Source organism: Marmota monax, unplaced genomic scaffold (assembly GCF_021218885.2).
Source record: "Marmota monax isolate L192 unplaced genomic scaffold, Marmota_monax_Labrador192_F-V1.1 WCK01_AAM20220418_F8-fsc00071, whole genome shotgun sequence".
NCBI classification, from domain to species: domain Eukaryota; kingdom Metazoa; phylum Chordata; class Mammalia; order Rodentia; family Sciuridae; genus Marmota; species Marmota monax.
Window position 1 is genome coordinate 5,963,334 of NW_026695217.1, and position 288,358 is coordinate 6,251,691.

Consider the following 288,358-nt stretch of genomic DNA (forward strand, 5'->3'; position numbering starts at 1 on the left):
ATTTCATGTGCATGGCCATTTGGGCAATGGAATTTGTTTACATGATTCAGGAAAGAATAGAACTTGCAGAACCCCATAATGTGTTGTGGAGGTTTGTCTTCTCATGAAATGCCCATCCTGCTATTCATTAGGTTTGTGAGAAATTTCTCCCCTGTCTCAACCCTGATTTCACTTCTGTAGTCCTTCATTTCTCTGCAATTGCTCTCATTTACCTACACAGTGATATTTAAGAGCTACTACATCTATGGGAATCCAGAAGATTCTGGATGATAATATGCTGATTTTACATAAAACACTGTCTTAAGCCCTTAGCAGGCTTTGCCTCATTTAACCCCCCCAAAAGCCTATAAAGTAAGTGCAGTTGTCACTCTCAGTCTTGGTTTGTTTTTTGTTGCTATAACAGAATACCTGAGAGTGGGTAACTTATAAAGAGCACAGGTTAATTTGACTCATGGTTCTGAAGACTATGAAGTCCAAGATGGAGTGGCTGCTTCTGGTGAATGCCATGTGCTGCTTCAGTGAATGATGGGAAGCAAAGGACATGCTGGCTTATCAGGAGGAGAGAATAATGCTCTCTAGATAACTAACCCAGTCCCAGGAGAGCACAGCTCAAGCAGCCAGGGCTCTATTCATGAGGCTCTGACCCTAGAACCTAAGGCCTTGAGGCCCCTCTGCAGTGCTGTGCCAGCAATCAGGTCTCAGCATGCATTTCAGAGGGAAAACCCAAGTTCAAACTGTGGCAGCCTTGCTCACTGAAACTGAGGGAGGCGGCCGAGGCTACCAGCTTGCCCAAGTTCATGCGGCCAGTTTTGTGATGAGTGAAGGTGGGCCCAGGCATGGCTCCTGCATCTGGTGTTGGTGCCCATGCTGCAGTGAAGAGGGGCTCCAGGAGACAGCCTTCCTGGGTGGAATCCATCCTGCGCCTCCCTGCAGTGAGATCGCGGTGAGAGCACCAGGGTTTCCACATCTGTAAAATGGGCGCCCGTGGTCAAGTGGCAATGACCTAACCTCACAGAACATTTGCAAGAGTAATTCTATAATTCACGAATGGTTGGTATCTCCACATTTGCTTTATCTCTATTTTTTTCCTTTCTGACAATCTATAAATACCATCATTATTGTTATCTTTGCTAAAGCATTTGAGCATTAAGTTGCAGATGTTTTGGGATACAGTGCTGCAGTTTCTGCCAGCCGTGCAAGCACCGTACTCAGGGCTGAATTCTGGGTTCGAGACGGGGGAAGGAAGCGGTCCATCTCGGTTCTCCACACTGGTCAGACCACAGAGGAGGCCAGCAGCCACCATGTTGGAAAGCTGACATCACCATCCCTGTTTTCGACTGACCGCAGCTCATTCAGCCATAGAACAGGTAATTTCAGGCTGCAATTCGCCTGCGGCTTGCAGACAGATTGCTAGGGTTCAGTGCCTGGGTGCTTCTTAGAACCTGATCTTATCGGAGCGAACACCGAGCTCGGGGCGGCCAAGTTCTGGCTCCTGGAACCGTCCCGGAACTGCCCTGGCCCAGGGCTGCGGAGCCTGCGGAGGCTGCTTCTTGGACCCTGCTCCTATCAGAGCATACACCAAGCACTAAGCGGCCAAATTCCGGCTCCCGGAACTGAGCCCGCGGGGACTGCTTTTTGGAGCCTACACTTATAGGAGCTTACACCGAGCACGGAGCGGCCGAGTTCCGGCTCCCGGAACTTCCCTGGCCCGGGGCTAGGAGCCCGCGGAAACTGCTTCTCGGTCCGGGTCCTGCTGAGGGCCGGTCAGGACTCACCCATTGCTTGGGTTGCCCGGCAAGGGGAACGAAATGCTGCCATTCGCATAGGATACCAACATGGCAGAGATCTGATGTCATCAGAAAGCTGCGGAGGAGAGAACTTCATCAATACCAGCGGCAACATAAACAGTTGGTCTCCTGGTAGGGGGGGTGAGGCACAGACACCCGAGTCTCCTCAATTTGTCCTCGAGCCAGAGGGGAGGAGACGGGCCGCTGCCAGCGCCCGGAGCAGGCCCAGCGGCTCGCCAGCGTGGTGACCGCGTGACCCCAATTGGAGAGGGGGCGGAGCGGAGCCGCCACCCGCACCCGCAAGGTGGGCAGACCCGTGACCCAGTGGTACTTGGGCGTGGTAGGAGGGGCAGGGCAGAGCCGCCGTTCGCGCTTGCAAGGTAAACAGACCTGTGACAGCCTGGCGGGTCAGGCCCAGTGGCCTGCCAGTGTGGTACACACGTCACCCCAACTGGAGTAGGGGCAGAGCAGATCCTTCTCCCACGCCCGGATCAGGCCCTGCCGGTGTGGTGGTCACGTGACCCCAATTGGAGTGGGGGCGGAGCGGAACCGCCACGCGTGCCCGCAGGGTGAGCAGACCTGTGACCAACCTGCAGATCAGGCCCAGGGGTCCGCAGGCGTGGTAGGAGGGGCAGGGCAGATCCGCCGCCCGCGCCTCCAAGGTAGGCAGACCTGCAACAGACCGGCGGATCAGGCCCAGGAGCCTGCCGGCGTGGTACACACACCACCCTAATTGGAGTAGGGGCAGAGCAGAGTCGCCGCCCGTGCCAGGAACAGGCCCAGCGTCCTGCAGGCGGGGTAGTCACGACACCCCAATTGGAGTAGGGGCAGAGCAGAGCCTCCACCTGTGCCCGAAAGGTGGGCAGATCTGCGACTGACCAGTGGGACAGGCCCAGTGGCCTGCCGGTACGACAGACACGTCACCCCATTTGGAGTAGGGGCAGAGTAGAGCCGCCGCCAGCGCCTGCAGGGTAGGCAAACCTGCAACCGACCGGTGGATCAGGCCCGGTGGCCTGCCGGCGTGGTACACTTGTCACCCCAATTGGAGTAGCGGCAGAACAGAGCCGCCGCCAGCGCCCAGAACAGGCCCAGTGACCTGCCGGCGTGGTAGCCACGACACCCCAATTGGAATAAGGAGAGAGCAGAGCCGCCGCCCGCACCTGCAGGAAAGATACGCAAGCAGTATGAAAAGACAAGGAAAGAAAGGACCACAAGCAATGCAGGTCAACGCAACTTTAGAAGAGGTAACAGCTGCAGCAGATGGAATGTCAGATAAAGAATTCAGGATATACATGCTTCAGATGATCTGGAGTATCAAGGAAGACATTAAACAGCAAAATCAGACAATGAAAGATCACTTCGACAATGAATTACGCAAACAAATCCAGGAAGCAAAGGATCAACTATACAGGGAGATAGAGGTTATAAAAAACAAACAAACAGAAATCCTAGAAATGCAGGAAGCAATAAACCAACTTAAAAACTCAATGGAGAATACTACCAGCAGAGTAGAACACTTAGAAGATAGAACATCAGACAATGAAGACAAAGTATTTCAACTGGAAAAGAACATAGACAGCTCAGCAAGACTGTTAAGAAACCATGAGCAGAACATCCAAGAAATATGGGATAACATTAAGAGACCAAACTTAAGAGTCATTGGGATACAGGAAGGTACAGAGCTCCAAACCAAAGGAATGAGCAGTCTATTCAATGAAATAATACGAGAAAACTTCCCAGACTTGAAGAATGAGACAGAATCCCAAATCCTAGAAGCCTACAGGACGCCAAATGTGCAAAATCATAAGAGATCCACACCTAGACACATTATAATGAAGATGCCCAACATACAGAATAAGGAGAGAATTTTAAAAGCTACAAGAGAAAGGAAGCAGATTACATTTAGGGGTAAGCCAATCAGGATAACAGCTGATCTTTCAACACAGACTCTGAAAGCTAGAAGATCCTGGAATAACATATTTCAAACACTGAAAGAAAATGGGTTCCAACCAAGAACTGTGTATCCAGCGAAATTAAGCTTCAGGATGGAAGATGAAATTAAAACCTTCCACGATAAACAAAAGTTTAAAGAATTCGCAGCTAGAAAACCATCTCTTCAAAACATCCTCGCCAAAGCATTACAGGAAGAGGAAATGGAAAATAACAATGAAAACCAACAGTGGGAGGTAGGACAGTAAAGGGGGGGAAAATAATCAAAGAGGAAAACAAACCATGTTTAGTAACAGAAATAAACAAATATGGCTGGAAGAACAACCCATATCTCAATAATAACCCTAAATGTTAATGGCTTAAACTCACCAATTAAGAGACACAGGCTAGTAGAATGGATCACAAAACAAGACCCAACAATATGCTGCCTACAGGAGACGCATTTGATAGGAAAAGATATACATAGGCTGAAGGTGAAAGGTTGGGAAAAATCGTATCACTCATATGGTCTTCGGAAACAAGCAGGAGTGTCCATACTCATATCAAATAAAATAGATTTCAAGCCAAAGTTAATCAAAAGGGATAAAGAGGGACACTACATACTGCTTAAGGGAACCATACACCAACAAGACATAACAATCATAAATATTTATGCCCCAAACAATGGTGCAGCTATGTTCGTCAAACAAACTCTTCTCAAGTTCAAGAGTCTAATAGACCACCATACCATTATCATGGGAGACTTCAACACACCTCTCTCGCCACTGGACAGATCTTCCAAACAAAAGTTGAATAAGGAAACTATAGAACTCAATAACACTATTAATAACCTAGACCTAATTGACATATATAGAGTATACCACCCAACATCAAGCAGTTACACTTTTTTCTCAGCAGCACATGGATCCTTCTCAAAAATAGATCATATATTATGTCACAGGGCAACTCTTAGACAATATAAAGGAGTAGAGATAATACCATGCATCTTATCTGATCATAATGGAATGAAACTGAAAATCAACGATAAAAGAAGGAAGGAAAAAGCATACATCACTTGGAGAATGAACAATAGGTTACTGAATGATCAACGGGTTATAGAAGACATCAAGGAGGAAATTTAAAAATTCTTAGAGATAAATGAAAACACAGACACAACATATCGAAATCTATGGGACACATTGAAAGCAGTTCTAAGAGGAAAATTCATTGCTTGGAGTTCATTCCTTAAAAAAATAAAAAACCAACAAATAAATGATCTCATACTTCATCTCAAAATCCTTGAAAAAGAAGAGCAAAACAACAGCAAAAGAAGTAGAAGGCAAGAAATAATTAAAATCAGAGCTGAAATTAATGAAATCGAAACAAAAGAAACAATTGAAAAAATTGACAAAACTAAAAGTTGGTTCTTTGAAAAAATAAACAAAATCGACAGACCCTTAGCGATGCTAGCGAAGAGAAGAAGAGAGAGAACTCAAATTACTAGCATACGGGATGAAAAAGGCAATATCACAACAGACACTTCAGAAATACAGAAGATAATCAAAAACTATTTTGAATCCTTATACTCCAATAAATTAGAAGATAGTGAAGGCATAGATAAATTTCTTAAGTCATATGATCTGCCCAGATTGAGTCAGGAGGATATAGAAAACGTAAACAGACCAATATCAATTGAGGAAATAGAAGAAACCATCAAAAGACTACCAACTAAGAAAAGCCCAGGACCGGATGGGTATACAGCAGAGTTTTACAAAACTTTTAAAGAGGAACTAATACCAATACTTTTCAAGCTACTTCAGGAAATAGAAAAAGAGGGAGAACTTCCAAATTCATTCTACGAGGCCAACATCACCCTGATACCTAAACCAGACAAAGACACTTCAAAGAAAGAAAACTACAGACCAATATCTCTAATGAACCTAGATGCAAAAATCCTCAATAAAATTCTGGCGAATCGGATACAAAAACATATCAAAAAAATTGTACACCATGATCAAGTAGGATTCATCCCTGGGATGCAAGGCTGGTTCAATATACGGAAATCAATAAATGTTATTCACCACATCAATAGACTTAAAAATAAGAACCATATGATCATCTCGATAGATGCGGAAAAAGCATTCGACAAAGTACAGCATCCCTTTATGTTCAAAACTCTAGAAAAACTAGGGATAACAGGAACATACCTCAATATTGTAAAAGCAATCTATGCTAAGCCTCAGGCTAGCATCATTCTGAATGGAGAAAAACTGAAGGCATTCCCTCTAAAATCTGGAACAAGACAGGGATGCCCTCTCTCTCCACTTCTGTTCAACATAGTTCTTGAAACACTGGCCAGAGCAATTAGACAGACGAAAGAAATTAAAGGCATAAAAATAGGAAAAGAAGAACTTAAATTATCACTATTTGCAGATGATATGATTCTATACCTAGCAGACCCAAAAGGCTCTACAAAGAAACTATTAGAGCTAATAAATGAATTCAGCAAAGTGGCAGGATATAAAATCAACACACATAAATCAAAAGCATTCCTGTATATCAGCGACAAATCCTCTGAAATGGAAGTGAGGACAACCACTCCATTCAAAATATCTTCAAAAAAAATAAAATACTTGGGAATCAACCTAACAAAAGAGGTGAAAGACTTATACAATGAAAACTACAGAACCCTAAAGAGAGAAATAGAAGAAGATCTTAGAAGATGGAAAAATATACCCTGTTCATGGATAGGCAGAACTAACATCATCAAAATGGCGATATTACCAAAAGTTCTCTATAGGTTTAATGCAATGCCAATCAAAATCCCAACGGCATTTCTTGTAGAAACAGAGAAAGCAATCATGAAATTCATATGGAAAAATAAAAGACCCAGAATAGCAAAAACAATGCTAAGCAGGAAGTGTGAATCAGGTGGTATAGCGATACCAGACTTCAAACTATACTACAGAGCAATAGTAACAAAAACAGCATGGTACTGGTACCAAAACAGGCGGGTGGACCAATGGTACAGAATAGAGGACACAGAAACCAATCCACAAAACTACAACTATCTTATATTTGATAAAGGGGCTAAAAGCATGCAATGGAGGAAGGATAGCATCTTCAACAAATGGTGCTGGGAAAACTGGAAATCCATATGCAACAAAATGAAACTGAATCCCTTTCTCTCGCCATGCACAAAAGTGAATTCAAAATGGATCAAGGAGCTTGATATCAAATCAGAGACACGCCGTCTGATAGAAGAAAAAGTTGGCTACGATCTACATACTGTGGGGTCAGGCTCCAAATTCCTCAATAGGACACCCATAGCACAAAAGTTAATAACTAGAATCAACAAATGGGACTTACTCAAACTAAAAAGTTTTTTCTCAGCAAAAGATACAATAAGAGAGGTAAATAGGGAGCCTACATCCTGGGAACAAATCTTTACTCCTCACACTTCAGATAGAGCCCTAATATCCAGAGTATACAAAGAACTCAAAAAATTAGACAATAAGAGAACAAACAACCCAATCAACAAATGGGCCAAGGACCTGAACAGACACTTCTCAGAGGAGGACATACAGTCAATCAACAAGTACATGAAAAAATGCTCACCATCTCTAGCAGTCAGAGAAATGCAAATCAAAACCACCCTAAGATACCATCTCACTCCAGTAAGATTGGCAGCCATTATGAAGTCAAACAACAACAAGTGCTGGCGAGGATGTGGGGAAAAGGGTACACTTGTTCATTGCTGGTGGGACTGCAAATTGGTGCAGCCAATTTGGAAAGCAGTATGGAGATTTCTTGGAAAGCTGGGAATGGAGCCACCATTTGACCCAGCTATTCCCCTTCTTGGTCTATTCCCTAAAGACCTAAAAAGAGCATGCTACAGGGACACTGCTACATTGATGTTCATAGCAGCACAGTTCACAATAGCAAGACTGTGGAACCAACCTAGATGCCCTTCAATAGACGAATGGATAAAAAAAATGTGGCATTTATACACAATGGAGTATTACTCTGCATTAAAAAATGACAAAATCATAGAATTTACAGGGAAATGGATGGCATTAGAGCAGATTATGCTAAGTGAAGCTAGCCAATCCCTAAAAAGCAAATGCCAAATGTATTCTTTGATATAAGGAGAGTAACTAAGATCAGATTAGGGACGAAGAGCAGGAGAAGAAGATTAACATTTAACAGGGATGAGAGGTGGGAGGGAAAGGGAGAGAGAAGGGAAATTGCATGGTAATGGAAGGAGACCCTCAGGGTTATACCGTGGAGGGGGTAGAGAGAGAGGAGGGGAGGGGAGGGGAGAGGTGGGGAGGGGGGAGGGTGGAGGATGGGAAAGGCAGCGGAGCACAACAGACACTAGTATGGCAATATGTAAATCAATGGATGTGTAACTGATGTGATTCTGCAATCTGTGTATGGGGTGAAGGTGGGAGTTCATAACCCACTTGAATCAAAGTGTGGAATATGATATGTCAAGAAATTTGTAATGTTTTGAACAACCCACAATAAAAAATTAAAAATATAAAACAAACAAACAAAAAAAAAAGTTGCAGATGTTTTGATCCTTGACCTCTAACAAAGACATCTTCTACTGTAACCACAGTGTAAATCTATTCAGAAAATTCAACATGAATACAATACTGTCATCTAACACACCATCCACACCCAGGTCTCAACTAGCGATCCAACAGTCCCACTATAAAGAAATTGCTTTCTCCTGCTCCTGGATCCAATCCAGAAACACATCGCTCTCAGTTGCCGGCTCACGCGAGTCTCCTTTAACCTGGGATGGCTCCTGGGTCTGCTGTATCTCACGTGGTGTTGCTTCTGAAGATGCCGATTGTAGGATGCCCCTCCCACAGGCCTGATTTGTCCCTCGTGATTAGGTTCAGATTAGGCGCCTTGGGCACCGATGCCATGGAACTGCCGTCCTCTCAGTGATCACACTAAGAGGCACATGACACGTGTTCTAATCTCTGGGAGAGGCTTTGAGACTATAAATATCCATTCCTCTCAGACTCACACCCAGGGGATTCTAGAACAGAGTGGAAGGCCCCAGGCATGTGCACAGGTGCCCGCCTGCACCTGGAGGCTCCTCGCCCACCTCCTGTCCTTCCCCCTGCTACCATGTCCTTCCCCTGCCGTCAGGACCCTGTGCTTCTCATGCCCCCCACCTGCCTGCCCAGCACAGAGGTTTGCAGAGCAGGATTCCACAAGTGCTTGTCAGACCAAAATAAATGAAAAGCCCAGATCTGAGGTCTTGTCCCCGGGTTGAGGGCAGCAACAGTGGTGCCTTTCACAAAGGCCTCCTCTACAGACCCCGAGCACAAAGGGGCCTTTCATCTGCCTGAGGGGGCTGAGGCTGACGGAGCCCTGAGTGGACGTGTATGTTAAAAGGAAGGAAGGAAAGGAGGGAAGACAGACCACGAGGGGGGTGGAGAGCCGTGGGGTCGTGGGGTCTGTGGGGGGGTGGGCAGGAGGAGGAGCACACCTCCCAAGCTAGCCACTCTCCTCCTCCTTGGGACACTATGGTTTGAACAAGCCCTCAAAGCCTCTGTGTTAGGAGCTGTCCCCAGTACAACAGTACTGAGAGGTGGGACCTTCCAGGGGAATCAGGTCAGCAGCTCGGCCTTCCAGAGTGGCTTGGAGTCAGTTTCTGGGAGGATGAATGGTCCCCCTTCCATACTCCCTGTCTATGTGTGGTCTGACCCTTCTGCCCTCCTGCCTCTGCCCAGCAGGAAGGCCCTTGCCAGGTGTGGTCCTTCCAACTTGGACTCCCAGCCTCCAGCACTGTGAGAAATTAGCCTCTGTTCTTTATAGCTCACGAGGTCTCAGGTCTCCTGTTACAGCAGCCTCCAGGGGACTAAGACGTGGTACCAAGGAGTAAAGGCCACCGAGGTTCCTCGTCAGAGGTGTGAGCAATGCCAAGCCTTCATTCATTCAGGACTGACAGGGGCCTACTGCAGGCTGGCGCGGTGGGAGAGCTGGGGTGGGAGCCATGAGCAGAAGAGCCGCTGTCACGGAGCATGTGTTAGTGATGGGAAGACAATGGGCACATGTGGCCTACTTCCGTGCTCGTGTGCACATATGGGGAGTGACAAGGGTCTGCTGTAGGGGAGGGCCAGGATGGGAACACTTTGCACAGTCAGAAACAATAAACTAGATTTACAAACAGGCTGGGAATGGATCTTAAAAACATTGTCAGCTGTAAGAAAGGCTGGATGTCATCTGTGGGACAAGCACATACAATCAAGCCCTAGGTGCACACATGTGAGCACATGTGTGTGCATGTATGTCTCAGGGCATGTGCAGACTTGGCAGGAGGGAGGTGAGGAGACAGGCTGGAAAGGGATTAAGGGGCACCACAAGTAAGAGGCGCTCTGTTTGGAGGGACAGCACGGGGCTAGGAGCTGCGCTCTGTGGTTGGCCCAGGGTGGCTGCTGGGGTCCTCAGGTACAGGTGCTTGTGATTCTTCCAGAAAGAGTTTGAGCGAAACTGAGCAGTGGGCCAAAGTTCAGAGGAGGGGGTGAGAAGTGGGGGTTCTCACAGCACAGCAATGCACGGGACCGCTGGGAGGACGGCTTGGAGGTTGCTCTCGGAGGACAGTGCGTACTTGCAGAGCTGAGCTTTTAAAGAAATGGAGCCCCTGTTCTTGCCTCCATTTACCTTTCCCCGGAGCCAGTTTATTACCCTTTAGATAGCCCTCGGCAAGCTTCATATGTGGGGCCTTGATGTCCTGGTTGCCAGGGTGACAGGGCGGTTGTGACACAGTGATAAGAGAGGGTCCTAGTGGCCAGGTTATGAGACAGAATGACAACATGCTCTGGAAAGATGGGTTTTAATTAATTATTGCTGCGGGAGGTTTTGACATACCAGACCCCAATTTGTTGAAGCTTGTCTGCTTCGATTGGGCCCCCCAGGACTTTAATAGTTGCCTCAAGGGATTCTAATTCTCTACAGCTTGGGGAAGGTGGGACGGACCGATTCTTGTTCCCAGATGCTTGCCTCTTTCAGTAAGTTTTCCTGTGGTCTCCGTTTTGACTTCTGGAGCTTCCCCCTCCAGCCCACAGCTGATGGCACAGTCTGGTTCACATTCCAGCTCCATCACCTGCAGATCACTTGTGGGCGGGCTGCAGTATGGCTCTAACGTTCAGGTTTTCCATCTGTGAAATGGGAATAGTTACAGGATGTCACAGAGTGGTCATGAGAAATCTGTGAGCCAGTGCCTGCTGAGCCTTGTCATGGGGCCAGGACCACAGTGCACTCCTGGAAATTCTTAGGTATTAACATCCTTCTCCTTTGCTGCCTAAGAGGATTGGCAAGCTAGTGGAGTCCCTGAATGTCTCCCTGTGTGCTCAGGACACTGAAGTCCAGCTACTGGCACCTGTGGCTTTCACTTTCTAAACACAGCAAGCTGGCCATCCACAGCCAGCTCCAGGATTGGCTGGCACAGGCCGGCTCAGACTCCAGCTGGGCCTCTTCTTATTCAAGAACAGGAGGAAACTGGACTCTGCTGATCTCTCCTCTGGGAAGCTCTTCCATTGCCTATGTTTACTCTGCAGGGCACCTAAGTTCAGGACAGCTTCCTTTTTCTAGAAATTTGACATATAATCTCATAAGTGATTGGGTCAAAGCAGGAGGAAGAGCGTGTGAGTTCACCTGAGCACATGTGTGTGGACATGTCTGTGTGTGTGTGTTCATGTTCTAGGTGGCCGCTGAGTCCACCTCCAGCTTTCGTCTTGTGTGCCCTTTATTCAACCCTCAGCCCAGACACGATTTGTGCCTCTGATGTTGGCGGACCACCCTGGCAGGAATTACGAGCACAGTATTGAAACCTCTACTTTATCAGATGGCACCAGGTTTCAGTGTGACAATAATGACAGGACAAGCCAGAGTTTCTCTGGGACAAAGGGTGGAGCAGCTTTCTGTGGCTGAGCTTACAGAGCCACCAGAACTGCTCCACCCTGCGTGGTGGGAATGAGGGGAGAAGGGCCCTGGGAGGAGCAGGCACACAGCTGTGAGCACCAGCCAGCCGAAGTTCTACCCTCAAAAGCACCAGAGACAAGGGTGACACTTGGGCTGCCCATGCAGGATGCCACATTGCAAGCCCCTTGCACTCGGTGACTGGCAGATTCCTCTTGTCCTCCCAGCAGCTGTCCCAGGGCCTGCCCAAAGAAGATGTTCAGTAAGTATTTATAAAACAGAATCAAGGACGGAGACAATAATTTAGGATAAAAAGTCCTCCCTGGATGTCACCACAGGAGCACTCTTGCTGGCTCTGCACTGTTCCTGCTCCCAGCAGGGCACCTGCAAAGATGCCCATGATTTGCTCTCTGCTCACTCTTCAGAGAAGCAACCCCGGACGGCTTCGGTCTGCCCAGCAGGCTCTGGGGGCGGAAGCGTGATCTGCCCAAGAGTAGAGTCCATCTCTCTCTTGCCACCTGGGGGGCCAGTCTCTCCTCAACCCCCCAACACTTAGAGAAACAAGAAACACAGGTTCCTTCCTGTGCTTGCTTCAGCCTTTGCGTCTGGTATCCGAATCGCAGCTGTGATGAGCAGTGAAGTTCTCAGGCAGACGCTGGTCGTGTGAACCCAGACTGCTGAGCCTCATGTCCCTGGTGAACGCGTTAAACTGCACCTGAGGCTGACTCCTGTTTTCAGAATGTGTGTGTCTTTATTGTGAAGGAGAAGGCAAACTGTCAGTCCCTCTACTCACATTCACACATGCAACTCCTACGACAAGACCTGTGGGATTTCTCCTGACACTGAGCTGTTTGCCAGTGGACCCCAGCAGGAGTCTTCGAGTTCCATTTGATCCCGACACCATCCATCTGGAGATGGCGTCTGATCCCACGGGTTGAGGGCTTAGTCTCTGGGAACCTCAGCCACGGTGAGGTGCCAATCACAAGCCAATCACAAGCAGTAGGCTGGCATCTGTACTTCTGACCAGCGGGCTATACATGGGTTCCCAGGACCTCTCTCCTCACCTTATTAATTTGCTAGGGCAGCTCACAGAACTCAGGGAAACACTGGTGCTCACCAGTGCTATGGTGTGGATAGAAATGCCCTTAGAGGCTTGTGTGTTGAAGGCTTGGCCCCTAGCCTCTAGTGCTAGTGGGAGGTGGGGCCCCTTTAAGAGGTGGGGCCTAATGGGAGGAAGTAGGTCACTGGGGGTATGCCCTTGTGGGGGGGATATTGGGACCTGAGCCCCTTCCTCAGTCTCTTTGCTTCCTGGCTGCCATGACATGTGCAGCTCTCTCTGTTACACATTCCTGCCATGATGTGCTGCCTTACCCCAGGCCCAAAGGCTCAGAGCCAAGCAACCATGGGCCAAACCCTCTGAAACCATGAGCTGAAACAAACCTTCTGTCTTTTTAAAGTGGCTTATCTCAGATATTTGTTGCTGTAATAGAAAGCTGACTGACACAACTGGCTTATTATAAAAGATAGGACAGGGGCTGGGGCTGGGGCTCGGGCTCAGCGGTAGAGTGCTTGCCCAGCATGTTGAGGCACTGGGTTCGATCCTCAGCATCACGTAAAAATAAATAAAATAAAGGTATTGTGTCCAACTACTATATATATAAAATTTTAAAAAAATAACAGATGGGACAAAGGTTACAGATGAACAGCCAGATAGAAGAGAATTGAGGGACCTGTAGGGGGCCGTGCGGAGCTTCACGCCTTCTATGGATGCCACCTTCCCAGCACATGCACATGTTCAACAGCATGGAAGTCCACCAAGTATTATTGCTCCAGAGCTTTTATAGAAGTACAACCTTCAGTGCCCTGTCCTTCCGAGAGGCCAGTCAGTGGACTAAAATTTCCCATTTCCCAATTGCTTGGTCTTTCTGGTAACAAGTCTCACCCTAAGGCTATCGAGGGTCACCAACCTGGGTTATCTCAACAGCAAGAGCTCAGTGTGATCCACAGAAGAGGGAGCTTTTTTGAAACATGGCCTATTTCTAAGTCCATGTTCTTTCCACTGCTCCTTGACTGATTATCCTTTAACGCTCTGGATCCAGCACACAGAGACCCAATCAATTTCAATTTCACCTTCTGATACCCAGCAAGGAGGACAGCAGTCTTTGCTCTTCTCTAAGTGAAGAAGAGCCTTCTCTAGGCTCACTGAGCATAGCAAAAGGCACCACTACCACTCAGGGAGTTCCTGGGGTGACAGTAATCACAATGCCTTTACCTGCATCACCTATCATCACCAGTATGTTGTCACACCTGGGTCATTTCTCAGAGCTTCCCCAACTTTCTTATCTAGGTTAGAACCAGAGAAGTCCCCTTTGTCTAAATGAACATGTCAACTTATCCTCTTAGATACAGACTTGCATTCAGTGGTAGCTGTGCTAGTATTCCTTCTTTTTCTCCTTCAGCAAACCCATGTCAGTTCCTCTCATTCTGTATTCCAGCTCAGATCTGGAAGCACAGCCTCACCATGCAGGTGCACACACGTGTACACACACACATGCATAGCAGATCTCAGGGCTTGCTGGGAAGAATTTCTCTGGTGTCAATCAAAGAAGCCCGAAGGTCTCATTTTATTAGCAGTCAAGGTCGCTTAGAGAAGAGCAAAGACTGCTGTCCTCCTTGCTAGGATTCAGAAGGTGAAATTGAAATTGATTGGGTTTCTGTGTGCTGGATCCAGAGCCTTGAAGGATCATCAGTCAAGGAGCAGTGGAAAGAACATGGACTTAGAAATAGGCCATGTTTCAAAAAAGCTCCCTCTGCTGTATAGCTATGTGTCACAGAATAGCATTTGGGTCAATGGCAGACCACGTCTACTCTGGGGGGTCCCACAAGATTATAAAGGAGCTGAAAATTTACTACTGCCTAATGGTTCGTAGTCATCCTAGAAGTCTGCACAATGTGTGTCGATGCTGGTATGAACTGACCTACTATGTGGCAGTTGTGTAAAAGTGCAGCACAGTTATGTAATTGATGATGTATTGATTTATGTGTTTATCATTCTTTCCTTCTTGTGGTAATTTTAGAGGTAATATTTTCTTGTACTTATAAAAAGCAAAACATGTGCCAGGTCACTCTGGCAGTAGACTCCTGCATCCTGTGTTTCCTGTGGCTCTTGATTGACTGAGGCCATGTTAGAGAGTGACCTCCAATAGCTGGGTTTGCGGGTGTGACCTCTGTAAGGTTCGCACAATGAAACCACTTAAGCGTGTTTCTCACAGTGTATCCCTTCAACAAGTGATGCGTGGCTGTATTTCTTAGCAAAATCCCGGGCTCTTTGTACTTTAGTGGGAGGGAGTCTAGCTGAAATCTTAAAACTCTTGTTCCAGACCAAAGCACCTGAGTTTGAAGCCTGGCCCTGAGTTTTCTTTTGAGCGGCGACAGATGACCCCTGAGTGACCAGGTGTGGGTGTGTTCCGTGAAAGCTCTCGTGGGAGCGCCGAAATTTCTCTTAATACACCTTGGCCTCGATTACTTTGCTTACAAAATGAGACTAGTAATTGTACCTACCTATAGAATTGTAAGGGTCAAATGACCCAGAGGCAGGGCTTCCACCCTCCTCTTCTAAAGCTGGCATACCTGGGACATTCACTTATCATGAGCAGCAATAGAAGCTTTGAAAGGGGAAAAGGCAGGAAGCAGATGGTGTGGGCAAAGGGACCTTAGAGCAGGGGAAGTGGTGCTGCCGGCAGCAGCTGTGGCCCAGGAGGTCTCTGTCCTTGTCCTCTCTGCCTTCCCCAGTGGCCCGCCTCTTGGACTCATAGCTCAGAGAGTCAGGTGCCTCTGGTGGCTGGAGCAGATTCGCTGGGCTCTGTAGAGTGGCTCTATCAAGAACCTGGCCCTGGCTTGGATCCCACTGCTCTGGGCCACACCACCTTCCCCTGGAAGTGAGCAGAGCTCAGCAAAGTCCTTCTTAGAGTCCCCCGGTGGATACTGGTGGCTTTGCAGGCTACGTCTGGGTGTGTGTGGGGGGGGGTACTGAGCGCTGGAGCAGTGACAGATAACCCCTGAGTGTCCAGGTGTGGGTGTGTCCCGTGAAAGCTCAGGTGGGAGCGCTGAAATTTCAGGAAGCAGCATTTTTCTCTTGATTTTTTTCAACCAGTTGAGAGTGTGAGAATGATCCTTGGCTCACAGGCCATGTGGAAACAGCATGGGGCTTGGTTTGGCCCATAGTCTTCCCATCCCTCGCAGACTCAGGCCCCAGGATCAACTCTGGAATGAGTAAATGTGTTTTTCTCATTATTTCTCTACATGCAGAGACAACTTTCACATATTGTTAAAGTAAAATACGTATGATCCTAAGTATTCCTAATACTATGTTTATATAAATCATTATCAGCACTGTATGTGAAGTACCCCTTTATTTAATACAAGGCAAAGACCTAGCTGACCTCTCTTTGTCCGTTTGTCCCAATGCCTAATTTACCTCTCCCAGGCAGCATCCGACTCATGTCGAAAATGAACTTTAAAGACACTCTTATCCTTATTTCACAGTCAAAATCCAACAGGATTATGTATGTAACTGGATTGTAGCTCTGTTGATGCAGGGCTTCAAGACAGTGTGGCCTTGGAAATCCTAGGTGGCTTCACACAGTGGAGGCTTTCAGCTGCTGATTTGAACTTGACAGGGACAAGGACTAGAAGGTACTAGTGACCCAGATGGCAGGCTTCTTCCTTACCTTCCAGCTCCTCTACACGTTTGCATGAAGGGGACATGAGGCAAATGTAGGGGAAGGAGTGAGCTTGAGGCAGGCGCACCGGTGGCTTAGATCTGGGTCCCAAGGGCAGCCAGCAGATCATCTCTCCCGACATAGGTCACAACTTTCTCAGAAGTGGATTTGCAGCTTGCCTTTAATACATTATCTCCCCCGCCAAGTATTTACTAACTGAGGTTGTGCTCTTAGACATGGCAACTCTGATCAGTGTCCCTTGGTAACCATGGGGGACTGTGGTTCTAGGACCCTTGCAGGTACCCAAATCTGCAGATGCTCAAATCCCTTATAGATAACCTGTATACTCCTCCCTCACCTTCAATCATCTCTAGATTGCTTATAGTACCTAATAAAATGTGCATGCTGTATAAATCGTTGTTATACTGCATTGTTTATGGAATAATGACAGGAAAGCATTTATAGATGCAATTTTTTTCTGAATGTTTTCAATCCCTGGTTGGTTGAACAAGTGGATGCAGAAATCACAGTTGTGGAAGGCTGACTATTAACTGATATACACGCACACATGGTTATATATATATATATATATATGTAAAACACGTAAACATGCACTCAAAAAAAATACACATAACTTAAAGATTGATGTGCAGCTCCCTAACCTGTACTTATGGGCTGCTAACTTCAACATTTCAAATAATCTTATTTTTTTTCTCCGGAAGGAAAAAGAAGAGCAAACTTTTTGCTTAGATTCTTGGGTGTGATTGAAGATCATATTTCCCACCTGTCACCTATTTTCAGGCAGAAGTGTCACCCCATCAAGCATGAATCCATTTCCAAAGCTGTCACTCTTCTTGTTCTCACCTGTTGGCATCACTGTATGTGACAGAAATGAAATAGACTCCTGCAGACAGATGAGAGATTTGTGATTTCTGGCACCAAGAATGTACTGGAAACTAGAAAAGCCATCCCAGATGGCTCCTCCTGCTCAGAGAACCACGTCCCCTGCACCTGTCCTGGGCTATTTGTGAAATTTGTTGACACTGTACTTGCTCCCCTGTTTAAATTACAGAAGAGAGTCCCTGGGGTGGCTATGGAATTTGATATGGGAGACAGGGGAGGTAGGCACATCTCCATGATCTGGCTGTTGTTTGACATGAGCCTTGGGGACCTCTGCTCTGGCTCTTTTGGCCTGCTTTGTCTGGATCATGTTATACCATCTACAAAATCTTGGGATGTTTTTAGCTGCTAAAATTAAAGAACCTTAGCATCACATGGCTTCAGTAGCCTCTGCTCCATTTTCCTTCTCCTGAGCCTTCTTCTAGTGGGTGAACTACACAGGACACACGCTCAGAAGAACTCACGCTTGGCTTACTGTTCTGTTGTTGCTTCTTGAAATTCTAAATAATTCTTGAGCAAGGGAACCCACATTTTTATTTTGTACTGTGCCCCACTAATTATGCAGCCAGTCCTGCCAGAACGTGTAAGCTCCTTGCCACACAGAGAACATTTGTACAAATGTCTGACAATTATCTATGCCTCAGATCCTGCCCTTGCCCCTGCTGCCTGCTCTGTTTCAGGCACTAACTGGCTTCCAACCCTGGGCTTTCCCACCTGGTTCCAGCCTGACTTGGCCTGCCTTGCCCCTGAGGGTCTGGAGTCTAACTGACTCTCCTAGGTTCCCTTTCACACAGGACTACTCATGGCTCTTTATCAGACCCTCTTCTCTGTGCCCACAATGCTTCCGTGTGGCCAGCAGCCTGGGCTATCATTTCACAGCCACAAAAGTCTTCCTACACATCTGTCTCTGGCTTCTGCTTTCATGCTCCTCCCACTGCCAGCCTCCCAGTGCCCAGGGCCCCAGTTCTGTGGGCTTCTGCACGTGGATGTTTATTTTTAATCACGCTCTGGCTGCAACCAGCAGGTACTGGCCCACCAGACAGAACTGTGGCCCCCTCCAGCAATGCCCCAGGCTCCTGGATCCTCTTTCCTGGCTTTTGTCTATGCTAATTTCCAGACTCCTTGGTAGTATGACTTTTTGGTTTTGTTAGTAATGTGCATGTGTGTTTGTGTTATGGGCACATGTGTACGTGAGACAAAAAAAAAAAAAAGACAGGCACAATGCTCGCCAAGTGGTCCTTCTCATTCTTCCATCTTCGACATCTGTGGCTGCCCCACTATGCCTCCCAGTTGGCAATGACTATATTGGATGCCCCAGGCAGAGTCAGCTTTAGTGGTGGGTCCATCCTAGATGGCTCCTCCTGCAGCCTCTCTAGATGACCTGCCTCTTTGCTGCTCTTCCACAGTGCTGACTGGGGTCAAGTCTGCAAGGGTCCCTCCTCCTCGTGACTAGGCAGAAAGTCTGTTAGCCTAAGGACACCACGCATGCATGAGCCCACCTTTTTGTCCATACAAGCAGCCACTTTCCCTTATATGGACAGTGTGCAGGCTGTTTCTCCTGTGCTGCAGCAGAGCTGCTCTCAGGTGGCTGTTATTTTACCTACTGGTGACATCTATCTTGGGTAGAGCAGGCCAAGTACGTTGAACTGAGAGCTGATGATACTCAAGGATGTTGGCACTTGCAGTGGCACAGTCAACAGCCAGGGGTGGTGATGCTGAGGGCAACTAGCAGCCACAGTGGTGGGAAGCCATGAAGAGCTACCAGGACCTGCTGGCTTTAGCTTCGAGAGAGTTTTGCCATGCTGAGAGCTGCCAGCCACTAAAGCTCAGAGCTGCTAATGTGCAGGGAGCTGCACTTGCCTATTCATGGTTTCTATCCAGATCCAGCAAAAGGACCCTTCACTGGACCCCAGTCCAGTGATGGTACATGCCTGTGATCACAGCAACTTGGAAGGCTGAGGCAGGAGGATCACAAGTTCAAGGCCAACCTGGGCAACTTAGTGAGACTCTGACTCAAAATTTGAAAAATAAAATAAAAAGGGCTGGGGATGTAGCTCAGTGATAGAGTAACTTCAATGTCTGAAAGGACATGCAAAAAACAAAACAAAGAAACATTTATCAATGCCTCAGATCCTGCCCTTGCACATGTAAGTGTGTGCCTATGTGTGTACACATATATCTACACAAGGGTCATTTTGCTCATACAAGAGTATTAGTTGTGAGGAGTGAGCCTCTGCATGGCCACATGCCTAACACCTGCCTCTGATGTCGACTCTAGCTCGGTACCTTACAAGTTAAGTAACAGCACCTCCAGATTTCTTTGGGCTGGTTTTGAACACAAGCAGTCAGCTATCCAACCTGGCAGCCCTTCAGAATCTTGGAGAGCATTTTTTCCCAGTCTATTTCCTGTGCCAGCACACAGACCTACTGAAGCAATCTCTGAGAGAGGGACCCTGAAATCTGCACAAGTCAAAAGCTTCCTGCACTGAAACTGGTTTGGAAACCACTGCCTTAACATCAAGCCACCCCACCCCGGGGATATATAAACCTGATAAGTGTACCTTGCCACATCGGGTGCACGGCCCTGCATGGAGGTAAGAAGGTACTATGTCTTAATTAAAAGATGAAGTAATTGAGGCCCTGGGAGACTGCATGGCCTGTCAAAAGGAGAGAAAAGGTGGCCAGGACTGTGCAGTACCCAGGAGGGACAGCTCTTCCATGCACATGGTATGGTGAGATCCAGGAGCCCTCCTCGAGGTGGGCTCGACTGGGGCACATGAGGCACACCCTTGGGCCCATCACACTCCCTCCTCTGGGCACTCCTGCTCTTTGTGCAGAACCGTCATGGACCTGTGGGGTGGTCATTTGCTTATGTGCTCACTACCCCCTACACCTGAGTTTACTGTGATGATTGTGACACAGAATATGCCCTGAACTCAGACATGGATGTGTTGCTTTTGACTCTCATGTTGGGCAATATTTTGGTTCACCAGGGTGTTTTAATTTATAGAAACTTCCTCATAGTCTGGAGGCTGGAACCAGAGTGTTGGCAGGGTGACTCTTTCTGAGCAGAGAATGGGGGACAATCTGTCCCAGGCCTATCCCCTTGGTCTGGTGGCTCTCTCCCCATCTTGGGCATTGCTTGGCTATAAATGCATCCTGCCCCACCCCACCCCAACCCTGTCTCTGCCTTCACCTTCCTGTGCTCTTCTTCCTGAGTGCACGTCTGTGCTCAAACTTCCCCTTTAAATAAGGACACTGGTCATATTGATTAGGAGCCACTCGATGACTGAATTTTAACTAGATTACCTCTGTAAAGACCTTTTCCCTAAATAAGATCATGTTCTGAGCTCCTGGAGGTTAGGAGACCAATATATCTTTTTGGGAACACAATTAAAACCATGGCAGCAAGTACTGGTTCTATGACCTTGAGCAAGTAAGTGAAGCTTGCAGAATCTCAATTTCGTCAACCATGAAATAGAGATTAAAAAAATACCTACTGGGGCTGGGGTTGTGGCTCAGCAGTAGAGCACTCACCAAGTACATGGGAGGCACTGGGTTCAATCCTTAGCATCACATAAAAATAAATAAATAAAATGAAAGTATTGTGTCCATCTACAACTAAAAAAAAAAAAACTAAAATAAAAAATACCTCCTGTGCAAGTTTTTCTCTTAGTGATTATTATCAGATTAGATAAATCACGCAACAACAACGAGATTAGTTGCTAAAACTAGATTAAAAGAGGTGGAGCACTCTCCACCCCGTGTGTGGGGGAGTTGTGCGTAGTGTGTATGTGTGTGCACCATAAATTGTGACTGTCCAAATCATCAGTGTCAGAGCCTAAGGCAGACTGTTAACAGCAACCGTGACTGGATGCATATGATTCTGCTTGAATGCTGCCTTCAAGTTGCCATAAAATCCAGAACTGGCTGCTTTGGCTAGTGGTCAAGCTCATGACCTGTTTCCCCAGCTTGCCTGCTGAGAGAGTCCAAAGTACAGATTCTCACCACAGAGATCCAGGTTTGCTGGATCCAGGTGGGGCTGAGGGTCTGCAGGTCATAAGCCCCTCAGGTGTTACTGGTTGAGTCTGGAAGAGCACGGTTCTGGTGGCAGAGGGATTGATTTCTCACCTTGGCCTCCCCTGCAGCTGACCAGCTGCTGTAAACCACTGAAAGGGGATGGGGAGGCTGTTTTCCCAGCTTAGCCCTTTGTGCTTGACTTTGAGTCTTGAGATCTCCAAGTCTTTTGCAGCCCTCAAGGGCCACCTCTTGTTTGTGAGCTCAGAATAGTCTGCATTGTAATCAGCTCTTCAACTACCTTGACATCTTTTTCTGCATCTTCCCACCAGCTGGAGAGCTAGGGCCTCTGCACTTAGTGAATGTCCAGCTGTGAGGACCTGCTGAGCAGCCAGAATAAGACATGCAGGAGACTGCTGTCCAGGAATTGAGTGGGGACCAGCGCACCTTTCACCCTTCTGATAAGGAGAGTCACAAGACATGGTCCCAGCCTTGTCAGACTGACTGGGTGAACGCCTCTAGCATGCTCTGCTGAGTTTGGGCCTCACAAGCTTCTTTCAGTTGTGGGGTCTGGCCAACCACCTTGGGGCATGTGGGATACCCAGGGGGAGAATATGACTCTTCTGAGCTGCAGATTCACTAGCCCATGTGGATGGACTTCCTTTTATAAGCTCTTAAGTATGCAAATTGAGTTTTTCTTAGAGCTTAGCAGGAAACACACACACACACACACACCATGGATGGAGATTAGAGTCAGAAGCAGAAAAGACATGGTTGGCCACCCACTCTGGAGAATACATTTGGAAGGGTTTCTGGAAAGTCCTTTGCTGATGGGTCCCTTCTGGACAAGTCTAGACAAAGAGCTCAGGTAGAGCTGACCACTTAACAGGACGAGGTCATAATGAGAACGGGGCTCTGCAGGGAACGTCTGAGGTCAGACCCACCCAGGCCGGGCTCTCTGTAGGACTGCTCTTGGCCTCTTGCCCAGACCTTCACCTCTGGGACCACCTGCTTGTGGTTTGATGTCTATTTTTAGCTCCCGCCAGCAGCCACATCCTCACTCTTCCGCTCTACAGATCTCTGGTTAAATCTGTGTCCTGCTCATGAGCATGCGGCAATAACGCTGACTGTTCCTAGACACGGAGTCCAGATGGCCAGTCACCGAAGAGTCTCAGAGGAGGACTATTGGAACAAAGGCAGAGGGAACCCCAACAGAAGCTTGCCGTGGTCAAAGTGAGGGCCTTATGGTCACCTGTGTGCCCCATCTGACAGTTGAAATTAAATGAATCTTTTAACTTTCACTAAAAAATTTAAATATTATTTAAAATTAAGTAAAACCCCAAATAGTATTTATTTATTTATTGCATATTTATGTGCAGCTGGACCCACTCCCTGGCCTGCCGGGAATGGCCATTCTGGTAGAATCCTGCCTGCCATCCAGAGAAATCTGTGCCTGAGATGGCTGCTAAGCTGGAGCTGCCAGTCCCATCACATGGCCTCCAGCTCATGACTCTTCATCAGAGCATCAAGTGACTTGGTCACCGTGGCTATGATGTTATTTGCAGAGCTTTGCCCCCAGGAGGCCAGCTCTGAGCTTGGGCCTTTCCTTGGCTCCTTTCCAAAAATGTGACTGATTTCCTGTGCTGAGAGTCAAGACTGCTGATCCTAAGAGCCACTAGGAGAGTCCTGAACCTGTTCTCAGTACATGACGGGTGCTCCGCGGGAAGGGCCAACCCACAGGTGGCTCAAGTGCTGTGAGGAAAGGGCTGCGAGATAGGAGCCCAAAGTCCCCACTGGAATTCTGGCTTTGATATCTGAGTAGCTGTGTGACTATACAAGTTAGTTAATGTCTCTGGGCTTCTGTCGGTAAAACAAGATTCACAAAGAGGATGCCAATAGAGGAATGAGCTCAGTCAAGCCTCAAAGTTAGACAGAGTTGCATTCAGGTCCTAGCTCTGCCACCTACTGCCTTTGGCCATTGCCACCCTTCCAGAGCCTCTGTGGCTGGGAGAGATGGTATCTGCCTTCTGCCGTTCCAGTGGAAATTAAGAGATGATTTATGCACTGTGCCTGGCCCATGGTTAGGCACGGAAGAAGTGTTTTTGCTGACAATAAAATAAAAATAAAACATAGTTTCTTTCTACTCCCATAGATTTTTGAAAGGATCAAATTAATATATGTGAAAATATATATGGTAAACTATAAAGTAATATAGAATATCTTTTTCATTATTGGAATCTGATTCTTTTTCCTCTCTAACAAATTTACTTTGTTTTCCTCCCCCAAGATTTGTTTTAACAATTTTTTGTAGTTGTAAATGGAAAGCATGCCTTTATTTTATTTGTTTATTTTTTATGTGGTGCTAAGGATGGAATCCAGAGGCTCACACATGCTAGGCAAGCGCTATGCCACTGATCCAGAGCACCAGCCGTATCCTCCCCCAAGTTTTTATTTAAAAATTTTCCACTTTGGAAAAAATAGGAAACATTATTCTATTATGTAAACACATCTGAACATGCTTTCCCGAGATGCAGCAATTATTAACACTGGCTTCGTGAGCTCCATCTCTCTGTATCTCTGTTTCTCTTTTCTACCTCTCATCTCCTTCCCTGTAATGTGCCGAGCCATTGGAAAGTCAGACGTCACGACCATCCCTCTAAGTGCTTTCATGAGTGGAGGATGGCCCAAGAGTCCTGGCAACACTCTTGCTGGTAAGATCTGCTCTGTCATTCTCTGTCAGCCTGTGCGGGATGCCACGTGGGATAGCTGTGAACTGGTGGCCTTATAGATCTGGAAGCCCAACATCCAGGTGTTAGGTGATGGGTTCCTGACGAGGCCTCTTCCTGGTGTGCAGGTGACCCGTCCTGCTGTGTCCTCACATGGTGGGGAGAGAGCCAGTGGGAGAGGCTCCCATGTCTCTTCCTCTTGTAAGAATGCAATCAGGGCCACCCTCGTGACCTCCTCTGGACCTCCCATAGGCTTCGTCTCCAAATGCCATCACCCGGGGAGGCAGGATTTGAATATGTGGCTTACAAGCCTTTGATTCCTGTCATCAAGGACCCTAACACTGATGCTACAATCTCTAAAGGACCTCTGAATTCAGAACCACCCCCATTCACCCCCAAAGCCTTGCTTACAGGTACTGTTTCCAAAACGGGATCCTACATTTTGTTTGGTCATCAAGTCTCTATAGTCCTATTTAATCTGGAACTGTGTGGCCTGACTCCATCCATCTTTGGCTACTGAGCCCTTGGAATGTGACCAGTTCAAACTGATTGCATTAAAGACTGAGGGGGAAAAAAATGAAAAAGAATGTAAGTGATCTTATTTATATGAATTCTTTATATTGGTTTCACAATATAAAGATAATATGTTGGAAGTATTGGGCTAAAATGCATTATTAAAATTAATTTCACCTGTCTCACAGCTTTGTGATTTTATTTCTTACATTATATTTCTACTAGACAGCACTGTTCTAGAATATTCTGTCCCGCCTTCGTGTATGTGTATATGTGTCTTTTGTAATACAGACATTTTTTAAAAGTCCAAGCCAATTATCTTATGGAGTGCCCCACAATCTGAATTTGTTTCTTTGTTACTGTATTCTGGTGAAATCTCTGACAATAATACAATCTACGTGATTGTTATGGTCGGAATGTGAAGTGTCCCCCAAAAGCTCACATGTGAGACAATGCAAGAAGGTTCAGAGGAGAAGTGATTGGGTTGTGAGAGCCTCAACCCAATCAGTGAATCAATCACCTGATAGGATTAACTGGTGGTGACGAAAGCAGGTGGGGTATGGCAGCAGAAGGTGGGCATTGGGGGCCTGGCATTGGGGTGCATGTTTGTATCTGGTGAGTGGAGTTGCTCTTTCTGCTTCCTGATCATCACGTGAGGCACTTCCTCCTGCCACCTTCTTCTGATGTTCTGCCTCATCTGGACACTGGAGGAATAAAGCCAGCTGTCAGTGGACTGAGAACTCTGAAACCGTGAACCCTCAAATAAACTTCTCCTCCTCTAAAGTTGTTCCAGTTTGGTCTTTTAGTCACAGCAGTGAAAAAGCTGACTAAAACAGTGATGTTGGCCTTTTGCATGAGGAAGCTCATTGTGTGTTCATCCCACTGTTGGGGAGGCGAAGCATGATCTCTGTGAAAGTGGCATCTGTTGGATTCCTCCTGAAGGCCCCTCCCCACCCTCGGGAATCCTGAGACCATGTGAATGAACATCCTGTGCCTACAGCCTTTCACCACATGGTCTTCTCATCTAGGGACAATCGTGCTTCTCTCAATTATAAGTTAGTGGTTACAAAAATCACAGGCACCTTAGTCTTTCATTTTAACTCAGCTGCATGACTCATTTCCTATATGAGTCTTTTGTGCTAAAACATGGTGAACAATTCGCCACTGCCTAGGTCTCATTATTTTACTGGTTGTGTAGCATTCCATTATATACAATTTAAAACCATACGTGGTTTACTTAATCCTTATTGCTAGCTATTTAGGTTGATTCTAAATTTTTGCTATTAAAGTATTGATTCCATGAATGCCTGTGTACACTGTCCACCCCGTCATCTCTTGCTGAGATACATGCCTAGAAGTGACATTTCATTTCCAAGTACGTTTGGTTCAATTTGTGATACATGCACTCAGATTGCTCTCCAGAAATATCACCCAGTTCACACTCCTCGTGAGTCAGCCAGGACGCTTTCAGCTGCAAAGGAACAAAAATCCCAGCACAGCTGAGCTTGAATAATGAAGACATTCTCTCACACAAAAATCAGAACTCCAAGTGAAAGTTCAAATACTCTGTCTTCTCTTAGATTTTTATTTTACTTTTTTTAGCAAAACACCAACAGAGACCTACTAAGTAGACTTCCTGACTTGCTAGTGGATCATGACAGCAGTTTGAACAGCACATGTTTGAAATATTCAAATTCCTCTCTGGATCTGGGACAGGTGAACCAATGACATCCAGAAGAATGGATGTCATCATCATACTTCTGCGGAGTGGCAGGGTACTTTCCCCAGCCCTCCTCATTCTGGACGTCACTGGGCTTTCCAGTGTTTGCCAATCTAATAAGTCAGTAGGCCATCTCCCTCTCTAAAGTTCCCTCTGTATCCCGGTGAGATTACACAGGACAGCAGTGTGATCCAGCACAGAAGGCCCACCTGCATTCCTAATCTGGAGCCTCTACTTAGCAGCTGAATGACTTAGGTCAAGCTCCTGCACCTCTCTGAGCCTCTGGCTCCTCCTCTCTGGAATGAGCATAATATCTGTTGCACAGATTTGTTGTGAAAATTAAAAGAGATCAGGTCATGGGGCACATTGTGCACAGAGCCCTGGGGCTCTAAGAGATCAGGAGAGAGGCTGATGTGTATGTGAGAGAAGCTTCCAGAAGCTTGATTAAAGAAAAGGAGGCGAATGAACTTTAAAACAGGAAATGCACCCAGCAGACACATGTTTACACCTGGTACCAGCGGGGAACACACACATACCCTTTCTCTGGGCTTGCACTGCTGGTGGGGTCTCCTTTGATGGGGACAGGCAGACAGAAGTGGTGGGAAAATATGAGGTTAAGGGAATAATTCTAAAAACTGGGCCCACTGTGCTGACCTTCACATGCTTTTTCTTTTAAAAAGCAACTTACCTGTGGCCCTGTCTGGTTTAAGCAAACTACCTGTTATCTACCAGAGAAATGCAGGTCTGAAATGATCCTGAAAAGAGGAACCCAAGTTACCCTGAAGGCAGACTTTTGTGCTCCTTACATGGATCACATCCCAGAATTCAGGGAGATAAGAATAACTTCCCCATCATGAAAACTATAAGAAGAGGTTCCAATTAGAACCAATCAGCATGAGCCAAAGTGACCTAGAGTTGCCATGGCAGTGGGGACTTGAAAGTCTGATGTCAGCCTACTGTCAGTTAAAAGCCAAGAGATGAACCTGGGCAGGACTCTCTGGAAACTTCCCTGGAACCCCCAATAAAACATGTTCACCATGTTTTAGCACAAAAGACTCAAATAGGAAATGAGTCATGCAGAGAGGCACATAGTCCTCTCCTGAGAGGACCCACTCTCTCCCTTCAGAGTGTCCCCTTGTCCCCTTTCCTATTCCTGACATGTCTGAAATCTTTCTGACTTGATTGCAAGAATCAGAGTTGAAGGGGGGGGGGGGTCTTTGTGCTGCCGCAGTTTCCTGGAAGGTCCATCCCTGGAACACCTTAGGTCCTCAAGAGGAGGTCCCTGTCTCCCACCTCTGGGAGCAGCCGGCATCTTGCCTGCTACCTTTCCCATGCTGCCTGCACAGGGAATGCCTGACTGGCTCACGGAAGCTGAAGCCATCCTGGGAGGTGCTGGAGGCACTCAGTGTAGGTTCCTGGGACCATCAGTTTCCCTCCGCACCCTGTGGTTTGTGTATGAATCTCACGGCCAATGTCTCCTGGAGTGGAGGAGGGAAGCCTAAGTATTTACGGCAAATAGAAAGTGGTTCAAGAATGAAGAGGAAGAAAAAGAAGTGTTCCGTCTTTTTACAAAAGAACAGACTCCGTGGAGAGAAAGTCTGCAGATTGTGATGGGCAAACTGCAAAGAGGCCCCAGAGTCTGAGTGTTCACAGCCAGCACCAGGCTGCCAGGGTTGGCTGAGCTCTAAACGTGGTCTTGCTGTCCTGTGAATGTGGACAGAGTGATTTCAGTTGAAGGTAGCTAGCCCCTAATTAAAGAGGACACATAGCAAGAGCAGGTCAGTCGAAGAGGCACAAATGTCCCCAGAAGAGGTAAAAATTAGGTGACGTCAGAACCAACACTGTCTGTTTTTCGACAAATGAGGAGACTGTTTGAAATTGTGGGTGGACTTGCTTCAACATTGTAACAACAATGCTAACATTTATAGTGTCACTGTTCCCGTTGACTTCTTTTCCCTGACTTTATCCCAATAGAGCAACAGAAATCTATAAAAACAGTCTCCTGAAATGTATTTACTGTGTTGAGCACCTTACATGAAGTATTTCTTATAGTCCTCATATTAAGTCTATAAGATGGTTATAACCATCCTCACTTTAGAAACATGGAGCCAGATGCACAGAGAGGGTAAGTAACTTGCTCAAAAGCCCACAGCTAAGTAGTGGTTGCGGAATATGAATTCACGAGAGATACCTCTGTACAATATTGCTAGCCCATGAAATCTCACTATTATACAAATGAAATAAAAAAAATAGTTGATTTCTGAAATGCAGATGCACTCTATGGTGTTAACTCAAAGCCTGAAAATATCCCTGGGATTGGTACGTTGTAAGATAGTGGTGGTGCTAAAACTTCCAGGGAACTTGGAAAGACACAAGGATTGAGGGAAGGGTCACTTCAGCCTCATCGTGGGGAATAATCAAGTCCATATGGACTCCAGTCCATGGCTGAGGCCCACTTCCAGGACTGGCTCATTAGACCACAGCAGTCAGTGTAATGACCCAGCCATCAGGACGGGTTTCTCCCTAAGGATACACACTGCTAGGACTGAATTCTATTAAGCCAGCCTGGACCTGGAGGGAGACTGTATTTCTGTCTTTCAAAACTGGACTAAAAGGGGCAGCAGCTGTAATATGGAGGCCTGCATTTCCCTCCTGCTGGGTGCTTGTGCCTCTAGCCCCTGTCCTGTCTCCTCAGGGAGCCCACTACAGTCCAGTTGAGCTCTCTAGACCTGCTCCCTGCCCCAGTGAGGCGCTGGGCGGAGCGAGCCCAGCTCCCCGCTCCAGGCACCAAGCCTTACCACGATTATTACAGTCTTGCCAGCTCTCAGTTTAACCAGCTCAGCCCTGGGTCCTTGGCTTCATTTGAGACACAAATCACAGAGAGGCAAGCCAGCAGTACTTGAACCAGGCTTTGTTGGGTTTATGCTCAAGCACACAGGTAGGGCCCCTCAGCTGCTCCCTCTGGACTTGAGGAGTAAAGCTTCTGTGGATGAAAACGATGGGTGTACCCTACCCCAGGATTTCTGCACACATAATTATCAGTTTTGGTTTTTTTTCCCCTCTGGGCACTGGGATTTGTACTTGTCCTGGAGATCTGCTGATGTTAGATTCCTGCCACTGGGCTCAAATGATGGCAGAGGTGACCCTGCCCCACCCCAGGAGGTCACCTGCTGGTCAAGTCCAGGGTGGCAGGAAAGCTTAGGGGAGGACAAGCAGTCCCCCGGGTCTGTCCTTGGGGAAGCACACTTTGAAATCAGCTTGTGTTAAGCGGGGGCCTTGGTGGGGGAAACCAGGGCCCTCACTGCTCTGTTTCCGTTATTTCTCAGTTACTCAGAGGCCACAGAGGCGGAGAGTGCCAAATTAAGACAGCAAACAGAAAAAGGCAAGGACCCACCCATCAGCACACCAGCACTTTAAAAGAAAGCAGACGTGGAGGTCATTTCCGACTCTGGCATCCTGTGTCATGATCATAAGAAACGTTTATTCAGATACAGCACACAAATTAGTTGATGACTTCCCTTGTTGCTATAAACTGTCAGGGCCAGAGACAGAGAGCCAAGAACAATGAAGTATCTTGCCACTAAATGAAACTGCTCCTGGTTCTAGTCATTGGTGCAGGGAGCCTCTTCACAACCCAAGTCCTGACCTATTTCTCAGCTTCTGAAAAGAAAGAAAATCTGATGAGCTCAATCCATGCCTAAAACTCAAGGGGGCTTCTCCCCGACCCTGAGCTAAACTCCAGCTCTTCCCTCCTGGTAAAGACAGTCTTCACAATCTGTCCCCTGCCTGCCTCTTGGGTCTCAGCTTTTATTATGATGATTATTATTTTAAATTGGCAGATAGGATTGTACACACAGCCCTCCACAGCAGGATGTCCCGCAGAGCGCTGTAGCTGTCAGCACCTGGGCTCCCAGGCCCCGTCTCAGCCAACAGCACCAACAGGCCAAGCCTGTGTCTGGTGGCCCTGCAACCCTCCCCTTGCCTCTCCACCCTGGTCTTCACGCTTCCTCTCAGCTAAGACGTCACTTCCTGCTTTTCCCCAGGCACATCATGGCCCCTGCAGTTACCCTCCTCCCCCAGCTGCCAACCCTCAAGAGCAAGCAAGCTCCACTGTCACTGCTCTAGTCTCAGAGCCCTGCCTGCCACGTTGTCTGGCACATCACAGACACTTGACAAATATTTATGGTTGAATGTTCTTCATGCTCATATGATTTTTGATGTTTTTTTGCTGTTTAGAATATAGTTAACTGTTTTCTTTTAATACTCTCTACTGTGTACTGAAAATAACCAAGTGACTCATAGCTTCTCCGGCTCTAAGCTGACGCCTACTGATGCCATGCCTAGGGCAGGACCTCCCCACCTCCACCCACAGCACTCGCCTCAATCACACGGTGTAGGACCTGGATGCTGCATTGAGAAACTGGCTTCTACCCAACACCAGGGAGGGTCAGTGGACATTTGCTTAGGACCAGGGAGTGTGCAATTATAGCTCTGTCCCAAAATGGATGTTTCTGGGAGGTGGAGGATGAATTGGCGGAAAGAAAGCCTTGAGCTTGAGCTTAAGGGAAACTGGCTGGAGACCATGGCACTAATCAATGGACCAGGCTGCGGGGGTCTGTGCAGAGGAGGGCCAGAGTCCAACTGAGAGGCAGGACTTGGCAATCGAGCAGATGTCGGGGCAAAAGGAAGAGGATCAAGTAGATTTCAAACTCCTGGGTCTGGAAAACCGGAAGGCCAGTGAAGCCACCAGCAGAAATAGGGGTCATTAGAGGGATCACGGAAGTATCTCACTTTGTTTGGGGAGGAGGAGTGTGTGTTGGATGTGCTTGCAGAGAATGGAGTTCTAAAGCTTAATTAGTCAAATAAAATTAGAGATAAATTTATTGAGTAATTACTCCATAGTAATCGATCACTTTACAAAATTTACTTCTTGAATGCTGATGACACCGATTCCACTATTCTCTCCTTTAGATGAGGGAACACAACAGAGTCACTTTTTTGGGTTCACCCAGCTGCTCCGAATGGCAGAGACAGAATTCCACCCACACTGTGGGACTTGGCGCCCTCAGTGTGTGGGAAAGAGGGGTCAGAGAGAGGGTTCAGAGCTCTCTGCAGACGTCAGAGGGGTCCACCCAGGATGTTTTTGGCAGCTCTGAGCTCAGACAAGGTTGTCCAGGGAGATGACATGCAGAGGCAGGAGCTGGCCACCAAGTACAGAAATGGAAGGCTGAGAGTGGGGAAGAAAAGGCCGAGGTAGAGAGGAAGCAGGGGTGGCCAGAGGGCAGGAGGTGGAGGAAAGGATTCTAGAAGGCAGAAATGCCCCTGAAGAGAGGTGAGGTCATGTGCTGTGTAGAGGTCAAGAGGAAGTCATTTAAGGCCATGTAATTGCCTATTATTTATTCTTCTTTGATGGTTGGGCTGATAATCAGTGTTCTTCTGAGTGCATGTGGGCATTTACGGTGCAGAAGGAAAGGCCCAGGAAGCAAGCTGCGCAACAACAGCAGCATCTGTAGAATGACACCAAGGACCAGCAGAGAGGGCTGGAGGGAGATTGGTGCTGCAGTCTCCTTGCCACAAAGAGGCAAAGTGACCAGCCAAGTATGATCCTGAGGCTGCTCAAATCCCACAGGGCACCATCAGCATAACGAGAGCCTCAGTGGGGTTCCATGTGGACACATGATCTGCGACAGCCTTAGCTCTGGCAACCTGAGACCCCTGGATCACTTGATCTGACATCAAGCTCTCTTTTCAGCTTCAGCACCAGATGGCAGGGAGGTGGCCATTCCCAGAACAAGTTAGAACTCTTTTTCATCCAACACCATTCAGATAAGACCTGGCTGCAAGGACGGAATTTAGAGGCAGATGGTTCTCTCTAGCTTGGTCAGCGATGAGGTGATCTTTTGGTTTGAGGCACAGAGGTTCTAAGCCCTGGGGAATTTGACTGGCCCCTTCAGAAGAGGAGAGATTCCTTTCCTTTTCCTTGGTTCAATAATTGATGAACTGGCATCCAAACGGCTTTGACTGAGTTCCTGTTGGAGGCTTAAATGGCCTCAAAGAGTCTGTGCTGGAGGAGGGGCAGGGCTCCCTGGCCATCAGCAGGGACCTGATAAGGGTTTGACTAAAAGGACAGGCCCTCCATCAGGGCATGCGACAGAGAGGTTGGAGGGGCAGAGCTCCAGCCCTTATTGTGCTTGTTGGCATGTAGGTTTTCTCAGACCTCGGATCTGGAAGGGACAGTACTGAGTCCTAGGAGCCGGGCCCAGGTGTCTCGACTTACAGTCCAGATCTCTTTCCACTCGAGCATTCAGAAAGCAATCGATCCCTCTGTCCTTGGATGTTTGTCCTATATCAGCATTCCAGCATCTAATGCTACTTACCATCCCCCAAAGCATATCTTTGTGCCTCAGGCAACACGGAAGTGAGAGGGATAGACAAGCTTTTATAAAGCCCTGAGCAGATGCCCAAGGAGTCTCTTCAGAGGGAATGTGAGCTTTGGGGAAAGGCCGCTCAGGCTTCGGGCCAGTTCACTCCTGGTTCTAACCCAGGCTCGATCACTGTGGCGTTGGGCAAGTCATTGTTTGAACTCTGTTAGCTTCCCATTGCCAACCTCGCAGCTCACCACCAGACTCACTCTCACCGTTCTGGAAGAAGTCCACGGCTTGTCACCTGGGACGAGCCTCGTGAGGGGCTCTCCAGCAGAATTTTCCTTCCTTTCCAGTTTTTAGAGGCCACCCACACTACTTGGCTGATGCCCCTCCTCTCATCTCCCCAGCCTAGGGCTTTTGCCATCTCCTCTCCCACACTGACCCTGACCTTCCCGATCCCCTTACACAATAGATGACATTAGTCCCTCCCAGACAACACAGAAAATCTCCTGTCTCAAGATTTTTAACTTAATCACATTGGCAAAGTCCCTTGGGCCATTATTCTGTCTTTCATGAGCTCCAGGAGGTTCACAGATAATTCTTAAAACAATAATTTCCATGTAACTGTGCTTAGATATCATTTCTCATAAGACTTCTTTGAAACCCCAAAACTAACTTAGAGCTTCCTCCTATGTGCTCTAGTAGCCTTCTGGGCTCCCCCCTATGTGAACCCTTCTGCCCACATTATAGTTATGAGAAACTGATGTGACTCCATTTTTGAGAAACCAGCCTCTACCTCAGAGCAAAGCCTGTCCAAGGAAGGGGGTGTGACACTTGTCCTTGGAAAAACCCACAGAGCACTCCTAAACACATGCCCACCCTGCTGAGTTGTTTGTCTACAAATAACAAGAGAGATCTGCGGAGCCAGGTGTCCCTGACTCAAGTCAGTCTAGGTGAGGACCCATAGCAACCCCCTAGCAACTACCAATCAGCATGAGACAGGGAAAATACCTGGGATGCCAGATGACCCCCCAGTAGTTATGGTGGTTGATAACATGTTGGGAAACCATGTAGTTCAGCACATACACCTCTCATGGTTTAAACCAATCATTTTTAAGTGCGTCAACCCCTTGAACGAACCAATAATCCTTTCCAGATTCTTTCCTGCCACATGATATGCTAATCATGTTTTAGAGTTGTTTTATGATTTTCCCGAGGTGTGTGATGATTTGCTAAGAGATGCTATGATGTATGTGAAGTCCCTGTCTTCCCCAAAGAGTGTATAAAGAGGTGCAAACCTGGGCTTAGGGCCTCTCAGCCTCACCAGTTGCTGTGTGTGCAGAGGACCGAGCTAGCTCGCAATAAACGCCTCTTTGCTGCTTACATGGATCTTGTTCTCTGGCGGTCTTTTGGGGGTCCAGAACTCGAGCTTATCAGTTACTTGATCACAACTTTATCCTGAAGATTAGACTGTAAAACTCTGTGGAGGGGCTGGGGTTGTGGCAGCAGTAGAGCGCTTGACTAGCACGAGCGAGTCCCTGGGTTCGATCCACAGCACCACATAAAAAAATAAAATAAAGATATTGTGTCTATCTACAACTAAAATATAAAATATTAAAAAAAAAACCTCTGGGGAGCAGAGACTGTGTCCTGTTTATTTTTGTATCTCTTGACCCCCAACACAGAATCTGGTGCTTATAGTTGCTTAATTAATATCTGCTGTTATGAAGATCAAATGAGATCGTATAAAATACTCAGTGGTACCTGACTCAAATAGGTATTCAAGAGATGGTAGAGGGCTGGGGATACAACTCTATCGGTAGAGTGCTTGCCTCATATGCACAAAGCTCTGGGTTCAATCCTCAGCACCACAAAGAGAGAGGGGGGTGGAGAGAGAAGATCCTGTTGCTAACACCCATTATGTCCAAAAAAGGGGGAGATATCTGTGAAGGTAAATGTCTTCATCCCTTCATGGGAAACTATGAGACTGCACATCTTCTAACTTAGAAGCAAAAATCCTGTCGGCAGTCTAAGCTAATGCTGTGGTTCAACTTTTCTATTTTTATGGTAACACAGTTTTGCCCAGAACCCACTACATATTTGCTGAAGAAAAGTTGCTGTAGGCCTTTTGGAAGCAAGAGGGACAGGAGAAAGTGCAAAGAAAAAAAAATCAATTACCTGTATTTCTCTTTCCCACCTGGACAGAATAGAGATGCAGCCCACGTCTGCCTTACCTTTAGAGGTAAGATCCAGCTTTTGGCTTCAATCACATTTCCTCTCAAGGGGTCATCACTGCTCTCTGCTACTAATGTTTATACCTGGTACAGTGAAGGAGGAGAGAAAGGCAGCAGGCCAGGAGGTTCTGGCAGCCTCCAGGTGCTGGATTCGTGGTATTTCTGAGCTTGCTATCTGGCCTCATGCAACTCAACCATCTTGTAATTTCTATAAAATGCATGACTCATCTCAGAGATGCCAAGAAATTCAAAGACTCTGTGTTCCTGTCATTAAAGGAGAAGAGTTAAATACAAAAAAGCTGCTGCAGACATACCTATGAAACTATTACTAGATCAAAGCCAAGGCCTGAGCAAGCTTTGATTTCATTTCAAAGCCAGAAGCAGGGGACCTACTGTCACCCTGCCATTTGGATTGAGATTCAAACCCCTCCATGGTGGGGACTCTGATTCTGCTGTAGGTTCACACAGTAGGACTTGCACTAGTAACCTTGCCTTTCTTGCCAAGTAGCAGCATGGACTGACTGCATGCACAGCCAGAGCCTGATTGCTGTATGTCTTGGGCCATTTTCTGTTGCTAATAACAAAACCCCACAGACTGGGTAAATTAAAAAGAAACAAGATTTATTTGGGATCCTAGTGCTGGTCCAATGTTGAGAGCTGACTCTGTTGATGACCTTTTTGCTTGCAGAGTCCCATGGTGGCACAGGGCATCAGCTGGTCTGAGACAAAGTGTGTGTGTGTGTGTCTGTGTGTGTGTGTGTGTTTATGTGCAGCCTGGTATCTCCCCACCCTGCCTCTGAACAACATAGTTGGATTGTTTCTACCCTCTTAGGACCTAGTGATGGGGGCTACATCTCAACCTGAATTGCAGAGGGGTCAAACCACATTGGAACCAAAGCTGGAGTGAGGATGTGGTCCCTGCTGGAGGCTAGCTTCAAGCTGATTCCACATGGGCGCCCCACCCCTGCTGCAAGGGCTGAACCTTTACACCTCAGGGCTGGGCTGCTCCTCCGGAGCCACAACCTTGGTGGAAGAGATGAATGCTGGGCTGAACCTTCAGGGTCACTTTGGAGAGGGCACTTCCCAGAATACAAGTGAGCTGCCATCATCTTTATGCACAATCTCCATAAGCCCCACCTTGATATGTGGGGTGACGTCTTCTAAGGTGGGGATGGGGGCAAAGCGTTGTGGATGGTGAGGGCAGGACAGAGAGAAAGCACCTATCAGGTTTCCAGGTGGAGCTGTGAAGATAGAGACTTGGCTTTGTGCTGGGCCCCACAGAGATGCAATGGGGTTGGAGTGGGCCCTGAGAATTTGCATCTTTGACAAGACCCCAGGTGATGCTGATGCTGCTGGTTGGGGACCACATTTTGACATCTGATCTAGATTTCTAGGGGCAGGTTGGGGCCAGATATAGAATTAGGAGACAATGGCATGGCTGTAATTTAGATCTAACATGTCCCACAAAAGCCCACGTGGCAAAGGCTTCCTGCCTAGCTTTGCACAATTAGGAAGTGGTGGAACCTGTACAAGGTGGGACTAGTAGGAGGTCTTCTGGGTCACTATGGCCTGTGCACAGCCACCTGTGTTTGTAAATGAAGTTGTAATTTCTATTTTAAAACAGGATACCTGGCTATACATTCATTTATACAATAATTCTTGAATATTTCATACATCTATTAACACGACAATGAAACATTGGCATTGCCTGAATGCTTTGTAACATGAAATAATTATCTGATTTTGGATATAACTTCAGAAAATGTAACATCACCCAAAATGTACAGAAATGCATAGCCAAGAAAGCAAGTCTTGGATCCATCCCCCAAAGCTACATATGAAGCTATATAGTAAAGTTATACAAAGATATTCTTTTATATGAGGTGTGTTGTAATATACTATTCAAACCCAGAAATCTTGGAGTCAGTGTGGGGAAGGCTCTTGGAGAACTGCTTTGCAGTTTTCTTAGAGCATCTGTGCACATGTCAGAGCCTCCTCGATATTCCCACAATTTGCTCCTCTTCTCACTAGCACCCACATCCTAAAATAAAGTACACTTACAGGCATGATGTGCACAGTGCAGTGATAATACCCTGGCGTCCTCAGCAATATTTATTCAGTTTTGAGCCCTTAAGAGGGAAACCAAAATTAATTCATGATAAAGCTAGAAATCTAGACTTGGTTAAAAAGTTATTTCTCTGTTTAATAATTTGTCAGATCCTAGCAAAGTTAATGAACAGTACTGTGGCTGCCTTTTGATCTTAAGACAAAGATGGGATAGTTTAAGGAGGTGCTTTGCCACTGACTCAGGAAGGAGACGTAGCTGCCCATCCCCCATGGCTCCCTGCACTTGTTTATGGCCTGGGTTAGTTATTCACCTGTGTATCAAGCCACCATCTCAAAGACAGGGAGCACTTCCTCCTGGGGCTCTCGTGAAGATGAAAGGATTCCACACAGGCAAGGAGCTTAGACTATGCTCAGCACACAGTGAGTGCTCCGCAGATGAGAGCCATTGTTGACTATTAGAGATTGGCCACCTGAGCCGAGGGAGGTCTGAAGATATCAGGAATAACACAAACAGGTAACTAGAAGGGTAACTCTCTCTGTCTCTCACCCTATCTAAGGACCCCATCCCTGGCCCAGCTCATTGCAGTCCATATATCCCCTGGGGCAGACTTACTCTCCATGGTTTCCTCTACCACTGCTAGGTCAGTGATCCTGACCTAGAGCTCCCGCCCTGACCTCAAGGCTAGCTTCTTCTGGGCTCCGATAAGCACTGCACATTCAACACACCCCAACCCTAACATCACCCCACTCCCCCAGCCTCACCCAGCCTGCTTGCCAGGAGTCTCCAGGCCATCCTCTCTCTCTTTCCAACCTGCCCCATGCTTACTCAGTAACCGGGTCCTTCCAGTTTTACCTCTCCAAGTGCCTCAACCTGTCTCTCCCCACCCCTCTGCCACCGTGGACCTGGGTCTTCCTGATGTCCAGCACCTCCCTGCTTAAAACTTCCAGTGACCTCTTGCTTCTGCAGCGTCCAAGCTTCTGAGCGTCTCTTCAGTACCCTCCCTGACCAGGCCCAGCCCCTCTCTCTGACTTGTTTTTCTGCACCTTCTGACTTGCACTTTTTCTAGCAACACTGAATTGCTGACTATCCCCTTGTCCACAAAAGGCTGCATTCTAGTTCTGTGTCTGGGCTGACACGGCCCCCTCTGCTTGCAATGCCTTTCTCCCCTTTATCTGGCTAACTCAGATGGAGGACATCGCCTCCAGGAAGTTTTCCCTGATCCTCCTCTCTCTCCAACTAGGTTTCACATCCTTCCCTGGTGGCTGTCTTGTCCTTGATGTGGCAGGCCTTTGCACTTGCTATTCCACATCCTTCCCTGGTGGCTATCTTGTCCTGATGTGGCAGGTCTTTGCACTTACTATATACGCCTCCCTCCCTAGACCATGAATTACTTGCAGTCAGGAAATGCTGCTTCTTGTTCACTTGTGTTTCCTGTGTGACTGATATGGTGCCTGGCATGTCTTGGGCACTTACTAAATGAGTACAGAATGAATAGACAGTGTGTCTCTTGGAGAAACTAGATGATAGAGACTAGCGTGTGTCCCCAAGGTGGGAAAGGACATCCCTGGCAACATGGATTTCACTCCAGGGCTCAGAAGGTGAAACAGCCCACGGGGCTCAGGGATGGGGGAGAGGAGAGAGCAGAAATGGCCTGGGAGAAGCCTAGAGTCAGAGGACAGGTTATAGAGAATCTGTATCCCCTGCACCTCGACACTCTGCCTTGGGTTTTCACATGGCCAAAGCAGAGGGGAAATGAAAAGGCTATTTGCTCACTCAACAAACCCGTGTGAGCATCTACTCAGGAGGCAGGTAGAGCCAGGTGTGGGAGGACACAGCAGTGAACAACAAAGTCCTGTCTCAGCTCTCTTTGGGCTAACCAGCTGGAGGGGAGACGGAAAACATGAGAGCAAGCACGGAAATCTCTCCTGACAAGTGACAGTAAGAACCATGACGCAAGGAGCAGGATGCAGAGAGAGAAAATAGCAGGCGGGAAGGGAAGGTCTCTCCGAGGATGTGGTTTTGAGCTGAAGTTGAGCAGGACAGGAAGGAGAGGGAGGAGGAGCAGCCCAGGACACAGCATGGAGGGACCAGCACTTCCAGAAACTTAGGAGCCCGATTCAGACTCAAAACTGGTACTGGAGGCATCACAAAACCCAATTTCACAGCGTACTACAGAGGCCTAGCAACAAAACCAGCAGGCTGATGGCATCAAAACAGACACACCGACCATGGGATAGAAGACAGAGAAACAAACCCACACAGCTACAGTCATCTGATTCTGAACGAAGTGCTAAAAACACACGTTAGAGAAAAGCAGCCTCTTTTGCAAATGATGCTGGGAAAACTAGGCATCCATATGTAGAAGAAAGAAATGAGATCCCTGTCTCTCACCTGCATAAAACTCAATCCAAAAGGGATCAAAGACCTCAGTATAAGACCCCAAACTTTGAAACCACTAGAAGAAAAACTAGGGGAAACAATTTAAGATACAAGCACAGGCAACTGCTTCCTGAATAGGACCCTATGGCTCAGGAAATAATAGCAAGAATTGATAAATGGGACAGCATCCATTTCTGCACAGCAAAGGAAATAATTAACAGGGTGAAGAGAGAACCTACGGAGTGGAGAAAATCATTGCCTGATCCTCTTCCAACAGAAGATTAAAACCCAGAACATATAAAGAACACACAGGGCTGGGATTGTGGCTCAGTGGTGGAGAGCTGGCCTAGTACATGCAAGGCCCTGAGTTCAACCCTCAGCACCACATATAAACAAATAAATAAAATAAAGGTATTGTGTCCATCTACAACTAAAAAAATAAATATTAAAGAAAGAACACACACAAAACAACCCAAAACCCCAACCCATTCCATAAATGAGCAAATGAAATGAAAAGACAAAGTGGCAAATAATTATATGAAAAAAATGTTCAACAATTTCAGGCATCAGGGAAATATAAATCAAAACAACAGTGGGCTTCTGTCTCATCCTGGTCAGAACAGAGAGCAAGAATACAATTAACAAGCTGGGCATGGTGGCACTCGTCTATAATCCCAATGACTCAAGAGTCTGAGGCAGGAAGATCATAAATTGGAGACCAGCCTCAGCAACTTAGTGAGACCCTTTTCAACTCAGCAAGGCCCTATCTCAAACTAAAATGTAAAAAGGGCCAGGGATGTGGTTCAGTGGTGAAGTGCCCCTAGGTTCAATCCCTGGTATAAATAAATGAATGAATGAATGAATGAATGAATAAATAAATATTGCTGGGGAGAACATAGGCAGGGAAGTGTTGAGAGCCACAGCCGAAGGGGCCCCAGCAAACTTTCAGACTGCCAGGTGATGATTGGCTCACAGCGGCCCCAGCAACTTCTAGCTGATTGGCTCCTCTGCGGTGATGCTCATTGAGCTGTTTCCCCGCCCTTTCAGACTGCCAGCTGATGATTGGCTCACAGCGGCCCCAGCAACATCTAGCTGATTGGCTCCTCTTCGGTGATGCTCATTAGGCTGTTTCCCAGCCCTTTCAGACCACGGAGCTGCTCATTGGGGGACTTTTTTGGCTCTGCCCACGCGACCCAGCCAATTGGCCTCAAGAGCAGGAGGATTGTGAGAGAGAGAGGCTTGTGGGAAGCCGGTGGTGGCAGTTGGGCTCTGAGGGTTTTTCCTGAGGAGCTGTTTTGTTTGGCATGTGTGGTTCTAAAAATAAAGTTCGTTTCTTTTGACAAGTGGCTCCTGAATCGTGCCTAGCCAGACTGCGGCATTTGGTGGCCCATACGGGGAACGAACCCGCGACCTTGGTTTTTGTGTTATATGTTTGAATGTACATATGTCCATATATCATATATGATGAGCACTCATGAAAAAATGGATCCAAATTTTTTTTTCACGTGATTTAAATGGTTTAATTTAAATTGGGTAAACAGCTGTTGAGGATTGTTTTAATATATGAACAAAAAAGGAGGTTAACAGATCTGTTTGTTTACTTTCACCTTTCTTTTTCATTATATTTAATAATTCTGTTGAAGATAAGGTACATTGTTAAGAAAATTGTTTTCTAAAAAAAAAGAAAAGAAAATTGTTTTCTTGCATTGTGAACTCACTTGTATGCATTGTGAACTATCTGTTGGTGCAGCGACTTGTGGTAGTGTTGGGGTATTTATGCTGATGATATCATCGGTGGTACAATTTTTCCAAAAGGAGCCGTCAATTGGCTTGGTGTATCTTCCTCCCTTCTGCTTGTCATGGTCGTTCAGCTAAAATTTGGGGGCGAACAGAGGTGAGGCAAAGAACCTCACCCCCCACTGATACAAAGACCTATCCACAGGTGTGGCTGTATACTGGATCGGTAGTCAGTGACGGGTAAGATCCAATTGCAATGGTACCAACCTAAGGCAGGAGGCTGACGCCTTGAGGTCAGCTCATCCGATAACGGGTAAGGACCATATGTACTATTGGACAACCTAAGGCAGGCACGGTCCCTAAGCCACATGCTTATTGTTTAAACAGAGAGGGGGAGATGTTGAGAGCCACAGCCGAAGGGGCCCCAGCAAACTTTCAGACTGCCAGCTGATGATTGGCTCACAGCGGCCCCAGCAACATCTAGCTGATTGGCTCCTCTTCGGTGATGCTCATTGGGCTGTTTCCCTGCCCTTTCAGACCACGGAGCTGCTCATTGGGGGACTTTTTTGGCTCTGCCCACGCGACCCAGACAATCGGCCTCAAGAGCAGGAGGATTGTGAGAGAGAGAGGCTTGTGGAAAGCTGGTGGTGGCAGTTGGGCTCTGAGGGTTTTTCCTGAGGAGCTGTTTTGTTTGGCATGTGTGGTTCTAAAAATAAAGTTCGTTTCTTTTGACAAGTGGCTCCTGAATCGTGCCCAGCCAGACTGCGGCAGGGAAGGAACTCATACTCTTCACGGGAATGTAAATTAAAACAACTAGTATGGAAATCAATATGGAGGTTCCTCAAAAGACTAGGAATGGAACCACCATATGACTCAGCTGTACCACTCCTCAGTATTTATCCAAAAGAATTCTAGACAGGGTACTTCAGAGGTATCTGCATTCCCACATTTTTCATGGTATGATTCACAATAGCCAAGTTATGGAGTCAGCTTAAGTGCTCATCCATGGATGAATGGATAAAGAAAATGTGTCATTTATACACAGTGGCATTTTATTCCATCCTAAAGATGAAAGAAACTATGTCATTTGCAGGAAAATAGGTAGAACTAGAGATCATCATGTTAAGTGAAATAAGTCAGACTCAGGTATTTCAAGTTTTTTTCTCATATATGGAAGTTAGAGGAAGAAAAAACAGACACCATTAAGATAGATCAAGGGAGAATATAGTGTAGGGGAAGGGGAGAGGGGAGTGGGGAGGTAGGGTGAGGAAAACCAATGGGTTTATATTGTATGTATGTGTGATATGCCTCAAAGAAAGCCCTGATGCTGTGTAATTAGTCTGTACCAATAAAAAATAAATCACATACTTAAAAACAAAACAAAACAAAACAAAAAACAGGCTTAGGTCAGGGACTAGGCTTAGATTCTGCTCCAAGTTCCACATCCAGGAAGAGTTTTATGGAGGGGAATGGAGGGGAGCCATGTGGTGTGGTGCCCATAAGCTGCTGGGGTCAGGGTCAGGACAAGCCTGGGAAGGAGCTGGAGAAGAAAGGGGAACAGCCAGGGTTGTCTGGGGGTAGTGGTAAGCTGTTCAACCTTAGGAAATATTTTCATTTACCCCATTTTACAGCAGAGGAAATGTCATCAGAGCTGGAAGACCCACATCTGCCCCTTTCCTCAGTGGGAACTTAAACCTCTTTTGCTGCTTCCAAAGCTCCTAGGCTCCCATGGCAAAGATTAAAGAGGAAGATAATATCCTTTCATCTTTGGAGGGTGGGAATTCCCACCCTCTGCAAACGGGGAATCTTTCCAAAGGAAAACCCAGTGCCTTAGAGATGCATCTCCTCCCAGAGTCCCTAGTTTTAACTTCAGGAATTGTGAAAAATACATCATCTACCAAGCAAAGATGTTTAACCAAGTCTTGATTATTGGTGTTTGTAAAAGTGAAATAGGGCATTGGTAGAATAGACTTCAGTCCTCTGCAGTTAATACAGTGATGATAATCTGTCCGCATGGAAAGTTTCTGCACTATAATTTCTATAAAGTATTTATCCATATAGAAAAAATTCTAGAAGAATCTCTGCCAAAATATCAAGAGTGGCTACCTATGAAAAATGGCACATCTGGAGCTTTTTGTGGTTGCTTTTTTTTAAAAATCTATAGCATCTAATTTGTTAAATTCAAAATGTGAATTTTTTTAATTGGCGTATAACACAAATATGAAATGGGCACTCACCTGTTCATGACTTGATGAGTGATCACAAATTGAACACACCCAGGAAACTAACAAATGGATCAAGAACCGGGACACTATCAGGCTTCTAAAAGCCTCCTTCATAGAATCATTTAGAACCTACTGTATTTTCTTACTTCCTTCACTAAAGACTATGTTTGCATGATTTTTTTTTAAATGGTTGCATTTAATTGTAGTGAATTGATCAATTGTTCTAAGAATGTTTATACCTTATCTTTTATAAACATGACTCCATGTGGAATCTGTGATGATCATTAGTAATCTGGTCACTTTACAGAGCACTATAATCCAGGACACTTCTCGGAAATTTCAAAAGAAATTAAGCAAGTTGGTAGAGAAAACACACCACCTCAAGTATTTCCTGAAGCCCTCGTACAAGTCTCCTTGTCTTACGGATGAGAGTCAAGAGAGGATGGAGTGTAAGAGCAGTGTCGAGAACTTAGTACCAACTCTCTTTCCCCACACCTGCTTCCCCTCTGGGGAGAGTCCTTTTCTGTTAACTTTAGAAAAAACACACAATGATTCACAAGATGAGACTCCATTCTGGTGGGTCTCAGCAGCCAAGAAGTGCAGGTTTCTTGTCTTGTAAATTTGAAGGACAAAATCCACAGACCAGGACAAAATCCACAGACCAGGCAGACCAAGACATGTGAGCATAATGATAAAATTTATTGAAAAGCAGGAGCATAACTTTTGCAATGCAAGTGAGAATAAGGAAATTTCACCCTCAGAAAATCCTAGTCTAGGGGATGATATAGCACTTGGGTCACTCCCATCGGTTCAAACTTATGCTAGTTAGGGTTTGGAAACGCACTAATACTGTGGATCAACTCTGGAGTCCCGACTTCCACTCAACTCTGCCCGCATCCATTTCCTCAGGGCAGGTCAGAGGGGGAGGGGGAGGGGGAGGTCATGGATGTGGCTGCTGCACTGTGTGGAGCTGGCTTCTACAGCAGGCATGGGTACCAGGCCCAGGCCTGGCTGTGGCAGGGTGAGGTGGGTGCCTTGGCTGGCCTGGGCACTGGCTTGTGATGCCTGCATGGTGGGCTCCACATGGCTGCAGATCATGCCTGCCTCTAGTGCTTTGACCTCCCCAGGTTGCCACTCCACACTCCACTAGTCTGAAGCTGCTTCTCGGCGGGGACCAGTGGGCCCCGGAGCCTTGTCATTCTGACCTGTGAATCTGTCACCACACAGAGGAGGTCAGGGGAGGTCAGGCTCTGCTTTTTCTGATCACCTTTCGGGGTGCCTCAAATGGAGGGTCTATTTTGCCCTTTCGAGAACAGTATTTGCCCATCAAACATCAGCAGACAGGCCTGTTTATTTTCCCAGAGATGTGGGGCAGACACTTCCTGTTCTCACCTGCCCTGCTTACTGGGCCAGCCGCGGGAACAGGTCAGACTTTTGCCCAGGTCCCAGGCCTTCCTTCCCTAATGGGCTTCTAGGCCTCCTCTCTGAGAGCCTCTGTATCTTTATACTCACAGTGACCTTTAAAAGACAACTTGGGGAAAGACAAACCTTTAAATAAATAGGTGAATATGGTCTTAGAGCTGTCACCCTTCTCGTGACCTTTGGGCATTGAGAAATACTTTGGCCTTGGACAGCTCTGGACTGTCCTGTGTCTCAAACTTGGTCCCAGGGGGTGGGGCTGAGATCTGGGAACACAACTTGAGTGCTGAGTAAATATAGAGCTTTCTGGGCTTCCGGTGGGAATTCCAGCACATAGAACATGTCGATTATCCTCCTTACAAAAGCTAGCTGAACCCAGGGACTCCTGCTCTGCCCTAGGCTATGACAGACTAGCCATAGGCAGAGGTCTTCATATGGTCATAGGCTCAAAGAACCTTGAAGCCAGCGGCTCATGGATAGGTGGATGATGCACAATTCATGGAGGGTCCAGTGAAAGGGGCAGTATGGAGGGCTCCAAGCACAGAGCAGAGGACAGGGATGTGCCAGCCAAAATGCAACCAGAAAACTCTGTGTCCAGCTCTGCCTGGGAGCAGGTGCACTACAGGGCTCAACTGCAAGTCCACTACACTTACTGTCTGGAGCACCACTGGGACAGTGGTGGACAGAGGTGGACAGTGGTGGACAGTGGCTGGAGTCTGCTTTCATTCTTGGACATTCAGTACAGATCAGTCACACTCCCCTCCCTGCACACATTCCTTTTGTAAAACTTCGGTATTAAAAGCGTTCACATTGTTGTGAAACTATCACCACTATCTGACTCTGGAGTTTTTCATCTTCCCAAGCAGAAACTCTGCCCCTAGAAGATTACAACTCCTGGTTCCCCATCCTCCACCCCTGGATATGACTGTTCTACTTTCTGTCTCTTGTCTTGACTGCCCTGGGTATCTCCCATAAGTGGGATCATACAGTATTTGGCTTTGTGACTGACTTTGTGTTACTTCACTGGGTCTAAATGTCTTCAAGACGCATCCCTGTTGTAGTGCCTGCCAGAATTTCTTTCCTATTAAAGTTAATATTCCATCGTATGGTTTATCACATTTTGTTTACCTATTCACACATCAATGGACACTTGGATGCCTCCGCCTCTCAACTATTGTGAATAATGCTGGTAGAAATATTAGCATTCAAGAAGCTGTTTGAGACCCTGCTGTCAATTCTCTGGATTCTATAACCAGAAGTGTAATTACTGGCTCGTATGGTAATTTGGTTTCATTTTAAGGGTCCTTCCTTTTGTAGCAAAAAAAGGGTTCTGGGAGGTGAGACTAGGTGGAGAAGAGAGATGGTAAGAATCAAGGGTCCTTAACGCAGGAGAAGCACTTCAAGGACCCGGAACAAGTAGACCAGCTGGTGAAGGTGGACCGAGACAATGCAGATTTGGGCAGACAACTTGAGTAAGCTGAAGAACTTATGTAGCGAGAGAGAGAGAGAGAGAGAGAGAGAGAGAGAGAGAGAGAGAGAGAGAGAGAGAAGACAGCCAGAATGATGACTCTGTTTCAGAGAATATGTTGAATTTTCATGAACTCCCTGAAGACACTTTAGCTAGCCTGAAAGTCTTACAAATCAAAAAAGTCCGACTCCTCATCGACAAAATCATCAGAGAGAATGGGAACCTTGTACACCCCTCTGTGCCCATCAGTAGTGACGAGAATACAGACATCAAAGTAGAGAGGTGTCGGGGTGATTGTGCCATCAGGAAGAAATAACCTCATGTGGACCTGGTGGTGATGGTAGATGGCTTTGAAGGAGGAAAGGGGGCCGTGGTGGCTGGGAGTTGAGCTACTTCCTGAAGGTCCTGGTTTTCCTGGACCAGGCACTCACCTAGTGTGTTCTCCATACGTTGGGAAGTCGGAGCCACACTCCTTTTTACACCCCCCTTTCTGGTGAGGGAGGAAGTCATGCAGGGGGTGGTACAGCTCAGCCAGTTTGACGAAGAACTTCATAAGGCAATGGGAAAGGTACCGAGAAGTCTATGACCGACGACTCCTATGGTGATAAATCCCTGATTACCACCTCAGAGAAGCCCATCGTGCTCTCCACCAGGGTGAGTGACTGGCCTGTCCACCTGCTTTCACCAGGAGGGGCTCCCATGGCTGTGACACCCGCAGGATCTTTTGAGTCCATCACTTTGAGAAGACTGGGCAGTTTGTGTACCTGCCACCCCATCATAACAAGTCATGGAAGATGTTTGAAGAGATGATTGCCATGGCTGAAGAGGTCTACAGTCTCTGGGGGACTCCTTATGTGAATATCGTCTCAGAGTCTTGGAAACAAGCTGCCAGGAAGATGCTTGACCTGGAGCCTGTTTCCAGGCTCCAGAGCCTTCTAAGGGTTAGTCTCTTGTATTAATTAGATCATCAAGCTCACCAGCTCCAAATCAGATACAGGCTGACCAAGAAGATGATGGATAAGGTGAAGTTTGTCCACAGGCTCAACATTATGATGTGCACTACCACCCATACCCTCTGCGCCATCCTGGAGAACCACCAGACAGAGCAGGGCATTGTCATGCCAGAGAAATGGAAGGAGTTCATGCCGCCAGGACTCCTGAGAACTGATCCCTTTGGGAAGCCTGCACCCATTACCAGGAACCTTCAAAGAAGCAGAAGAAGCAACACCAGAAGACAGCAAAAAGAAAATGGCAGCAAGAGATGTCACCCTGGAAAGCTGCTGCAGAACCTGGAAGTCACCGATGCCTGAACACTCCTTCCTCCCAGCTCTCTGGGCTCCATTGCTGTCAGCTGGGACCTCAGAGCTTGTGCAGGAGCGGGGAGGCCAAGCATCCACTCATGGCGCAGTCCCAGCTGGCTGCACAGCTACACGGCAAACTGTCTGCTATATACAGTGCAGGCATCCTGTCACCCTGTCCCCTCGCCTGGGCTCAGGGTCTATCACTGATGACTGGTAAAACTTGCTGCAGAGGGGGAGAAAGGATTCCTTAGACACTCTTTAGAACTTCAAGGTTGGCAGGGCCAAGATGGGAAACCTATTCTTGCACGGCTACCCTCTGGCACCTGCAGCCCCCTCTCTGTGCTGGCACCATGGGCTTTCCTCCCAGGGCTGGAGCACCCCACAGGGAAGTCTCTGGGTGCCGGTGCCATTGCTGTGGTCACACAGAAACCAGACTCCCACTGTCAGGTGGCAGCCCTCTGATCTTACTTGATCACTGCCATCTTTTTATCTTCTGGAGAAAGTTTCATGCTTTTTAAAAGTCTTTCCTCTTGTGGCAGTTTGAAGACTCCTTGTCCTGGGCACTCCTTCCCTGAATGAGAGTATTTCAGTATAGTTCTTGGACTGGGACCCAAGCTGCGTGAAGTGTCCCACGAAGTCCAAGCATCATGGCTGAGAGAGTCCTTCACCTCCTTTATTCCAGACAGTGCTAGCAGCCATTTGGGCCGGGGAGGGGACAGACAGGTATGAGTCAAGTCTCCATGACACAGCTGGACTTGGTAATGCTGGATAAGTGGACAGCAAGCAGCTTAGGAGTTCTCAGGAATAACCACTGTTGGCAGTGGCAGTGGCAGTGGCAGCCCCAAGTAAACCAAGGGTTTGTCCTAAGGTCAGACCAGTCAGCCCAGGTGGCTTTTATTTTTTGACATGCAGCAGAAGGATGGACGAAAAGCCTTCAATCTATGAACTATCCCTTCTTATCAAGCTTGCTTTTGACTGAAACCCTGGATATTTCTTCCCACAGGTGTTGTCTCTATTCTTTACTCAACTATTGATGTTTTGGACTCAGTTGGAAGGCCTGCCATGTTTCTCTACTAAATGTCATGCTTTTAGAACCATCCAAGATTTTTTTAGAGCCAACTATAACAATCAGCTCATCTCAGGCAATAGGTGATAGTCACCCATTTATATAGGCCCCACTATATTTTTTTAATCTTAAATTACCCTATTTTTGGAATCTGGATTCACTTTTATGATACCTTGTATCACAAAAATGATACTATGCATCAGAAGAATGTTTAAATGCTGGCAACCTATAAAAGCATGCAGTCTTTCACATGCATCATTTGCATGGTATTTACAAACAAGGGCCTCTGAGTTCATAATAGGGCCAAGAAATATTTTCCTCCAAAAAGCCTTCAAGAAGAAAATATCAATTCAGTCCATTAGGCTGTGGCAGGTGACCTGACAGCAGGTGAAATTAAGTGAGGCAGGAAGCACCACCCAAGATGCAAATAACGCTTAGAGGTGTGAAGTCACAGGGATTCAAACTGCTTCAGGGCTGTGTGTGTGTGCACATGTGTGTGTGTTATAACCTGAAACAGAGCTAACAAACATCTCAAAGTAAAAATGTTTCTTTTCACTCTCTTTCCTAGAGGCATACATTGACGGATTTTATTACCCACAACAGTCAGCCAGTTTTCATGTTGGAAAGACAAACAGTTCTCTTTCAGTTCCTTCGACTCCTAGCTCTCTGTTGGATGTGTGTCCCTGAGTTAAACTGGAGCTGGTGCAAGGATGATAAATACAGTCAAACCCACATTCGTCTCACTGACAGCACGTGGAGGAATCCACATACCCAGCTCAAATGGCAATAACTATTTATTGAAAATTATCTATTGAGGGCCTAACACCTACATGGCACGCAGTATGCTAGAATACATTTAAAAGTATTATCAAGGAACTAATTAAAAAGACTCTGCCAGATGCTTTAGGGTTGAGCCAGGAGTGGAAATTGAGTACTGTACCTATGTGGTTGTATCTATTATAAGCATCTACTTTAATAGCCCTTGTTCTAGTCTCCAATGTGATGTTATAATGTGAATCTTTTTAGATATAATCTGTATCCATAAAATAAAGTGATTAGTATCAATTTCTAGTGAAGTAGTACCATGGAAGTTCTGAGCAAATACAAATAATACATCATAGTCACTCAACAAATATTTATTGCACATCTATTATGTGGTCTTTATATGCATACATGTTACACACCCCCACAGACATTGGTCGAGTTAGCAGCTAAGAGGATGGACTCAGGAATCAAAGGCCATATGCCACCATTCAAAAGCAGAGCAACATGGGGAAGATCTTGGATTCCTTATTTGTGAAATTTGGAAAAAAAAATCCACCTGGCAGAATTGTTGTGAGGATTAAATGTGAAAATGTTCATAAAGTACTAGCCCAGGATTTGGCATAATTTCTCAATAAAAAGTAGAAATGTATTGTTTTATACATGCATGTATGTATATAAGAATTTGTTAATAAAATACTAATACAGACATTCATACCATGCATGGGATTAAAAAGATGACAGTAATTTATAATTGACATTTTTAAAAGGTGAGGGAAGGGGGGACAGATGTCAGCACAAAGGGAAGGAAAAACAGCAACATTACAGGTTTGTTGAGTTTGTAAGCAGAGGCAAGTGGCCCTGCTGGGACTAGACTCAGGCCTCATTCTGGTGGCAGTTCAGTTCTTCCCCCAAGGACTGCAGAATTCTCAAGCAAGAGTAAGGATGATCCTCTCAGGGACAGACATAGGATAGGACAGCCCCCTCTGCATAAGTCAAGGAGCCATGACTCACAGGAGCCACCACCACGAAATCACTAACTGGAAATCCTTGCTGCAGCCGCACTGCAAAGGAATTGGACTTGATTTGCCAAATTCCCCATGTGATACAAGGTGGCCACCTGCCAATGAGCCAGAGGGAGAGAGGGCCATTTGCCTTCCTGGAAACAGATTTCTGAGCCCCATCACCTCGTGAAAAAGCAGTGTAAGGGTTTAGAGAACGCTGTCCCAGGGACTCTTGGCATCGAGGACAGCAGGTGTCCTGCCAGAGGGTTTGGTGCATTGGGATTTCGCAGCTGGGCCCTCCTGAGGTGGGCATTGTGCTCTTGAGGTTCATGAAGACACTGCCTTCACCACTGTGGCTTCCTCTGGTGACATCAGAGAGCACAGCAGCATTTTATTGTGACAGCTCAGGCTGCCTCCGTTTTCCATGCCCCTGTAATGCCAGGAGAATGATGCTACCCTAAGCCAGCTGAACAGAGGCCAGGATTTAACTGCAAACAAGAGACCCAGCTGGCTACCAGCGTGGAGGACACCAATTCCACTGCGGCTGAGTGGGAGGCTGCTGATGGGCCTCCAGTGGAGATGCCCACGGAGTGACCACCGAAGGCAAGGGTTCTTTGCTCAACTGAAGAACGTAATCACCGTGCAGGTAGGATTGCCTGTTTCTGAGACTTCCTAGTGCCAGCAGAGAGCATGGGCAGCCCAGGTGGCAGGCGAGGTGCTGTCTGAGAGCTTGGGTACCACGGGGAAAGGTGATTACTGATGGATTCCAGGTTGGTGCCCTTGGATGCTGGCTCCTGCAGACTCCTTGTTCGGAGGGGGCGGGCAGCTCTGCAGAGAAACCTGAGGGGAGGGTATCTGAGGAAGGAGAATAAGGGTCCAAGTAGGGTGAGCTGGAGACTTCATTGGAGAGATTTCAGTACCTATTCTTGGGCAAAGAAATTGAGATTTTTTTTTTTTTGTCTGAGGCTTGATGTAGTTATAAGAACTCACTCAATAAAGGGATGCAGATGGGCTCATTGGGATATTAGGACACAAGGCACATCACACTGAGCATATCCAAATGCACTTTATTTCCCACCTTCTAACTCCTCACTGCTAGCCCTCCTGTAATCCTTTGGGCCCCATGGCATTCCTGACCTGAGGACTTCTCCAGACCATCTCTACCCCCTGGGCTGGCACAGATTGGAATGGAGAATTATGAAGGGCTAGTGAAGCCCATGAATGAGATCAGAGGGAGCCAGGACCATGCCCAATTGGGAGGGGTGGAGGATAATCTGGAAGTCAGGAGGTGAGCCATTACAGTAGAAGTGCTGAGGTTCAGGGGTTCTGAGCAATCATTCTGCAAGTGGGGCACCTGGAGACTGGGTCAGCTTAGCTGGTGGAGAGGGGACAGGAGTGAACACAAAGACAACTCCATTTGCTCTGAAGCCAAGCCAGCAGCTGAGGGCTCTCTGCCATTCCATAAGCTTGCTCGCAAGGACTCTTGTGTCCTCTGAACACCCCTCTCCATCCCCACATCCCCTTGGCTTGGGCCCTTGTTATGTCCGTCAGGGCTGGTGCAGGAGTCCCCCTGCCACCGTCTGTGCCTCTAGTCCCTTTCCCTCTGACCCACTCTTCACTCCTCACCAGCATGATCTTTCCAAAATGCAAGCATGGTCATCTCTCCAGTTTCAAGGACTCCAGTGGCTTCTCAGTTCCTACAGAATAAAGCCCAAACTTCTAGCCTCCAAGATCTGCCCCTTGGCCACTACGGGGTCATTTGTGACTTGCCTGCTAGGATCCAGTGCTGGAGTATTGGTGGTTCCCTAACAGGCCCTTGGGGCAGGCTTCTTACTGCCCATGCTCTTCCCTCAGACCGCAATACTCAGTCTTCCCCATCTTCCCCATCTTCCCAAAGCCTCCTCTTCTGTGAAGCCTTCCCAAGTTCCCTCCACAGCAGGGTTCATTGTTCTGCCTCCTAATCTTGTGTGTGTGTTTAAATATGCATAACATAAAGGTTACTCTTTTAACCATGTTTAAGTGTACAACCTAGCAATATTAACTACTTTCACGTGGTTGTGTGACCGTCCCCAACATTCATCTCCAGAACTTTTTATTTTCCTCACTGAAACTATCCCCAGATGCTACCCGCTTACTCCCCTTGTCCCTCAGTCACTAGAATCACCCTGCTACTTTCCATCTCTGTGGCTGTGACTACTCTGAATGAGATTTCATCTACGGGGACTCTTACAGTACTTGTCCCTTTGTGACTGGCTTGTGTCACTCAGCACGGTATCTTCAAGGTTCATCTGTTAATAGCATGTGTCAGGACTTCCTCCCTTCTTAAGGCTGAATAATATCTCATTTATGGATGGGCCCCATCTTTCTTATCCACTCAACCATCAGCAGACACCTGGGTTGCTTCCGTTCCTGGCTGTCGTGAATAGTGCTATTATGAACATGGGGGACAGGTGTCTCTTTGAGAGCCTGCTTTCTTTTCTGTTGGTATGCACCCAGACATGGAGTTGCTGGGCCATGTGGAAATTCTAACTCCTGTTCTCCATCCTCAAAGATAGTCATGTGTGTTGCGTGTACATCCTCATTGTGGTTCTGTAGCCTTGCACGAATTCCCTCCGAGGAATTTTGGATAACTAAAGCACAAAGAATGCTCAGCAGAGAATATTTGATTTTTCTCTGCAGTGAAAGTAGGTTTTCCACAGAAGTCGCAAACTGGTTGAAACCTGACGGTGCAAATAGCACTCGAAATCTAAAATTAGACTCTAAGAAGAAAATCTTGAGAAATACAGTTAGTGAGTTTCATAGTCACTACTTTGTTGTGAGCTGCTTGGGAATTTGGAGACAGGAAACCTCATTTGGGGCCCTGCCCTTACTTACGGTAGGTTTCTTAATTCTCTAGGCTGATTTCATCATCAGTAAAACACGAAATACCCATTTACATTCATGGTAACGAAGGAATCCAAATGAAAGTATTCTGGTAACCTCAAGAAAGGGAATCATCTGAAATGGCGGAAGGACTGGCACCCGTGAGGTGCTTGGGGACACTTTTAGCTGAGCTGCAAGGCAGCAAACTGGACTCAAGGTTTTCTCTTAAAGGAAGCTACTTGGAATTCCTTGGGATGAATTGTAATAACAATACTTGGTCATTACCATAGGGAAAAGAAAAACCCTGAGGAGGAAGCAGAAGTCCAGGGACCCATTAAAGCCATAAAGGAAGGTGCTGTGGAATTGGAAAACAACATCTGAGGGGTCAGTTTTCTAAAAATAAGGCACAGAAAATAAAAAAGTTGTTAGTAAAAATGGATAGCAAGTCCTGCGTGGAGTGTGTGCACCCTGGGCGGGCAGTCTTGGTTAACTTTTAGGATAAGTACTCTAATCTATTTTGCATGGTTCCTTCTGGCTCTGTGTATGCATTAGGTGTGGCAAAGACGTAGTTATAGTCACTATTATGATGTTGGTGACACTTTTACTGAGTAATAAATAAACATGGCTTTCTTGCCTTAAAAGAACTGACCAGTCAACTTATTTTTAGATCTTCCAACCTCCATGTTTGTCTCCCACGTGTTAAGATGCTGTGCTAATTGGGGCTCCACCAGGGAAGGCAGTGGGCAGCAGGCAAGACTACTGATTTTTTGTTTTCTTCACATACGGATAAAGTAATACCAAAGGGTATATATTCTCTCCCCTTCATTCCTCTGTCTTTACTCCCTGAACTGAGAAAGTGGTCAGCAAAAAGAAACATGTTTGGAAACAATTACAGAATTCAGGAGACGTCACCCATTGCTGGGAAATCTGAGACAGGGAAGGCTTATGCTATCCGGGGGTGGTGGTAGTTGAGTCTGAGAAAATCAAGACTGCAGTTTCTTCAGAAAAATTCAGAGCCATTTTCAGGATTGTCAGTTTATGGCTCTGTATTCCTCTGTTCTAGAGAGATCAGAAAGAGAAAAGCAATCAGGATGTAACCAGGGTGGTGTTTCTAACGAGAGGGGGAATGGTGAGTGTGATGGTGTGGAAGGGCTGAGTATGTACTTGGAGGGAAATGCTTTTTCCTTCTTCTTTTTCCCTTCAGACTATGTCTTCCACACTGTGTTCTCAGGCATCTGGTCGGGGAGTCAGTAAACACAGGTGGTGCCTGTGTGCCCCTGGGCTGTGCTGGAGGTGAATGCAGTCTGGCACTCGGCCACTCTTACCATGTATCCTCCTCTCTTTGCAAAACCAGTCCCCAGTGTCTAAGCAATTTGTCTTATTTTGGAGAGCTAGTGTGTGTCGGCCTTGATGTGTTCCTATTTCAGGAAAACCCCTCAGACCTGCAAAGGTCTATGTGTTGACTGTTCCCAGACCACTTCTCAGTATTAAAACACTGTCACAGGTGGATAGGACGCTCACCTAGGTGCTGCCTGCAATTCATGAGGACCTCAGTCCTCTGGACAGCCTGAGTCTGGGTGGTAGATGGCAAGGCCAGGGTTAAAAGCCAGGTTTCCAACAATTAGCAGAAGCACTGCTGCCAACAAGTGCTGCTCTGTATCCCATCAGGAAACAATTGCTCTCCTATTAGAACTAATGACCAGTCACAGCGGAATTGCAGAAATGGAGCTATAGGTTCTGCCGGAAACAAGCCAGGGGAGGTTATCCTGCAGGGTATGAGGTCCTGGGATGGAGCCTTGCAGTGCATTTCCTGGTCATCTATTGCTTTGATTTGGTGGCCTCAGATTCCTGGTTGATGCTTTGAATGTCTGGAGCTCGTGCAGTCTGAGCAGCAGAATGAAAACTACCATGATTTTCATTCCACTTTTGAGCATGTTTTTACCAGGGACAGCAGGTCTGCTGAGTCAATGGCCAGGGAGTGTGGGAGAGCAGAAATCAAATAGAACCCAGGAAAAGCCAGATCAAATAGCAGCTTGCACATGGGCCACAAAATCCAACACCAGAGCCAGAGCTACTCTGTCACAAGCCCCTCCCTCCCTGTCTAGAGAGCTAGTGGAGTCTGCATTCAGCTGGAGGCTGAGGCCACCTGCTCCTGCACCTGCCTCTGGGAATCATTCTTGGAGCTTGCTGCTTGAAACACCCTACCTCACTAACATGTGGGAAATGACATGTAATTGTTTTTAAATATGGATAAAAATCAGAAGCTTATGTTATTAAATAGGCCTACAAATTTTGGAGTGCCTTGCTTATTTAAGGCCTTTTGCAATCTGCAAGCATGATTTAATATATCTAAACAGAATCAACCATTTCCCTCAGTTAGATTGCTAGGATCTAGTGACACCCTGTTCCCTTGTCTTCTCTTGTTAACATTTTGGTGATTGGTTTTCCAACCTAATGTCTGCATTGGTTCCAGAATCACTGTGTATTTCAAACCTCCTTTCTGGGTAGGATCATTGCACTTCCAGAAGGATTATGCAGTTTGTTTTCAATAAGATGATATATTTAATGGTACAAAATCAGAATTTAAATAAAATCTGCCAAAGCATGAGAGGACACATAACCTTAGTTGGCCATGTGACTATAGGTCATAGAGATTCCTTTGGCTATTTGTGTACATCTGTATTGCTATATTCCTCATTTATTTAATTTTTTTTTTATTGAGCAGTTAGTCTCTGGGGCACTTGGGAGCCCAAAAAGTCAAAACATGGAACCTACAACTTAATAAATTCAAAGTGTATTTGAGAAGAGAAACAAATTTTGAAAACACACAATAGTGATGTTGTGGGAAGCTGGGGAGATTGGGAGGACACCATGAGGTTGTCTGCCACAGTTACAGGAGATGTTCTTTCCCTTTTAATTGATAAAGGAGAAAAAGCACATTTTAATTTAAATACTAACTTATAACACTGAAAGGGAAAGACGGTGCCTTTTGAACATTCAGTGTAAGTCTCATGTAGGTATGGGTTGAGATATGAAAGCAGTTGTGTGGAACAAGACTCCTGGCAGTGACAGCACACCCTGACTTAGGGTACCCTTTAATTCTTGAAAATTAAAGCAGACTCTCCATCAGCCCCTCTGGAGAGTGAGTAACACTGGTTATAGTTATGAAATGCCTAATCAGCATCCTACTAGTTGCCCCACAATAGGTCCGAGATCTCTGTCCCTTATCAGTTTGACCTATGCTTTGAGGTTTTTCAATAAGTGATTGACATTTTAAGCAAGATGGAACATAACTTGGTTAGAAATGACCAGGATGACACCCGGGGCAAGGGCAGACAGGGGTCATCTTCACTACCCTCCTGCCAGACTTTGAACATTCTCCACCCTGCCTGGAACCTGGTCTTGACCCTTTCTCCACCACAAAGGGTGCTTCTTGCCAGTCTTTACATGCTGCTCCCTCTCCTAGAAAAGTGCTTCTGGGGAATCTTGAATAACATAAACAACACAAATAACATAGGGATCTTGTTAAAATGCCCAGTCTAACTCAGTGAGTCTGGGGAGTGGCCTGACACTGTTTCTCACAAACTTCCAGGTAATGCTGCCACTGCTGGCCAAGGAGCAGCTGGGCCTGAACACCCTTCCTGCCTGTCCTGGCCAAACTGCCGGTGATTGGTGACTAGTGAATTCTTTTGGTGTTGTTGTTGTTGTTCGAATTAGTTATACATGACAGGAGAATGCATTTTGACACATCCTACATAAATGGAACATAACTTCTCATTCTTCTGATTGTACATGATGACACTCGTTGTGTAGTCACATATGCACATAGGGTAATAATATCCAATTCATTCTTGACACATGGACTTTATACATCTAGGCACATGCACAGACACACACACAGCAATACAGCAACCATATCAACAATACCAACCAAGCAACAAACCTTAGGAGATGTTGACCTGCCCAAAGCCTTCTGAGTCTTTGGTGTCAAGTCTAGAGTCAGCCCTTCAAAGAAGACTTCTCTGACCTGGGATGAACTTGGATGTCCATCCATGGCACTGCAGAGAATCCTAAGCATGTCACTGCCATCCCCTTCTCTCCCATGGTGATTGCTTAAGCAAGTAAGCCTGTGTGGAGTCCCAGCAGACCTGGAATATCTTGCAACTACCTTTGGATCCCAATGCCTTGAATGTTGCAAGTACACAGGAGGTATTCAAATAATTAAAAGAAGGCCTAAAATAATGGATTGATCTTGCAAACTTACTAGTGGATTCTGTGTATTAGGAAAAGTTAGAGACATTTTTAAAATGGTCCCAAAGTGTGTCATACATAAACTGATAGAGAAAATGTAATTGAGCATCTTTTTTGTTGTTGTTGTGTTTGGTACCGGGGATTGAACTCAGGGGCACTCAACCATTGAGCCACACATCCCCAGCCCTATTTTGTATTTTATTTAGTGACAGGGTCTCACTGAATTGCTTAGCACCTCACTTTTGCTGAAGCTGGCTTTGGTGATCCTCCTGCCTCAGCCTCCTGAGAAGCTGGGATTAAAGACATGCGCCACCAGGCTGGGCCATAGTGAGAATCTTTTGTGTAACAGTTTTTGAGTAGGCAAGGGAACACATACATCACCTGTTCCTTACCCTGAACCTCTTAGCCCTGCCTGATTCTTTCCAACTGCCACTTTTTTTTTATTAGTTGTTCAAAACATTACAAAGCTCCTGACATATCATATTTCATACATTAGATTCAAGTGGGTTATGAACTCCCATTTTTACCCTGTATACAGATTGCAGAATCACATCGGTTATACATCCATGTTTTTACATACTGCCATACTAGTGTCTGTTGTATTCTGTTGCCCTTCCTATCCTCTACTATCCTCCTTCTCCTCCTCTCCCCTCCCATCTTCTCTCTCTACCCCATCTACTGTAATTCATTTCTCTCCCTTGTTTTTTTTTCCCTTTCCCCTCACTTCCTCTTATATGTAATTTTGTATAACAATGAGGGTCTCCTTCCATTTCCATGCAATTTCCCTACCAACTGCCACTTTGAACTAGTTAGGAGATATGCTGTTATATAAATCTGTGAAAACTTGGACTGTGTTTTCCTGGTTTCCTTCTGCATGAGCTACATGAGCTTTAGAGAATCCTGATGATCTGTGATCTGCTCTGATCACCTGGGCGTTGGCTTTATAAACAGGACTGGAGAGGAAACCTGCTTTTTTCATGGCAGTGTTTCTTCATTTCTCTTTACTTCTTAGCCTGACTACTGTGTATGACAGACTTCGTTTGCTCTTCCAAAATGAACAGTTCGTGTAGGTTATAACTGCAAGTTAATCAGAAACGTGTTGACCACAGGAATATATCAGGAATTAGGACAGACAAATATTTGCTATTCAAATAAGAAATGCCAAGTAAATACCTAGGCCAAGAATTAAGCTCAACAAAGGACCTACCTCCTTTTTATTCATGACAGTGATGGTGATAGTAATAACGTCAAGAATAACGATTGTGTGTGTGTACTGAAACATCTGTGGGCATGTGTGTAAATTACTAGTGATTCACTTTGGAATGAGATCACAGAACACTTTTTTTTCCACTTTTTTAATTATATATTTTTATTTGTTCTTAATAGAATACTTTTCATCTTCTACATCGTATGTATTTCTAATGTTTAAAATTATCACTATAGCACATATTTCCTATAAGCAGATAAGCAAGTCAGAAATTTAAAAATAAGCAGAAAAACAAGTCAGAAATTTAAAAAGAAAGAAATGCTTTTATGAGAATCTGTGACATGTTGCCCACAGCAGGTCTTTCCTACACGTGAAAAGAGAATACCAAGTCATTTCGCAGAAGTTTCTGCAGCAAAGTAGGAAATTCAGGCTGTTTTTTGACACCTCTAGCTGGTTGAAAAGGTCATCTCATACACTATTTTTTTTTTAATTTACAAATTTTTTAATGCAATGGCATGAGTTTTTGAGTACAGTATAGATGTTTGGGAGGATTTAAAATGCTATTGGTGATTTAGTAATGACGCAAAAGAAGCTTACTAAAATCCAGTTTGATAATGTTTACAAAAAGTTGCTATCAACTAAACGTTGCTATCAACTAAATGAAGACATGAATCATTAATTCACCACTTCAATAAAATTTTGAGGTACCTACTAAAATAGCATATAAAAAGATTTACATACATCCTAATAAAATAAAGCACTCTAAATTTTGGGGGGGCGGGTCCCAAGGATTGAACTCAGGGGCACTTGACCACTGAGCCACATCCCCAGTCTTTTTTTGTATTTTATTTAGAGACACAGTCTGAGTTGCTTAGCACTTTGCTAAGTTGCTGAGGCTGGCTTTGAACTCATGATCCTCCTGCCTTAGCCTTCCAAGCTGCTGGGATTACAGGCATGCACCACTGCTCCCAGCTATCTATAATTTTTTAAATGTAAAAATTTCTTGGTCTTTAGTTAAATGTATGATTTTAGCTATCTGTATAATTTTTTAAAATATTTTTTAGTTGTCAATGGACCTTTATTTATTAATGTGCGGTGCTGAGAATAGAACCCAGTGCCTCACACATGCTAGGCAAGCGCTTTACCACTGAGCCATGACCCTAGGCCCTATCTGTACAATTTTGACCATGTGATTGTTACAGAAATTGCAGTCCTGTATTCTTTCTACCACTACCCAAATCTATTTCCCTTTCAGTACATGGAAGTAGGCATTTAAGCAGCAGAACTTTATCTCAAGATTATGATTAATTTTACTCTTTGAATATTTATTTTAATTGTAAACAAAATTTTCTAAATTAATCAAAGCATTCATCCAAATATTTACTGATTGACTACAAAATCTCAGGCACTGTTCTGGTGCTTGGGGTACACCCTAAATAGAACTAAGATTGCTGCCTTGGGAATTCTACAGTCTAAATGGGGTTGACAATAAAAATAAGCATAATGAATAGGTAAATTATGTAATATGTTATAAACTGGTAGGTGCTATGAGAGAGATGGTGTTTAGAGTTTTAAGCTACAGGACACCAACTCAGTACCAGATCCCAAGTGATAGGTAGCCTATGTTTTTTAATAAACTTATTTTAGGGGAATTTTTCTTCTGAGAGAAATTCAAGTCCCAGGGCAGAGGCCTGTCCTGTCTGTTCAAGGGCAGTCCTGAGTGTGGGCCTCCTTGAGAGAGAAAGTAAGAACACAGATAGCAAGGAGACAAGAGAGCTCTCCCCATGCCATCTGGAGAAAATGCACCTCATATGGAGGGACCAGGCAATGCAGAGGCCTAAAAGTGGGGACCTGTTTGGCATGTTTGTTAATAGCACAAAGCCCAGTGCATCTGCAGTGCCTAGAGAGTAGGAAGTGATGAGGGTGTGGGGGCCAGACACTTTGAGTTCTTGAAGATCATTGTGAGGACTTTGGTTTTTACCTACAGGAAATGGGGAGCAACTGCAGGTTTATGAGCAGAGATGTGACATGATCTGATTTACATATCTGTTCATGGAAAATTTTTAAGAAATTGTAGGGAATAATAAAATGTGAAACTGTGCATATTTACATTAACTGCACATTTTAAGCCTTGATATTACAAGATCATTTTAGAGTCAAATTATAGATAATGTACCTTTTTAAAAATTTTTTCCAGTATGTTATATATATGTAGGCGGACTTCCTTCTATATACTTATGACTTTTTCTTTATTTTCCTTCTTTTGCATATTCTCAATTACGCCTTTTTTTGTGCTCATTTAAAACTTTTAACTAAGGGCATTTCCTTTTTGTCTTCTCCTTCTTGTTGCAGCATGGGGGATTGAACCCAAAATTTGTGCATGCTGGGCAAGTGACCTACCATTGAGCTATATCCTCAGCCCTTTTTACTTTTTGTCTTGCTAAGTTGCCCAGGATGGATTCAAACTTGCAATCCTCCTTCCTTAGCCTCCTAAATTGTTGGGATTACAAACATGTACTAACATGCCCAGCCTAAACTAAGTTTTATCTAATATGTATACTTAATATTCTAAGGTGCTCCTGAACAAAACCAGTACTGTAGTCATTTGGTTAAAATGCTTTATGACTCTGCTATACAGGGGAAAGAATAATCACAAATAATTTTACTTTGTATCTTTTACAAATAAAAACACTTCATGGGGCAAATGTCATTTTCATATAAAAATCTGTCTCACTCTCTTTTGCTTTAATAGAATTGTGATTCCAATCAAGAGAAACAGAAAGTTACTTGACACTTCTGTAACTTCTGTTGATTATTAAAAAGGCGTTTTAAGATTAGCTAATGAAAAGTTGATATATAAATGAGAGTAGATTCAGCCTTGGGTTAAATTGTGAAACAGGTCAAGTTTGGCTTCCTCTTCCTCTTTGAGTTTACAGGCACCAAAATATCTGCAGTGCCTGGTACAGTACCTAGCACACAGTAGGTTCTTTTATATATTTGTTAAATGAGTGCCCATTCCTTGGAGGTGTCCCTTTTATTAAATTGTTAAAGACTTTGTATGTTGTCCATTTTTGGAGTATTTGCACTTTAAAAGACTGCAGGCCGGGAAGTGGGTAACCTCTACCTAAAGATATGAACTGCTAATGGTTAAACATCAGAGTCACAGCGGAGATTTTTTTTTAAAGTGGGGAAATTTCTGGAGAGCCCCTTTAAACCACATCAATGGACAACTATTTACTTTGCTTGTCACTGGGCCAGCTGTGAGCTGAGGAATTCAGAGTTGCCTTTGCTTTGTAGCCTTGATTTATTTCTATTTCCTGATTCCTGTGCAAAAAAAGTTATCAGAATTGTTGATTCTACAGCAATTTCTACCAATTTGTAGACTTTTTGCTTTCATATTGTATTATTCAGTAGAACTTGAAAACTACTGAATGATACAAACTGTATCTTTATAGTTCAAGCTCTTTTTCACCTCTGACATTCTCAAGGCTTGTAAACAGTGGCTGCAAGGTGAGGAGGGGTGTCCCTGAAATGGAGAACTGCCCATAGCAGCAGTCTGTCAAGTTCATGCTGAACCCTGCAGTCAGCAATGCAGCTGAAACATCCTGCATTTAACCTGTGGCTTCCATGCTCTGGAGAGACTCCATTAAGGCATATTCCGCTGATGGTTATCAAAACAAAACATAAGAGCTGGACAAAAATTAAAGTGGTGAAGACAAATGCATTGCAGTAGGGGAAGAGAGACCCCAGTATAGAACTGGGCTCCATTCTGAATACACCAGGAATAAGTGGGAACTTACAGGCAAGGAGCAAGGGGTCCATGGTCAGAAAATTGCTAAGAGGAGAGATCAAGTTGATGAATTCTAGTTGAACCAACCTAACAGGATTCTAGCTGTAGGCAGGCCAGCATGAACAAGGTGGAGATGAATAATTTTAATTAGATATCAATTAGATTCATGCTAAGCTGCCTTGGCAGGGCTATGTGCTACAGTTGGAGTTTACAAGGAAGAGCACACATGGATCAAGGAGAAGGTTCAAAAGCCTGACTAAAGTTTGGGAAGCAAAGAATCCCTGTCACAGGGTGCACATTGGTGCTGGAACACAAGGGCTGAATTGGCAAATACACTTCTGCTCTGAATTAATGCTACTGTGACTTTGCAAGTCTCCCTGCATTTCTTGAACAAAGCCTAAGGTAACCCCACTACACGGTTTTCCCGCCCCAGAAGAGGCTCGAGATCCCTCGTGGGTAACCCTGCCATCTGTCCGGGCCCCTTCCCCTATTCCCTCTAGACCTGCACCCACGAGCCAGGATAGCAGTCCGCTAGACCGAAAAAGTGGACGCTGCGAAGGTGCCCAAAGCTGCCCTAGCCCAGCCGGCTCTCTTGTGTTCTGAAACAGCCGCCACTCAAGTGCGAGGAAGTGCGGCGCGGGCCACTGCCCCGCCCCGTAGCCAAGCAGCTAGCCCAGGAGCCCGGGAGCCCCGACAGCAGGCCACGCCCCGCGCCTCCAAGCCCCGTCCTCTTGGCCCACTCTCCTCCCTCCCATTGGCTCGAAGGTTCAGCGCGTCAGGCTGGCGACCCCGGCGTGCCCTCCCAGCGGGGGCGGGGCTCGGGGAGGGCGAGGCGGGACCGAGCGCGCAGACGCAGACGAGCGGGTCTGGCCCGGGAGGGCGGGGGAGGAAGGGGTGGTGTGCCCGGTTTCCTGGGTTACCTGCGGGGCGGGGGCGGGGAGTTGGCGGCGGCCAGGCGGCGGCGGCAGCGACTGGGGATTCTCCGGGTAAGGGAGCGCGCGCGGCGGCCCCGGAGCAGGTAAAGGCGGCCGCCGGGAGCCGGGCGCCGGCCACGCCGCGGAAGGCTGGGTCGGACCCCAGCTTGGTCTGGAGGGAAGGCGGCGCTCAGCCCAGGCGGGGGTCGCGGACGGGGTGCCGAGGACGCTGGGGACTCTGCCCGCGCGCCGGCCCGGGCTCCTGGGTCCCGGGCTGCTCCTTGCTCGGGCCCCGGGACGTACCCGCAGCCCCGGACACTAACTTTACTTCCCGCAGGCTGGCGGCGGGCCTGCCCCTCGCCGGGCCGCGGCACCCCCGGGCGCGGACGCGCAGTAGTGCCGGGGGCTGACAGCTCCCGCGCGCCGCCCCGCAGCGCCCCGTCCCGCGGCCGGCCCACCTGTCAGTCCCCGAGCTCCTCAGTCCGCGCGTGCCTGACACCCGCTCCAGGCCACAGCCCTGGTCCGGGGCATCACCGGAGCCGTGGCCGAGCGCCGCTTCGCCCTGCCGGGCTGAGCTGTGAGGGAGACGACCCAGGGAGACTCGGTGCCCGAGTGCAGGCCGGCGGGGCAGCGGGGCGGAGGGCAGGAGCCGGAGCTAGGAAAAGCCGCCTCGGCCCCGGTCCTTACCGGGTTAAACAAAACAAAACATCCCCATATGCTCAGCAGACCGTGCACACACCCAATGACAGCGCCTGGTAGTTGATGGGGTTTGTTTTAAGCGGATAGAAAATTTTAAGGTGTTAAATCTTGTGTTGAATATGCTAGTGTTGAATTTGGGCCAGTGTTTCCTTGAAAATCGAATTCAGCTTGCCTTTTCTTTGGGGTTTGTTTAACCGATTGATAGGACAAACTGAATTGAGTTTTTCTTCCTGAATATTATTGGCTTTTCTGCTCTACTACTTTAAACTTCCACACCCAGAAACCTTATGCTAATAAAGATGTTGACTCTGAGCTTTCATTTTATAGATGTAGTTGATTAATATGGGCAGTCTTAAAGAGCTTTGCAAGTAGCTAGCAACTTGCTTTCTGGTAGCTGTTTGCTATCATCCATATCAATACTGCAAAGATGGGAGGATTTGGAGAAAAGAAGGCTTAAGGAAAAATGAGTTATTGTAATTTAATTTGCATTAAATACTTAAATAATATATAATATGTATGTATTTAGTAAATATTATTGAACAGTACAGTGTGCCAGACACTTTTCTAAATGGAGCTTACATTCTAGCCAGGGGACCTCAGATAATAAAGGAAGAGTATTGCTGTCAGTTGGTGTTAGGAACTATAGGGAAAAAGCAAGGAAGAGGAAAGACAGGAAACGGATTGGGTTGCAATTAGAGGTAGCAAGGAAAGGCCTCCTGGAGAAGATGACTTTTGAATTGGAAGAAAGTGAGAGGTAATTCTTGCCTTCTTTGGGGAAATGGTGTGAAAACAGGGAAAGGCACTTGCAAAAGCCCTGAGGCAGGAGTGGATTTGTTTGTGATTAGAGGGAGCAAAACTAGGAGTCTTAGAATAATGCCAGAGAGGTTAGTCTTAGAATAATGCCAGAGAGGGATGGGAGATCACACTGAGTAAAGCCCGGTAGATTTTTTTTTTTTTTTTTTTTTTTTTTGTAAGGAAGGGAGTCATTCCTTGAATAAAAAAGTGTGCAATCATATTTACCCTTAAAAAGGGTCACTCTAGGGCAGGGTTGGGCAGAAGCAGGCTCAGGGATACCAGACCTGGGACTTGCCATAATCCAGGCCAAAGATGCTGGAGCTTGGATCAGAAGAGAATTAGTGGCAATGGGGAGAAGTTGTTAATTTCTGCATAAATTGAGGGTAGAATGTAAAGGACACTAGAATTTTTTCCTTAGAAAGTAGAAAAGTAGGGTAGATACATATTGAGATGAGGGCTACCAGATATGGAGAAAGTGAGTTTGAGGACAATACAATTAGACCCAAGTGGAGATTATTAGTAGTATACTCTAGTGACTTTGTATTACAGGAATTTTAATGTTACCTTGACTATTCTAAGGGCATAATATTTTTCACCCACAAATTGCCAGCTTTTATTTCATGCTCATTTTCTTTTTGGTTCTTTTGAAGCAACCTAGTCATTCTTTCCCTTAGTGTAGTTTTGTTTTTGTTTGCGTAAACTCAGGCCATGTGTTTTTAGTTTTAGTAGTAGAGAAAACCGTATAATCCAGAATTTTAGAGTACCCTTTTAATGTGTTGCTGTATTTAATCTGAACACCTTCATTTGATTAATCTTTTTCTAGATTATCTTAAGATACATAGCTTAGGTTAAAAAAATTAAGCTCTAGAAATGTTATCAAATGTGGCTTCATTTTGCCATTTGTGAAATTAAGTGGAAATTATCTGGATTTAAAAAAATTTTAATGTATTTTTTTTGTTGTAGGTGGACACAGTACCTTTATTTTATTTTTATGTGGTGTTGAGGATTGAACCCTGTGCTTCATGCGTGCCAGGTGAGCTGCACTCTACCACTGAGCCACAGCTCCAGCCCCAATTACCTGGATTTTTAATACTTTACTAATAAATCAATAATATACAGAGATTATCCCAATTCTTTTGTTTCATTAAAGATGTCTATAAATGGGACATTACATGTTAAATGGAGATTTTTTTAACATCAGATTACACAGTATTGGATCAGTAGAACTCAATTTGTAAAACTTAAGTAAAAATGTATAACTCCTGGAATTTAACGTCTGCCCCTTTCATGAAGAAGCAGAAAATAAGCTAATATTTGGATTTTCAACCCAAGTATATCTTGAAAATATATAAAATGTGTCTGATTTAGTAACTAGTTATAAGTTGGTCTTGGAGTCAAGGGGGATACTATGTTCTTTTTGATGTTACTTTCTTTTGCTACTGTTTCTCACCTGTGTTTGCCCTTGTACCTCTTAACTCCCCTGGTCTTGTTTTTAATAATTGAGAGAGGTCTGATAAACTTTGAATGCTTGTCAAGTCTAACTGCTGGGAAAAAATAAAACACAACAAAGAAACCTAATATCATGGAAGAATAAGACTTAAAATAAATAATATTAATTAATCAAGAAAGGAATCAAATAATTTTCTATAATGCTAGTCATTATTTAATTCAAATGTGATTATTTGAAACTAAAACCCAAAATTGATGAGGAAATGAGAGCTTCTAGCTATTTTAAATAAGTGGAAGATACAGATGAACAGTAGAGTTCTATGCATACTTAGAAATGTTTATGAAACTGCCACTAACTTTTAAGAAATACACAGGTGCTCATAAAATGGATTATTACTTGGCAATTAAGGAAGGCTCTACAGATCATAATGCAACATGGATAAATCTTAAAATAATTATATTATATGGATAAAGACAGGCCAAAAAGGAAAGTACTATATACTCTGTGGTTCCGTCTATAAAATGCTAGAAAATTCAAACTGATCTTCAGTGATAGAGAACATATCAATGGTGACTTGGGTATGGGGTGAGGAGATGTGAGGCAGAAGGGAGGGGGACAGTAGTGCTCCAGGAAGCTTAATGGAGTGCTAGATATGCTCACTAACTTGATTATGATGACAGTTTCATGGGTATGCATGTATGTTGAACTTACCAAATGATATACTTTGAATATATTCATTTTGTTCTGTGCCAATGATACCTTAATAAAGTGGTATTTAAAAGTAGCTCAACCATGAAAAGACACAGAGGAATCTTAAATGATACCACTAAGTGAAAGAAGCCAACCTGAAAAGGCAGCATGCTTTATGATTTCAGCTATATGACATTCTGGAAAAGCAAGACTCTGGAGACAGTGTAAGATCATTGGTTGCCAGGGGTTGAGGGGAGGGAAGAATAATGTGCAAAAAGAGTACAGAGGATTTTAGGGGAGTGAAACTGTCCTGTGAGATGTTAGAATAGTGGACATCTGCCACTGAATGCTTGCCAACTCTTGCTGCATATACGCAGGAAAAGTGACACTTAATGTAGACTGTGGACTTGGGATCAGAATGACCTGTCAGTGTAAGCTTATCAATTGTAACAAATCTACTTCTGTAGTGTGGGACTTCCAAATCCAGGGAGACCATGTGCAGGGACAGGTATATGGGAACTCTACTTTCCACTCAGCTGTGGACCTAAAACAGGTCTAAAAAATAGAGAAGATTTTTGTCAGAAAACTGAAGAATGGCAGATTTTACATTTAAAAATTGAGGAAGATGGAGTTGAAACCGAGAAATTATACATTGGAAATCTTGACAGTGACTGATTCCTAGAAAGATAATGGACAAGATTGCCACATGCTTCATAATTACAAAAGAAAACACTGATTTCTAAGACTTGGAATTCTTTTTTTTTTTTGGTACCAAGGGACACTCAACCACTGAGCCACATCCCCAGACCTATTTTGTATTTTATTTAGAGACAGGATCTCACTAAGCTGCTTAGCACCTCAGTTTTGCTGAGGCTGGCTTTGAACTCGCTATCCTCCTGTCTCAGCCTCCCAAGCCGCTGGGATTATAGGCGTGTGCCATCGTGCCCGGTCTGGAATTCATTTTTAAAGAACAAATCATATTAAACTAACCTCAAGCTCAATTTGCCAAAGGTATAATATCTGATTCTTTGATTCTAGACTGGGTGAATAGTGATGCTGATTATTGTTAATTTTAAAATTACAGATGGAAGAGTGGGGTTGAAGATGTGAAGTTCATCAGTTTTCTTCAGTTTGGTGGAATTAACTTTTGTACTTCCTTTGTTGGAACCAATTAGATAGAATTAAAGTGGGTGGGGGGATTCTGAGCCAAATAAAAACATCTTCATTTAATAAGTATATTTTTAAAAATACTTTTGGTAATGGAGGACAATGGATGGAAGCTTGAACAGGGAGATGTGATTGGTGAAAATTTTTTTCCTAAGGATGGATAAGTCAGGGATACTTTCATGGGTTGAGGCAAGAGGATATTGAAGAGGAACAAAGTTGTAGTCAAACGAGAAGGAAAATAATTAACAAAACATAATCCCAAAGGAAATGGGAGGGGTGGGACCCAGGGGAAAGGGTTGCTCTAGAGAACAGTGGTGCCCCTTCCTAGTTAAGAAGGCAAAGGAAGTAGGGAGTGGATGTAGATAGAGTCAAATGTCCAGGATGTGTCTCCTTTCTCTGTGAAACATGATTATCTCCTGAAACTGAGAAGGAAAACATGGGCTGAGGTATACTTCGGGGAAAAGAAAAGTTACTGTTGTGACTGGGAAGGGGACAGGTTTGAAATGACAAATGTACAAAGAGGCTGTTCAGAATGGTCGAGTTATTGCCTCCACCACTTACCTGCAACAGTGTAGAACCTGAACCTGAATGGGAGCGGAGGGGAAGGTGTGAAGGAGAACTTGGGTGGAGGGGCAGTAACAAGGTTGCCAATTGAAGGGCTGAACCTTGGGCATCCTACTTGATTGGGGAAGAAAAAAGCCAAACCAAGCTGGAGCTGATAAATGTGGTGAATAAAGAGGGTAAAGAATCTCAGTGAGTAAGGAACAGGATTGATGGCAGTATTGGAGTACTAGAGATGAAAAACAGATGTGATGTGAAAGTCCTAATAAGATTCTAGACTTGGAGGTGTTTCAGGTGATAAGTGCCAAAGTACAACTTGGTGATGGTGGGTAGCCAAATTAATGGTGCTGATTACAGCAGCTGTGCTGTCATAAAAAGCTGCAATTTATTGGACACTGTGTACTGGTCACTACACTAAATGTTTTTCATATGTTGTCATACTTAGTTTCATGACAATTCTTTAGGACCATATTAGTATCAGTATTTTACATCTGAGGAAACTGGGTCTTGGTGAGATTAAGGAACTTTCTCCAAAGCACACAACAAGGAAGTACCTGAGTCTGTCTAACTCCAACTCTTGTGGCCAGCTAATAAACCATATTGGCCTTCTGCAAAGAAGGGATTATTGAGGAAGAGGAAGGTGAAGCACTTTAAGTCTACTGTGTTGGGATTAATTGTTCTTAAGGATCATGAAACCCCTGGAATATCAGTTCTTGTGGGGAAAGACATGACAAAATTCATAATAAACAGAGATGATTGACTCAAAGGTCAGTAGGTGCCAATTATAAATATAGCTCTACTATAATATTAATGTTGGATCAAATGGAGTACAATGATTTGTGAGTCACCTGGGAGACCAGGAGAATACTAACTTGTCTTCCTGACTTGGGATCTGGGTGGTATAGTGGTTTATTAAGAAGCAGTAAGATGATCTTCCTGTGTGAAGGTAGAGGCTATAGGGAAGCTTCTTAGCAACAGGGTGAGGGTTCTGAGGGGTAGAGAGTAACAAAATTGGAGGCAGGATGACTCACCTAGTTGTACTTGAAAAATCAGAAAGAATGGATGGGTACATAGAGAAATCATGTAATTTATTGGCCAAACAGGTGCTATTTTGTGAATGAAAGAGTGTCACTAATAGTTGCTCTGGGAGAGCAGGTGTAAACCAGGACTGTCCTGGGCAAATAGAAATGTTTGGTTGTAGTAATGGTCAGTATCCAGAGAGAGAGTACATTGGAAAGGGGCTGTAGATGTTGAGAATGAATAATTGAACCTAAGCTAGAAGGGTATGTATTGCAGCATACTAGCTTAAGATGATCTTCTCTACCACCATGATATTGTCCTGAAATGGTCTGGGTACATCTTTATAAATATCTGGGGATTTCAAGAAATTTCTTAGTTTCATCTGGAGTTGAACATTTGGAAGTGCATCTTGAAACAATAGGAGTGGTAGAGATAGCCAATGGAGAACGAAAAGAAAGAGAATATAGGTGAGGGAGAGAATTGGGAGCCCAGTCCAGCCAGGAAGACAGAGGAAGTGGTCCGAGGAAAACCAAGAAAAGCAGATAAATGTGTATGCACATGGGTTTTGTCATCTCACAAGTCAGGAGAGGAGAGAGTTAAGAAATGGATGGTTAATTATCTCATGCTTCATGTTCCTCAGAGAGGTCAAATCAGATAAGTACTGGAACATGTCTATTGGAACGAATTTGGCAATCAAAAGGTTATTGTTGATCTTGGCCTGAGTAGTTTCAGTAGAGTAGTGTGGGCAAAAGCCAGGCCACAGTGCATGGAGGGGTGAGGTGAATTGAGAAGACAGTTCCTTTATGGACTGCTCTTGAGTAATTTTGAAAGAGGAGGTATCAGCAGGATTTTTTTTTTTTTCTTTTAAAAGGTTGATAGTAAAGAAGCCAGTGGAGATGAAGGGTTAAAAACTAGGAAGGAGCTGGGAATAAAACCAGTAATGTCTAGCCAGTAAATCTGTTATTAAAGAATGAAAGATCAAGATACATTTTAAATTAAGTAAGATAGACTATATAATAGCTAAAATTTATCAAAAACTAGAACCAGCAGGCAGTGTTTTGAAGAAACAGATTCCCAATTGGAAGGGAATGTTGGAAAATTTATGTATAGAGTGTGGACCACTTCTAGGGCTCTATTTTTCTGCACTGTTTTTTCATATAGGCTAGTCATAGCCCACCTGCAAGATTATTGTTGCAATAGATTTGTGATTTTCTAGCTAAGTATAATTAAATATTTTGTTATAACATTTGATTTTTTGCTGGATTCAGCATTTAATAATTTCTGTTTATTTGGCATTAGTGAAGTTAAATCTGTATGCTGTGTCAGTATTATGAACTTTTCCCCCCGATGGTACTGAGGATTAAATCCAGACTTTTATTTTGAGACAAGATCTCACTAATTATTGAGGCTGATCTCAAACTTGCAATCAACCTGCCTCAGTCTCTGAAGTAGCTGAGGTCATAGGCATGCTCCACAGTACCTGGCTAAGTATTATAAACTTTTAAAAAGCAATATGGTATACAAATTTTTTTCCGTTCTCCTCTCCTTAAAATTCATCTGGCCAAAATGTAACTTGCCATAATTTTTATTATTTCTGTAGTTCACTTGTCTTTATCCCTTGGACAGAAGAATAACAATTGCAATTTCATAAATATCATTTCGACAGCATAATTATTACACTGAGCTTGGATGAGTGTGAAATTAAAACAGTGATGAGAACGATTTCCTCATTTATCATATGAATGTGGCCTGTTTGAAAGGGCAACATAACATCTATCAGTTCAGAAAATGCATTCATTGTTATTGCTTCTGGTTGTTCATTCATTGAAGTGCAAAATTCAGTGTATTCTGGCCAATGGCAAAAGGAAGTTTTACTGGTGTAACTTGAAGAACAGCTGCTTATCTTCACAGCTCTTATCCTGCTTTTGATATTTACTTGTCTAGACTTTATTAAACTTCACCGCATTTTGACTTAGAGTTTGTTAAAGATTAAAACCCTTTGCCATTTTCTGAATTTGCTCTTAGTGATGTGTCTGAGGACAGTAATGGTGATAATTATTCTTGAAGTATTTTCTTTTTATACTTTTAGAGAATATTTCTAATGTCGTTGGTTCCTCATTACTAAAATATATTTATTTTCCCAATATCTTATTTTAAAAAGTAGACTACCAGTTTTGCAAAACCTAGTTATGTACACCTTAAGGAAATGTTTAAAGTGTGTAATCATGATCTTGAAGAGATCTTCATGCTTACTACAGTTTCTGAATGTTGTACTGTCATGAAAGTTCACAACCCAAAGAGACATTGGAAGATCATCTAGTTTTTGTTTTTTAAAATTATATATAAGAACAATGGAGGGTCAGAAAGGTTAAGCAACTTGTGTGACATCCTAAAGAGTTTGAGGTAAAACAAAACCGGAAAATCTCTTGTTTTTAGTCTGGTACTTTTTCTACTGTACTACTAATTTCTTAATCATTTTAATCATTCTAATAAAGTAATTCTATAGCCAATGATGCCTGTGCACCATAGAACCCCAGATCCAATGTAGGATCCCTTATGATTCTACCTTGTGTTCTTATGTGTGTCTTCATCTAGATCACAGTGTCAGCGACTACTGTGATGATGCTCACTGTGGTGGGGGGAAGACGAGGGTTGGATTTTAAATGGCTTTACTCAGAAAATGTCATTGATGTCCCTGTCTTTTCTCTGCTCTCCAGAGCCTGTGCTCTTATCCCCTGTCTATTGATCTTCCTGGACAATGAGGAGGCAGTGGGTACCACAGCTGGATCTCAGTTTCACCTTGTTCTTGCCTTTCTCCCTATGAAATGTTTTATAACAATAAATACTTTTCCATGATTGACAACATCAGCTACTTTTTTCTTTCTTTAAAAGGAAACTTATGTATTGTTTCTATGTGATCACAGAAGAATGGGAGAAAACTAGAGTTGTCTATCCTTGCAGATTATACTGAAAGTTATGTGTCTGTGTTCGGTATTTCTAAAACCTACTTTGCAGAGTTTTTCACTGTTAGTAAAATATATCTGAAAAATAATTCATCCTTATAGTGTTGCTATATAAATGATTTTGATTGTTTTCATTTCATGTTTAGGATAAGACTCCAAACTGTTCTTTAGAGGGTATGGAAATGTATCATGTCTATAGTAGATTTTAAAGAACTTTAAAACCATATCTATGAATAATAATCTTTAGCATAGTATGAATAAACATCCAAAAATTTATTGTTGAAGGTTTTTTTAATATAAACAATTGTGATAAGGTGTTTAGATGTTTGTGTAGCACTTTACTTCATTAATACCTTCAGTGCTTGCTGTGGAATGCAGAAAGTCTTTTGTGAATGTGCCTATTTATTTCTCAGAGTCTTAGTTGGGGGAAGATTTCCTAAAGATACTTGAACAGTAAAATGTTTCCTAATGAATTTAGTATTAAATAAATTGTTTGTTGAATTCTTACTGTTTGTGGCCCTAATTTTTTTAAAGTAAAATAAGACCTTATTTCCATAGCAAAAGCAACATGATTAAAATAGTGGAATAGTGTAGAGGATACCCTATGGGGAATTGTAGGGTAATGCAGTGTCTTAAGATGTGGTAGAAGATTTGGAGAGACTTGATGGTGGCACATATTGCATACTCTGATTTTAAGGAATTGAGATCTTATTCCCTACAAATTGGAATGTTATTCGTAATCTCCAGAAATCTGAATTACTTTTTTAGCAATTGTAAGATTTGATTAGATGGAAAACAGAACATAGGTAGGGTGACCAATTAGGAAGTTGTTGGTATTGCAAGTGAAAAGAGGAGGCGAGGGCCTAAGAATGCGTAAGCATAGTAGAGGAGAAGGGCTGGTTTCAAGGTAATGCTGATAATATCTAATAATTACTAATTTTTCTCCAGTCTCCCAGGCACTGTTATGCATTCTGCATGAGTTCTCTCATTGAATTTTAACATTTATGACAAATGCAGGTATTCTGGGGAACCCAGTTGTACAAATAAGAAACTGAGGCTTAGAAAGAGGAAGTCAAGTACCCAAGAACATAAAGTAGTTGATGCAGACATGAACCAGCAAGGTGTCAAGAGGGAGAATTGTCTAGGCCCCAGATGAAGTGCTATCCTGGTTTCTCATCTGAGTGGGTAAAGGCTATAAACTGAAATAGAAGTGAGAAAGGAAGAGTCAATATATAGCATACCAAGAGATTGCTCTAGACTGAATCCTGCTCTGAGACTAAGTAACTCAACGACCTTGGGCAATTGCCTAACCTTTCTGTGCTTCAGTTTCTCAAATGTGAAACAAAAAATAATAGCATTTATGAGATTATTAGAGGATTAAACCAACTATGTATATATAGTGCTTTCAGCAGCACCAGGTGTGTATGCAGTCACTGTGGCTGTTAATTAGATCCTCACCATCATTGTCATTCTGTTAAAATCCAAAGGTCTGCCTTGAGGATGGATGAGCTAGTTAGCATGAAACTTCTATATGTTTCTTGCAACTAGGGTGGAAAGCCAGAGGAGGTGTTCTGTGTGGATGGGCCTTCATGATTCCTTTTAGTGAAGACTCACTAAAACTGCAGTATCTCAGAATTTCTGCCCTTTTGTGGTACTCAGGGTCAACACAAGTTTTCTGAGGTATCTATCTGGTTGCCTGCTTTGTTTTAGGGAAAATGAACCACTTGTTGAAGGGCTTCAGTTTGGTAGATGCTGGTGTGTCTTCCTCTGAATTTCTGTTAAAATTCTGTCTTGCTACCCTGTGCCTGGATTTCCTTTATTTCTTGGCCAGCTTTGTCATACAAGGAGCCAGAGTGGCCTCTTCTTTCCAGACTTTCAAGGCAGCTGGACTGGATAGCTGGGCTTGCGGAAAGGGGAATGGGTACAGGTAGTATTGTTTATTGACTCCCTAAAATATGAAAAAAAAAAAATGGTAGGGACTTTTATGAGGGTCACCCTCTCCTGAAATACTTTTAATACATTTAATTTTTAGTGTTCTTTATTTGAACAGTCCACAGTTCTACAGACATTGAAAGTATTTCATTAAACACATTGGAAAAAGGGAAAATATATTCCACTATTTTTGAGAAGCTTACTTAGGTAAGAAATAATTGTTTTGCTTATAATAAACTAATGTCAGCTTAAATAGCTGTCTTTAGAAAGTAATATCTGGAAAAGAGATCACAGCTGAAAGTGTCACTTTTGCCAGCTATTAAGAGGTTGCAGTATTTACTGAGATGATTTCACTTGCTACTGTTGAGCTAAAAGATAAAATTGACTCTCTGCCTTTATGAAAATATCTGATTTTAAATTATTCATGTTCATTTCTTTATTCATGTCACTTGTGACATGGTGTAAATGATGTTACTTCTAATTTTTGTTTTTTGATTGTTAGTGATGTGTTGTAAAGAACATAAGAGATCTTTGGGAAGGTTGCTCCCTAAGTTTATTATCAATATATATTGAACTCCAGAGAGATGAGATTTAGCATATTTAAGTCCATATCAATCTCCTTTATTTTTAAGAAGACTGATTCAATTGTGGCTTATTCTGATTCAACAGAATTTATTGAGCACTTATTATTCTGTACAGTATTTTGTTTAATTCTCCAAATAACCCTGTAATTTGTAACAGTTTCCATCTTTTTGGCATATAGTATTTCTGAAAAATATTATATCCAGTGGTAATTTTTGAATACTATTGCAATTAAGGAACTGGGAAAACATATGATATTATTTTTAAAAGGAAATTTAAAAGAATTTTTGTCATTTGGTGAGATTAAGACTTGAGTCTTTGGGCATTACCTTTTGATGAGGAAAAATTATACTTTCTTGTTCATTATTATAAAATTTTTCTTGTCTTTTTCTTATTTTCTGTGGAAGCCACAAGGCAGGGTAAAGTGGAAAATACAAGTACTCCCTTGCTCTTATTTTCATTACTGCCTTGGAGACTGAATCATAAAGCTGATGACTGAATCATGAATCCACTGTTCTGAGGGAAGGTTGTTGCAGTGACCCTTTCCTTCCTCCAGGCGGCACTCTCACAGCATGTTCAGCTAGCATTAGCTTTAAATAGAACCATGGAATTGGCCAGTCATTTTATTGGTGTTATATAACCTCCTAGGAGCCACACAGGAACCCTGTGGCTAGACAGTTTATGGAAGAGGAAGCCAAACTTCACACAGCTCTGCATAACTGGCTGGGAAGGGCCGGATTCCCATCTGCTGCCTCTGGGTCCTTTACTGCTTGCTGTCCGATGCTGGTTACGTGCATATTTGTTCAGAAGAGAGTCTTAAACTAATGAAGACAGAACGAATAAGCAGATTAATATATATTTGTTGAAATATTTAATAAATAATAAGCATTGATTGAATTAATGAATTTGTGAAAAATGAAGCTGTAAAAGCCCTTTCCCTTGGCACTGGTATTCTTCAGGAGGAAGCTCAGTGACCTAGGGATCACTTCTTGCCTATTGTTTAGCTTGAGGTTTTTATGTTTGATGTTTCAGTGGATAGTAGATTATGGAAATTAATCACAGAACCAGAACAGAGCTAAGACTTCAAAGTCAACTATCCAGATGTCTGGAGGAAGTTTCATTCAAAAGCAAAGACATTGGTGATGATTTTATTGACAATTTCATTTCTAGAAAGTAAAGGAAATGGTCAGCAGACCTGATACTCTGAACCTAACTTTGACCTACAGTGAGGACTTAATCAGACAAGGGAACATAATGGGAATCCTGAAAGGCCATGCCATTCATTCAGTGAGTGAGTTGAATTGCATGCTTTCTGTTTGCCAGGTGCTATTCTAGATGCTGGGGATCTGGTAGTAAACACAACAGACAAAATCCCTGTCATTTTGGAGCTTTCATTTTAAGAGCTTGTGAAGATGTCCAAACACCTAGCCTTGTGGTTACCTACCTTTCATTTCACTGTAGATACCTACCTGCACAGTTCCACTCAGGATGTAATTATCATCTGGAACTGCTTGTATCCAAAACCCCAACACCCTTCATTTGCATGTTGTCTCTCCTTCATCTCACAGAGATCCAGACTTTCTGGATTACCTGTAGTTTCTCCTTGTCTATCAACATTTGCCTGATCTTGTGTTTGACCATGGGGACTGTTCTGACACCCATCCCTTTGTTCCCTTTCATCCTGCTTCTGCTTCCTCCCCTAGTCTGCCACCTTTGTTGGTAGGCCCAGGCTGCTGAATCCTGCTGAATAACTTAAAGTATCTGAGAAAACTGATACCATCAGAAACTCATGGTTTTCAGCCTATGGTGAGCATTCACGCTGTCAGGCAATCATAGAGTCTTTACCAAACAATTAAAAATAATATGTGGAAGAAAGGGAGAAGTCGAATGGCCAGATGAACTGATTTTAAAATAGTACATGCAGACCAAAGAATGAAGGACATGAAACCAAAATATGTTTGTACAAAACATAAGAAAGGAATACAATCCTAGTCAGATAATAAGTTTTGAAAAAAGGCTTACCTTTATGTTTTATATAGAGAGAATGAAAATGACAAATAAATAGTATATTCTTATTAACAAACTGACCCTTTAATCAGATATAGAGCCTGAATGAAACTCTCAGCTTCTGTTTTCTGTCTTTGACACAAGAGAGTGATCCACACCCAGGCTAATAAAGGCAGAAGTAAGAAAAACAGGTTCACATCTTATGGTCACATTCTGAGAAGATTTGCTAATGTCTTTGCTGAACTGGTAATCCTTGAGTCCTGGTGCATGTGAAAACTTTTAGAAGTCTGTGGAGGGATAAAGTCCTCAAATTAAAAGGAATGTAAATTCTGTAGATTCTAGTGTATTGATGATGCCTCCACAAAAGACTCGAGAGAGCATTGAAAAGATTTGCAAGTATATACAGAAGGAAAAGATGAGCAGTACAGGTTATGTGGGTATTAGACAAGGAGTTCACCCAGGTAGTCCTGTTTCTAGTTTTGACTGGAGTGCTACCCGTACAGGCAGGAGTCTGCTGCAACTGTAGTAGGTACAGATTTCCATGGGGTATTTGACAGTCATTCTATCATTCTGTCCTTGGAGACACACAGGAGAATTAGATCATGGTATGGGCACAGTTATTGAACAGTGAAATTCAGTCTTAGCTTGAACTCATTGGCAGTCCAGTGGGAAATCTCTCACGGGCTGCTGTTTTTGACCCTGTTATAACCCATCAGTTTAACACCTCCTCCCCACTTCTCTCTCTCAGCTCGTGACCTTGCTGTTGATTTCACAAAGAAAACTGGAAGTTCCTGCAAAGAACTTCTTGGTCTTCCCACTGTTAAATATACTCTCCTTGCTACATCTGTACCCATGTATGACATCCTTCTTATTCAGTTAGGTGGACTGTCCCTTCACTTAAATATTGGGTTTTCTTAACTTTGCCTTCATTGTCCTACAATTATCTTTCCTTCTAGTTTTTTATATTTCCTTTCTCTGTTGAAACAACAGGCTATAACTCGGCTTATAATCATGCTCTTGAATCAGTTTTTAAGCAAAAATCCCCTGCCCTCTACCCTCCCTCAAGTTGCCACCCATTTCTTTGCATACTTTATGGCACAACTTCCCAAAAGGGTTGTCTTTGTCTTTATTTCCCGCTCCCCAGAAACCATTCTTTGACAAGATTGTCAGGATTTCCGTGTTCCCATCTTCATCTTCCATAGTGTCTCAGCAATATTTTTTATTCTTGCTCACATCTTCCTGTTCCAAACTTTCTTTATCTGGTTTTCTGGAAGACAGCACTCTCCTGGTTTTTTTCCCTGTCTCTCTTGTTACTTCTCTTTCTCCTGTGCTGGATGGTCCTCTTCTCCCTGACTCAGTCTTGCTCAGCCCAGGCAGGACTCAGTTCTAGAACCAACACTCATCTTCAAGGTTCCTACCATTCATTACAGCATCAGTAGCCACAAAATTCTAGCACAAGAATACTGTCTGCCATGTTAGATGTAGAACAGGCCCATCATCTCAGCAAGTTCTCTTGTATTCTTAAGGAGAAGGGTTTCCAGGAGAACACTGCTTTACTCTTTTCGTATCTTCTGTTCCTGAAAAGTAGGACAGAGTGACTTTTCTCACTCTTTCAAGTCCCTTTTGACTTTTCTTTTTAAATCTTGCATTCAATATCCAGTGCATTAAGCATGCATCTCAGCACCTTAAAACACACATTTCTCAAATACTCATAGAACCCATTTTCTTATTCCACTCAAGGTTTTGCTTAAGTTTCTCCTCTTCAGATCTTCTGAAGCAGCATTCCTCCTACCACTCACTCTGTACCTTACTTTGTTTCACCTTTTCCATAGCACTTAGCACTGTCTGACATTACAATATGTGATGGTGGGGGTTTTTTTTCTTCCTATCTCTACCCCACTAGAATCCATGAGGATAGGGTTTTTGTTTTTGTTTTTGTTCTATACCTAGTGCCTGAAATAATACCTGGCATATAGTAGGTAATCACTAAATATTGCTTGAATTAAATGATTTTTTTTATGGTACTGAGTATTGATCCCAGGTCCTTTTCCATGGTAGGCAAGCATGCCACCACTGAGCTGTATCTCCAGCCCTAAATGACACATTGAAGAATTATCTGATGATATACAACTAGAAGTTGTAACTAATACATTAAGTCAGGGTTTTTTTTTTATTGTTTTATCTGTTCGTATTTTACTAATCATAATATGAAAGAAAGCAAAACTTATCATTTTTCTGAGGTCATTTATTTGATTATAGGCATTTGTTACTATGTCCTTCATTTATGGTAAATGTTAAGAATATAACGATTATAGGAATATTGTTGGGGCAAGTTGTATTAGAAGTGGAAAATTATAGTAATAATGTTTAATTTAAAATTTGGCATTATAACTGTAAAAGGCAAAAAGTTATAAAACAGGGTCTTGGCCTTAAGGAGCTTATGACCTAGTAGTCAGAAAGTTGTATAGATAAGTAACTACAGGGTATCTGTGTCGTTTGGAGACAGGCAAATAGATTTAATGTCCTAAGGACAGCTTTAGTCTATTAAAAATATATGCTTCCCAACTTCCTTAGTATAATATCAGGTGATAAAAACAAGAATGCAGTTGTATGTAAGGAGTGATGGCAGAGCCAAGGAGGCCGTTGCCAACTGCTGGCAGTTAGAATTATGGTCTTGGAAAAAATGAGAACTGCATGGATGCCCAGGCTGGGCTTTACAAAACAGAGATAGGTAAGCCAGGCCAGTTTAAGAGCAGTAGCAAAACTCTTCAACGTTGCCTAGAATATGTCTCTCAATAAGAGAGAAAGTCAGTTCTAGATGGCTATCAGCTTTCCTTTCTAATGGCCACACTGAGGTGGAATCGTTTTAGCATTGCAAGATATATGGCTCTACCTTGTAGTAGTCCAGCTGAGAGGGTGTTAGTAGTCAGAGCAATTAAGGGACTACCATTTTTAGACTCATAATTTGATAATTTCCTCCCCCATGATTTTAGAGTTTATTCCTGATTCAATTAGCTCAGGAAGCAGTGGGAGCAGGCATGGGAAGGGTATTGACTCCATTCCAGAGCTGTCCCACCTGGGCAGTGGAGTGAGAGGCCTGTGCTTTGGTGTCTGTGCTGACGTGGGCTGCACCCACTAGGAAAAGGTGTTTTTCCTAATTCACATTAAAGCCCTGTGCATTCTAACATAGCTCTGTTCCATTTCCTGCCTGCTCCCTTCTCATTTGCCTAGAACAGTGTGTGGTACAGGAGCTCAAGACAGTGCTCCAGAGTTGAGCATTTTAAAACAATTTACAATCACTCTTACCAAAAAAAGAAAAAAAAAAACCCTTGTGATTTAAAATAAACCTGCACAACTATAATAAGTAAACGTTTTTCATATTTCTTCCTAGTAAAAATTATAGAGAAGGGGAGAACAGGCAACCAAAAAGAAGCATCTTTTCGCTATTCCAGAAGTAGGAATTTTTCTTTAGTATTCCAAAAGTAGTTTTTTCTGTACTGTACATGACAAATTAATCCATTTAAGGAATTCAAGGATATGAAATTTGGTGGCAATTAATATTTGTTTGGTTTTAGTTTTTGGAGTTCTCTTATGTCCTCAAACACCTTTCACCCTGAGAAAGAATAATACTGTGGCTATCCATAGGAACATTGAGATGAAGGGGCGAAGACATCTTTCTCAGTAGTATGAAGGTGATAGTCCAGTGTCTTCTAGGTTGTGTGTCAAGAAGACGGCGACTCGTCTGATTATCCTTTATAATCAACTTGTGACTTGCCTGGAGGCTGCAAGGAGTTGGAAGAAGAAGAGGTAGTGAGAGCTATGGTTAAGTTCCTAGCACTGTGTTCTAGGACTCTCTCTTTCAAGATTCAGTACTTGAAGTTAGTTAGGCATTTCTCCCCCCCCCCCCACTGGGTGCACTCTTGAAATTATAAAAAATTCATTGACTATTTTAAACAACATACATAAAGAGGAGCCATTGGTTTTTTAATGTGAGAACTTTATTTGTTAAAATTATTTCTAATTTTCTATTGCCAATAATATGTTTGTCCTATTTTTTTCCCCCATAGGTGAAGCTTTATTCTAAGACTATTTCATCTAGTTTGTGAAGTCAAATTACATTGACTCTAAATGTTAACAAAGTGTTAAAAGACTGGTAAGTAATAAAATAAATATTAGCAGTCAGAAAGACTTGATTCAATCTAAATCTTTGAAATTATGTACTTACATGAATATTAATGAAACCCAAAGTAAAAGCAGCTAAACTTGCCCTTCGTGGAAATGGAGGTATAAATTGTAGTTTTCGTACTGTGGCATGTTATAGGTTGGTGTAAAGGAAGAACATAATGTTGAGAGGGAAAGCCAAAGTACAGACACATATAGTACATATAGGACTTTTTGCATACACTTGTTAAATGGTAAAAGCAATACTGAATACTTTCATAACTGTAAACATGTAAGAAATATAAAAACATGCCATGCAGTGATAAACACTAGCTATAGGGAGGTAGAAGTGTGGGCGCACTTTCCCGTACTAGATTTGACTCTTTTACACACACACACATCCACACCCACACCCACACACACACACAAATTGGTGCGTGCACACACATACCTGAATTTGATGTAATGCTTGATAGATGTGGATGTTGCCTATAACTTCATGTACATATTCTTTGTACTTTTATGAGTATTTGAAATATTAGAAAAAGTTCAAAGAAAATGCAGTGTTTAACTTTTCAGTTGGTGTTCAGAATAGCTGACAGGCTTTCAGTTAAATTTAGCATGGCTTTTAGGAAGAAACGAATATTCATGTGCAAAGTAGAAGTGCCCCTGTCCACCTGCCAGTGTTCTGTTAGTGCTAGCTGACATAGTCAGACTCAAGGGAAAGTTTGTAAATACATTGCTTAGAAGAATTCAGAATTTTTGTAATTTGTAGATAATAGGGATTTATTGTGACAGTGTGGTGACTATAGTTAATGATGGTACATAATCTGGAACAATGTAAAGAGGGTGGATATCAGTGTTCTCACAACATGAAGTAGTACATTTGTTAATTAGCTAGTTTTAACCATTTCTTAGTGTGTATATACTTCAAAATATGCTGTATATGCTAAGTATGATTTTATTTGTCATATTAAAAAGTAAAATAATAGAGAAAAGGGTAAAAATGTCTTGTGTAAAGTTTTTCAAAATGTCTAAATAAGAGGGAGAGAGAAGATGGTGGATTAGAGGAAGGACACACTTCTTAGCACCAGACCTTGGGTGTGGAAGGACTGCACGTCAGTGAAGTGGTTACGGAGGGAGCTCACTGGAACTTAATACTGGACAGCCAAAGAAACCAGAGAGACCCAGAAAGTCAGAAACTTCAAACCTAATGGAAAAACTAATACATTAGGGATGTACCAGCTTGGCTGCTGAGGAGCATGGGGAGCACAGGGAGAGAGGGAAGCGCAGCAGAAGAAGTGGACCTGGAGTGGAGTAGAGAGAGGGGCCCATCTTAATGGACCCAGAGTTGGTGGGGGAATCACCTGGCCCACATGCTGATAGTCTGGCAGGAGCCAGGGTGGCTGGCATGGGAACCATTTATAAGCACCGTGCAGTAGTGAGCACAGACAGGAGATCAGGAACTCATAAAAGAAGTTGCCAGCATCCCTAGCAGTTGCCTGTTATGATCCCCGGAGTGTTCCTGAGCCAGACTGACTGAAACAGGTGCAAAGTCATTGTGCCTGGAATATCCAAGCTCCAGATATCAAAGAAAGAGAGTGCTTCCTTTGTTGCTGGTGCCCCATGAGAGCTATTGGGAAGACACCTGTAGTGGCATTCCAGGGAAGATGCATGGTAACTCACATTCATCACAGTGAAGGTGAAACCTGTGGAGGGTTAGTCCCAATGCCCTAAAAGTGTATTTTACTAGAGGGCCTAGTGATCCAGACACCCAGCAGAGCAGGCATCTTCACAGCAATTTAGGGAGCAAATCTCAGATCCCCACCAACAGAGTTCCAAAGTTCAGCCAGGACTAAACCCCAACTATTGGAACTTCCAATTTAAACTCTGTAGCACCCCACTGTAGGAATACAGAGTTCATCAGCACTCCCTAGTCTGTCCCACTCTACACAGGGAGACAGGAAGCTGAGAGATGCTACAACCAGCTTTGCTTCCTAGTCTTTATAGCTGGAAGCTAGGTGAAGAACACAAATACATTGGACTTGCCATCCCCCAGCCTGTGACCCCAGAGTCAGAACCCAAAAATAAATATAAAGAATGGAAATCCATCTCTGCCAATAGTTTTGACCACTTTAATAGAAATAAGCCCTTTATTTATCATTAAGATTTTTCTTCTTTTTTTCTTATCTTTTTACAAATTCCCATTTTTTTACTTTTTAAAAAGTTTTCACTTTAAATTTTTTTTCAAATATCATTTCATTGTATTTTATTATTTTTTAATTTTTTCCATTCTGTGAGATTTTGTGTGTATGTATTTGTATAGGGGGGTAAGTGTGTTCTTACTGCACATAGGTTTGAAAATATATATATGGAATTTTACTTTAATTGCTTTCTTCTGCACCTGTTTATCATTAAACCTTGATTTGACTTAGGTGAGGTATAATTATATGTGGATTTGAGTTGTTTTTATCTTACATTTGCTTATTTGTTTATGACTTGATTTTTTTGTCCCTCTTATTTCCCCTTCGTCTCTTCCCCCACTAATAGCCAAAATTTCCTTTTCCTTTTCCTTTCTATTTTTTATTCATTTAGTTAATAGTTTATTTCTTTTTCTTCATAGCCAACCTCTGCTATCTCCTGCCTCTCCTTTGTTCACTTTTCAAAATATGTCATACTTTCTCTTGCCTTTCTACCATATTTTCACTTAAGAAGCTATAATCCCACTATTAGAATTATATAATTTGTTGTAATTCCTACCCCATTCACATTGTGATGATTAATATAATTGATGATAGTAGACACCTGTTATTTAATGCCTGATCTAGTTCACAATTTTTTTTTTTATTGTTAAATGCAGACCCCACGATTCCTGAATAGGTGACAATTAGTGTTACAGGTGTCAATGTAGACACTGGTATTTATCTTAAAGCTGTATACCTGTTGCTAACATTAGTGCTATTCCGAGTTCTTCATTTTCTCTAGGAGGGGCTGGAAAGTGGGACAGTTAAGTTTACAGAGTAGAAGCCCTACTGCCAAGCAATACTCACAACTCAGACAAGTGACAGCAAGTCTCACCCCACACACAATCTAGCCTCACCTAATCCTCACCAATACTTCAACATGTGGAATTGGGGATACAAAAACCCCAAACCAACAACCAGTCCTCAAAGAGAAATAACCAGAGAGGGACCTGAGGTCCTACTCTTGGACCATCTTCTCATACATCAAAAACAGAGAAATCCCAGAATAAAAAAGATAGCTACACACAAAAGGCCATGCACATAAAAGAGGAAGGGGAATCCATCTCAATTCTGTACAAGTCTAAGACTTCTGAAAACATCAGGAAACAGGCAAACAAATCTCCCCCCAAATTCACAGTTCCCCAACAGAGGATTCCACAGATATGGAAGTGAGTGAAATTCCAGAAAAAAGATTATTAAAAACTGATTATTAAAATGTTTAATTAAAAGAAGATCTAAAGAATGAGTTAATAGAGCAATTACAAAAAAAAGAAAAAAAAAGAGCAAATACATGATATGAAAGACCATTTCAATTAAGAAATAGAGATATTGAAAAGAAACCAATTCCAACTCTTGGAAATGAAAGACACAATAAATTCAATTTTAAATTCACTTGAAAGCATCACCAACCAATTAGATTGTGTCGAAAATAGAACTTCAGGCCTTGAAGACTGGATATATGAATTTGAATAATCAGTATGCAATAAAGGAAATGAAAAGACCATGATCAAAATATGTAAGAAGTCTGAGACAGCATCAAGAGAACAAACCTGAGAGTCATTGTGATCGAAGAGAATGTGGAGATAGAGGCTAAAGTTATTAAGGATGTTTTCAATGATATGGGAACAGAAAACTTTCCTCATATCAAATGAGATAGACATCTGTATATAGGATGCATATAGGACCCCAAATAGACAAGATCAGAACAGAACCTCTCCAAGACATATCATAATCAAAATACCTAAATAGAAAATAAGGAAAAAATACTAGAAGCTACAAGAGGAAAACATCAGGTCACATGTGGAGGCAAGCCAATAAGGCTTACTTCTTACTCTCAACTCAGGTCCAGGAATTAATGTCATGTATATAATAGAGATTATTGCTGCATTTTTGAATAATGACTGATCTTATTTTATACTTTTATTTTTTCTACTGTTCAGTAATATTAAAAATAATAAGCTGGGCACATGCCTATAATTCCAGTTTTTGGGGAGGCTGAGATAGGAGGATCACAAATTTGGGGCTAGCCTCGGCAATTTAGGCCCTGTCTCAAAAATAGGCCCTGGGAATGTAGCTCAATGATAAAGTACCCCTGGTTTCAATCCCTAGTAGAAAATAAAAATTAAAAAATACTCAATTTATACATATATACAAATTTTATTTGTTATTATAATAATACTTAAATTCAGGTGGGAATCCAAGAATTAAACTATCAGGCCTAACACAAGCAGAAATCAAGGTAGTATAGGAATTTCTCCAGCCTCTCCCGTTAGTGTTTATCTGCTTTTCTTTGTATCTTGTTGGTTCATTGTTATCCATTTGGCTTCTTGTGAGCCTCAGCTACCACAGGCTTATCTCTATGTGACCATTCAGCACATCAACTATACTCTTTAATTCAAATTCCTAAAAGAGAACCCAATTTGCCCAATCCCTTTGCAGGCAACACTATACAACTAGGTCTTGGAGCAAACATCTATATTGACTGCTCCCAGTCAGGTGTGCTTCAGTTGGTGAGGGCCCAGGGCTTTGTCCTGCCTTCTGATAGTTGGTATAGTCACACGGCCCACTGCCTTCTCGTCCAGACTGTTAGTCTTAAGCCCCAAACGCCGCATGCATGTCATATCATTTAACATCTCTAGGTTAAACATTTTTAAAGGTTACCAGATGTCTTAAAATTACTTTTAACCTTAATGTAAAACTTTACTTACTTATTTGTTTTTGTTTACTAGGGATTGAACCCAGGAGCACTTTGCTGAGCTACATCCCCAGCCCTTTTTATTTTTTATTTTGAGACAGGATCTCACTAAGTTGCTAAGGTTAGCCTGGAACTTGTAATCCTCCTGCCTTAGCCTCCAAAGTTGCTGGGATTACATGCATGGGCCACGGGTGCCTGGCAAGATAGAACTATCTTGAAACTCTTTAGATATATTGTTGCTTGTGATTTTCCTTTCTGAAAATTTGTACACATTCTCTATATATGTTTTCCCCTTCTTGTATCTATTTTACTTTATTGTTTTCCTTCATCTTAAAATGCCACATTGCTATACATTTGATTTTAATACTTACTAAGAAGTGAATTGGCATAACTTCAGTTACTGGAATTCTTTGACTTTACTCATCTTATGGAATATCTCCCCCATCCCTTCTTCCAGCATTATTAACTGAATTCTAGGGTTTCAGGAGGGTGGGCCAGTGATTGTGGGCTCTATTAATGAAAAAATCAGTTTATATTTTTAACAGGTGTGTCTGTCTGTTTTAAAACATGTAAAGCAAGAAAAATTTTGCATAAGTAATGGTTTTATTTTTATTCTGTTTAAGAGAGAGTCAGAACCCACCTTGACCGCCACTCCTCACTAGTGTCTACTCTCCAGGTGTTGTCACTTAACCCCTTCTTGGCTATGCTCAGGCATTGCAAACCTGGGATTAGTGAAGGAGTACTTGAGATCAGAACCATGCCTGAGAATATTATAGATTAGGACCAATGCCCAGAAATTTTAAGCAAAATTCTGTTAAAAACAACAGAACAGGTCTGGGGTTGTGGCTCAGTGGTAGAGTGCTTGCCTAGCATGTGTGGGGCACTGGGTTTGATTCTCAGCACCACGTAAAACAAATATAATAAAGATATTGTGTCCATCTGCACCTAAATATTTTTTAAAAAACAACAAAACACATAATTTTAAAAGTAAATTTGTAGTCATTTTTCTAACCTTTTTTGTAATGTTTATTTTTTAGCTTGGTCATGAGCACAGACAGTAACTCATTGGCACGTGAATTTCTGACCGATGTCAACCGGCTTTGTAATGCAGTGGTTCAGAGGACAGAGGCCAGGGAGGAAGAGGAGGAAGAGACACACATGGCAACCCTTGGGCAGTACCTTGTCCATGGGCGAGGATTTCTGTTACTTACCAAGCTAAATTCTCTCATTGATCAGGTAACATTTTTCATCAGTATAACACAGTTGATTACAACTTGGTAACTTTTGGGTTACGTAGTTTCTGAGAGTCTCTTTTGAGATAAAATACTCTTATGTCTCTCCAACAGAAAAAAAATGGCCCCAATTATGTACACATTGTTTATTTGGATACTTTTCAAAACATCTGAAATATCTTCAAAGTTTCAAATGGCCTTTCTTCTAATGTGGTTTCATATATATGCTTTTTATCCTAATAGCAGTGAGATTACCATAATTATGGGTAGGCATACAAGATTACAGTTCAGAAACATGAATTCACATTTTCAATAGAGATAAAATATGTTTTTGAAAAGTTAAATATGGATTATACTTTGGGAACTTGCTAATTCGGGAGTGAAATCAGTGAATCCTTTTGTGTTAACCACTAATTACTGAGTCCTATAGTTTATTCCTCTAGTTTTTCATACATTGGTATTTTTGCTTGAAATAGGGCCATATGTTTTTGCTGTTTCTTTATTACAGAATTAACAGAGTTTCAAAGCTAGTTGGGGTTAGAAAGCAGTCTTCATCTAACCTTTTGTAGATGAGAGAACAAATGCAAAGGCACTAAGCAACTCACAGTTAACTGAAGTCAAATATGATGGAAAGAAAACTCTGCAGTATGCTTTCAGGAACCAATTAATATAGTCATATAATATTTCAGTTACCTTGGATTTAAAAGATAATAAGGTTTCTGTAGCATCAATATGACATTTTTAAATACATTGAATGTTACGGACTTTACACATGCACTTAACTATCACTAAAAATTTCTTTGCTCTGAATGCATTTTACTAATAAATATGTTTAAAAATGTCATATGTACCTAAGTTTGTTTTACCATTATCCTGTTGTTTAACCATTTGAGTTGTATGCATTTATGAATTTAGTTGTATGCTATTATGAATACACCTGCTGTGAATATTCTTGTAAAAGTCTTTATGTGGGTATGTTTTCATTTCTCATGGGCAACTATCTAGGCATGCAATTGCTGGGTCAAAGAGTAGGTGTTTGCTTAACTTAAACTGTCAAATTATATTCAGAGTAGTTGGACCATTTTTTATTCTCACGAGCAATATATGAGAATTCAGTTGTTCTAAAGCCTCTCTAATATTTGATATTGCCAGTTTTCTTGGTATTAGCTATTCTTAAATGAATATAAATTAGTAATCTTCTTGTGGTTTTAATTTTCATTTCTCTGACAACTGATGATATTGAACACTTTTTATGTACTTATTGGGCATGTATATATAACGTGTCATCCCTTACCCATGGGTGATACATTATAAGAGCCCCTGTGATACCAGAAATCATGGATAGTACCAAACTTTCTCTACACTCTTTTTTTCCTCTAAGTAAATACTTATGGTAAGGTGTAATTTATAATTATACATAGTAAGATATTAATAGCAATAACAATGAAATAGAGCAGTTGTGACAACATACTATGGTATTAATAATTGGCAAGTTATTTATTTCTGGAATTAAACTGTGGTTGCCTGTGGGTAACCAAAAGTGCAGAACTAAAGTCATGGGAAAGCGCAGACTGTTGTATGTTGTATCTTCTTTTATGAATGTCCAAGCTTTGTGACATTTAAAAATATATATTTATGTTTTAGTTTTAGGTGGACACAATATCTTTATTTTATTTTTATGTGGTGCTGAGGATCAAACTCAGTGCCTCATGCATGCTAGGCGAGCGCTCTACCACTGAGCCACAACCCCAGTCCTGCTTTGTGCCATTTTTAAGGTCTGAATATTTGATTATCATCCAGTCATAGTTCTTTGTGTATTCTGGAGACAAGTCTTTGTTGAGTTCCAAGTATTTTTTGTGGCCTTGTCATTTCTTTTCTTTTTTCTTTTTTTTAAATATTTATTATTATTTTTAGTTGTAGTTGGACACAATACCTTTATTTTTTATTTATTTATTTTTATGTGGTGCTGAGGATTGAACCCAGGGCCTTGCACGTGCTAGGCGAGTGCTCTATCCCTGGGCCACAACCTCAGCCCTGTGACCTTGTCATTTCTTAACAGTGTCTTTGGAAAAGATTATTTTTTCTTTCATACTGATTTTGTTGTGTGTCCTAAGAAATCTTTGTCTTGCAACCCCAAAGTTGCAAGATATTCTTCTAGTTTTCTATTTTTTTTTTTCCTAAAAGCTTTTTGGTTATTACTTTTGCCTTTAGGTTTGTGATACAATTTGAGTTAATATTTGTGTGTAGTGAGAGTTGTGGGGTTGTGGTTCTTTCCTCCTCCTTCCCTCATACAGTTACCCAGTTGTTCCAGCATCGTTTCTTCTTATCGGCCTGCTCTTTCCACAGTGGATAACTTTGGTGCCTTTGTTGAAAACCATTTGACCATATGTGTATGATCTCACCCTGGACTTTCTTTTCTGTCTTACTGGTCTGTCATCTCTTCTTTCCCCAATACCATACTATCTTGATTACTGCAGCTTTTATAAAAGAAGTCTGGAAATTATGTAGCGAAGGTCGCCAGTTTTATTCTTGTTTTTCAACAAGTTTTCTCTTCTGTGTTCTTCAAAATTCCATACAAATTTTAGCCATCTTTTTACTTCTACAAAAATGCACACCCTTATTTCACTTGGGTGTGATGTTGAGTTCATAAATCACTTTGGAAGGAACTGACAAAACATTGTTGTCAGTTTGCCAGTCCTTAAACATGGCATAAATCTCTGTTTAGTTGGGTCTTCAAACTTTTCAGCAATATTTTATGTTTTTTTTAAATGTTTACTTTTTAGTTGTAGTTGGACACAATAGCTTTATTTTATTTATTTATTTTTATGTGGTGTTGAGGATTGAACCCAGGGCCTCAAATGTGCTAGGCAAGTGCTTTCCACTGAGCCACAACCCCAACTATTTTATGGTTTTTTGATGTAGAAATCTTGCACATTTCTTGGTTAAATCTACTCAAAATATTTTATTCTTTTTTGATGCTATCATAAATGACATTTAAACTTTTAATTTTTCTATTGTTTGCTTGTAGAAATACAGCTGCTTTTTGTATATTGACCTTTGCTAAATTCACTTATTAAGTCATGAAAATTTGCTGTAGTTTCCTCAGGGTTTTCTATGTAAACAATCTCATCTGTGATTAATGATAGTTTCACTTCTTTCCCAATTTTATTTTCTTGCCTTTAGTGCTGGCTTATAGAACAAAGGCAGGTGGAAGAGGTGAAAGTGAACATCCTGGCCTTGTGTCTGACTACAGGGAAAGCATGCACTATTTTACCATTGAATGTGATGTGGGTTTTTGGTGTTTCTTAGATACCTTTGATCGGAATGGGGGATCTCTTCCAACATAAAAATTGTTTCCATGTAATATTTGATAATAATGGTTTCTGATTTCTTCTGTACTCTGATTATAAATATATAGCTGCATTCTTACACAGTAGATAGAAAATAACAATGATCTATTGCCAATAGTATTTAAAATTTGGACCAGTATACATAACCATGTGGTATAAATAGTACTGTTGAAAATTTCAGAGTTATATATTTAAACTGTATGAACATTTGATAAAATTGTTGGTTATTTTGCTGAGTAAAGTATGAAGTTTCACTGACAGATGTTATATATTGATGAATAAAATTTAATTTAGACATTTTAATAGGTTTCTTTGATTATCAGCTATATTCTGTGTAAAGTTCTTTAGTCTTATTATATTTTGGAGTATCATCACATTTATCTATAGTACTTCATAATTGGCCTATCTGTAGTAATATGGAAAATACATATGACAGGAAGACACCAGGCTTTGAAGAGCGTGCTGATACAGTGTGCTCACTGGTTCACTCAGCAGACCACTTGGCACCCACTGTGGGCCAGCGGAGATGAAAACATGCAGCGGGCTTTTCCAGGAACACTTAGCTTTTGAAGAGACAGGCAGATGGAGGAGTGTTGACCAAAGGTGGGAAGTACAGAGGAGTCTTCAGCAAGTGCTTCTGAGAAATGGATTCCCAGGAGGGGGCCTGAGGACATCAGGGCTGGAGAAAGAAGAGCACATGCAGTGAACCACAAGGGACTCGGAGCTGACAGCTCAGGCAGGGCTCACCCTGGAGTGGCCCCCTGGGCTCCTGTGAGGTCAGCTGGGCATACTTCTGGATTTTCAGTCAGTCAGCAGATGAAGGAGGGCTGTTGGATGGGGCTCGTGGCCAGGCTGCTGCAGTTCTCATCTCTCAGTGGGCTCAGCTTCTTTACATGTGGCGGGAGCATTCCAAGAGAGTGAGGGGGAAGCTGCAGGAAGCCACATTTTATCACTTTGGTTGCCTTATGTGGGTCAAAGCAAATCATGAGGCCAGCTCTGATTTAAGGGATGCAGAAATAGACTCCATCACTTGACAGGAGGAACTTCAATTAAGCTGGGGCCATGTTTCATATACCATCATCTCCTCTCTGGCCAAAATTAGAAGGTCATATTTCTGTAGGTTGGACAGCCCAGAGATGACGGGGAATGGATCAGTGTATGGCATATGGGGACACTTCCACTTGGCTGGACCCAGAGTATGCCCCATTCTCCTAGATACCATGACTATTATGTATCCATTGGATGTTGAGATATAAAACTAGAGGTGATCTGAAATAGAGGACTGCAAGTTCTAGTTTTCTAGGGTGCCCACAAATAATAGAAAAAGATTTGATAACTTCCAAAAGGACAGAATTAAATATGATTTTTTTTGGAACCAGAAAGGATAAATAAACCTGGGAATATATCATATCTAAAAAAGTAATAGGTCCAGTGGATTAGGGAGCACTGCTCTAATGATGAATAGGGTTAAAAATGATGGCAATTGAGTGTGAAACGAGAGTTGTTTCCTTGCTATTGTACCAGGCTGCCTGATGGTCTAGGGGTCCTCCTCAGGGGTGTAATTCCAGCAGAGGGCACAAAAACCAAAAATCTGCTCTTGCTGCAATATCATCCCTTTGAAAGGCTCGTGGTTTCTGAAAACTACTCCACTTGGTGAAGTGAGGCCAACAGGCATGCAGTTCTGAGGAGAGGAGCGGTCGTCTTGGGATGCTGGGGAAGGTGAAGCTTCACAGAGTAGATGCTGCCAAGGCTGGACCTCAAAGGTGGCCTGAGTACCCGAGCCGTGGGAAGGAGCCAGGGTGCTCGAACCTCGTGTAGTGCAGAGGTGAGCAGGCAGAAGTGTCTGCTCACACAGTAGTGGTGAGGTGCCAGCTTGCTGTTGTGGAGCAGGAGCCGAATTCCACAGAGCTGCTTCACACATCTTTGAGGTTTCTGCAAGTTCCCTTAGAATGCTGTTGGTTCATCTATTGAAGATAAAAAGCAGATGAGGAGGACTCTACAGGAATGGTGGGCTAAACAGGGGTTTACTGCTTCTAAAGTCATTTACATTTCCCCCCTGCCTTTGATTGTGTGATGGGACTTCCCCACTAGTCACTCCATTAAAGCTGCAATTGTTAAGGTCACCAGGGACCCTGCTTTTGCTAAATGCTCTTCAGCCACACAGTTCAAAAATAACAGCTTTTGACCCTGCTAACTCTCCTCTCTTTTCCTGAACTGCTCTCTTCTTTGGTTCCTCAGGCTCCACTTCTCTTTTGCCAGGCTTCTTGTGTGTAGGTTTCTCTCTGGTGCTGACTTTAAAAGCCTCCAGAGCTCAGTCCTCCTCAGGCTCCTCTTGTGTTTCTGCACACTCTTCCTGGGAAGCCTCACTATTGTACCAGGCTGCCCGATGGTCTAGGGGTCCTCCTCAGGGGTGCAATTCCACCCAGGACTCGCGGGTGTTTTTATTCAGATCTTTTCTTAAGTTCTAGGAATACATAGCCTTTGTCTACTGAAATGCATTTGGATATTCCACAGGCATCTCAGACTAAACAAGTTTAAAAAGTGAATCCATCATCTCTACCCCAACCTAATATCCCTCATAAATTTCCTGTTTTGGTGATTCATTATCAGCCATTATGAAGAGTCTTTTTAGATCTTTTATCCTCCCTCCCTTATGCCTCATAGAAAGTCAACTGCAAGTCATTTTAGGCCTACCTTACACTTTCTCAAATATTGTCTCCTTTACCATTTGTGTTGTCAGAATACTTCAGATGGTCATCATCTCTTTCATTAGACATTGTGTCTGTGCCTCTAATATTAACTGCCTCCCCTTACCAAATCCGATTGTATCACCCTGACCCCCTCCCAACAGGTTGGTGTGAGAAATAACTTCTAACTTGATTGGTCATTAAATCTTTGACCACCTGCGGCCCAGGGGGCCCAGGTCTCATAGTTCCAGTCCTACGTCAATATTTCTAATAAAGTGTGCTACTTTTCCTGAATTCCTAAACTGATTACCTGTACCACATCTGGGGACTTACTCATACTACATGACTTCTGTTGTTCTTGTTTGTATGTATTTTATGGACCAAATGAGGGGACCTTCTCCAGGGCTTGGACCATTTACTCCAGAAAGGGTAAGACAGTAAGTCCTGTAGATATAGTGTGCAGTCAATAAATATTTATCAGATTACCTTCACTAATAAATCCTTTTCTCTTTATATATATTATTTATTAATAGCATCATTTTGTTGTTTAAATTTTTTTGAGTTTTACATTTAACTGCATGAAGACTTAAAAATTTCTAGTAACTTCTTATTATTATTTTGCTAATTAATAGGGCTTAATTTTTCATTTTCACCTAACAAATCTGTTTTGTCATAGGTAGGTGAGGAATTCATGCAAGATGCATGGTAGTAATAAGAGCTATTTTTGGAAATAATAGCAAGAATGTGCTAAATACCAGCAAATACTCTCACATTCTTCTGTCATTGGAAAGGATTATAAATGGAAAAGAATCACAGTTTTAATTAGACTTACGATAGGTTAATTTGATTCCTTGCTTCTCAAATACAACTCTTCAATAAAAAGTGGTTTTGAGTTCCTTTTAAGACAGATATTAGGAAGAAAAGTATCTTATGCCCTTAGAACACAAAGGATTCTTTTGTTTCTGACAGGCGTTGACGTGCAGAGAAGAACTCCTGACTCTGCTTCTGTCGCTGCTGCCCCTTGTGTGGAAGATACCTGTTCAGGAGCAGCAGGCAGCAGGTATGGTCCCCTCAGCCTGTCACCGGCATCATCCATAGTCCCCTGGGGAAAAAAATCCCACTGAGAAGCTGCTTCTGCCTGAATGGTTGGTGCAGCTTCAGATTCTGCATATGTTAATTATGATTTATATATACTTAATATGAAAAATCTTTAGCAAGCACATTTTTAATTTTTTCCAGTAATATAAAAACCATGGTGCTTCTTAGGGGATTACTCAGGGTAATGATGATTAGAAAATATATGAAGAAGCAGAGCACTTATCTGAGAGAGTAAACCCAGATATGCCACATCAGAAAAATGGATAGTGGAAAGTGTGAAGAAAGAAATTAAAGTTTCTTTGCTTAAATATTGCTGTTACCAGTTCTCTAGAAATGACTTGTTTGCTTTAGTTTATCTAACGTTGTTTCTAAAGGATAAGTTTGAAATAATATTTTGTTTCAAAAACCATGTAGAATTATTACACTTAAGGCCAAGAGACATTTTTATTTTCTGATTTTGAAAAATAAGTCTGTGTATATATAAAAACATATGTATATATATGTGTATATATAATATATATGAATATATATTTAATATATATGTATATATGTAAAGTTTATATATATTTATATATTCATGTAAATACATGAAACTTTAAATATTTCACTGGAAGGATTAGCAATATTCCCCCTTGACCATTTCTAGGAAATATGAATTGTGAAATGCTTGAGAATCAGGTTAAAAGAAAAAAATTCTCCTGTACTATATTTTAATGCCTTGTGTTTTTAGGAAATTTCTCATATGGGTCTCTTTTATGAGGTTATCTAAGGTCTTGTAATATTGTTGATTTATTCTATGCTCTTATTTTCTTCTGAATTTTTAGAATTCGAAAATTCTTAGTCACATAAGAAATCTGATTGGTGTCTTTTTAGGGAGATTTTCTTCATTGCCTATATTTTTTGCTTCAATGGAATTGGTCAGACTGCTTTTAATTTTTCCTCCCATTTGTTTGTTTCCCTCTACTAAGTAAAGCATAGTTCTTTAATTTACAATTTTTATTCACTCTAAATTGCAACTGTATTTTTCATGTAGATTTTGATACATATTGCAAAGGGAAAGATCAATTTAATCATCTTTTTAGTAAGGAAGATTCATTCATTTCTCCAAGAAATAGCCATTGAGTGCTGACCACAGGGCAAGCCCTAGGCTAGTAGGGACTGAGGATCAAACACTGATATCCATACCTTGTGCTTAGTTCAGTTCATGAGGCCCTTGAGAAATATTTTTAATTCAGAACTCTTAACTTCAGTCTTGGTGAACATTTGGTATATACTATATGATTTTGAATTAATTTTGGAAAAATTTAAAGTTCTTAAAGGCTGTAAACTACTGCTTTTGTGAGAACATAATATATCCCTGTGTCTTCATTGTGACATTACTGGAGGAAGTTTGTAAAGTGGTTGAACAGCAGCACTAACTACGTTGCAGTTAAAATGAAATATATGATTTTAAATACTAATTCTATTCTCCTTTATTGGTTTCCAAATCAGTCGGTATCCTTTGAACTAATGCCACCTCGTATTTAGAATGAGAAGGATAAATATAGGAAGAAGTAACTCAGAGAGAGCGTAACTGAGAGAAACAGCCTGTAGCAAAATCATGTGAGGCTGGACTCTTACAGTGGGTGGTGGTAAATGAGAGTGTCACTGCCTGAACAAATTGAGTGTAACAACATGCTGAGGTGTTCTAAATCTTCTTTCTTCATTTCATTAGATTTTAATTTGCCATTGTCATCAGATATAATCCTGACCAAAGAAAAGAACTCAAGTTCACATAGATCTACTCAGGAAAAATTATGTTTAGAAGGAAGTGCCCCATCTGGTCAGGTTTCTACAAAAGTAAATGCTTTTCGAAAAAGCAGACGACAGCGTAAAAGTACCCATCGCTATTCTATAAGAGATGCTCGAAAAACACAGCTCTCCACCTCTGACTCAGAGGGCAACTCAGATGAGAAAAGCACGGCAGTGAGTAAGCACAGAAGGCTCCATGCACTGCATCGTTTCGTAACCCAGTCTCCTGAAGACCACCTCTCACCTAGACTAAGCTCCTTTGTAACCAAAGAGCAGGTGTCTCCTGATACCATGGCTTTGAGAAACTCCACAGAGACTACTCCGAGGCAGGAGTCAAGCAATGACATTTTAAGTGAACCAGCTGCCTTGTCTATTCTCAGTAACATGAATAATTCTCCATTTGACTTATGTCATGTTCTGTTGTCCTTATTGGAAAAAGTTTGTAAATTTGACATTACTTTGAATCATAATTCTGCCCTTGCAGCCAGTGTAGTGCCGACACTGACTGAATTCCTAGCAGGCTTTGGGGACTGCTGTAATCTAAGTGACAAGCTGGAGAATGAAGTGGTTTCTGTAAGTTGGACCGAAGAACCCGTGGCTTTAGTTCAGAGGATGCTCTTTCGAACAGTGTTGCATCTCATGTCAGTAGATATTAGTGCTGCAGAGGTCATGCCGGAAAGTCTTAGAAAAAATTTAACTGAATTGCTTAGGGCAGCTTTAAAAATTAGAACTTGCTTAGAAAAGCAGCCTGATCCTTTTGCACCAAGACAAAAGAAAACACTGCAGGAGGTCCAGGAGGGCTTTATGTTTTCCCAGTTTCGTCATAGAGCCCTTCTTTTACCTGAGCTTCTGGAAGGAGTTCTACAGATCCTGATCTGTTGTCTTCAAAGTTCAGCTTCAAATCCCTTCTACTTCAGTCAAGCCATGGATCTGGTTCAAGAATTCATTCAGCACCAAGGATTTAATCTTTTTGAAACAGCAGTTCTTCAAATGGAATGGCTAGTTTCAAGAGATGGAGTTCCTCCAGAGGCCTCACAACATCTGACAGCCCTAATAAATAGTGTGATGAAAATCATGAGCACTGTGAAAAAAGTAAAATCAGAGCAACTTCATCACTCAATGTGTACGAGAAAAAGGCACAGACGCTGTGAGTATTCTCACTTTATGCATCACCACCGAGATCTCTCCGGACTTCTGGTTTCAGCTTTTAAAAACCAGCTTTCCAGAAACCCCTTTGAAGAGACTGCAGATGGAGATGTTCATTATCCCGAGCGGTGCTGCTGTATTGCAGTGTGTGCTCATCAGTGCTTGCGCTTGCTGCAGCAGGCTTCTTTGGGCAGCACCTGTGTCCAGATTCTATCAGGCATTCATAGTGTTGGAATATGCTGCTGTATGGATCCCAAATCTGTAATCATCCCTTTGCTGCATGCTTTTAAATTGCCAGCACTGAAAAATTTTCAGCAGCATATATTGAATATCCTTAACAAACTTATTTTGGATCAGTTGGGAGGTGCAGAGATACCACAGAAAATTAAAAAAGCAGCGTGCAACATTTGTACTGTGGACTCTGACCAGCTGGCTAAGTTAGAAGAGACACTGCAGGGCAGCTTGTATGCTGCCGAACCTGCCTCGGGTGCACCCAGTCCTTCCTACAGATTTCAGGGGATCCTGCCCAGCAGTGGATCTGAAGACTTGCTGTGGAAGTGGGATGCATTAGAGGCTTATCAGAAATTTGTTTTTGAAGATGACGGATTACATAGTATACAGATTGCAAATCACATTTGTAACTTAATCCAGAAAGGCAATGTAGTTATTCAATGGAAGTTGTACAATTACCTGTTTAATCCTGTGCTGCAAAGAGGAGTTGAACTAGCACATCACTGTCAACATCTCAACATTACTTCTGCTCGAACTCATATGTGCAGCCACCTGAAACGGTGTCTGCCGCAGGAAGTGCTTCAGGTTTATTTAAAAACTCTGCCTATCCTGCTTAAATCCAGGTTTGTGTATGTATATATATATGCTGCTATTTTTTCTTATGGATGCTTTTGAATGTGTGATAAAGCATATGCATTGGCACTTCTAATTCTCATATCTCCAGAGCCTTATCAGCAGCCTAAACCATATTTACTGTTGTCTGAGTTTATTAACGAAAAAACTTTAGTCTAATTTTAGTTTTTAACAAAAAAAACTCCCACCTCTTGCCATAGTTTAAACTGTTTATTTATTTATTTTGACTGGGAATAGTGATAAAGAAGAGGATAGTCATTGAATTTAAGGTCTCAATGGAAAAAAGGTAAAGTTTTAGATATATTTCTGAGGAAGAAAAACAGATGCAACATAAATATCTAAGAGCAAGGGCCAAGTTTAATTGTATTTATAGATGGAATATTATTAGCCATTAAAAATGCTTCTATAAGGGGCACATGTGTGAGGCACTGGGTTCCATCCCCAGTTCCACATAAAAATAAATAAAATAAAGGTATTGTGAGCTGGGCACAGTGTGCATGCCTGTAAACCCAGCGGCTCTGAGGCTGAGGCAGGAAGATCACGAGTTCAAAGCCAGCCTCAGCAAAAGCGAGGAGCTAAGCAACTCAGTGAGATCCTGTCTCTAAATAAAATACAAAAATAGCACTGGGGATGTGGCTTAGTGGTGGATTGCCCCTGAGTTCGATCCATGGTACCCCCCACCCCCGCAAAAATGAAAGTATTGTATCCATCTACACCAAAAAATATGTTTTTAAAATGCTTACAAAGATTATGCTGGGACAAGAGAAAATGCTTATAATATGCAAAATTTCAGGGGTTGGGGTTGTAGCTCAGCAGTAGAGCGCTCGCCTAGCATGTGCGAGGCGCTGGGATCCATCCTCAGCACCACATAAAAATAAATAAAATAAAGGCATTTTGTCCAACTACAATTAAAAAAATTTTTTTTAAATATACAAAATTTCAAACAATATTCACTTATTTACAACTGTATAAAATATGTACATATATGAGATGATAATTGTATATTGAAGAAGTGGCATTAGAGGATTATTATTTTTAAATATCATATTTGGATTTATGACCTAAGCAATGAATATAGAAAAAAATAAGAAAAATACAGAAAAACAAATGAAGGAAATTACAATTACTTGTAAACCCACCAGTGATTTTCCAGATTTTGTGATTGCCAAGTCTAGTACATTTAAAAATAATTTTATAAATAAAGCTTGCTTCTGGTAGGTATATTAATTAGCCTTTCAAGTTAATACTTATAGCATTCTTAAAAACTTGTAGTAAAATAAATATAACCTATCATTACTGTTTTCACATGTGGCATTTTGGGGTTCATCTTAACTACTTTAATACTGATATTAAATCATTTCCCTACAATTATTTTAAAAATTTTTGACCTTTTTTACTTTGTTTAAATACAACTGACTTCGATTGAAAATTTTGCAACTCTTTTGTGGGCAACCTGGATCTTTGTAAAATAAGGTCTGAGAGTCACTGAACTGATTTACATTACATATTACTAGAATGATTCCAGTGACCTAGACACAGATCTCACTTGGGAAAGAGATAAATCTCCCCTCCCTCCATACTTTGTAAATTTTTTTGCTGTGCTGGAGATGGAACCCTGGTCCTTGCATATTGGTAGGCAAGTCCTCTAGGGCTGAGCTGCATCCTAGCCCCCTGAAAACCTTCTGTAGTATTCAGTATTTGTCTGTTCTGATCAACTGGCCAAATTAGAGACAACTGCAGAGAAACTCATGTGAATCTTCATCTGAGAGAAAAGCCTTCTGAAGAAAATTTCAGCTCTGTGTTTTGATTCTTTACCTTTTTGAATTAAAGATGTAAGACAAATGAAAAGTCCTCAATGAACCCTTAGGCAGAGGAACAAATGAACAAACTCCAGATGCTTGTCTGCTCTTAGGGCATCTGTGTCTGGATGATGGTGATTGGAGAGAATTTATATAGATTTTTGCCATTTGGAGAAAAATATTCTTCCCTGATTTGCTTCATTTAATTTGGGTTGTACATAATCCTTTTTCAATACTTTCAGAGCCATACATGCAGTATTTAAAGAAGGATTTGAGAGTAATTCTAAAGTAGCTTGAGGTTCTGGCCACTATCTAACTAAGAACTTTATGAGATAATTAATAAATCAAGTTAGGTAGTATTAAGTATATAATGCGCAGCAATGCGATATTTAAGCAGCTTATGTACCTATTTATAAATAATGTTCATATATATATTTTTCCCCCATTTCTCTCACAGGGTAATAAGAGATTTGTTTTTAAGATGTAATGGAATAAATCAAATAATTGAATTAAATTACTTAGATGGTATTCGAAGTCATTCCCTAAGAGCATTTGAAACTCTGATAATCAGCCTAGGGGAACAACAGAAAGATGTTTCAACCCCAGGTATCGATGGATCACACACTGAAGAGAAGGAGCCCTCGTCCTCAAATACAGGGGCCCCTTTTCATGACCATCAGGCTTATTCAGATTCTCCTCAAAGCCTCAGCAAATTCTATGCTGGTCTCAAAGAAGCTTATCCAAAGAAATGGAATACTGTTCACCAAGATGTTCATATCAACACCATAAACCTCTTCCTCTGTGAGGCATTTTTATGTGTAAGTAAAGAAGCAGAGTTGGATAGGGAGTCGGCCAATGAGTCAGAAGATACTTCTGGCTATGACAGTACAGCCAGTGAGCCTTTAAGTCATGCGCTGCCATGTTTGTCTCTTGAGAGGCTCGTCTTGCCTTCTCCTGAGCATATGCACCAAGCAGCAGACGTGTGGTCCATGTGTCGTTGGATTTACATGTTGAGCTCAGTCTTCCAGAAACAGTTTCATAGGCTTGGTGGTTTCCGAGTGTGCCATAAGTTAATATTTATGATAATACAGAAAATATTCAGAAATCATGAAGACAAGCAAGGGGAAAGGCAGGGAAATATAAATGTAATTGAAAACCAAGACTTGGTCAGAACTTCTCAACAGGAGAAAGCAAGGAAGGAAGATTTGTCATCTCTGACTACAACAAAGGACCACACACCACCTGATCGGGGTAGTCTGAAAAACAATGCTGACAGTGTAGGTGAATTAGAATCACAGTGTATTTCTTCCATAAACATGGAGCCTATTTCATCTACTGAAGCTACTCCTGAGGAGGCAAAGGTGTTTAGGAGGCGAGAAAGTGAGACCGCACTTCAGAGCATACGACTTTTGGAAGCCATTCTGGCCATTTGTCTTCATAGTGCTAGAACCAGTCAACAAAAGATAGAATTGGAGTTACCTAATCAGGTAATACTTTGCTTTTAGTCTAGCCATGTGTGTGTGTGTGTGTGTGTGTGTGTGTGTGTGTGTAAAAGTTCTGACTTAATACTATTATCATTTTATTTTTACAAAGCTTTTACATTTTGAGAAATTCCTGTGTGTCTACCACAGTTCAGTTCCAGGTATCATGGAAGGCACAAAGAACCATGTGCCCTAGCCTTTGCCCTAAAGAGCCTTATAGTTTAGTTTGTAATGCAAAACCCCATGTGAAGCAGCTCACATATTTAGCTTCACATGAGTAATTATGCATATTGTGTTTCGGAATTCACAATCTTGGTGTGACTCCGTTGGGTTCCCTGCCTAGATCCCCTCTCCTTGGTTTATGCTCTTTTGTCGTCCTCATCATGTCTGTCATTACTCATGTTTCTTGTGTTGGACTGAGAATGTTGAGGCACCCATGTGATGTGGGCTGCTTCCTTCCTCTGAAGATCATCTTGGCTGATAGAGTGCTGTGCCCAGGCAAAGGGTGCTTACTGCCAGTGGCTGACGGATGTGGCTCTGGGGGTGAGGACAATCTCTGTGGTACACTTGAGGCTTCAGAGCTTTCTATGGAATGAGCGAGATTTTTCCTGAAACCACATTCTTTGTCTGCATTCTTCTGACCTCTTCTGCATCTGTCACATCCTGACAGATATCTCCGAGAGCACCCCTCACCAAAAAGAAATTCATGATCTCAGGCCCTGCTACTAAGGAACTTGGGAATGTGGAAGATCTGATTTCCTTACTAACTGGTCCCTTCTTGTTATTTCAGCCAATGAGTCCCCTTACTCTAGTTTCAGCCTCTGTGTAGCCTCCTGTCTAAAACATCTTAATGCTTCTATATTGTTCTCAGTTAAAAGCCCACTCCTAGCATAGCCTGCAAAACCCTCCACAGTCTGCTCTACTTCTTTGTGTAGCCTCACATTCTGCTGCTCCTCACGGTGCTGCAGTCAGCCATACCAAGCTGATCTTTGCCATTGCTTCTGGGGTTGTGTGCATGTTCTTGTGCTTGGCATAATCTTTCTTCTTCTGTTCCAGTGCCTGCTGTTTCCTGCTTGTTCTCTGACCCTCCCATACAATTCCTCTGGGGTACTTGGTCACTCAGGCACCTTCTCAGTTTTCTGTTCTGAGAGCATTTTGTTCATAGTTCTGGTAGAGTTATCGTCATACTCCTATGTACCTGTTTCTCGTGGTGGATGGTAATTCCTTAAACAAGTTGGTTTCTTTTCCATCTTCATGGTCTCATCACCTATTTTAGAGATACAAGCAAGCACCAAGAGCTTCCTTCATGAGCAGAAGGAAAGGACTGAGAGAAGAGAATTAGAACTTCTTAGAATCTTAAGGAATCTCTGAGAATAAGTGATAAGTGTTTTAGACAGCTTTTTTTTGCTGCTTTGACCAAAATACCTGACAAGAACAATTAGAGGAGGAAGAGTTTATTTGGGGACTCAGGGTTTCAGAGGTCTTAGTCCATAGATGGTTAACTCCATTCCTTGAGGCTCAAGGTGAGACAGAAAATCATGGTGGAACAGTGTGGGAGTGGAAAACAGCTGGGAACCTGGCAGCAGGAAGCAGAGAGAGCAAAAGAGAGAGAGCTCTACTCAACAAGGTCAAAATATACACCCCAAAGGCACACCCCAGGGATTCACCTCTCCAGCCACACCCTACCTTCCCTCAGTTACCACCCAGTTAATCCCTACTGAGGATTAATGCAATAATTAGGCTAAGGCTGTCCTAACCCATCTTCTCACTCTGAACTTTCTTATATTGTCTCACATATGAGCTTTTAGGGGACACCTCATATCTAAACCACAACAATAGAAAATTTGTAAACTCCAAAGATGGTTAATTGAAACTATGAAGTTTCAGGAAATAATCTTTGTGATGCAATTCATTTATGGTAATTGAAGCTTAAAAACAAGTAATATATTTAATAAATAAAAATGTTATTAACTTTCCCATAGAATGTTGGGATAAGAGGTCAAAATTTATATAGTCAATTTATTTCATATCAACTGTAAATAAATGGGATTTCTGTTTGTTAAGAAATTATTTATTTTGTCACTGTTTGTTAAAAACATGTTATTGATATTCCTGGTCTCTCTTATTTTACCTTAGAACTTGTCTGTGGAAAATATATTGTTTGAAATGAGGGATCATCTTTCCCAGTCAAAAGTGACTGAGACAGAATTGGCAAAGCCTTTGTTTGATGCCCTGCTTAGAGTTGCCCTGGGGAATCATTTAGCAGATTTTGAACATCCTGATGCTGTGACAGAGAAGGTATGAACCTATATGGTTGTGTTATTGGGTATGACTAGCAGAGGCAGGCGTATGAGATGGGACTAGGAGGTTAGTGAATGTGGTTCTTAGAACATAGGGACCCAGATTTAGTCAGGTGAGTTCCATGGGGGTAGTGTTTCATCAGTACCTTACCTCAAAACACAGAAGAGCAATAGGACATGCTTTTCTTTAATCTAATCTGGAAATTTACTTAGAATTACTCCAAGTAAGACAAATATATGATTTGATTTGATAAGTCTTACATATAACTGAGTTTATTAAGTGGTAATTTAGGAATGGTGAGATTCAGCTATCTAATCTGGTCCTATATTGATGCAGTTAATATTTCCAGAACTCTACTCATTTTAATTTTAAATCATTCAATATGAAAATGACTAGTACTTTCATAGAAAATAGCAATCATAGTATTTTAGTGGTTGGTGTTAACATTTTTTTTTCTAAAGTAACTTTTAATTTTTTCCCTTTAACTTTTTGGTATACAGTTGACTCATTTCTTCTTTCATGTTTCTTTTATGTTTGTTTCATTATCACTAACCTTTATATAACTTCTCTTTGGCCTGCTGCTAGTCAATAGATAGATGTGATGTTTAATAATCTTTTACTGAAATATATTACTGCTTTCCGTAACTCTATATCTATATATCTATATCTTTATTTTTATTTGTTTAATTTTATTGAGCCTAGGGCCTCACGCATGCAAGGCAAGCATTCTACCACTGAGCTACAACCCCAGCCCATGCCTGCTATAACTCTAAAATGTCAACATACTTTGTGCTACTTTTTATTATTGTTGCAATAAAATACTCTGAACTTTTTAAAGTGAACATGTTTCTTAAGTGAAGATATTGATAGCATTTTCATAAGAAAATGTCTTATCACAGATGTTACAACAGGAAATTAATACTGGGACTCTTGATTTTTGAGATGCTTATATGTAGACATTTGCATTCAGAAATCTTCTTCACTCCCTTTGAAAAATTGTCATATCTTCTATGGTTAACTAATTTATGAAGTATTATTTGTAAAAATTCTTTGAAAAAATTTCCAATAGCAAATAAGTAATATATAAACATTAAATAGTGCAAAGTATAATTCCACCTCCTAATGATCTTTAGTCATTCTTTATTGTATAACTAGAATGAAATTTCCAAGTAGGTTTATTTTTCAGGGAAATCAAGATGACCCATCTGTTAGAAACCACTTTAAATGAAGTGTTAACTTGTCTGAAAGGTACTAGAAAGTTTGGCTTAGTGAATTTCATAATTCATAATGGTTACTAGTTAGTAAGATTTTTTTTCTCAAAAAGTAATAAATATCCTGTTGCTAGAAATGAGGGAATATTACAACTGTTGCCTTTGAATTATACTGATCTTCTAGAGTCATCAGTCTGAGGAAGAGTTGTCTTCCCAACCTGGAGATTTTTCAGAAGAAGCTGAAGGTCCTCAGTGTTGTAGTTTTAAACTTCTGGTTGAAGAAGAAGGTTATGAGGCGGATAGTGAAAGCAATCCTGAGGATGGCGAAACCCGGGATGACGGTACAAATGTTGTGGATGTGCTTGTGATTGGATCTGCAAAGTGGTTCAGAGTGATGCTTACTTTAGAACTCTGTATTGCCTTACAATTTAAAATGTATCACGTTAAGATTTATTTGATCTTCACAACAAATCTGGCATTCATATATGCAATTTAAAACATGAAATGGATCTTGTTATCGCAAACATTGACTGAGAGCCTAAGAACATATGTGTATTTTCCCGGTTTCATATTCATTCCACTGGGAAATATAGACAATAATTATCAGAAATAAACAACATAAGCAGTATAAAACCAGGTGATGTGATAGTGGTTGAGTGATTAGGGACACCCTTTCTGAAGAGGTGATATTTACAATTGAGTTCTAAATAAAGAAAACCAGCCAAATACTGGCAGTTTATTATAAAGAATAAATAACAAAAGGAATGCAGACATCATTCTGTGACATCCAAGAATTCAGTATAGATTTCTTCTTAGTTTTCTGCAGTCCACTTTTGCCCTTGGGATGGAACTACATTGCATATGATCCTTTGTCTCTGGGCTTAAAACTTGAGTGGAATGGGAAAGATGGGTTGATTTGAGCCAAAAGATTTCTAGGAAAGCTCTGTCTTTTCCTATACTGGCCTTATGAATGTCTCAGTACTGTTAGTCTTCACTAAATTTAAAGTTGTTTATCTTCCTCAGAGTTAATTTTCTTTTTCACAGAAAATGAATGGGAATAATCATTAATATTTTGGTTAAAGGATATAAGGAACCCATGGTTGGTGCTTTTTGAAAAGATATCAATTTAATGATGGTTTTATCATAATATAGGTATGATTTTGTAATAGTATAGTGATGATTTTGTAATAGTAGATGTCTTCCCTTTTGTGTTTGCTAACTAGATCTCAACTTCAAGAATTCTGGTCCAGGTAGAAATTTATAAATTTCTTCATTATATGAACATTTTTTGAAGATCACAGCAGTCTCTTTTTAAGATCTGTCTCCCAAAATGTCATATTCAGTAAGACAGACTCTTTTTCACACATATGGAGAAGACAAAGTTTAAAATTCATCCACCCACACCAGGCACAGTGCATACCTGTAATTCTAGCTAGTTGGGAGGCTGAGGCAGAAGAATTGCAAGTTTGAGCCTAGAAATCAAGAGCCGAATCTACTATTTTCGTAGTAATATGGGCAAGTGAATTAAACTACCCTGTGATCTAGGTATTTTGGGGGCAAAAAGTTTGGAATAGTAATTTTTCTCCAGTTGTGTTGGAGGAGTATATTTAATCTTTATCACATATGTATAAAAATTGCTGTTGGTAATATTTGTAGTTTTATTGGATATCAAAATTACTTTTAAGATTACTCATTAAACTTCAAACTATCCACAAGACTTGATTCAATACTTGAATCAAAAGTAATATTAGAGGAAAAGATTTTATGAGCATCTTCTTATAAATAGCACTTTTGCCACTAGGTCTTCTAAATGGAAATAAGGTTTAAAGTATTTATTCAGTGTTTTAGAGTATAAACATAGTCTTTCCTGTTTCCCTTTGCAGGGGTAGATTTAAAACCTGAAGCAGAAGGTTTCAGTGCATCAGTCAGTCCAAATGACTTGATTGAAAAGCTCACTAAAGGGGAAATAATATATCCTGAGATTTGCATGCTGGAATTAAATTTGCTTTCTGCTAGCAAAGCTAAACTTGATGTGCTTGCTCATGTATTTGAGAGTTTTTTGAAAATTATCCAGCAGAAAGAAAAGAACATTTTTCTACTCATGCAACAGGTAAATATGTTTTAAGTTTGATCGCTATCTATCACTGATATCCCAATCCCCCATATCTTTACTTATAACCCAACTCATCTGAAAATTAGTTGAGATGATCACTTATCTTTTATAATACCTGTGGTTTTTAAAATTTTTTTGTAGTTGTAGATTGACAGCATGCCTTTATTTTGTTTGTTTGTTTTTATGTGGTGCTAAGGATGGAACCCAGTGCCTCACATGTGCTAGGCAAGCGTTCTACCGCTGAGCTACAGCCCCAACCCCTAATACTTGTGTTTTGACCTTGAATGTCTTGTCTAACATTCTAAAATCTTCTGATTCTATATTTCTCTAAAGTAGCATACAAAGTTAATATTGTCATTGGCTGACCAGTAATGAATCCCTTTTATCTTTCTGAAAATTGATAACTTTTTTTAAAATTGCATTTAATTGTAAAGTATGTTCATTGCTTTAAAATATTTTTAAAAATCAAGATAGTATGGAAAATAAATGCATAATTAATCCTACCTAGAGCATTTTTCCAGTCATTTAAATGCGTGCACATGCCCACACACACACTCACAAGATTCCTATTAAATAATTTATTACTTTGTTGAAGTTTTTCTGTTTCCATTTGGTAAAACATTTAATTTCTTATGTTTCATTTTATAATCTTCAGGGAACTGTGAAAAATCTTTTAGGAGGATTCTTGAGTATTTTAACACAAGCTGATTCTGATTTTCAAGGTGAGTTAAAACTGTTTTTAAAAAATAGCTTTGAAATTGTTTTGTTCTTGTGTGAAGAGTTGATCATCACAGCATCCATTGGCATTATGCCCTGATTTCAAAAGTACCTTTATATACATCATCCCATTTGTCCCTCTGTCTTCCTCAATTAAATAGACATACTTAATGTATAGGGATGAAAATCTAGATTTGGAAGGATTAAGTAAATTGTTGGGTAGTGTTGCGGGGATGGTAATCTGGCACAAATGTTCTGCTACTCCCTTATCTCATATTGTCTATTCTCTAATTAGTGCTATCTCAGACATTTGAAAAACTAATAATGATATATAATATGATGCTTAGCCACAATAAACCTAAATTTTAGTTGGAGTATAAAAGCTAATATAAAACAATAATTTGGGTTTGCACAATGTTTCCTTCTGACTAAATTCAGATTATACAGTTTTGGCAGAAATACTTGGCAGTAATGTTGAGTCCTTCTGAGGGCATTATATCAAGGGGTTCATGGTGTCTATAGCTTATTACTAGTGACATTAACTTTAATCACTGTAGATGCTGTCTGCCAGGTTTCTCCATTGTATAGTTACTATTTTTCCCTTACAATTAATAAATATCTTTTGGGGTTGTAGCTTAAAATATGTAAATATCCTATTTTTCCTCATACCTTAACCCACAAATTTTAGCATCTATTGATAATCATTCATAGAAACAGCTAAGACTGGGTGTTGGCCAAATAGTGATTTTCTATTCCTGTCATTCTTTCGACATTTATTAGTTGGGATTATACTGTAAAGAAGAGCTTTATTTTTCTCCTCCATTTACTTATGTCGTGTATGGGTGTATTATTATACTCTGTATTGCACTCCTCTCTGTCAGAGTCCCCTGCTACCATCTAACATTAGTATGGTGTCTGTTACAATTAATGAAGCTATGTTGATATGTTATTAACTATGTTAGTTTATTCAGATTTCCTAAGTTTTTGCCTAATATCGTTTTCCTGTTCAGAGATCTTACCCAGGATATGCCATATTACAATTAATTCTCAAATCTCCTTGCTTTGTTGTTTTGGTGTCAAATCTAGGAAGATCCAATCCGAGGTCATAAAGATTTAATACTTATTAAAATAATTTTCTTCTTTCTGTATTCTCTGCTTTTTGTTTTCTTGCATTCTAATTGTAATCTTGAGTCTTTTGGATGTACCCTGCATGTGTCTTGTCTTTTCTCTCATAGTATCCACTTCTCTCTTTTTTTGCTATATTTTGGAAGATATTTTTCAATTCTGTTTCAATCTTTTATTCAGTTTTTAATTTGGGCAACTATCTATTTTATATTTTTAATTTTTTTTTTAGTTGTAGATGGACAGGATACCTTTATTTATTTATCTTTATGTGGTACTGAGAATCAAACTTAGGGCCTCAAACATGCTAGGCAGCGCTGTTATCACTGAGCCACAACACCAGTCCTCTATTTAATATTTAAGCGCTCTTTTTGTTTGATCATTTTCTGGCTATTTCTTTTTCATATGAGGATAGAATATATATATATATATATATATATATATATATATATATATATATATATATATATATCTGGATATTAACATTTTAAGATGATTTCTTAAAACCCCTAAATTACTATTTTTCCTTCTAGAATCAGTTTATTGATTATTCACTTTTTACATCTTGGGATTATTCTTTTAGATTTCTGATTCCGAAATATTTTGTGAACCTGTTTTGCCTATTTATATTTAAAAAATTGTTGGGGATTTCCTCTAGTGTTGTAAAATTATTTGTCTTCCTTTTTGGCCTCTTCTCTGCATGGATGTCTGTTGAAGAGTTCTGGGTGGATGTCCTAAGGAGGAGATGCCCTAAGGAGGAGAGCTTTACTTTGGGGAGCCATTAGGGCCACAGTTACCCCACGGGGCACTTTGCGTACATCATGAAAATGGGTCCACTGCACACAGAGCTTGGCCTGTGAGGAGCATCTTTCTTCATCCAGGCAGGACAGCTTCACCAGAGTGCACAGCCTGGTGAGCTGGTTAGGCAATTTGACCAGTATGCTCAGTAGCCATGATGTTGACATTCCACTGCACTTCTGAGCTTTCACTTGGTAATCCATTTCATTTCTTTAGAAAAGAATCCTTAGGTTTTTAGCCTAAAACTGAGAACTGAGCTATCTGCTCTCTGTAATCAGAAATAGGAAGAAAGGTGAAGGTCACCAAGAGACATTTCATTCATTTCTGTGTTTCAGCAGCATTCTCTCTTTTTTTTTTAATAATTTTTATTGTTGGTTGTTCAAAACATTACATAGTTCTTGATATATCATATTTCACATTTTGATTCAAGTGGGTTATGAAATCCCATTTTTACCCCGTATACAGATTGCAGAATCACATCGGTTACACATCCACTGATTTACATATTGCCATACTAGTGTCTGTTGTGTTCTGCTGCCTTTCCTATCCTCTACTATCCCCCCTCTCCTCCCCTCCCCTCCCCTCTTCTCTGTCTACCCCATCTACTGTAATTCATTTCTCCCCCCCCCTTTTTTCCCCTTTCCCCTCACTTCCTCTTGTATGTAATTTTGTATAACCCTGAGGGTCTCCTTCCATTTCCATGCAATTTCCCTTCTCTCTCCCTTTCCCTCCCACCTCTCATCCCTGTTTTATGTTAATCTTCTTCTCATGCTCTTCGACCCTACTCTGTTCTTAGTTACTCTCCTTATATCAAAGAAGACATTTGGCATTTGTTTTTTAGGGATTGGCTAGCTTCACTTAGCATAATCTTCTCTAATGCCATCCATTTCCCTGCAAATTCTATGATTTTGTCATTTTTTAATGCAGAGTAATACTCCATTGTGTATAAATGCCACATTTTTTTAATCCATTCGTCTATTGAAGGGCATCTAGGTTGGTTCCACAGTCTTGCTATTGTGAATTGTGCTGCTATGAACATCGATGTAGCAGTGTCCCTGTAGCATGCTCTTTTTAGGTCTTTAGGGAATAGACCAAGAAGGGCAATAGCTGGGTCAAATGGTGGTTCCATTCCCAGCTTTCCAAGAAATCTCCATACTGCTTTCCAAATTGGCTGCACCAATTTGCAGTCCCACCAGCAATGTACAAGAGTACCCTTTTCCCCACATCCTTGCCAGCACTTGTTGTTTGACTTCATAATGGCTGCCAATCTTACTGGAGTGAGATGGTATCTTAGGGTGGTTTTGATTTGCATTTCTCTGACTGCTAGAGATGGTGAGCATTTTTTCATGTACTTGTTGATTGATTGTATGTCCTCCTCTGAGAAGTGTCTGTTCAGGTCCTTGGCCCATTTGTTGATTGGGTTATTTGTTTTCTTATTGTTTAATTTTTTGAGTTCTTTGTATACTCTGGATATTAGGGCTCTATCTGAAGTGTGAGGAGTAAAGATTTGTTCCCAGGATTTAGGCTCCCTATTTACCTCTCTTATTGTTTCTTTTGCTGAGAAAAAACTTTTTAGTTTGAGTAAGTCCCATTTGTTGATTCTAGTTATTAACTCTTGTGTTATGGGTGTCCTATTAAGGAATTTGGAGCCCGACCCCACAGTATGTAGATCGTAGCCAACTTTTTCTTCTATCAGACGCCATGTCTCTGATTTGATATCAAGCTCCTTGATCCATTTTGAATTCACTTTTGTGCATGGCGAGAGAAAGGGATTCAGTTTCATTTTGTTGCATATGGATTTCCAATTTTCCCAGCACCATTTGTTGAAGATGCTATCCTTCCTCCATTGCACGCTTTTAGCCCCTTTATCAAATATAAGATAGTTGTAATATTGTGGATTGGTTTCTGTGTCCTCTATTCTGTACCATTGGTCCACCCGCCTGTTTTGGTACCAGTACCATGCTGTTTTTGTTACTATTGCTCTGTAGTATAGTTTGAAGTCTGGTATCACTATACCACCTGATTCACACTTCCTGCTTAGAGTTGTTTTTGCTATTCTGGGTCTTTTATTTTTCCATATGAATTTCATGATTGCTTTATCTATTTCTACAAGAAATGCCGTTGGGATTTTGATTGGCATTGCATTAAACCTATAGAGAACTTTTGGTAATATCGCCATTTTGATGATGTTCTGCCTATCCATGAACAGGGTATATTTTTCCATCTTCTAAGATCTTCTTCTATTTCTCTCTTTAGGGTTCTGTAGTTTTCATTGTATAAGTCTTTCACCTCTTTTGTGAGGTTGATTCCCAAGTATTTTATTTTTTTTGAGGATATTGTGAATGGAGTGGTTGTCCTCATTTCCATTTCAGAGGATTTGTCTCTGATATACAGGAATGCCTTTGATTTATGCGTGTTGATTTTATATCCTGCCACTTTGCTGAATTCATTTATTAGCTCTAATAGTTTCTTTGTAGAGCCTTTTGGGTCTGCTAGGTATAGAATCATGTCACCTGCAAATAGTGATAATTTAAGTTCTTCTTTTCCTATTTTTATGCCTTTAATTTCTTTCGTCTGTCTAATTGCTCTGGCCAGTGTTTCGAGAACTATGTTGAACAGAAGTGGTGAGAGAGGGCATCCCTGTCTTGTTCCAGATTTTAGAGGGAATGCCTTCAATTTTTCTCCATTCAGAATGATGCTAGCCTGAGGCTTAGCATAGATAGCTTTTACAATATTGAAGTATGTTCCTGTTATCCCTAGTTTTTCTAGAGTTTTGAACATAAAGGGATGCTGTACTTTGTCGAATGCTTTTTCTGCATCTATCAAGATGATCATATGGTTAAAAATCCTCAATAAAATTCTGGCGAATCGGATACAAAAACATATCAAAAAAATTGTGCACCATGATCAAGTAGGATTCATCCCTGGAATGCAAAGCTGGTTCAATATACGGAAATCAATAAATGTTATTCACCACATCAATAGACTTAAAGATAAGAACCATATGATCATTTCAGCAGCATTCTCATTCCCTCTCCTGACTTTAGACCAACAGATGAACCCTGCGCTGCTCTAAGTCCCTTTGTAATTCAAAAGAAGTTGGATACAGCTTTCTCTTTTATCCCTTTACTTCTTCTGGGCATGGTGGTGCAAGTTTGTAATCCCAGTGACTTGAGAGGTAGAGGCCAGGAGGATCACAAATTCAAGGCCAGCCTCAGCAATGTAGTGAGGCCCTAAGCAACTTAGTGAGACCCTGTCTCAAAATAAAAAATAAAAAGGGCTGGTGATGTGGCTCAGTGGTTAAGCACCCCTGGGTTCAATACCAAGTACCAAAAAAAAAAAAAAAAAAAAAGTTTTTGGCTTTTTTTCACCTGACATGTCCCCAATGCACACAACCATCCTCGCTGCTTTTAGTTTTCTTTTTGTTGTTATAGATTTCTTCCTTTTGGTAACTTTATACTTTAGTGCTTTGAGTTTTCAGTGGTTTTACAGAAGTAATCCTCATTTGAAATGGAAAAAAAAAATCTAACATTTTATTCTGCTCATAATTACTTTCCTACTCTAAAATCCTTATAGGGTTCATGTTACTTGGAGCGTAAAGTCCACTCTAATTTGTGGTGTCATTGCAAATTGTCTTCCCAGGTGTGCCCTCTGTGACACTGTTGCATCAGCTCACTGCCTTTGTAGACTGGGTGGCTTAAACCTAGCTTCAGTTCTCTGATCTTCAGGTCTTTCAAAACTACCATTCTTTTAAGATACACCTCAGGTTTTATATCAGTCTTATTTTTGTCATTTCTGAGGTGGTAATAATAATTGATTCATATGTTTTTGGTTTTGGTAAGGATCAGCTGAGATAATGCATGTAAAAATAACCATTGAACACTAAAATGTGCTCTATAAAGACTAAGAAGATATTTTACTCTAAAGAATTCTATGAATTTAGTGCCACTGTTTGTATTTTATGCTAAACTCCTTAGTAAAATAAACTATTTAAACTAGTTTGTGATATTTAAGTATTTGTATAATTTTTACTATTTTTACTTAATTCTGTCATTTAATTTTCCATGTAAGTAATATACTATAATATTAATTATAGTAATAGCTATAACTTAAAAATTTCAAAATGAGAAGGTAACAGACCATTTTATGGTAAGGGGAATGTCAACATATCTAACAGATACTCTATTGATTTAAAGAATGCCTTCAGTTTACTTATAGCTAGCCAATCTTTTAAGAAAAGTGTTTTGTTGGTTGAGTTGCATTTAGTTACCTTGCTATTTGTTCAGCAAATTTTGTGATTACTAAATTGTTCATAATCCATGCAAGATGCTTATTTGTTTTCTTTAATTAAATGTGTACTGGCTGTTTTATGTTTAGCATGCCAGAGAGTACTGGTGGATCTCCTGGTGTCTTTGATGAGCACAAGAACATGTTCAGAAGAACTAACCCTTCTTTTGAGGATATTTCTGGAGAAATCTCCTTGTACAGTAAATATGCTATGATTTTTACATTTTTCACTAATATTAATAGAATGTATTTAGTTGGAAATCACTAAGCTCTTTCTTTTGATGTGGCAATTGTTATATAGTCAATTTCATGGTGTCATGTATGAAGTACCCAATTATTTTATTGTTTGCATATATTTTAACCAAGTCAATATTCACTTTGATTTTGACTAACCAAATTATAGTCCCTTTAACATACTTTGTCCCTAACCTTTGTGCTTGAAAAATGCTAATTTTAATTACTAAAACAATTTAATTGTAATTACAACTATCTTTGAGATCATTCTTTTCTAAAAACAAGATTATCCACTTCTCAGTTATCTTCCTTATTTTCTTTTCCAGTAGGATAGCCCAGTGGCTTTTAGTTGTTGGGAAACCTGTGTGTGTGTGTGTGTGTGGGGGTGGGTGGGTGTGGGTGTGGGTGTGGGTGTGTGATGCTGGGGATGAAACCCAGAGCCTCTCGCATGCTAGGCAAGCACTGTACCACTGACCACATCCTGAGCCAAGGTGAACCCATTTTTATGATGAAATCTCGACTAGAAATGTTTGTAAATAAAACAGAAAACATTGAGGCTGCTTTGTGTAAAGCAAGGTTGGGATCCTATCCCTTGCCAAACTCACCCCCACTTCACCTTCTGCACCAGTCCTGTGGCCTCCAAGGAACTATGGAGAGCTGGCTGTGTATTTATGGAAGGCTTGTAGTACTTGCAAGCTCACTCCCTGATACCAATCAGCATCAGATGTCCTTTTATGTGTGACTTGGGCATGCCACTAGGCCAATCTCGTCTACTTTTTTACCTCTTTCTCTTCTTAATTATTCTTCTTCCCTTTAATTAAGTGTTCATTTCCTCTCTCTTAATATTTCAGATCAACCAAAAAACATGTAATTATGAATCAATCTTAAAACCTTATTTCAGTTTGCCAAACACACATGAAAGAAAATTTATTTGACTAGGAAAAAAGCATATGAAATAAATTAGAAAGTAATTGAGCATTCAGTTTTATGAAGTCAGTCACGTTGTAGTATCATTCAGAAATCTGGAGAATTTTTAAGGTCTTTGATTACATCACTCATTTTAAAGTAATTGAGAAGAACCACAGTGTACAGGAAAATGAATGCTTTTTTTTTTTTTTTTTTTTTTTAGAAATTACTGATATAATCATCATATTTAGCCTATAATGCTTAAAACCAACTCATAAATATTAGGTTGTACCATAAAAATATCTAAATTTAAACTAAATTAACCACAAGAGATTACAACTTTTAAGAATAAAGTATGTTTGATATTTCATTTTAACTGTACAAAAATAAAAATTTTAAAGATATGCTAGATAAGAAGGTATTGAAATAGAAATACTGATGTATGTGGTTTTGTTTATATTTTCACTAATAACCTGAATTTCAAAATAATTATGTACTTGGTTACATGATTATAAAGTTTCATTCGTTTTTTTCTCTAGGAAATTCTTCTTCTGGGTCTTCTGAAAATTGTGGAAAGTGATGTTACTATGAGCCCGTCACAGTATCTGACCTTTCCATTGCTGCATACCCCAAGCTTAAGCAATGGGGTCTCACCACCAAAGTGTCCCGGGATCCTAAACAGCAAGGCCATAGGCTTACTGCGAAGAGCACGAGTTTCACGGTCCAAGAAAGAGGTTGACAGAGGAAATTTCCCCCATCGGCTGCTTTCCTCTTGGCACATAGCCCCAATCCACTTGCCGTTGCTGGGGCAGAACTGCTGGCCACACCTGTCAGAAGGTTTCAGTATCTCATTGTGGTTTAATGTGGAGTGTATCCATGAATCTGAGAGTGCCACAGAGGAAGGAAAGAAGATAAAGAAAAGAAACAAATCCTTGATTGTACAAGACAGCAGTTTTGATGGAGCAGGTATGATGACATGATTATCATTTGTACACCAAGGTTTTTCAGAGGGCAATTTTAGTCAAGAGTTAAGATATACAGTAGTGTTCTAACTTGTTCTTAATGTTCTTCACCTTAGAGGGCCTGATTTACCAAAGTCTGAGTTCCAGATAGCCTTGAAATTTGGTTCCTTCTGTACTTTTTGTCCTGGGGGTAGGGGGACAGGTGGGATGCTGATGGGGTCATCAGCCCCATTCCCTGCCTCTTTTTGGGTCCTGTTTCTGGATAGGGTAGCTCCTGATGTTAGGATAGGAAAAGCTGCAGCCCTAGAGCCACTTTTGTCTGGCATCTGGTTCCAGCCCCTATCAGGCAGCCCTAGTCCACTTTCTTTCCCTTTGTTTCAAGTTTTCTTTCTGGTGTCATGCCTGACCTCAGTGGCCTTCTCTTAGTTCCTGTCACAGGAGTTTACATGAATCATTCATTCCCCAAAGTAAGAATATGATTCATTTCAGCCCTTTCTATAACTGAGGAATTGTTATGGTGCCTTGTAACTGTATCTTCTTTCTCGTATAATCAGGGCAAAAATTGTGGCTCAGCGGCAGAGTGCTTGCCTAGCATGTGTGAGGTTTGATTCTCAGCCTCGTCACCACATATAAATAAACAAAATAAAGGTCCATTGACAACTAAAAAATATTTTTTTAAAAAAAGCAGTGTTTGGTGGAGGGAAATAAAGTAAGTAGGATAATTCTTAAGGCCCATGGAATTAATATAATAATAAATATAATAATTGAATGACACAGAAGTTGAGGATTTTATATGTACATGTATATGTATTTTATATGTATAGACATCACTAACTATTCATCCTAGAAGTCTTACCCACCCCTTGAAGACTCTATTTTAGAACATAAGCCCCCACCCAGTGTCTGGTCTCCACTGATCTGTACATGGAAAGGAAAATTCCTAATGACACAGTCAAGATTGAAGCAGTGGCAAGTACCATCTAATTTCCACCATTGGAATCCACTTTTCATAAATGTTTTCCATGTTACTAACAGCATAGCAGTTGTATGCTTTTCTGGGTTAGCCTTAGAGGCTAAACTTTAAAATAAAAAACTCGTCAAATAATTTGTTTCAGGTAGTTGTAGTATCTTCTGTGGACGAAGTGTGCCTCCTGAGAGTGATAGCACTGAAAGGGTACTGCCTGTCACGGCATTGTTGCTGCTTCCACCACTGCTGCTACTGATGTTTAACATGCCTTGTGCCCTTTTGGTTTGTGTGCCGCTTTGCCCAACTCTCCCTGTGTTCATTTTTAACCCTGACTGCAAGTCAGTAAGGAGAGCGCTCACACTCTCCATACCTGTAGCTGAGGCTAAGCAACATGATCAAGTCACATAGCTGGAAAGTGGTGGAATGGGACCAGGCCCATCTGTGTTTAATTCTCAAACTTAAACATCACTGCTCTGCTGAAAGCAGATTGATTTCTAATGTTGTAGTGGGGCATTCCCAATGTGAGCAAGGTCTTAATAAAATGAATAATTGTACACAACTGAAAAAAGTAAAGATCCAAAAAATTTTTGAGTTTAAATTTAAAAGATATGGGGCTGGGGCTGGGGCTGGGGTTCAGCGGTGGAGCGCTCGCCTCACCCGTGTGAGACCCTGGGTTTGATCCTCAGCAACACATAAAAATAAATAAGTGAAATAAAGGTATTGTGTTCAACTATAACTAAAAAATAAATTTAAAAAAATTTAAAGATGTATTAGGAAACATTTTAGAAAGGTTATTGTGCATAAATACTAAAAAAAATCTAAAAATAGCAGACATATATAAAAATTTTTGAAGAGAAATGAAAAACATATTGCAGTGATATCACCTATTCTGACATTGAACTGTATACATTTGAGGAGGTTATTTAACCTCTCAATTCTGTCACCCCCAATGTAGGGATAATAATATTCATCTCCTAAGATTTTTATGAGCATTAGGTCAAGAAATATTTGCTATATTCCTGCTCCCTAATTCCTAGGTACACACTGGTATTTGTTTTGTTCGTTTATTTGTTCAGGTTCAGATTTTAGATAGAAATGTTTTTTTAAATGTTAAAACAGATATGAGTTCTCTATATCTATCATATTTTGGGCACTGATCCTCAAAATAACTATTGACTAACTCTTCCTCTTTAGGACTGTTGTCACTATGCTCAGAAGAGTATTCTTAAAAATTGGTGGTAATTATACCTGTTGACAATTAATATTTATGCAGTTTAACAATAATTAGTAATGTTCATATTCTGTAGAAGTCTAATAAGCCTTTGGATGTGCATTTTGGTAGATCTTAACGTAGCTTTACATGAAGTCACAGGCATCATAGTAATAAGTAGTTCATCATATATATTCACGTAGTGCAGGGTTCAAGTGGTGAGAGAGAGAAGTTGGAATCAATAACCAGATAGTGCTTAGCTGTAAGCACTTACCTCTTTGACTTAAAGAAACTATAATGTAAAGTTTCAAAATCTCTTAGCAGTTACATTCAAAGATCACTCACCAGGGAATCTAATATTATTTTCAAACAATATAATTTTTTTAAAGGAGTTTTAATATGATCAATTTTTATGACAGTTGTGGAGTGAATTTGGTAGTGTGAGTATGTGACAATGTTGTGTGCTCTCTGGACCAGGGTCAATGTTAAGTGCCCAGTCCAACGATAAAGGCAGCTTGGTAGAGATGGTAGTAAGTCACTGAGGTGGCAGCCCAGCAGTCATGCTCACGACTGCTCTCAGTCATCATAGACTTTAAAACGTAGTAACTTGTAAAGCGCTCGATAACTGTTGGTGTGTATTATGCTCTTTTGGAGTTAATATCTAAACTTTGGAAATATTGTTGTTTGGAACAGGTGAAGTTCCGACATTTCAGGTAAATATTCTGCTACAAATGAACCACCATACATCATATTCTTTACTGACCATTCTAACATGTTTTTCTCATAGAGAGCGAAAAACCAGAAGGTGCAGAGTATACAAATCCTGGTGAAAGACTCATCGAAGAAGGCTGCATCCATTTAATTTCCCTGGGATCCAAAGCGTTGATGATCCAAGTGTGGGCTGATGCGCACAATGGCACTTTTATCTTTCGGTATCGATTATCCTTAACCCCTAATGAATAGATGTGCATTTAAATAATTTAGATATTTAATATGAGAGCCAATAATGTGAAATAAGACCCAAAACCAAACAAACCAATTCGTTACTTCAGAATATGTATTTTATAATGTTAGAAAGGTTTCTAGGTATCTTGTATGCATTAGTTCTTCACTTTTTCAGTCAAGTGAATCTACTCTCAAAGTAGATTAGACCTCCAATATGTTCAGACATTTGGACATTTATTAAAATAAATGTGAACCAAATATTACATTGTCATTTCTAACAAAGACAATGACTATGTACATAGAAATAATATTTGTTTACAAACTGATTTCTGGAAATTATTGCCCTAAATTAACATCAGCCAATGACGCTAACCTATCTTAGCTCACGAATTGAGGTAATAACATAATAAAAAAACTGATATTTTTGGTTGTAAGACAAAGACCTACTGACTTTTCAAGTTATTTTATTTAAAAATATAACTGATTTTTAACCTCACTTAAATATTTAGAATTGTAGTTCTTATGCATGTATTAAATAATAAGGCCAGAATTTTCATGTTTTTCAGCCAATATGTTTTCTTCCCTTTTTTCTGTAGTGTATGCATGGATTCAAATGATGATATGAAAGCTGTTTTACTAGCACAGGTTGAATCACAGGAAAATATTTTCCTCCCAAGCAAATGGCAGCATTTAGTACTCACCTACCTCCAGCAGCCTCAAGGGAAAAAGAATGTACATGGGAAAATCTCCACATGGGTCTCTGGACAGAGGTATGAAGCGTTTTTTAAGAATACATATTAATCTCAGTTATAATTTCAATTAGTCTATTATAACTCTAGAAAGAGTTCCGAAAACTGAAGGTAAAATTTACTATATATTAACATAAAAATTGTATTAGAGTTGTTTTTTTCTACTTATCCCTTTCATACAAAATAAATCTGCCATAGAATTAACTATTAAGGCTTAACACAGTGGGTCTGCTGTATGCATGGGTTCTGCACCTACAGATTCAACCAACCTCAGACTAAAAATATTCAAGAAAAAGTTGTGTTTATAGTGAATATATACAGGGTCTTTTTCTTATTATTCTCTACACAATTCAGTATAACAGTTATTTACAAAGCATCTATGTTGTATTAGCTTTGATAAATAATCTAGAAACGACTTAAAGTATACAGGAGGATATGGGTTATATGCAAATATGCCATTTTGTATGAGAGACTTGAGCATCCTCAGATTTTGATCTGCAGAGGTCCTGGGATGGGGGGCAGCCCCCTATGGATACTGATGGATGATTGTATTTGTGTTTGGGTAGAATGCAGAAAACCTGGACATTTAGATATTTATGTACAATAAATATTAGATCAAAGAATAAACTATAATTTTAATCCTCAAACCCATGTTGTAAAAAAATTCACAAGGAATTATTTAAACAAATTGGCTAATAAAGCTTATACCTAAATTAAATTAGGCTCCTAAAAGAAATTACAATGAATAGAGAAAAATGTAAATGAAATTATAATGACTGTAAGAAAAATGGCTGGAAGAGACTAAATTAAATAATGAAGGGACATGGTAAAGATATTTGAGAGGGTATACTGACTGCCAAGCTGCCAAGTCTGGAGCTGAGCCCACAGACCATTCTACAGTGTGTCCTTTAGCTAGGTGCTTACACGCATCTTCTAATGCCCAGAGCAGGCTAGACCACAGAAACAGCATGCATCTTTAGCACAAATCAACCTGTTCATCCATTCATCACATTTATTGAGCAATTGCTGTGTGCCTGCCATTGCTATAGGAGGCTGCAGGAATTGATTGCTTTTAGCTGTCAGGCTTCAATGATGGAGGAAGGCAGGGAGAAGGGGCTTATGAATGGCTCTGGGGTAGCTGGTCCACAGTGCCTGCCATAGGGAAGAACAGGTTTGGCAGTTAAATTAAGAATTCAGCTTTGTTTTATTAAGTTAAGAAAATAACTAATTAAAGCCTAATGTCCATATTCCAAATAAATGCTGTCTGGAAAGTTCTCAGTCTTCACACCTGCCTAACCCTGAAATGGTAGCTGTAGCAATCAGTAAACTTGTTTGCAGAACATTGAGTCAGATTAGTTGGAGTTGGAGGTGGGGCTGTGAGTGGATGCCTCTTTCCCCTCTTGGACTCTCTTATTTCTGGAACTCCTGACAAGGGCCAGCCATTGTATTAAGCACTTTACATAGAGTGTCATTCTCCCCAAACACTATGAAGTTGGTGTATTTACTCTGTTTTACCTGAGTCAACTGAAACCCAGAACAGGGTAAGGTAGCTGTCCAAAGTCATGGCATAGGCAAGGAGCAGAGCTGAGATTCGAACCCAAGCCCTGACCCTAACTGGAGCCCATGCTTTCAAGCCCTGTATTGTAAAGCTCTGCAGCCATTTTCTGAATCAGGTCACCTGACTGATATGAAAACTAAGTAAAATAGACACATTTAGAGTGAGAGATTAGGTTGTCATCACAGACAGTTCTGAAATTAGTATGATCACTTGATTCACATATCATTTTCTTTGTCCTCCCGTTTATTTCTACATTCCTTTGAAGACATTTTTTGTCATTTGGTACAAGTTAATGACTTAATTAGCAGAGCAGTGAGCATGTGAACAAGGACAAAAATATTCTCATATTCAGTGCTTTTGTCACTTTCTGAGCTATAGATTAAAATTCAGCAAAGTAGCAGGATACAAAGAATAACTTCTTAGTAATAACTTCTTAAAAATGACTTATTAATATTTCATATAAGTTGTGATTTGATGAACAACACATAAATATGGTAGAAATATATGGCATAATAGATAGTTATTGAATTTCTTTTGCATTCATCTTGCAGTAGGTTTTCATTCACCCTTAAAAATTATATTATCATACTGTCACCAGGTGGCAGTAGTGTTTTAGTTACAGTCATTTTTTTGTACCAAGGATTGTCTAGTCTCAGCCTATTAAAATAGTCAATTTTGTTTGTGAAATATGAAACATGAAAACAAAAGGAAAATTTTAAATAAATATACACAAAGTTGAATTTCTTAAAAGGACCTAACCATGTTAGTTTATTCTAAGTCTTCATCTTATTCACAAATTTTATCTAGACTTTGTCTTAATAGTTTACCTTCATTATCTTAACATGAATTTAAGACATGCCTAAAGTAGGGGTAGAGTTTGACACTCATCAATTTCACTAGATGAAGAAGTCCTCCTAGCTTCCCTTCCTGTCTATGAGGAAAGTCTTGCTTTTCCTGTCCTTCATAAGCATCCCTGTAACCTTTATCCGTGGAGAAAAAAGACTAGTCCAAAGTTCTATAATCCTAAGCATTTAAAAAAAAAATGTGGATAGCCTTGGCATTTCAGTGGTGAGACAGAGCAAATTTTGGTGAAGTGACATTCTATTTCTGCTTAGTCTTCGAGTCCTTTTAGAGGATATGAAATTTTAGGAATTGTTTACCAAAATAGTAGTCTTCTTGGTAAAATTAGGAGAGGGATGGTTGGTTTGTTTCTGTAAACCAGGAAGGCACATATGCAGAAGTCCAACAATGACAAAAACTTGGAGTGAATGGCTGGCTGGTCACACTCCCGTGACCTATTGTAGACTCTTCAGTCACCTTTCCTTTGTCTGCCTTTCTGTGGCATGTGGATGGGCAGCACTTCTGACCCAAAGCAGAACCAGCATCCTCTCTTCCCATCACCAACCATGTATACTGAGCCAAGAAGCAGTATTCAAGAATGTCCCATCGAAAGGGGAAAATAATACAAGGGGGAGAAATGAATGACAGTAGAGGGGATAGAGAGAGAAGAGGGGAGGGGAGGGGAGGGGAGGGGGGATAGTAGAGGATAGGAAAGGCAGCAGAACACAACAGACACTAGTATGGCAATATGTAAATCAATGGATGTGTAACTGATGTGATTCTGCAATTTGTATACGGGGTAAAAATGGGAGTTCATAACCCACTTGAATCAAAATGTGAAATATGATATATCAAGAACTATGTAATGTTTTGAACAACCAACAATAAAAAAATTAAAAAAAAAAAGAATGTCCCATCACTAAACAGTCATACTTTAAAATGCTTAGTTCTAGTACTCCCTGAAATCACTGACTTGACTTTGTTTTCAATGCAGGAAGCCTGATGTCACTTTGGACTTTATGCTTCCAAGAAAAACAAGTTTGTCATCAGATAGCAATAAAACATTTTGCATGATTGGCCATGGCTTATCATCTCAAGAAGAGGTTTTGCAGTTGTCTGGAAAATGGGACCTGGGAAATTTGCTCCTCTTCAATGGTATATTTTCCCCTTGGAAGCATTTCCAAAATTTTCTTTCATTTAACAAATGTTAAACTAAGTACATTAACCCAGCTAAAATATAGATCTCTGTTCCTTCACCTGTGTTTAATAAGTAGTGTATTCCCAAGATCCTATGATTTACTTTTGAAGAATTTAAACCTTTTCTAATGTGGATCTATCTTACGACTGAAATACACATTAAGTGCATCTCTCTCTATCCCACTCCAAACATTAAATCAGAATCATTTTACAGTCCTGAAAAATGTAGTATCAGGACTAGTAAATGTAGAATGGTTGTCTCTTTTATTTATAATTTTAGTGTGTCCTGTCAATACTAAATTTTCGGGGAGGGAGGAGATACAATTTAAAAAATATGTCATTAAACCTGGCATATAGTAGTATTCAGATAGTGCTTATTGAAATATGGGAAAGAATAAAGACATCAATTCAAGTTTATTTTAAAATGGAATTTACCAAGATATAGTTTCCATTTATTAAAAACAACAAGCAAAACAAAACCAAAAGCTTGTTTTCTGATTGAAGGAGCATATAGATAGATGTAGTGAATAGTTGATGGAATCTGGCAAAAAGAACTCTGGCCCTCTTGTCCTCCGTGACAGATTCTGCTTCAGTTTCTAAGTAACTGACTGTATTTCTCTGCTACTCAGGAGCGAAGATTGGTTCACAAGAAGCCTTTTATTTATACGCCTGTGGACCCAATTATACATCCATAATGCCGTGTAAATACGGCAAGCCCGTGAATGACTGCTCCAAGTATATTAATAAAGAAATTTTGCGATGTGAACAAATCAGAGAACTTTTTATGAATAAAAAAGATGTGGATGTTGGTCTCCTAATTGTAAGTTTAATTTTAGAAATTTAAACTTTAGAGTAAACTTTATATAGGTATATTTATTGAAATATATACTTCCCATGCATTAGATTTCTAATTTTTCATTTTGTACCTTAATATTTTCTTACAGTATTTCTTACAATATTTTATTTTTTTCCTGAAAAAAATACTCAAAACACTTTGTCACTCTGTCATAATTTCAGGTTTTAAATTTATATCTATTTTTCCTTGGAATTATATTTCTGTAATAATTTTATCAGTTTATACCTAGTAAAAATTCAGGAAAAATGTTTGTGATACAGTGAAAATATAAGCCTTATATACTTTTTATAATATTGCTCATTATATTTCCTTTTCATTCTTAAAAAATAAATACTAATGTTCATTTATAATATTAGTTTTAATTACATGTATCAGGTTTTTGATAACTGATTTTTTAATATTAGTAGAAACTAACAATATTGCCTTCAAAGTATTGCTAATATGATACTCTTGTTTTTTTTTTTGTTTTTTTTTTTACATTATTCTAATGTTTTGTTCTACCAGTATACAGTTTAGGAGCTACTGGTGGGGATTTTGCATTAATAACAACTAGAAAATAGATTTCTTAGTCTTAGAAGAGCTACTAAAAACTGTTACATCTGGCCATGAAACTGTTCCTCCTCTTGTTGTCTTATTGTGTGGGGTTTTGTTTTTTTTTTTTTCTTTTCTTGGAATGGGGGGTTGCTTTTGTTCTTGTGGTGCTAAGAATCAAACCCAGGGTCTTGTGCACTCCAGGCAAGGGCCATGCCACTGAGCTGCCTCCCTGGCCCTTCCTCTTGTTTCTTGTGAGAAGAACAATTGTAGACAGAGAGATTTCTTACTTGACGCAGACTACTGTTTGGGAATGTATTTATTTATTGTTGAGATGTATGTTTCAAATAAAAAAATTATATGTAGCTCAGTGGCAGAGTGCTTGCCTACTATTGGGAGGCCTTGGGTTCATGCCACAGCCCCCTCCTCCACAAATAATTCTATTTTAAAGCTATAACATGTGACTAAAGGGCAAATTATAGTACAGATGTTTTGTAAAACACATATACATCTTAAATGCTGTCAAATATATATCTGTGGCAAAATAGAAACAATGGATAACTATGGAGTGTATCAGAAGTTCTGACATTAGGCATGTAATCTCTTATCTCTAAGGAATACTTTTACATGGTGTGTGCAGAGTGGGCCTGAGTAGGTTTTGGCTGTCAACTATTATCATGTGGGGGCCAGAGATGCTAACCGGTCTAAGTACCAAGGTCCACTCACTGAGAAGACTCACTGAAGTTTATCAGAATACCTGGATAAGAGCTTCTGATGGAGTGTGTCTGTGGTGTGGCCAGGAGCATGCCTTTTTGGTAAACTCCTGGGTGACCCTGCTGTTGCTGCTGGTTGGGGTCATGATTTGAGATCCTCTGCTTTAGGGAAAGTGAGGTATTCACACAAGTATTTGTTCAAGTAATAATTTTATCTCAACCATGTACAACAGACTGTGTAGGTGCTTTAGCTGGTTTACAGATATACTTGTTGGTGTATCTGATGAAATGATACTTAAATTGCCATGAATCATACATGACTAAAGCCCAGGATTCCCTCTGCTTGTATGAGAAGACACCAAGTGTACATGATTTCCCTGGGCCTGGGCTGCGCAGCTGCTGCCACTGAGACTACCTCAAAGTTCATTCTGCATTTAAAACTTACGTTACTTTTTAAAGTAGTTCGAAAAAACTTGGCAGGGAGCTAGAAACTATTCAAAACTACCCTATGCATGGGAGAAATATTGAAAGTTCTACTTAATTTTATTTAGTTGTGCTAATAGACTGGAATTCTATTCTAACACAAAAATGTAGTTTAGAGCTACTTTTAAATTAATTATAGGCCCATGAGCAAATCTAAAGCCAAAATTTCAAATGATTTGACCAGGGTCTCCATATTCCTAAGTGCTTAGGGCAGTGCTTTGTTTATAATATAATGAGTGTGGTCTAAGACTTAGCTGTTGTTAGTAGTGATGGTAAGCTTATTCTAAGCTGACCAAAGCTGGAATCCTTCTCAATCTCAATGTGTTTATATTTTCAGTCACAACTCAGTGACAGTGATTTCCCTTTGGGAAGCACCCTTGCTTCTCATGTTCATCTTTATTCGGTATAGTAGCCATTAAAAAAGCAAAACAAAACAAACAAACAAAAAACCACACACAAAGATAAAGACTACCTGGGTGTCTTTCCACTTTGAAATATTTATTTGCCAGCTGATGACTTAACCTTTTAAACTTTGTTTTGTAATTAAAGGAAAATATTTGTGTTTCAGGAAAGTCTTTCCATTGTTTATACAACTTATTGTCCTGCTCAGTATACCATCTATGAGCCAGTGATCAGACTAAAAGGTCAGGTGAAAACCCAGCTCTCTCAAAGACCCTTCAGTTCAAAAGAAGTCCAGAGCATCTTGCTAGACTCTCCTCAACTAAAAAACCTCAAGCCTACTGAGTGTAAAACGATTCAAGGCATTCTGCACGAGGTTGGCGGAGCTGGTATCTTTGTTTTTCTCTTTGCTAGGGTAAGACTCACTATTTTTGTTTTGTCTAAAAAGAATCTACTTCTTTATTATTAATTAAGAGTTCCTTATGAATTACAAAAAAAAGCTACACCTAACCATACTAAGATAAAAATCTCATATTAAGGATGACATAAAACTTTCTGCAACAGATGGTTAAGGTTTCTTCTAATTTATGAAGATTTTAGAAGTTTTCTGTTATCCACAAATGTAATTAGAACAATCAAATATTAAATTATGAGATTTTAAATTGCCTTTGGAAAAGAATGCATACTACAGTAATGGTGTAAAAAAATTTTTTTGGTACTAGGGATTGAATCCAGGGGCACTTAACCACTGAGCCACATCCCCAACCCTTTTTATATTTTATTTAGAGACAGGGTCTTGATAAGTTGCTGAGGCTGGCTTTGAACTTGCGATCCTGTTGCCTCAGCCTCCCGAACCACTGAGATTACAGGCATGCACCACTGAACCTGGCAAGAAATGTAATTTTAAAAATTAGATTTGTGAAAAGTTATCCCTTAAATCTTCCCAATGCATAGAGAAAAAACTCCAAAGGTCAACAAATAAGTGAAAAAAAATTTTTTTTAGTTTATTTGGGTTGGGAGTTTTTTTTAAAAGAGAAGAAATACAAAAAAATTGATATGAAAGAATGTAGGTAATCACATGTGTTAAATTTTTAGTCTCAACAGATTAGGAGAAAAATATATTCATCTCTTGTTTTTAGGTTGTTGAACTTAGTGACTGTGAAGAAACTCAGGCATTGGCACTGCGAGTCCTGCTCTCCTTAGTTAAATTCAACCAACAGAGAGCTCATGAATTAGAAAATTGTAATGGGCTTTCTATGATTCATCAGGTGTTGATCAAACAGAAATGCATTGTTGGCTTTCACATCTTGAAGGTATGACTTCTTAAAGTCAATTCCCATAGTTTCTATGAGTGATTCTTACCCTTCATTAGAGTCTTCCAGTAAGAATCTTGGGTTTCAGTGATTCCCTAAAACAATGAAGGAAACTCATTATTGTATATTTAAGCAAACTTATGTACTCTTTTGGTTCTTTCCATCATTCAAGTAATTACATTTTTCATTTTATAAAGCATTTTAGACAAGTAAGAAAAAACTCAAAGAATTTTAGACTTGGCTGGACTGTAGATGTCTTCAGTCTGGCTCCTCATGCTGTGGACTGATAAAGTGGTCTCCATCCCACAGTTTTGGAAGAGATCACAGTTCATAGGAACCAGAGATGTACGTTTGCATCAGGCAGTGCTGCTGTAATTAGTTTTAAAGTTATAAATGCCTATGTCATTGTATATTTAAGTACCCATCTAGCTAAAAGCTGGATGGTAACATTGTGAAAGTATTTCTCTGTGGGTAATGGTATTAAGGCAGAAGTTGATTTCTATGTCCTTGCTCCCAGCCCCACCTCTTTAAACTGTCAAGATCTATGCATTTCTGACATAAATCCTTACTACTAAGAGCAGATTGTTTCCACTTAAAAAATAAAAATAAGATGTGGATGGTTTTTGTGTTTGAAACTGAGTAATTGCTTACAAACAGTTGGAAGTTCAGGATTTTCTGTTTATTTGAGTTGCAACACAGAACAAAGACACTTTATGAAATGGTGAATTAGTAACTAATATTCCTTTCAATGTTAAGACTGCAGATTGAAAACTTAATGTTTCTGTTGATTGTTTGTCTAACCACTCATTAATGCATCTCGTATTGGTACTGGTTTTCCATAGACCCTTCTTGAAGGTTGCTGTGGGGAAGATATTATCCATATCAATGAGAATGGAGAGTTCAAGTTGGATATAGAGTCTAATGCTATAATCCAAGATGTTAAACTTTTAGAGGAGCTACTGCTTGACTGGAAGATATGGAATAAAGCAGAGGCATGTAAAAATATATACATCTTTTTCATTTTTTATTGTGATTTTATAACATCAAATTTACTTTTTAAACCATCTAAGTGTACAGTTCAGTGGTATCAAGCATATTCACAGAGTTGTGAAGCCATTACCACTGTCTTTCTCCATGATCCTTTCCATCTTGTAAAGCCACAGCTCTGCACCTGTTAAACAATAACCCCCCATTTCCCCTTCCACAGCCCTGCAGCCATCATTGTATTTGCTGCCTCTGTGGACTCAACTACTCCAAACAGCTCATCTAAGTGGAATCATATAGTGTTTGTCTTTTATAATTTGCTCACTTCACTTAGTGCAATGTCCTCATAGGTTCATCCAGATGTCATAGGTTTAAATTTCCTCCTTTTAGGTAGAATAATATTCTATTGTATGTGTCTATCAAATTTCACTTTTCCATTCTCCATCCAGGGATATTTGCCTTGCTTCCAGATCTCAGCTATTATGAATATAGATAGATGTGTATACCCTCTAATATTCACCTAATCATTCTTCTAAACCACAGAATGAATTTACTACTTCAGTGTAATATTCATTGTAAGTGGAAATCTGGGATTATTTCCCATGCTGAGTTTTGAACAGCCATGGTAATACTAAGTTGGAGGGTCAGGATCAGAACTTGGGCTGGCTCAGAATACTACAATCAGGCAGGAGTACATGGTACATTTAGATCCCCTTCGGGACCTACATTTAGCATAAACTCCAAAAGAGGGGATTCTAAGAGTCTGGGGAACCAGGTCCAGGGGACAGAAATGGAGGTCCTTTTGAGCAGAGGAGTCACACTGGCCAGGATGCACGGTCTGGATCATGCCAAGGGCAAGACTTTGTCAGAAGCATGAAATAACGTAGAAAGACAGTAGGTCTAGGTGCAGCATCTCAACACCTGGAGTGCATGGGCTGGTTTTCACAGGACTCATCCAGGGAATGGGTATAGGGCTGTTTCCTTTCTGCCTTGGCTTTCAGCAGTTGTGGTGGTATAGGGTCAGACAGGCTGCTCACTTCTAATATGAACTGTGCATATAGAGTGTGGCAGGGTTCTAGAAGTTACTGGTGATTTTATCTATCTATCTATTTATTTATTTATTTTTGTAGTTGTATATGGAAAGCATACCTTTATTTTATTTGTTTATTTTTATGCAGTGCTAAGGATCAAACCCAGTGCCTCCCACATGCTAGGCAAGTGCTCTGCCGTTGAACTATGGCCTCAACCCTACTGGTGATTTTTAAAAAACAATAGATTGTCTGTGATTAGTTGAAATATAACAATATTATCAGCAAATGTAATTATTTGAAGAGCTATTCTAAGTATATACCTTTAGAATTTTAAAAAATTTGATTATTCCCACTGGATATGGTTGTACATGCCTGTAGTCCCAGTTACTTGGGATTGCAGGTTCAAGGCTAGACTCCACAACTTAGCAAGACTCTGTCAAAATAAAAAATAAAAAGGCCTCTGAGTGTACCTCAGTGATAGAGCACCCCGAGTTCAGTTTCCAGTACTAGAGAGAGAGAGAGAGAGAGAGAGAAAGAGAGATTATTCCCAAATTTGACTACAGTCTTCACAACAGTAATGAGTTATGAAGCCAAAAAAAAAAATCTTTTCTAATCTATCATTAATAAAAATGAATTAGCTCAAATTTCTAGAAAAGAATTATTTTTCTACTCATCCTATAGAAAATTTTTATAAAATCGTTGTTATATGAAGAGGAAGTCAGCCACAAACTTAAAAGTATTAAAAAGTAGTGCCAAGCAACTAACTCAACTACTGCTGTTTTTCTGTATGTTGTGATACTGATGATATTTGTCAGTTTTTGTTCACTTTGTAATTTGTCATGATTTCTCATTCTGAATAAAGATTTATTTTAAGATCTGAAAAATAGAAGATATATATGTTTCATGTTGCAGAGAAGGTAAACACATAAAGGGATAGCATAAAAATTAGTAAAAAAAAATTAGATGAAAGTCTGTATAAGTATATAATAAAGAATATGCTCAACTGGAGATTGGAATATCTATCCTAACTAAATTTAGACAGTTTATGTAGTATTTCAGAAGACCATGAAAATATGGGGTTGTTTGATTTTAAATTTTTTTATCACATTCAAAAGTGATAAAATATACATACACTTTGATGGATTTGAAATAAGGATTTCCTTCCTAAGTAGTTGTTTTTTAACAAAATCTGGTTTTCATGTTGGCCGTTTAGTAGCAGGGGCACTGTTTCATTTTGGTACTCTTTGTCAGACCCAAGTCAAGTTTTCATACGGGAGCTGCCTTTCTTCTAGGTGTCTGTGTTTGGATCTCGGTTCCGTTTTCTGAAGAGAGCGGCCTTGCTTAGAGTAGTAGAGTTAAGTCTGTCAGTTCCTTGGCTTTTCTGTTGTTCATCACTGTCAGATAATGACAGGAGAAATAATAAGACCTGCGACCCAGGCCAGTTATTGTTACCTTTTGTTGATAGCATTATTGAAAGAACAATTAGAGGAATAAGATGAGGTAAAGATAATCTTTCAATTATTATCAGTGAGATCCTTTTTTCATGCTATTCTGGATAATTTTATTGATTCAATGCAGGAGGAACATTTTAAGGCACCTTCAAAGGATACAAACTACTCTTTGAAGATGCACAATTTTTTAATAGCTCAGAGAATTCTATTATGTGGACTTAACGTGAGTTAATCCCAAAATATACATATTTCACATTTTCCAAGATGCAAATTACTGTTGTATTTTCTGTTTTAAATAACACCACTTTTTGAACAAGTTATTTGGAAACAACTTTCCATCTTGTAAAGCCATATTGGTAATGTTTGTTTCTTTAATCGGAATAAATAATTCAAGATAATTTACCTTTTGAAAATATTAAAGCCATGAAAAGGGTAATGTACTAAAGCACTTAATACAATATTGTGTTCATCATAGGAATTTAGAAATGACCTGTTGACTACAAAGAAAAATAGTAGGGAAATAAATTTTTAAGATTAACTTTTTTCAGGCGAATTTAATTTTGGGCATTAAATGTATGCACAGTGTTAGTTTGTTATTTTGGTAGTTTTCTCAAAAGCCTGTGGCAGTTTCTGAACATCTGTGTGCTAACTGTGTGTGTTTGCTCCCTCAGCCTGGCGTGTGGGAGACTCTGCTCGCAGCTCTGGAAGCCCTCATCCGCGTAGAGCACCAGCAGCAGTGGTTTAACACGCAGCAGTTGCTGAAAGCCCGGGCGGTGCACCACTTCCTGCTAATGTGTCAGGTTCTGCAGGTACCCTCCTCTGCCTTGGCTCAGTGGCTCTCTGCCCTTGTTTCTCTCTAATAACTCAACTCTGAGCATCAAATCTTTGTGGGATTTTTTTTTCTCTTTTCTTTTTATTTATCTCTAGGTTCTTCTTTCAACTTTTGCCTCTTGATCTCACATTGTCATCTTTCCTAACTCAAATGACAAAAGAACAGCAACTACTAAGCTTCTGAGGGTTTTCTTTTTGTATTGGAATAGAATGGTAACTTTACAGTCTCTCAAACTGTAGAAATAGCTGATGAATCTTATTCTAGTATTCCTTAAATAGCAACTTATAACTATGTATTGTTTTAATAAGCATTGTTTGTTGAAGACCTGCTTTATATACTAGAATTAGCCTTGTGTCTAATAATGCAGAGAAAGTAAACTAATAACAGAGATAGCTTATGTAAAAAAAATAGGTCAAAGGCTGTATAAATATGCAATAAAGAATATGCTCCATGGAGACTGGAAGATCTATATTAACTAAATATTGGACATATATATTGAACTAACATTTAATGGACTAAATATTGAAAATATATCCACTGTGTTAAAAAGTCATACTAACTTCCTGAGTTACATTGTAGTGTCCGTGCTATGGCCTGGTTTCCAGTCAAATTCCTTTCTTTGCTTTTACAGATGACCTTTTACCTGATTAGTTGGTATATTGGGCTATTTTCCAATTTTTTTACTGTCTGAGGCCTCTGTTATAAGTTAGACAAATGCAGATGTTCATGGGATTAGTGATTTTTCACGTTGGTAATGCCTGTGCTTCAGTGGCTCTGGGGCTTCTTGTTGTGGATAAGTGACATTCACCCTCTGTGACATCCTTACAAAGCTCTTGCCATCTGATGGCCACATACCTCCTCTTATGCCACTGAACCCGGATTTCATTCCCTTTACACAAGAGAGGCTTCTCCCCATTTGAGGCACATGATATTCCCATTGCCGCAGAGGTATTGATTCCATTCTTGTCATCTGGCCAACTCCTGCTTATTCTTCATGCTTCAACTTAAACCTTGCTTCCCGAGAGAAACCTGTCCTGCTCTTTCCATCTTTCCATTGTGTATACCAATGTGTAAGTTTACGCTGTTTATAAGATTATAGTTTATTTCCCTCTGCAGCCCTCGTGACGGCAGGGATATGTTTTTTGTTGATCACTCCATAAGCCTAATACCTGGCACACAAAGTACCTAATAACTCTTTGTTAAATGGACAAATTCTGAAAAAGAGGCAAGAGCCCTTCTATGGGGGGCCATATTGAGTGACCACACCTTCCCATCCTGATGTACCAGGGGATCTGAAAGATCACTGTAGTCTGGTGTGGTAGTGCCATGACTCGTGACTCTGTCTTTTCCCCACTCGGATAGCAAGGCCAGTCTTCTGAGTGGGCATACCCCTGGGGTTGAGCTACACTCACCTGTTCCTTTGTAATCCTACCCCTTTGCCCTGTTTGGGATATAATGTTCCATGGAAATGCCCTATGTGTATCCCCTTCTCTTGCTCTGCCTTTGGGTGTGGGCTTCCTAGATGTCAGTCAGCCTGCTGACAGCAGACATCACAAAGCTAGACTCAGTCCCTGAAACCTGACTCCTTGCCTCATTTGAATGGCTTCTCCTCAGTAAGAGGGTTTAGCACGCGCCCTCTCTCTCTCTCTTTCCTTGAACCCCTAAAGTCCAGAGGAGCCGCCACAAGACCCAAAGAAAAAGGTATCTCTGCCTCTGTGTGGTTATTTCGTGCAGTCTAGTTCCCCTGGAGTGATCCTAAGTGTGTTAGTTGTGGAATGCGACACCCTTCAATGCCTTTCTTGGCCCCCGTGGAAATTAGATTATTGTCTTCAGAAATACAAGACAGTGGAATGGGGGTGTGTCTCAGTGATAGTGCATTTGCCTACACCCTAGGCTCTGGGTTGTTTCCCCAACACTAAACATAAAACCAAAAACAATACAGTACAGTGATCTCTCAGGACCCTTGCTTACTGAATGTTTTATGCATCCTTTATATATAAATTTTCTTCTAAATCTATTTCTGTTTATATCCATTTTGAAATTATTAGCCAATTTGCAATGAATTTAAATGAAAATTTGAGATTCTTATTCATATTTTAACTTAGAGGCTTCAATCTATATATTTTTATTTCCATATTATTTATAAAAATGATAGAAAAATCAAGGAACCAATTCCTTTTCCTGAGAAGTATATATTTCTTTACCCCCTTCATTCAAAGAACCTGTTTATCAAATTAATAGCTGTTTATGAAGCATAGCTTTACATTGGGTATTATGGAAAGTATTTAAAGAAATGAAGTTAGTCTTTGTCTTTAAGGAGTCTGAACCCCTGTGGTGTTTCAGGAAGATTAGCAAATCGGTAGAGCATTGGATATGAGGTAGTTTGATCAGTTTGAGAACAGTGTGGAGAGCCTGATCTAAGGCACTAAGGGTGGGAGTGTAAAAGTAGGGAGCAAATATGAAAGAGGTTAATGAATACGACTTGCTTCTGATAAAATGGGAGCTTCAGGAGTCACACGTGACATAAAATTTCAACCTGGGATAATAAAAGACATTATAAAAAAAAAATGGTGGTGACTGCGAAGCAGTGTGAATAGATGGGGGGCACCATGGAATGGATGGCTGAGGTGAGAGATAGTAGGATGCTGAGGTGATGGGCACCTTGGGATGGATGGCTGAGGTGAGAGATCATAGGAGGCTTAGATGGATGCTTCTTCGGAAGCATCCATCCTCAGGATGTGAAACCAGAAAAATCAGCTGTAGGAAGAGGTGTAGAAAGGGTAGCTGAAGAGGAAGAGAAGAATCAGGAAACTCAGAAAAGCAAAAGCCATGGGCAAGAGGAGGGAAGAACATACACATAAGGTGGAGCCCAGTGATGGAGAAAGTTCAGAGAAATGTTGGCCGAAATGGGCTATGACCTTGAACATTCTTAATGCCTTGTAAGATATCAGTACTGTGGAAAAGACAAGAATCAGATTTCAGGGACTTCAGACAGTATGTGAGGTGGATCATGGGAGCAGTAAGAGCAAGCTATTATTTAAGTCTAGCAGCAAGAGCAAAGAGAAAAACAGAATTACAAAAGATTGGTTTAAGGGATTTAAAAAAAATGAAATAGAATACCAGACTATATTTGAGTAAGTGGAGCAAGCAAGTTTGAAGAAACATGTGCTGGAATGGCTTAGGAAAGAACAGCTGATAATGCAACCAGGAGAGTTGGGGAGGTTCAAGAGGTGCTATTGAGAAGAAAGGCAGATGGTGTGGCAGAAATAGCTTTGAACTGGAAGTCAAGAGATGTATGTTCCTTAGTCTGGCCACTCTACAGTTGGGAGATACTGACACAGGAGTTTTGTGTTTGTTTTTGGAGACTCAGTGTTCTCTCACATCTGTAGTAGTCAGACTAAATTAAAATTAAAATCTGCCTTTTAAATACTCTGATTCAGTAGTGCTTAAGAGTCGAAGAGGAATAGATGTAGAGACATGTATTTGGACATAGGGAGAAGGAAGATGAAGAAGTTTACCTCCCAAACTCTTGACCCATAAGCCTATTGCTACCCATTGGGAAAGTGGAATTGGCGGACATAAACAAGTTGTATCAGTCTCTACTTTAGTAATTACTTGACATTCTATCAAGTCTCATTATTCCAAGCAGTAGATGATGCCGTAAGGGGTCAGAAGCCTGAGTTTAAGTTATAGTTGCACTATTTGTATATTTTCTGTAGCACTTAAGCTAGTCACGTAACTTCTTTTTTAGCCTCTCATTCTAGAAATAAGCCATTTTAGAGCCATTGTGAGAAAGAGCTGTGTAAATCAATGTACGATATACAGTGTAACTGGCTTTATGTACACGTTTTCCCTATGGATTTCATAGAAGCAGTATAATAGAAGAGGAAGTCATAGTCATAGTCAGAGCAATAGTCACAGTAATGATGGTAGTACTAATATAGTTCTGTGCACACAAAAATTTCATATTTTAGAGCATTTTGGATTTTCAGATTATGGATGTTCAACTGTAAAGCGTGTGCAAGTTTACAACAACAACACAAAAACCTCTAAGATGTGAAGCATGTCTGACCTCACTTGGATGTGTGAGTTTACTATGTGCAAGGCATTGTTCTAAGAGTCCGTGTGTTTGTTCCTTTTAAGAACTCTGTGAAGTAGCATTAGCGTTCTTCCCATATTATCGACAGAGAAGTGGAAGCGTGCAGGTGTTGAAAAGCACACCTGAGATAACGCTGCCAGGGAATGAAGGAGCCGGAATGTAAGCCTAGGTGTTGAGCTATGGAGTCCATGCCCACAAGCACAGTGATGTGACTTTCCTCAGTCTATTAAGATACGTGGGATAAATTGCTATCGGCTTTAATGAGCTTTTAATAACAAGATTACTGGACTTGAAAAATAGCAACTCAACATAATGGTAAATAAGGTCTGATTAGAGTAGTAAACCAGCCGAATTCTAGCTTAAAAAAGAATATCATATTTAAATGAAAAATGTTTTTTAACTGTTCTCTTTAAATCTAAAGAGAGTTTGATTTTTATTTTTTTCAGGAACACAAAGAGGGGCACCTTACATCCATGCCCCGAGAGGTTTGTAGATCATTTGTGAAAATTATTGCAGAAGTCCTTGGATCTCCTCCAGATTTGGAATTATTGACAATTATCTTCAATTTCCTTTTAGCAGTTCACCCTCCTACTAATACTTACGTTTGTCACAACCCCACAAACTTCTACTTCTCTTTGCATATAGGTAGGTATGACATTTTTGTTCGATCTTCTGTCCCACTGGCCCACTTGATCCACATTTGTTTGATATTTGTTGAATGGCCTGTCTGAGCTAGACTTACTGGGATAGAAACAGGACACGGGGTTCTGGAATGAACCAGACATGGTCTGTGCCTTCAGGGAGCCTGAGTACCTAGGAGAAAGGAAACACACACTTAGATGACAGTGTATATTAGAAACAAAAGTAAAGCTAATGAGACTTCAAAAGAGAAAGAGTTTAATTAGACCATTATATACAGAGAGTATTTAACAGATTACACAATTATCTATTGTGGGCATTGAAGAATTTAGGTAGAATTTGATAGGTAGATTGGAGAATTAGCACTTCAAGCAAAGAGAATAACTTGAAGAGAGGAAAATAGAGAAAATAGAGAGTAATAAATTTTTCCTAAGTATGTATATAGGATCTATAAAGGATAAATGAGAAATAATACCATATTAAGGCATTTATGTATTTATTTTCCCTAAGGTCATGTTAAATGAGTCCTTTAATGAAAGGCTAGAGATTTTGAACTTGTATTCTAGTTAGAGATCATTGAAAAAGTTTTGTTTTTTTTTTTAATTTTGCTTTGCTCATTTACTTGTTTGTTTTTGAACACAGATGTGATGTAAGCAAATTATTGTAGGATTCAGGAGTAGGAAACTAGGAACAGTAAGTCCAATTAAGTAATCTGTAGGTATATGAAATAACAGAATGTAGGCATAGTAGCAGTAGAACTGGAAAAGAGGGATAAAAGGAGAACTGAGAAGGTTAGGATGGGATGAATGGGGTGCTAGGGTAGAAGATAATGGCTTTGGTTTTGTAAAGCATGTTGCATTTGAGGTGCTCTGTAAGAATCGTGTAGCAGGCAACTAGAAAGGAGGGTTATAGCATGGGGGAGGTTACAATGAGCTCCCTGTGCCAAAGTGAGTTTCAATTTAGAATAGATGAGATCACTGTAGAGCAATGTAGAAAGAGAAGGAAAGAGGGAGCCAAGGATAAGACACTGGAAATATCACTATTTAGAGGTTACAACAGGAAAGAGGAATCAGTATAAGAGAAGATGGAATAATAAGTTTTTAAAGAACTAGGGCAGAGCAGTGCTGTAAGAAAGCAAGCAGAAGTGAACCTATGAAAAACCTAGGTGGTAGTTTAGAATGAAAAACCAGCTATACAACAGCCTTTTAAAGAAGTCTAATAAATGAATAAATGAGCAACACTAAAAGACCAAATGAAATTAGGTAGCATGACTTTGTATTAAGTTCAGCATATTAGAGGGTAAGTACTGTGCAGAATCCTGGGAGCAGGATAATTGCAAAGTCAAGTAAAATATGTTTCCTTCCCCTCCAAGACCTGAGGCCTAGTAGAGGGGAGAGAGGTGGGCGAGAGGTGGAAGCAGGTAATTGTACCATACCATGTGGAAAGCACAGTGATGTGGAAGTCAGCGTTTTGGTTTTCTGATAGCAGAGAGCCTGTTGAGGGCTGAGGGGACAGAGGTTTCCTGGAGGAGGTGATACCTGCTCTGAGTCTTAAAGGTAGGTAGGAGTCCAAGGGAAGGTCCGTTAGGCAGAGGAAATGGCTTGGGCAGGAGCTGTGAGAAGTTGGTCCAGCTGAAATGGAAGAAGCCAGCCTGGTAAGAGGCCTGGGGACAGATCATGGAGGTGCTTGTGGACAATAAGCTTGGAAAGGAGGCAACAGAAAGCCAGCGGGAGGTTTTAAGCAGAAATTGACATTTTGGATAGAAAATTCTGATGGCCGTGAAGATTTGAAAATGACAAGATGTCATCAGGATGCGATTTAGAAATCCGTGACAGCAATCCAGATAAGAGATGATGCAGCACTCTGGTAGGGAGGGAACAAGTTGAGGGAACCAGAAATAACGTCAGAATCGCCTGGTGACTGACTTGGCACAGAGGAAGCAAAACTAGTGGCCCAAGTGGCTTCAGGCTCCCCATGGGGAATGAACTGGTGCTGTTGTCAAACTAACCAGAGCACAGAACTGCAAGGGTGGCTTTAGGCAGAAAGATGGTCCAGTTCAGACTTGTTGCATTTGTGGTGCACTGAAGAAATCAAGCACTTGAATTTAAAGTATGAAGCTCAGAAGACAGATTGAGCCTGAAGGAAAAAAGCAAAGTGAATGTGGCCAGCAACAATAATAACAAAATTTGTAATGATAAGTCACACAGTGTAAGTCCTCACAGGTCAGGTATACACTAGGATAAAGTATACCACATTTTTCTCTTTGAACATCTATTTGAAATTTGGATTTAATTATTTGATTTTAAGGTTATGTTCTTATTTACCCCTTTTTAATATTTTGCTATCTCAATTTTATTTTTTAATCGTAGATGGTAAGATCTTTCAGGAGAAAATGCAGTCAATCATGTACCTGAGGCATTCTAACAGTGGAGGGAGATCCCTTGCTAGCCCTGGATTTGTGGTAATAAGCCCATCTGGTTTTACTGCTTCACCACCTGAAGGTAAAAATAGCAATAATGAAAGTATACCCCTACATATTGTAGTTCTAGACTAAAATAAATGGAATATTAAACTTAAGCATGATGTATTTAAAGAACCCATTTTTACTACTTTCTGGTATCTATAATTCACAATATAATAAGAGCTATCTAACACAAGTTCCCTAGAGAACAGATTGAGTGGCTGAGGCTCATACTTTCTGACATTATCTGTCCTCTGTTATCACAGTCATTTATCTTTCATTAAACCATTGATTTATTTTCCTATTTTCTTCAAAACCCTGGTTTCTTTGTTTTACTCTCTCCTTCCTACCTGAGCATGTCTTTCTAGACAGCTTCATTGGTAGATGGATGGCCATCCAGTACTCCAGCCTCACACTCTTGTCCCGTCCGTCATGGATGTGATCATCAACAAGGCCTCCAAGCACACCTCAGACAGGGTTCCACTGTTTATTCTACATTTATGATCAATTTCTCAATCATGTGCATCACTCTGCAACATTTTCAAATGCAATCACGTCTCCATCTTTCCAGGTCTTTTGAGCAGACTCTTCGGCAGCTTTAGCCCCTAGCCAATAGAGAAACAGAATCCTCTGGGGATTCACAGGAAAATGACAGAGAGGATGCACCCAACCTTTCTAATCCACTCTCTGATCATAACATCCTGTCTTTCTAATTTTCTTAGGGTTAATTTTTCAGATTTTGAGATGAGGTCTCACTACACTGCCTGTAATAATGTTGAACTTAGAATCCTCCTGCTTCAGCCTCTCAAATAGCTGAATCACCATGCCCAGCTTTTCTGGTTTCTTTACCACACTCCCAAGGTTTTTTTGCCTCTGCTTTCCCTATCCAGCCAAGATCCCATTAGCCTATAACTTCGGCAGTTTTCTTGACATCATCTTCAGTTTCCTTGTCCCTTGGCCTGCTGGTTTTCTTTTTAAAAAACATTTATTTATTTTTTTAGTTATAGTTGGACACAATATCTTTAATTATTTATTTATTTTTATATGGTGCTGAGGATTGAACCCAGGGCCTCGCACGTGCTAGGCGTGCACTGTACCACTGAGCCACAGCTCCAGCCCTGTTGGTTTTCCTAACCTGAAAATCCCTAACCTGGCCTCAGTCTGACTAACCTCACACTGCTGAAGACTGTACCAGGGCTTTTAATGTTTCCCTATCATTTTTCTGTTTGTTCAGAATCACTTCCTTCTTGTATTTATATAGTAAGTGTATTCAAGTCTTTATGTCAACAGTACTTTTCAGTCTTCCAAATTACTCTTTTTTTAAAAAACATTAGTTGCAGATGGACATGATACCTTTATTTATTTATTTATTTTTATGGCTGTTTAATAACAATAAAATTGCCATTTATTGAGCACTTATTATATGCCAGGCACTATGCTATAGGTCTTTCTTAATCCTGAAAGCAACCTGCAAAGTAGATATTCTGAACTCTCGTTTTGTGTTTGCAAAAACACTGCTCATATGGTACAATTGAGTGATCTAACTGAGGCCACTGAACTAACAGAACTGACATTTTAATCTGGTTATCTCTAGTTGCAAAGCATCGGGTCTTTTCACCATATCCATGTGTCTGCTGGCCTGAATAAATTGTTTCACTTCATTCATTTAATTTCAGCAGAACCACTAATCCTAATGACTTTAAATCATGTGGTCAATATTGCATTTTGTTAAAGAAACAGGAAAAGGCATATGTTCTTGAAAGATTTTAATAAAATGTGGTTAAAAGAAAAATAGTTCTGGCGCTTAAGCATTTTAAGCAGTTGCTGGGAAATTAACCTAAATAGATTCTTTAACAATAGGTAGGTGGGCCTTCACCATGACTGAGACTTATAGTGCACAGAGAAGTGGTCCCTCTTAGCAGCTTTTTAAGTAGTATTTTTCTGTTGCTCTTCCTAGGAGATAGTTCCTCCACTGTTATTCCACAGCCGATGGCTGCCCACTTGCTGCGTTCCAGAAGCCTGCCATCATTTCCTACCTGTCCACAAGTGCAGCCACTAAAACTGACTGGAAGTTTGGGCTGTAGTATTGACAAGTTACGAAACATTGTAGATATGTATGTTGCTGCCCAGCCAGAGACACAGAACGCTTTAGGGGAGTTCAATGTGCTGAAAACAGGCAAAGAGGATGCACTCATCAGTAGCTGTGAGTCTGCCAAAACTGTCTGTGAAGTGGATGCTGCTTTCACAGCCCACAACTTTGCCAGTGTTGTCCCAAAAGGAACACTGGGATCTCCTGTGGTCAGAGTAGATCACAAAGACCTAGGAGCAGAACCCCGGTCAGATGATGAAAGCCCTGGGGATGAGTCCTGCCCACGCCGACCAGACAACCTGAAGGGACTGGCCTCATTCCAGCAAAGCCACAGCACCATTGCAAGTCTTGGGCTAGCTTTTCCTTCACAGAATGGATCTGCAGCTGTGGGCCGGTGGCCAAGTCTTGTTGACAGGAACACCGAGGACTGGGAAAACTTTGCCTTTTCTCTTGGTTACGAGCCAAACTATAACTGTGCTGCAAGTGCTCACAGGTACTCACATAGTTTTTGTGCATCCCTCCCTCTTTAAATATTCTTTGAAGAATCTCTACACTTCTAGAAATGTCTTCGTTACACCACTTCTGATATTACATTATGTTGATACCAAACGGAAAGTGCCTTTCTCCTCTTTTTAATATTAGGTAGTATTGAGTTCCACATTCAACCAAAGGCTTAAATAGCTCTCAAAGAAAAATATCTCTTGTGGCTTATTTTATTTCTTGGAATTATTAGAGAAAGACCCCTTAGTTCATGGAAACAATCAGATTGATTCTTATTCCTATTGGCATCTCAAGTAGTACTGCCCAGTGGGATCTTCTGTGATGATGTAAATGTCTTCTCTGCGGTGGAGAGTACCACAGATGCCACTTGAAACATGCCTGTTGAAACGTGGCCAATGCCACTGAGAACTGAATTTTAAATTGAATTTAAAATAAATAGCAAAAATGGCAATCACTCCAGTACTAAGCATCATAAACACAGAATAGAATAGTGTTTAGTGTACTATATTCCTAAAAATGCCAGTGATAAAAAGTGATGGCAAGTGTGTTAATCACAGTTAAATTTGGAAACATTTCCTAATCCTTATGAGATTTGTTTTACATTTTAAAATTACCACTCAGCATAGTTCTTAGGGTAATCATCATGTGGTGTTACCCTTACCCTGAGTTAGTGAGACTTTTTGGTCTCTGTTTTAGTGTAACTGAAGACTGTTTAGAACCTGTCTGCTGTGGACTGTATGAACTCTTAAGTGGCGTTCTTCTCATCCTGCCTGATGTGATGCTTGAGGATGTGATGGACAAGATCATTCAAGCAGATACACTTTTAGTCCTCGTTAACCACCCTTCACCAGCTATACAACAAGGAGTTATTAAAGTAAGCGCAAACACTACATGAATGCTGTTTTAATTCAGAAACTAAACATATGTATAATTTAAAAACTTGAATATTTATGTAAAATAGACTTGAAGATTTATTTTATATTTAGGAATAATGAACTAAATATGGTTTTTTATTATTTATATTTTGTGTGTATTATCCAGTTTTAAGTTATCCATATATTTATTTATTCCAATGTTTTTTAAATCTACCAATAAATTCATATATCTAAACATTTAGTAAATCTGTCACAAAAATTCACAAGGTAAGTTTGGTTCACTGAGATCTCGCCTGCACAGACAGAGCATCAGAGTTTAGATTTGAGGTGTCAGCTCAGATGTCATCTTCTCAAAAGAACTTCCCTGATCACCTTATCAAAATTACTTCCTTCTAGCACTACTCTTTATTTTTTCCATCAAAGCATCCTGTTTATGTCTTATAATTATCTTTCACTTATTCTGTGGACTTATGTTTTAATCTCTCACATGAAAATAAACTCTGTTCATATCTCATGTCTGGTATATAAGAGTTGTCCAAAATAGATTGTCAAATGAATAAATGTTTGATATGAATGGCTTTGAGTAGAAAGCAACCAAGCGCTGGAATGGTCTTTTAAAGATCCTCATTCTCTTTAGTTTGTTTGGATGTAAAGATTGTATAACCACTTGCAGTTCCACCTAGTATTCATTGTGCTTCCATTTCACACGCAGAGCACTGAGCTGGTTGCTCTGTGGGGTACAGAGGGGAGTAACATGAGCCCCTGCATTCAAGGAATTTGTGGTCCTGTGAAGAAGAGGGTCACATACCCAACCACGTAAAAGGCAAGGGACCGTGATGCGTGCTGCCGTGGCGGCACTGATAAAGAAGAATTCGAGCAGAGGGGGAGCAGATAATTCTGATGGAGACACAGGGAAAGATTCGTGGGGGGAAACAACTGGATAGTATGCTGTCAACTAAGGAAACTTTTAAAATAAGGCAATAAAAATAGATGTTTGTGGAATGGTAGTCTGTCACCACTGTGAGGGAGGGACTGAAAAATAGGGAGAGGTGGACATGCTCCCTTCACAGGCTAGCGTAGTAATCAGGGGAGAGACCACCAGTCCCACAGGCTCACCTGGAAGTCCAGGGGAATTCAGGAGTTTCCAGCCTGGAGTAATGAAGTCAAAGGACCAACAGATTTGAGAGACTTGCTAGGGTGGAAGAGAGAAAGGTGCCTTCATAATTTCAGGTGGGGAGAAAAGCCCAAAGTGAGTTCACCTTGAAATCTATGGAATGGAGCTAAGATCCATCTAAGTTCAGAACCATGAGAGGAGTCGTTCTGGAAAGTAATTAAGTTGTATACACGTTGTCTTTAAAACAGGAAGGGTGGAAAATCAGGCCTGTGTTCAGGATAAATAACCTGTCAAGTAGTCTAGAAATAGAGCTCTAAGCAAATAGATATAGATTTACAGGGAGAGCCTTGTGCACTGATTTTATTTCCTTCAGAATTAAGCACATGTATTCATTCCACTTAAACTCCACCAAGGCTGCCAGTCTGCTAGGTGTCCCTGCTCTGCTGAAAAGGCTGGTTTTCCATCATAGCAGTGTTAAAAAGTCTCTTGAGAGGGAGACACCCCTAGCGTTCCACAGTCAGAGACAAAGTTCCTCTTACTATAGAGGGGGTCTTTCATTGAGCTTTCTGTGTTCTATATTTCTGAATAACTTAGACAATAACTTATAAATACAAGTATGATTGTATTTATACTGACTTGTATGTATTATATCACATTTAACATATGATCTAAATTGTCATGAATTTTTTCTTTAGCTCTTACATGCATATTTTAATAGAGCATCTAAGGAACAAAAAGATAAATTTCTGAAGAATCGTGGCTTTTCCTTGTTAGCCAACCAGTTATATCTGCATCGAGGGACTCAGGAATTGTTAGAATGCTTCATTGAAATGTTCTTTGGTCGACATATTGGCCTTGATGAAGAGTAAGTGGGTTCTTCCACCGTAATTGTTTCTTTTTTTAATCTTAACTGTCAAATTTAGTAAGTACACTCTTAAAATCATTTGTCACCTTTAGAAAAAAATCTAGTCATTTTCCAGGTAAATCAATTTATTATTTGCATATGATATCCTTTCCAATATTACTTCTTCCTTTGTATTTTATTCACTAGCTAAAAATTAGAAACAAAGAAGTGCTGTATCAAATGAAAGAAAGTGATAAAGTAAGACTTGGCTTGTAGTACTAACATGAGAAAGTTACCTGAAAAGAGAGTTTGCTCACATGTTCTCAACCACGGGTTATAGGAGTCAGAGCAGGACCTCCTCCCCCCCCCCCCTCAGAGCCTCAGGTCTTCTGGAAGAAGAGAGAGACCCTCACTTGAAATCCCTGCATGTCCTGATTCCTGAGATTTGGCCCTGGAGTAGTGCTGAAGGATTAGCAAATAAGTACAAAGTAAAAGAATATTTTTCACCCAAAATTTTCACAGAAAAATTATTTTTTGTTATTTCTGTTTATGATAAAGAGAAATGTTTGTCTCCTTATTGCAGTAGACAGATTCAGATCCTGAGGAATTTACTTATTTATTGAGATTTCAATAGCACTTTTCATTTGCATATAGCTTTTAGTTTTTTCAAAGCAATTCTGCATTATCTCCTCTGATTCTTGAAAAGAAAGTAGGGCAGATATCATCACACATATTTGACAGGTGAGGTGCTTAAATAATTTTGCTACATCACAAAGTAAAATAGTTTTGGGACAAGAACTTAAGATTCATTCATTCCTTTGTGCTGAACCTCTTCTTACTAGCTCACTGTCTTTCAAATACTATGTAAAATAACAATAATAATCCTGTATGCTTGTTATGTAGCAGGAATGCCTTGGACATAAGTGGCACATGAATGGATTAAAGTCAGTTACAGATATAAAATGGTATACATATTTTTTTTAATGCTTACATATTCATCTTGGGATGAACTTCTGGCAACAGCTTTTATCTTATTATTGAAGAGGGTCTATAATCTTTAAAAAGGTTAAGGATCCTTATTTCCCAAATTTATTTTCTTATAGCTTCAAATTGGGTTAACAAAATGACTCAAATTTATAGTATCAAATCAGGCTAACATAATGGCCCATTTTTTTCTTATTTTGTGACTATTGCTTCTAACATGTTCTTAATTTTATTTTTTATAATAGATTTGACCTGGAAGACGTAAAGAACATGGGACTTTTTCAGAAGTGGTCTGTCATTCCTATTCTGGGACTAATAGAGACCTCTCTGTATGACAACATACTCTTGCATAATGGTCTTGTACTTCTTCTCCAAATTTTAAATTCTTGTTCTAAGGTAGCAGACATGTTGTTGGATAATGGTCTGCTCTATGTGTTATGTAACACAGTAGCAGCTTTGAATGGATTAGAAAAAAGGTAAGTTTTAAATTGTTACTCAAATTTACACCTGATAAGTCCTTTAGAAAAAGAAACTTTAGGGCTGGGGATGTGGCTCAAGCGGTAGTGTGCTCGCCTGGCATGCGTGCGGCCCGGGTTCGATCCTCAGCACCACATACAAACAGAGATGTTGTGCCCGCCGAAAACTAAAAAATAAATATTAAAAAAATTCTCTCTCTCTCTCTCTGTCTCTCATTCTCTCTTTAAAAAAAAATTAAAAAGAAAAAGAAACTTTAGTAAGAGCTAACTTTAAAGTGTAACTTTTCATAATGCTTTCAAAGTTCTTTGCTACAAAAATTTTGAAATTAAATTAGCTTGGAGAGGGCATAATTTCCAGCAAAGTTTAGTTATGAAGAGGGTATTTGCCCCCAAATAGATTTGCTAAGCTTCCATCATAGGATTATAAAAATTGTTATCCTCATCAGGAATAGGAAATTGAGGATAAGAGAGATACAGTAGCTCATTGAATATCACACAGCCAGTAAACAAGAGAGAACTTGAGGACTGAATCTGTCTCACTTCAAAAGTCTGTTTTGAACTCACCATGCTATCTTACTATTAGCATACTCTATCACTGTCCCTGAATAAATTAATTCATAATAGTCATATTCTATCACTATTATCATAAATTAATTTCTAGTAGTCAAAAGTACATTGACAAAAGGCTTCCACCAATTGATTAACAGCTTTAAAAATATGTTGAGATTAGATTTTTATTCAGATTTTATATTTTTGATGTCTCCATTTATGATGCACAGCATACCATTTTTACTAGCATAATGATAAGATACAAATCTTTAGAAGCACCATCTTATTGCATATTAAAGCATTAAATGTTATCTGTATTCTTTCAGAGAAAAGATAGTATATCTTTAGTGATTCTCTAGGCCAGAGACGACTTCTACTCTACTCAGTTCAACTTTCATTGGACACTTACTATATTTAGGCTCTATATACTTGGCATATGAGAAATAAAAAGAAATACCAAGTATTATTTCCTCAAAATGCTTAGTCTTACTTTCAGTACAATTTGTGAAATTGATAAATTGGGAAGGGTACCTGCAGCTTGTTCTAAAAGTAGTTTTTGCTTCTATTCTGTAAAAAGATGAATTGTGCTTGTTGATAGTCCCCATGTGCTGCTCTATATGCAGTTACCATGTCTAACCCTTGCTTGATTTAGAAAAAAAAATGAATGGAGGGAAGTATAGAGGTCTAACAACATACACCAAAGTAGGTTATCAAGGCTGAAATTGAGGGACAGAAGTAACTGATTCATATTTAGTGTATATTTAGAAGTGAATAATACACATTCAAACCTATTATCTCTTTTGATCCTTAAAATAACTATAGTTTACACAAGTAAGGTTCAGAAGGCTAATTGATCTTCTCAGGCTCACCTTCTTTGGGGAGCCTTTCTTTGTGGTTTTGCTCATACCCTCATACCCTTCCCCCTCAGTGCGGACTAGGAACTTGCTTCTGCATTCCCACGGTATCTTGTGTTAACCTCTGTTGTTGCATTTACCACCATTTACTGTTGATAATGATCTCTTTACCTGTCTGGTAAAGATTATAGTTTTGACAGAAGTCAAAGTGTATCTTCTCATTTTTGTTCCTAGTATACAATGTGCTGCCTGCCATAGAATGAATATGAATAAATATTGAATAAATGCATGCTGGTAGAATGGGAATTGAAACCAGTTCTCGTGGTCTTAAATTATTGGTTCTTACAATGTCCTGCATTGTGTTTTGGTCATCTTCAGCCTTCCTGTGAATGAATACAGATTGCTTGCCTGTGACATACAGCAACTTTTCATAGCAGTGACGATTCACGCATGCAGTTCCTCGGGCTCACAGTATTTTAGAGTTATTGAAGACCTTATTGTACTCCTTGGATATCTTCAAAATAGCAAAAACAAGAGGACACAAAGTAAGATTTATGGATTTTTATGGATCTGAGAGGAAGCCAAACAATTTTTGGGCCTAATTTCTTTTCTCTTGGTAACTCTTTTTTTCTAAAGGCTTAACCGTAACTTTGTGATGATATTGATTGGCTTTAAAAGGCAGCATTTTGGAGTGGTAAAGATAGTGATGCCTTGACTAGTAGCTGGCAGCACATCATAGGAAACTGCCAGCAGCTACTGGTTTTTCTTGCCAAGTAGAATTGAAATTCTATGTGGAATAGTCATGCCCTATAGTTTTCTTTTTTTTTTTTTTTAAAGATAGAGAGATAGAATTTTAATATTTATTTTTTTAGTTTTCGGCGTACACAACATCTTTGTTTATATGTGGCGCTGAGGATCGAACCTGGGCCGCACACATGCCAGGCGAGCGCGCTACCGCTTGAGCCACATCCCCAGCCCCCCTATAGTTTTCTTTAATGGCAAATATTGAAGTGAAGGTATAACTTGGAAATGTGAGAATTGTGGGTTGAACATTTGCTGTAGGTACCAAAAAAAAAAAAGTGTTCTTTGAAACAATTATGTAAAATGATATAAATTCATGTATTACTTTTTTCCTTTAAAATTTCATAGAGTCCATTTGGATATTTGCTTTAAAATTGCTTTTAAACATAGTTTTAAAATGCTGAATTTGAGAACCCACATTGAGAGAAATGAAAAGTTGTGCTGCAGTTGTGTACAATGAATCAAAATGCATTTTGCTGTCATATATTCCTAATTAAAATTAAAAAGAACAAACTGTACTGCTTTATTGAAATGAGACCTTAATGCTATGAAATTAACAATGTTTATCACTCTAAATATGAATTATTATCTTTTCAGAATTTTTTTTGCAAAATAATTGTGTAAAAACAATAGTACTGATATTTTAAAAGAGGAATATTCACTTGTAAATGTTACTGTTTTTTTATGTAAAATCTATAATTACCTTTCTCAGTATATTTTCTTAATGAATGAATAGTAAAATTAAATTTGCAAATCATATGGTATTGTAAAGAATATTAGAAGTGTTTGAAAATAAGCTTGACAGTGGCATAAATACTGCACTGTCAAACTGAAATCTTCCTAATACAACTGTAGTTTAAGAAACCTCTTCGTAGCCGACTCCTGTCTATAATTGCATGTGCTCAAGAAAATCCTTTAGTACAATAAAATATCACTGTCACAAATTTAAAAAAAAATTAAATTAAAAACATTTTAGTTTAAAAAAATTTAATTAATATCTAATAAAATGTTGTTTAGATATGGATATTATGTATTATTTGGGATATTATTATTCAGATGGTAGATAACTAAACAATATTGGATATATGAAATATGTAAAAATTTAAAAAGTCAACTCTTAGCTAGATAACATTCTAGTCTCTTCTGTTTTTAGATATGGCTATTGCTCTGCAGCTTAGAGTCCTCCAGGCGGCCATGGAGTTCATAAGGAGCACTGCGAATCATGACTCTGAAAGCCTTCCTGATTCAGTCCACTTACCTTCTGCCCCCCATCATGTTGTGTTTCAGAAGCGGAGGAGCATTGCTGGTGAGTATTAAAGTAACATTTTAATAATTATAAATTGAAAGTAGATTGATTTTCCTATATTTTCGTATCTTAAATATTTCTCAGGTTAAAAAGTTGAACTATAAAATTTGAGAAAATTTTCCTCCCAAAGGAAACTATTCCACTACTTTATTTTCAGTTCTTGATCAGTTATTTCTTAAGCCATCTACCATGTCAAGCACTAGGTTAAATTTTGGAGTTACAATAATTAGAAAACATATTCTGCCCCTGAAGAGATTATCAAACAACATGGAAGTGCAGAGGACTGTAATAGAGCATAGTAGGGCGACTGGATTTACTTCAGGTCTCTGTGGAAGTGAAATTTCAGTATATTCATAAAGGATAAGAAAGGAGTTAGCAGGTAGAGTCAAGGAAAAGTGTTATAAGTAGAATGAGAGGCATAGGCAACAGGTCCAAGGTTGGGGAAGAGCTCAACTTGTTCAGAAAACTGAAAGAAAGCCCTCTAGCTGGAATGTGCCCCTGGAGGAGAGTGTTGCCAGATGAGGCTGTCCAGGATGGTGTGGGCCAATTCATGGATAACCATATGGATTGTTTCAGAGAGTTGGGAATTTTTTCCTAATGGGAAGTTGTCAAGGTTTTAAGTCAGTGGGCATGATCTAATCAGACGTTCATTTTGTAAGTGTGACTCTGAGCCTAGCATGGTGGCACACACCTGTAATCTCTACTGCTTGGGAGGCTGAGGCAGGAGGATTTCGAGTTCCAAGGCAGCCTGGGACACTTAGTGACTCTCAAAATAAAAAATGAAAAGGGGTGGGGGTGTAGCTCAGTGGTATAGCACTCTGGATTCAATTTCTAGTACTGTAGGAGGGAAAAAAAATGTCTCCAGCTTCTATAGAATGTGAATTAAAGGAGAGCAAAAGAGGTAGTGGAGAGTCAAGGAGGGGTTGGTGCAGTAATCAGGCAGGCGATGGCCTCTGGCATGTACTCAGTTAGAATGCACATGGCATCAGAACCAGCTGTAAATTAGCACATGTTATCCAATAATCCATATTGATGTTAAAAGACCTCCTTAGGTTTTCCACAAAGTCTGCTATTCCCTTTATACAAACATAATCCGGAAAGATAACTAAAACCACAAACAGGATACGAGCACATACATGTATGTGTACATCATTTGTTTACACAAACACTTAAGTATCTCCAAACAGAGCACTATTGTTTTTCTTAAAGTTAATTACCTTTACAGACTTAATGACTTTTAATACCAAATCTTTCTTCTATTCACACTAATTCACTTATTTGTGTTTAATGCTATGCAGAATTTTAAAGTCCTAAAAACCTCACCCATATAGAAAAATTTGTAAACATATGTCTTACAGTAATTTAACTTTTTCTAAATAAAACTTCCATAGATGAAACTTCTGAAACATTCATGTAACTAAACTCTCTGCCCTTATTATTTATTACCTGAGCTGGCCGACCTTTGTACCTCTTTTTTGTCCCAGGTAGATTGTTTCCTGTCCCAGGTCTAGTAGTACACTGCACAGGTTCCTACATGCCAGTAGATGCCTTGCAAACACCTCCCTTTGCAGGACCCCATCCTGCAAACAGCACTGAGTTCCCTTCTCTTCAGGGAACAGAGTCCCAATTCCTTGGCCTCTGTGTCTCTTCTTGGCATGGATATATATATGGGAGAGAGATGTAATTTTGCCTAAATGGCATCATGCTGTGTGCCTACTATTTACAAACTGATTTCTATTTTAATTAATATATTATAGACATCTTTCCATATCAATAAATATTTTAATGAGTTCATGATAATCTCTTGAATTGATGTATCATGATATTCTTCCTTTTTATCAGTAAACAAAGTTTTGTAACTTGTTTGTTTTTGCCATTATAAACAGGACAGTAAAGTACATTCTTTTAAAAGTGTCCTCTCTGCTTCCTTGCATATCAATATCAAAAAACTTTACATGTCATCTGAATGCATGAAGTTAGTCAGCATTGGGAAATTATTTATATATTAATTATATACATTATATATATGTATCTAAATTGTCATTCATACAGACAGTAGATATTTTTGTATTATTAATATAATTCACATACAAATGAATTTCCTTTTTGTTTTTAGCCAATAAAAGTACCAGCCATTAACAATTTTTTATTCTTTATAAAGAATGAGGCAGGTATTGTGTTTCACATCCATTATTTAATTTAATCCAGCAAATAACACTCTTTTTTTTTTTTTTTCCAAATAACACTCTTGATCCATTCATTCAATCATCAAATAATTACTGAGTACCAACCATGTACCAGCTACTATTTTACCTGTCCTCTTGGAACTTGAATAAGCAATAAGCATATAAATAAATACATTGAATATACTGTGAGATAATGATAAATATCTATCTGTGAGGTAAATTCTATTATCTTTCTAATCCACATCTTACATATGAGGAAATTGAGGCTTAGAAAGAAATTTACTTAAGGCCACACCAACTCCATGTGGCTCGATGCAGGAGTGCTGACATGCTTCCCACTTTCCCAGAATGCAGTGCTGGACAGGACAGCATTCCTTCTTTCTGTTCCCTGCCCTCCCTCTGGATGGCAACTGTCAATCACCAGTGGGAAAGTGGTCAGAGACATAGACATCAGGGAAGAATCTGCCTGAACTGAGGACTCTGCCTGACAGTGTTATCATTGAATGCAACCAGCATACAACCAGGATACTTATTCTTTTTGTTTGTTTCTTGTTGTTTCTTTTTGTTTTGTTTGCCCCAAAGGTGACTCTACCCACCAAAATGTGCAATGTAAAATAACTATAAAATTTTTAAATGTCTCGCAGGATAAGTCATCAAAATCTATTATAGTTTACTCATACATAAGTCATTTTTATAGAAGTTATTTATGGAAATTGACATATTTTCATGATTAAAACAAAGGTTCAATTCCAATGAAGGGTTCCATTATTCCTCACCTGCCAAGACGTCATTTTGGTTCCTATGGTCAACTTCCGATGCCCTTCTCCTTCAGCCCATTAAATCAAGACTCCTCCCCCATGTTTTCTCCTGGATGCACTACAGGTGTGGTACCTTCCAGAGCAGGTGCAGTAATGGTGCAAGCGCACCACTCCAGTCTGTCCAATCTGACAAAGAATTTCTCAGGAAATATTCATGTAGCACTGAATTCCAAATGATGCATCTGCCCCAAATCATTCTAATAGCAAATCACTGGGCTTACATTCACCCTTCTGATCTCTTCACTTTTATTGGCTAATTTCTACTTTGTCATCATATATAATTTTCAAAACTACTTTTTAAAATCCAACAACAGTAATTATCCAGAAATAGTAACATTCTTACTAAACATGACATACTTTAAAACTCTGTTGATGATTTTGAAACACAGGGAAGTGAAACAGTATTTGAAAATTATTTTACCAAACATTCTGAACCACTTATGCCCATCTAAAACTTTGAATATTTCAGAAGACTCAAACATTCAAAAATGATATTCTTCCTGTTAAACTATATCATGGGCTTTGACCTGATTATTTTGGACTTCAGAACCAGAAGTACTGTTGCACTTCTTGGAAAAGGGGAAAATATCACTTTCTTTTAATTTTTTTCTCTTTCTTTCCTTTGTATAAATTTATTTTATGATAAATAAGTCTGTCTTTTTGTGGTCTAATAACCAAAAAGTTGTAGTAAAAGTAGATTTCTTGATTGTTGTTAACACTGGCTTTGCACATTTTCATTTATATACTTGAAGGTCCTAGAAAATATCCCCTGGCTCAGACAGAATCTCTTCTGACAAAAATGCGCTCAGTGGCCAGCGACGAGCTCCACACCATGATGCAGAGAAGAATGAGCCAGGAGAGCCCTAGCCAGGCCACTGAGGCAGAGCTTGCCCAGAGGCTGCAGAGGCTCACTGTCCTAGCAGTCAACAGGATTATTTACCAAGGTAGGACGGCAGAATTGGCTTGTCCTTCCTCAGACAGCGAATGTAAAGAAAAGTACCTTCAGAGGGCACCCATTAGGTTTCAAATTTTTAAACTGCATTTTTTTTTTCTGGTCTTAACGTCTACATTATTAAAGGAATTTCTTTCCTGGAATGGATAGTCTGGAATAAAAGGATGATTTTTAATATGTTAAATGGAATCCTAGATTGACTGTTGATTTTAGAGTAATTTGGTACTTCTAATATTTTAACTTTTCTTTTAAGGTAATTATAGATTCACATTAAGTTGTTAAGAAATAATAGGGAGATCCTGTGTACCTTTTACTTTGTTTTCCCCCAGTGAATCTTGCAAAACTATAGTACAATGTCACTATCAGGACAGTGACAGGAGTTTGAGACCAGCCTGAGCAACACAGCAAGACCATATCTCAAAAAAAGGAATGTTATATAGATAGAAGTGTGTAGTAGGTAGCAGATTGATTGAGGCATCATTGATAATGTATATGTAAGCCAGTGCATCACATTTACACTTTAAATACCCACCATACACAATGTCTGTTTCTCAATCATGCCCCAATAAAGCTGGGAAAAAAAAATTTAGGTAACCTCAGAAAGGCAGGGAAAAGAAAAGAATGATTGTTAATCACTAGAAAAGCAGAAAACCCAAGGGGGATATTTTGTCTTAACTTTTGTAATTTACATTTGGGGTAACAGTTCCCAGGCTATACTCCAAAACTGAACCAGGATTATCACAGTAATTGGATTGTACATACAGTGAAACAGTTCTGCAGATCTAGCTAATGCAAATTATTATGAGGTCTTTATGTTTGATTTGTACAAGAGTCTTACGGTTCTAATAATTTTGCAGTTTAACTCATCTTTACTAGTAAGTTAAATCTTTTATTTATGATTTCGTGACTTAATGTATTTTTAAATCTGCATTATTTTAGGTGAATTCTTCCTCTACTATACTGTATATACTGTCTTGAATACCCCCCCCCACGTTTATATTGTGATAATTGAATTAGTAATTGCATAAAATATTTTTACAAGCATAATTATCACTTATAATGGAAGTATTGTGATTTGACTAATAATTTTTGTTTTTTTTTAATTCAAAGAGTTTAATTTAGACATTATTGACATTTTAAGAACTCCAGAAAATGCAACTCAAAACAAGACCTCAATTTCCCAGACTGAAATTTCTGAGGAAAATATGCATCATGAACAGCCTTCTGTTTTCAACCCATTTCAAAGAGAGATGTTCACCTACCTGGTTGAGGGATTCAAGGTATCTATTGTAAGTATATCACTTGGGAAATGTTCATTCACACAAAAGGAATAGAGGTTTTATGTTTATGTACTACATTTCCAAAATCTATTTCTTTCTGCTCTTTCAGAGAGTCTTCTGAAACTCCAACAACTTAAAATTTTAATAATCAAATAATATATATTGCTGATTTCCCCATTCCAAAATGACTCACCTCATGCAACCTTGGTTTCTAGATCTGTACCCTGAAAGCCTTTTTCTAATCTTGTAGTCTAGGAAGATCAGTTTCAGAAAAGAGGAACTCTTTGATGATTACTCTGAGATATTAATCAACAGCCTGTTTTGTTTTTTTTTTCCTGTAGATGGGCACAATACCTTTATTTTATTTGTTTATTTTTAATATGGTGCTGAGGATTGAACCCAGTGTCTCACACATGGTAGGCAGGCACTCTGTCACTGAGCCATAGTTTCAGCCCATATCAGCCGGTTTTTAAAGGACTTTACTTACAGCCATACTCTTGAGTTTCTGAATTTTGAAATTTAGATCTTGGAGTAAACACATACAACACCTTAAGAATGATTTAGAGAATACTGGCTGCATCAGGCTCCATTTATTCTTATCACACCTGGGCTTCCATGGTCAGTTCATGCCATAGATAACTAACACTGATCCAGTTCTAGCAGAACTCATAAATCATGATTTTTGACACTCTCTAAATCTAAATTTTATGTTTTAGTGTCCAGCTCTGAACAGCAAAACAAACTGCAGACTCACGTAGAATTAAGTCACTCACACAGGGCTCTTAGGACTTAGAGTAATTGGAAAGTCATTTTCCGAACTCAGAATCAACTCCAATTTTGAACTCAAGGCAAGTGATTTAACCAGAAGTTGGCTAACTTCAGTGGTTGAAACAACTGAGGTAGTCATTTGTTAGGGAAAATTGATGGTCAGCTTATATACTTTCTTAATTTGTGAATGTTATGCTAAATGTTGTGGTACTAATTCTTTATTATGAATCCTTTCCTTTATTGTAAAGTGAAAGTGGGTGTATCTGCCATTGCTCTTTGATAATTTTGTTTTTGGTTTAATTTTTAATTTACAATACTAAGCCCTTGGTAATTGTTTAAATGGCATAAAACTTGAGCTTTTTTATCCATCTTTCTCTTTTTTTTTAATTGATAATATGTGTGTAACATAAAATTTACCATTTTAACCACTTTAAAGAGCACAAACTTGTGGCATTAAGTAATTCATGTTTTTGTGCACCACTATCTCTAGAACTTTTTCATTATCCCAAACTACAACTGTTCCTATTAAACGATAACTCCCATTACCCAGTCCCACCCACCCCCAATAACCACTTTTAGTTTCTAAGAATTTGACTGTTCTAGATGCCTCATATAAGTGAAATCACATGATATCTGTCCATTTGTATGCAGCTTATTTTATTTAGCATACTGTTTTCAGGGTTCACCCATGTTGAAATATGTGTGGGCACTTGACTGCTGTTTAAAATTGGATAATATCCCATTGTATGTATAGACTGCATTTTGTTCATACATGCATCCATTAATGGATATTTGGATTGTTTCCACTTCTTGGCAATTTTGAATAATGCTACTATACATGTCATTGCATCTCCATCTCTCTTAAACTCCCACCTGTATGGGTACAAATATGTCTAACTTTGAATATTGTTTTAATTCTAGAATTTTTTAAAATCTAGAATGAAACGTGCTCTATCATCTTTAGGGCTATATGAAGTTTGTATATTATCACTTAAGAAGTCTGATTCTAATTCATTCCTATTTTGATTTAAGGGTTCAAGTAAAGTCAATGGTTCTAAGCAACAGTGGATTAAAATTCTATCATCTTGTAAGGAAACCTTCCGAATGCAGCTTGGAAGACTACTTGTGCATATTTTATCACCAGCCCACACTGCACAAGAAAGAAAGCAGATATTTGAAATAGTTCATGAACCAAATCATCAGGAAATACTTCGAGACTGTCTCAGCCCATCCCTGCAAGTAAGTATCTCAGCATTTGATAAAAGTAAGCAAGTAAAGTTTTCAAAACAAGAACTGAAATTAAACTGTATTTTTATGATTAATGTCATGAATATAATATTCTTACCAAGCTATTAACCTGAGGTCTTTCGTTAGATTGTTTTATGCGGGTTGATTTGGTTTCTCTGTTTATTTCCCAATCTTTTTTCAGTGCTGAAATTAGGAAGTTCTGAGTCTGAGTTCTTATAAGATCCTTTGTAATTTATTATCATATCTTGGAGTGTTTTTTTAAATAACTGGAAGCCTTTTTAAAAGCATTTTATTATCTATGAAACACCTATACTGAGTATCTCAAGTAAGAGTACATACAGCATATTTCAAAAAATGTCCAGTCAGTTATGATGAAAAAATTTGGAATGATCAAAAGCAGTTAAAAGAACATTTAGAATATAAATAATGTCACCTTAAGAGTTATCAGTGGAGCCAGGCATAGTGGTGCATGCCTGTAATCCCAGTCATTCGGGAAACCAAGGCAGGAGGATCGAAAATTCAAAGCCAACCTCAGCAGTTTACCAAGGCCCTAAGCAACTTAGTGAGACCCTAAATCAAAAAACAAATAAATACAAATGGCTGGGGATGTGACTCAGTGATTAAGTGTTCTGGGGTTCAATTCCTAGTATAAGAAAAAGCAATCAATGGAGAGTTTAAATGGTACATTGAACCTTTTGGAGGTCTGCTAAATAGTTTCTTATAAAATTAAATATATGCATAACTCTTGACCCTGCTATGCAATTTTCAGATATTTACCCAAAAGAAACTAAAATGTATGTCCATAAAAAGACTTATACAAAAATATCCACGTCAGCCTTTTTCATAAAATCCTGGCAATAACCTAAATATGTACAAGAGGTAGATGTATAAGCAATGTGTGGTGTGTTTGTACAGCAGACTGCTGTGCAACAGTAAAGACGAACAGACTACGGATAGCCCTGCCCTCGTGGATGAATCTCAACATAGCTGAGTTGGTGAGGGGACAGCCAAGCACAAGTGACTACACAGTCTGTGGTCATTCATTTCAAGTCCAGGAACAGGAGAAACTAAGTATGGTGATAGGCTTCAGGAAAGCAGTGTCTGTGGAAGTGGTGGTGGGGAAAGGAATTGCCTGGAAGGGGTCATGAGGGAGATTTTGAGGGTGATAAAAGTAAGACTCCAATAGCTTGTTTTAGGCAGTGGTTACATAGAGCAGAGGAGAGGGAATGGGCAGGGGAGGGGGAAAGGAGGAAAAGGTGGGTCGTGAGTTGCAATCAGATTCCACGCATGTGTGAATTTGTCAGGATGAACCCAACTACTATGTATGACTGTAAAACTCTAATTAAAAAAAAAAAAAAACCTCCTAGAAATAAGTATTTAGTATCTATTTGTAGATTTTGTCAATAGTTGTTCCTCAATAAAAAAGTTAATTGATGACATATTTAAAAAGAACAGGCATCCCTTTAATACCTAGAAAACTCAAATACATCATATAGAGTTGAGACTTTCCTGGGATACCCTCAGGCACTCTTTCCAGCTGAGAGTCTCGAGTGCAAGAGGGCGCTGATTATCTTCCTTTTCCTGTTCCCTTCTGTGGAAATTTTGAGGTGGTGTTTTTTTCTTTCCTTTTACTTAGCAATGTTTCTATCCATCAAAAATCAACCCTGGGGGCTGAGGCTGTAGCTCAGTGGCAAAGCGCTTGCCTTGCATATGTGAGGCACTGGGTTTGATCCTCAGCACCACATAAAAATAAAAAAAGATATTGTGTGTGCATCTACAATTAAAAAAATATTTTTTAAAAGATCAACCCTGGTGTTAGCAACCCTCTTTTCCCCATCGGTCGCCTCCTCCTAGTCCATGTGTCAGTGACATTACTGTTGGACTCAGCTTGTTGACTTCCTTCTAAATCCATTTTGTCGCCAGGGCCAGTCACCTACTTGCTGTGTCTCTCAGATGCATCCCTTTCTCTGTGGTCTGCCTTCCCAGTCTAGCTCAGACTTTGCCGATTTCCTTGCTTTCTGTAATAACCTTCTTGCCACCTCCACACCAAATTACTGTACCTGATTTTTAAAAGCGTCTTATGGGAGTTTTCAAACATATCTATAACCTGGGAGAATCAGGAAAGGGTCCCGTAGGACATTACCCAGCTACGATTTTTCTTTGTAATATTTTGAAGCAAATCTCAGATATCTAATCATTTTACCTAGAAATACCTCAATTTGTATCTATAACTGGTAAAGACCTTTTTTACCTGCCACTCTCAGCAATATCAATAGTAATTTATTATTACCACTTAATACCCAATCAGTATTGAAATTTTCCCAATTTTTTCTATTTTTTTAAATAATTAATTTGCTTGATTCTGGATACAAGCAGTGCCCACATATTGCATTTGTTTGGTGTTTTAAATATTTTTAATCTACATCAATTCTCTTCCATCATTGTATTTTTCAGGGTCTCTTATTCTGTAGAGTTTCTCACATTGCAGATTTTACCCAGTGACCATACCCTGTGGCTCTGGATCACAGGCTGGGCTGGATCCCCGTGTTCTTGGGTTGCTCTCATATCAGTGCAGGGGGCACAGATTGCTCTGATTGCTCTGCTTTGCCTGATCCCTCCAGTCTGTAGTGTACCATCCATCTTTAACCTAAATAGCATACCAGTCATGGATGATAATTGCCAAATTCTGCTTCTCCCCTAGGAGTTAGAAAATAGTCATTTCCGTGAGTTTCTCATTCCTTTACTATCTATTTGTTAAAATTTGTCATAGAGAAAAACTTTCCCTTGTCAATTATTTGACTACCTTAAAATATTCAGTGAAGGAAAGGCAGAATAAATGTTTGTTTTTACTTTTTTTTTTTTTTTAATAGTGCTGGGGGTGTAAACCTGGCAAACATTCTACCGTTGAGTTACTCCCCCAGCCTGTGTTTGTTTTCCTATTTATTAAATTTTAAAGTAATGAGTTGATTCCCTTGTACCCTCTAACTTTTATATTGTTTCAATTTGAGTCCTCAAGTAGTTTAAAATAAATTTTATGTGTTTTAATCTATTAAAGTTATTATTATTTGATATTCAAACTAATGCTGCAGAGATTGAAGTTTTTGTGTCCTTTTAACATGGCCTTTTCCACTTTTTACAATTTAATAAGATGGACTTCCCTGATTTCTGGCACAGAAAGATGTCCCAAGTCTCCTGTAGATTTTCTTTCTCACAACCTGAACCACACTCCCCAAGAAATCCCTGTTCTTCTTCTCAAGATCACAGTATTTAGGGACTACAATTCTAGGTACTAAGTGCATTCATTTCCTCTAGGTTTTTATTTCTTCTCAGTCACTTTAGTGGACAAAGCTAGGAAATAGGTATTTTTTTTTTTTTTAGAAAGAAACAGATATCATGAGTTCATCTGATAATTTTTCCTTTTTGTGGATTTTATATTTGTAGTTCTTTTTATTAATGATGACAATCCAGATGACATTAACATAATTACTTGCTTTGTTTTTCTGTATATATAATATTTTCAAAATAAGATCGTCACTAACAGTTATAATTAGTGATGGTAACTAATGTTACCACTAATAACAATCCCACTAGATGTAACCTAAGATTCCTTTGTGGTTCTCTTTGTTCTTAGGTTACTATTAGAAGTATATGTTGAAAATGAAGTATTATAAAATAACTTAAAATAGTTTATTTGGTTAATGCCATCAACTTTAACCAACTAGTTAGGTTCTTTTTATTTTCTATTTTTACAGATTCCATTGGGTTTTTGTTTAATTTTTAAATTTAATTTTTTTTTAATTTGTTTAATTTTCCCAAAGCAGATTGTGAAACAGCATATTCAGAGAGCTTCTGGCTTTTTACCTGTGCCCTCCCCTCCTCCTTCTCCCTGTAGGTAGTGTGTTCATTTATTTTATTTCTGTTAAAGGTATAACCAAGTCTGTCCACAACCGCACACATACCTCTGTCGGTATCACCCCCTCTACTCAGCCTACAGGAAGGTAGTAAGCAGAAAAGCCTCTTCTGCCCTTACTTGCTTTACTTAAGAGTGTGTCCGCAGGTTGTTATGTGGTAGTGTGCAGAGATTTCACCTGCATACAAGATAGCATCCATTTGTAGTCTGCTTGGGTCTTAAAGCCCCATGCTGTTTGTCTGCTACAGCAGATCAGTTTGTAGTCTCCACTCCTTCTAGGTAGTACTGTCACTTCTCTTGTTGCTTCTTCACATCCTGTGCAGCCTACTGCCATGCTGCTTTATGCACAGTGCCCTCTCCTGTGTCCATGAGCCCCTTCCCCTATTCATCCCTAGACCCAGCTCACTCCATAGCACCTTCAAAACCATCCTCCCTTTGTATAGTCCATTTAGAACTCTTCCTTCTGAGAACCTTCATTGAAAATTTTTATTTTATGCCCTTTGGCGTTTTATTATTTTGTAGGGATACATGTTTAATAGAGTCAGTTCCTTTTTGTTTTTGAGCTTAAGTCTTGCTACTGTTGCTTAAGTCTCAAGCTCATAGTTTCAAGACATTCTCCTACCCCAAGCCTCCCAAGAAATCTGTTTTGTGAGGGCTAATTAAAAAAGAAAAATGTTTGCATCTACCCCCAGTAACACCTTTTATAGTCCCAGAAACTATAATCAATGAACCAATTGATCAGAGGATGTTAAAATGAGATATTAGGAACAACTTAGTGTTAAAGAAAATCATATGTTTCTTTGCATATTCAGAATGAATAAAAACATTTCTGATAGTCTTTCAAGATAACTTTAGAATGCCACCAAATACTAAACTGAAATATTTTACAAGTTATATCAGGAATGCTACTTTTAAGACATGTATGAAAATATTCCAGTCATTTACCATTTTTCTTTATTTGCCAACTCTTCAAGCTTTTACTCACACAGCATCTGTTCCTTTTCCTCTTTTGGTCAGGTGACAGCTGTCTTGTGACTAATGCAACTAAATGTTGCATTAAAATGAGTTTGATATTTTCACCATTGCATGTGTTCATCTTAGCTTTGGGGAAATTACGTGATGTGATTCCATGTTAATTTAAATATTACCCAAAATGTAATCATTTCCAGATCCATCTGTTGACATTTAATACTGTTCTCAGTTTAAAATGTCATAAAACCAAATGCAGTGGTATTGGTATCAATGCAAAATTTTAAAGTAAAATGGACATGTTTAAATTGTTCACAAAATTAATATATTGTATACACATTACCATCTGATAACATGGAAGGGTCACTTTATTTTATTTATTTATTTATTTATTTATTTTTGTTGTTGTGTTTTTAAATTTTTTTATTAATATATGACAGTGGAATGCATTACAATCCTTATTACACATATAGAGCACAATTTTTCATTCCTCTGGTTGTATAAAAAGTATATTCATACCAATTCATGTCTTCATACATGTACTTTGAAAAGCACGAGCCCAAGTTGGGTTTCAGTTTGGACTGCAAAGGACAATTGTCTACTTTATGTAATGCTCTAATTCTGGTTGAGGGGCTGCTTGTAGAAGACTGACCCAAACCACTCCCCTGAACATGCATGTGGAACTCGGTGCTCAGATCTTGCTGGTTCCAGAGCTTTCCACCTCTTGCTCTCTCTGAGAGCAGTGAATAGATGAGCCAAGATAGGCTTTGTTTTGGAAATTTCACCAACTTCTCTTCTACTGAGCAAAAATCAAAAGAAAATGAATGGATAAGCATATTTCTTTAACATTTATGGTTTTTAAAAAAAGTTTCCCTTCTTTCTCTGAGAAAAACTAAGAAGTCTTTTTCTGTATCCCCAGCTATATTCCCATATCTTGTATTCCTTTAACAAATCCTCTCCAAAATTCTGTCCCCCAAAGTTAGCTAGCTAGTGTGCTACTTTTTAACCTCTTAAAACGGAAAATGTCAAATATACAGAGATAGACAGAGTAGTATAATGAACACCATGTCACCATCACCTGGATTTAACATTCATTAGTATTTTTATTGTTTTGTAGTCATGTCTTCTTTTTCTAAGTTATTTTAAAGTAAAATATGAAAACCATGGCATTTTCTACATTTTTTGTTTAAAGGCATTTTGTTCTGCAATAATAACATCATTACACCTAAAAAAATGTCATCAAATATCCAGTGCCTAATTAAATTTTTTTCATTTGTCCCTGGAGATGTCTTTTGTACCTGATATATTCAGATCAGATTCAAACAAATCAGTCTAGCAATTTAATTTAATTTACTATTAAATAATTTATTTGGAAGAAATAAAAATTCCTTATTACTAAAAAAAATATTATTTTTTTAAAGCATGGAGCCAAGTTAGTTTTGTATTTGTCAGAGTTGATACATAATCACCAAGACGAGCTGACTGAAGAGGAACTAGACACAGCAGAACTACTGATGAATACTTTAAAATTATGTGGTCACAAGTGCATCCCTCCCAGCGCACCATCAAAACCAGACCTTATTAAAATGATCAAAGAGGTGAGTCAGTGGAACCATGATTGTTCCCATTACGATTGAGTATGATTTTGAAAAATGTTTTAATTGTAGAGTATCACTGATGGTAAACTTTAAGTGATTTTTTTTTAACATATGGTGCTTTTTCACTTTGAGAGAAAAAAAGTTGGTATCTTAAGGAGTTTTTTATTCTCTGTACAGTCATCCTTGTCCATTGTCAGTAGCCTTCAGTGAAGGGAAAATTCTTATGGTGACAAGCAAGTTGATCTATACCTTGAGTTATGGGTTCTTCAGTGAAAAGGCAAAATAGGGGAGCAGGTGGCATTGTTATTCCATCCAGTTTAGAAGTGAACTCTTCTACCCTCACTTCTATAACCCAAATCATACAGTAATAAAGGATAGTGCTAGCATTACTTAGGTGCCTTATATATTTTAAATATTCTGGTCTGAAGATATTTTTTCTTGGGTAACTGATTTTAAAATTAGTTTCTTGGCCTCCATACCATAACATTGGCACATGACAAGAAAGAAATTTTATGTAATATATTATCATACAAATCTTTTAGGAACAAAAGAAATATGAAACTGAAGAAGGCGTGAACAAAGCTTCCTGGCAGAAAACAGTTAATAATAATCAGCAAAGGTAAGATTTTATGTGTTCCCAAGTCATATCCTGTGGCGATTCTTAGGTCTCATGTATACTTTTAGCTTTTCTGATTTGGTTTGGTTTTTGGTTTTCTGAGATTTTGGGAGGTGGGGCAGTGTTTGTGGTGCTGAGATCAAACGCAGGGCAAGGTGCATACCAGGCAAGAACTCTACCACTGAGCTATACTCCCAACCCTCGAGTAATCTTTCAGTTTAAAAGTACTGTGTTTTGATAAATATTTAATATTCCATATTCACTTAACTTATGGACAATCTTATTATTTAGTCTCTTTCAGCGTCTCGATTCAAAATCAAAGGATATATCTAAAATAGCTGCAGATATCACACAGGCAGTGTCTCTTTCCCAGGGAATTGAGAGGAAAAAGGTGATCCAGCACATCCGAGGAATGTACAAAGTTGACCTGAGTGCCAGCAGACATTGGCAGGAGCTCATTCAGCAGCTGACACATGATAGGTGAGCAGGAGAGGTGGCTTAAAGTTGTTTACCTGTGGGTTCTGTAAGTGGGTATTAAACACTGTTTTCACTCAGAAATTCACATTCACAAAATTGTTTCAATAGCTTAAACATTTTTTGTTTAATCACAAGTGTTTTCTTTTTTTATTTTGAAGAATAATCATAAGAGTTTATTTTTTTAATTCTTGGAGAAAAAATGTAAGGGGGGCATTAGCTCTTTCAGACAGTAAAATTTACTTTAATTTTAAAATACGGTCTTTGCAAATGAATAGGAAAATCACTGAAGTAGGATAATTGAAAAAAATGATCTTTGTCTAACTAAGACTTGTTTAATGTGATTTAGAAGATGCATTATGAGTACTGAAAAGAGGGAAATTTAAGTATTATTTTTTAAATTATTTAAGAAAATTGATTTGTATGACTTAGGGTACTAAAATACACTATTACATGCTGAGATAAATTATAGGTAGATGAAAGAATTAAACTCAAAAAGTTTATAATGAGGAAGAAAATAGAGTATCAACTCTGAAGAGTAGGTAACTTTCTACGCTCTAATGCAACAGAAGAAACTGAAAAGAAATTATTGATTTTGAACTTTAATTTCTTTCTAGTGTAGTTAAAGATGAAAAAGCATTGAAGTCTATTTTTAGCAAGTTTGTCAAAGAGTTAATATTTCTATTGTTTGGAAACCTTATGCATATTTAAAAGGAAAATATCATAATCCTTAATTTCAAAAAAAGCAAAAGCACAAACAGCACGTGTACTAAAATTGGAACAATACAGAGAAGGTTGGCATGGCCTCTGCACAGCAGGATGACATGCAGATCTGTGAAGCACTGCATATTTAAAAAAAAAGATATGAACATACTCCTCATGTGAAACAAATAGAGCTAATAAGCAAATAGGAAAGCATTCAGTATTGCTGGAGGCTAGTTTGATTTTTTTAAGCTTTCAGATACCCCATTTTCCTTTTTACATTAAAAATATTTTTTCAGGGGCTAGTATTCACAGCAAGATAGTAACTGAGAATATTAATTATCCTTGGGCAGAGGTCTGGTGGCATTGTACACTGTGACAATTTATGTCAGAACCCCACATTCTTTTTGTTTTGTTTTGTTTTTGTGCTGGGAATTGAACCCAGAGACTCTAAACCACTGAACCTCATCCCCAGTCCTTTTATTTTGTATTTTGAGACAGGGTCTCACTGAGTTGCTTAGGGCTCGATAAGTTGCTGAAGCTGGCTTTGAATTTGCAATCCTTCTGCCTCAACCCCCTGAACCCTTGGGATTATAGGCATGTGCTACCATACCCAGCTTCCCCACAAACATTTCTAACTCTAAAAATGTTTCAGTGATTCTATCATAAGGAAAATATTCAATATACATCAGACAATAAACATAAAGGTTTCCATCTCTGTATCAGTCACACTAGTGAATTGATTGAAAAGAATGTAAATGAAGAGTACTAGAAACTTGGTTAAATACATCATGATGCGTCCACTCAGCGTGATATTCAGCAGACACTTGAAAAGATGATAATGAAGGTTACGCTGTGTTCAGTGAAAGAAGGCAGGACATAGAAATATATGTCATGGTTTTAACTGCAAATTAAAAACATGCATGTTTAAAAATGAAAGAATCTAAAGTTTAGGGTAGTAGGATTAAGAGTGATTTTTTCTCTTATTTATTTATTTTTTTAATATTTATTTTTTAGTTGTAGTTGGACATAACATTTTTTTTTTTTTTAATTTTTTATTGTGGGTTGTTCAAAACATTACAAATTTCTTGACATATCATATTCCACACTTTGATTCTAGTGGGTTATGAACTCCCACCTTCACCCCATACACAGATTGCAGATTCACATCAGTTACACATCCATTGATTTACAAATTGCCATACTAGTGTCTGTTGTGCTCCGCTGCCTTTCCCATCATCCACCCTCCCCCCTCCCCACCTCTCCCCTCCCCTCCCCTCCTCTCTCTCTACCCCCTCCACTGTATAACCCTGAGGGTCTCCTTCCATTACCGTGCAATTTACCTTCTCTCTCCCTTTCCCTCCCACCTCTCATCCCTGTTAAATGTTAATCTTCTTCTCCTGTTCTTCGTCCCTACTCTGTTCTTAGTTACTTTCCTTATATCAAAGAAGACATTTGGCATTTGTTTTTTAGGGATTGGCTAGCTTCACTTAGCATAATCTGCTCTAATGCCATCCATTTCCCTGTAAATTCTATGATTTTGTCATTTTTTAATGCAGAGTAATACTCCATTGTGTATAAATGCCACATTTTTTTTATCCATTCGTCTATTGAAGGGCATCTAGGTTGGTTCCACAGTCTTGCTATTGTGAACTGTGCTGCTATGAACATCGATGTAGCAGTGTCCCTGTAGCATGCTCTTTTTAGGTCTTTAGGGAATAGACCAAGAAGGGGAATAGCTGGGTCAAATGGTGGCTCCATTCCCAGCTTTCCAAGAAATCTCCATACTGCTTTCCAAATTGGCTGCACCAATCTGCAGTCCCACCAGCAATGTACAAGTGTACCCTTTTCCCCACATCCTCGCCAGCACTTGTTGTTGTTTGACTTCCTAATGGCTGCCAATCTTACTGGAGTGAGATGGTATCTTAGGGTGGTTTTGATTTGCATTTCTCTGACAGCTAGAGATGTTGAGCATTTTTTCATGTACTTGTTGATTGACTGTATGTCCTCCTCTGAGAAGTGTCTGTTCAGGTCCTTGGCCCATTTGTTGATTGGGTTGTTTGTTCTCTTATTGTCTAATTTTTTGAGTTCTTTGTACACTCTGGATATTAGGGCTCTATCTGAAGTGTGAGGAGTAAAGATTTGTTCCCAGGATGTAGGCTCCCTATTTACCTCTCTTATTGTTTCTTTTGCTGAGAAAAAACTTCTTAGTTTGAGTAAGTCCCATTTGTTGATTCTAGTTATTAACTTTTGTGCTATGGGTGTCCTATTGAGGAATTTGGAGCCCGACCCCACCGACTGTAGATCGTAGCCAACTTTTTCTTCTATCAGACGGCGCGTCTCTGATTTGATATCAAGTTCCTTGATCCATTTTGAATTCACTTTTGTGCATGGCGAGAGAAAGGGATTCAGTTTCATTTTGTTGCATATGGATTTCCAGTTTTCCCAGCACCATTTGTTGAAGATGCTATCCTTCCTCCATTGCATGCTTTTAGCCCCTTTATCAAATATAAGATAGTTGTAGTTTTGTGGATTGGTTTCTGTGTCCTCTATTCTGTACCATTGGTCCACACGCCTGTTTTGGTACCAGTACCATGCTGTTTTTGTTACTATTGCTCTGTAGTATAGTTTGAAGTCTGGTATCGCTATACCGCCTGATTCACACTTCTTGCTTAGCATTGTTTTTGCTATTCTGGGTCTTTTATTTTTCCATATGAATTTCATGATTGCTTTCTCTATTTCTACAAGAAATGCCTTTGGGATTTTGATTGGCATTGCATTAAACCTATAGAGAACTTTTGGTAATATCGCCATTTTGATGATGTTAGTTCTGCCTATCCATGAACAGGGTATATTTTTCCATCTTCTAAGATCTTCTTCTATTTCTCTCTTTAGGGTTCTGTAGTTTTCATTGTATAAGTCTTTCACCTCTTTTGTTAGGTTGATTCCCAAGTATTTTATTTTTTTTGAAGATATTTTGAATGGAGTGGTTGTCCTCATTTCCATTTCAGAGGATTTGTCGCTGATATACAGGAATGCCTTTGATTTATGCGTGTTGATTTTAAATCCTGCCACTTTGCTGAATTCATTTATTAGCTCTAATAGTTTCTTTGTAGAGCCTTTTGGGTCTGCTAGATATAGAATCATATCATCTGCAAATAGTGATAATTTAAGTTCTTCTTTTCCTATTTTTATGCCTTTAATTTCTTTCGTCTGTCTAATTGCTCTGGCCAGTGTTTCGAGAACTATGTTGAAGAGAAGTGGAGAGAGAGGGCATCCCTGTCTTGTTCCAGATTTTAGAGGGAATGCCTTCAGTTTTTCTCCATTCAGAATAATGCTAGCCTGAGGCTTAGCATAGATTGCTTTTACAATATTGAGGTATGTTCCTGTTATCCCTAGTTTTTCTAGAGTTTTGAACATAAAGGGATGCTGTACTTTGTCAAATGCTTTTTCCGCATCTATCGAGATGATCATATGGTTCTTATTTTTAAGTCTATTGATGTGGTGAATAACATTTATTGATTTCCGTATATTGAACCAGCCTTGCATCCCAGGGATGAATCCTACTTGATCATGGTGTACAATTTTTTTTATATGTTTTTGTATCCGATTCGCCAGAATTTTATTGAGGATTTTTGCATCTAGGTTCATTAGAGATATTGGTCTGTAGTTTTCTTTCTTTGAAGTGTCTTTGTCTGGTTTAGGTATCAGGGTGATGTTGGCCTCATAGAATGAATTTGGAAGTTCTCCCTCCTTTTCTATTTCCTGAAGTAGCTTGAAAAGTATTGGTATTAGTTCTTCTTTAAAGGTTTTGTAAAATTCTGCTGTATACCCATCGGGACCTGGGCTTTTCTTAGTTGGTAGTCTTTTGATGGTTTCTTCTATCTCCTCAATTGATATTGGTCTGTTTAGGTTTTCTATATCCTCCTGACTCAATCTGGGCAGATCATATGACTTAAGAAATTTATCTATACCTTCACTATCTTCTAATTTATTGGAGTATAAGGATTCAAAATAGTTTTTGATTATCTTCTGTATTTCTGAAGTGTCTGTTGTGATATTGCCTTTTTCATCCCGTATGCTAGTAATTTGAGTTCTCTCTCTTCTTCTCTTCACTAGCATCGCTAAGGGTCTGTCGATTTTGTTTATTTTTTCAAAGAACCAACTTTTAGTTTTGTCAATTTTTTCAATTGTTTCTTTTGTTTCGATTTCATTAATTTCAGCTCTGATTTTAATTATTTCTTGCCTTCTACTTCTTTTGCTGTTGTTTTGCTCTTCTTTTTCAAGGATTTTGAGATGAAGTATGAGATCATTTATTTGTTGGTTTTTTCTTTTTTTAAGGAATGAACTCCAAGCAATGAATTTTCCTCTTAGAACTGCTTTCAATGTGTCCCATAGATTCCGATATGTTGTGTCTGTGTTTTCATTTATCTCTAAGAATTTTTTAATTTCCTCCTTGATGTCTTCTATAACCCATTGATCATTCAGTAACCTATTGTTCATTCTCCAATTGATGTATGCTTTTTCCTTCCTTCTTTTATCGTTGATTTTCAGTTTCATTCCATTATGATCAGATAAGATGCATGGTAATATCTCTACTCCTTTATATTGTCTAAGAGTTGCCCTGTGACATAATATATGATCTATTTTTGAGAAGGATCCATGTGCTGCTGAGAAAAAAGTGTAACTGCTTGATGTTGGGTGGTATACTCTATATATGTCAATTAGGTCTAGGTTATTAATAGTGTTATTGAGTTCTATAGTTTCCTTATTCAACTTTTGTTTGGAAGATCTGTCCAGTGGCGAGAGAGGTGTGTTGAAGTCTCCCATGATTATGGTGTGGTGGTCTATTAGACTCTTGAACTTGAGAAGAGTTTGTTTGACGAACATAGCTGCACCATTGTTTGGGGCATAAATATTTATGATTGTTATGTCTTGTTGGTGTATGGTTCCCTTAAGCAGTATGTAGTGTCCCTCTTTATCTCTTTTGATTAACTTTGGCTTGAAATCTATTTTATTTGATATGAGTATGGACACGCCTGCTTGTTTCCGAAGTCCATATGAGTGATATGATTTTTCCCAACCTTTCACCTTCAGCCTATGTATGTCTTTTCCTATCAAATGCGTCTCCTGTAGGCAGCATATTGTTGGGTCTTGTTTTGTGATCCATTCTACTAGCCTGTGTCTCTTAATTGGTGAGTTTAAGCCATTAACATTTAGGGTTATTATTGAGATATGGGTTGTTCTTCCAGCCATATTTGTTTATTTCTGTTACTAAACATTGTTTGTTTTCCTCTTTGATTGTTTCCCCCCCCCCTTTACTGTCCTACCTCCCACTGTTGGTTTTCATTGTTATTTTCCATTTCCTCTTCCTGTAATACTTTGGCTAGGATGTTTTGAAGAGATGGTTTTCTAGCTGCGAATTCTTTAAACTTTTGTTTATCGTGGAAGGTTTTAATTTCATTCTCCATCCTGAAGCTTAATTTCGCTGGATACACAATTCTTGGTTGGAACCCATTATCTTTCAGTGTTTGAAATATGTTATTCCAGGATCTTCTAGCTTTCAGAGTCTGTGTTGAAAGATCAGCTGTTATCCTGATTGGCTTGCCCCTAAATGTAATCTGCTTCCTTTCTCTTGTAGCTTTTAAAATTCTCTCCTTATTCTGTATGTTGGGCATCTTCATTATAATGTGTCTAGGTGTGGATCTCTTATGATTTTGCACATTCGGCGTCCTGTAGGCTTCTAGGATTTGGGATTCTGTCTCATTCTTCAAGTCTGGGAAGTTTTCTTGTATTATTTCATTGAATAGACTGCTCATTCCTTTGGTTTGGAGCTCTGTACCTTCCTGTATCCCAATGACTCTTAAGTTTGGTCTCTTAATGTTATCCCATATTTCTTGGATGTTCTGCTCATGGTTTCTTAACAGTCTTGCTGAGCTGTCTATGTTCTTTTCCAGTTGAAATACTTTGTCTTCATTGTCTGATGTTCTATCTTCTAAGTGTTCTACTCTGTTGGTAGTATTCTCCATTGAGTTTTTAAGTTGGTTTATTGCTTCCTGCATTTCTAGGATTTCTGATTGCTTGTTTTTTATAACCTCTATCTCCCTGTATAGTTGATCCTTTGCTTCCTGGATTTGTTTGCGTAATTCGTTGTCGAAGTGATCTTTCATTGTCTGATTTTGCTGTTTAATGTCTTCCTTGATACTCCAGATCATCTGAAGCATGTATATCCTGAATTCTTTATCTGACATTCCATCTGCTGCAGCTGTTACCTCTTCTAAAGTTGCGTTGACCTGCATTGCTTGTGGTCCTTTCTTTCCTTGTCTTTTCATACTGCTTGCGTATCTTTCCTGCAGGTGCGGGCGGCGGCTCTGCTCTCTCCTTATTCCAATTGGGGTGTCGTGGCTACCACGCCGGCAGGTCACTGGGCCTGTTCTGGGAGCTGGTGGCGGCTCTGTTCTGCCCCTACTCCAATTGGGGTGACGTGTCTGTCGTACCAGCAGGCCACTGGGCCTGTCCTGCTGGTCGGTCGCAGATCTGCCCACCTTTCGGGCACGAGTGGAGGCTCTGCTTTGCCCCTACTCCAATTGGGGTGTCGTGACTACCCCGCCTGCAGGATGCTGGGTCTGTTCCTGGCAAGGGAGGCGACTCTGCTCTGTCACTACTCCAATTAGGGTGGTGTTTGTACCCCGCCGGCAGGCTCCTGGGCCTGATCCGCCGTTCTGTTGTAGGTCTGCCTACCTTGAAGGCGCGGGCGGCGGATCTGCCCTGCCCCTCCTACCACGCCTGCGGACCCCTGGGCCTGATCTGCAGGTTGATCACTGGTCTGCTCACCCTGCGGGCACGGGTGGCGGTTCCGCTCCACCCCCACTCCAATTGGGGTCACGTGACCACCACACCGGCAGGGCCTGATCCGGGCGTGGGATAAGGATCTGCTCTGCCCCTACTCGAGTTGGGGTGACGTGTGTACCACACTGGCAGGCCACTGGGCCTGACCCGCCAGGCTGTCACAGGTCTGTTTACCTTGCAAGCGCGAAGGGCGGCTCTGCCCTGCCCCTCCTACCACGCCCATGTACTACTGGGTCGTGGGTCTGCCCACCTGGCGGGTGTGGGTGGCGGCTCCGCTCCGCCCCCTCTCCAATTGGGGTCACGCGGTCACCACGCTGGCGAGCCGCTGGGCCTGCTCCGGGGGCTGGCGGCGGCCCGGCTCCTTCCCTCTGGCTCGAGGACAAATTGAGGAGACTCGGGTGACTGAGCCTCACCCCCCTTACCAGGAGACCAACTGCTTATGTCACCGCTGGTATTGATGAAGATCTCTCCTCCACCGCTTTCTGCTGACATCAGATCTCTGCCATGTTGGTATCCTATGCGAATGGCAGCATTTCGTTCCCCTTGCCAGGCAACCCAAGCAATGGGTGAGTCCTGACCTGCCCTCAGCAGGACCCGGACCGAGACACAGTTTCCGCGGGCTCCTAGCCCCGGTCCAGGGAAGTTCCGGGAGCCGGAACTCGGCCGCTCCGTGCTCGGTGTAAGCTCCTATAAGTGTAGGCTCCAAGAAGCAGCCCCCGCGGGCTCAGTTCCGGGAGCCGGAATTCGGCCGCTTAGTGTTTGGTGTATGCTCTGATAGTAGCAGGGTCCAAGAAGCAGCCTCCGCGGGCTCCGCAGCCCTGAGCCAGGGCGGTTCCGGGACGGTTCCGGGAGCCGGAACTCGGCAGCTCTGTGCTCGGTGTAAGCTCCTATAAGTGTAAGCTCCAAGAAGCAGTCCCCGCGGGCTCAGTTCCGGGAGCTGGAATTCGGCTTCTTGGTGTTTCGTGTTTGCTCTGATATTAGCAGGGTCCAAGAAGCAGCCTCCGCAGGCTCCGCAGCCCGGAGCCAGGGCGGTTCCGGGACGGTTCCGGGAGCCGGGACTCGGCCGCCCCGCGCTCCGTGTTCACTCCGATAAGATCAGATTTTAAGAAGCCCCCAGGCGCTGAACCCTAGCAATCTGTCTGCAAGCCGCAGGCGAATTGCAGCCTGAAATTACCTGTTCTATGGCTGAATGAGCTGCGGTCAGTCAAAAACAGGTGTGGTGACGTCAGTTTACCAACATGGTGGCTGCTGGCCTCCTCTGTGGTCTGACCGGTGTGGAGAACCGAGATGGACCGCTTCCTTCCCCGTCTCGAACCCAGAATTCAGCCCTGAGTGCGGTGCTTGCGCGTCTGGCAGAAACTGCAGCGCTGTAACCCTGCGTCTCTATCCCAGCGCGCCTTGCAGACTCTAGCCGCGGGGCGATTTGCTGAATAAGCAGTGTTACCCTCCGTGCGACAAACCTCTCGCGTTTGAGTCCCCGTAGCCGATCCTCATGCGATGGAAATCCTTCCTCCAGGTTCCGGCGCACCCCACTATTGCTGGAAATTCCTAACAAGATATCCTTTAGCCGTCCTGACTTGTCATACTCCCACACAGTGAAGCAGCACACGGGGGTAATGCACTCCCCTCGCCGCCATCTTCCCTCCTCTCACCACTATTCTATGGACATAACATTTTTATTTTATTTATTTGTTTGTTTGTTTTTTATATGGTGCTGAGGCTCAAACCCAGGGCCTCACATGTGCTAGGCTCTACCGCTGAGTCACAACCCCAGCCCTCTTATTTATTTCTGAAAATATATTTAATATTTAATATTCTTGTCAGCTAAAATATAAATTTATTTTAAAACATTTTGTAAGTGATACATATCACAAAAAAGCTAATTTTTATATTAGGTAATAGACACAATGGGAAATGTAAAAAGTTAATTTGGAAAAAAGTTTTTTTCATTAGTTAACCATATAAAATCTAATGTATTATATTATGTTGCTAAAGTTTTCATAGTAGGGGTGATATGTCCTTTATAAAAATTGAGTAGACACAAGAAACTAGAAGCAGAGCTTGCTCCAGAAGGGTGCTCAGAAACTGGAACTCAGGAGCAGAAGGATACACATTTTTTATATTATCCTTTTGTTCTATGTATATGCAATCCCTAGCCTGTTTTTTTTTTTTTAATTTAATAGATCCATTGCGATTTTTATTTACTCAATTTCTATCATGATTTTTAAGGCTGTTAGAAATAGACTATGTAAAATAGACTTCAATGACTTTAATTGGGTGGCCAATTAAAATGTTCCTTTTTTTCACTTTCAGAGCTGTCTGGTATGACCCCATCTACTATCCAACCTCATGGCAGTTGGATCCCACAGAAGGGCCAAACCGAGAGAGGAGACGTTTGCAGAGATGTTACTTAACTATTCCAAATAAGTATCTACTGAGAGATAGACAAAAATCAGAAGGTAATAGTGGCTTCTTCCTCAGCACATTAATAAGGCAGATAACTGGTCATTAGATAATATGTATGTCTTCCCCAATAGATGTGGCCAAACCACCACTCTCTTACCTGTTTGAAGACAAAACTCATTCCTCTTTCTCTTCTACTGTCAAAGACAAAGCTGCAAGTGAATCTATAAGGTAAATTTGAATCCACAGACATTCACTTTCTTGTGAATGTATGGTTTTTTGTAGCATTGCTGTAGTATTCATTTTATATAATGCTGTGGTTTTAAGAAAAGTCCTAAACAAGAGAGGCTCAAAACAGGACATGGTTGGATAGCCAAATTCCAAATGGCATTACTGATAGCACAGTCTATTACATCTCAGTTGTCATACTGTGTCTGACCTTTGTTAGCATACTTATATTTTTGTAGTTGACTTTTTTTTATAGCTCTTTATAGAGTAGATAGAGCTGCTGGTGATCTCATCAACAGGCAATATATTGTAGCAATTAAAGATTCAAATTCCAGAACCAATTCTTCCTAGTGATCTGATCTTGGGCAAGTTACTTATTAGCCTTTCTCCCTCAGTTTCCTTACCTATTAAAGAAGGGAAATAATCATACTCAAATTTTCATAGCATTTAGTGTTATGTTTGTCAGTATATATTAACTATTGATAGTATTATCACTACAGTTGCTGGGATTGCTATTATTTTCATGCCCAGTTTATATATAAAAAACTAAGCCTCAAAAAAATAAGTGACTTGACAAAAGAATAGAGAACTTAGTTCTGACTCCATAATCCCCTAGTATACTAGGTTTTCTTTATGTATTGAAGTATCAGTGGTATCAAACAATATCTATTTATTTACTGAAGATCTGAGACATTGAAGTCTATTTTACATAGCCAAACCCTTATATTGTATATACAGGGATTATAAGCATTTCTAAAGGGTTCAGTCTTTTCCTCCTCCACTGGAATGTTAAGAAATGGCATAGTATTGTCCTGTGGGTTTTGACAAGATACCTCATGCTATTGAAACACTAGTTCACTTTGCTGAAATCTTCCACTAGATAAAACTTACACTCTAAAAGTGGTCAAAACATTTAATCACAGTGATTTTAAATATGTTTTGCCAGAGTAAATCGAAGGTGTATCAGCGTTGCACCATCTAGAGAGACAGCTGGTGAATTGTTGTTAGGTAAGTCAATTTTGAAGAATTTTATACACAATTTATCCTTAGATAATTTGAAGTGTTTTGACACATTTACATTATATCAGATAAATTTTCTCTAATACCACATGGCTATGACATTATATAGACAATAGTTTCCCATCATCTGCAGGAGATACATCTTAGACCCTGAGTGTGTGCCTAAAACCATAGAGCATACTAAACCCAGTGTATCCTTTTTTTTTCCCCTATATACTTTTTTTCCCTATACACCTGTGATAAAACTTTGTGAATTAGGCACATTAAAGATTAACAACAGTAACTAATAATAAAATAGAGCAATGATAATAATATTTAATAATAAAAGTTACATGAATAACTCAAAATAACTCAGAATATTTTATTGTACTTTCATTTTTTCACCTGAAAGGAAACACTTGTGGCTTCTCTTTGGCACATCTGAATTTCCAACATCACCATTCTTTTGCTTGGGGGCCACTATGAAGCTGAATAAGTGTTATTTGAATGCACTATAACACCACAAGTGTCGATCTGATAACTGGGATGGCTACTAAGTGACTAATGGACAGGTAGCATATATAGCATGGCTGCACCGGACAGAGGGCAGATTCATGTTTCAGGCAAAATGGAGCAGGACAAGGTTTTATCATGCTGCTCAGAATAACATGTAATTTAAAATTTATGACTTAATGACTTATTTCTGGAATTTTCCACTTAATATTTTTGGACCATGGTTTACTGTGGGTAATGGCAACCATCAAAAGCAAAACCACTGATAAGGAGAGACTACTATAAAGCTTATGACTTATAAATTATAAGAAATTACATCTTGCCCAGGCACAGCAGCACATACACTCAGGATGCTAAGGTAGTAGGTAGGGTCACAAGTATAGGCCAGGCTGGGTAACTTAGTGAGGTCCTGTTTCAAAATAAAAAATCCAAAGGCTGGGGGTGTGCCTCAGTGGTAGAGCACCTCTGGGCTCAACCTCCAGAACTAGAAAGAAAGAAGGAGGGGAGGAAGGGAAGAAGGTAGAGGGAGGGAGATGACATTTGGTTTCTGAAAACACATAATTAAAATTTTAATTTTAATTAATCTGATATCTTTATATGTGCACATTTTTAATCTAATCATTCCTTTTACAATATACCAATTTAGACTTTTAAAATAAAAATATATTGGTATACTTATATTTCTACTATTTTAACAGATACACTTATACATAAGACATATATATTATATACCTTGATATTTTTCATAATTTATATTCTTTCTTGTGCTTCCGAGAGAAAGGCCAAGATTGTTAGCTCATAAATACTTTTATAGTTAAATTTGATGGGGATTTTTTTTCCCTCAAGAAATGAAGAAATAGTTATAAATACTTGGTCTCTATTCCTTTAAAGAGCCCGTATGTATGCTGTCAGCCAGCTGTGCTCAAAGCTGGTCCTAAATCAGCAGCAGCAGGATCATCACATGGGAACTTACTAGAAATGCATTCTTGGTCCCCAGCCCAGAACTCCTGAATCAGAAACTCTGTGGAGGGTGGAGTCTGTGTTTGGATGAGTTCTCTGTGACTCTAATGCACACTCAAATTTGAAAAAGCTGCAACCTCCATGGTCCAAGATGGAGCTCTGAGCTCGATGGGACTGAGCCCCACCATCCCATGGATGGAGATACCATCCTTCTCAGAGCCAGCTATGCCACTGCTGCATGGGCCCCCAGTACTCAAGGGTGACCAGCATGCTGGCAGCAGAGCCCCAGGGAAGTTCCTAACATTTTAAAACATGGTATGTGTTAGCAACAGGCAGCCTAGGAAGCAGAAAAAAGTGGGAGCTATTTTGCTCTATTGAATGTTTCAATCGTTAAAACAACTAAGGATTATTATTAATCCTCTTTTGCTAGAAAATTTGGTTTACCCCTCGACTTCAATTAGTGTGTGACAAAACAAAGCAAATCAATGTGCTTGTAATATAAAAAGTATAATTATAATAATAAATAGCCAATATTTATGTAGTGTTAAGTGCCAGACATTTCTGATAAGCATTTTTATATATTTTAATTTAATTTTCACAATAATTCTATAAATTACAGCCTCCTCCCCAACATACACATCTTTTTGTTAATAGACACATTGAGGTTAAGTAACTTGCCCAAGATCTTATGGATACCATTTAAAAATATTTACTGAGTGCTGGGAACTATGTCTAGATGTAGAGTTCAAAGTCAAGCCCAAGGACTCCAGAAGTACTGCTTTAATCATATCTGATAACAGTGTGTGTACGTTTGTAAACTCTTACTCTGCAGGTAAATGTGGAATGTATTTTGTGGAAGATAATGCTTCTGATACAGTTGAAAGTTCGGTGAGTAGAGGCTTAAGTTTTCACTTACATTAAGCCTAAACAAATTTCAAAAATATATAATCCATTATGAGAGAGCAGGCAGAACTATTACGGCTTATCCATTGTCACTCCGTGTGTAGATTAATCTGAATGACAAACATTTTTAAAAGATAATTTTAAAAAGAAGATTGTGCCATCTCCTCTGTCTCTCAGCAGTTACTATTATGTGTCATATTCTAAAGTGCTCCTCTTACTTCAGCTTATGTCCATTCTGTCTCAGCAGTGTCCTTGGTTAGCCACAAGTAGCTACTCCCCACCACTCCCAATTTACTATGAAGTACCTTTGCCTTCAAAAAGAAAGAAAAATTTTGTGTAATTGAATAACTTAAGTCATCCTGATATTCACGTAGCTTATTCTTCTAGAAATACTGATCTTAATTAGAAAATAAATAAAAGAACTCTTAAGCCAGGCACGGTGGCACATGCTTGTAATCTCAGCAGCTCGGGAGGCCGAGGCAGGAGGATTATGAGTTCAAAGACAGCTCAGTGAAAAGCAAGGAGCTAAGCAGCTCAGTGAGACCCTGCCTCTAAATAAAATACAAAAAAGGGCTGGGGATGTGGCACAGTGCTTAAGTGCCCAGAAGTTCCCAATACCAAAGAAAAAAAAAAGAACTCTTAATTCATATTTTCCTATAGTAAGTCTTTTTAATCCATTTGAATTACTTTGTATACCATTAAAATATTTTTTGAGATTCCTATAATAAGAGAAATAAGAGTTTTTGTTTTAGAAAAATCCTAAAGCCTTGAATTTCTAAGGCTATTAAATAAGATTACATATGGTTTAATGATGACTATATTTTTAATGTAATTAATTCATGAAAACATCAAATTTGATTATAAAACCAATAATGTGAAAAAGTCAAGAAAATATTTAATGTAGTCCCCAAAATTGAGAGGCACTCTTTCCTGATTTATATAGAAATTAACTCAGGGTTTGTCCCAGTTAGTAAAAGTATACTTATTTTTCAAGTTGTATCTTTTTATCAGCCAAATAATTTAATAGTTGATATATGAGATCACATTTTCCTGTGTCCAGAAATGACATTTTCCTTCTTTTAAAGACTTCTAAAAAATGCCTTTGCCTTTTGATAGCTTGAAGGACCTTTCCTTCTTCTGTGCTTTTATAGTATTATTTCATCCTATATGACATTTACTATCTTGCATTTAAGCATTTGTACAGTTTGATTTCACGCAGAGCACTTAACAAGTACCTTGCACAAGAATGTTTAGTTGTGTGTGTTGAATTGAATTGACATTGAAGCTAAACAAAGAGGAATTTTATTTAAATTTGAGAATATTATGCTTTCATTAAATTTTTTTATTTTATTTATAATGTATTGACTCTATTCTAAAAATTATTTGGGACCCAGGGAAAACACAGAATATAGCAATTCAAATTTTAAAAATTTAAACATGCTTTTGAAAATAGAGAACTTGGTGTAAAATATTAATTGCAATTGAATTCTAAATTTCACTCTGAGTTTCCTGTTGGCCAACACAAAAGGAGTAGACAAACATAGTTTTCCAAAAGTGAAAATTAATAGGGGGAAAACTAGGAGGCACTTTATTTGAGGATATAAAGTCTTATACTTTAATTACAAACATTTTTCGTGATTTCTCTATTACAAGCATTGAGTAACAATTCATGTATTCAGTTTTAATTTATAAACTATTATACTCACATTGTTTCAGTTTTTCTTGGTTTTATACTTTGGAAGGAGACAGTAATGGTATGATGTGTAGGACCCATGGCCCCACCTCTAATTCCAGAATGTGGGGGATTGTCTGAGCAGGCTAGGATTAGGGCCTTCCAGGGGTCACTTTTTCAGTCTCCCCCAGGCAAGTGGGAAGGGTCCCTGGCTCTGGTGGGTGTTGATCTTCGAGAGTGCCACACTAGTCACAGCAGTGTTCCTCCAGAGACCCTGGTTTGCCTTTGTAGGATGGCTCTGAGCACGGGAGCTTCGTCTCACAGCTTGGAGGTCTCCAGGCCACTCAGACAGGCTACTTGACTCAGACCCATGTGTGGGCATGGCGTCTGAATTCTCAGAAGCCTCCTTCTGTTCTCCACACAGCTCAGACCAAGGAGGGACACTTCCTGGTATTCTTTATTGACAGGCACACTGGTTTCGTCTGTACTTTTGCTGGGAATGTGTCTGGTCATGGATTTTAGCTTTCTGAAAGAGTCTCTGTTCAACACTCTGATTCCAGAAAACACAGGCCTCATCTTTTGTATGTGATAGATGTTCATTCATTTCATTTCTGGAACCAGGATTTGTGCATACATGTGTATACCTGCAAACACACACGTAACCAGGCAGCCAAAGTGTGACTTCTGCTCTTTTTTCCCCCCCTCTGGGGATTTCACTTGCCTTCTTTTCTTTTAGGCTCAGCTATGCATTTAAAAGATTTGCTTAGCAAAAAAAGTTAACCTGAAAAGACTACATAGTTATGGTTCTAACTATATGACATTCTCCAAAAAGTGAAACAGGGAAGAGCTCAGTGGTAGCCAGTGTTAGGTGGGATGAATAGATCAAGCCAGAAGGGTTTTAGGGCAGTGAAACTGTTCTGAATGTTTCTTTAATGGTGAATTGTTCTCAATATCTCACTTTACATTTGCCAATTACAAGAATGTATACCAAGAATGAAGCCTCATATAAACTGAAGACTTCAGGTAAAAATAAGAATCAATACTAGTTCATTAATTATAATGAGTATTCCACATGCAATGTAAGATATTAATAGCTGAAAAACTGAGTGCAAGCAGCTGTGGTGTTAGGGGAGGGGGCACATGGGAACTCACTTGCTCAGTTTTTTTGTTGTTGTTTTTTTTTTTTAAGTTTAAAACTGACCTAAAAAGAAGTCTTAAATTTTTTTTATTCCTAAGTTTTATCTAGCATTTATAGTGGGAGAGTATTCATCTTATCTTTCATTTTGCCACAAAAGAAGGATTTTTTATTTCATGTTGATATTTTTAAAATTTTTTAATTAAAATTCTGATTTATATTTCATGTAAAGCAAACACTTCTATTTCTTTTGTCTTAGAGCCTGCAGGGAGAGTTGGAACCAGCATCATTTTCCTGGACATATGAGGAAATTAAAGAAGTTCACAAGCGTTGGTGGCAACTGAGAGATAATGCTGTAGAAATCTTTTTAACAAATGGCAGGACACTTCTGCTAGCATTCGATAACACCAAGGTAAATCCAACTTTATAAATAGATTTATACTGTTTAAGTGATCCCAAGACCAATATCTCTATTCATAATGATTATGTGAAAGTTTATTTAACCTTCAGCTCACTGTTCTGAAAGCCCCCTATTTTTTTTTGTCTTATTTCTTAGTCCTAGTTAAAGTAAACCCTTGGTTGTATGAGCATTCTTTTTGACCTCCAAAATTGCATTAAATTTGGATTCCCCAAAATGACTGAAAGAAGTACTTCAGCTTTCTCAGTGCTGCAGTTGTCCCATCTTGGATAAGCCTTCTCTTGACCCACGTCCTTCAGCTACTGTTTCTCTGCTTTCCTTATAGAGAACCCCCTGGGGCACTTGGGGCACCTGTCCTCCAGTCCTCCCTTGCAGAAATGCTGTAGTCGCTTCCTTCTCTCCACTATGGTCAGGGCCACTAGGGCCAACATGCTGCTAAACCCTATGCTTGTTTTTCCTGGTCCTCATCTTACTGGGCTGTCCGCAGTGATTGATGCAGGTAATTGGTCTGTTCTTCTTAATGAAAACCTTCTCTGGGCTTCTGGGCCACCACTTCCTCTTGATTCTTCTTTTCCTTCACCAGCCATTTCTACTCAGTCTTATTTGAAGATCCTTCCTGGAGTGTCTCAGGACTCATTCTTCAGGCCTCTTCTCTTTTCCTCCAATCTATGGCTTTAAAATGCCCTCTGCATCCTGATGATCTACAACTTATTCTCAGTACCTTAGTACCTTACAACTTTATCTTCAACACATAAGTGACACACTCACATGTTAACTCCCAGCTTGGCCTCTCCATATGGAAGTTACTGATTGGCATCTTAAATGAAACATGTAGCAAAATGAACCTCTAAAGTCCCTGCTCCACCACTGCCTCCTAGCTTTCCCCATCTGAATATTTGGCAACCATCTCTGTGACATCCAGGCCAAAATCCTTGAGATTATCCTAGGCTTACAGTTCTTTCATCTCCATGTCTATTCTTAATACATCCAGAATTTTCTTCCTCTGGTACCATCCTGGTCTAAGCCTCTATCTTCTCTGCCTCTTAACTGGTCTCCCCATTTCCATACACACTCCACTCTAGACTGCTCTTGACACAACAGCTGGAGTGTGTTGGGTCATGCTGTTGTTCTGCTCGAAACCCTCCAGTTACTTCCCATGTCACTCAGCCCTTACAGTAGCCTAAAGAAGCCCTGAATAATGTGTACTTTGTTACCTCTCTGACCTCATCTTCCACCATTCTCTCCCTCACCTCTCTGTTCCATCCATGGTGACTTGGCAAGCTTTAGATTTTTTTTATTTGTTTTAGTTGTTGATGGACCTTTATTTTATTCATTTATTTATATGTGGTGCTAAGAATCCAACCCACTGCCTCACACATGTGAGGCAAGTGCTCTGCCACTAGGCCCCAGCCCAGCCCAAGCTTCAGATTTAAGCTACAAGTTTGGGTTATTAAACTCTGGTTCTGCCTGTTCCAAAACTACAGCCACAGCTTCTCATTGTTGTCACTTTCTTTTAGTTCTATCTCTCACTCTCCCGCCTTGTGTCTCTTCTTCCTATGCCTGAGCATTTACCATGAGTATTTTGCATGTTGTCAGCAAAACCTTGGTTTTCTGGGTTTTTTCCTCCCATGCATTACAAACTATCATTTAACTGGTTTAGAAGAATCATAATACTCTTTTACTGTGACAGAACTTTTGTGAATCTCTACAAAAAAGAGTTCATATTTGTTTTCATTCAGTACTGGAAATCCCATTTACCTAAGATATTCCACTTGATTTTTAAGAGAGAAGTATTTTCACTCCACATTACAGATATAACTCAGCACCAAGTCTAAGCAGAATCACAGACTCTAAACTGGCTCAAGAATCCAGTGCAGAGCCTTGCCCTTCCTAATACACCATGTCATGTTTATCCAAAAGGAAAATCTTTTTTCTTATTGACATTTCAGTATCTTTATGTAGGGCACTTTCCTGCACAGGTTTTCCTTAGAAGTTATTAACAGATAATTATTAGGAGATTTTTCTAGCAGCAAAGCATAATGGCTAAGAGCCCTGCCTCTGGAGGAAGACCTACTCTGAATCTCAGTGTTCCACCAGTTCATTTTATTGAAGAAAACTTTTTTTCTTGGAGGACTTGGGATTGGTAGCATGTTTTTAATGTCATGGTTCTTTGTGGGGAAAGGGTGTCAATAGCCTAAACAATATCTGGGTCTTTTTTTTTTAATCCTTCCCTTTTAGGTTCGCGATGATGTGTACCACAGTATACTCACAAATAACCTACCAAACCTTCTGGAATATGGCAACATTACTGCTCTGACAAACCTGTGGTATACTGGACAAATTACCAATTTTGAATATTTGACTCACTTAAACAAACATGCTGGCCGATCCTTCAATGATCTCATGCAGTACCCAGTGTTCCCATTTATACTTGCTGACTATATTAGTGAGACCCTCGACCTCAGTGACCCCTCTATCTATAGGTGAGTAAAAGTATCATCCCCTTTTTATTTCATCCAAACATGGTATTTATGTCACTAAGATTTTTTTTTATTAAAAAAATTCAAACAGGCACAAATATAAAATGGCTATATAATAAAACCCCATATTCTTATCACCCCAATTCAACAATTATGAGTTACAAAATCTTTATAATCTAGGGATGGCAAAATGGTGATTTCCTATTCTCTCATTTCTCATAAATTAGAAGAAAATGTACAAGATAAACCTATGATATTTTGTTGTGCCAGAGAATTAAAAAAACTAATATTGTATTGTCAAAGGGCACAGAAGCAAACTGAAGTGGCTCTCATTATCAAAGATAGGACAGTCTAAGAATCAGAAAGAACGACTGCAAGCAATTAAAATTCATTGAGCAGACACTAGTATGGCAGTATGTATAAACATGGATGTATAACCAATGTGATCCTGCAATATGTACACATGGTAAAAATAAGAATTCATACCCCACTTGAATCAAATGTATGCAATATGGTATGTCAAGATTATTGTAATGTTTTGAGCAACCAATAAAAAAAAATACATTGAAATGAAAACATAGGTTAAGTTTCTAACTACCCAGATTAAGTATCTTTAGCTGAAATGCTAAAGTCTAGAAGTGTTTGACATCTTTAGGATTTGCATAGCCTTTACCAGTTGAGCATCCCTAATCCAAAAATCTGAAATGCTCCAAATCTGATTTTTTAGTATGGTGCTTAAAATGTCTTAAATTTTAGAGCATTTCAGATTCCAGATCTTCGTATTAGGAATATTTAATTTTATTATATCTTTTATATCTTTTAAAAGGAAAACAAGACAAAACAAAATAAACCTCATTGGTCCATTGGTGATTAATAGAGCATCAATTTCTTAGTTTGAAATTTGAAAATTAAAGGACAAGAATTCAGCATTTTTCTGCTTTTCCTAAATGAACTGTATTTTATAGTAACCAAAATAGGCCTAGTTCATGAGAGAATACTTTGTTTATTTAGCTTGAAATTTTTTTCTCTTGTGTAATTTAAGGAAAATTTTATTCCAAATATTTCACTTGGTATATTAACCTATCTTAATTATAACTGCCAGAAAAAAGGGGGAGGGCCTGACTCAGGCAGTTCTCAAGAAATTGGGTTCATTTTAACACAATGTCAATTTTAAAAAGAGCAAATGGCGTTTTTATACACTGCAGTGACATTTAAACATTTTATACATTTCTGGTATGAAGAAATATGCTCTTTCTAAAAGGCAGTTTGACAATATCTATCCAGAGAACTCTTAAAATGTGCATATTCTGTATAGCAATTTAACTTCTAGGAATTTTTTCTTAGAAAATACTGAAGGATAGGGGCTCTACCACAAAGAGTCCCACTAGCCATAGGTTTCATGAACCTAGGAACCACATTTGCCTGGATCATTGCATTTTTTGGCATCTGGTTCTGCTTGCAAAGATTTAGCCACAAGTATAGTCCTCAGATCATTTTTTCAAAGTAGCTAAAATTTAGAAAGAAAACTAAATGCCCAACACTAGGTTTAATTCGATTGTTACATGTTATAGCTATTAAAATAATACCATAGCCAGTCATAATGGCACACACATGTAATCCCAGTGACCCAGGATGCTGAGGCAGGAGGATTGCAAGTTGGAAGCCAGACTTAGCAACTTAGCAAGGCCCTAAGCAACTTACTGAGACTGTGTCTCAAAATTCAGAAGGGCTAGGATGTTAGCTTGGAGTTCCCCAGGGTTCCCCAATACTATATATATATAAAATATTATATTATCAGCATTGAATTTTTTTACTTTAAAAAGCAGTAAATATGTATATAGATCAACAAAAAAAATCTGAGCAAGTATATATGAAAATAATTACCTGTAAGTAGTAGTATTGCAACTGATTTTTAGTTTATTCTGTTTACTCAATGATAATTTCTGATTTGTCAGTCACAACAATTAATATAAATTACATACCAGGATCTTTTTGTTAAAAAACCTTTATTCTATTTATTCATTTGTATGTGATGCTGAGGATCAAACCCAGGCCTCACATGTGCTAGGCAAGCACTCTACTGCTGAGCTATATATAGCCCCAGCCCCACATGCCAGGATCTTAAACAAGATTTTCTCTGATTTTGGGATGTGAAATCATATCTATTCTATAAAACTGTTCTTACTTTTGACCAAGTTTTTTAATAGAAAAGCCTTAACAGAATTAACATTTAATATTTCTAAGTTTCATATCCCTAGGAAATAATAACTTATCCAAAAAAAAAAAATGGCTGTTTCTGTATCTCGTAAGCAGAACTGGTTTGACCTACTGAACTTGAGGTTTGTCTTGCTGCTGACCTCGTTACAGTACCAGATGATGAAACCCCAGTTATCCCATCCCTGTGTCAGACCAGATGGCCCCCAGCCAGAACAGCCTGTCCCTCCTCATCAGAGTTGTTTCTCTGACTGTTTCAAGGGCCACACAGGATGCCACTGGATTCTAAAGCATGGAAAAGTGAGGACATGGTCCTGGCATTCTCTCGCTTCCAAGAATGGCAGCATATGGTATCCAGCCAGGGGGAACACCCACACTGCACAGTCACATGTGTGCACGCATACCCTCACTGTGCTCAGTGCATCCCTCAACTCCTGATTAGATTGCATATTTATTGCAGTACTCATTCCAAATCTCAACTTGGTAATTTTAAGCATGTATCATATATTCAATTTTTACTAACTAGGCTCATAATTACATAGCCTCCCCTCATGATCATAATTTCTGTCCAAACATCCCTTTATTCTGCCTGACTCATGTAGAGTCTGGAAAATGGAACAAGAACTTTCAGGGATTGACAAAACCAGCTGCCATGGGCAGCAACAGTTATGACTTGGGGAGGCTGAGGAAGGAGGGGGAGTAGCTCTTCTTGTTGAGGTTACACATGAGTTAGGAATTCTAAAACATTACAGACTTGATGAAGAATTCTCTTAGTTGTTTAAACAGCCATAGTTTTAAGTGGTGACTGTTGGTTGCAAAGCAACACGTGTAAGCATAAAATAAGGGCCAAGCATTTTGTGGATCCCTTGTTTACTCCCAGAATGAAACACAGCTTAGTCCTGGCAGTATTGAGTTGTTTCAGACTTTTCCCATTATCCTTTTCTTTGTAGAAATCTCTCTAAGCCTATAGCTGTGCAGTACAAAGAAAAAGAAGATCGCTATGTGGACACATACAAGGTAGCTTTAGCTTCTGTTCTTACTATGATAAATGAAAAATGGAGTTTTGTTTATAGACTTGTGATTATCTAATTTTAAATTTATAGTATTGCTTTTTCTTTTCATTTCCTTGTACTTTAATTGACAACTAGAAATCATTATATGAAATTAATTTTCTGAGAACTCAAGAGAATTAAGAAAAAGAATACCTTTATTTTGGCATAAATTGAAAGCTAATAATCCATTGTTATTCAAATACATAATTGTATTTCTTATAAAAATCATAAAGCTTTCCAGGGACCTGTTATTTATATCCCCCAGTGTAATTTACATATCAATATTAAAGTATTGATTGTATATAATAAACCTTATTAGTAATTAAAAAGTATGCATTGGTTTATCAAAACAGAAATTTACCAGATTTTCAATTTTAAAAGTAAAAATGAATTAATTACCTTTTTCTGTGATATTAGTATTATTGGAATTCTGTTGGAAATGCAAAAAGCTCACTTGCCACAATTATGTTCTTCACAACAGTGTCAAGATAAAAGCAGCTAAAACAGTTTTCTCATATTCACGCATTATTTTATATCACAGTTCCCAAAACATTCCTCTAAGAACCTGTGACTGTCACAGTTTGATTTTGCACTTGAAAGTGGGGCTATCTATAGGAGTCTGAAAGGGACTCAAAGATCCAGTACACCTGGCTTTGTGGAGCCAGGCAGAACCGAGGGGAGATGTACACAGTGATGTGAACAGATGTTTGATTGAACTTCCTCCTTCATGATGGGAATACAGGAGTCATAAAAGATCACCATGTTCTTTTCCACCTCTGTGTAACACACTGCAGAGCAGCCATGCAGTATTATAGTAACTATAATAATGGGTGATGTCTGCATTTCTATTGCATTTCCCCTTCTGGAGAAACATTCTCTATGGACAAGGTGAAATGCTATTCAAATGCAGGCCTCTCTAGAGATGGGAGCAGCTCCTGTTCCTTGGGTGCTTGATCCACTTAGATGTTGGGAGCTGGTGTGATGGAGGGAGGATGCAGGGCAGGTGGGTTTTCTGAGTAATTACGAGCACATAGGTACGATGCCGGGTGAGCTCAGGTGGTCAGGCTCACAGGGCTCTGGACAGACTCCTAGACTCTCTAGGCGGTTGAAGTCTCTGGTCAGGAGAGAAGAGCATGAAAGGGGTGGCAGGGAAGGATGAAAGGGGAAGCAGCACTTTCCCAGTATTGCCTGGAGCCCATGATCATTAGTCTTCTGGGGCTTTGTTGCTTTCAGTATCTGGAGGAAGAGTACCGCAAAGGAGCCAGGGACGATGACCCCATGCCCCCGGTGCAGCCCTACCACTACGGCTCCCACTACTCCAACAGTGGCACTGTGCTCCACTTCCTGGTCAGGATGCCGCCTTTCACCAAAATGTTCTTAGCTTATCAAGGTAAGGATGTGTTTTATAACTGCACAGAAAGTCTGTTGGGTCATCAGAACAAATAAATCTTTTGTTTTTTCTGACTTCTTGAGAACTTATTGAGACTAATGACACCACAGGAATTCTATTTATTCCTTCACCAAAATCTTCCTCAAAAGAGCTGTAGTACATGAAATCATCTTGCTATTGTCTCAATTTTTAGTTTCAATTTAAACATGTCTGCTTAAAAACCTGCAGTTCACTTTTTAAAAATTGAGATGTATTTTACAAACCATAAAATGTTCCCTTATTTTATAGTGTATGCAGTTCATTTTTAAAGATTTTTCAATATTATTTTAAATCACCAGCAAATGCCATAATTTCATTCTTCTTTGTAGCTGAATAAAACTCCACTGTGTATGTATACCACATTTTGTTTATCCATTCATCTGTTACTAGGCACCTGAGCTGGGTTTATAGCAGTTACACTGCTATACACATTATTAATATGCCCATATACTATGGTATGCTGATTTCAGCACTTTAGGATAAATACCAAGGAATGGCATAGCTGGATCATATGGTGGTTCATTCCTAGTCTTTTGAGGAAACTCCATACTGCTTTCCAAAGTAGCTGTACTAATTTGCAGTCCCATCAACAATGTATGGGTACCTTCTTTCCCACATTCTTGCCGGCATTTATTATTATTTGTGTTCTTGATGATTGCCATTCTAACTGGAGTGAAATGAAATCTCAATGTAATTTTGATTTTCATTTCTCTAATTTCTAGGAATATTGAACATTTTTTCCATGTATTTGTTGGCCATCCAAAAGCTTTATATTAATTCAGTGTAATTCCCATAAAAATACCAATGACATTCTTCACAGAACTGGAGAAAAAAAAAACCAGTCCTAAAATTAATTTGGTAGAATAAAAGACCCAGAATAGCCAAAGCAATCTTAAGCAACAAAAATGATGCCAGAAGCATCTCAATACCAAATCTCAAATTATTACTTTGGAGCTCTAGTAACAAAAACAGCATGGTATTGGCATCAAAGCAGACAGGAAGACAAAGGGAATAGAATAGAAGACAAGAGACAAATTCACATAGATACAGTCATCTGATAATTGACAAAGGTACCAAAAACATATGTTAGAGGAAAGACAGCCTTTTAAATAAATGGTGCTAGGAAAGCTGGATGTCCATATGTAGAAGAATAGAACTATATCCCTATCTTTCACCCTGCACAAAAGTCAACTCAAAGTGAATCAAAGACCTTAGAATTAGGACAGAAACTCTATAACTGCTAGAAGAAAATATAGGCTCAACACTCCAACATATTAGTGCAGGCATAAAACACAAGAAATGAAACCAAGAATCAGTATTTGAGGTGGCATCAATTTAAAAAGCTTCTGCATAGCAAAGAAACAAGAGCATGAAGAGAGAACCCATAAAATGGAAGATCTTTATCAGCTGTTCCTCCAACAGGGCATTAATATCCAGAATATATAAAGAACTCAAAAGGCTGAACACCAAAAACAAAATAAATAATTTCCCCTGAGGCTGGGGAAATAGCTCAGTTGGTAGAGTGCCTGCCTCTCATGCACTCTACCTGGGTTCAATCCCCTGCATTGCAAAAAGTAAAATAAAAAATAACACAATTAATGAATGAGCAAAAGAACTAAACACTTCTCAAAAGAGAAATATAAATGGACAACAAAAATGTTGAAAAATGTTCAAAATCCCTTGTTTTCCTTCTTTATAATTCATTCACTCAGTAAAGAAATTATTGTGTATCCATTATGTACTAGTGTGAGTGACAGCCAGGCTCCTGCTTTTATGGAACTTTTATTATACTTGGGTAAATGATAGTAATCAATTAAGCAGCAAATGATATAAACTTATTAGTTATGTACATTATGAAAAATAATGGAACTGGTCTCAAATTATATATGGAAATACTTATTTTCAAGGATATAAATTCTCTCTTAAACTATGAACAAACAAAATGAACATTATTTTGATCTTTTTGAAGTAGCAAAAGTTATGACAGGCTTCAAATGAAATTAAGTCTCTGTGTCTCAACTATATTATTTGTATTTCTTTGTAGATCAAAGTTTTGACATTCCAGACAGAACTTTTCATTCTACAAATACAACTTGGCGCCTCTCATCTTTTGAATCCATGACTGATGTGAAGGAGCTTATCCCAGAGTTTTTCTATCTTCCTGAGTTCTTAGTCAACCGTGAAGGTACAGAGGCAAATCATTTCTTTTTTTAAAAAATATTTTAGTTATATACGGACACAATATCTTTATTTTGTTTATTTATCTTCATGTGATGCTGAGGATTAAACCCAGAGCCTCACATGTGTGAGGCAAGCGCTCTGTCACTGAGCCACAGCTCCAGCCCCCAGCAGCAAATCACTCCTAACTTGTACTTCTGAGAGAGTGTGATAATGTTTTCATTCCCCCATAATGAAAATAGCTGTACACTGATCTCCTGGAGCTCTGCAGGTGCCAGGGATAGGACCTCCAAAACTGGCCCTGGGCTGCTCCAAGAATGCCTGGGAGCCCTCAGACAGCCCCCATCTCACTCCATGGTAATTTTAAGCCCTCAGTTTATACCTCACATTGTATCATTTCAAAACACTTTCAAAACTGGTGAAAAAAGATCTTTCTACTGTATTCATCTACAATCAAGAAGTAGACAACACTTCGATTGTATAGGGATCTTACTCAGTTTTCAAAAGGTCCTTTTTAATTTTTGTCTGTTATGTTGTTTAGCTTTTCTGTCCATAAAATGTAGCACAAAAACATTTTTATTCAAAGGTATTTCTTTTAGGACGATTTTTTTTTTAAATAAACACTTCCAAGGATTTTTTGGGGCTAATAGACTGAGACAGACAGAGATGATCTCATTCATGTAACAAAAGGATCTTGGTATTCCACGTGCTGGTATCACTTTGTTGGGACAGCAATGCATTGTAGAAATGAAATCAGAACAGATACCTATGAAATTAATAGGCACTCTCAGTTTATTCTAGGATTGCATGTGCTTTATATTGGTTGGGTTTTTCAAAGTACAGTATACTATTTACTAAATATTCTTAAATAATTATAATTCATTAAATAAATTCATTTAAATGTTAATACAAAAATCCCAAAAATGCTTATTTAAAGCTTTAGTTTGTTTTTAATCAAGTTTACAATTGACCAGATGTTTAAGAACTTATCTCATTTGAAGATTTGATTAATGGGAATTTGGAATTTGTGGGCAGTGGTTTTCTACGTTTTCTTCATCTAATATGTGGGTATAAAGTGGTACATGGATCAAGTTGAAAGATCTTAAATTTAATCCGGACAGCATTTATGCACACAGCCCTCTCCGTAAATCAGAAAGTGAGCGAGTAGTCGTGTTTCTTACTGCAAAGGTCAGAGCTTCTAGCTTGGGAATACTCATCCGCTGAGGCCAAGACTCTTGAGACCTGCTTTGTGCGTTGAGTGAAGCATGCTTTGGGAAGTAAACATTGATATTAATCTTCTCGTTTAGGTTTTGATTTTGGTGTGCGTCAGAATGGTGAACGGGTTAATCACGTCAACCTTCCCCCATGGGCACGTAACGATCCTCGCCTTTTTATCCTCATCCACCGGCAGGCTCTAGAGTCTGACCATGTGTCCCAAAACATCTGTCACTGGATTGACTTGGTGTTCGGGTACAAGCAGAAGGGAAAGGCTTCTGTTCAAGCCATCAATGTTTTCCATCCTGCTGTAAGTGACTCTTACAATAATCTGCGCATATGTAAGAGAGAACCTAAATATTTTAGTTATCTGGTAGGCTGTTTCTTTAAAATACCCAACTTATCAAACATAATTGGCAATTATACTGATTTGTTATTATTTTTACCCAAGATTTCTGAGGTTTTATATTTCAACTTTTAAGAAATATCTTAGGTGCATGTTAAAGGTTCCTCCAAACCACCCCCAGGTTCAGTAATTTACTAGGTGGACTTAAGGACTTATCATGCAAATCAGGCTTGTTATGGGGAAGGGTACAATGCAAAATCAGCAAAGGGAAGAGGAACATGGGGCACAGTCTGGGGGAAGCCAGCACGAACCTCCTCCAGTCTCCTCCTGGCGAAGCACAAGAACACACTTCCTCCAGCAACAGGTTGTGATACACGTGAAGTATTGTCTGCCAGGATGCTTGTCAGAGACTGAGCACCAGAGTCTTTCGGGGCTGGTCACACAGAGGCACCATCTGCTTTGCACATGCTGGAGCTCCAGACTCCCAGAGGACAGCAGGTGTTCAGCATGCACAGCGTTGTGCAGTGTAGGCACGGTGGTGGGAAGGCTCTGACTGCCAGGTTCCCAGACACCAGCCACGGGCCGCCTGGCAAGCACATCTTTCCAAGGAGAGCAGTCAGCTTGCCATGTTAACTCTTTTCTGGCACACTCTCCTACGCACATGCTCTGTTTGAAAACAACATCATTTTTCCTCATTACAGAAACACTGCATGTGCCTTGGTAGGAAAATTACAACATGCAGACTGGCAAAAGGAAGAAATTTATAAATAAGGTTTGATGTCACCATCCCAAGAGAAATATGAAAACCATCTTCCAGACTTTTTTCTGTACATTATTCCAGTAGTATAATAATATGAGTATAGTTGGGTACCCTTTTTCTCTCCTGAACAATCAGTCTTAAATTACTCAGATCACTAGATATCATTTCATGTGATTTTTAATGGCTACTTACTACTCCAAAGTATGACTGTGATTTATTTTACCAGTATGCTGTTGGATATTTAGTTAGAAACTGTTTAATATCCTTGAGGTTATTTCTGTGATTTCCTAGAAGTATAATTGTAATACTTTCACGTGTATTTTTTATGTTGTTGGATAGACTAACCTTTTATTTTGAAACTCTTATCTACTCAAGAAACATTTTTTCTTGCTAGCTTTGGGGTGCAGAGGTATTGAGGGTAGATGAGGTTAGGAGGAGAGGTGGGGTAGATAGGTGTACCCTGCTGTGGAAGAGGGGTTCTTCTGAGGCCTGTTTAAGGAAATGTCTCCAGAAGCAGAATGTTTAAAAAGCAATTGATGATGAGAACAATATTTGCTGATGCTGCCTAGGGGTCACTCAGTACAAGTACAGAGATTAACTGTTAATTCACTGCATGTGATGTTTAACCTCATGACTTCCCTAACTTTAAAATCAGCAGGTTGAAGTTGACTGATCTTGGACTTCCCCTCCAACTGTAATTTTCTCTATAGGTTGTGACAAATTTATAAGTGTTTTATAACAAATGTAGCTAAAATGCACAAACAACTCTATACCTATGCTTATTTATGCCAGAGATTCATTCTAAAAAGTAGTCTAAAAATAAAATTCTCTTTAGTCCCTTTTGCTCTGTAATTATTTGGGGCACTACTAAGGTTATATAAAATGAAATTCCTTAAGAGATTTATTGTCTGGAAAAGAGAGTAAGACAGGTTTATTGACTATTCCAATAGAAGATATATGCTTTGGGAAAGTTTATTTTGAAAAAGGAGATAATAATTTTATACAAAATAGTAGTAGAGGAGGAAAAAGACCTTTTCCTTCTACCCATCACTGACTGAGGCTTCTGGAATAAAAAGGTAACAAGAGAAAGGCATTCAGATTTATCTCATTTGAAGTTTATGTGCCATAAGAATGTTAAGAAAATGAAGACCCCAAAAGTGATTAAACCCGGTGTTTTTATGCTGAGTTTAATGGAAAGGGAAGCATGGTGTAGGATAAGATAAAAGAAGTCTGAGCCTCATGCAAGAATCGAGGGGAAATCGGGAGGCCTACTGGCTCCGTCCTCTCTGTGTGTTCTCTACCCTGACTGTGGAGTTCAGGATGCTCTTCCATTTGGAGAGGGGGGGCACCTCTCACAGGAGGGTCTTCTGACCTGCTTCAAGGCAAGGTCAAAAAACCCTTTCTAGGTTTCATGATCAGCTGCAGGGAAGATCAGAGAGTCCTTTCTCTGGCTTAAAACATTTAGTGTGCCTAGCTGCTGTGTTTTGGAATAACATGTCCTGAATCCCACTGAGTATAAAATGAAGGGTTCAGATATAGTTTTTGAGCTTCATTCATATTTGATCCTAAAATACGACTGACTTTTACAGCAGTTAGGAACTTTTGTACCTTTTCAATTATTCTTAAATAAAATCACATTAAAAGTACCTGGAAAAAACCTATCTGAAGGCTGAAGCTGCAAGGAAGTTTTCACCTGACTAGGAGGTTTTTCACTAATTCATTGGGTCTTCAGTATTTGTAAAAGGATAATGTTTATACTGTTTTTCTAGGGGCTGAATAACATTCAGCTCATGGGGTGATGTAGTGGTTAAGTGCATAGTCTGAATTCAGAATTGAGTTCAGATCCCCACTCTGACTCTACCACTTGTGGGACCACTTAGGCAGATGGCTTAACCTCTCTGTACCTAAATGTGTACTTTTATAAAGTGTGAATCACAATAACAACCTCTTATGGGAGGAATCAAATTCATATTAGGATAATGGCTACCATACAATTAAATACAAATAAATGTTGACTTTTCCAAAAGACATATAGAAACACCTTTTACCTTCCTTAATTCATCATTCATAATTATTCAGGGTTCTCTTAGAAACTTATAGCACCAAATGTAAAGAAGCAGTATTGTAAAATAAATTTGAAAGGAGCTCATCAGATTTTTTGAGTACATACAGTCAGGCAGCCCTGTGAATGGCTCTAGTTCAACAGGCATTTGCAATGACTATTGGTCCCTGATGCTGGGGGTAGAGAGTGAGGGCAGTAAAGATGAAGATTGTTTAACTTGAAGTGTTTTGGCATTTTATTTTGGTGCTTATAGAAATGCTATTACCCAGATATGTAAATTAAAGTCAGCTGTGACTGGCTTAATGCCAAAAGCTAGACTGTCCACGTGGGTATGCACAACATGAGACAGGTCTGTGGCCAGCTGCCAGCTTTGGATGTGAAGGAGTGAATACATAGCACCTCCACCTGACCTCAAAGTGTGGCCACCCAAGAAACACAAAATAGCACCCCTTCCGTCAACAGGCTTGGAGCTTTCATTGCTACTCACCAGGGGCCACTTGCAATTTTCATTGTATTTTAACTTCAGTTATTCCTTTTATTATATATTACTTTGGACAGCAACTTCTTTAGTAGTTTCATATTATACATGAAATCTTGTACGATATTCTCAGGCATTAAATTTAAATTGTTTTATTAACAAACCTAGTTAGCATCAAATAAGATACATTGTTTTTAATTCACTCACTTAGAGACATTGATTATTCCTATTCTGATCTCAGACCATTAATAGGTAGCTAACCTGATTAAATCATTTGCATTTGAAATAGAGAGGAGCAAGCCATTGTCTAAAGAATAAAACCAATGTGGTTTCCCTTTGTCACCAAGCCAAGTCTTGCTCATCGGATGTCTTATGCTCTTTTGCTCTTTCACCCTGCAGACGTATTTTGGAATGGATGTCTCTGCAGTTGAAGATCCAGTTCAGAGACGAGCCCTAGAGACCATGATAAAAACCTATGGGCAGACCCCTCGTCAGCTGTTCCACACAGCCCATGCCAATAGACCTGGAGCCAAACTCAACATTGAAGGAGAACTTCCAGCTGCTGTGGGGCTGTTAGTACAGTTTGCTTTCAGGGAGACCCGGGAGCAGGTCAAAGAAATTACCTGTCCGGTATGTCACTCATATTTTAGTAGAATTCAGCAAAACCTGATGGGACTCCTATGGTTCTATGCCCTCATGTGGGCTCTGGAGGCCCAGAAATGAATAGGCGTGGTCTTGGGTGTGAACAGCCCTGCAAGAAGGCTCAGGCAGCTAAAGCAGTATCCTATGTGTGGTAAATGCTGTGCCACTGAGAGAAAAAGAGTGCCTTCAAGCTCAGAGGGAAAGAATTGGTCATGTCAGACTATGGCCTCCCTTGGGGAAGACAAAGAAGGGTTATTACGAGGGAAACCCTCCCAGGGTGCGACACATAGGAAGAGGAGAGGAGCCCTCAATACTGGCGTACAGTGACACATGAGGATGCCCGTGGAACACACAATCTGGGCCTGGTTGTCATCTTAAGCCATAAGCTTAAGGGCTGGCATGGGGCTCAGTGGTAGAACCCCGCCTAGCACGCCCTCAGTCTTGAGTTCAAGCTTCAGCACCACCACAACAAAAAAGAGCACTGGCCAGAGGTGTGACTGTTTTGGTTTACACTTGCTGGGGAACTTTACAAATTTCTTGGGCCTCCCAAATTGTAATGATAAAAAGTATAGCCTCTGATAATAGGAAGTAGATATAATTTTTCTTTGAAATAGAAAAATCAAGCAAGCCTTAATCTTCAATTAAGTTATTCATATAAAAGCAGTAGAAGAGGTTAGAACGTGAACTGTAGAGTGCTGCAAGAGTTTGCAGGAGGCCAGTGGAAGTAAGACAGTCGGGGAAGGGACCTTAGAGAGGGATTAGCAGTGGCTCTCAGCTACAGGGAGCTGTGCCCGTTTTCAGAGAAAAAGATTTCCACAAACCTTGTTTTGACAGATTTATATAATAATATGGCTCAAATATATCTGCATACTAGAAATAAACTCTTTATGCTCATATATGTCAAATGTGCATGTTAAATGCAAACAAACTCATTAAACTATTAAGATTCAATTATAAATCATTAATATGTTGGGCATTCTTGTTTTGCTAAAACCAAATCACAATGTTGTTTTTCATGTTAAAAAGGCATATTTTTATTTTGTGTTTTTGAAGCTTTACAAATCATTACCATAGTTGCTATTTTTAACAATAATCCATTGCTTTTTCTTGTCAAAATAATTTAACAATAGGTATCTTAAAATTATAAATGCCACCTAATTTACTACTGTACTTATTGTTAATGAGCCATCTTAAGTTGACCTACATATGGAAATTTGGCAGTGTGTCTAATGGCAGTGGGATGTGTTACCAACTTGCCTCGTTGCCACCTCAGGACCTTCATGCTGTCTGTCCTCCCCCCGGAAGGACCAATCCCAGATGGATCCAGGTTGGCCCTCACTGCACTCAGGTCTCTGCCCCAGCATTCCTGTTTTTCCAACCCTAGTATCTAAAACATCAGCTCTGTCATTCTGCCTCCCCTTCTTGTTTTGCTCCATGGCACACACTGTCTGTATCTATTGACTCTCTGTCCCCCACAGCCCTACTTGATGGAAACTCCATGGAAAAGGACTTTGTCTTGCTCATTACAGTATTTTCAGCTCCTAGGATGGTGCCTGACAGACAGTCATTATTTTTCAAAATAATGTCTTCTCAGTTGCAAGTTCTTTAGAGTTTGGCTTGTCCGTACTTCTGGCTGACATGTCATGCATTTAGGCCACTACTTCTCTATATTTGAAGCATTGTGAAAGCTTCCTCAGGGTCTCTCCTTGGCCCTCAGGTGGTGTCTGCATAGAGTTCAGACCTAAGCCACCAGCTCTGAAACCCAGTCCTTGGACTTACGGGGATCAGCCAGATGACCTGTCACTTCTGTGGATTTCAGTTCATTGTGATAGTTAAAAACAACCAGAGCTAGATGAGAAGCATTTCAGTAAAGTGTTCTTCCTTCTTGCTGACTCTGACATAAAGCAGTTGCCATGTATCTTTGCATGTAATTGAAAAACAAAAGTTTAAACTCTGCGATTCACAAGAAAGGATTCTTGAGGCAAGGAGTTATGAGTGATAAAGCATAACTAGAACTTAGCACCACTTTTTCTCAGTTTCAGCATTCATAGGCTAAAGACTTAGAAAAGAGAGCTTAGTTGGTTGCAGTGGCACACACCTGTAATCCCAGTGATTTAGAAGATTGAGACAGGAGGATTGCAAGTTCAAGGCCAACATCAGCAACTTAGCAAGACTCTGTCTCAAAATAAAAAATAAGAAGGACTGGGGATATAGCTTAGTGATAGAGCACTTGCTACTACTATGCATGAGGCCATGGGTTTGGTCCCCAACACCAAAAAAAAAGAAAAAAGAGAGGTTCTCAGAATACCTGATGTTGACCTCCCAGTCCTAGTGTGAGCATTTCTGAAGCTCCTCAGCTTTCCCAGGGATGTTCACTGTTTCCAGACCACTGGATGCCACTTAAAACTATATATTAAGCTGGGCGTGGCAGCCTGTGTCTGTTGTCCCAGTTATTGAGAGGCGGAGAAGGGAAGGAGTTGGAGACCTGCCTAGGCAGCACAGTGAGACCCGATCTCAAAACAAACACTCTGCCCCAGTAATGGCCCAACAGAAGAAGCAGAACTCTGACTGCTGTGCCTTTTTTAAAGAAGAGAGTCTGTAGGTCAGTGATGCCTGATTTTTCATTCATTTGGAAAATAACATAAATAAATTTATTTATTGAAGATATTTATAGGTATTGTGTATGTGTGTGTGTGTGTGTAAATTACTGAAACTTGCTTAGTATGTTATTTCTATTAGATTTACATTTGAAAAGTTGAAAGCAAAACAACTAAACTTGTAAATGTTTAAAAAACCATTGAAAAATAAAAGATTAATAGAGTCTAAAACAATAAAAGAAAAGACCATGGAAAGAGCAGAATTTTTGGGAGAGATACTAAAAGGGCCTGGTTCTTCCCCTTTTTGTTTTTCCTCTCAACTCTGGTTTTCACTAAAAATAGAGGAAGTATTTCAGTCACTATTCACGCGCAGGCACTAGTGTTCCCCCTCAACATCTTCCCTATACCCTTCCTTTCTTTGAGCCCACCTCTTCTGCTCTGGGGTAACTCTGATTCTCTAGAACTTCTTAGCACTTTCTGGAGGACTGGGTGCTCTAGTCCCTTCCATGTGCTGTGCTGATAAGCCCTTCCATTCAGTCACAAGCATCCACTGAGGGACTGATCCCAGGCACATGGAGAAGTCCATGGTGGCCCCTTTCTTCCAGGAGCTCACAGTTGAGTGAGCTTGTCTGTGCCACATGTGGTCTTAATTTGTAGCTTTCATATGTACTTTTGGCTTATCTTCCACATTACAGTCCCCTATAGGCATCCACTTCAGCTTAGGTATTTCAGCTAACCTGAAAGAAATATGCCTTAGTAAACTTTTTTTTCTCCTCTGCTCAAATTTCAAGGGATTTTGAATTTTTAGCCAGAAATTTTCATGCAGGCTGGGCTAGATAAGGAAATAAGGAACGTGTTCAAATAAAGAACGTGTTCTTATATGCTAAACATAGGGAAGTAAAAATATGTAAAATACTTCTTGTCCTCAAAGAACTTATGATCAGATTGTTTTCCTTGTTTAGGATTTAAATTAGAAGTAATTTCTGTATTTACTATATTTAAAAAAAAATCACACTTTTCGTTTTCCTTGGTTGTAGAGCCCTTTGTCATGGATTAAAGGCTTAAAGTGGGGAGAGTATGTGGGCTCCCCCAGCGCTCCTGTGCCTGTGGTCTGCTTTAGCCAGCCCCATGGAGAACGGTTCGGTTCTCTCCAGGCTCTGCCCACCAGAGCAATCTGTGGTTTGTCCCGAAATTTCTGTCTTCTGATGACTTACAGCAAGGAACAAGGTAAAATAAAACAATGAAAATCATTCTGGGGACATCTTTCATTAGAATGTTTCCAGCTCACCTATGCTGCTGTTTTGTGTGACTTCTAAAGTTTTCTCCATCCTTGGTGGAAAACTCTGCTTGTGTATGTAGTTACTTAATGTAACATATGAAAAACATGAAAATTAAATGCAGTCCCATTTAAAATGAAAGGAGGAGTTGGAAAGAGATGAAGATAGATGGTCATGCTCACAGGATGAAAGTGTTACCAATTTGATAGAAATGTTCACTTTGAGCCTCTTAAACCCCCACAGTAGACAGATGTATTTAAAAGACAAATCTCAAACCTCAGAAGATGGAGCCACAAGTTTAAACCACAAGCAAAATAAAACAAAGGAATTAGGAGAGCCATGGAAGTAGGCTTTGAGACATGAATGCATGAAAATCAGGGCTTTTCTGATTCCCCAGTGCCAACTTAGTGACAGTGACACATGAAGAGTGCTGTGTAGCAGGACCCATTTGTGTGTCAAATGTCACCTAGATAAGGAGGAAGTAGGACATTCTCCACTAAGCAGTCCCTCAATCCTTCCATATTGACTGTTTCATTAGATGCAAAAAATATTCCCCACCTATGAGGCCGAGGCGTGAGCTCTGAAATGACTGAGGACAGTGACTCATGACGGGCTGTATACAGACTTACCTGGAAGCCAGCCTGTGACCCAATGCCCTTGGCAGGTAGCACTGTTAGCATTTAACCTTACCTTCCATGCACAGTGCTCCTCGGGGAAGTCCTGCTCGCAACCTTCCCCAGCATCATGTACAAGGGTGCCAGCACCCAGGCCGAACAGGCCACCTGAAGAAGTTACGTGTGCCTAATGGTCCATGGTTCTTTCAGGCTCACTCTTATTCTTTCACAGAATGAAGGATAGTTCTCATAGTTGCTGGGAATAGGGAGCATGCATACCATTTCATCTCAGTTTAGCAAGTTAGGACAAGTTCAGTCTACTTAATTGAAATGCCTGGGATGTCAGTGGTTTATTCTCACTAGTGTATTATAAATAATTATGAGGCAATGTAACTAATCACTGCTAATAAGGTTTAAAATACTAAGATGTGTAAATTATTTACCTTTAAAGAAATTAGAGTGCACCGGGGTTTATCTCTATTAGTATTATCACTTAGCATTATTGGATATAGATGTTTCCCATATAATTCTCAACCTATCTTATTTATGCCACTGTAGTCCCAGGCTCTCAGTGTGTTTCCTCAATAGCTGTGTTCACTCAAATTACACTTGACTTCCCCACACACTATATTTTGGATTTGTTAGCACCTTGATGTGTGCAGAGAAGTGCGTCCAGCTAAGAGCTCTGGAAGCACAGAGCCCAGAGTTTGTGCCCAGCTTTGCTAATTACTCAATATTTTTCACATCCTGGCTTTTAGCCTATAAAATGGGGGAAGTAAAATTTCTTCTGTCCCAGAGTAATTTACTGTGAAGATTCAAAGAAATAATGCACAGGAATGATTAGCACAGGGCATGGCTCATCCTAAGTGTTTAGTAAGTGGCCATCAGACACTGGATACCCTGGGCCAAGGACTCTCAGTGTCATTGCATGAACCTGACACATAACAGTCCACATAGACATTCCAGAGGCCATTTACTGAGAGGGACTGCAGCCTGCAAGTGAAAGTTAGGGGGCCTAATCACAGCTGGACACACTCAGCACTGACATGAAAAAGCTCTGAGATTTTGCTTAGTTATACGTGTAACCAATGGCAGCTAACTGAGATGGTTTTAATGATCTTAAGCCAGTTTCTTGAAAACTGTGCCTCAGAATTGTCTGAAGTGCTTTTTCCACAGCTCTGGCTTGGGTCCCCCTCGGGCACCCTGCATCAGCATTGGAATTTCTGGGTCTAAGCCTACAGGTGCTGAAAAAACAGTTTCCTTGGAAAGTCTTTTTAAGATTCGCTGCTGTGTTAGGTGAAATTTGTTTTCTAAAGAGAGAAAACTTGTCAATGAGAAACTTGGTTACTTGGGCACCTGCCACAGGCTGGGCGTTCTAGTAGATAATGAGAGGACACAAGTCTTAGGATAGGGCGCTCCTTTCTCTAGCAGCTCATATTCAGAGGAGCTGAATATAAGTATATCCCAATTCCTTTGTTGTGAAACTGATGCCTATATTTGGTTACTAAACCTACAAAACAAAAAGAAATCTGTGAATTGTATTTTCAATGTATTGTTGATTCATTCAAGAACTGTTTGTGCTGTCCACATGCTAGGAGTCCTGCGGAAGACTAGAGTGCATGGAGCACTTCTCTCTTCCTGAAATCCCTCAAACTAGTTTTAAAGCACTGTAGGTTTCAAGGACAGTCCCATGTACAGCATTCATGCTGTGTTTACCATTATAGCAACAAACTGTGAATTACAAACAGTACTGAGAAAAGAGTTCACAATTTCTAGATCTTTTGCCAAAAGCGCTCAATACTATGTTGTTAAAGTAGAAGAGAAGAGAAGCCCCTAAAATGAAGGGCTGCCGTGTTTCATGCTGCAGCTGACAGGGTCACATCCCCTCCCTGGATAGAAGGGTCTTTTCTCCTAGCAAAGTTCTCCTTCTAACATTAAAAGCTTTTATACTGACCTTTCCACACTGGCATTTAGAAAGTTATTTAAGTAGTTTGCCTTTGTTGTTGTTTTTTTAGGAATGGTATCTCAGAACATGAATCAAGTGCAATTGATAATCATTGTGTTTTATAAAAACTTCTTTAGCCTTTAACCTGCTTTTGGGGGGGGCTGTCACATAACTACTGAGAAGTGACAGTTTGATACTTTTCTTTCTCCTCTCCCTGGAGGTGTGAGAAGCATGAACAGTACTGACATTCAGTGGTCGGCCATCCTGAGCTGGGGGTATGCTGACAATATCTTAAGGTTGAAGAGTAAGCAAAGTGAGCCACCAGTGAACTTCATACAGAGCTCACAGCAGTACCAGGTAAACCATTCTGTGGAACACTTTATAGTGATTAAATACCATGCTTTCCAAAGGAGCCAGAGCACAGCAGCTTGTTTAGATATCCTTAAGTAGTGTTGTTGAGGAATTGGTGTCTGCCCTGTTCTTTGAACTGTACCCACTATTGTTCTCCATCCACTTCCTTGTTGAGAGGGTTATCATAATGGCCTGTGAGCAGAACTGGCACTGCTTTCTTCCCTGTTCACTTGCCTTTGTCACTAGGTCATTTACTTTAACCATAGCGCCATCTTGGTCACCTGACTTTTCCTAAGTGGACTGGGCACTCAGCATGGTGAAGTAGCAGAATACTGGGCCTCAGGCCCTGTGATCTGCTCTGGATTCCTGGCTTTCTTATTTTTTAACCATGTAGTCTTTGGCATATGACTCAGCCTTTCCAAGCTGGGGTGTCTTTCTTCTTCTTTAAAACTGGGAGAGTAGTACTCATGCTACCCTTAAAGAGCAGTTATGAAAACATTTCCAACATTTGAAGTTTGTCAACTGTAACTGTCGTGTAGACGCGTAGCACTGCTGCAGCTGCCGTAGGCTCTGACTGAGCGCACAGTCTCCCTTCTCTGTCTGTGGGAAGTTCTCCTACCGTTCTCTCATCCATCCTCTAGGCAACAAGACTGTTCCTATGCCCTAGGATGTCCTGCATTCCCTGAGCTCTTTAGGGACAGGGTGAGCTACTGTGGGGAAGTTTCTGGTGGTGGAGCAAGGGGAGCAGAGACTGGTTGGCATAAGCTGAGAGGATGTCACCCTTTGCTTTCTGGTTTTCCAGTAAGCTGACAAGCAAAGAGGAAAGGAACCGTGAAAAATTAATTTTAATAAGAATTAATTAATTTTAATAATTAATTCTTATTAAAATTAATTTTAATAAGAATTCTTTTTAGTTTTGAAACATATCAGCTACATTTATCAAAGCATTTGATGCAGACAGAGATATATGTCTGAATACAAGCAATTTATCACCATAAATCATCACAGAGCTGGCATGAGAATGAGCTGGCACTGGAAACACAGAATCTACTGAGGAGTAAGCATGCGTGTCTCACTGACTCCTTTTTGGAACTGTTATGGATGGGGGTGAAGAGCGAAACACAGGCACAGTGGGAGTGAGATGTGTTTTGCATTGACATGATTAGATTATGACCAGGTGCATCTCCCTGCTGACAACAGTTATCTGGATTTACAATCTAGACTTTCCAGGGAGAAGGTGAAGAAGAGCAAATGAAATCTTCAAATCTTCATCACCATTAACTGAATGCTAAAGCAAAGACACTTACCATGATTTTTCAGTCAAAATCTTTATGCCTTCTATTACTAGGAATTCCTTCTACTTGTTTAAGAGTTGGCTATTACTGATTAACTCATTAGGTAGACTTAATATGAAGAAAGGACAAAGAAGCAATGACCTTAAGCTTTTCAATTCACTGATATGTCTTATTCAGTACAAAGACAAGTGTTTATCAAACTGTTTTTGAAGGTTGTTTTAAATATAGATCTTGTTTTTATATTTTTTCCAGCTTTATTGAAGTGTAATTGATAAATAAAACATATTTATGTTTAAGGTACACAACGTGATGTTTTGATACACTTTATGAAGTGATTACCACAATTAATTTATGTGTAAGATGGGAACATTTTAAGATGTACTGAACTAATTCCAAGTACGTAATGAAGTCCTGCTCACTGCAGACCCCATGGCGCACACCACGCCTCCAGAGCTCTGTCATCCTGGACAGCCAAGCCTCTGTCCCCTTCAGCCAGGGTGACCGTCTTCCCACCCCAGCCCTGGCGACCGTACTTCTACTCTCTGCTGCCACAAGCTCAACTCTTTTAGAATCCACAACATCTTGTAGTATTTGTCTTTCTGTGTTCCGTGTGTGTGTGTGTGTGTGTGTGTAATATTATATAATGGTATATATATCATATGATATATATTATTTGTGTCATGTAAAATTTGGTAAACAAACACCATAAAAGATGAGCAAATACTCTCCTAAGTCTTTTTAACAAAAAGGGATGGTCCAGATTCTTGTTGTAAAATATTGCATGATCAAGTATTTCCAGTGAATTGACAAACGGGTCAGGAGACCACACTTCATTTTATCTTTAGAGTATGTTGTTTGCAGACTCAACTCAAAGTGGAACAAGGACCTAGGAATTAGTCCAGAGACCCTGCACCTAATAGAAGAAAAATAGGCCCAATTCTTCATGTTGGATTAGGCCCTGAATTCCTTAACAAGACTCCTAAAGCACAAGAAATAAAATCAAGAATCAATAAAGGATGGATTCAAACTGAAAAGCTTCTTCTCAGCAAAAGAAACAGTGAGGTGAATAGAGCCTACAGAATGGGAGCAAATTCTTACCATACACACATCAGAAAGAGCATGTTCCAGGATATATAAAGAACTCAAAAAACTAACACCAAAAACACAAATCACCCAATCAATAAATGGGCCAAGGAACTGAACAGACACTTCTCACAAGATGATATATGATCAATCACAAATATATGAAAAAATGTTCAACGTCTCTAGTAATTAGAGAAATGCAAATCAAAACTACTCTAAGATTTCATCTCACTCCAGTCAGAATGGCAGCTATTAAGAATACAAACAATAAGAACAGTTGACGAGGATGTAGGGAGAAAGGAACGCTCATTCATTGTTGGTGGGACTGCAAATTGGTGTAGCCAATATGGAAATCAGATTCCTTGTAAAACTTGGAATGGAACCACCATTTGACCCAGCTATCCCACTACTTGGTTTATACCCAAAGGACTTAAAAACAGCATACTACAGGGGCACAGCCACATCAATGTTTATAGCAGCACAATTCATAATAGCTAAATTGTGGAACCAACCTAGATGCCCTTCAATAGAGGAATGGATAAAGAAACTGGTATACATATACAATGGAATATTACTCAGCATTAAAAGAGAATAAAGTCATGGCATTTGCATGTAAATGGATTGAGTTGGAGAATATCATGCTAAGTGAAGCAAGCCAATCCCAAAAACCCAAAGGCCAAGAGACTGGGATTGTGGCTCAGCGGTAGAGTGCTCACCTAGCACATATGAGGCGCTGGGTTTGATCGTCAACACCACATAAAAATAATAAAATATTATTAATAATAATAAAATAAAGGTATTGTGTTCAACTACAACCAAAAATATATACATATCAAAAAAAAAATAAAGGCCGAATGTTTTCTCTGATATTTGGATGCTAATCCATGGGGATGGCGGGGGTGGGAGGAATGGAGGAACTTTAGATAGGGCAAAGGGAAGGGAGGGAAGGAAAGGCAGTGGAATGAGACGGACGTGATTACCCTAAGTAGATGTATGAAGACACGAATGGTGTGACTCTACTTTGTGTACAAACAGAGACATGAAAAATTGTGCTCTATATGTGTACTATGAATTGAAATGCATTCTCCTGTCATGTATAACAAATTAGAATAAATAAATTTTTAAAAAAATAGATATGCTGTTTGCTCATTTGTTCTTCAGTTTGAAAAATTCATCTAGAATACCACCATATGGAGACTCACTCTGAGATCTGACTTAGGTGATCACTCTCATCACTGCCGAGAATCTAGGGCGTTGCTGGCACCTTGCCCTCATCTTGTGATTAGTCTCCTAACTGTAAGAGGCTTCTTTCTCTTTCACTTTCCTTCTCTTTGTTGTTACTGGTAGAAAATGAAAAATTCTGATTTCTTAGCTTTTCAGTGAAAGCCAAAAGCAGACTCCAGAAATGGTGTGTCCACCTTCCTTTGTGCCTTCTTGAAAGATCACTCTGTACTTTGGACAATGCAGTAAGGAAACCAAAAGATGGCACAGTTTATTTCCCTCATTGTGTTATCCTTCTAGGAGATCACTCCATCATCTCTAATTTTGTTCTTATGTTTTTAGCATAGTTAGGAATAACTGATGAGTAGTGACAAAATGATTCCTAGAACAATGAAATAGCAAAATGTTTCAAGATTTAGGAAAAATAAGATCACAGTCCTTTTAGGTTTAGAAAATACTTCAGTGGATCAGTATGGTAATTGTAAGAGAATGAGTTTTCTTATATACATTTATAATACATGTTTTATTCTCTATGTGTGTGCATATATATATGACATATCTCACACACACACACACACACACACACATACACACACACATATGATTTGTGTTTGTTTGTTTAAGGATTAAACCCAGAGGTGTGCTACCACTGGGCTGCATTTCCAACCCTTTTTATTTTTATTTTGAAACAAGGTCCCAATAAAGTTGCCCAGGCTGGCCTCTAACTTGTGATCCTCCTGCCTCAGTGTCCTAAATATCTGAGATGATGGGCTTGCACCACCACACCCAGCTATTCTCTATATTTTTTAAAGTAAATTTCTTTGAAAGAATAAAATTTATTAGGTAGCAGTACTTACAAATAGTTACAACTAGTGAAGAAAGAAACTCAAAAAATAAAAGTGGATCCAATGGATCCATAATTTATTATGAGTAAAGAAGAATCATGATCAAAGAAAGTAATTTTCTAATGTAGCAGAGACTTAAACATTTTTGTAGGTCCAAGAATAGATGGTTTGAAGATATAAGGACCAGTGTTCTGTTGTGGGTCTAGACAGGGATTGGAGGTCAGAAGAGGAATAGGCAGTAGGTAGCTGATGACCTCCATCTTCTTAGTGAAGTGGGGAGGGACTATGGGCTGCAGCAGAGGTGCCCTGGGGGCAGAGCATTTGCAGTCAGAGGCTGTGGATAGGGCAGTGGGTGTCAGCTGGGGCCCACAGGAGGCCTGTCCAGCTACGTGGGGAACCCAGCTGAGCTTGAATGGTACCTTCTCAGCTGGGACTGAAGAATTTTGCACCAAAAGAGTGACCCCAGCTTCTCTGCTTCATGATTATGTTTACTTCTTCTCCTACTCAAGGGCATTTAGGACTGGCAGAATCGAAGCCTTTGTTGAATATACTTTGTTCTCCACCAGAAAAGAAGAGGGGAGAGCTGTGTGAAAGTGAAAGCTGACCACTGTGAGACTCACACATGCACTCACGTTCAAACTGGGGTCTGACCTCTCCTAGACCATTTAGCTGAGCTGCTGGGGAACAGATGACCTCAGGGGCCTTGTAATACCTTTTGATCTGGAAACAATTTTTAAATGTTTGGTTTAAAGTTACAGAAAGTGCTATTATATCTGGCACCTGCCCCATCTTCTCAAGTAAAACATTTACCTGGAATTTTGTGATTGTGTAATTTTTAAAATAGCTGTGAGAAATAGAAGTACTTCTCACAATTTGAAGATGTTACATTCTTTGATTTGTCCTTTTTGAAGGTGACTAGTTGTGCTTGGGTACCTGACGGTTGCCAGCTCTTCACTGGGAGCAAGTGCGGTGTGATCACGGCCTACACGAACAGATTCACCAGTAGCACGGTAGGTCCTGGGCCCTCCTGTCAGGGCAGGAAAGTGGCTTTCATTTTCCCACACCAGTTCTTAAAATGTGAAAAGTCACATATCTAAATCTTTAGATTTAGGTTTATAATGATTTTCAGGGGGGAAGACGGCCAGTGTCTCATTGGGGAGTTCTTCTGCCAGAGGAATCCAAGCCCCCCTAAATAGCCACCCTAAATCTTAATATCTCAAATAATTAACAAATAACAAAACACAAACACTCAGAGGTACATTATGAAGACAAACAACAATAAGTATTGGCGAGGATGTGGGGAAAAAGGCACGCTCATATACTGCTGGTGGGACTGCAAGTTGGTGCAGCCCATATGGAAAGCAGTATGAGATTCCTTGGAAAACTGGGAATGGAACCACCATTTGACCCAGCTATCCCTTTCCTCAGTCTATACCCAAAGGACCAAAGGCCTTAACTACAGGATATAGCCACATCAATTTTTATAGCAGCACAATTCACAATAGCTAAACTGTGGAACCAATCTAGATTCCCTTCAGTAGAAAAATAGATTAAAAAATGTGGCATATATACCAATGGAATATTACTCAGCAATAAAAGAGAATAAAATCATGGCATTTGTAGGTAAATGGATGGAGTTGGAGAAGATAATGCTAAGTGAAGTTAGTCAATCCCAAAAAACCAAATACCAAATGTTTTCTTCGATACAGGAGGCTGATTCATAGTGGAGCGGGAGCATAGGGAGCGGAAGCATGGGAGGAATAGACAAACTCTAGATAGGGCAGAGAGGTGGGAGTGGAATGGAGGGGGCATGGGATTAGATATTATGGTGGATTGTAATAGACATTATTATCCAGAGTACATGTATGAAGACATGAATGGGTGTGAATATACTTTGTATACAACCAGAGATATAAAAAATTTTGCTCTATATGTGTAATAAGAATTGTAATGCATTCCGCTGTAATAAATAAATTTTAAAAATTAATTTTAAAAAAGGCAAGGGTAAGGTTTCATGGGCGGAGCCTTGCAGTCAGCAGGTTGATTGACATCTTGGCAGGTCACACCCATCTCAGGCACTGTGTGGGATCTTAGGCAGAGCTTGAGAGGGAAGAGGGAAGCTCACCTGGGCAGTCAGTACCTATAGGGAGTGCCACAGGGAGTTCCCAGTGCCAGACTTATCCCCTCAGGAGGTTACTGTGCGCAACATGGTCCACACACAACCCACAGATGGCTGGTGACAATGATCATGAAAAAATTTGGAAATAATTGTATAGGCTCTTGCTCTTTAGTTTCAAAGACAAATAGCATTTTGAGTTATGATCTGTTTTGTGTCTAGGGTTTGTCATGACATTGGAAGCTTGCCTGCCTTCTCAGTGCCTACCTGAATGCTTAGGAAGGGTGATCACATTTGAAAGCTTAGAAACCCTAGTGTTAAGCATTCCCATTCTCTCTGGATAAATTTTTATTACTTAATGGAAGAAACATGTTTTAAGCCCTTCACTGAACTTCCAAGATACGTAGCTGCTCTTAAGTGACTCCCACTAATTACACTTTTCTCAGTTATATTATAAAATATATTTTGCTGGGTGAAACCTGTAAAGTAGTATAGAGTGACTTCCAGGTTCTTCTTACTTTATCTGTGCTTGTTCCATTTTAATCCCTTGTTTCTTTGCCGTGATCCCCTGGGGTATAAAGGTAATAATATTGCTTCTGTCTCGGAACCTAAGGAGCCATTAAAATGTTCTCAGCAGGAGTGATAGACCCAGTTGGCCTCTTAGGGAGACCTGAGTAGAGTCTGCAAGGGGTATCCCTTCCAGGGTGAGAGACCAGGACACAGTGGTGCAGGCAGCATGTGAGGGGATAGACAGCAGAGTTCGTGCTTCAAGACAGGAGAGGAGCCATCCAGTGGCCGGGAGCCTGACTTGGGCTGGGTCTTGAAGGGTGATTTCCTACATGGAGAGGAGATAACATTTTGGCACATGAACCAGCTCCCACAGTGGCATGGAGTCAAGGCCTGGTGATTTGGAGGGTGGCAAATAGTTTTCTGTATGGAGTATAACATGTAAGGAGGGCATGGCTAAACAGGGCAGAAGTGAGCTGAGCCAGGGGTCAGGGTCCTGTGTGACAGGAACAGATGCTAAGGAACCTGAGCAGAGGAAGGCCATAACTTGTGGAATGTCTGCTTCGTCTCGCTTTTACTCCCAAAAGGTCTAAAATGGCTTTCACCCTGTGCATCTTGAATATCTACAGCAGCCAGCACCTTTAGCCTCTGAGCTCACCCTCCTGTTTGTGTTTCCTGCAAATCTACTCCAAAATCTGCCACAGGGGCAGAGGTGTGCTGTGCACTCAAGTCACTGTATAGCTGGGTACCTTTTTAAAAACTGGCTTTATCCTTTGCTCTTTATCTCCACTTGCTTTTGTCAACGCTTTGAACAGCCTTGCTCTTGGTTTTCCTTATTTCTGTATTTTTTTAAATATTTATTTATTTATTTATTTTTAGTTTTAAGTGGACACAATATCTTTATTTTACATTTATGTGGTGCTGAGGATCGAACCCAGTGCCTCGAGCATGCTAGGCTCTACCACTGAGCCACAACCCCAGCCAGCACAAGATCAGTAACTCTTGCAGTCAGTTTAAAGCACAGTTTATACAATTACCAGATACACTCCATGGGCCCTGTGTTGTATTTGCCCCATGACTGTCATTCATGTCACAGAGTGAAAAGTGGAGAAGAGCTCAGTAAGTTTGTACTTTTAGGTTCCTTCTGACATATTTTTTTACAAAAATGAATGAGAATAATATTGTTATAAAACTTGAGGAAAATACTGGCCCTAGAGGCCAAACTTGCAGCTTGTCAAGTAGAACACTAACCTCCTTCAGTTTTGAATTTGAGGCAGCTAATTAATCTGTACTCAGAGTAGTTGTTCTCTTTAAAAATGGGGTTGTGGCTCAGTGGTAGCGAGATTGCCTAGCATGTGTGAGGCCCTGGGTTTGATTCTCAGCACCTCAAGTAAATGAATAAAATAAATAAAGGCCCATTGACAACTAAAAAATATTTTTTCTGAGATACTAAAGAAAAATAAAGTAAATATGAGAAAAAAAAATTATAGAAATAAAATAATTAAAATAATAGCTTATATTTACTTAATGCTTACTTGGTATCAGCTCTTTACATATTCCAACATGTTGAATCTTCTTTCCAGTCCTTGGATGAAGTTTTCTTTATCATCCCATTTTCAGATGAGATTCCTGAAACACAGAGTTGATGTCTTGTAACTTCACCAAGGTGTCACAGCCAGTTCATTGTAATGACCAGGTCAACAGCAGGTTACAGAACTGATGAACTGGAGGACAGATCTGAAAAAGTTACACAGAATGTAACACAGAGAAAGAGAAAAGATGAGAGAAGAAGGAGTAGAGAGGTGAGAATGAGCAGGTCCAGAGGTGGCAGGTAGTTACAGAAAGAGAGACTAGAGAAAGGCAGAATTAGAGGAGGTGTGACTGAAAAGCTTCCAGAATTAAAACTCAAATTTTGATTGCTGAATCACAGTAGTTCACATGGATGAATAAAAAATGAGTCAATCCTGTCTTCTCCAGAGGTAATACATATATATGTATATTAATAGACATATACTTAAGGATATATATCATATATATGTAATTACCCATGCTGGCCTTGAACTTGTGATATTCCTGCCTCAGCCTCCCATATATAATATATATGTATATACATTATATGAAAGACTAATACATACATACATATATTAATGTATACTTAATATGTATCTCTATTATGTTTATATTATCAATATACTTATATATACATATATGTATATTAATATATTTATAATATATGCATGTATGTATTAGCCTTAAAAGTATCAAGGAGTGGGCATGTTTGCACACACCTGCAATCCCAGCTGCGTGGGAAGCTGAGGCAGGAGGATCTCAAGTTTGAGGCCAGCCGGTACAACTGACACCCTGTCTCGACATGAAAAACAAAGGACTGGGGCTGGGGCTCAGTGGAAGAGCACTTGCCTAGCATGTGTCAGGCACTGGGTTCGATCCCCAGTACCACATAAAAATAAATGAATAAAATAAAGGTTCATCAACATCTAAAAAAAATATTTAAAAAAAAAATGAAAAACAAAAAGGATTGAGATCCAGGTGCAGTGGCACACACCTGTGATCCCAGTGGCTTGGGAGGCTGAGGCAGGAGGATCGTGAGTTTAAGGCCAGCCTCAGCAACTTATCGAGACCCTAAGCAACTAAGTGAGACTCTGGATTTGATCCCCAGCACAGCACGGGGATTAAATCCATAAAACATAAAAAGGGTTGGAGATGTGGCTAAGTGGTTAAGCACCCCTGGGTTTAATCTCCAGAACCAAAAAAAAAAAAAAGAAGAAGAAGAAGAAGAAAATTTAAGACAGTTGTAACTTCTGACAAGGGAGAGGAAGTAGGATATAAAACAGGACATAAACTATATGTATAATGTTTAATGCTTTCTTTAAAAAAAACTGATAATATAAAATATTTAGTTGGTTTAACTGGGTGGTCAGTATATAGGTCTTTATTACACTTGCTCTTCTTAAGTTTCTATGATCTTTGAAGGGAAAATACTGAAATGTTTGTGATAATGAGCATCCCGATAAGGAAAACGAGAGCCAAAGCCCATGGACACCCAGTCTATGTAGGCCAGGCTCACCCTCGGGCATCAGCGTGCTCTCTTGGGCCTAGGAAATTGGGCCTTAGCTGCTAACGAGGAGCAGGGCATGAGAGCCCATAGCTACAGGTAGCATCATAAAAATTGGTCCAGCACCTTTGAAAATTGTACTGCCAAGAATTATAATTTTACATAGTCATAAAATTCTAGAATTTTCCCTGAAGAAAAAGTTCATAAAGCTTTTAAACATGAAGAATTTTATGGTACTATCTATAATTTGAAAAATTGGAAACAATTTTAAGCCTATAAATGAAGGACACTCAAGTAAACTGAGTTATACTAACCATATAGAGTATTATATCACTTTAAAATTGTTACAAAAACAGTATCAAAACTAGAAAATACTTATAGGGGCCTGGGGATGGAGCTCAGTTGTTAGAGTGCTTACCTTGCATGCATAAGAACCTGGGTTCAATCCCCAGCACCACCAAAAAAAAAAAAAATTATCTTCCAGTTATTTTGAAGAAAATACTTATAGGAAAATGTGTAAAAGAAAAAATAAATAATTTTTTTATGTAGCAATATTATAACTATAAAAATATATGTTCCTTTGAAAAAAGACTAGAGAAGAATTGACAAAAATGAAAAGCATACAAGTTGATGAAATCCACCAATGTAAAAAGTCAAAATTTTTTATTAGTTTTATCCTTTAAAACAGGTTGAACTGAATAGGGTTGAAAAATTGATCACATGAGAGAAAAATTGATCACGTAAGAAGGCTGTTTGAATCACTTGGCTTCCTTATTTTTGAGTAACTATACGAGGATATTCTGTGCTGATTTTTATACTTTCTGAATTTCAGCCATCAGAGATAGAAATGGAGACTCAGATACACCTTTATGGGCACACAGAAGAGGTGACCAGCTTGTGTGTTTGCAAACCATACAGCATCATGATAAGCGTGAGCAGAGACGGAACCTGCATCCTGTGGGACTTGAACAGGTATGGTGGGTGTCCAACTCACACGTGGGGGGTATTGGACTCACTTGTGGGGAGGTGGGACTCACATGGAGTGACTCACACATGGGGGGATAGAACTCACACGTGAGGGTTATGGGACTCACATGTGGTGGGGGGTGTTCGACTCACACATGGCTTTTTTTTCCCCCGTACTGTGCTGGGGATCAAATCCAGGTTACACATATGCTAGGCAAGCACTCTACTACTAAGCTACAGCCCCAGCCCCAAAGACAGCTGTTTTTAATATTGTAGTTCTTACTGTATGAGTAAAATAGTACCATTACATTATAATTTTACAAATGAAACACATGCCTAAAAATAAGATTACCTTTATAATCCTATTAAAATCAAAAGATCAGGTAAGAAAATATGTATGTCTTAATGTAGACACATACTAAGGAAGTCTTGCCAACGACCCATGCTGACGAGATGAGCTGGCCAAAACGTTAAACCAAGAAATCACTCAACACAGACATAAGTTCTGCAGATCAAGGGTGGGACTGCTCTGCGACCTTAAAGGTCAGCCTCCACGCTAGACAGTATGCTGGAAAAGAGAGTGTACACCCAGAATCTCTTTACTTTTATAGGGGGACTCACAAAGAAGTTGATAGAGTGTTCTTCACCACATAGGCAGGGGGCAAGGCTTCAGGGTAGAGTCTTGCTTCATGCTGTCTTGTGGTCAGCAGATTGATGGACATCTTGGCGAGTCACACCCATCTCAGGTGCTGTGTGGGATCACAGGCAGTGCTAACGGGAAGGCGCACTTGCATGGTGCAGCCCAGTCAGCGTGCGATGCCAGGCCTGTCCCCTCACTTGGCTACTATGTGCATAGTTCACACACACAGCCCATGGACGGCTCATGACAGAAAAGAATTATACAAATAAGAGAATAGTTCTATTTAGTGATCATATGCAAATTCATGTCTTTTGTTTTTCAGACTGTGCTATGTACAAAGTCTGGCAGGACATAAAAGCCCTGTCACAGCTGTCTCTGCCAGTGAAACCTCAGGTGACATTGCTACTGTGTGTGATTCAGGTAAGCTTGGCCCAAGCCACAGCATAGGGCCGCCACTCTATCAGGGCATCCACCAGCTGGTTACTTTCCAGGAGGAGCGTCTCTCAGGTCCCTCCCTACCTGGCCTGAGCACTGTGGACATTGCATGTATTTGCGTTAAAATACAATCAGGTCTGAGACTGAGATCCTTGATACAGGCATCAACTTGTGCAGAAATTAATATTGTCATAATTTAGCTGTTTCCCTGATATATGAAAAATTGCATTTGAGCACACATAACCAAATTATTTTGCATAATTATTGGAATTTTCTTGGTTTTTGTTTTTCTTTGCTATTTTTGCTTCTGCTTTTTAGCTATTGACTTTGTTACCTTCCTCCTATTAGTAAGCACAGTAAACTGAGTTTGAAGACATAATTGGCTTTTATTAGTCCTCGTGACCTGGCAGCACCCCACCTATGAAATAGAAAGACACTGCGGTGAGCTGAGTAGGAGCCTGCTATGCTGGCAGAAGTCTGGAGCACACAGAGAGGATTTCTTTACTATGCCAGCTCTGGCAGTCCAACCCCTTATGATTGGTTGCTTCAAATCTGTTTTTTGGAAAACTAGCCCACTTCCAAGTTCAGTTTGATTATGTGGCACCTGGCCCCAGTGACTCCGTTTGGTTTATTCTGGGGCACAGTGGCCTCCCATACCTTTACTCCTGATAAATGAAGAGCATCGGCAGGTGAGAAGCCTTAAGTGAAGGCATTCCTGAGAGAGGGCAGTAGTATAGGATAGTAAGTGGAGCCATGATCTGCCTTAATATGCAAAAATACATCTCCTGGCTGAAGTCAGGATTTTTTCATGTGTGTATGTTTTTAAAATAGTGCATCTAGCTACAAAGAACAATAAGAAAATGTATGATTTCCTGCTTGGATTTCTGCTTTTAAGGAATTTTTTTTTAAGAGAGAGACAGAGAGGAGAGCGAGAGAGAGAGAGAGAATTTTTTAATATTTATTTTTCAGTTTTCCATGGACACAACACGTTTATTTTATTTTTATGTGGTGCTGAGGATCGAACCCAGTGCCCCACGCATGCCAGGCGAGCGTGTTACCACTTGAGCCACATCCCCAGCCCTTAAGGAATTTTTTAATTGAAAGGATCCTTTGAACAACCATTTGCTTCTTTCTGTCCACTCAGCCTAGAGTATCTTTGACACGTCTGTAGTGAGTGGTCCTCTATCCTTTGTTTATATTTTTATATTGTTTGATTTTTTATGACACCAAATATATGATGTCTTTCCAAACACCAACTATTTCTTCAATTCTCTACCACTACCTGGGTGAACAACAATACAGCTCATTCTCTCACCACTGGAAGTGAGCAGTTTAGGAGTTGCCATGACCACTTGCTCTCAGATTTAATGACTCCCTAGAGCAACTCAGAAATCAGTACAACCCTGCATAGGTTGAGTATCCCTTGTCCAAAATGCCTGGCACCTGGGTGTTTTATTATGGAATATTTACATATATATGCTGAGATATTTTAGGTGTGCGGCTCAGTTATAAATATTAAATTCACTTGTGTTTTTGTCTGCCTTGCACACACAGCCTGAAGATAATTTCATACAGTATTTTTCACTTGCATCCTGTCTGTGACCCACCACATGAGGTCAGCTGTGGGATTTCCTACCTGTGGTTGTTGTCAGCACTCAAAAGCTTTCCGTCTTCAGAGCCTTTCTGATTCTGGGTGCTGGGCCTGCACTTACTACTGTAGTTCACCATGAAGGGTAGAAATGAGCAACCAGAAGAGCCTGTGGGCTGAGGTCCCAAGGGTTCTGAGCATGGCAGCACTGTCCTTCTGGAGCCTGGCTATGGAGCTGGGGCACACACTGCCTGGCCCACAGTGTGTTCTCCTAACCACAGCACCCCCGACCTTGCCATAGGGGTTTGATGGAGACCCCACTAACAGACTGTTGGTGACTGAACCGTCTCAGCCCCACCTCCCTCCCCCCCTGCATGTGGGGGTGGGTCTGAAAGTCCCTGCCCTCCAATCCTGGTGACCAGCCCCTTGAGTAATCTCCTTCTTGTAGCAAAAGACAGTGCATCTGAAGGGATTCTAGAGTTCTGTGCCAGGAACCAGGGACAAAAGCCAAATGTTTATTTTTTATTATGCCACAGATGTCTCTTAGGATTTGATGTTGCTGTTGTTGTTTTTACAAAACATTCATTCATTTTTACATTCAGGAGCTATAATGTCATCAGTCATGATGAAAGATTTCAGGTGTTCACGTAGTTTTTGCCATTCTCAGCTCCATCATAAAATCATGTCATGAAAACATTTTTATTTCCTAATGATCACAGCCAGGGGGAAAACCTTACTTAGAGCTGACCTAGGTAATATCAGTGTGAGCAGATGATTCATAAGTTGGCTAATTGTTCTTCCTGGGTTTGTACATTAGCAGCTTTCACAGTGTCACATCCAGAGGTACACTGGGCAGTAAATAATGATATTTATATGAAGTCCTCTTCTTTCTTGTTTTAGCAAGGTTTGAAAGTTAGGGCTTACCCATAGGGAGCCAGATTTTTTAAAGCTAATTACTTCCCTGCTGCCAGCAGTGATTCATATCTGTGATATTATATCAGCTAGTCAGCTGGGAATTAGAAACAAAATTACTTTGCTGCAGTTGCTAACTCACAGTAGGATATCCAAGGGTCCCTAGATAGCGAACAGGGTACAGAGTAATAGGCACAATTTTTTTCCAAATTGAACAAAAAACCCTTCTCAACTTCTCTAAGCCTTCTTGAAACACATATAAAAGAAGTCATAAAGAGCACTGGTGCCAGGTGTGGTGGCACACAGGTGTAATCCCAGTGGCTCAGAAGGCTGAGGCAGGAGGATCACAAGTTCAAAGCCAGCCTCAGCAAATTAGCAGGGCCTTAAGCAACCTTATGAGACCTTGTCTCAAAATAAAAAGTAAAAAGGGCTGGGATGTGGCTCAGTGGTATATTGTCCCAGGTAAATTCCCAGTACAAAAGCAAACAAAACACTTTCTAAAAGAGAGGCCAAACTCATATGTAGTGACCCAGACGAGACTAGCCCAAGAAGGGAAAAAAGTTATCAGATTTAACCTACCAGAGATCTTGATCCTTTAGTGGATACCATCCAAGTAACTTTATTTTTTTTAAATGTTTATTTTTTAGTTGTAGTTGGACACAATACCTTTATTTCACTCATTTATTTTTATGTGGTGCTGAGATTCGAACCCAGGGTCTTGCACATGCGAGGCGAGTGCTCTACCACTGAGCCACAACCCCAGCCCCACCCAAGTAACTTTAAAATTAAAATTAAAAATAAATAAATATAGGAGCTGGGGATGTGGCTCAAGCGGTAGCGTGCTCACCTGGCATGCGTGCGGCCCAGGTTCGATCCTCAGCACCACATACAAACAAAGATGTTGTGTCCGCCGAAAACTAAAAATAAACATTAATAAATAAATAAATATAAATTTGCTTGTATGTACTTATATATGTGTAGTGTGTGTGTATGTGCATGAAATATTCTCTAAAGTTACTTTGGCAGTTTTATTCCTCCTGATCATAATTCCTCAGTTCTTACTATGGGATATAGTTTTCATAGTGATAAGATGTGAAATTAAATAAATTATGAAACTCAGATTATTTCTGTGTTTTTTTATTAAACCATTTTATCACTGGACCAAGTACGTGCCTTTGGACAAGGTGGGCCCTGCCCAGTCCTCTGTCAGAGTGGCACTATGAAGTAGAGTATTGCTGTTCTCGATGTTCTTTTAGCCTCTGTGACAGCAGGTAGGGAGAATAACATGTTCCTCAGGAATGCTCAAGTTTCTGACTTTTTAGTTGATGTGTTACATTATAATGAAGCTAGGTGCCATGGGGTGCACCTACAATCCCAGCATCCACGTGGTGGCGAGGGTGGGGGTGGTAAGGCAAGACAATTGAGACTAGCCTAGACAACTTTGCAAGACCCTATCTCAGAATTAAAAATAAAAGGGCTGAGGATGCATGTAGCGCAGTGGCAGAGCACTTGCGTAGCATTCATAAGACCCTGGGTTCCATCCCCAGAACAGCCAGAATTATACAAACATGTACACACACACATATATATACATCTCGATGACTTTTTAAAGAAACTTTTTTTTAAAAACCTTTATTTATTTTTATGTGGTACAGAGGATCAAACCCAGGGCCCCGTACCTGCTAGGTGAGTGCTTTACCACTGAGCCACACCCCAGCCCACCAATGACTTTCTTAAGCCTTCTAACCTAATACTCACCTGTTTACTTCATCTTAGGGAAAAAAAAAACAAAAAAACTTTCAGCAGATATTAACTCCTGAGGAAAGGGTAAACGCAGCCTGCCCGTGGACGGGTGACTATCCACCATTCTGTTCTCTAACATACTGAGTCCCTGTGTCTTGATGCTGCTCAGATAGCATCTCCTAATCAGTGTTGTGCAGTGACCCTGGGGCTATGGGCGCAGAGTAGATTTAACACAGAATTGCATCTCAGCCCTTCTGAATATACAGTGGCATTAACTAGATCAGCAGTGTGTGCATCTACCGCCATCAACCCAAACAGGAAGCATGGCCACGCAGCAGTGGCCATGCCCACCCAGCCCCTAGTAACCTTTCCTTTACTTCCTGTCCTGAACTGGCCTGTTTTAGAGACTCTTCATGTCCTGTGCACGTGAATCACACAGTGTTAACCTATTGTTCTTATCTCCCTTAGCATAATGCTTTCAGGATTCATCCATGTTGAATCCCCCATCAAAACTAACTCCCTTTTTTATGGTAAATAACATGCCACACAGTAGTCTGCACACATGCACACACACACATGCACAGACTTATTTATCCACTAGTTTTTGAGGGCATTTGAGTTGTTTCCACCTTGTGGCTGTTTTGAATAATGCCACACCATGGGCATTTTGATCTGTGATATTGAAGGCCTGTAAATCAATAAACATTTACAATATTTGTTTCTTTGTATTAAATATGAAGTATTTTCATTGCCTTAATAAAGGAGAGAAATATGTTCTCTACTTCTGTGTTAGCCCTAATAAAAAAGTGAAATGGAAGGTACAAGACAGTGCCATCTGAATGTCCCACCCCCAGGCTTTCTTCATCAGTGTGAGAACATTTCCCCAAAGGAAGCTGCTCTCAGCCCGAGGCCCCAACCACCACTTATTTCTCCAGCGGGGCAGTGATTATGGCCTCTTCCAGCCCCAGGAAAACTAGAAAATAGCTGGTTACTCTGTGGTCTTTGAAAAGAAGGATTTAGTTCAGTAAGGCGTGGATAAGTAAGATTCCGCATGAGATATTCTAAAGAGTAGATTTTCTTTTTTGTAAGAATTTTAGCTCAGGTAATTTTTACTGCAACTTTTTTTTCCTTTTTGAAAGTCACATAAGTCACTTCTGATAGATGGTGTCACAGAATATTTCCATCTCTTTTTGGAGACCGCCTGGCGTTCCCAGGGCTGCAAGTGCTCAGCTTGGGCAGTTTGCACTGAAATGCTGCAGTTGCTCAGGGATCTGTGGTTTGCTTACTGTGCAGCTCTGCACTGTGGACTGCCTGCCCACCTGCCCACCAACCCTGGTCTCCAGGTAGCATGCAGGCCTGTACCATGCTGCCCCAGGCTGCCAAGGAGTGTGGCCTCAGGGCCACCCTGGGTACTCAGTAGGCCTGGGCTCTGACTCCCACCTTCTAGTGACTGGGACGATTTAATGTTGTAGCTGGTGGAGGCAGTGACCTCAGGCTCTGGACAGTGAATGGGGACCTCGTTGGACACGTGCACTGCAGAGAGATCATATGCTCCGTGGCCTTCTCCAACCAACCTGAGGGGATATCCATCAATGTCATTGCTGGGGGACTAGAAAATGGAATTGTGAGGTAAGAAGAGTGTGGACTCAGACTTTTTTATTTGTTTTCATTCGTAAGGATACAGCAACTTTAGAAATATAGTTCTTAATAATATCTAGGCGTATTATAATTTTAGATTGAGAATCACCTTTAGGTACAAGTTCTTTGGTTATTTCCCATTTCTAAATAATAAAGGTAGCTTTAGTACAATTTTGATATTTTTTGTTAACTGTTAAAAGATTAACAGCATGAAAGTACACAAAGTTAAAAGTCTTTTATTCCCACACCCACCACTGAAAACTTCCTGGAAGTCATGTGCTGTTAGTGGATAGTTACATTTCCTTCCAGGTGACTTGTAACAGAGAAACAGATGTGCAGGTGTCTGGAGGGTGTGTGGAGGGCATTTTAGTTGGCTTTACTGCATGATGACTTTTCCCTCTAGGCTGTGGAGCACATGGGACCTAAAGCCCGTGAGAGAAATCACATTTCCCAAATCAAATAAGCCTATTGTGAGGTAAGATCTCCCACTCTGTTCCCTGTGATTTGTGATGGTGTTTTTGTTAGATCTTAGAGTATGCCAACATAAAGAAAGGGGTGCTTCAAGGCTTTGTGAAGGGCAGCCATTCCTCACACAGGGCTGTCAGGAACCCAGAGCAAGAACCACACTCCCTGCCATGGGAGCTTACGGCCTGAGGGTCCACTGGAAAGTCAGGCCTGGCAGTGTGCCTGGTGGGCCGTGGAAGGTGAGAAACTGTACTTTCTTACTTCCTTATTTGCAAAGTCCACAGTGGCGATGGCTTGCTGCAGGGGTACATTTGACAAGATTGACAAACAACCAGTTTGTCACATATGTGACTTTTATAAACTCATGTGGGAGCTGGAGTGGTGGCCCAGTGGTAGAGCACTTGCCTAGCATGTATGAGGCACTGGGTTCGATTCTCAGCACTGCATATAAATAAATGAATAAAATAAAGGTCCATCAACATCTAAAACAATATTTTAAGAAAACACTTGGAAGTGAAGCCATTCACATTCTACTTTATTAAATTAATTTTCACTGTACTAAATTTAAAGTTTAATGAACCTAAATTACTTATTAATGTTAGATTTTTTTTTACTCTTTTGTCTATCAGGGAAATAAAATATATTGTTAAAACAATCACTTAATTTTTAAGGGAAAACTATACTGCTGTTATGTTTTTAAGGTTTTCCACACCCAAGTTTGTGCTGTGTAGGTGGTAGAGCAGGACCAGGCAGGAAAGAGAAGGGAGGCAAAGCAAGGACCAACTCGGCCAAGCTCCTGGCCCCACTGAAAGGGAGCTTCTCACACTTGTCCACAGAGTGACTGTGTTAGATCTCTGCAGACCCCTGGGTTGTGGGCACACTTGATTTGTCCCTGCTCCACTGAAGAGATCTAACTTCTATATCATGGCCACTACACCTCAACAATGTCAAGAAATATAACGTACCAATGGGGTTTGCTTTTACAGCCTTACGTTTTCTTGTGATGGCCACCACTTGTACACAGCGAACAGTGATGGGACGGTGATCGCCTGGTGTCGGAAGGACCAGCAGCGCATGAAGCAGCCCATGTTCTATTCCTTCCTCAGCAGCTATGCTGCCGGGTGAACAGAGGGAGCTGTGCGTTCTCCAGAGCACCTCAACTCCAGGGGGATGGTCGGCTTCACCAGGGCAGGAAGGAGGCTGAGCCCGCAGAAATAGATGACTAGGCACACCCTTCAAATAACCACACACCTGTTCATCTGCACAGAATCCCAAAGCCTCCCTGGGCCCTGAGAGGCAATTCCCGTCCTCATCGAGGGATGCTGCGGGAGCTGCGTGATGCGTACCAGCCAGCCGGGCGAGGGCTTGCGTGGTACATTAAATCATGTTCTCAAAGTGTTTTCCTACCAGGTATTCTGAAGAAAAAAATCAGGGTCTCCCTTCAAAAGGGCCAATAGAATTTCAATTGGCTAGCTGGTTATTTATATAAGATACTCTAAAAATTATATTTGAAAAGTTTTCTGCCTTGATATACCCTCACCCCCGACACACCCCAAAAACTGGAAAGAGAAAAAGATAATATATTTCAGGACTCAATAATTGCTTTCTTTGAAAAGCAGGTAATTCAGTAGGTGCCTCTGCACCAAGCATTCTGTGGACTATTGGAATACTAAGAGGAAACTCCTAATGAATCTCAACTTCAGACAGTTTTTGCTGGTTGCCACCTTAGCTCAAGGGAGAAACAGAATTTTTCGAAAGCCATGAACAAAAATATGGTCATCTTCAATTTCAGACATGTCCTGTTTCTTCATGAAATTTTTACTTAAAACCCATAACACTAGATATTGAACATCCTTAGCTGAATCACTGAGGATCAAACACAATGGTGAATCTTTTAACATCTGCTGTTAGCAGTGCCATTTACAGAGCTTTGAAACCTGCCCCATGTGCAGGGAAGCCTCTGCTATGCAGGTGAGCACAGGCATCATGCAGCTGGGGTGAAGCAGCTCACCCAATCTGCAGCTTGGACCGTCTTCCCCAGAACAGAACCGCAGAAGTAAAGGAGACAGGTTGCTGTCCTTTAAACAGAAGCAGAGTGATTCTTTAGGAAGCCATTTTCACTGCGTTGCTAATAACCTCTGCCACCTGAAAATTCTAGGAACAGGAGAAAACTGTTCCACAGCAGACTTACACAACATGAAGATGCAGTGCTAAACATTTTGGAGTAGTTCATCTCTGCCATGCAGTGACAGCTATATTTTACTTGCGGTGCTGCTTTAGTGGCTTCAAAAACTGCAAAATAGGCTCAAAAATATGTTACCATGGGATAAAAATGTATATTCCTGCCTGAGAATAACTTGCACATTTGTTTCAGAAATTTAGTTCACATGATGTTTACAGAACTGCTTTTGTAACTTCCAGACTTTCTAAAATATTCTGCTTAAAAACCATAAAACACAATTCCAGAGTCTCTGCTGGGAGCTAGGCACAGGGCAAGGCCCGTGGCCCTGTGCACTTTCAACCTCAAACTTAGCGGCTACATTGAGGTCATGGTTTGCACAAGCCAGGTGTCCATTCTGAGGTCCACGTGAGTGCAGAGATGAGACTATTCCTATTCACATTGAAGTGATTTGCTTTGTTTAAAAAAAAATTGCAGCTATTGTCTAGCTTCCATTTTTTTTTTTTACTGAGAACTTTAAATTACTCTCCTATTAGAATAGGGTTGCTATTTGGTCTTTTGTTTTTAGTGCTGGATTTCATCATTTATCTAAAAAGTCAATATGCAAAATAACTGGTCTTGTTAAGAGTGCAATATTCTATTTTTATGTAAAAATAAAAATTAATTGGGGGGATTATTTATTCAGCATGGAACCTAATATGTATATGTTGGAAACACTTCCTAATGTGCATGTTGTAGCAAACATTCCTGTAAATTATCACAAGCTCTGTTATCTTTGTATATACTGCCACTTCAATTTGGGAATAAATTTCATAAAAATAGATTTAAATACCTATCCTTTATAGGACTTACGACTAGATCTCAAATCAATGGCTTTTTGTGGGGGGGAAGGGGTGGAGCAGGTGCTGGAGATTGAACTCAGGGGGACTCAGCCACTAAGCCACATCCCCAGAACTATCTTTATTTTATTTAGAGACATGGTCTCCCTGAGTTGCTTAGTACCTAGCTTTTTACTGAGGCTGGCTTTGAACTCAGGATCCTCCTGCCTCAGCCTCTGGAGCCACTGGGATTACAGGCGTGCACCACTACGCCCATCTCAAATCAGTGGCTTTTTAGGTTCTCTCTGCAGTTCCATAAATTTCTTTCAGTATAAGAAGGTACAGACAACTTTTAGGCTTGCGCGCGCGCACACACACACACACAAACCACGAGAGAAAGAAAGGAGAGAGACAACTTTCATTTCTTAATTGTGTGGGATTTTTTTGTTTTGTTTTACTAAATGTTATCTTTCAAGCTTTCCTACCCTTAAATGAGACATCAGTCCCAAGACAGGCTGTTCATTTCAATGGAAAGAACATCTGTCCTGTCCCCGTGATAATATCTACCCTGAGCCCCTGCCACATGCCAGGCACTGTTCTAAGTGCAGAGGATTTGGGTTGCAGTGTCCCTGCCATCTTGGAAGTTGCAGGTTAGTGGAGAAACCAGCAGCAGTGACGTAAGCAGCACACAATGTATGCAGTTAAAACCATGGTAGGTGCTAAGGGTGTAGAGTCAAGAGTACCCAAAATGCAACAGGAAGAACTCAGCTCAGTTGGAGGTGATCTAGAACTCCTTGAAAGATTGAAGGTTTTGGTGCTACCTAATGGATAAATATAAATCTAGGTGAAAATGGGGCAGACAGGTCCAGTATAGTACATGTATAAAGACTGGGGTCACCCAGCAGGTCCCAGCCAGGAAAGGGAGGTGCATCCGCCTGGATTCCTGCCTTTGTGGGTAAGGAGGGCTCTAGCACCAGCAGGCCACGGCCAGGCCCTCTGCTTCTCCTTGCATCTCTGGTGTGTTCCAGCTTCTCAAGCTGGCTCCTAGTGTCCAGTCCCCAAGAGAACTCTGCACAGTGCAAGCCTGGCCTCCCACAGCCAGTCTGCCTGCAAGTCTCAGTTTACACTTCAGGGTGCTGATGGGGAAGGAGGAACAGGATTCCTCAGCCCTGCATTCCTGGCCATCTGCCCCCTACTACTTCAGATAAGGTGTTAATGTCCCTGAACAGGAAAGAAGAGCCAGAGGCCAGTGCTTGGGAAGGTGAGTAGGGAGCAAAGAAATGCAAGGAGCATCTGACATTATCTTATCAACGTTGAAAAGAGGTTGGGGATTGAAACCATGCAAGTGCCTGCTCTGTCCTCTTCAGTGTTCTTTTACTGCTGACCACCCTTCAACTAACTGTCCCCAGTTGGTTCCATGTTGGGGACATAAATATCCTAATAGTTCCCAAACTCCCACTTCTTGAACAGCTGTATTCTCTTTTCAGTGAACTTTCATAACCAGGGCAACACTCCACCCTCTCTGAAGTCAAAACACTTCAAGTCTAACAGCATCAAACTGTCCTCCAGAAAGACCAGCTGAAGAGGGCTAGCAATTGTAGGGTAGATGGGGGAGGAAACAGAAGAACTGCCATTTAAAAGGACTTAAGCCGGGCGTGTTGGTGCACGCCTGTAATCCCTGCAGCTTGGGAAGCTGAGGCAGGAGGATTGCTAGTTAGCACCTCAGCAAAAGTGAGGTGCTAAGCAACCCAGCAAGACCCTTTTTCTAAATAAAATACAAAATTAGGGCTGAGGATGCCTTGACAATGACTGGCCCAGACAGGATGAACTGGGTTTAAAAGAGCTGGCTGGAACGTTAAGCTAAGAAAGCAGTAAAAAAAATCACACAGGGGATATCACCATGGCAGAGAAATGGTGTCACGGGCGGAGGAGATAACTGCATTGAAACCAGCGCGACAGGTGTGTAATCCCCTAGCCATCTCTCTCCACACAGCGGGGAAACCTTAAGGGCCACTCCCAGCTCTCCTGTGAACGCAATAACCAGACCGAGGGAATCAGGAGTGGCGCGGGACTCGCTGCGCGGAACTCCCGGCTACCGCTCCCACCAGTGCTGACAACTGAGGTCTCTTGCACCAGCTACCGGGGGCGTGGCTACAGGAGGGCAAGCAAATTCGCTGGGGGATCTCAGCCCCAAGCTCTACAAACTTAGGGTCTGAGGGAGGCAAACAGGGAGAGTGAGCCCAGGTGTTCATGAAAACAGGGCTCCCAGGAGCAGCAGACCTGGCGTGTAGCCAGTATTGTGGTGAGCGCCACAGGTGAGCACGGCCTGGCTTGAGGAAACACAAGACAAGGCCCTAGACACTCAGGATTGGAGACCCGCCCGGTCTAGGAGAAAGAGCTGCTGCACAGTGAATGGTTCCCACCTATTGAGAGGAGAAGCTTGGCCCAGTGGGCACAGCTCCACCTACTGGAAGAGAAGTTAATAGAACTCTAGGACTGCATTTATTATTATTATTATTATCATTTTTTTTTCTTTTCTTTTTCTTTTTTTTTCTTTTTATTTTCTTCTTTTTCTTTCATTTTCAATTTTTATTTGTTGTTGTTCTTTAATTTTTTTTTCAATGTTTCTATTTTTTTTAATTTTTTTTATTTTATTATTATTATTTTTTTTAATTTTAATTTTCATTTTTTATTATCACTATTATTTTTGTTAAAATTTTTTTTTTCGTCTTTTCTTTCTTTCTTTATTATCTAATCTTTGTTATTCTTGTTTCTTTTGTCTTTTCATTTCTTTTCAATCTTCTTATTCCCCCTTCCTTGAATTCTACCTGCCTACTCTCATTCTCTTTAGTGACTTCTTCCCTTCCCTTCTAATATCTTTCCTCTCAAGCATCAAATAAATCTATAAGAGTAAACAGTAACTCAGCAGTCAAACAGAACAAGAAGTAACATGAGCAGCATAAAAAAGTAAGGAAGAAAAGGAGTACAAACAATGAAGGACAGCCTAAATATTCAGGAGGACCTAGAGTCAGCAGAAAAATGGTCATATAAAGAACTCAAGGAATACCTTAGACAGATGGAATGGAACCTTAAAGAAGATACGAGACAGCAAATCCAAACAGTGAAAGAACACTTTGAAAATGAATTACATAGACAGATAAAAGAAGAAGTTAAGCATCTTTATCAGGAGATTGAGATTATAAAAAAAAAACCAAACAATAATTCTAGAAATGAAGGAAACGATAAACCAAATTAAAAACTCAATTGAGAGTATCACTAACAGAGTGGAGCAAGTAGAAGCCAGAACATCAGATAATGAAGACAAAATATATCATCTTGAAAAGAGCCTAGCCAACTCAGAAAGGCTGGTTAAAAACCACGAGAAAAACATCCAAGAGATATGGGATAACATAAAGAAACCAAACCTACGAGTCATCGGGATAGAAGAAGGTACAGAGATTCAAACCAAGGGAATGAGTAACCTGCTGAAAGAAATAATTACAGAAAACTTTCCAGAAATAAAAAAGGAAATGGATATACAAATTGTAGATGCATACAGGACACCGAGCACACAAAATCACAGTAGACCAACGCCAAGACACATTGTTATGAAGATATCCAATATACAGAACGAAGAGAAAATACTAAAAGCTACAAGAGAAAGGAGGCAGATTACATTCAGGGGTAAACCAATAAGGTTAACAACGGATTTTTCATCACAGACGCTGAAAGCGAGAAGATCCTTGAACAACGTATTTCAAACACTGAAAGACAATGGATGCCAACCAAGAATTCTGTATCCAGCAAAATTAAGCTTCAGGTACGATAACGAAATAAAAATCTTTCATGATAAACAAAAGCTAAAAGAATTTGCAGCCAGAAAACCAGCATTGCAAAGCATCTTGAGCAAAACACTACACGAGGAAGAAATGAAAAACAATAACCAAAACCATCAGTGGGAAGTGCCTCTATAAAGACAGAGGGCGGGGGGAAAGCTAACCATGGAGAAACAAACTAAATTAAAAAAAAAAAAAAAGAAGATAAATAATCAAACATGGCTGGAAGTACAAACCATATATCAATAGTAACTCTAAACATTAATGGCTTAAACTCTCCAATAAAGCGACATAGGCTGGTAACATGGATTAAAAAAACAAATCCAACAATATGCTGCCTCCAGGAGACACATCTGATTGGAAAAGACATACACAGGCTGAAGGTGAAAGGTTGGGAAAAAATATACCATGCACACGGTCCTCGTAAGCAAGCAGGGGTGGCCATCCTCATATCGAATAAAATTGACTTCAAGACTAAATTAATCAAAAGGGATAAGGAAGGACATTATATACTGTTAAAAGGAACCATTCACCAACAAGACATAACAATTATCAATATTTATGCACCAAATAATGGTGCTGCGACGTTCATAAAACAAATTCTCCTCAAGTTCAAGAATCAAATAGACCACAACACAATAATTATGGGTGACTTCAACACACCTCTCTCACAATTGGACAGATCCTCCAAACAAAAGCTGAATAAAGAAACTATAGAACTCAATATCACAATCAACAACCTAGACTTAACTGACATATATAGAATATATCAACCATCATCAAGTGGATATACTTTTTTCTCAGCAGCACATGGATCCTCCTCAAAAATAGACCATATATTATGCCATAGGGCAACCCTCAGTAAATATACAGGGGTGGAGATAATACCATGCATTTTATCTGATCATAATGGAATGAAACTGGAAATCAATGATAAAAGACGGAAGGAAAAATCCTACATCACATGGAAAATGAACAATATGTTACTGAATGATCAATGGGTTACAGAAGACATAAAGGAAGAAATCAAAAAATTCTTAGAGATAAATGAAAATACAGACACAACATATCGGAATCTATGGGACACAATGAAAGCAGTTTTAAGAGGGAAATTCATCGCTTGGAGGTCATTCCTCAAAAAAAGGAAAACCCAACAAATAAATGAGCTCACACTTCATCTCAAAGCCCTAGAAAAGGAAGAGCAAAACAACAGCAAATGTAGCAGAAGGCAAGAAAAAATTAAAATCAGAGCGGAAATCAATGAAATTGAAACAAAAGAAACTATTGAAAAAATTAACAAAACTAAAAGTTGGTTCTTTGAAAAAATAAATAAGATCGACAGACCCTTAGCCATGCTAACGAAGAGAAGAAGAGAGAGAACTCAAATCACTAACATACGGGATGAAAAAGGCAATATCACAACAGACACTACAGAAATACAGAAGACAATTAGAAATTATTTTGAAAACCTATATTCCAATAAAATAGAAGATAGTGAATGTTGAGAGCCACAGCCAAAGGGGCCCCAGCAAACTTCCAGCTGCCAGCAAACTTCCAGCTGCTGGCTGATGATTGGCTCACTGCGGCTCCAGCAACATCTAGCTGATTGGCTCCTCGGCCCCAGCAACATCTAGATGATTGGCTCCTCTGCGGTGATGCTCATTGGGCTGTTTCCCTGCCCTTTCAGACCACGGAGCTGCTCATTGGGGGACTTTTTTGGCTCCGCCCACGTGACCCAGCCAATCGGCCTCAAGAGCAGGAGGATTGTGGGAGGTGGAGAGAAGCTTGTGTGGGAGAGAGAGGCTTGTGAAAAAGCCGGTGGTGGCAGTTGAGGCTCTGAGGGTTTTTCCTGAGAGGCTATTTTGTTTGGCGTGTGTGGTTCTAAAAATAAAGTTAGTTTCTTTTGACAAGTGGCTCCTGATTGTGCCCAGCCAGACTGCGGCATTTGGTGGCCCGTACGGGGGGGCGACTGAGGGTAAGTGAAACTGCTCGCCCCTGAGGGCAGGGCGAGAGGATGGGTAGCCATTTTAAGATTCTTCTTTTGTTATTTTGTTTCACTTTTGTTTTAAGTTGCCTGTCCCTGGAGATGAGTGAGACGGAAGAAAAACCGCTCACATCTGAGGAAAAACTATTTACGTCTGAGGAACAGATAGGGAGAAAGGACGGATGCACATGTCAGGAGGATAGAAAGGCTATAATGACTTTTTGTTGTTCCCTTTTTATTTCATTCTGTCTCGGTTTTGTTTGGCGTCATCTTGTTGGGTTGTATTATAGTAGAAATATGGGATCAGAAATTAGTAAAAAACAAACTGAAAGAGTATTAAGTAAATTGTTAGAGGAAGGAGGCATCCCAGTAAAATCAAGAGCAGTCAGGGCATACGTTGATACAATACAAAAATGTAGCCCATGGCTTTTTAAGGAGGAGTTGTTGAATATATCACAATGGAACCATCATGGTGAAGATTTAAAAAGAATAGAAAAGAAAAGCCCAGGGACTCTGCCAGTTGGCACATTGCCATTGTGGACATTCGTATCTTGTTTGCTTAGTCCAAAGCCTTCAGTTCAGACAATGGTAGAGGAAGGAGAAGACATAATGATTCAAGTAAAAGAGAAGGTCTCTCAAGTTAGTCAGACAGAGGAAAAGATTCAAGTAAAAGAGAAGGCCTCTCAAGCTAGTCAGACAGAGAAAGAAAGTGTAAAACAGAAAAAGCCATCGGGGGGAAAGTTACAACAGGAGACTGCTACTAACACCTTTCTATCACCAGAGGGTGTAAGTGTCCAACCAACAGCACCACCTCTACAGGAGACTGCTACTAACACCTTTCTATCACCAGAGGGCGTAAGTGTCCAACCAACAGCGCCACCTCCATATGCTGGGAGGCCCCCAACCCCCGCAGTTGATAGTTGGGATCCTGAGACAAGGTCTCCAATATTAACATGCCCTGTATTTGAGGCAGGAGGGCAGCGATTTTACCAAGTTTTAAATTTCAAAACAGTGAAGCAGCTAAAAGAGGCTGTAACAACCTATGGTCCTCAAGCACCCTTCACTGTAAGCATGGTCGAATCCATTAACAACTTGAACATGACGCCAGCAGATTGGGCTAATATGTGTAAAGCTGTGCTAAATGGAGGACAATACCTGTTATGGAAGGTTGCCAATGAGGAATTTTGCAAGGAGACGGCTAGGCGAAATGCAGCAGCTGGTTATCCTCAGAGAAATCTAGATATGTTGTTAGGAAAGGGACCTTATGAGGATCAGCAGCAACAAATTGCATATGATCCTGGCGTATACGCACAAATTGCTGCAGATGCAATTAAGGCATGGAAGACTTTACAAGGACATGGAGGTTTACAAGGTCAATTATCTAAGGTAATACAAGGAGCTAATGAACCTTATGCTGAATTTGTAGATAGGCTTATTCAAACAGCTACCAGAGTTTTTGGGAATACAGAACAAGCAATGCCATTACTAAAACACCTGGCTTATGAGCAAGCGAATCGTTGGTGCAGAGATATCATTAGACCATGGAAACATGAAGATTTAAACACATATATTAAATTATGTAGAGACATTAATGAACAAGAGCAAGTCGTGGCAGCTGCAGTAAAACAGGCTTTAGATGCCAGAGACATTAATGAACAAGGGCAAATTGTGGCAGCTGCAGTAAAACAGGCTTTAGATGCCAGGCCAAGAACATGCTACAATTGTGAACAAACAGGACATTTTAAAAGGAATTGCCCCATTGGAGGAGGGTTTAACAAAACTAGGTATCAAAGGAGTAGAATACCAGGTATTTGCCCACGATGCCGTAGAGGGAGACATTGGGCTAATGAATGCCGTTCTCAAACCACCATAGAGGGTACTCCATTATCAAAAAACGAACAAGGACCAGGTGTTTATCCACGATATCGTGGAGAAAGGCATTGGGCTCCATTGCCAAAAAATGGACAGGGGGGCCCAATGCTCCGGGGCCCAAAACCACAAATATACGGAGCACTGGAGGAACCCAGCAACCCCATCAGGGTAGTGCCCAGGACACATTGTCCATCAGATCCCTCATCAGACAAACCAGAGGGAGCGCAGGGTTGGACATCTGCGCCTCCACCAGAGCAGTACTAACTCCAGAGATGGGAGTTCAAATCATTCCCACAGGGGTGAAAGGACCTCTTCCCAAAGGAACAGTAGGCTTATTATTGGGACGCAGCTCTTCTACTCTAAAAGGACTTATGATAAGTCCTGGAGTAATTGATCCCGATTATGAAGGTGAAATAAAAATTATAGCCAGTTCTCCAAAGGGTATATCAGTAATTTCACCAGGAGATAGAATAGCACAGTTACTAATAATACCCAGCCTACATGATAAATTTTCCAGTCGTACTGTAGAAAGAGGTTCCAAGGGATTAGGCTCCACAGGTGTAGATTGGGCTATGCTTTCTTTAAATTTAGATTCTCGCCCCATGCTAAAACTAAATATTCAAGGACATGAATTTAATGGGCTACTGGATACAGGTGCAGACCTTAGCATCATCTCTCGTCAAGAATGGCCAAAACATTGGCCATTACAACAAGCCACTCAAACGCTTCGAGGCCTAGGAGTGGCGACTAATCCCCATAGAAGTGCAATGGTATTAGATTGGAAGGATCCTGAAGGATGTGAAGGAACTATACAGCCATATGTATTGGATCATCTTCCCGTAAATTTATGGGGACGAGATGTCCTAGATCAATTAGGTTTGACATTAACAAATAACATCAACCAAAATACACCCACTATTATGACTAGGCAAGGTTTTAGGAAAGGAAAAAGATTAGAAAAACAAGAACAAGGTATAGCAGCACCAATACAAATAGATCAAGGAACACACAGACATGGGTTGGATTTTCAGAAAGGGCCACTGAGACAATAAAAATTACTTGGAAATCAGAAAGACCAGTATGGGTTCCTCAGTGGCCCCTGACTAAAGAAAAGATACAAGCAGCCCATGACCTGGTCAAACAACAATTAGCAGAAGGACATATACAACCTTCTGTATCTCCCCATAATACTCCCATTTTTGTCATCAAAAAGAAATCTGGTAAATGGAGATTATTGCAAGATTTAAGAGCCATTAATAATGAGATGGTTATTATGGGACCTGCTCAATCAGGGATTCCTCAGTTGTCTGCTTTGCCAAAAACCTGGTATGTTTTAGTTATAGATATTAAAGATTGTTTTTTTTCAATTCCAATTCATCCTGAGGATAGTCCACGTTTTGCATTTACTATCCCTGCACTGAATCATGAAGGTCCTGATCAGAGATATGAATGGAAAGTACTCCCTCAAGGGATGGCTAACAGCCCAACTATGTGTCAAATTTATGTTAACAAAGTAATCCAGCCACTTAGAAATCAAAATCCTGAACTACAAATATTTCACTATATGGATGATGTATTATTAGCACACAAAGATAAAAACACATTGCTAGAATGTTATGCCACACTTACAAACTTATTAAAAAACTATAATCTAGAGATAGCAATAGATAAAGTACAATTAAATTTTCCAATTAATTATTTAGGAGTTCTATTATCCTCAACCATGGTCCGTCCACCAAAAATTCAAATACGAGTAGATCAACTCAAATCACTTAATGACTTTCAAAAGTTATTAGGAGACATAAATTGGATAAGGCCTTATCTAGGCATACCAACAGGAGAGTTGGGACCTTTATTTGATATCCTAAAAGGTCCATCAGATCCAAATTCACCCCGAATGTTAACGCCTGAAGCAAGAAAGGCATTAAAAATCATTGAAACATATATGGAAAATATGCATTTGGATAGAATTGATATAAGTTTGCCTTTATTATTTATTGTACTACCAACAAAAAATATTCCTACAGGAGTATTTTGGCAAGAAGGTCCATTATTGTGGATACATTTATCTTATTCTCCTAACACTATTCTTACTAGGTATCCTGAGGCTGTAGGACAATTAATACTCAAAGGAATAAAAGCAGCAAAGGGAGTGTTTGGAATTTCTCCCAATAAAATTATTACTCCATATACTATGAATCAAATTGATGAGTTAGCTAATGAGTTAAATACTTGGGCAATAATCATGTGCAAATCTAATGTTTCATTTGATAACCACTTACCATCTAATCCTTTATTGTCTTTTTGGTCATTGCATCCTGTAATTTTTCCAAAAATGACAAGAAAAACACCTATCAAGAATGCTCCAAATATATTCACTGATGGGTCAAATAATGGTACAGCAGCAGTAGTTACCCCTGATCAAACTTTTACATTTTTAGTACCCAAACAATCAGCTCAAAAGGTAGAGCTTAATGCAGTTTTACAAGCTTTTGTGATGTTTAAAGATTCTGTATTTAATTTATTTTCTGATAGTCAGTATGTAGTTAATGCTATAGTATCTCTTGAAGATGCTGGTAGGATTTCCCCTTCTTCTACTGTTTTCTCTTTGCTTTCCACTATACAAAGTCTAATCTGGGACAGAAAAGATCCATTCTTTATAGGACATATCAGGGCACATACAGGATTGCCTGGAGCCCTTAGTTTGGGCAATGATTTAGCAGATAAAACTACACATGACATACATATTTTCTCTACACTAGAAGAAGCTATAAATTTTCATAAAAAGTTCCATGTCAATGCTAATACTTTACAAAAGCACTTTAAAATAACTAAAGAACAAGCTAGACAAATAATAAAACAATGTCAAAATTGTGTGACCTTTTTACCACAAGTTAATCTTGGAGTCAATCCTAGAGGATTGATACCTAACCATATTTGGCAGATGGACGTCACACACTTGCCAGAATTTGGAAAATTAAAATATTTGCATGTTACAGTTGATACTTCTTCTGGATTTTTGATGGGCTCCCTTCATGCCGGAGAAAAAACTAAAGATGTTATAGCTCATTGCTTACAAAATTTTGCCACTGTGGGTGTTCCAAAACAGTTAAAAACAGATAATGCCCCTGGTTATACTTCTACCTCTTTTAAACAATTTTGCTCAACATTTGGCATTACTCATGTAACAGGAATCCCATACAATCCACAGGGACAAGGCATAGTTGAAAGAGCTCATCAAACTATTAAAATGTACTTATTAAAGCAAAAAGAAGGAATTGGGAAGGGGTATATATTCCCCAAAGATAAACTTAAAATAACCCTTTTTACTCTAAACTTTTTAAATTTGGATTCATCAGGACTTAGTGCTGCGGAAAGGCATATGTGTCCAAAAAATGTACATAAGCCCAAGGTACTTTGGAAGGATATTCTAACAGGACAATGGAAAGGTCCTGACCCAGTAATTGTCTGGAGTCGGGGGTCTGTTTGTGTGTTTCCACAGGGAGAACAGCAGCCGATTTGGATTCCAGAGAGATTAACCAAGGTCCTGACCCAGTGATTGTCTGGAGTCGGGGGTCTGTTTATGTGTTTCCACAGGGAGAACAGCAGCCGATTTGGATTCCAGAAAGATTAACTAAAGCGATTTCTACAGACCAAAAAGAAGATGATTTGGCTCAAATCCATAACAACTGATATCCAAAACTCCAGTTTGGCTATTCTTACATCTGCAACAGAACCAGGATGCTTTTTTCAATATCTATTTTATTATTGCCCTTTGCCATATCATGAAGTTCTATTTTGTTTTTTGAGCTCATACAGACCTAGGTTAATGTTTTGCTGATCAGTTCTATTTTTTGACTATAGAGTTTTTAAACATTGCAATGGAGATTTCACCTGTAAAAAGTTATAAGGCCTTTACTATAATGTTATGTGTTGTATGTATTATATTATGTGTGCACACTTGTGTTTTGTGTTATATGTTTGAATGTACGTATGTCCATATATCATATATGATGAGCGCTCATGATAAAATGGATCCAAATTTTTTTTTTCACGTGATTTATATGGTTTAATTTAAATTGGGTAAACAACTGTTGAGGATTGTTTTAATATGTAAACAAAAAAGAAGGTTAACAGATCTGTTTGTTTACTTTTACCTTTCCTTTTCATTATATTTAATAATTCTCTTAAAGATAATGTAAATTGTTAAGAAAATTGTTTTCTTTTAGTGCCTTCTGTAGTGTTACATAATTTTTTCTTTAGCCATTATTGCCAGAATTCCTATCTTCATCCCAGTGCCGGTGAAGACAATGTAAATTGTTAAGAAAATTGTTTTCTTTTAGTGCCTTCTGGAATGTTACATAATTTTTTCTTTAGCCATTATTGCCAGAATTCCTATCTTCATCCCAGTGCTGGTGAAGTCAAAGATAAAACCAATCTACAGCTTCTACAATAGCCATCACTGAACTGCTTGCAGAACTTGCCTGGACACATTGTGAGCTCACCTGTATGCATTGTGAACTATCTGTTGGTGCAGCGACTTGTGGTAGTGTTGGGGTATTTTTGCTGATGATGTCACCGGTGGTACAATTTTTCAAAGGAGCCCTCAATTGGCTTAATGTCATGGCATTTTGCATCCTCCTCTACTAGTGATGGTCTAAAATTTGGGGGCCAACAGAGGTGAGGCAAAGAACCTCACCCCCCCACAGGTGCAAAGGCCTATCCACAAGTATGGCTGTATGCTGGACCGGTAGTCAGTGACGGGTATGATCCAATTGCAGTGGTACCAACCTAAGACAGGATGCTGACGCCTAGAGGTCAGTTCATCCGATGACGGGTAAGGACCATATGTTGAATTGGACTGCCTAACAGGCACGGTCCCTAAGCCACATGCTTGTTGTTTAAACAGAGAGGGGGAGATGTTGAGAGCCACAGCCAAAGGGGCCCCAGCAAACTTCCAGCTGCCAGCAAACTTCCAGCTGCTGGCTGATGATTGGCTCACAGCGGCTCCAGCAACATCTAGCTGATTGGCTCCTCGGCCCCAGCAACATCTAGCTGATTGGCTCCTCTGCGGTGATGCTCATTGGGCTGTTTCCCTGCCCTTTCAGAACACGGAGCTGCTCATTGGGGGACTTTTTTGGCTCCGCCCACGTGACCCAGCCAATCGGCCTCAAGAGCAGGAGGATTGTGGGAGGTGGAGAGAAGCTTGTGTGGGAGAGAGAGGCTTGTGAAAAAGCCGGTGGTGGCAGTTGAGGCTCTGAGGGTTTTTCCTGAGAGGCTATTTTGTTTGGCGTGTGTGGTTCTAAAAATAAAGTTAGCTTCTTTTGACAAGTGGCTCCTGATTGTGCCCAGCCAGACTGCGGCAAGTGAAGACATTGATAAATTCCTTAAGTCATATGATTTGCCCAGACTGAGTCAGGAGGATACTCACAACTTAAACAGACCAATAACAATAGATGAAATAGAAGAAGCAATCAAAAGACTTCCAACCAAGAAAAGCCCAGGACCGGATGGGTATACAGCGGAGTTTTACAAAACCTTTAAGGAAGAATTAATACCAATACTTTTCAAGTTATTTCAGGAAATAGAAAAAGAAGGAGCTCTGCCAAATTCATTCTATGAGGCCAACATCACCCTGATTCCGAAACCAGACAAAGACACCTCAAAGAAAGAAAACTACAGACCAATATCTCTGATGAACATAGATGCAAAAATCCTCAATAAAATTCTGGCGAATCGGATACAAAGGCACATCAAAAAAATTGTGCACCATGATCAAGTAGGATTCATCCCTGGGATGCAAGGATGGTTCAATATACGGAAATCAATAAATGTTATTCACCACATCAATAGACTTAAAAATAAGAACCATATGATCATCTCAATAGACGCAGAAAAAGCATTTGACAAAGTACAGCATCCCTTTATGTTCAAAACATTAGAAAAACTAGGGATAACAGGAACTTACCTCGACATTGTAAAAGCTATCTATGCTAAGCCTCAGGCTAGCATCATTCTCAATGGAGAAAAATTGAAGGCATTCCCCCTAAAATCTGGAACAAGACAGGGATGCCCTCTATCACCACTTCTATTCAATATAGTTCTCGAAACACTGGCCAGAGCAATTAGACAGACGAAAGAAATTAAAGGCATAAAAATAGGAAAGGAAGAACTTAAATTATCACTATTTGCAGATGACATGATTCTATACCTAGAAGACCCAAAAGGGTCTACAAAAAAACTACTAGAACTAATAAATGAATTCAGCAAAGTGGCAGGATATAAAATCAACACGCATAAATCAAAGGCATTTCTGTATATCAGCGACAAAACTTCTGAAACGGAAATGAGGAAAAACACTCCATTCACAATATCCTCAAAAAAAAAAAATACGTGGGAATCAACCTAACAAAAGAGGTGAAAGATTTATATAATGAAAACTACAAAACCCTAAAAAGAGAAGTAGAAGAAGATCTTAGAAGATGGAAAAATATACCCTGTTCATGGATAGGCAGAACTAACATCATCAAAATGGCGATATTACCAAAAGTTCTCTATAGGTTTAATGCAATGCCAATCAAAATCCCAACGGCATTTCTTGTAGAAATGGATAAAGCAATCATGAAATTCATATGGAAAAATAAAAGACCCAGAATAGCAAAAGCAATTCTAAGCAGGAAGTGCGAATCAGGCGGTATAGCGATACCAGACTTAAAACTATATTACAGAGCAATAGTAACAAAAACAGCATGGTACTGGTACCAAAACAGGAGGGTGGACCAATGGTACAGAATAGAGGACACAGAGACTAATCCACAAAGCTACAACTATCTTATATTTGATAAAGGAGCTAAAAGCATGCAATGGAGGGAGGATAGCATCTTCAACAAATGGTGCTGGGAAAACTGGAAATCCATATGCAACAAAATGAAACTGAATCCCCTCCTCTCGCCATGCACAAAAGTTAACTCAAAGTGGATCAAGGAGCTAGATATCAAATCAGAGACTCTGCGTCTGATAGAAGAAAAAGTTGGCTCCGATCTACATATTGTAGGGTCGGGCTCCAAATTCCTTAATAGGACACCCATAGCACAAAAGTTGATAACAAAAATCAACAAATGGGACTTACTTAAACTGAAAAGTTTTCTCTCAGCAAGAGAAACAATAAAAGAGGTAAATAGGGAGCCTACATCATGGGAACAAATTTTTACTCCTCACACTTCAGATACAGCCCTAATATCCAGAGTATACAAAGAACTCAAAAAATTAAACAATAAGAAAACAAATAACCCAATCAACAAATGGGCCAAAGACCTGAACAGACACTTCTCAGAGGAGGACATACAATCAATCAACAAGTACATGAAAAAATGCTCACCATCTCTAGCAGTCAGAGAAATGCAAATCAAAACCACCCTAAGATACCATCTCACTCCAGTAGGATTGGCAGCCATTATGAAGTCAAACAACAACAAGTGCTGGAGAGGATGTGGGGAAAAGGGTACTCTTGTACATTGCTGGTGGGACTGCAAACTGGTGCGGCCAATCTGGAAAACAGTATGGAGACTCCTGGGTAAGCTGGGAATGGAACCACCATTTGACCCAGCTATTGCCCTTCTTGGACTTTTCCCTGAAGACCTTAAAAGAGCGTACTACAGGGATACTGCTACATCGATGTTCATAGCAGCACAATTCACAATTGCTAGACTGTGGAACCAACCCAGATGCCCTTCAATAGATGAATGGATAAAAAAATGTGGCATTTATACACCATGGAGTATTACGCAGCACTAAAAAATGACAAAATCATAGAATTTGCAGGGAAATGGATGGCACTAGAGCAGATTATGCTTAGTGAAGCTAGCCAATCCCTAAAAAACAAATACCAAATGTCTTCTTTGATATAATGAGAGCAACTAAGAACAGAGCAGGGAGGAAGAGCAGGAAGAAAAGATTAACATTAAACAGATACATGAGGTGGGATGGAAAGGGAGAGAAAAGGGAAATTGCATGGTAATGGAGGGAGACCCTCATTGTTATAAAAAATTACATATAAGAGGTTGTGAGGGGAATGGGAAAATAAACAAGGAGAGATATGAATTACAGTGGATGGGGTAGAGAGAGAAGATGGGAGGGGAGGGAGGGGGGATGGTAGAGGATAGGAAAGGTAGCAGAATACAACAGTTACTAATAGGGCATTATGTAAAAATGTGGATGTGTAACCGATGTGATTCTGCAATCTGTATTTGGGGTAAAATTGGGAGTTCATAACCAACTTGAATCTAATGTATGAAATATGATATGTCAAGAGCTTTATAATGTTTTGAACAACCAATAAAAAAAATTAAAAAAAAAAGAAAAATAAGGCTGTCACAAAATAAATAATTGAAGGGGGATTTGAACAGACATCTAAAGCATAAAACAAATGGAAAATGGTTTACTTTAATGAATGCATAGGTGAGCATGCTAAAGTTATGTAAATAAAAGCATAGTACCATTGCTCCTAGAAGAATCTCCACATATCCATGATTACTCAGTGATTCCAGAAGTGTCATGCTCACTTCCTGCCCACCATCCCAAGGGTATCACTGACAACCTGGATTTGGGATTCACAGAGAGTTAGGTAAGCAGTGTAGCAAGGAAGGTGTCTTGCAAGAGGAATTCTTAAGGTACTTGACCACCAAGAGAAAAAACAAAGCTGGAGGAAAATAACTGTCTCCGATGACTGAACATTTGTTTTATTTGAGAACAAAGATTTTATTTGTTCTCCATTGCTGTGCACAGCAAAATAAATAAAATGTGAAGAAATGAAAAAAAAAAAAAGAAATAAAAAATCACACAATGCAGAGAGTAGTTTTTAAACGGAGGGAAGGACGGCTCTGCAACCTTAAGGGTCAGCTTCCACGCTGGAAAGAACACTGGAAAAGAGTGTGAGCTCACGTTTCCTTTATTTTATTGCGGGGACATCAGAGGGGGAGAAGGTTTCAAGGGTGGAGTCTTGCTTCCTCATGTGTGGTCAGCAGACTGACATATTAGCAAGTCACACCAACCTCAGGTGCTGTTTGGGATCTTAGCAGAGCTACAGGGGGAAGCGCACCTGCGTCATGCGATCAATCCCTAACAGGGAGTGTGCAGAGCTGGGCTTGTCCCCTCAAGAGGCTACTATGTGCAACACAATCCACAAACAGCCCACAGTCAGCTTGTGACAGGGATGTGGCTCAGTGGCCGAGTGCCCACCCCTGAGTTCAATTCCTAGTACCAAAGAAGAAGAAGAGGAAGAAGAAGAAGACTCCTCCAGATTGATGTCAAGGGAAGTAACCACGTCTGAAACCCAGTTCAGGGGGCACCGTGATATGCAGCACATTCTATCCCAAACAGGTCAAGGGGTTATATCACAAAGGAACTTATGAGTATAGCTCCACCCATGCACGAAGACACCATCCCTCCAACCCAAGAAGGGCAGGGCAATCTGGCATGACTGCTACCAGATGCCTCAATCACCCAGTCAGGGAATGACTCAGTCACGTGCAAGGTTGGTCTCCCACACACTCTCATCCACTATTCTGACCACCTTGGTGGACACAATTCTTTCATTTCTCTTAAGAATCTTTTATTCTTTTGTCGTGTGTGTGTGTGTGTTCTTGCTATGCTGATTGATTTGTGGACATGTATACATACGTACATTTCTTTTTTCCTCATTATTAGCATTTTTACGATAGCTCTTTTCCTTGTCTTATGAGGCTGAGGGTTTTAGTTTTTTTTTAATTTTGGTTTTGTTTCTCTTTCTCTCCTTCCTTCTTCAGCTAACAACCAAATTCTCCTGTTCTTTCTCTCCCCGCCCACTTTGTGTTTCCTCTTTTTTCTTCTCTTTCTTTATAACCATCTCTTGCTGCGTCTCTTCTGTGTTCTCTGGGTTCACATTTTGAACATAAACTCTCTTCTACCTCCTACCACATTTTCTTTTCTTTTAATGAATTGTATTTTTACCATTTTTAGAACTATTTGGTTTGTATAACTGCTGCCCCCACCATTCACGCTGTTGCAGTGATTGATGCTAGGGATGGTGTAGTTGACACCTGCTGTTCACTTTAATGCCAGACCTCCGTTCAGTTATTTATCATTTTAGCTGCTGGCAACTGCTGACTCACCATTCCTGTTTCTGTGGTGATCAGTGTTGTTGATGTCAGTAGCACCAGGTGTTTATTTAATGCTGTATACAGTTTGCATTTGTTGTTGCCATTGTTTGTTTCTCCCTTTTCTGTGGGGGGCTGGGAACCTACAGGAACAGCACAACTTCCAAGAGTAGTGCCCCAGCTCCACCCACAGTAACCCCAGGAAACTCCAGCTCTGTTGTTCTGCAAAGAACACAGACTAACTACCAGACCCCAAGTATGGACAGTTAGGGGTGGGCCCTGAGGTCCACTCACAGACCCCCACTCCTACAGCACCAGCAGAGAGAATTAACACAAAGCCTCTGAACACCACACCCACAAGGGGACTCCATCTGGATCACTCTGGGACAAGAGAAGACTTGTCCTTGGCAAGAGAAGACCCTGGTCTAAAAAGGCCCACACCTAGGAGTGGAAGAGAAATTCCTCCCAATAGAAGACAAAACCCAACACAGGAATACAAGAAATAGGAGGAACAAGTTGACACAACACCCCCAAAGCTCATAATTCACCAGCAATTGAGGATATTGAAGTGGGTGAAATATTAGATAAAGAATTCAAAATGTTCTGTTTGGAAATGTGGGGAAGCTTCTTCATGCTCTATAGATATGAACAGTGGACACCCTGAAGGATGTCCAACCTCCAAAGCAGCAGCTAATGATATATCTTGGAGAATGTCATACAGAAAATAAAATAAAATCCAGGGATCCAATGAGAATGTGGGTACAGAATAATGTACAAGAAAAAGCCCAAAAGACTGGTGAGTTTTGATGCTCAACAAGACATGGGAATTCATTTGTACTTGGGTATCAGCCATTAATGTCTCTCATTGGTGTATAGATTTTGATTTAGCACAATTATTAATATAACCATATACATATGATTTTATTTTATTTCATTTTCCAAGCCAGATTGCATTTAGGTATCTATTAATCTTTGCATAAAATTTTTTGTTTAATTGTAAGACTTTTAATTTAATTTTATCATACTACGAAATCTGAAATAAAATTTGCTTCCCTAAACCACACTTTTAATTAAAGTCTTGTTAAAAATGCAGGTTTCTAGAGCCCTATAGAGGTGTGATTAAATAAATAATAGTAATAAGCCAAGATTCTATGTCACAAAAAAGAAAAACAAATTCAAAGGAATGATTATAAAAATAATGAGCCAGTTGCAGTGGCACATGCCTATAATCTCAGTGACTCAGGAGGCTGAGGATTCAAATTTGAAACCGGCCTTAACAATTTAATGAGGCCCTAAGCAACTTAGCAAGATGTTATCTCAAAATAAAACATAAAAATAGCTGGGGATGTGGCTCAGTGGTTAAGTGCCCCTGGGTTCAATTCCTGGTACAAAAAAAAAAAAAAAATTGATCAATAAATTTCAAGAAATACAGAAAAACATCTGAATGAATTTTAAAAGGCAGTACAAGATATAAATGAGGAATTCAAAAAGGAGACAGAGATATTGAAAAAGAACCAAACAGAAATATTAGAAATTAAAGACACAATAAATCAAATAAATTGTTCAGTTGAAAGTATCTCTAAAAGAGTACATCATGCTGAAGACAGAATCTCAGCTGGGAAGCAGAGTGTCCTGACCTTGAACATTCAGATAGTATTAAAGAAAATGAGTAACTATGGTCAGAATATGCAAGAACCCTGGGACGACATTAAGACACCAAATTAAGAATCATTGGAATTGAAGAGGGGCTATGAGATGCAATTTAATGGAATGGATAACCTCTTCAGGAAAATGATAACAAAAGAACTTTCCAAACTTTGAGAATGAGATGGACATCCAAATACAGGAATATAAGAACATCAAATAGACAATATTAAAAAAAAAAAACCCTCTCCACAACATATTATAATTAAAATGCCTTACATACAGAACAATGATAGAATTTTTAAAATCTCAAGATAAAAGCATCAGGTCACATTTAGAAGCAAACCAATCAGAATTACTTCCAATTTCTTAGCACAAACTCTAAAATCCAGGAGGGCTTATAATGTTGTATTCTAAGTACTGAAAGAAAATAATGTCACTCAGTATTTATCCTAAAAATTAAAATTGTCATACAATAGCAATATAGGGATACTTGTGTATAGCAACACAATTCACAATAGTCAAACTAGTAAGGTTTAGGTGTCCATCATTGGATGAATGGATAAAGAAAGTGTGGCATATGTACACAATGGAATTTTATTCAGCCACAAAGAAAAATGAAATTATATCATTTGCAGGAAAATAGATAAATTTGAGAACATTATGTTAAGCAAAATATGTCAAACTCAGAAAGTCAAGGGTCTTATGTTTTCTCTCATCTGGAAGCTTGAGAATAAAAAGGAAAAGAATGTTGGGGTAGGAAGGGTCTCATGAAAATCAAAGGGAGGAGACAGACCAGGGGGAAGAAGGAAAGGAGGAAATACTGGGGAATGAATTTAACTAAACTGTACTGTTATATTGTTTGCACATATGAATGTGTAACAACAAATCTCACCATTATGTATAACTATGATGCACCAATAAAAAATGTGGGGGAAAAAGAAAATAATTCTCAACCAAAATTGCTATATCTAGCAAAGCTATTCTTTAAAATCAAAAAATAAATAAAAGCCTTCCAAGATTACCAGAAACTACAAGAATTCATGACTACAAAGCTGGCATTACAGAAAATACTTACATACTTCACATAGAAGAAATGAAAAACAAACCCCAGAGCTCACGAATGAACAAATATCCTTGAAAAAGTAGTTAAGCAAATGAGAAACAGACAAAATTAAACATTAGAAATAAATCAAAATGACAGGAATTAATAAATGTCTCTCTATAATAACAATGAATGTAAATGGTCTCAACTTTCCAATTGAAAGAGATAGGCTGGCAGAATGAGTTGAAAAACAAGACCAGGGCTGGGGTTGTGGCTCACCTAGCATGTGTGAGACACTGGGTTTGATCCTCAGCACCACATAAAAATAAATTAAAAGTAAAGGTATTGTGTCCATCTACAACTAACTAAATAAATAAATAAATTTTAAAAAGAAAGAAAAAGAAAAACAAGACCCAACTACTTGTTGTTTGCAAGAGACCTTATAGGCAAAGACAGTCACAGGTTGAAAGTAAAAGGATGAAAATTGATATACCCATGCAAATGGTACCAAAAAACAAGCAGAAGTAGCTATTCTCATAACCAACAAAGAAGACTTCAAAAGAAAGTTAATCAGAAGAGACAAAGAAAAAGCCAACAAGAAAATATAATGATATAAATATTTATGCCCCAAACATTGGTGCACCTAATTATATAGATGAGACATTACTTGAATAAAAGTCTCAGGTATACCCCAGTACAATAATAATGGGTTATTTCAACATACCACTCTTACCAGTAGGTAGATTGTCCAGGCATAAACTCAGTAAAGACTCTTTGGACCTGAAAAGTTTTCTAAATCAAATGGCCTTAACAGACATCTAAGGAATATTTCATCTAACAACAGTTGAATACACTTTGTTTTCAGAGACTCAAGGAGCCTTTTCTGAAAATAGACCATATTTAAGTCACAAAGCAATTCTTACCAAATACACACACAAAAAAAATGAGTTATAATTCTTTGCATCTTATAAGACCATAATGGAATGAAGTTAGAACTCAACACCAAAAAGCCCTACATAAAATAAATAAATACATAGAGATTGAACAATACACTTCTGAATGATGAATGAGCAATATCAGAAATCAGGAGAGAAATTTGAAAATTCTTAGAACCAAACAAGAATAATAATACAACATACCAGAATGTCTGGGATAATCTGAAGACAGTACTAAGAGGAAAGTTAATAGCTATGAGTGCCTACATAAGAAAATTTAAAGGATTCCAAATAAACAACCTAATGATGCATCTGAAGATACCTAAAAAATAAGAACAAACCAATTACAAAACCAATAAAAGGAAGTAAATATTTAATATCAGAGTGGATGCTGGCACAATAGTGCATGCCTATAAGCCCAGCAGCTTGGGAGGCTAAGGCAGGAAGATAATGAGTTCAAAGCCAGCTCAGCAAAAGCGAGGTACTAAGCAACTCAGTGAGACCCTGTCTCTAAATAAAATGTAAAATAGGGCTGGGGATGTGGCTTAGTTGTTAAGTGCCCCTGAGTTCAATCTCTGGTGCCCCCCCCCCAAAAAAAAATCAGAGTTGAAATCAATGAAATTAAGAATTAGAAAAACAATAACAACACACCTTTGAAATAAAGAGGATTCTTAAAAAGATAAACAAGATTGATAAAACTTTAGTCAAACTTAAGAAAAAGAGAGAAGACCCAAATCAATAAAATTAGAGATTAAAAAAAGGAGAAATCACCATAGACATAACAGAAATCCAGATGATCATTAGGAACTATTTTGAAAATGTATACTCCAATAAATTGGAAAACCTAGAAGAAATGGATACATTTCTAGACACATAACACCTGCCCAAATTGAATCAAGAGGACATAGAAAACCTATACAGACCAACTAGCAATGATATACAAGCAGTAAAAAACAACAACAACAACAAACTTCCAAGAAAGAAAAACCCAGCACCAGATGAATTCTCAGCTGAATTCTACCAATGTTTATAGAAGAATTAATGCCAATACTCCTCAAATTAGTCTTTGAAATAGAAAGGGATGAAACACTTCCAACTACATTCTATGAAGCCAGTATCACACTCTCATATCAAAACTAGATAAGAACACATCAAAGAGAACTACAGACCAATGTCCCTGAAGAACTTAGATGCAAAAATCCTTAATAAAATGTTAACAAATCATATTCAACAACATATTAAGACTTTACACCATGACCAAGTTTGTTTTATTTTACAAGAATGGTTTAACATACACATAAATGTTATTCATCACACATATAGAATTAAAATCACTTAGTCATCTCAATAGATGCAGAGAAAACCTCTGGCAAAATCTAGCACCCATTCATTATTAGAATACTGAAGAAACTAGGGTTAGAAGGAACCCATCACAATATCATAAAGGCTCATACGAAAAACCCAAAGCCAACCTCCTGGTGAATGGGGAAAAAACTGAAAGCATTTCTTTTAAAATATAGAATGAAACAGGCTGTCCACTCTAACCACTGCTATTCAATACAATACTAGAAGTTCTAGCCAGAGCAATTAGGCAAGAAAAGGAAATAAAAGGGACAAAAGTAGGAAAGGAGGAAGTCAAATTATCATATTTTTTTTTTGCAAATGATATCATCCTATACTTAGGAGACCCAAAAAGTTCTGCCAGAAAATAGTTAGAGCTAATAAACAAATTTAGCAAAGTAGCAGGTTACAAAATCAATATAAACATCAATAGCTTTACCATATACTAATAATGAATCTGTTAAGAAAGAAATCAGGAAAACAGTCCATTCACAAATAGCCTCTAAATAAATAAATAAATAAATAGTCTAATCAAGGGGGTAAGACTCTATGAATAAAACTATAGAACACTGAAGAGGACACAAGATGGAAAAACTTCCTGTGTGCATGGATAGACAAAATTAATATTGTTAAAATAGCCATACTATGAAAAGCAACACACAGATTCAATGTAATCCCCATCAAAATACCAATGACATTCTTTACAGGACTAGAAAAAACAGCTCTAAAATTCATTTGGAAGAATAAAAGACCCAGAATAGCCAAAGCAATTCTAAGACAAAAAAGCAATGCTGGAGATATTATAATACCTGTCTCCAGATTATGCTACAGAGCTCTAGTAACAAAAACTGCATGGTACTGGCATAAAAACAGACACATAAGGGGAAAGAAGGAAAGTAGAATGAATCAGACATAACTTTCCTATGTTCATATATGAATATGTGACCAGTGTAACTCCACATCATGTACAACCACCAAAATGGGAAGTTATACACCATGTATGTCAAAATACATTCTACTGTCATGTATAACTAAAAAGAACAAATTAAAAACTTTTTTAAAAAGACACCTAGATCTATGGTACAGAATAGAAAACATAGAGACAAACCCACACAGATATAGTCAATTAATTCTGGACAAAGGTACCAAAAACATATTGGAGAAAAGACAGTCTTTTAAACAAATGGTGCTCAGAAAACTGGTTATCCACATGAAGAATGAGAATAGACCCTTACCTCTCACTCTGCACAAAAGCCAAATAACAACAACAAACTTCCAACAAAGACCAAGAAATTATACTAGAAACTATGCAACAAAATGAAGGCTCAACAATCCAGTTTTTAGGCAGAGGCAATGACTTTTTCAATAGGACCCCTAAAGCTTAGGAAATAATGCCAAAAATTAATAAATGGGATGGCCTCAAATTAAAAAACTCTGCACAGCAAAATAAATAATGATGAAAGTGAAAAGAACCTACAGAATAGGAGAAAATCTCTGCTAGCTACTGTGACAGAGGATTATTATCTAGAATATACAAAGAGTTAAAAAAAACTTCACACACACACACACACACACACGCACACCAAATTAATAAACAGGCAAATGAACAAAATAGACCCGTCACAAGGGAAGAAATACAAATGGCCAACAAATATATGAAAAATATTCAGCATCATAGCAATTAAGGAAATTTCCTTTAGGTAGGAAATTTAGATAGGTACATATGCATTGTATTTCATCTCACTCCAGTCAGAATGGCAGTCATGAAGAATACAAACAACAATAAATGCTGGAAAAGGTGTGAAGAAAAAGGAACACTTCTCAGGATTGTAAATTAGTACAATGGAAATCAGTATGGAGGCTCCCCAAAAGACTAGGCATGGAACCACCATATAACCCAGCTGTACCACTCCTTGGTATTTATCCTAAAGAATTAAAGTCATCATAATATAGCAACCATGCATGCACACCCATGTTTATAGCAACACAATTCACAAGAGCCAAACTATGGAACCAGTGTAGGTGTCCATCAATGGATGAATGGATTAAAAAAAATGTGACATACATATACAATGGAGTTTTACTCAGCCATAAATAAGAATGAAATTATGTCATTTGCAGAAAATGGATGACCTTGAGAACATTATGTTAAGCAAATAAGCCAAACTCAGGAAGTCAAGGATCATATGTTTTCTCTCATATTTGGAAGCCAGAGAGGAAAAAAGGAAAAAAAAAAGGAGGGATGGGTGTAGAGAGATTAGTAGAAAGGAGAGGAATCAGACCAAGACAGTGAGGAGGGAAGGGAAACAAGAAATACTAGGGAATTATATTAGCCAACCTATATTATCATATTGTGTGCTTGTACAAATATGTAACAAAGCCCACCATAATGGACAACACAATGCACCAAAAATATGGGAAAATAAATATATGATGAATGAATTAATACAATATTAGGACAGCTTGGCAAAAACTTGTTATTCAAAAAAAAGTCCTAAAAAATAAAGGCAAAATATTTATTTAGATAAATAAAAGCCAAGACATTTCATTAACAGCAATAGAAAACAAACAGTAGATTTCAACTCAACCACATGGTAACTACACAAGAAGTAAATGACCTAAACACTCTAATTAAAAGGCTCAGAGACGGCGGGGCACCACCGAGAAGCGACCAGCAAGCAGGGAGAAATGTTGCTGCGGATTCTGGGGAATCCTGCCGGCTGAGCCCCCACTGAGCCCCCAGCTGAGTTTGGGATTTCAGATGGGGAAGGAAGCGGTACAGTTCTATCCCCCACAACGGAAACTCCACCAAGGAAACCAGCGGCCACCATCTTGGAGAGCTGAAGTAACCACTGCCACTCTCCGACAGATTGCAACAATAAAACAGGTGTGTGTTACTCAGCTCATCTCCCATACAGCGGGGAATTCGCATAAAATCTCTCCTAGGCTTTCCGGGGGAGGGATTTTCAGAGCGAGCCTGCATAAAGACGCAGGGAAAACTAGAGACACCTGACCTTCAACTCCCCCTCCCATTAGCGGCGAAAACGAAACCTGTCTAGCCAGCACTGGGGGAGGGGCAAGCAGAAACAATCAAAACAATAGAGTGCCAGGGTTCCCAATAGACACCCTCCACACCCAACAAACGGCAGGCCCAGAGTACAGTTTGAACTGCCGAGAGGCATCACTCAGGGGAAATCTGGTCTAGCAGGAGAAACCAGGACTAGCAGGAGAAACCAGGGGACTAGAGGCCAGGCCCTCGAAACTGGGTGGCTGGAGACCGCACACCCGCCGGCAACAGTCCACCTGCTGCCCGCGGGACTGGGCAGCTGGAGAACGCCCGCCCGCCGGCGACAGCCAGCCCGCTGCCCGCGTGACTGGGCGGCTGGAGACTGCCCGCCCGCCAGCGACAGCCCACCCGCAGAGAGCAGAAACACAGCAATCAAATAGAGCTGGAAAGTAACGTTAACATCATGAAAAAACAAGGGAAAAAAGGAGTACAAACAATGCAGGACAACTTAATTCTACAGGAGGACCTAGAAGCATCAGAAACAGGGATAGGGAAAGAACTCAAGGCATACCTAACTCAGATGGAAAGGAATATTAGAGAAGACATGAGGCAGCAAGTCCAAGCAATAAAAGTATATTTTGAAAATGAATTAAACAAACAAATTCAAATGGCAAAGAACGAGCTTTACCAGGAGATAGAGATCTTAAAAAAAAAAATCAAACAGTAATCCTAGAAATGCAGAAAACTATAAACCAAATTAAAAACTCAAACGAGAATATTACAAATAGACTAGGTCAAGTAGAAGTCAGAACATCAGATAATGAAGACAAAGTTTATCAACTTGAAAAGAATATAGTCAACACAGAAAAGATGCTTAAATCCCACGATTTCAAGAGATATGGGATGTTATAAAAAAACCAAATTTGAGAGTCATCGGGATAGAAGAAGGCATAGAGATTCAAACCAAAGGAATAGACAACATATTAAGTGAAATAATTCTAGAAAACTTCCCAGAGATGAAAGATGGAATGGATTGCCAAATCCTGGAAGCCTACAGGACCCCAAACATTCAAAACCGTAATAGACCAACTCCAAGACATACAATTATGAAGATAGACAACATACAGAACAAGGAGAGAATAGTAAAAGCTACGAGAGAAAGGAGGCAGATTACATTCAGGGGTAAACCAATTAGGTTAATGACTGATTTTTCATCACAGAATTTGAAAGCGAGAAGATCCTGGAACAATGTATTTCAAACGCTGAAAAATAATGGATTCCAACCAAGAATACTGTATCCAGCAAAATTAAGCTTCAGATTTGACAATGAAATTAAAATCTTTCACGATAAACAAAAGCTAAAAGAATTCGCAGCCAGAAAACCAGCAATGCAAAGCATTTTGAGGAAAATACTACAAGAAGAGGAATTGAAAAATAGTGCCCAAAACTAACAGCGGGAGGTATCTCAGTAAAGGGGAAGGAAAATAACCAAAAAGTAAAAACTAGCCAAACTCAAATAAATAAATAAACATGACTAGAAGTACAAATCATATTTCAATTGTAACCTTAAATGTTAATGGCCTAAACTCACCAATCAAGAGACATAGGCTAGTAACCTGGATCAAAAAAACAAATCCAACAATATGCTGCCTTCAGGAGACTCATATGATAGGAAAAGACATACACAGGCTGAAGGTAAAAGGTTGGGAAAAATCATACCACTCACATGGCCCTTGGAAGCAAGCAGGAGTGGCCATACTCAACTTCAAACCTAAGTTAATCAAAAGGGATAAAGAAGGACACTATATACTGTTAAAAGGAACCATCCACCAACAAGACATAACAATTATCAATTTGTATGCACCAAACAATGGAGCTGCAACGTTCATAAAACAAACTCTCCTCAAGTTCAAGAGTCAAATAGACCACAACACAATAATTATGGGTGACTTCAACACACCGCTCTCGCCATTAGACAGATCCTCTAGACAAAAGCTGAATAAAGAAACTATAGAACTCAATAGCACAATCAATAACCTAGACTTAACCGACATATATAGAATATATCAACCATCATCAAGTGGATACACGTTCTTCTCAGCAGCACATGGATCCTACTCAAAGATAGACCATATATTATGCCATAGGGAAACTCTTAGTAAATATAAAGGCATGGAGATAATACCATGCACCATATCTGATCATAATGGAATGAAACTGGAAATCAATGATAAAAGAAGGAAGGAAAAATCCTACATCACATGGAAAATGAACAATATGCTACTGAATGATCAATGGGTTACAGAAGACATAAAGGAGGAGATAAAAAAATTCTTAGAGACAAATGACAATACAGACACAACATACCAGAATCTATGGGACACAATGAAAGCAGTTTTAAGAGGGAAATTCATTTCTTGGAGTTCTTTCCTCAAAAAAAGAAAAAAAACAACAAATAAATGAACTCACACTACACCTCAAAAACCTAGAAAAGGAAGACCAAAACAACAGCAAATGTAGTAGAAGACAAGAAATAATTAAAATTAGAGCAGAAATCAACGAAATTGAAACAAAAAAACCATTGAAAAAATTGATAAAACTAAAAGTTGTTTCTTTGAAAAAATAAATAAGATCGACAGGCCCTTAGCCATGCTAACAAAGAGAAGAAGAGAGAGAACTCAAATTACTAACATACGGGATGAAAAAGGCAATATCACAACAGACACTACAGAAATACAGAAGCTAATTAGAAAGTATTTTGAAACCCTATATTCCAATAAAATAGAAGATAGTGAAGATATCGATAAATTTCTTAAGTCATACGATCTGCCCAGATTGAGTCAGGAAGACACACACAATTTAAACAGACCAATAACAAAGGAAGAAATAGAAGAAGCCATCAAAAGATTACCAACCAAAAAAAGCCCTGGACCAGATGGGTATACAGCGGAGTTCTACAAAACCTTCAAAGAAGAATTAATACCAATACTTTTCAAGCTATTTCAAGAAATAGAAAAAGAAGGAGCTCTTCCAAATTCATTCTATGAGGCCAACATCACCCTGATCCCGAAACCAGACAAAGACACTTCAAAGAAAGAAAACTACAGACCAATATCTCTAATGAACTTGGATGCAAAAATTCTCAATAAAATCCTGGCGAATTGAATACAAAAGCATATCAAAAAAATTGTGCACTATGATCAAGTAGGATTCATCCCTGGGATGCAAGGCTGGTTCAATATATGGAAATCAATAAATGCTATTCACCACATCAATAGACTTAAAGACAAGAACCATATGATCATCTCAATAGATGCAGAAAAAGCATTCGACAAAGTACAGCATCCCTTTATGTTCAAAACACTAGAAAAACTAGGGATAACAGGAACTTACCTCAACATTGTAAAAGCTATATATGCTAAACCTCAGGCTAGCATCATCCTAAATGGAGAAAAACTGAAGGCATTCCCTCTAAAATCTGGAACAAGACAGGGATGCCCTCTATCACCACTTCTATTCAATTTAGTTCTTGAAATACTAGCCAGAGCAATTAGACAGATAAAAGAAATTAAAGGCATAAAAATAGGAAAAGAAGAACTTAAATTATCGCTATTTGCAGATGACATGATAATATATTTAACAGACCCAAAAGGGTCTACAAAGAAACTGCTAGAGTTAATAAATGAATTCAGCAAAGTGGCAGGATATAAAATCAACACACATAAATCAAAGGCATTCCTGTATATCAGCAACAAAACTTATGAAATGGAAATGAGGAAAACCACTCCATTCACAATATCCTCAAAGAAAATAAGATACTTGGGAATCAACCTAACAAAAGAGGTGAAAGATTTATATAATGAAAACTACAGAACCCTAAAGAGAGAGATGGAAGAAGATCTTAGAAGATGGAAAAATGTACCCTGTTCATGGATAGGCAGAACTAACATCATCAAAATGGCGATATTACCCAAAGTTCTCTACAGGTTTAATGCGATGCCAATCAAAATCCCAATGGCATTTCTTGTAGAAATAGATAAAGCAATCATGAAATTCATATGGAAAAACAAAAGACCCAGAATAGCAAAAGCAATTCTAAGCAGGAAGTGTGAATCTGGAGGTATAGCGATACCAGAGTTCAAACTGTACTACAAAGCAATAGTAACAAAAACAGCATGGTACTGGTACCAAAACAGGCAGGTGGACCAATGGTACAGAATAGAGGACACAGAAACCAATCCACAATATTACAACTTTCTTATATTTGATAAAGGGGCTAAAAACATGCAATGGAGGAAGGATAGCATCTTCAACAAATGGTGCTGGGAAAATTGGAAATCCATATTCAACAAAATGAAACTGAATCCCTTTCTCTCACCATGCACAAAAGTTAACTCAAAATAGATCAAGGAGCTAGATATCAAATCAGAGACACTGCGTCTGATAGAAGAAAAAGTTGGCTACGATCTACATACTGTGGGGTCGGGCTCCAAATTCCTTAATAGGACGCCCATAGCCCAAGAGTTAATAACAAGAATAAACAAATGGGACTTACTTAAACTAAAAAGTTTTTTCTCAGCAAGAGAAACAATAAGAGAGGTAAATAGAGAGCCTACATCCTGGGAACAAATTTTTACCCCTCACACTTCAGATAGAGCCCTAATATCCAGAATATACAAAGAACTCAAAAAATTAAACAATAAGATAACAAATAACCCAATCAACAAATGGGCCAAGGACCTGAACAGACACTTCACAGAGGAGGACATACAATCAATCAACAAGTACATGAAAAAATGCTCACCATCTCTAGCTGTCAGAGAAATGCAAATCAAAACCACCCTAAGATACCATCTCACTCCAGTAAGATTGGCAGCCATTATGAAGTCAAACAACAATAAGTGTTGGAGAGGATGTGGGGAAAAGGGTACACTTGTACATTGCTGGTGGGACTGCAAATTGGTGAGGCCAATTTGGAAAGCAGTATGGAGATTCCTGGGAAAGCTGGGAATGGATCCTCCATTTGACCCAGCTATTGCCCTTCTCGGACTATTCCCTGAGGATCTTAAAAGAGCGTACTATAGGGATACTGCCACATCAATGATCATAGCGGCACAATTCACAATAGCTAGACTGTGGAACCAACCTAGATGCCCTTCAATAGATGAATGAACAACCAATAAAAAAAAAAAAGGCTCATATGCCAGGCGGACTTTAAAAAGCAATATCCAGCTGTCTTTAAAACAGAAAATCTCACTTTAAACATAAAGGTTCAGATAGATTTTATCTTTTTTTAGTTGTCAACGGACCTTTATTATTTATTTACTTACCTGCTTGGTTGATAATTGAACCCAGTGCCTCACACAACCCAGGCACCTGCCCTACCACTGAGCCAAACCCCTGCCCAAGGTTCAGATAGATTTTTTAAATAAAAGAATAAGAAACAGCGCTTGCCTCAAACGCGTGAGACCCTGGGTTGGATCCTCAGGACCACATAAAAATAAAAAAATAATAATAAAAATAAAAAGATATTGTGTCCATCTACAACTAAAAATAAATAAAAATAAAGATATTGTGTCCATCTACAACTAAAAATATATTTAAAAAGAATAGAAACATATATCATGCCAAAACTATGATGATAAATTGCAGTGGCTTTATTGATATCAAAGATACCTTGGAAACAAGGACTGTTAGCAGGGATGAGGGACGGGTGCCCAGCCCTCTCCAGGGATACCCAGAGAAGGGCAGAATCCCCAGAAGGCCTCGGAGACTGATTCCTGCGGTCTGAGTGGGCCCTGAGAGTCCTTATCTCTGACGAGGGTGGGGTGGGAGAGGAGGTGTCCCCGTTGCTCCTGTTGGGACCCCTGGTGGAAACGCTGGCTTCCACTGACCGTTCAGTTTCTTCTTCCTCACAAATTCATAATTCTACCTGGAATACTAAGGACGTACCACTGAGATAGGAGTTGCAGGACAGAGTTTTGGGTGACAATAATGAGCCCCCCCCCCAATGAAACCTAATAATGTGCCCAATTTTGGATCTTTTGGGCTTTCAATACGGTGTCTATAATCTTCCTTTAAACAGCCGGTCTGCGCTACAGGCCCTGCTACCGTCGTCCCTTCACCCAGGCGAGCCCGAGCCTAAGCGGGCCTTGGCGCTCTGGGGAAGCGGCGTGAGCTGCGGGCTGCCCAGGGCCTCTCTGGCTTCCGAGCTGGCATCAGCTCGCCCTCCGAGACGGTGCGCATTTGTCCCAGGTAAGTGTCACCTCGAAGGGACCCGCGGCACGGAGAGCGGTGCCCGTGTGGCTTACGGCCAGGCTCGGTGGCTGGTGGCGGCTGAGAGGACACTTCAGCTTTTCAAGAAGTGTCCCAACCGTCAGTCGTGACCGTTTTCACAGAGTGAATATATTTCAGCCTCCTTTTCCACAAGTCTTGCCAACGCCGCCCGAAACGCGTCCGCAGCTTCGCGTGCGGAGCGCTTTCCGTTATCGCCGCGAGGTGGGCACTGGGCAGCGAGGCCATTCTTCCCTCCAGCAGCAGGTCCCCGGTAACCAAGCGCTTCTCAGCGCCTGTCACGAAACAGCCCCAAGGGTGAGGCGGGCGAGCGCGGCCGGCGGCACCTGGGGCCGCGAGAACTCCCTGCGGCGGCCGCGGTGGGCTCTGCGCGAGCGTGGGAACCAGACTCACGATCGGGACGCGGCCGCCAGTCCTCCCGGTTACCTGGCGACGCCGGCATCCCCTGCCCGGTTGGCGCCGGCCGGGCCGTGCGCACTTGCCGGCTGTTCGGCCTCCGTGCGCGCTGCCCACCCAGGGGTGCGGCTCCTGCGCGCTCCAGGTAAAACGTGGCTGGCCGCGCCCGGACTCGCCCCGGCCCCGCTGTCCCCGCTGCGCGCGCTCCAGGCGGGAGGGCTCCAGTCGGGGTCGCGGACCCGGGCGCGCGGAGCCCGGTGCGGGAGCCCCGGTGACGCACCAGTGACGTCGGCAGCGGCAGGCGGGATTTCCCGGCCCCTCCCGGGAGCTGGACGAAACCCCGCCACAGAGTGGGCGCGGCCAGAGCCGAGCACAGGAGGCAAGGGCCAGGGTCGCCGCTGGGCATCAGGAGCCTGGAGCGGACGCGCGCTGCAGACCGAGGAGCCTGCACCCGCGACTCCCGCGCCCCGCCCCAGCCGCGCGGTCTCTCCTCGGCCCCGCGATGCCACTCGGCCTGGCCGCCCCCCTCGAGCGCCGCGCCGGAGCCCCCGCCTGCGCGTGAGCGGCGCCCTCGGCCTGAGCCCGCTGCGGTAAGTGGCGCCCGCGGCTGGCCGGGCCCCCGGGCAGCAGGGGAGGGCGCGGGGCCGCGTCGGGGCAGCCTCAGCCCTTGGCCGGCGAGCTCGGGGCGAGCCAGGAACAGGAGGGAAACTCGGGCGGGAAAGTGTCCGAACTGGAGAAACGGTTCCGGCGCCTGGGTCGCCCTGAAGCTCCCAACGGCGGCACGCGACACAAAGACCTGTGGTTCTCGGCCGCTCGCCCGGGCCCAACGGGCGCAAGTCTGCGACCGCGGGGCTCCCCGCAGCGCGACCCTTCCGCCGAGCTCTGGGCAGGTCCACACAGCCCGCTCCGAGCGCCAGGGCTTGCAGAGGTCCGGCGCGGGCGGAGGCTCCCGGGACCCCTTTAACATACGTGGGTCGTGGAGCGTTTGCTGATCCTTCGATAGGGACGTCCTCGGTGCAGAGGACCTTAGAGGAAGAAGGTCATTTTGTTGGGGGCAGTGGCGAGTGTCTGTGGAAGCCCTCTTGATTCCCCCGCGCAGAACACCGACCTCGGGAGGCTGCAGACCCCGGTTCTCTCCTCTATGGCGTCTGTCCCCGCGGCTGGTGCTGAAATGTGCTGCGCTCCTAGCGCGCGCACCCAACAGCGTTGGGGAAGCTTTGGTTTAATTTTTTAATCGCTTCGAAAATAATAAGGGTAGGAGACAGAGGTATGATTGGGAAGGAATCCTTAATTTAGACGGTTCTGCTTCTTTTCGTGTATTTTAAGCTAAGGGTGTTAGAAAACCCCCAAAAGGGTAACTTTGATCAAGTGATAACATGCATCTTGGCCACCGGGTCTGGTATCCTCTTGGCCAGCTCCCATGGCTGCGGGTTCTTTTCGTTTTCTGTTGCCTCCCAAATCTGTACAAGGCTGGCATAGAGCAGCCAGAGCCGAGTATGAAGGCCTTCTGAGCTGTGCCTATGTTCCCGTTTTAACGTGCCAGTCCTGTTTTCTGCTCAAGAGCAAGGTGTGATGGTTCCCACGTTGGCACAGGGAAATTAAGTGGCAAATGCCTCACAGCCATAGTGAGGACGCCTGGGCGCTGTGGCTGGCTTCTCCATTCCTAGTGCAACAGCCCCTTTTCCTGATGGGTGCCTGCAGCAGAGAAAGGGAGACAGGCCACCATCTGATCTGACTCTGTTCCCTGTGAGAAGGCTACTGTGCAAACAGCTGGGTGATAAAGCCTTTTCAATCCTTAAAATCAAGACAAGGCACCTGTAAGCTATTTGTTCTTTTTGTGAGGTTGGCTTAGCCCTCGGTCATGGTAAGAGATGGCCACTACACTGGATAGACAGGAGGTGTTGATGTAAACCAAAGTCTGTTTTAGTGAGGGCACTGTGGGGTTATTTGGTTCAAATAACTGCAAGGGGCTTCCTGTTTGCTCCTCCACCGTCCTCAGTTCCAGTCCTTATTCTCCTTTAAATGAAATTGCCCAGAGGAAGGCTGTGGAAGATGTCTGGCTGAGAAGCAGCAGCAGAATGGTCATTCCCAGCAGTCCTGTGATTGGCCAGGCAGCTGCCTTGCACATGCCTATGCTGATCCTGTAGAGGAACCAGAAAAGAGCTTTCCCATGCTCATGTCACAGGTTTAAAAGCAAAAGGGACAGCCCCCAAGGCCCCATCTCAGTGCATCCTTCAAAATGGTGGAACAGTAGGTGGGAATGTGGACCCTTGTCCCTGGGGAAGTATACATTCATGGCTGACTCAGGAGGACAGGACACTTGGGACTGAGGGGTGATTGTGTGCCACCCCCCCACACACACAACTGGCACTTGGGCAAGGGGCCACCAAAGAGCAGAGAGAACTCGAAAGTCTACACCAACAATCTTTGTTTTATTTATTGCCACATCTCATTATCATTTTTTTCTTAGTTTGTAGAGTAAAGCATGCCTAATAATGTGTATCAGAAGATTGTCCTTTTCTTTATGGAATTTTTGAAACATTGTCTTCCAAATGTTACCTGTTTTTTACTCTCAGAACAATTTTATGAGCTTCTATTTTTGCTGATTTCCTTTTTTTAATATTTATTTTTTAGTTGTAGTTGGACACAATACCTTTATATATTTATTTTTATGTGGTGCTGAGGATTGAATTCAGGGCCTCGCACATGCTAGGTGAGCGCTCTACTGCTGAGCCACCACCCCAGCCCGCTGATTTCCTTTTTAATCTGGCATTTGTATTCACTGTAGACAAACTCAGGCATGGTAACTTTTATTATCCTATACAAAGGTTATCTGTTCAGCATTTAACTACATAAATACTAAGAAATATGCCATCAGCAGTAGCTAGAACAGGATATTTTGACTGAAAGTCAGAGAAACTAAATGAGTATCAGAAAAGGCAAATGAGGAGGTGAAGCACAGGATGCTGCCCCTCAAAGGCATCAATTAGCTGGTTAAAAGCCTAAAAAATAAGCCAGGGGCCTGAAATAACTGACCAGAGTGAACACACAAGTGACATTCCCACTCCGGTGGGAATTAGTGCAGAGAAAACAGTCGGCACCAAAGAGATGCATGTACTAAGCCAGGGGAGCCTCTGGGGTCTCTGGCTGCCAGGAGCTTCGGCTGGGTCAGAGGCCAGTGTCAGCAGGTCTCCCGCAGGTGGGGGAGTTGTGTTAAAGCCAGGACAATGGGCATGAAAGGGCCCTGGGTGCCCCAGAAGTGAGAACATGTAAGTGGCGGTGGAGAAGCTGTTCGTCCTAGTGTCTGCAGGCAGATCCATGAAGGCCTGACCCAGGAGAGCAGGCAGGAGTGGGAGCCCAGGTGAGCGGCAGCAGGGCCTGTCATTGCCTTGGGCTGGATGTAACTGACAGGTGATCTCGCTTGAGCCTCACGTGGTACCTGCAAGGTTTCAGTTTTGCAAAAACCACAACAGTGATGTTCTTGGGTGTCCTCTCTGTCCAAGAGTGTTGGCAGGGTATCGGATGGGTGACAGGGATTTTGACCAACAAAGGAAAGCATGATGTAAAATGATGAGCAAAAATGATTGAGACAGAGGACGAGGGCGAGGGCGAGGGCGAGGGAGTGAGTGGGCAGAACCCACCCTGGGAGGGGACCTGAGCTCCTTTCCAAGGGTGAGAATTTTTTCCTGTTTCTCCTTTAATTTCTCAGGTCATTTCTGATTGACTGGGTTGGCCCTCTGTAGTGGGTCAGGTATTTATGAGGCTGTGCAAGGTCCCCCAGAGATGGAAGAAATGCTCTAAGTACCTCTGCACAGTGCTGAGCAGCAGCTATGGCCCGAGCTGGCACTGGCTGCCCAGTCGCCTCTCTTGCTTCTCCTGGGGCTCCTCCTGCTGAAGGCACTCCTGTCTGATTTGAAGTTGTGGCCTTGCCTTCCACCCTCCCCATGGTCATCAGGGGAAACTCTTATACAAGCACCTCCACAGTTATATCAAAAGGTGCTAACATTGAGAAACGGGTGTTCCCCAAACCCTGCCACCAGGCCAACCTTGTTCACTTTTGGTGTTCAATATGTAATATTGGGGGGTTTCTACCATAACAGGGCCCAGTGTGGAGGTCCAGTTAGGCTTGTAAGATGGGCAGAGAAGAGCACAGGGGAGCACAGCTGGCCTGGCAGCTGAGGTAGTGCCTCTAGCTGGCCCTACATAGCTGAATAGGACTTTCCAAGCTTTCCTGGTAGAAGGCCCAGCGTCGTGACCTGGGCTTTAGGGTCTGGAAGTTCAGGGCAGACGGCAAGAAGGCCCACGGGAGCCAAGGTATGGAGGCTATTGAATGTTGAATGACATAGACGGGTGTTCTGAGGGAGTGGGGATCCAGGGCAGTTGTCACAAGTGGGAATAGCCTTGCCCTCCAGCTGGGCCTGCTGTGTGGTCAGGGAGGCTCTGGTGCAGCATCCCCAGGATGCTCTGGCCCCGGCTCTGCCAGCCCTCTGTCTAATCAGAAGAGGAGGGCCAGGTGGGCATTGGTGTCTGGGGACCCTAGGGTCTCCAGTTGGGCTGAGGGGTGACATGATCTGGTTTTGTAAATGGAGCTGGGCAGGTGGAGAGAAGTCATACGTCTTGCCACGTGAGGACGTGGCTTTCAGGGGCTCACAGGTCTGTTGCTGAGCAGAGGTCTGGCTGCACAAACTGGAGGATGGAGTTGGTGGTACCCAGGTAAAGCTGTGTGGTGCACAGGATTGCCTAGGGAGCCCCAAGGCCTGGTGAACCATGTAGGAGCCCCACATTTCAAAGGATAGACGTGAAGTTTGGGGCAGACCAAAACCCTTCTATGAAATGCATGCTGTTTCTAAGACAGGCGCTCTCAGGGTGGATGCCCTCAGGAGAGACCCCTGGGCCCTACCTCCAGCTGCCCATCCCACAGCAACTGAGACGCAGCAGCACACCCACCAGGCCTCTCTCCTGAATGACTCATTCTGCCTGTGGTCAAGCAGAGGCAGCTCTGCCTCTTGTTCATGGTTCCTTTGTCCGCTGTTGCTGCTGGATGTGGTCTGCTGCTGGTGGCACCAGCCTCTCATTCTGTGTCTACACAGGGAGCTAATTTGTTAGCCTTTGGAGCATGAGCATCTTTAGCGGAGGAAGAGTTTTCAGTTTCTGTTTCACTCAAACCTCTTCATTACCTTTTCCCACCTGCACAATCTGGGGACCCCAAGGAGGATAGCTGGATCCTGCTTCCAAGTAACCATGGTAACATGCCTGGGCCACCTGCTGAGCAGCCCAGGACCCAGGCCTGAGCTCGGCCTCCCTGGGCCTCATCCTACCCATGGTGTCTTAGAGGGGCCTCTGTGGGAAGTGGTGACGGCTCTGGGTCTGGCTATACTCCCTAAGCCCAAGGGTGCAGCCATGGACACAGGCAGGCCACCAGGGTAAGCCAAATCCCACCCTCAGGGTTTACCTTTAGTGAGGACTCACCAATAAGAAGTCAGGAAAGCAGATGTAACTTAACAAACGAGCGTCTCAAGACAGCACTGAGTGCCTACGAGAAAACGAGTTAAGGGCCAGGATGCCAGGGAAAGGTGTTGTGCAGGTAAATGGGCCGATCCTGGCAGGACATGTGTGATCTGAGAGCAGGGGGACTTCCTAGTGAGCCAGAGAAATGCAAGTGTGGGGCCCATAGGCAGCTGTGTGTCCCTCATCCCCACCCCTAATGAGAGGAGGCTACCGTAATCAAGAGGAGCACTGGGTAATATGACAGGCTGGAGGAAGAGATGGAGGTTCTTAGAGCAGAATAGCAAATACAGGAGGTAGATCTTTCTGGCTCTGAAATGGACCTTTTGGTGGCTGATGGTTCTCTGGAAGCCTCACACTGTGGCTCAGGGGCCCAGTGACTCCTGACCAGCTAGACCCCAGGTGGCAGTGAGAGAGGGGAGAGACCAGGCTTGAAGGGGAGTTTGACCTGCCCTGGAGCCTCCAGAGGGTGTCCCCAGAGGCTGGATCCAAGACGCTAAGGCATGAAGAGGCCATCCTTAACTCCATCCTGCTGGGGCTCAGATGGGGCTGAGGACACAATGGGTAAGAGCGGTCCCACACATTCCCCTTGCTGGGTGCATCTGAGTTTGTCAAGGATCTGGTTGCTTGTTGGTTTTGACCCACCAGGTTTAGAACTACCTACTTGCATCTCAGGCTGTCTGTGACATCCATCTCTAAGCCTGGCTGTGCAAACTTCAGGCAGTGTTTTAAATACAGCTTCTCAGTCCTCCCCTTGGGCTTTCTGGCCCACAGGTCTGGGCTGGGGCCGAGGAACCCCTTTGACTTTTACAGCCACCAGGATTGGGAAGCATTGAAGCAGAAGACTTCTGTGGGCCCTTCTTCCTGGCATCTGGTTACCACTGTCCTGCCTGAGCACGCCCAGGGTTCTGTTTCCTATGCCAGCTGCTCCGGCCCTCACGCGGCTGTGGGCAGTGACGGCCAGTGAACACAAGGCAGCCGCCACCCTGCGGGAGCCCAGGTCTCCTCTCCAGTCAGAATCATGGGTCTGTCTTCCCCCACCTTGGAGGAGAGAGTGCCTCCTCCTCAGGGCCCTGGCTGTCCCATCCTGCTAGAATCCTCTCCCGAGTCAGGAGCCCAGGGAGAGGTCACCCTGCCTTTCTCTGCTGTCTTTCTAGTGCCTCTGGGATCCTCCCTTCCCCAAAGCCTTGTGTTCCCCAAACAGCTGTCCTGGAGTAGACCCAAAGCCTCTGTGTCCACAGCCTGTTCCCAAGGACCTCAGGGCCCATGCTGGAGGAGTCAAAGGTCCTGTTGGCTCCTCCCTGTCCTCCTCCTTCCCCTTGAGACAATGGTGTGTCTGCTGGCCAAAGGAGGGCCAGGGATCAGGAACAGGGGTGCTTCCTGTCCGCAGCCAGCCGGCCAGGATCCCCCTCCTCAGCTCATGTGATCAGTGAAACCAGGAGCCTTCAGGGTCCCCAGTGAAGAAGAAAGGAGCGTGGGATCTGTCACCTGGATGCCTCCTGGTAGGGTGGTGACACCAGATTCCCAACCACCAACTGGCTGGTTAAAGGAGGTGAAGTCACCCCCATCTTCCGCCTTCAGCTTCCTTAGAGTCTGAGAGGCCTCTGAACCAGGTGGCTCTGGGACCCCAGGAGGCCACAGCCAGACTGCTGCTTGGCAGGCCATGGCCTGGGGCTGACTAGGAAGCGTGGACTCCAGCGTGTTACTGAGTCAGCCACAGGTTTCATCACTGCTCACAGGTATTGAAAGTAAAGGGCCACCTTAAAGGGAGGCTGTGTTTTTAAAAATTAATTCTAACTTATGTTTAAGCCTTCGTGGCCTGAGACCCCTGGAAGCAAGGTCTGCAGAGCCTTCTGTTTCTGGTTCCAAGATCCAGAAGTGATGCCAAGGGGTGGTGGGTTTTCTAAATATTTTGTGAGGTTTTCACCACTGCCCTGGTTCTGCACCCACACACAGGACTTCAGAGCAGGGCAGCCTCTCAGCAGCAACTTCCCCCAAAGGCCAGGAGCTCCTCAGAGGAGGTGGTTCTGAGGCTGGCCCACCCTCCCCTGGAGCAGCCTCACCACTGCGCTGGTCTGAGCCCTCCCCTGGCCCCAGCCTCATTTTATCTGCTTCTCAGGTTTAGATACTGGTCTTTTTATCCTGCCTTGATGCTGTGAAGACTGCCTGAGCAGAACCATAGGGACACTTGGCTAACTTTGTGTAGCCTGGTCCTGGTTGGACTTGCAATCCCAGGGGCTCCTCCACTGGCACCTGTTGACTGTGGGCTGAGAGGAGAAGCGGCTCCTGGCAGGCTGCCTCTCTCCTGTGCCCACTCCTGGCTCAGAAGGAACTATGTCACTCAGGCACTATGCAAGGCGCAGAGGTCAGATCCTCCTAAGTCTGTGGCTTTGGCTGCTGGGAGGAGGTAGGATTCAGCCCTGCCTGCCATTTGCCACTACTACTCAGGGACAAGCCACTACCAACAACCATGTCACAGGATCTGCAGCAGGCTGTCAACACAGTGAAGAAAAACATTGTGAGGCTCCCTGTCTTTCCCAGAAAATATCCAGATTATTTTCAGACTTATTTAATGTGTTCCTTTTTTTTTTCCACTGCTGGTAAAATATTCTCTTCCCTGTGTGAAATAATTGAGCAACACCGACAAGTCTACCTGCAAGGTGTGAGTAACCACCTCAGGGAGCACTATGTAACAAGTGATCCCGGTGTCAGTGGGTGACAGCTTTCCATGTCAGTGCTTCCTAACTCATTGAAAGCAGTTGCCTTTGAGTAGTCATTTGGTCTTGCAAAATTGTTTTAATCCAGTGTGAAAATGACATTACTGGGTTTTTTTCCTTTTTCCTTTCAGGATCAAGCCATTAAGTTGTTATCTAATCTCAAAAAAAAAAAAAAAAAAAAAAAAAAAAACGGCAGGTGACAATATCTAGTAGCCCCTGAATTTGCCACCCTGTGTCATTGGTCCTATTCCCACAGGAAGTATTTTCTTGATTCTAATTATTTGGGGGCAAGAGGATGACAGACTGTTACAAAATGAAAGATGGAAATGCAGAGAGGCAGATAACGCGCTCCAGGTCTCACTAGTAATTAGAAATAGAGATAGGATTGGAAGCAAGTCTCCTGGCTCCTCATCCATTTTTTTGTATATAAAAATTTATTTTTCTAATTGCTCAAGCTGCATCTCCAGAGCCAGCATCCCACTTGTCCCTATGTCACCAAGGGGAGAGTTCTTTTACTCAGTTCTGGCAACTCCTCTTGCAGCCAAGATGTACATGTGGCTGAGCCTTGTCCTCCATCCTGTTCCATTCCATCTGGGACATGAATCATCTCCATAGAGTGTATTCATGCTGTATATGCTACCCTCCTGTTAATGTTTTTGTCAGCTTTTTCACTGCTCTTACTGAAAGACCTGACAAGAACAATTTTAGAGGAGGGAAAGTTTATTTGGAGCTCATGGTTTCAGAAGTCTCAGTCCATGGTTGGCTGGCTCCAATGCTCCATGCCCAAGTAAGGCAGAACATCAAGGCAGAAGAGGAAGGCAGCTCAGGACATGAATAATCAGGAAACAAAGAGACTAAGCTTCGATCAGCAGGGACAAAATATAAACCCCACAAGCACACCCCCAGCAACCTATCTCCTCCAGCCACACCCCACCTGCCTGCAGTCACCACCCAGTTAATCCAGTCAAGTGGATTAATGCACTGATTGGGTTAAGCCTCTTATAACCTGATCACTTCACCTGGAAGCTTCCTTGCATTGTCTCACACAGAGCTTTTGGGGGACACCTCACATCTAAATCGCAACAGTAAGTCACTTGGTAGCTGTCTCATCAGATGAATCATTGAGTATCACCGTGCTGTGTTCAAGTACAAACACACTAAACTTCATCACAGGTACGTATGTCCATTGAGGTTCCGTGCACACAATGTACAGTGAGGGTTCTGCTGCCCATGGTTTCAGGCATCCACTGGGGCTTGGAACATCCCCTAGCTAAGAAGGGGCCACAGGGTGTGAGCAGAGAGCGGGTCGTGGGTTGGCAATGGCAGACGACAGCAGTTCAGCCTGCTGAGGGTGTGAAGAGAAGACTTGCAAGGCACGCTGTGATTGGGTGAAGTGGAATCCTCGTTAAGGTCAGCTTGTGGCTTCTGATTGGTTCAGCTGAAGTTGTCTCTTGCTGTCGACAGGGAGTTGGGTTTGCTTGGTCACCCGTGGTGCAGGAACTGCTGGCTTTGGCTTACCAAGTCATTCTCTACCAGCGGTGACATCATTTGCACTCCTCTTCCACAGAAAGTGTCCCTTGAGTCTGTGGATGTGCCCATAGGTCATTCTGAGCCAAGCACGCCCTCACCCCCCTGGTGATCACTGGGGTGGGCTGGCCATCACACAGCCCTGTTAGGACAGCAGACCCCACTCCAGGAGCCTTTGGTTGCCATCCCAGGCTGTGCTGACTAGCACTTTACAACCAGGTGCTCTCATGACCATCACAGGGACACAATCGATCCCTGGCTTCAGTTGCTGGTCCTGGAGAGGACACTGAGGGCTGAACCAGCAGCCATGTTGGTCTGGACCAACAGTCAGGTAGCCGAGCCCGGGCAGCTGCTCCCAGCAGTGAGGGTTCAGTATTGTGCAGCCTCGGTGCGCCTATCTGATGGCTGTGTGGCACGGATGATTTGACGACCTTTCTGAACAGTCTCATGAGGGAATTCGTAAAGATCACCAGCCTCTTTCATGAATGTGCATTTGGTTTTGTGGAGGCCAGAACACAGCGGAGCACCATCGGCATTAACAGATAAATCCCAGGAAAGCATATGGCAGCATGCACATATGAATGCAAATGTTTTTAAACAGGAACGACTATTGTATGCATTATTTAGAGATACATATGTTTGAAAGGAAGACAGACATATGGGACTCATCCACCAAATTCAGGCTAGTGACAGCGGGCCAGGCGCACGGTTAGGGAGAGGTGCCCGGGGACCTCAGGCGTTTCATTCTGTTTCATAGTCCAGGTGGTGGATAAATCAATGTGTCAGCTTCTCTACAAAGTGTATGTGTGTCCCAGACATTCCTTAACAAGAGGTAGGTTGGAATTGCCCAATTCACTTGCTCAGGAGAATATGGAAGAAATAATAGTCAAGATGAGTGGATCACAGGGATGTTCCTGAAAATCTCAGTGCACAGCCTGTGCTGCTGCTCTGAGCATAGTGAAGCCTGACATCCAGGGGTTGTTTCCCAACTCACAGCTGCCCAGACAGCAGATCATGGCTCCACCAGGAGCCCCAGGAAGAGAACCCAGTGACCAGTGGCCAGAGAGGTCCACACGGGGAAGTGGACATGTAGAAGGGCCAGTTCATGCAGCAGCTACCAACTGCCCTATCCTAAGAAAACTTTGTGTCTGTCCCCCAGCGGCAGAAAACTGCCAGAGCTTTGCAGGAGAGGGGGTTTAGGGTCGTAGGGAAGTTCATGGGCTCAACATGGCTGCAAGAGCTTTGAGTGAAAGCCGGCTCAGGCTTCTGGAGACGGGGACTGGGGACCATGGGGCAAGGTCTCCATTACCTCTGAACCCAGCTCCCAGGGCCAGTGGACACCACCACCACGAACATCATCTCACTGCCCCATGTCCACAGGCCTTGCGAGGAGGAGCATGCTGGGGAGAGGGCTTAAGAGGGCCTGAGCGGTCACGTGGCCACACTGCCCCAGGGGGACTGAACTGCGCTCCACTAAGCTGCCGGCCTGTGTCCCTGTGATGGTCTTGGAATTTCTTCCAGCCTGTTGTTCCATGGTGTTTTTTAATAGTGACCTTATTTAATATTCTGAATTGGCACCTAATATCAGGAGTCAGTACAGTAACCTGTCTTTACCTCCCTGGATTCCAGGGAATTTTGCAGATGTGGTTGCTACTCTCTCCGTTTACCCCCTTTTATTCTAATTAGAAAACAATCTAAAATTCTTCACTAAGTATTGATTTTTGAAGGAGTCATAATATTAAAACTACTATATCTATATATATATATGTATATTATATATATATATATATATATATATATATATATATATTATGGAATGAAATCAGAGTATAAACAAAAGACATAACTATCTCAACTGAAATAATTTAATTAACTTAGAGGTGATTTTAACTTTGTATTTTCCCATGGAGTTTGGATACTTTTATAAGCACACTTATTTAGGGGGGAAAAAAAGCTGAGTCTATTTGGAAATAAGCATCCCCCATTCCCCACTTTCTCTTAGTCTATTTCAACCTTCGCCCCTCCAGCAGAACTGTTAGGACCAGGAATTCTCATGGCTAGCCACGCTTGAACCTCTCTGTCAAAGCTACTGTCCTGTCTGCCCCCATGTATTCCTTTGCAGAAAGAAAGGAGTCGAGGCTGGTTTCTTCCATTCAATTCAATGTATCAAACACCTGTGGAATGTGAGCGCCTTCACTAGGTACTCTGGGGTGTAAAGGTGAACCTGACAAGCCCCATTCTAAAAAGAGCTGTCTTAGAAAGGAGGAAGACACGACGATCTGCCTAGCAGGTCACAAGCTCACATGTGGTGGGGAAAATCAGAAGCCCAGAAGTGGAATGGATGGGCCCAGGGCCCAAGTCTAGGGCCAGGGCTCAAGAAAGGTTGGGGGTGGTAGCTCATGAAGTGAGTGGAGGAGACTTTTCCCCGGAAGGAAGAAGGGCAGTGGAGCAGGAAGGTGGGAAGTGCTCTCCCTGGGAGCAGACCAGGCAAGGGGTCAGCCGGGTTGGAATGGTGTCGTTTTGAATAGCATATAGGAAAGTTTGTTACCAGGTTTTTTTAAAATGTTTTTTAAGTTGTAGTTGGACACTGTACCTTTATTTTATTTATTTTTATGTGGTGCAGAGGATCAAACCCAGGGTCTGGCACATGCTAGACTAGTGCTCCATGGCTGAGCCCCAGCCCCAGCCCCTGTTACCACTTTTTTAAAAGTCTCTTGTATAATTGGCATTTGGCGTTTCCGAAGAATTGTCCCAGCCACTGCATTTTAACCACTTATGTTTTTTGAAAACAATGGCCCTAGGGCTCTCTACGGGCCTCTGCTTCTTTTTGCCTTGTGGAAACAAACCGTCAGCCTCCCCTGCTTACTGACTCCTACGTTCGAAGTCAAGCAGGTGTCACTTTGTCATTCCCAAAGACAGCAGTGCTGATTTAATTCAGAGAGGTGCTGCGCGTCCGTCTCCCGGCCCTGCTCCGTCCTGCAGGGCTCAGGTGAGTCATTACAGAGGGAGCTGTGCAGTCGAGGACTGGGGACATGTTTCCAAGGAAATGAGCCATCAAAGAGGCGGCTGGTAATGACCGCTAGTGAGGTACAGAGCTGGGTGGTTGTGGAGGTCGGGGGTCTTTGACCGGGGAGTTGTGTGGAGCTTCAGATTCAAAGGCAGCCAGGCTCTGATGCCAAAGTGAAGGGGTTGGCCAGCGGCCAGGGGAGACCCACAGGCAAAGCTGCACTGGCTGCAGGGAGGCTGTCCTTGATCGGGACTGCCATCCAGCACCTGCCAATCAAGGTGAGTGGGTGGTCAGAGTCTCAGTCTGCACACTCTGGTGTGTCGAGAGGATGACGTTGGATTTTCCTGTCTCTAACAAGGCATGCAGTTGCCTGATTGGCAGGCTGGGGTTGCCTCTGGGTCCCCCTGGACCATAAGCAGGACCAGGGTGTTGGAGGTGGCCCTTTCATCCTTGAGGCATCTGTCTACTGGGTGACCCATGGGATACCATCAGCTGCTATGGGCTTTGGAGGCTGGTGGCTATTGGTGTCGTTGGGCCCTGATTGGGGACACAGAACTCTCCCCAAGACTGCCCTGTTGCCCTCTGCCTGGAACTCAAGTGGCCATTTTGTCTTGGGATCTCACCAAAGCCCTCCCCCCCCCCCCGCCCCGACAGTCCCCAACCACCCTGGTCCTGAGGCATCTCACTCTTCCTCCTGCTTCCATCCTAGCCATTTTCCCCTCTAGACCCTGAATGCTTCCCTGTCTTAGGTTTTGGAAACAACTGCTAGAAGACTCTTGGGTGGTGTCTGTTTTTTAACCCGCAACACCCAGCTCCTCCTTGAATGGGGAGGTACAGGTTAGCCTCTCAAAAAACCATTAAGACTTGTGTGTTTGCAAATAAGGAATTTGTTGTTGTTGTTTTTAAGACATCACCAGCTCAAGGTGTTAACATCATGGAAGGCTTGCTGTTCCTGAGAAAGTCCCGGAAGGAGGCAGTAATAAGGTCCAGATTGTGGGATAAAGTTTGTGTGTATCGCCATTGCTGGGTGCTGCATGCCCCTGTGGTATTAGGGACCACCACTTCCTGAGGCTCCTGTGCCAGTCAATCTCCTAGATCCTTTGCTCCCATCTCATTTAATCTTCAGAACCATGCCATGTTGGGGGTGCAGCTGTACCTGTCCCACAGGTATGAAAACCCAGCTTGGGAAGATTGGTGGCTTCTACAAAGTCACAGTGCACAGTGCCAGAGCTTTCCCTGAGGTCAGCCGGTGGCCACAGTGCCTCCTCTTGTTGACCACAAGAAGACAGCCTCAGCTTTGGGTTCTGAATTGCTTGTCTTATGACAATACTGACTGCAGCAATGGCCAGGGGAAAGTCCCGTCCGGACGGAGCATTTGCTTAGGTAGACCTTATGCTTTGGCTGGGCGGGGTGGATTGTGGGCACCAGACAGCTCAAGGGAGCAGGGAAGAGGTACATGCATGGAAGGACTGGGATTAGGTGAGAACTAAGAGGCCTCCAATCGTGGGCCTCACACTAGAAGAGCCCGGGGATGGCAAGCCTCTGAGTTCTGAGCTCAATGTGCCTTGTAGACTCCACTTAGTTTAGACTCCACCCAGGAGTTTTGAAAAGGCTGGGAAGGTCAATGAGTGAGAAGACAAGCCATAGACAGGGAGAAAATATTTGTAGGACATGTATAATGAAAGACTCACCCCAAATAGGCAAAGAAGTCTTAAAATTCAATAATAAGAAAACAAACAGCACTGTTACAAAATGAGCAGACGTTCTGAGCCAGCAGCTGACTCAAGAGGAGCAGATGGCACATCAGCCGTGCAAGGATGCACCACATCATTTGTCGTTAGGGAAATGCAAATGAAAACAGTTAACAAGATAGCGCTATGCACCTACTATAGTGGCCCAAATCCAGAAGGCTGGGAACACCAGATGTCTGCCAGGACAGGAGAATCAGGAGCTCTTGCTCATTGCTGGTGGGAATGCAAAACAGAGTGATCACTTTGGAAGACAGTTTGCCAGTCTCTTACAAAACTACACCCCCTTTTACCATAAGATCCAGCAATTACACTCATCGGTATTCCCCCAACTGAGTTGAGAACTTATTTTCACAAAAATCCTGCACATGGATGTGTGTGGCAATCTTATTCATAATTGCCAAAATGTGGAAGCAACTGAGATGTCTTTTGGTCAGTGGGTAGATAAATAAAATGTGGTGCATCCAGACAACAGAACATTAGCACGAAAAACAAGGGTACTACTGGGCGCAGTGGCAGATGCCTGGAGGCTGACACAGGAGGATTGCAAGTTTGAGGCCAGCTTCAGCAAGTTAGTCTCAAATAAAAAGGACTCAAAAAGGACTGGGGATGTAGTTCACTGGTAAGGTGCCAGTGGGTTCAATTTCCAGTACAAAAAAAAAAAAGGGCACTATCAAACCTTGAAGACACGTAGGAACCTCAACTGCCCATTGCTAAGTGAAAGAAGGCGGTCTGCAGAGGCTGCATGACATTCTGGAAAGGGCCAAACTGTGGACACACTAAAAAGATAAGTGCCAGAGTCCAGTGGGAGGGAGAACGGACAAGTGGTAGAGAGTCGGGACGTGTAGGGTGGTGGGTGCCCTGTGTGGCGCTGTGAAGGCAGACCCCAGGCTTACACACTGTGCAGACCCAGGAAGGGATGTTGTTCTGTGGCTGGAGAGAGCCAGCAGGAGGTCAGACACTCCCCAGGTGCTGAGGCTGAGGCTCACTGGCAGTCCCCCCTCCATCCCTCAGGAGCTGTCTGAAAACCACACCCATGACCAAGACGCATACCAAGGTGGCAAAGGGACATGGAGAGGAAGCCCTGTCAGAGCAGAGAGGACAGAGGAGCCTCCTTGATCTGTTCTCGTGAAGCACAGAAGTCCTAAGGGGAAGCATGTGACGTGGGAAATCACACACGTACCTGCATGCTCCGCAATAAAGTCATCCTGCTTTCAAGAAAGATTGAGTCTCCAGAAATGTGGAAATTGATGGTTTGCCCTAAAATCGTTTATGGAAAATTCATTCTTGCTGGATGATGCTAGGAGCTGGGATGTGACGGCATTTGTCCTTCCTTCAATTAAAATTACATCGAAGACTCAAAACTATCACTTTTCTCTGTCAGTCACTTCCCCATCTGTAAAAATAGCTTTTTTGTTGAAACAATGTCATGTGAAATGGAATTTGACATAATCTGAATGTTCCAGGCTGCCTTCAAGGGACGGCAGAAGCCAAGGTCTTCAGACTTGTTTGTTCCAGCTGTCCTCTGGCAAAGGCCCAGGGGACCCTCCGGCTTCTCCCTTCAGCATTTAAAAAACCGGGGAGCCTTCACAATTTGTGATTGCCATTTTCAGATGTCCCTCCTGCCTCTTTAATGTAGATTCAGGTATAAAATAGAAACAATCACTCCATTGCTTCGTCAGCCTTTGCAAGCCAGGAATACAGTGATGATCGGGAAGATGAGGTCCTTCTCCCTGCCCAGCTGCTGCTTGGTAGTGAGACAGACTGATGGACACACAGGAGGGCGTGCTGTGGCTGTTGAGCTGAATTTAAAGGGTGAGAGAGGTCAGGGAAGATCTGGAGGTCAGCACAGCCCACCACCTTATGAGAGTTGAACTAGCACTAGGCAGAAAGGAAGGGCATTCTTGGCAGAGGGAATGGCGCACAGAAAGTCCTGGGTGGAGCAATCCCTCTGCAGGCTCAGCAATTTAACAAGATCCTGAGCAACTCAGAGAGAACCTGTCTCTAAATAAATTAAAAAAAAAAAAAAAACATGTGGATTGTAGAAGAGAAACTTGAGAAGTGACCCTAACGGAGAAGCGCTTCTTCCCGTTTTCCCCTTACTCTTGTGCTGTTGCCTGAGAATGGGCCAGGAGCAGAACGGCAGTGTAGACAGCTAGTGCATCCATAGAAACCCTCATTTCTGGCCAGAGAACCCGGGAAGGGAGCCCTTGTGGTCATTTTTCCCCTTTTCTCCTTTCTCCCATAGCCTTGCCCCAAGGGCAGGCTCCAGGTACAGAACTCAGTGGTGGCAGCACCGAGGGCCATATCTCCAAGATAAACCCTGTCTTCCAGCAAAGAAAACAGGGAAAGGGGCTCTTGTGAACTGGAGAGTGTGGGAGGAGTCCTGGGGGAGAGAGAGAGTGGGAGAAGTGGATCATCTCGTTTTTTATAAAAACCCACAAAAGCCCCAGCCTCGCCCATGGCCAGATCTTAAGCGGCTGAGCAAAACTGAGAATCCATCCAAGATCCACATCAGCACTCAAAGCTTTGAGTAATACATGCAGGGAATTGTACACACTTTAAAAACTTAAGCGAGGTTAGACTCTGACCTAACCAAATATGAAAACATACTCCTGAACATCCCATGTGTCAAAGGGGAAATCACAAAGGAAACTAGAAATGTTTTGAGTTGATATCAAAATGTGTGAGCTTCAGTGCTTATGGGGAAATTTTCACCATTAAATGCTATTTTAGAAAAGAAGAAAGGTCTCAAATCAACAACTTCATCTTCCACTTTAAAAAAGAGAGAGAAAAAAAATAAACCGAAAGTAAGCCGAGAGAGAGGAACTAATAAAGATAAGAACAGAAATCAGTGAAATTAAGGACAGACAAATGAAACCTACAGCTAGTTCTTTGACCCATAGCCAGATTGACCAAGAAAGAGAGAAGACAGATTATCAGTATCAGGAATGAAAGAGGAAACAGCACCACAGACCCTACATACATAAAAAGAATATTTTCAAAAACATTACATGAATTCAATAGCTAGATGAAATGGACAAATTCCACGGAATAGACAACAATCAGACTTATCACAAGAAGAAAGAGGAAAATTGAATAGTCCTATTTCTACTAACACAAGTGAATTCGTAGTTAAAAACATTTTACAAAGAAAACTCTAGTCCTAGGTGACTTCACCGGGGAATTTTTACCAAACATTTAAGGAAGAAATGAGACTAATTCTAATTCCATCCAAATTTTCCAAATAATTGGAAGATGAAGAAACATATCCCAAATGAGGCCAGAATTTTTCTGATACCAAACCCCCTTAAAAACATTGTAAGAAAGCTGCAGACCAATATTCCTCATGAACATACACAGAAGTCCTCAACAGAATATTAAAAAACTGTGCCCAGTTATGCACAAAAGGGGCAAGACATCATCACCAACCAGATGGGGTTGGTCTAAGAAATGAAAGGCAAGAATAGGGCCCAAGTAAGTCTGGAGGTTACAGTAGTCCAGCATGCCTGTGGCAGATGAAAGGTGGGGGCACCAGAGATGAGGCTGAGAAGGAGCAAGGGGCCAGCCCTGGACACCTGATTAGGGAGACGGCTCACAACCCTTCCTCCCCCCACTGCAAGAAAAGACAACACGTGAGCCAACTTCCTCTGTTACTCTGGATTGCTGCTGTCACAAACCACCAAACATCTGGTGATCTAAAACAACACAAATTGATTACCTTACAGTTCTAGAGGTCAAAAGTTCAAATGGGATGTCGGGGGCTGACCCCAAGGTGTGGTAGAGCTGTGCTCTTTCTGGAGGCTCCAGGGGAGACGCTTTTGCTTGCTCTTTCCAGCTTCCAGAGGCTGCTCATGTCCTGGGATCCCCCTCCTTTAGGGTCAGCAGTGTCACAGCTTTTTTTCTCTCTGACACCAAGTCTCGTGCTTCCCTCTTTCACTTTTAAGGACAATCGTGATTACAGTGGGCCTACCCACATGATTCACAATACCCTGCCCACCTTAAGAGGGTCAGCTGATCTGCCATCTTCACCCAACTGCTACCTTAGGTCCTCCTCATCATGGAGCTTAACTGGTTTGCCGGTTCCTGGGTTGGGTCACAGACATTTGGGGGAAGGCTGTCACCCCTCAGGAACCCTGATGAGATTAACTGTGTTGCTAGGCAACATTTCTTATGGTAAAGATGTGTCCCATTGGTAAATTACATGAGAACTGGGAGTAGCTAGGAAGAAACCTTAAGTTCCTGATGTAGAAACCACTCTGGAGTTTGGGCCGTTGCTATTGTCTGAATGTTTGTCGCACACCGTTCATAAGTTAGAGTCGACCCTCAATGCAAAGCATTTAAGGTCTGTAGCATTGGAGGCAATGGTCACAGGGTTCATCCCTGACGAGTGCCTTGTGCCTTACACAAGGGGCTGCTTTTTGCCCATAAGTATCGAGCAAGGAGCTGGCAGGTGGTGGGCTCAGATAGGGGACCTGCTGGAACCCACCCGTGATGGCATCCCAATCTTGGATTTCCTAGCCTCCACAACTGTGAGAAAGACATTTCTGTTGTTTAAAAGCTACCAAATCAGTCAGGCACCGTGGTGCCCACCTGTAAACCCAATGGCTTGGGAAGCTGAGGCAGGAGGATTTTGAGTTCAGAGCCAGCCTCAGCAACTTAGCGAGGGCCTGAGAAACTCAGAGAGGCCCTGTCTCTAAATAAAACATTAAAAGGGCTGGGGATATGACTCCGTGGTTAAGCATCCCTGGGTTCAATCCCTGGTACCTAAAGAAAAAAAAAAAAAGCTACCAAATCTATGGCATCTTATGGCAGCCGCCTGAATGGACTAAGGCAGACTCCTGTTGAGGGCCCGCGTGGCTGTCACCAGAGCTGCGGCTCTTGTGAGAGGCACCTTCCTATGTAGATCTAATCTCCTTGCACCTCACCCTTCACGAGGGGCTAAGGTCACCCCTGGCTGTAGTACAACCTGCGGTGAGAACTTCCCATAGAGGAGCACCTGTGCTCCTGGAAGTTACTCGGCTTTTGTGTCATCGACGGTGGCCCCCTCTATTCTGTCCCCTCTCCTCGGCCAGTGGAGGACCCCAGTCCCTTCACTTGCTGACAATGCTCTTGGAAACCTTCCTGCTGTATGTTTTCAGATCCCAAGTTTCAGGCGCTTGGAGCCTGGGTGGCTGCCTGGTCCCTGGCTCCAGCCAGGTCCTTTGTTTTTGTGGCAAGTTCCTCCAGATCCCTGGAGTGAACGCAGCTGAGCAGGGCACCTAGTGGCACTTGGGAACAAGCCCATCATCTGAGTGTTGTCCATCCTGGGGTGGCTCTGTCAAGGAGGGAGGCAGACATGGACATTTGTCCCTCTGTGAAGACCTTTGAAGTCACCTGACTTTGTCCCACCTCCATGCTAAGTGCGCTGTGGCTGAAATCAAGTTGTATAAGAATGATAGTCACCAACACCATAGGCAGAATTGTCTCTAGGACATAGAATTGAGCTGGGTCTTTATCTTCTTTGTTGTGATTTTATTTTCCTACACTGGACGTGTATTTGTATAGTAAGAATAGACCTTGTGAACTGCTTCCGTTTATCAGCAGCTGCTAGAGCTAGACCTTGGAGTGACGGGCAGAGGAACAGGACAGGTGGATGGGCCGTGGGCCGTCTGGTGAGGCCCCAGTGGCCTTGTCCTGCAGATGGAGTCCCAGTCTGTTGTGTCCTCTCAGGGGTTCTCTCTCTGCCTTTAGCCCACAGTCTCCTGGAGGGTTGATCTGAGAGTCCCCAGGCTCACAGGGAAGCTGCTGAGCTTGGGAGCGAGACACCATGGGACCAGGACAGTGGGGACACCGGGACCCAGTGGGGACACCGGGACCCAGCAAGGAGGCTTCCCTGAGCCTCTACACACACCTCTGGTTGTGCTTCCAGGTGAGCCCCAAAGCCGGAGCCCTGAGTCAGCCTCCAGCTGACGACTGACTGCTGCCACCACCAGCCTGCGTCCCCTGCCCAGGCCTCTCACTGTGCCATCTCTCAGCAGGTAAGAGAGTGACCTGTCTTGTCCTGGTTCGCTCAGGAGCAGGGTGGGGATAATGCTTTCAGCAAGACCAGCTTCTTCCTCCAAGCAGAGCTACTGTCTCCCAAGCACACAGCCGCAGGCCACTGCTGAGCCTGAGCCTGATGAGGGGTGTTGGCCTCCACTCTTCCACAGCCCCAGCAGGGGTCCCCGTGAGTCAGACCAGCAGCCCTGGGGAAGGAAGCAGTGCCCTGGCGCCACCCCACCTCTGTGCTTCCTGGGTCGGAGCCACAGGTGCAGCCCATCAGAGGCCCCATGAAAACCTTCCACCAGGTCCCTTGGGCATCTGTTTGCAGTGACCGTCCTCCATGCTCAGACCTTAATCTTTGCCTCTCATGGGCGGAGTAACTGATCTGTGCCAGGCAGACACTCATGGTGGGACTGTTGGCATTACAGGGTCTCGTCTTAGTCACTGTCATCTTTATGGGACAGACCAGGAGAATTTCTTCCCCCTCTAGAACAGCAAAGCTATGCTTGGGACAGAGTATGGGTGAGGTTATTTAGAAACAGACTCCCGACCTGAGGTCTGTGAGCCTCTTGGAGTGACAACAATCTAAAATCTATAGCAAAGCAGTTTCCCCTCAGAAGCGCCTACGAGCCGTGTGAGCCAGGGGAGACCCTCAGCCAGCCTGCAAAGCCTGGAGTCCGGGTCCTGGGTTCACACACTGATCTCTGGAACTTCTGGCTGTTGGCTTCATTTCTCTGATTTTTGCACTTTTTGTTTTTTTAACAAAACAAAAATGAGCACTGTCCTGCCAAGTCAGCAAACAGGTGTGTCGATTACTGACTTCCAACATACTTCCAGGTCTTACTGGTGGTGACGCTCTAACCAGGGGTTCATCTCTTTGTCCTCACTCTCCCCGAAGCTGAGAAAGTCCCCACACAAGAGCACAGCGTCCTGCTGTCCTTGCTGTCCTGAGCATTCCCCTCTCTGCCCAGGGTCGGTTTGTGGTGGGAGGCGGGGAGGCAGGGAGGCTGAGAGAGCAGCCTCCAGACCTCCCCTGTGCTTGCTTCCAGGGAAGCAGGATGAAGGAGGGCATGTCCACGTCCAACAACAGCACCACCAGCATCTCCCAGGCCCGGCGAGCTGTGGAGCAGCTGAAGATGGAGGCCTGCATGGACCGGGTGAAGGTGAGTGCACGGGCGGGCGCAGGGCCTTGGCAGGGGCCAATGCGCTTGCTTGGAGTTTGGAGCATGCCCAGGGTTCACGTGACATGGAACGCAGGGAGTGCCTGATTGTGCAAGGAGGCCCCCAAACAGACCCCTGCTCACTTCAGCCTGAGTAACCACGTCTTCCTGCCAACAAGTGAGCAAGGGAGTCCAAGGATGAGGTCAGTCCCAGGGTTTCTGCCCCATGCGGTGACCTCGAGGTCAGGCAGCTTCACTTCTTTGGTGACAGGGGCATGCTGGGGGTGTAGCTTGGAGCCATGCCCCTGTGTCAGATGCTCCTGGGGGAGGCTGGGAGTGCCGGCCACTCCCACTGTGAGCCGCTGCTGAGGGCAGGCTCCTTTACCAGGGAGAGCTCCATTCAGCAAGGCGAAGCCCACTTCTCCAGAGCCCCATAGAAGCTGGTCAGAAACCAGTGGAGCTGGCGGCTCTGAAACGCAGCTGGAGCTGGGGCTGGGGCTGGGGCTGGAACAGCGTCGTGTCCACGGAGCCTGTCAGGACACAAATCCAAGGCTCCTCCTGCTCAGCATCTGGGATTCAAAAATTAGAATCTGCACCAGCAGGCGACTCCTAAAGTCTGTGTTGGCAGAGCTGGCACCCTCGGGGCTCCAGCACTGAGCCCTGTCTCATCTGGAGCATGGCTGGCCATGCCAACTGTTGCCTCTGTGAGATAGTCACCCTTCCCCACAGGGCTTCGGGTACAAGCCATCAGAGGAGCCAGAAAGCCCACACAGAAGGACCTGAAGGTAGCCCTGTGTGATGGCGCACGCCTGTAATCCCAGAGGCTCAGGAGCCTGAGGCAGGAGGATCATGAGTTCAAAGCCAGCTTCCGTAACATCCAGGTGCTAAGCAACGCAGTGAGACCCTGTTGCTAAATGAAATATAAAATAAGGCTGGGGATGGGGCTCCGTGGTCGAGTGCCTCTGAGTTTGATTCCTGATACTTTCCGCCCCCCCAAAAAAAGAAAGACCTGAGGGTGTACTCAGCAGGGGAGAATGGCACTAGGAAGGCAGTTGGTTCAGGTGGAGCCTGATCACGTAGGCGTGTCTCTCACCGCCCAGCACCAGCTGTGCCACAGATCAGATCTGGAATGCCCGTGTGTTAAAGTCATGGTCCTCAGCTTGCTGGTGTTGGGAAGTCACGGACCCTTTAGGAGGACCTGGGGGAGGGGAGCATGCTCTGGGGGGGGGAGTGTGGGGCTCTGGGGTCACCCCCCCATCTCCTGTGTCCTGGCCATGAGTGAATGACCGCTCTGCCATGTGCATGAGGTGCTGTGCCCCCAACCCTGCACAGACACAGTCCCTGGTCCTCGGTGAGAGGAGAGAGCGAGGTGAGCACCCAGAGAGCAGGGAAAGCCCCGGGGTTGGGGGGACTGAAGAATGCCTGAGGAGTGCCAGCTGGAGGAGTGAAGATGGGCAAGGCCCCTGCTGTGAGGACGAAGACCCTGGTGAGAGCGTTCCCAAGCACAGCCCTGCAGAGCAGGTCCTGGAAAGCCGCGTTAGCAGGCCATCTCCACCACAGTGATCAGGGCTGTGGGCTGGGACTGGTTTAGGGCTGACACCGGACAAGGAAAGGTCAGCGAACTCATATGCAGAGAGCCGCCCGTTGGACTGGTGAGGGCTTTGGGCAACTCAAGAGCAGGCGCCATGCACACAGGCGCAGGGCCAAGCCACAAGGCCACTGGAGTGCGAGACGAACTACCAGTGGGTGGCAGATCCGCTGGTCAGAGGCCAGGAGGCAGCAGAAGCCCTGAGTAATCAGGAGAGACGAGGGGCAGAGGCTGGGCTGAGCAGAGGGCCAAGGGGCAAATGCACCAAGAAATTGAGCAGAACTCAGAGAGAAGACGTGGAGACGCCAGCAGAGAGGTAGAGCCCTAGGTGGAGGCCTGGCCAGGGGACTGGGAGGAGTGGCCACCAGGTGGGGACTCTCCTTCAGCTAGGAGGCTGGGTCTGTCAGGCCTTCCCTTCCCCTGAGACCCTCGCATAGGATCTAACACTAGGAGGAGAGGTCCCACGCCAGGTCAGAGGCAAGGAGTCTCGGGAGCTTGTGCTTTGGGATGTGTGGCTGGTCCAGACCCTGGGGACTCCAGGGAGCAGCCAGTGATGGTCACGTTACTGTGGAAACAGCCATGTCACTGAGGAGAGGCCGCCTTCGGGCACAGGGCATGGTCACCCCTGCCATATCTTCCTTATATAGCCTTCAACATTTTAAAATATCATGGTCAAATGCATAGATGCATGATGTGTCATTTAAACCCCTTCTAGATGTATATGTCATCACGTTAAGTATGCTCACAAGGTGATGTGACCATCGACACCCTCCAGCTTTAATCTTCCCAAACAGACATTTGTCACCATTACAAACACCCTCTCCCCTCCTCTCCTCCCCCAGTCCTGGCAGCTGCCTTCTGCTTTCTGTCCCTATGTGACTGAATGGTTGAGTGCTCCTGGATTCAATCCCTGGTGTATATATATATATATATATATATATATATATATATATATATATATATATATATATATATATATATTTTAAAAAGCTCCCAAATAAAGATACCGGCTTTCTCACATTCTCAGAGAATGATCTGTGGAGATGTACTCAAAAGAAATGAGCTCAGTGTGCTGAAGAGACCCCTGCCCATCTGCGTACTGTGGACCAGTCCAACAGCCAAGGCTCAGATGGGCCAAGGTGTCCGTCATCAGAGGAATGCATACAGGCAGTGCATACCCAGACAATGGGAATAGTACTCACCCTTGAAAAGGAATGAAATGCTGACATGGGCCACAGCACAGGTGAACCTCGAGGACAGTGTGCTAAGTGAAATGAGCCATAACAAAAGGACAAGTGCTGTATGATTCCAATTGTGGGAGGTCCCTTGAGTGCTCAAATTCATAGGGACAGAGGATATATATATATATATATATATATTTTTTTTTTAATTTAGAGACAGGGTCTCTAAGTTGCTTAGGGATTTGCTGAGTTGCTGAGTCTGGCTTTGAATTCACAATCCTCCTGCCTTAGGTTCCTGAGCCTCTGGGATTACAGGCATGCACCACCAAACCCATCTTATTTGGGGGTCTTAATTCTTGTTTTGAAAATGATACTCTGTTTCTCTGTTCATAAAAAATGGTACTTGCTTATTTTGGAAAATTTTGGGGAAATGCAGACCAATAGAAAGAAGAAAACTGAGTGATCTGTGACCACCACAGGCTGGTGTTTTTTCAACTGAATATGTCTTACATATTATAAAATTGAGGTTATAGTGTACCTCTTTTGCTTTTCTCATCCTGATTTATCACTGAACAATGTTTTGTGATTATATATCCAGGTCTGTAAATACTCTCCTAAAATGTCCTATTTAGTATCTGTTTTCTACGTCATCTGGAGTACTGTGATTTATTGAAGTGCTCTCCTGTTCTCAGACATTTCACTTGCTTCCACTTTGGGGTATTCTGTTTAAAAAGACACTCAGTGAACCCACTGGCCAATAAAATTTGCATGTTTGATTATTTGTGTAGGATAAATTCCTAGGGACTGAAAAATTTCTTGAACAAGAATACACACATGGAGAACTGTCCTTTTTTATATTTTATTTAGGGACAGGGTCTCCCTGAATTGCTTAGGGCCTTGTTAAGTTGCTGAGGCTGGCTTTGAACTCACGATCCTCCTGCCTCAGCCTTCTGAGCCACTGGGATTACAGGCGTGGGCTACCATGCTTGGCTATGCTGCTTTTCTGTTTTATGCTGTAGAACTTTATGAAAAGAGATGTAAATGTGCAAAACTGTTAATTTACACACGAAAATATGCATTAAGACTACAGGATAACCTCTGGGGAAACTCCCAGTCACCAGTTCCTCCCCCAAAGGGCTGAAAGACTTGCTCATCACCGAACCCACACACTATCTGGGTCTCAGGAGTTTTTGGTCAAAGAATGATTCACTTGATCTACTTAGAACAGCTCACTTTTGATTCAGGTCCCAAATCAACATCATGGAAACAGGATCAGGTGGGGTAGTCAGGACAGACTAGAGAACTTCAGCATAAAATTCAGTTTCCGGGACTAGTCCTCACAGCAGTGCAGAGGGATAATCACCATCCAGCTCACATGCTCCAGCTCGTGGGGTTGCCGCTCTGAGCCAGGGATTAGCCATCCAGCCAGGGCCACTGACACTTCGCCAGAACAGGGCTCGGACTCCTCCCTCTTGGATCGTTAGTTGAAGTCTGGCATGTAGGTCTGACAGACAGGATCAAAGTCACATGCTGGTGCCCAAGCTGCAAGGGATTCTTGGAAAGTGAGAATCAACATTCTCAGATCCTGTTTTGAGATATCAACTTTTTCCCTACACTGAGCACATGGAGAAGATAGTCCCTCCAGCCAGAGAAGAGGTCCAGGTCCTGGGGACAAAGTGTATGACCACTGTCCACTGTAGCCCATTCTTGCTTATTTCATAGGTGTGAATCAGTAAATACAAGTTCATTTCTGAAATCAATTAACATATTTTGAACGTATTAAAACTGCAAAGAGGGGCTGGGGTTGGGGCTCAGTGGTAGCGCACTTGCCTTGCATGTGTGAGGCACTGGGTTTGATCCTCAGCACCACATAAAAATAAATAAATGAAATAAAGATACTGTGTCCAACTAAAACTAAAAAAAAAAAAAGTAAGACATCAAAGCAACCCCAAAGGTATCTGTCTTAGTAGGTGTTAAGTTGAAAAACTAATTTAGATTTTCTGATTTAATGTCAAAAACAATGTACTTTGCACTAGGAAAACACTTAAAGTGACTCAGACTTAGAACTTAAAAAAAAAATGGGCAGAAATATACCAGTTACAGTCAGTATGTGTAAGATCTACACGAGAAAGATAGTAAAACTCTGAAGAAACAAATCAAAGAACATCTGCATGAATGGAGAAGCAGTCTGCGTTCATAGATAGGAAGACACAGTATTGTCAAGATGTTTTATTCCAGCTCCATTTCTAGATGCAGTGTCATCCTAATCAGAATCCCAGCAAGTTATCTTGTGGCTATTGACAAACTGATTTTAAAGTTTATATGGAAAGGCAAAGGCCCAGAATAACCTGTAAAATACTGAAGGCAAAGAACAGTAGCAGCAGTGGGAGACTGGCTGGACCTGCCCACACGGCTACCTTGAGCTGCAGTGACCAGTGGGTGGGCTGATGCAGTAGGGACAGAACTCAGTGGGAGGAGATGGAGGGCCCAGCACAGACCCTCAGGTATACAGAGGAGCAGGGGCAGCCCACGGAGCAGACACAGTCATCTAAACATGCTGCTAGACATCCATTGCAAAAAAATGAAGCCAACTTGGGCCTTTCACATTGCACAAAAATTAACTCAAAGGGAGCCATAGAAACCCAAAAGACAAGACTAGAAACTGCCAGAAGACAACACAGGAGGCAATCTGGATGACCTTGGGCTTGGCAATGAGTTTAAGGCACAACAGCAAAAGCACAACCCGTGAAGGAAAATATGACTAAGTTATTCTTCATTAAAATTAGTAACTTCTGTGAAAAATTAGTAAGGAAATGAAAAGCCACAGAGGGGAAGTCTTTTTGCAAAGAACATAGATGGTAAGAAGACATTCAAAATAGACAAACCTCTTAAAATTAAACAATGAGAAAACAACCACGTTTAAAAATGGACAAAACATCTGAACGGATCTCACCAAAGATAACATATGATGGTAAATAAGCACAGAGTCCCGACATCCCATGTCCCTAGAGAATTGCAAACCCGAGCAATGAAATGCCACTATCACTTATGACAATAGCAAAAATCTAGAAAACCAACAGTGTCCTAATTTAATAGATTGAATTATGTTGGGTGCATGTATGAATACGCAAGAATGAATCCCACTAATGTCAGCAATGAAGATGTTAAATATACAGGCACACGTATCAATAAGTAAATAATGTCAAATGCTGGTGAGGACCGGGAATAACTGGGCCTCTTATTTGTTGCAAGAGGGAACCCAAATGACACGGCCACTTAGACTCGCTCTTACAAAGCCAAACAGTACCCAGAGCAAAACACGAGGAAGGGTCCAGGGCAAAATTGCATCAGGCCAACTTTCCCCACTCCTAGTGTCTCTGCTCGCCTCCTTTTTGTCTGGCTAACTGACCAAGGTCTGGGAGGACATGCTGGACTCTGACCAGCTGTGCTTCTCTCCTGGCCCTTCCTCATTTTCACCTATAAAACGAGAATATATAAACTTCTTTACCCAGAAAATGCCAAGGAGGCCTGCCTGTAAGCAGCCCTCTCAGGGCTCAGCCCCGGCACTGCCTGGATATGCAGGCTCGCAGAAGCAGAGGCGGCGCTGCCCGTTGGAAACCACTTCCCCAGCCGTGAGTGGACTTGGGAAGGCCGTACCTGAGAGAGTGAGACACTCAGAGCATGGAAGGGCCGAGAGATCTGAAGAGCAGAATGCCTTGCCTTGGACTCCGAGTCCTTACTGCAAAATAGCTGCTCTCTAAACCATTGTTCAGTTAAGGTTCAATGTAAGGACAACCCCAATTCTAGTGTGGATTTCCAGGAAGCAGACTTTGAATCATCCTGAGGTTCAGTTAGATGAAAATGTGTGGGAGCATTTGTTCCATTGAGTCTTTGCCTTTGTAGTGCTGGGGTTGAATCCAGGGCCTCTCACTGGCCAAGCAAGTGCTGTACCACGGAGCTGCACCCCAGCCCAGGAGGGTTTTCCTAAGTATATGTGTTTTAGGAGGAAGACACTAAAACATATCATAGAATCACAATATTTAAAGATTTCTAATACTCTTTCAGGAACAGGCAGATCATTGGAACAGAGTAAGAAGTCTCAAAACAGACCCCAGACTATTGAGAATTTGGAACACGATCCCAGACGGTATCTCAAGTTAGTGGGGAATAGATTATTAATAAATGTTGTTAGATATTGCTAGCACTTTGAAAAATAAATAAAGCTACATGCTTCACTAATTTTATCTAAGTAAATTTCAAATGAATTATATTCATCTGCTCAGACTGTCAAAATATCAGGCTGGGTGGCTTAAGTAACAGATTTATTTTTCTCAGTTCTAGAGGCTGTACGTGCAAGATTAGGGTGTAAGTGAGGGTTTGTGTGGTGAGGCCACCTTCTCATTGTCCCGACACAGCCTTTGTTTTGTGCTTGCAGGGAGAAAGACCTTCCCTCATGTCTCTTCCTCTTCTTATAAGGACCCCAGTCCTATCAGGTTAGGACCATCCTTTGACCTCATTCACCCTAAATTATCTCCTGAAAGGCCCTGTCCCCTATCGCTGTCACATTGGGTTTGTGGCTTCAGTTTGAATTGGGCAGGGGTGTGATCAATGCATAGCATGGATCAAAGATTTAAATATAACAAAGGAAACCACAAGAGTACTAGGAAGCAGGAGGGATGTTTTTATGACATGAATTTGAGACAGACTTTCTGATCATGCCATGAAACCCACAGTTCATAAACTAAAAGTTTTGACTGTGCATCAGGCTGGGATCCTGTCGTCCTTCAGCAGTGTGGACAACCCACATTCCATTTGGTGAAGCCTTGTGGGAAGTTTGCTGAGTGGGCGGGGATCTCACTCCTGGCTTTTCCAAGTTTGTCTGGATCCAGAGCTCTCCCCACCAGAGCTCTCCCCATGGTCTGCTAACAGACAACTTTACTGCACCCGGCTCCAATTCTCTTGCACTTTTCCTAAGAGTCACCAGCAGAGCCGCCATGAGGGGAATTCTTTTGGAAGAAAAGCAGCCAGAAAGCAGCCAAACACATAAGGGAATATGTTTCCTGTGGTCATGTTTTCTCCAGTTGATAAAACTCATATGGTTGAGTTGATGAAGCCAAACCAGAAGATTCTAAAGCCAAAGACTGTGTTAAAACATAAAGGATAGACTCCAATGTCATGGCATAGCTGGTGGAAATCTGAAAACCAGCAGAAGCACGGAGCTCCTCCTGCTCCCAGGTTGCTCACCCGTAGCTGAAGATTTGGGAGGTCCAGGGCAAGAAGGCAATTAGGAGATGGGAAGATGGAGAGAGCCACCTCTCTGAAAGAAGAAACCAATGATGCCGAGTCCCTGGCCCATGGGGGTCTTGTCTTGACAGTGGCCACAGTGTCCCAGGTCTAGCCTGAGCCTAGGGCATCTTCCTCATTGCAGGCAGCAGCCACAGTGTCACCAGGTCTAGCCTGAGCCTAGGGGACCTTCCTCATTGCAGGCAGCAGCCACAGTGTCCCCAGGTCTAGCCTGAGCCTAGGGGACTTCCCTCATTGCAGGCAGCAGCCACAGTGTCCCCAGCTCCAGACCAAGCCTAAGGGACCTTCCTTTTTGCAGCTCCTCCTGCATCACAGTTTGGGCTTAGCCAGCTCTTCATTTCATCACCTTCCACAAGAAGCCTCATCCAGACCTGCAGGAAGTAGCTGTGCTTTCTACAGTCAGATTTAGAAATGAGTTCAAGGAAAGGGTGTCAGAGGGCCAATTCTAGGAGTGGAGTCAGATCAAAAGAGAGCAGCCTTTAAATTAAACCAAAGCATAAGGCAGGATAGGGACCCAGGAGGGAGGAAGGTGCCCCAGGAAGGAAAAGGGCCCTTCCAGGCACCAAGCTGCTTCTCTGGGGGCCCTGTGGGCATGGAGTTGCCCTGAGAACTGGGAGAAACCTTCCCACTCTTAAACATCCTTTCCGTCCTTCAGAGAGCAACCAAATACATAAGGGAATAATAGTAGCCCCTGCCTGCAGGGCACCATCCGCCTCCTCACCTGGCTGCAGTCCAGCAGACATTGCTGTTGCCATTTGCAGAGGAAGCTGAGTGCCCAGGTGTGCCTCCTGCCCAGATGTGCGTCCTGTATAGGCTGCCTCCTGCTCAGGTGTGCGTCCTGCCCAGGTGTGTGTCCTGCCCAGGTGTGCATCCTGCCCAGGGTGCGTCCTGCCTAGGAGGACAGGGCAGGTTAGCCCCTGGTGCAGCCTAGCCAGGATGGTGCTGCCAGACTCACATCCACTGCTTCTCCCTCAGCCTTCCTGGAGCCCCTCTGCATTGGGGCCAGATGAGGGGGGTCTTGCCATGTTCCTCACTCACCTCAGTAGTTCCCATCACCATACAAAATGCTCTTTTGGTAAACTTACAAAATGACTGATTTGTGGCTTTTTTTGTAGTAAGTTGGGAAATACCAAAGCGGAGATGGTCCATCAGGTAAGACTTCTAACAATCTGTTGGAAGGGTTTGGCTAAGTCAAAGTCCAGGGCAGATGTGAGTGAGTCACACATAGATGGGCTGCATGGGAGCTTTGCTGGTCCTGGGCTGGGACCATGTGAGGACACCTCTGATTTAGGACAGCTTGGAGATACTAGCCCTCTCACAT

General features: G+C 41.2%; 2 protein-coding genes, 2 long non-coding RNA genes, 1 other non-coding gene and 1 pseudogene across 10 annotated transcripts in view; 5 read left to right on the forward strand and 1 right to left on the reverse strand.

The window, feature by feature from the left end:
* Nucleotides 1–37,034: 37,034 nt before the first annotated feature.
* On the forward strand, nt 37,035–41,775 carry LOC131423732 (uncharacterized). Its single transcript, XR_009225660.1, has 2 exons — nt 37,035–37,437; nt 40,351–41,775. It is a non-coding gene; the product is annotated as an uncharacterized LOC131423732 (long non-coding RNA).
* A 2,432-nt stretch (nt 41,776–44,207) lies between these two features.
* On the forward strand, nt 44,208–47,462 carry LOC124084697 (serine--tRNA ligase, cytoplasmic-like; annotated as a pseudogene).
* A 15,869-nt stretch (nt 47,463–63,331) lies between these two features.
* Lyst (lysosomal trafficking regulator) lies at nt 63,332–224,794 on the forward strand. 6 transcript variants are annotated; one of them, XM_046432009.2, is made up of 54 exons: nt 63,332–63,381; nt 81,243–81,328; nt 87,312–87,510; nt 94,513–94,603; nt 96,356–98,432; nt 100,699–101,728; nt 103,859–104,020; nt 105,419–105,575; nt 107,118–107,344; nt 108,003–108,069; nt 114,362–114,471; nt 115,951–116,377; nt 119,338–119,482; nt 120,092–120,265; nt 123,637–123,797; nt 124,469–124,659; nt 126,991–127,236; nt 127,961–128,134; nt 128,977–129,126; nt 132,272–132,409; nt 136,978–137,176; nt 139,540–139,671; nt 141,589–142,213; nt 142,918–143,095; nt 144,906–145,075; nt 146,284–146,514; nt 148,296–148,462; nt 149,872–150,024; nt 152,952–153,092; nt 153,781–153,972; nt 155,091–155,269; nt 157,061–157,267; nt 163,577–163,753; nt 164,296–164,372; nt 164,661–164,849; nt 174,708–174,853; nt 174,932–175,028; nt 175,972–176,033; nt 178,330–178,385; nt 181,467–181,619; nt 183,864–184,108; nt 187,270–187,336; nt 188,605–188,761; nt 190,845–190,985; nt 192,286–192,503; nt 196,239–196,469; nt 200,116–200,305; nt 203,135–203,271; nt 208,621–208,719; nt 214,238–214,377; nt 215,334–215,431; nt 221,162–221,318; nt 221,731–221,802; nt 222,779–224,794. In XM_046432009.2, exons 3-54 carry the CDS (start codon nt 87,319–87,321, stop codon nt 222,915–222,917), a joined length of 11,541 nt encoding a protein of 3,846 aa, XP_046287965.1. In that variant the 5' UTR covers nt 63,332–63,381; nt 81,243–81,328; nt 87,312–87,318; the 3' UTR covers nt 222,918–224,794. The 6 variants fall into 6 exon arrangements, with proteins under 6 accessions (XP_046287965.1, XP_046287964.1, XP_046287966.1 ...); XM_046432008.2 differs by having other exon boundaries at nt 63,350–63,413; XM_046432010.2 differs by lacking the exon at nt 63,332–63,381 and adding an exon at nt 63,780–65,836.
* On the forward strand, nt 165,595–165,697 carry LOC124084794 (U6 spliceosomal RNA). Its single transcript, XR_006849248.1, has one exon. It is a non-coding gene; the product is annotated as a U6 spliceosomal RNA (small nuclear RNA).
* Nucleotides 224,795–271,738: 46,944 nt separating the features above from the next.
* Nucleotides 271,739–275,678, reverse strand: LOC124084748 (uncharacterized). The gene is made up of 3 exons (XR_006849204.2): nt 275,502–275,678; nt 272,964–273,582; nt 271,739–271,996 (listed from the first exon to the last, which is right to left on the reverse strand). It is a non-coding gene; the product is annotated as an uncharacterized LOC124084748 (long non-coding RNA).
* A 2,012-nt stretch (nt 275,679–277,690) lies between these two features.
* Nucleotides 277,691–288,358, forward strand: part of Gng4 (G protein subunit gamma 4) — a 19,089-nt gene continuing 8,421 nt past the window's right edge. The window contains exons 1-2 of the mRNA XM_046432169.2: nt 277,691–277,800; nt 278,854–278,967. Coding sequence (XP_046288125.1) covers nt 278,863–278,967 — 105 coding nt within the window. The 5' untranslated portion in view covers nt 277,691–277,800; nt 278,854–278,862. The remainder of the gene's footprint in view (nt 277,801–278,853; nt 278,968–288,358) is intronic.

Coding starts and splice junctions, on each gene's coding strand:
- Lyst (XM_046432009.2), top strand. CDS start 87,319: ATGAGCACAGACAGTAACTCATTGGCACGTGAATTTCTGACCGATGTC. Junction 119,483..120,091: donor AATGGCACTTTTATCTTTCG/GTATCGATTATC, acceptor TTTTTTCTGTAG/TGTATGCATGGATTCAAATG. Junction 221,803..222,778: donor TCAAATAAGCCTATTGTGAG/GTAAGATCTCCC, acceptor TTGCTTTTACAG/CCTTACGTTTTCTTGTGATG.